At 40.7% G+C, this 226,668-nt stretch overlaps 1 protein-coding gene across 1 annotated transcript; it reads left to right on the top strand.

Moving 5' to 3' along the window:
* Nucleotides 1–7,159: 7,159 nt before the first annotated feature.
* Armc4 (armadillo repeat containing 4) lies at nt 7,160–161,254 on the top strand. Its single transcript, XM_035441473.1, has 20 exons — nt 7,160–7,383; nt 15,925–16,082; nt 18,298–18,484; nt 19,518–19,624; nt 19,830–19,966; nt 22,070–22,186; nt 33,349–33,542; nt 34,067–34,072; nt 36,755–36,841; nt 38,033–38,180; nt 61,411–61,557; nt 61,932–62,141; nt 66,050–66,292; nt 66,996–67,106; nt 67,454–67,608; nt 70,442–70,684; nt 92,831–92,945; nt 122,933–123,121; nt 124,928–125,149; nt 161,141–161,254. Exons 1-20 carry the CDS (start codon nt 7,160–7,162, stop codon nt 161,252–161,254), a joined length of 3,114 nt encoding a protein of 1,037 aa, XP_035297364.1.
* The last annotated feature ends 65,414 nt before the right edge of the window (nt 161,255–226,668 follow it).

Raw genomic sequence — 226,668 nt, forward strand, 5'->3', positions numbered from 1 at the left:
GCGGGGAAGGGGACCAAGGAGGGGCCATGAAAGAAGTCTACAAGAGACTGGAGCAGAGGATGACAGTCATGCACCATAATGCTGATTATATGGGGTCCTGGGGATTGACCTGAGGGCTTATTGCATGCTAGGAAAGTGCTCTACCAACTAAACTTGATCTCCAGCCCTCCTCCCCCAGCAAAATGGTTCCTAATATCACAAATCATATCAAGCATACCACCTCCTTGCTTAAAATCTTACTGTATAGACAGCCGTGGTAGCACACACCTTCAATTTTTGTACTGGAGAAGTCAAGGCAAGAGAGTCATGAGTTTAAGGCCAGGCTGGGCTATACGGGGAAATCCTGTCTCAAAACCAAAACTACAGGCAAACAACAACAAGACCTTCCCATAAACTACACCCACCTCTTTCTCCTCCTCCTCTTCCTTGAATAAGACTTTGGCCTGCCTTATCATGATTTAAAGGGCCTACCTCATGTATCCTGTACTTCTCTTGGGTTTATAGATGGTTATGTACTGAAGGATGCCCACCCATTCCCCCTTTTGTCTTCATTCATCTTTATACACTATGTGTCATCACACTAGCCTTTTTTCTGCTTTGGAATCCTGAATAGAGTTCACTGAACTCTTGTTGTTTGTGTTTTGGTCAGAATTTTGACTGCGAATTCCTCAGCTCCAGCTAACCAGCATCAAGTGCACCAGTAAAACAAAGGTTTTGCTTTAGTGGTTCTGGTCTCTCATTAATTGTAGTCTATTCATTGGCTCTCACTGACCAGACACCACAGATTCTTCACATAAATGTCCAAGGGAGTTGTGCCCAGCACAAATCAGTATTAAAAAGCATTTATTTCATGACTCCAAGGAGAAGGAGCAGCTTCACTTCCAAACCATGGGTTTGAGTGTATCCAGTGTATACCAACAAGGAATAACATAGGTCACTCTGAGGCAGATGAGGCTGGACTCCCTTGATCCTTTGTGTGCTGTATAGTTTTCTGTCAGCTTGACACACACTAACTTGATCTGAGAGGAGGGAACCTCACTTAAAATGCCTCCATAAGGTCAGGATGTGGGCAAGACTTTGGGACATTTTATTAACTAATGGTTGGTAAGAGTGGGCACAGCCCATTGTGTGTGGAGCCATCCCTGGGCTGGTGTTACTGGGTTCTATAAGAAAGCAGGCTGAGCAAACTATGGGGAACAAGCCAGCAAACAGCACTTCTCCATGGTCTCTGCATCAGTTCCTGTCTCCAGGGTCCTGCCTGCTTTGAGCTCCTGTCCTGACTTCACTTTGACGATGAACTGTGATATGGAAGCAAAAGTTTCATCCTTAAGTTGCTTTGGTCATCATGTTTCCTTACAGCAATAGTGACCGTAACTAAGACACTTTGTAAGGGAAGGCAGGACCTGGGGGTTTGATCTTTAGGATATCATAAGACTTCACACAGTTTTGTCTCATCAGAATTTCTACTCACACCCCTGAAGACTTCTACCTTGAAATGACCCTGCCCCATGAGACCTAACCACAGTCTAAGTGACTGTTCTTTTCCTCAGCCACATCCATGACAGTCCTTGTCTGGTTAAGATACTGAACACAAACCAATTCTGCTTGGTGCCTGGTGTGGTCTGTACATGTTCACATTACCAGCCATTCCCACACAAATGCATCCTTCAAATCTGATGAGCTATAAGTTTGCACCAAACAAAACTTGCTCAGGACTGAAATGCTTAGCTTAAGGCCTTAAGCCCTTGGACCTCTAACCATGATCAGAGAGTTCATAAGCTCTTTGCAAAAGCAATCAAATTAAAATGAATTCCAGTGGGAAAAGCTCTAGTCCAATCTATCAGCCAAGGGAAAAGCCCTGGCATGGAAATTTCCTTCCTCTGCAGCCCCAGGCCAAATTTGCCTTGATCTAAACCTCTAGGTTCCAGAAAGGCAGAACAATACATCTAACTTATTTATAATACCAGGTCTTTGGTGCCTGTTGTGATGCTATGAAAGGACCCAACGGCTACTCTGTTCCAGAAGGGGCGGATTGCCCCAGATGGGGTAGATGGTTTTAGGGAAACATAGCTAGCAGACATAGTCCTTTCCTGAGTACTCAAAAGATTGTCTCTCACATTTCATGGGCAGAACTGATTTGTGTGCCCATGTCCTACATGAAGGCCTTTGGCATGCTCCTAAGTGGGCTCTTGAAGTGAAGGCAATCTTTTCTAGGAATACAGCTACTCAGAATCCTCATACAGATTCTACCAACTTTCTCCAAGAAAATGAACCCTTGCCTTTTTACTGTCTTGTCAACAGAAACAGGGAACAGGCCAACATTCACTAAGTGATTTGACAATTTTGTTCTATGTGTCCATCACCTGCTTAGGTCTTAGGGAAGGAACACACACCTGAAAGAAACATTTTCTGCAGCTTCCTTGTAGCACTAAGAGACAGGTGATAAGATACAGACAGGTTAAGAGAAGTCTTTCTTGGACTGAAGGGAATAGAAGAGTCTAGCTTTTTCTGCAGGTGAAGGTTCCACTGAGTAAAATATTCCATCCTTAACAACATTGATGCTTTCAAAATGGAAATAAAAGAACTCAAAATTTCCAAGAGGATAAATTTCTCTACTTCCTGTCTCCGGGGGTCTGTACTTGAGCTTGGACAGTGTAGCCCTAGCATGGCATTCCTTATTATTACTCTCCCTTTGTCTCTTTGACATTTGGGAATCAGTCCAGGGACTGCTCAACCGTCTTGCACCTTAATTCATCCACTACACCTACTTGTCTTGCCTCCCTAAAGGAGTATACCGCTCATTCTCTGTCCACTACCAGCGTTGTGGTTTTTTTTGTTTTTGTTTTTGTTTTTGTTTTTGTTTTTTCCATTCTCAGGTGTACTTTGCTGGTAGAGTTATTACAAGTAGGGTCAAGGTCATCTTGCAGAGGGCAGGGTCTAGTTCCCAGCACTCCTAACTACCTGGAATTCCAGCTCTGGAAGATCCTCTCTCGTCTTTTGGCACCTGCACTCACATGCACACACCTACTCACCCCCACTACACATAACTAAAACTACAATAAATCTTAGATGTATGTTAACGAACGCAGGCAATGCTGTATTCTACAGACAGGAGAGAGGTTTTCATTTCACTGCCGTTTTCTGCAGAAGGCTGTTGAGTATGTTCAGACTTAGAAGTCTCTGTTCTACCACAGTCATTTTAAGAATAAAGGAACTGCAAGCCTCAGATACCCTAAGAAGAGTCCTGTTGTTGTTTTTGAGGGTTTTGATAGATTCGTTACTTAGAATACACTCGTCTAGAAGCCTGTACACGACACATTACAGAATATTCTAACGCCGCTTTTTTTAATACTTTCTGTTCCATTTTCGGAGCTCCTCTGGATGGAGCTGGGATGAGCCCGGGGCACTGCAAGCTGCAGGAAGAATTCCAGGCAGGGCAGGGGAGATCCAGGGTTTAGGAGCATCGGCGCTGCAGGAGCCCGAGGCGGCGCTTGCCGGTTTCCTCCCGGGGCTGCGGCGGCGTCTGGGCGGTGTTTACGCGCGTCCTAGCAACCGCACACGCGGGAGTCCCGGTGCTGGGCAACACTGCAGGTGAGTGGCCGCGGTGGCGTGCGCCGCGATGGGGCTCGCAGCCTGGATTTCCTTCAGGCCTCTCCGACTCCTTCATCTCTTCCCCCATCCCTCTGCGTCCCTGTTGGTCTCACTGTGGTGCCTCTTCAACCGGCTCAGATCTTTCTCTCGCCCTCTCCCCAGCCTCCCCAGTCCCTCTGGGGTCTTCTCTCTACCTCTCTTCCACCCTCTCGGTTCCTCTCCCTTACTGGCTTTCCTTCTGCCCACGAGCTGGCCTTCCACTCCTCCCTTTTCTGTTCCTTCCCAGTCTCCCGATGTGGTCCCCCTCCGACCTCTGCTTGGCCTTCTGCTCTCACCTTGACCTTCTCCGCCCGCCTCTTTCCGCTTTTCCACCACATCAGCGCACTGGGCGCTCCAGCCTCGGGGTTTGAAAAGTACCAGCTCTGTGCCTGGGTCCTTGTATCTTCACACCACAGGGTCGAGTTAAATCGCACCTTGTTCATGTCAGTGCTGAAACTCCTTTTGCTACTTTTGCCAAGTAGTGAGCAGTTTCTTCATGCAGAGTGGTCATTCATGTCCTGGTTCTCCATAGATGATACACTTGGAGATTTACAGTCTCCCAAAGAACTGGATTTGTTACAGAGATTATTTTCAAAATTGTTGGCATTTTGTTAATGATAGAGGGAGCTTGGAGGATAGCGTAAAAGAAAATTTCTATTAGAGTTAAGAAAACTAGTGATTAGTCGTTACAGTTTTGCAAACACACACGTATACTTTATTTCTTTCTAATTCTGAACTTTTCTTGGAAACATTAATTCAGAGATATGTGTTATGTATTTGTTGTAGCCCTTAAGGTTAAAAGAACTAATGGATTGCTGATAATGGGGCTGGGGGACACTGTAATAGTTGTTTGTTTGAACACCACCCGTTTTCTTTTTTCTCCTAAGAGTATTGCTCTTGCTTCCAGGATTGTCCCAGAGTCCAAGACATTCTTAGGGTTCCAGCTAATGCGCTATAGAGGTTGTCCATTGCTAGGCTCCTTGTCGTTGAAAAAGAAAAGGAATCTGCATAGATTTAAATGTGAGTTGAATTTACATTTCTATAAAATTTATTATGAGCAAAAGAACTTTCTGCACGTCCTAGTTCCTTTTAAAGTGTCCTCTAAGAAGCCCCCAGAGTGTGGCCTGACTGCCATAGTCATGTGTAATCTATCAGTTCTCTTTAGAAAGAGTGAAGGGAAGAAATGGTGCAGACGCTGCATGTACACATTCTGAAGCAAAGATTATACTTACAATTAAATATAGGCAGGCCATCCATTGAAGCTTTTCTGGATTAGACGCAGCATTTGCTCATTCTATTGTTCATACTTAGTCTCAGAATGCTGGGAAATGAAAGTGTCAGGCACACGTGCTCATGCATTTGACACCAAAGCACTTTCCCATCAGTTAGCAATAGAAAAAGAAATCATAGAAAAATCTGTACTTTGTGTTTTGTTTCACCAACACTTAACTAACCCCCCCTGTGAGTGTGTGCGTGTGTGTGTGTGTGTGTGTGTGTGTGTGTGTGTGTGTAGAGAAGGAGAGAGAGAGACAGAGAGAGAGAGAGACAGAGAGAGAGAGAGACAGAGAGAGAGAGACAGAGAGGAGACAGAGAGAGAGAGAGAGAGAGAGAGAGAGAGAGAGAGAGAGAGAGAGTCAGAAAGCCTGAAGGAGCAGAGACTCACAGGGAAGTGGTTTTCTACAAAACCTAGATATTGTAACAAATACCTTGTAATGACACCTTAGTGTTTTGAAACCAAGAGTGCAGATAATAGTTTTACATAGATAAAATAATTTTAAACACAGGTAATGCTCTATGAAGGAAAAGAATTGTAAACATTTAGGCATCATTATACTAGAATATCTTAAGGAGTTATCTATCCATCCTGGGATGGAACTACCTGAATGTGGTATGTCTCCAAACTCAGGCTGACACCAGTGTGTCAGAATGGAACTTAATTTTTGTTGCTGACGTTGTCATGGTAGTGTGATTTCACAAGGCACTGAGCTCTTGACTAAAGTTCCATGTAGAACAAAGTATGCAAGTGTCGGTTTCATTTATATGACATTCCCAATCCCGAGATATCCAGTGCACGTTAAAACTATGAAAAGTGTTTTGTGACTTTCCTAAAGTGGAGGGAGATTTTAGGCTGCAGTACTGCTTATCTGAAGTTTTCCAAATACCAAAGGTTTTCAGCAGAGTTCTTCCTGCTGGGCATAAGAAGAATATTTGTATCCTTGGCACTCACCACTAAATGCCAACAATGTCTCTTCCTGTCATTTGGTGACTATGAATAGACATGTCCATAGTGTTGTTGCCCTGCATTCCAGCAGGAAATGGTCCTCTGGAGAGAGCTGCCGGACTCCTATTATTGGATTTCAAATTTTAATATGGCACAGAAAGTAAGATCTCCACTAAAATCTCCACTATTGTGTCAAACCTTGTGTTTCAAAGCCTTTGTTAAAAATGACAGATAAGAAAATTTCCATTTATTTTGTATTTAATTTTATGATCATCTAATATTCTGGAGGGTAGGTTTTAACAGTCAATGGCATTACAAAATATAGATGACCTTTAAACAATACTATCATTGTTAATAAGTTGTTACTTTGTTCTTATTTAATGTTTCAGATAGTCATTTTTTAAAAGATCTCCTTTTACATACTAATTTCTGTTAAGCCAAAGTAAAATACATTTTATTATTTGTTTTAAATTTTCTTGCTACACTGTTTTGATAACTAGTTTAGATAAATAGACTAAAAAGTGTCTGCTGTGTCCCCACATCTGTCACATGTACTCTTCAGAAAACAGTTTCTATTTTGCACATTATTTACAAGCAGGGGATATGGGACTCCCGCAGATGCCCTGGATAAGCATAAGATATTGCACCAACTTTGGACAAAAATTAAGTATTTAATTCACAACAATTCACAATCCCACTTTGATTCTATTTTGTATTAACCCCAGAGGCATGTGAGAAATTTAAGACTCTTGTAAGAGGGCTTGTCTGCCTTCACTGCACCCATGCAGAACTATTACTGTAAGAAAGTCAAACAGCACATTTAGTTTAATTGCTTATTTCTAAATGATGTGTGGCTCAGATCAAATACACACTTCTCACTCAAACCCCCAGCCTCCATCAGAGCTGGGAAGTAACACTCTTATTCTTACTGCCAATCTCCCCTGATTCTCTTTTTCCATTCTTGAAGTTCTCTTTTTGAGCTTTCTGTCCAGCTGTTCTTTTTCTTAGACTCTTGGAAATTAGAAAGACGTTATTAATTTTAGGGTAGGCTGATACTGGAAACTCCTTCAATACAAGTCAGTTTTATGTAGTGATGCTTAACTGTTTTATTGCATTGAAGAATGGTTATATTATATATATATATATATATATATATATATTATATATATATATATACTGTAGGTTGTATAGTACTAGTGTAAAATCTTAAAGATGAGAAAATGTTCGTGTGAGAATGTGGAAGACTTTAACGCCTTCTGTTTTGCTGCAGCGTGTGTTCTGAGCTTGGCTCAGAGTATTAACAGACCCATGGGTGTGGCGTTGTCCAGATCAGCACAGTGGACTGCTGCGGGGTACGAGACTGGAACCCTGGAGATCACTGCTCTGAATGAGTCAATATTGAATGAAATTATTGAGTTTGTGGAACCTTTTGTTTATAAATATCCCCAAGAGGCAAAATTTGTTTTTATAGAGCCACTTGAGTGGAAAACAAATTTGGAGCCCTCCGCATTTGAATCAGGTTATATTGTCAGGTAAGCTACTTAAAGGCGTCTAGAATTTAATAATAATTTTATTTAGATTTTCACTGACTGGTTAAGGGGTCGGGTCTAATTAATAATTTCCCAAACTGGGGGTTGCAAAGTGGAGACACATAGGAAACTTAAAGATATTTCAGGTGGCAAGCATGGAATTTATTTCATTTTTAATGTAAATGTCATTTCTTTATGATGGATGCATTTTCCAGATCTCAGCTTCCAATGCTCACTCCCTTTTCCTGCTCACCTTTCCACTCATCTATATGCCTTTCTGGATATTAATAGTTCCTGGTTTGTGATGCCTGATATAGCCAAATCCTTACAAGTATTTAATCATCTCCCTCTCTAGAATGACAAGAGGAGAGTGGAGAATTTTGCTCAATACAAGAGAAAACAGAACCTGTGCTTTGTGCATATGCGATACATGCTTTGCTACTGATTTCCACCCATGGTCCTTAAGGGAGAAACTTCTTAGGAAAGAGTCTTTCAGATAAACGATTTATAAAGATTCTACCACTAGCTCAAAGATCGGGGTATTTTTGGATATGTGTGTGAACATGTGTATGTATGTGTGTGCATACATACTTATGTATACAAATGTATAATATCTGTGATTAGATATACGTAAATGTATGTTGTGTTTGAGTAATAAGCAAGCACTGGTGTGTATTTACTTGAGGGAGCACCCTTAGTTAATTATGCAGCTTGGTCACTATCTTTCCTGTTACCTGACCCCTTTGAGGTTTATTTTCTGTCTTAAAGACTGATCTCATAAAAAGCAATTTTCAAACTCAACTAAAGCTTCCTGCAGATAGCTTTCCTCTTTCCCTTGGGATTGTTTGGACAAGAAAGTCAAGATTTCATTTACACAATTGCAAACCCATTCATGAGCTGCACTGAAGAGCTCTTTAGTGCCATGTCTCCCTTTTCTGTAGTTTTGAATTTTTAATGGTGTGGTGCATATTTGCCAGAGGTCACTATCTGCCCTAGTACTGGCCATTTGTAGATGACTGCCTAATTCTTCTTGGTTGCTTCCACTTAAGTTCAATATATGTATATTTATCTATTTAATTTTGAAAGATGGACTCAGCTGCAAAACCAATTAGAAACACATTAACTACTTTGTACAAAGGTGGTTTTATAGCAGATGACAGGAAAATTGTCATCATATCTGGCCTCTGCACTAATTTTGTGTGCCAAGTCCAAACATGACCACATCTTTCTTCTTAGTTGTTGGGGATGCAACACACTCCTCAAATGTGTCACTGTTTTCCTTTCTCTTGAACACATTTTTTTTTTACTTAATTTCCATATGTAGTTTCTGCTTGCAGTCTTCCTGCAGGCTGTCCCCTCCTAAGAGAGATACTTGGGCATTTTGATACCACGTGTGTCTTGAAAACAGTGGCTACTGGACTACTTCTGTCAACTTTGTTGTGAATCTCTTTGTTTTTGCTCTCCATCATTTTTGTTTCTGACCTTTACTGAAGCTGCCTTTGATGTTGTATGAGAGAGGTTCAGTAGTATCACTTACTGGGAACTAAACCATGCTTTGGTGGCTCTGATGAAAACCAGATGGATACTGAAGGACTGCCTTAAAGAAGGCAAAATTTAGTTTACAGATAAGACCTTGCTAATAACAGAAAATACTAAATGCTTCATATTTAACCCTATCTCTTGTTTTACACACCAAATTAAGGAATTTTCAATAGCCTGTGATCACTTTTCTGTTACTGTGACAAAGTACCCTAGACAATCAACTTGGAAGGAGGGAAAGGGAAAGTTTGTTTTGGCTCATGGTCTTTGATACTTCTTTCCACCCTGTTTCTTCTTCTTCTTCTTCTTCTTCTTCTTCTTCTTCTTCTTCTTCTTCTTCTTCTTCTTCTTCTTCTTCTTCTTCTTCTTCTTCGAACTGTGATGAGGTAGCAGAAGTATGTGGTGGAAGGTACCTCATGGTATCTGGAAAGAAAAGAAAGAGTTGAAAGAAGCCTAGCCCCAATATCCTCTTCAATGTCATACCTCTGGCACCTTAGCTCCCTTTCCTGTCACTGTGATAAATACCTTGACAAAAGCAGCTTAAGAGAGAAAGGGTTTGTATGGCTTACAGTTGTAGGTTATAGTCCATTATGGAAGGGGAGTCAGACTGGCAGGACGGAGCTGATCACATGGCATTCAGGGTCAGGAAGCAGAGAGCGCTAAATAACACTCACGCTGCTGCCCAGCTCCTGTTGTAGCTAATGTTGTCAACTGGAAACAAACCCAGATGTACCTGGGAAGAGAGAATCTCAAGTGAGGAATTGCCTCCACCAGATGTACTACTTGTGGGCTTGTCTGTGCAGGGATTTTCTTAATTGCTAATTGATGTCATAGGACCCAGCCTGGGCCAGTGGGATTGAACTGTATAAGAAGGGTACCCGAGAACTCCAGGGGAACCAAGTCAGTAAGCAGTATTCCTGTATTGCTTCTGCTTCAGTTCTTTCCTCTAGGTTCCTTCCTAGACTTCCTAGCTCCTTCCATGACTTCCCTCAATAATGGACTATAGCCTGAAAGCCAAATAAACACTTTCTTCTCCGGGTTGGTTTGGTCAGTGTTTTATCACAGCAAGAGAAAGCAAAGCAGAACAGAAATTGGTACTGGGAACATGGGGTAATGCTGTGATGGACCTGGCCATTGGGCTCTTATTCTTCGGACTTTTGTGGGAAGAAGGTGGAGGAGTTTGGAGCTTTGGGCTGGAAATGGGGAGAGCACTCAGCTTAGTGAGCTGTCGTGGGAGCTTGGGTGATGAGAATTAGAGTAGAGGGAGTCTCATATGAGGAATTGCCTATATTAGACTGACCTGTGGGCAGGTTTGTGAGAGTGTTTTTTAATTGTTAATTAATTAATGTAGGAGGGCCCAGCCCACTGTTGGCTGTGCCATTCCTGGGCAGGTGGGATTGAGCTGTATAAAATAGCCAAGCAAGCCAGGGGAACCAAATCAGTGAACATCATTTCTCTGTAGTGTCTGCTTCAGTTCTGGCCTCTAAGTTCCTGCCTTGAGTGCCTGCCCCATCTTCCCTTCATGATAGTCTATTACCTGCAATCAGAACAAACATTTCCTCCCCAGGCTGCTTTTGGCCAGTGTTTTTTTTTTTTGTTTTTGGTTTTTTTTTTGTTTTTTTGTTTTTTTGTTTTTATCACAACAACAGAAAGAAAACTAAGACAGTTCCCTTCCTCTATTTATACAGTTCAGGATTCCAAGCAGGGATAATCCAGAGATCCATCTTCCAGGTGATCCTAGATTCTGTCAGAGTGACAGTTAACACTGGGCATCACATCTGGTGAGCTGTTGCTTACCATGTCCGTTAGCCATGTCTCCTAAAGGTCCTTCCAGTACTACCCCAGGCTTCCAATACTACCTAGCATTGGCACACAGAGGACATTTATTTTTTATTTTTATTTTTTTCATTTTTTATTTGAATTAGAAACAAGATTTATTTACATGACAATCCCAGTTCCCTTCTCCCTCCCGTCCTCCCCTACCATCCCCCCAACTAAAACCCTACCTATCACATATTCTTTCTTCTATTCTTCACCTGACTCAACCTTTCTGCTCCCTCATGACCTCTCTATCCTTCCTCTTCTTCCCTTCTCATTCTCATAGCTCCCTCCCCCCTCTTCCCATGCTCTCAATTTGCCCAGGGGATGGTGACCCTTTCTCCTTCTCCAGGGCACAATGTTTGTCTCTTTTAGGGTCCTCCTTCTTTACTAGTTTCTCTGGCAGTGTGGATTGTAGGCTGGTAATACTTTACTCTATGTCTAAAATCCACATATGAGTGAGTACATACCATGTTTGTCTTTTTGTGATTGGGTTACCTTGTTCAGAATGGTTTATAGTTCCATTCATTTTCCTGCAAATTTCAAGATTCCATTGTTTTTTTCCCGCTGAGTAGTCACAGAGGACATTTAATGTCATATTACATGTAGTAATATGACAATTGATGCCCTGAATGGCCAGAAGTACAAACTACTTCATCCTTGGTTCTTGGTTCATGCCCATTTCTGGCTGAGCTGCTGACCTTCATTCACTCCATCTCATGTGCTCCTCTAATGTGAGGGAGATGCTCTCTTTCAAACAGGACTAAACTCTCTGTGTCCATGTAGAAGGTCAGCTTGTCATGAAAGCCTTGAGCCCTGTGCCTTTTGCTTCTACTCTACAGGAATATCCTTGGATGCTAGAGCATAAAAGCAGATGCTTCTCTTGAGAGACTACTTTATCCCATGCCTTTATCCTTTATTCTACAAGTCTGTTTTCCCTGCTCCAAATCTATCTCGTGGCAAAGCGGTGTCTTGTGTGGGTCCCTACAGCTACTGATGGGACTATACTTATTCTTTAAGCTGTGTTGGCCCATATGTGTTCTCTGTGGTAGCCAGTCTGAGTTTTATCAGCCTTTTCCTGGTGAGTGAGCAGCTGATACTGGAATCCAGCTCTTTAGACATGTAGAGAAAGCCTTCATCCACTCTTCTGTTGTCATTAGTATAGGTTCCTTTTGTTTTGTTTTCTTTCATTTTTTTGATTTTTTTTTTGAGGCAGTGTTTCTTTGGGTAGGCCAGGCTTGCCTTGAACTCACACAGATCCCTGAGGCTGTCTCCCGAGTCCTGGGATTAAAGTCGTGCAGGCACCACCACCTAACGTGGTACAGGTTCTCACTGAATAGATGAGCACAATGTGTTCTCCCGGGAACCACACACCCTATGTGTTAATCCTGCAGGAATGTTTATCAGTTGTCAGTAGTTATCCAGTTTGGTTTATTTTGGGGGAAATAACTTTCATTTTCAAATAAGCTGTTGGTCTCTTTTTATTAATGTTTGGCATTTTTAATTGTTATTAACTAAACTTGTTCTCCGATATTTTCATTCATGTACACAAGACATACTGATTACCCTTACCCCACAGCTCCCTCCCAGCCCTGATCACCTGCCCTCCTTACCACAATTCTCATCAATTCTCATTTCTGTCTTCCTTGTTTTGTGACCCACTGAGTTTGACAGTTGTCTGTGTGACCATAGGCTTGGTGCTATCCATTGGAGCCTGGTGGGCTCAGCATCAGATCCAAGCCCATTTCACAAGCCTTGGTTTTCTCATAAGTTATTAATAGGGTTGAATAAAGTGTTCTGGAGGGTTACTTCCAACCTACAGAGCTGTGGGATTTTGTGGGTGGCAGTTGTACTATGGTGACGTGTCTGTTTCGGTGGTCACAACATACAGGCTGATGCTTTGCTTCATTTGTAGTTTTGATGACTGGAACCCAGGGCTCTGCACATGTTAGTCAAGTGCTGTGTCACTGAGCTGTGCTTTTGTTTTTTACTTTTTGTTTTTTGTTTTTTTTTTAATTCCTGAAATACAAATATTTTCTGAGCCTCCTTCCCCATGTTATTGTTTAGCTGTGCATTTATGAGTAGGTACTGTGTTTGGGACATTAAAATAATGCTGAGGATCTAACGAAAGATATTTTAATATGCATTTTTAATTATTATATATATTAAAAAGTATATATTTTAAAGTATATATTTTAACATATATCTTCCCACATTCCTGCTTTTTGTATCAATGGAGTATTTTAAAGGGCCCTCCCCAATTCCAGCTTGAAAATCTCTCTAGTTGAACAGTGGGTTTCAGCACCTTCTTTTGTTTAATATTTGCTAAGTTTATCGGTTATCACACATGTACATGATTCTTGCATGTGACTGTGGGGTGTGTGTGCTATGGCATGCATGTGGATATCAGAAAACAACTTCAAGATATTGCTTCTCCCCTTTCATCATGGAAGTTCCAGGGACTGATGAGTCATCAGATTTGCTCACCAGGGGCTTTTACCTGTTGAGCCCTCTCTCCAGCATAGTGGGGTGCAGTGTTGTTCTTTCCAAGAACTCGTTGTTTAGAGTTAGAAATGATGAAACTGATGTTTCCTTTGTGCATTCTGTGGTGTTGTAGTCCTCACATCTTTGCTTCAGCTGGTGAGCAGTGAGAGACACCGCCCCCATACTTTCCTAGTTCCCACCATGAGTGTCCCTATCCCCACAATGGCTTTATGTTTTTGGCTGTTAGTCAGCCTATTGCTCAGCCCTATGATCATCTATTTACCATTCAGTGACCATTTCTTTGGTGAGTCAGTCACCTTTAGAAATGGCCTTCATCCTAAAGAGTATTCCAGGAGCTTGTTGTGCAGAAAACACCGTTTCCACACAGATATCATGACCAAGTCGACATGTATGTTATGCATTCAATTATCCCACAGGTATTTATGCAGCATCTTCTAAATGCAGTTACTATTTGAGGCACTGAGGATGGAGCCAGTATCCATGGGTACCAGGTAGTACCATGCTGACAGAGATCCTGTGTTAGCTTATTGTTGCAGTGACAAATGACCACAAAACCACTTAATAAAACACAAAGTTTCCTGTAGTTCTGGAAGGCAGAATCTAGAATGAATCTGCAGGATGAGAAAAAAATCAAAGTATGATGAGGACACACTCATTCAGGAGACTGCAGGAGAATTGGTTTTTTTCCTTTCATAGCTCCCGTAAGTTTCTTCCACTCCTTGGCTTGTGTCCACAAATAGCTATCACCCAGCTTCCAGCCTCTAATGATCTTTACCTCCCTGCTCCTGTATAATCTGTTTGTCTCTGATAGTGCAGAGGCAGAATTCTCTTCCTGGGTTAAAACCCTTTAGTTAGTCCACCTCCTTATTCATCAATTTAACCCCTTGTTTCCTAAGAGGAATATTTGGGAAGGCTATTATTCTGTCTTTCACAGTCTCTTTCTCTGCTTGTTTGTATTTTAATGACATAGTGATTGATTGGGGTAAATGTCTCCCAAAGACCCCCGTGATAAAGTCTTGGTTATCAAGGAGGTGGAAGGACCTTTAAGAGATGAGCCTAGTGAGAGATACCAGGCCATTGGAGGCCTGTGTCTGAATGGGAATTTCAGGATTCAGCCTGTCTCCCTCCTAGCTCCTTCCTGGGCTGTGTTGTAATTTAAAAAGCAAAAAGCAGCACAAGAGAGAAAGCCATGTTACAGAGCTCACATGGAGGGGTTTTTTATTAGGGGAAAGGGAATGGGAAAAAGGCAAGGTGGGGTGGGGGGAGAGACTGGACTCTGGAAACAGGAACAGCAGAAGAGAAAAGAGAGACAGGGGGAGGGGAGACAGAGAAAGGCAGAGAAGGGAGGAGGTAAGGGAGAGAGGGAGGGAGAGAGAGAGGGGGATAGGAACAGACAAATAGAGAAGAGAGAGAGAGAAAGGAACAGATACAAAGAGAGAAAGATGGGAGGTGGGTAGAGCCCTTTTAGGAGGAAATGTAGTGCATGTGCATAGGTGGTGCTCTCAGTGGATGTAGCTGAGGGCGTATCCTGTCAGAACCCCAAGGGCAGGCCAATACAGATGCTTGAATACTAACAGGCTGTAAGGTGTACATGGGCTGCTGTACACTCCCACCCTCATGCACTCCCTGGCTACAGTCCCAAGTCGATAGAGCCAAATCATTGTGGACAAGAGCCTCAAAAACTATGAGCTCAAACCAACCTTTCCCATTTTGAGCTGATAACCTCAGGTATTTTGTTACAGTACCCAAACTATCACAGTGCTGACACAAATAATCTGGATCTGCTGGATTTGCTCTTTATGGCCAATCTGGAATGTTCCACATCTACTTTCCCACATTGCAGCTTGGATACGGGGGTTCAGATGCAAGCCACTCTCTCAGGGATATCCACATGTAAATATAAACAATAGCTAACTGAAGAACTAGAGATTTAATTCATGCTGTAAGTGATATAAATCTGTATCAATGTCACTCTCATGAAACCTTTATTTAAATCTCAACAAAAAAATTAAAAATGGGTAAACACAAACCTGGGAAAGTAGGGAAAGGCCATTTGGGGGTAGACGGGAGGGAGGGTATGGTGGGAGGAAGAGAGGAAGGGGGAGAAACTGTGACTGAAAGGTAAAATATATGAAAAGAGGTTAATCAAATAAAAATTTAAAAAACAGAAACTTACAATGTAAGGACAAAAGAGACCGAATCATGGTGTTCACAGTGAGGAGATAACCTGCATAGTGCTCTAGTTTGCCTTTCTGTTCGAAAATATGACATGGCTGAGGAAATTCCTAACCGAGTTACTGTGGCATAAGAACTTTAAAAATAAAGTAACATTGGAAAACTCCAGTATGTGAGTGAGTCGGTGGAACTAGTGAGCTTTTCAACAGACCCCCAAAAACAGCATATCCTTTGAGAAACAAACCTGCAAACTGTGACTAATTGAGTTCAGAGTGAACTCTATGAACTGTGGGGATGGTGCTCTGGGAGGACTGATGCTCACAGTGGCTGCTGGGAGCTTGGGAGTTGAGTCACAGCATGAGAGTGCAGAGAGACAAACCAGAACCTTCCAGTCAGAGCCAGTTCTGGTTCCTGGAGACTGGGTGTATGTAGTCAGTCAAAATATCTTCATAATGTCTTCTGGCATGAAGGTAACTTCAGTTTTCATATCCTCCCCCCAATTTTTAGTGAAACAACAGCCAAATCAGAAGAAGTTGATAAAGATGGAGAACCCCTGCTACTTCTCTGTGTGCCTAATATTAAAGTCAGGAGCTTTGGGCAACTGTCACAGTTTTTATCATTTGCCAAAGACAACAAGCTGCAGGAGGCACAAGCCTGCATTGAAGGTGATACGAACTCTCCATTTGGCATTTGAACTTTCAGACACACAACCCTGGGTGAGGGGGCGCTTTATTATATTCACTTGAAAAAACCTACCATGTAAAAGATTTAAAAGTCATATGCAGCACTTCATGAGAATTGTCATTCATTTTTCTCGGCTAAGTTCTTAATGCCCACATCCAGTTTCTGCTTTAAATGGAAAGTATGATGTGTCACCAGTAGGCTTCTAGGTTTCTCATTTTTGCATGTGGCTTCTGGAAGGCCCAGTGCCCTGTAGCCTGTAAGGTCATGTTAGAAGACAGGTTACAGGGACCAGCATGAGTCTACCTCCCTTTGGCATACGGTGATGTGCATGGCAGCCTGCTTCCTCCAAGAGGGATTTGAACTCCTTCTTTGGAGGAGACAGCCCTTCTTATGTTCCTTTCTCATTCCTTGACTGTGTTCCATGTGTGAAATCACAGCCTCCTGTGAATAATTACGTGCATTCAGCTCCTTGGGAAAGTTTCTCTTTCATTGAAGAGATACACTAACCTCATTGTCATTCATTTATAAGTGCCTAATGTGAAAAATACTGTGATTGGTTGCCTCTTACACTTGTGTTACACACATTTCCCATCAGGAGAAACAGCCACTCATAGGTAATGTATCATATGTCTTCTGTGGGCTTAGAATAGGATTCCAGGAATATGGTTAACTAAATTCTGCCCACTTCTATGTGGGGTGAGAGAATATTCTTTAAAAAGTAAAGATGTTAGGGCTGGAGAGATGGCTCAGTGAGTAAGCACACTTGTGCAAGCATTGAGACTTGAGTTCAAATCCGAAAACTGACATAAAAGCTGAGCATAGCTGTGTGTAACTGTATCCCCAGCACTGTGGGGGAGGAGACAGGCAGAGGGGCTCTGGAGCTGACTGCCAGCTAGATCCAGGTTCAGTACAGATCCAGTATTCAAAAGGCAAAGAATGATAGAACAGGGTACTAGTACCTTTCACTTACCTTACAAGCATGATTGTGTGCAAGCAGCTTCATTTTTATCTCATCCCTACAACTCATTATGTAGCCACCTATACAACAAAGCTACTTCTTTGAATAGGGATGAAATCTCAAGTGCAGAGTCAGATTCAAGACGGGAGTTAGCAGAGGAGATACAATACAGGGACCACTATATACTTGCTTTAGCTGAATGACCATTGTTATTTGTCCTTCCTGTAAGGTCTTCCTTAAACCCGAGTTTCATAGCACATGGCCATTTGGAAATCAGGTCCTCCCTTGCAGTTCAGTTTTTGTGTCATTTTAAAAATCTTCATTAGACAGCAGCCACAAGGTTGGTAAGCTGAAGTGCTTGACATAGCCTGTTCCTTGGTCCTATTTCTTATCTCACATCAAACCATACAAGGCAGTCTTCTGCGGCATAGCTCACTTCCTGTTGGAGAGTTAATGTCATCATTTCATCCAAATCAGACTTTTAGAATTCATCTCACAGACATTGTTTCTCCACATCCCAATAAATTCAGAGTTTCATTTTGCTAGAATGTTCTGTTCTAAACAAAGATTTTCTCATTTTCCCTTACTTTCAACTATATTGTTTTTGACATTTACAAACTATTTTCTGCATCTCTGGGATCCAGTTCTGTTTCTGTATCATCTTGGCCATGCATTTTTTTACTTGTGCTTCACAGACTTGGAACACATGCAAATACTGGTAACATTGATTTTTTCCAACTCTTAATATCAAGAGGTCAGGCTGTGTGTACCTAAAGGTACTGAGAAGTTAGGCACTTCAAGCCTGTGGGAAAAACTGTAGCAGACCTGTAGAGAGAAGGCAGTCTGCTTTGGGAAAGAAAAGGCTTAGGAATGGGGAACAGTGGCAGGCACAGACACAGATGCAGACAGCCTAAGTGGCTGTTCTTGTAGGCAAAAGCATTTCTCTTCAAAGCAACTCTGAGCATGTTAGTTGAGTGTATTTATTACACTAACATCCTATAGTCAATGAAAGAAGGGAGTTAGTCTTGGTTTTGGTCTTACAGTTGATAGAACACAAGGAAGAACATATGAAGAGGTTTAAGACAGCTCCTAATAGACTCTCAGAAAGAGGGAGGAATGTAACAGGCTCAGCCAGAGGAAGCTGAATGCAAGGAGCCAATATTTTAATGAGAATTTGGTGGGATTTCTTAGTCTTCGTATCGGGATAATTTTTACTATTTATTTATTTATTTTGTCAGCTAACAGAGAACCTATGGTGAAAATCTTGGGATCATATTATGATGAAATGACAGATGATCCCCCTACCATAACTATTCTCGATTCGATCACCAGCGACCAGGACATGCATAACAAAAGGAAAATCGCCATCCTGCTGAAGCAGCTGGACCTGCATCTTCTCAACCATTCCCTAAAACATATCTCAGAGTGAGTGCAAAGAGAAACAGTCAAGATCAGTTACAAAGCTGTTCTTAGCATTTTAGAAAGTAATATAGAAAAAGTATAGAAGTTACTGCTATTGAGTTAACATTTCAGTTTACAGGAAGAAAATGTCCAATCTATTGGATTTATATATGCAAGATCTAATGACAGTTTTAGTTACTATTGCTAGGACAGTCTAATGGGTTTTTCTCCAGGTCAGAAGGCATTAGATACCTGCCTATTTTTAAAGACTCTTTAGATAATTTCACATATCATTAAGCGATAACACAATTTACATCCAGAGTTTGTGTGGTACAAATTGTGCTCATATTTCTAGTATTTACTTGGAGTGTGGTACTATTATTATGAAATGAACACTTGAGGGTAGGCAAGATGGCTCAGCAGGTAAAGATGGCTGACAACAGGCTTGCTGCCAAGTCAGATGACCTATGTTCTATCCAATGGTGGAGGAAGAAAACTGACTCACACAACTTGTCCTATGACCTTAACACATGAACTATTGCATGAACATGTGCCTACATATAGATACATGCAAATAATAAAGAAGTAATTTTAAAAAACAAATTAACATTTGTGTGTATTTAGTGTTATCATAGGTATGATTTCTTTTCCATTTACTTTTTAATTTTATTTTTTAAGTTTTAGGTATGTACTTATTGTATGTTTAGGACATCCACTCTCAATAGCTCCATTTTTTTTTTTTTGAGAAACTCCTCTCCTTCCCACTGGTTTACTGGTCCCCTTTGTCTCTCTAGACATTTTGCCTTCTACTTTCATGTCATATGTGTATGTATAATATATACGCATGATTTTCTTCATCTATATAAAACCTGGGTCAATGGTCAATGTGAACTTCTCGAGGCTTTTACTTGTCACGGTGATACGTGATTCTAACACAGTTGAAATGAACTTCCAGCATTAATTACAAATAGGCATCCCACCCCCATTTTGGAATGTATCCATGCATTTCCTTTAGATTCTGTTTCAAAACACTTGATTTTTCTAACGTTTGTTTCAGAGGGATCCGTTTGAATCCAGCAACGTTTAAGAAAGATATCGAGCTGCTCAAACGTTACTCCGGAAAAGGGGATGAGACGGTGCTGGAGTCAATTGACTACACCTCAGGTTTGTGTCTCCTCAGGTTTCTTTGGCATCATTTATGTCTTCATGACTGTGTTTGAAACACTTTCCCGTGGTTGAATTCTAGTTGGATATTCAAGATAATGAATTCTCTCATGTCCCACAATACCTATTTATTTTGTTGAAGTGGATATACTTTCAACTTGCCTAACTGAACTCTTCCTGCTCATGGTCTCACCACTGGTTTCAGATTATGAATTTTCAAATGGGTGTCGCGCCCCACCATGGCGACAGAGTCAAGGGGAAGTCTGTTATGTGATAGTGAAGCCACACGACGTGGACGCTCTGTGCCTCACCTGCAGTGCAGAAGGAGTGTTTTTAAATGGTGTAAGTACCTTTTAAAGAGACACGGCAAAACCCAGATGTCTGGGCTTCTGTGCAAAGTGTGTGAGGCACGGCTTGTATGGTGGGCTGTGTCCTGATAATGGTAGACAAAGGAGACAGAAGCCCCATCCTTTCCAGTGCACCTCCTGGGTAAATCCCAAACTATTTTAAAATCAGCTTCGGTTGTTGTCACTGCAGGGCCTGAAGCCAGTTTTTGAAGAAACAGGCTTAGAGGTACCCCTTTCCATAATTCCAAACTAAAATCCCTGTAACAGAATTGGCTCCCAGATTAGTTACACTTGGATTAAAGATAGAAAAGAGCAAAAGGAAAACACAAGCAATTTGGGAAATAACTGTAGCTTACATCCCAAGAATTCAAGGGCAAGGGAGCAAAGGAGATTCTTCAGCGGGGAAGCTAAGATCAAGAGCTCCAGCAAACTGGGATCCAGGCAGCAGGGGAGCGACCCTTTCTAGGCTGCACTGCTTCCCATGGAGCTCAGATAGTCTTGACAAAGCAGGCCTCAGCTTGAGGGAGTGGATGCTGCCCAGTTTGTTCTGGCAGACTTGGGACCTGGGCCTGTGAATTGGGGTACCAGTCATCCACGAATGACATCTCTTGAGAGTCTGTGGGAAAAGGAGAAACTGGACACTGGAATCAACCATACACATGGGAAACATGGAAGTGAAAACCTATTACTGAGGACCCATTGGGACAGTGGGCATGTAAAAGGAGGGACATTCTTCTTTTGATCCTTGTTGTCTGAATCTAACCCAACCTACAAAATAGAAATTGAATTTAGATTCCAAGACTAAGGATGTCAAAGGAAGTTTGGGTAAGTAGCTCTGAGCTAATCAATAAGAAGTGCACAGCCTCTGAGAGCCCCAGCTTGGGACATGTGAATTCTGGTCACTTTTTGAGTCACTGAACAAGCCAGAAGGATCTCAGCTGCCTCCTCAGTAGCATCGCATCTTCAGAACCTTTGTGTGAACTTGAGATTCACAAGGAGGCTGCAAGTCCTGACTGAGAACCCACTGTTACAGTAGTGGCTTCACAAGATCCTACACCTTGCATTGCCTGTGTTGGTTTGATGGTCCCAATACCACCTCTAGGAGGGCCTTCTGAAATCTTCTGGCACCTTTGAGTGCTTTTTCCTCATTCGCAGTTAACTTATTTCTGCATGGAGAAAATAGGTCATGATTCTAGTTATTGGTTTGCTTGATATTTTAGAAACTTCTAGTTAGAATAAGATAATGAAGGAATGATTTCTTTGACCTTATGGAGAAGTTCAAGCAGCTTTCATTTCCATCAAAGATTATATTGGGAAACATTAAGTATTTCTCTCAGATTTAAAAGCAAAAGTCAGACACTGAGAACCAGAAAAACTTTTAATTCTCAAATATTAACAACAATATAGTAGTTGTGTGTTTTGTAACTTCTTACGATAGAATAATGCAGCAAGGAAGAAAAGGAAATGAATAAAAGGCAGAGGCAGGTAGAAGAAGGGACAAGCACAGAAGGAAGAGACAAGGAGTCCTACAGAGGTGTTAGCCCTAGAAGATGAACTCTGTAGTAATCTGCTACACACAGAAGAGTGTGACAGACGCAGGCTTTCTCTGGTGAGATTCTAAGCCTTGGGCCTTTTGTGACTTCATCAGTTAAGGTGCTTGAAGTCACAATGTATTTTCACAGTGGAGGAGAACAGTGAAAGGGACGTCAATAGCTGGATGGCAGAGCTCTACCTGCATAGAAGAGGTACTCAAACATGGTGATGGGTGGACGATAAATGAAAGGATGAAATTAACTCAAGGGGAAGGATGTTGCCCATATGCATCATATACAAAGCCCACCACATGCACCTCTTAGCAAAATAATCATGAACATGAGATGAAGATTTGTAGGGGGCAGTGGGGATTGATAAGGATGGAAATGAGATAATAAAGGCTGGAAGTGACAGTAGTTAAAATGCATTTGTATATGTAGGAGATTGTCAAAACAAATTTAATTAATAAAAAACACCAACATTTATGCATAGGCTGTGACATTTCTGCTCTGGTTCCTCTTTTGACTCTTCCATTAATCATTCCATCAAACCTTTCCTCCCAAAGGGCAAAACAGAAGAGGAGGGGGAAATTAACTATGAGAGACAAGGTGAAATTTACAAAGACCTTGTTACGTGTTTAAAGGACAAATCACCAGTATTTTCAGAGAATATGTCTAAGCATGTAAGTTCTGATCATCCTTTTATATTACTTGACTACAGCGTTTTATAGCCTTCTCCATATTTTCATTGCTCTAAACTCAAAATGTATACCTGTTAAGTAATAATATCATATTCTTCCTTTTTAATTCTTACTTCTGGCGAACTCTAATATATTGTGTTCTACTAATTTACCTATTCTAGATGTTTCATATCAGTGGGATCACAGGATCTACTTAATATTTGTGTCTATATGAGAGAAATCATATCAAATACCAAAGGGTATTCGAGCCTTTATTTGGTTTATTTCACTTAGCATGTTGTCTCAAGGTTTATCATGTTTAGATTTGTGTTCCTCTTTATGGTTTCGTCTGATTTCATTTACATGTATGCTATATTATCCTTGCTTAATTTCCTGTAGCTGTGATAAAATACCACCACCAAAAGCAACTTAAAGGGGAATTGGTTTATTTTCACTCACAGTCCCATGTTACAGTCTGTCATTGCAAGGAAGACAGTAGATACTAGAGACAGTTGGTCACATCCACAGTCAAGAGCAGAGAGAGAACAAATTAATGCAGGCATGCTTTTAGTGCTTAGGTGGCTTTCTCCCCTGTCACACATTTCAGGATCTCCTGCTTAAGGAATGATGCCACCTACACTGCATGTCTTCCCACCTTAATGCAATCAAGATAATTCCCCACAAACAAGTCCACAAGTCATCCTAATCTAGACAATCCCTCATGTAGATTCTCTTTCCAGGTGACTGTAGATTGTGTCATGTTGATAATTAAAACTAACCAGTACACAAACATTTAGATGTATTAAACTGGGCTTTTTCTACCCTATGAACACCAGGCTACAAGAATCCATTTGAGTTTGTACTTCTTTGGATGGCCACCTGGAAGTGGACTTTCTGGGTCACATGATAATTTTATGTCATCCTTGGAGGGGACACCAAAGTTTTCCAAAGTAGCTGCAGCATTTTAGATTTTACAAGGAATACAACAACAGTAATGGCCAAGGAGTCCATTTTCTCCTTATCCTCTCCAGAATGTATTATACGTTGTTAGATAAAATCTTAGTTTGTTACTTGTGGACCTCTGAGATCTAGCCTCGGATTTTCTTTTATCTCATTCCACTACATCCTGGCTTGGCTTTCTGAAAACATTTATCTTTTAGATATTCCTGGTATCCTTACATTTTAAGCTTTCTTATGAAATTCTTTTATTTAACTTTGTTCTTTGATGATTTAATATATGTATATAGAGCATTCTATTTACTTTCACTGTGCTCTCTTTTTTCTCCCTTCCCACCTTTGACATCCCTCAACATCCTTCACCACACAGGTCCCTCTCTCATCTTCATATCTTTCTGGTTTGTCTTGTGACCTATTAATTTTAGCTCTCCAAGTAGCCACAGCTCGGAACTATGCACTGGATCCTGGTGGGATCACTACTTGGAACACAACTGAAGACTATGACTGTCCCTTCCTCAGAATCTATCAGTTGCCAGTAGTTCAATAGGGAGGGTCAGGACCCATGAGCACCTCCTGATCTATGATTGGTTGTTGACAGGCCCAGCTTTGTGTAGGTCCAGGAGTAGGTAACCCACTGCTGCTCTATGATCAGGTTTATAATGGCTGTGCTGTGCCCCGAAAGAGCATTTTCAGCCCTTCTGATCTCCTTGTCTCTTATTCGTTTTACTTCCTCTTCAGAAGAGTTCCCTGAGCCCTAGAAGGGTGGCATCAATGTTGTTTTGGAACATTGCTCTGTTCTCATTACTTTATAAAATTTGTCAACTGTTCCCTGAATTGTTGTTAGTATACTAACTTCTCTCAGTTTAGCTCATCAGCTATACTGAGTTGTGTCAATTGTTTTTGAAGAAGCTTTCTTTTTGTGTTTCTCTGTTTTCCAGAGAGACAGACCAAGAGGGAGTGGAGAAAGGAAAGAAAGTGCAGAAGAAAAGGAAAGAAGGGTGGGGAGAGGGAGAGATATTTCCAGAAACTGGCTTATACAGCTTTTGGAGACAAGCAAATCTGAAATTTGGAGGGAGATCAGTGTAGTAGGCTGGAGCACAGACAAACACAGACTCATGTCTGGAGCCCTAATCCCATGAGCCAGTGAGCTGGAGACTTGGGCAAGGATTTCTGTTTCCAGATCAGGGAGAGTTTCCTCTTTTGTATATCTTAGTCTTTCCTCTGTAGGCCTTCAACTTCCTTGATGAGGTAGACTCACATCACAGAGGGCAATTGGCTTAGAGTCATCTGATTCAAATAGCAATCCCTGCAAAAGTTATGAACACATAACTGGTACATAACAAAAGCATTAGGCACCTTGGTGCAACCAGGCAGACACAAACAGAACCATTAAAACTACTTCTGCTATTTTTCTGTCCCCCCTTACATGCTTTTAACAGTGTGAAAATGTCAGTGTCAGTCCCCTGACCCCACTTTCCAATGCCAACAGTGCTGTGTATGCTTGCACTACCATTCTCTCAACTGCCCATTATCACTAGAGATTTCTGTTTGGTTTGTTTCATGAGACAACATCTTACTGGGTAGGGCCAGATTTGAACTCAGGATTCTTCTCCCGAAGACTCTTAACTACCAGGATTACAGACATAAGCCATCATCTTATTCTAACTGAAGTATTTCATTCCAGGAGTCCCCTAGCATAGGATACTATTGGAGTGTCATCCATGGTAGTTCAAATTCTCCAGAAAATGCTAATCTAATGTTTGACCTGAGTATATAAGCTACTGTTGGTGGAGACTACTGGTGGGTTGGAGACATTCAAGAGTTAGGGATTCACTGAAGTGCCCTTGTTTTAGGCTCAGGCCTTACTTACCTTCATCTGTAACCTGGAACCCTGAATCTGAAGCATCTCTGGTTGTTTTCTGCCAACAAATATCACACATTTCCTGTAAGAAAATAGACGGAAAAAAAAAAAACGTGCTATCAGAGGGTTGGAATTAAGGCATAGGGTCCAGACACATCTCACAGAGAACTTGAGAGCCTCTCAAGAGTCAGTTCCCTTCTGCATCTGTAACCAGAGTTTCCCTAGGTTCAAGTGATCTCTTAGGTTTGCTTTTTGCACTGAAATCTTTTCTTTAGAGAGCCATTTACCATGTGTTGTTGAAGCTATTTTGATAGGTTTCATCCATCTTCATTAAAAATGGAGTTTTGTGGGGATTTTCAGATTAAGATTAGTAAGGGCCAAGTCTACCTTATTAGAATTAGAAATTCAATATGTACATTTTTATCATATGGTTAAAAATCCTTTATCAACATTTTTGTATAGTAAAATTCACAGATCTTGCATGTAAAATTGCATGATTTTGGACAGCTATCTGTGGAACACCCCAGACCAAGATAGAGAACATGCTCATCATTATTGAAAATGACCTCCATGTTGACTTTGGTTCTGTCTTTATCTATCAAGATGACCACCTCAGATTTCTGCCCTTATAGATTAGTTTTGCTTACTACTTCATTAATTAAAATGATATAATAAATTCCAGTTAGCTTGTTTTTGAGTTTCATCTATATTTGTATCTTAAGTTGGTTACTTTTATGAATGAATACTATTTCATTGTATGGACATACCATAGCTTGTTTTATCCACACACTTGTTGACAGGTTATTCCATGTTATGAGCTTTTGGTACAATGTTCTATGACTCGGGATGTCTGCACATCTGCTGTGATGAGCCGTCTTTCACTCCTACATTCATTTTAAGTCTCTTTTGTTTTGATCCATCTAGATAGACGTGTACCAATCTGAATCAGCCTTTCCAAGAGTCAGATGTTTCACTGAGTTTCTCTGGGTTTGACTTCTATTTTATTTCTATTCTTTAATCAACTTCCTTCCTTCTCTCCTCCCTCTCCTTTTCTTTTTCATTTTTGCTCTCTTTGGGATTGTTTTCCTTATTGAATTTCTTTCTTTTTATTCTGTGTTAAAGATACTTCATGTTTTACTTGGAATTATGGGTATAAATAGGTATACTAGTGTCTATATGTTCCCTAACAATAATCAGAAGAAACAATTTAATAGGCAAGCATCTGAAATCAGAATTCTTTGTTTTGGGGGTTTATCTTTTGTTTTGTTTTGAATATATATCAATAATAGCAGTATGTTATGCATCAATAGCAGCGACAGCTTTTCCAGATTCTGCAGTCATTTGAACAAAATTGTAGAGACATCCAGCACACTCCATTAAAAAAAAAAACAGCAAAAAAAGTAAAAAACAAATTCCCAGAAAACAGCACAGTTCTGTTACTCTTGTGGCACTTGGCACCATTTTTTTTAATTAGCTTCTCAATCATCATCTGGAAGGAAACCATTCTGAGCAACATCATTAAAAACAGCTCTGATAAAGCACGGTCACTACTATGTATCATAAAGCAGGTCCACATATGAGTGAGTACATATCATGTTTATCTTTTTGTGATTGGCTTACCTCACTCAGAATGGTTTCTTTGAGTTCCATCCATTCTCCTGCAAATTTCAAGATTCCATTGTTTTTTTTCTGCTGAGTAGTACTCCATTGTGTAAATGTACCACATTTTCTGTATCCATTCTTTGGTTGAGGAGCATCTAGGCTGCTTCCAGTTTCTGGCTATTACAAATAATGATGCTATGAACATGGTTGAACAGATGTTCTTGTTATATGAATGTGCTTCTTTTGGGTATATGCCTAGGAGTGGAATTGCTGGATCTTGTGGTAGACTCATTCCCATTTTCTGGAAGAGTCGCCATACTGATTTCCAAAGTGGCTGTACAAGTTGGCACTCCCACCAGCAGTGGAGGAGTGTTGCTCTTTCTCCTCATCCTCTCCAGCATAAACTGTCATTGGTGTTTTTGATTTTAGCCATTCTGACAGGAATAAGATGGTGTCTCAGAGTTGTTTTGATTTTCATTTCCCAGATGGCTAAGGATGTTGAACACTTTCTTATGTGTCTTTCAGCCATTTTAGATTCCTCTATTGAGAATTGTCTATTTAGTTCTGTACCCCATTTTTTAATTGGATTGTTTGGTGTTTTGGAGACTAGCTTCTTGAGTTCTTTGTATATTTTGGAGATCAGCCCTCTGTCAGATGTGGGGTTGGTGACTATCTTTTCCCAGTCTGTGGGCTGTCGTTTTGTCTTGCTGACTGTGTCCTTTGCCTTACAGAAGCTACTCAGTTTCAGGAGGTCCCATTTATTAATTGTTGATCTCAGTATCTGTGCTACTGGTGTTATGTTCAGGAAGCAGTCTCCTGTACCAATTAATTCGAGGGTATTTCCCACTTTATCTTCTAGTAGGTTCAGTGTGGCTGGGTTTATGTTGAGGTCTTTGATCCATTTTGACTTAAGTTTTGTGCAGGGCAAAAGGCTTGGGTCTATCTGTAGTCTTCTACATGTTTGCATCCAGTTATGCCAGCACCATTTGTTGAAGATGTTCTCTTTGTTCCAGCGTATTTATTTGGATTGTTTGTCAAAAATCAGGTGTTTGTAGGTGTGTGGGTTAATATCAGGGTTTTCAGCTCTATTCCATTGGTCTACCTGTCTATTTTTGTGCCAAAACCAAGCTGTTTTCAGGACTATAGCTCTGTAATAGAACTTAAAGTTAGGGATGGTAATGCCTCCAGGAGTTCCTCTATTGCACAGGGTTGTTTTGGCTATCCTGGGTCTTTTGTTTCTCCATATAAAGTTGAGAATTGTTCTTTCAAGGTCAGTGAAGAATTGTGTTGGGATTTTGATGGGGATTGCATTGAATCTGTGGATTGCTTTTGGCAAGATTGCCATTTTTACTATGTTGATCCTGCCTATCCAAGAGCATGGGAGATCTTTCCATTTTCAGGTATCTTCTTTAATTTCTTTCTTTAGAGACTCAAAATTATTACAGTACAGGTCTTTCACTTTTTTGGCTAGTGTTAGTCCAAGATATTTTATGTTGTTTGTGGCAATTGTAAAGGGTGATGCTTCTCTGATTTCTTTCTCTACCAATGTGTCATCTGTATATAGTAGGGCTACAGATTTTTTTGAGTTAATCTTGTATCCTGCCACTTGCTGAAGGTGTTTATCAGCTGTAGGAGTTCCATCCTTGAGTTTTTTGGGTCACTTATGTAGACTGTCATATCATCTGCAAATAGTGAGAGTTTGACTTCTTCCTTTCTGATTTGTATTCCCTTGATCTCCTTTTGTTGTCTTATTGCTCTAGCTAGAACTTCAAGGACAATATTGAAGAAATATGGAGAGAGTGGACAGCCTTGTCTTGTTCCTGATTTTAGAGGAATTGCATTGAGTTTCTCTCCATTTAATTTGATGTTGGCTGTCGGTTTGCTCTGTATTGCTTTTATTATGTTGAGGTATGTTCCTGTTATCCCTGATTTCTCCACACCTTTATCATGAAGGGGTATTGGATTTTGTCAAAGGCTTTTTCGGGATCTAGTGAGATGATCATGTGATTTTTTTCTTCAGTCTGTTTATTTGGTGGATAACATTAATGGATTTTTGTATATTGAACCATCCTTGCATCCCTGGGATGAAGCCTACTTGATCCGGGTGGATGATTTATCTGATGTGTTCTTGGATTCGATTTGCCAATATTTTATTGAGAATTTTTGCATCAATGTTCATGAGGGATATTGGTCTGTAGTTCTCTTTCTTAGTTGTGTCTTTGTGTGGCTTGGGTATCAAGGTTATTGAAGCCTCATAAAAAGAGTTTGGTAATGACCCTTCTGCTTCTATTGTGTGGAATACTTTGAGGAGAATTGGTATTAGCTGTACTTTGAATTTCTGGTAGAATTCTGCACTGAAGCCATCTGGCCCTGGGCTTTTTTTGGTTGGGAGACTTCTAATGACTGCTTCAATTTCATTAGAGGTTATAGGTCTATTTAAGTTGCTTATCTGTTCTTGATTTAATTTTGGTAAGTGAAATCTGTCCAGAAAATTGTCCATTTCCTTTAGATTTTCAAATTTTGAGGAATATAGGTTTCCAAATTATGATCTGATGAGTCTATGAATTTCCTCTGTGTCTGTTGTTATGTCCCATTTTTCATTCCTGATTTTATTAATTTGCTTGTTCACTATTTGTTGTTTGGTAGGTTTGGATAAAGGTTTGTCTATCTTGTTGATTTTCTCAAAGAACCAACTTTTTGTTATATTGATTCTTTGTATTGTTCTCCTAATTTCCATTTTATTGATTTCAGCCCTCAATTTGATTATTTCCTGGCATCTGCTCCTCCGGGGTGTATTGGCTTCTTTGTTTTCTAAAGCTTTCAGTTGTGCTGTTAATTCTCTAGTGTGATTATTCTCCTGTTTCTTCATGTGGGCATTTAGCACTATGAACTTTCCTCTTAGCACTGCTCTCAGAGTATCCCATAGGTTTGGATATGTTGTGTCTGCATTCTCAATGAATTCTAGGAAATATTTAATTTCTTTTTTTTATTTCTTCCTGGACCCATGAATTGTGCAATTGGGTGTTACTTAATTTCCATGAGTTTGTAGGTTTTCTGTGGTTCGTGTTGTTATTGAATTCTAATTTTAAAGCATGGTGGTCTGATAAGACACAGGGGGTTATTTCAATTTTTTTTTGTACTTATTGATGTTTGCTATGTTGCCAAGTATGTGTCAATTTTACAGAAGGTTCTATGTGGCGCTGAGAAGAAGGTAAATTGTTTTGTATTTGTGTGGAATGTTCTATAGATATCTGTTAAGTTCAATTGTGCCATAACATCTATTTGTTCTTCTGTTTCTTTGTTAAGTTTCTGTCTGGTGTTCCTATCTAATGGTGAGAGTGGGGTGTTGAAATCTCCCACTATAAATGTGTGAGGTTTTATGTGTGATTTGAGTTTTAGTAATGTTTCTTTTACAAACATGGATGCCTTTGTATTTGGGGCATAAATGTTCAGAACTGAGACTTCATCCTGATGGATTTCTCCTGTGATGAGTAGGAAATGACCTTCTTCATCTCTTTTGACTGATTTTAGTTTAAAGTCCAATTTATTGGATATTAGGATTGCTACCCCCACTTGTTTCTTGGGTCCATTTGATTGGAAGATCTTTCCCCAACCTTTAATTCTTAGGTACTGTCTGCCTTTGATGTTGAGTTGAGTTTCTTGTATACAGTAGAAGGAAGGATTCTGTCTTCTTATCCATTCTGCTAATCTGTGTCTTTTCATAGGCAAGTTAAGACCATTACTGTTGATGGATATTAATGACCATTGATTATTGTTCATTCTTGTTTGTTTTTGATTTGGTGATGGTGGAGAGATTATGTGTGGGATTCTGTCCCTTTTTCCTTTTGGCTGTTGGTAAGTTGGGATTATCTATTGCTTATGTTTTTCTGGTTGTAGTTAACTTCCCTGGGTTGCAGTTTTCCTTCCAGTACTTTTTGTAGGGCTGGATTGGTGGATATGTATTGTTTGAATCTGGTTTCGTCATGGAATATCTTGTTTTCTCCATCTATAATGATTGAAAGCTTTGCTGGGTATAGTAGTCTGGGCTGGCATGCATGGTCTCTTAGTGTAGGTAGAATATCTATCCAGGACCTTCTGGCTTTCAGAGTTTCCAAGGAAAAGTCAGGTGTGATTCTGATAGTTTTGCCTTTATAGGTTACTTGACCTTTTTCTTTTGCTGCTCTTAATATTTTCTCTTTGTTGTGTATGTTTGGTGTTTTGATTATTATGTGGCAAGGTGACCATTTTTTTTGGTTCAGTCTATTTGGTGTTCTGTAGGCTTCTTGTATTTTCATTGGTATGTCTTTCTTTAGGTTGGGAAAGTTTTCTTCTATGATTTTGTTGAATATGTTTTCTGTGCTTTTGAGTTGGATTTCTTCACCTTCTTCTATACCTACTATTCTTAGGTTTGGTCTTTTCACAGTATCCCATATTTCCTGGATATTTTGTGACAGGAATTTGTTGGACTTAAGATTTTCTTTGGTTGATGAATCTATTTCTGCTAGTGTGTCTTCAACTCCTGAGATTCTCTCTTCCATCTCTTGTATTCTGTTGGTTAGGCTTACATCTGTAGTTCCTGATCGTTTACCCAGCTTTTCTATTTCCAGTATTCCCTCAGATAGTGCTTTCTTTATTCTCTATTTCAGTTTTTAGGTCTTGAACTGTTTCTTGTATTTTTTGGTTTGTTTTTTCTTCAATTTCTTTAAGGGATTTTCTCATGTCCTCTTTGAGGTCCTCTATCATTTTCCTGAAGATGTTTTTAAGGTCATTCTCTTCTGATTCATCTGCATCGTGATGTTGAGGTCTTACTGGTGTATGGTTCCTAGTCTCTGGTGGTGTCATATTGGGTTTTCTGATGTTGGATGTGCTTTTACCTTGTCCTCTTCTCATCCTTTCTTCTGGTGGGTGTAGCAAGAGTTTCTTGTTCTCCTGATGGGTGTGGGACCAAGGTTCTCTTCTGGTAGATGCAAACAGATCCAATACTCTGATGTCGGTCCTCTTCTCATGGATGGAGGTGTCACTGTTACCCGGGCGTCAGCAGTGTTTGGGTGTGCCGGGACCCACCGGGCTGGCAGTTGGAGGCAGAGCTGTCACTGGGCCTAGGTGTGTTGGATCCCGCAGCAGCCAAACGCTGTCCAGAGATAACTCTGAGCAGTGATGACGAACAGGAGCCAGAAACAGCTCCTGGCCTACCTGGGCTGGTAGATGGAGGCTGGGCTGCCTCTGGGTGTTAGGTGTTCGAAACCCGCCTCCATCACCGCTGCAGAACTCGGTCGGGCACGCAGGTCACTTGTGATAGATGACTCTGAGCAGCAACGATCCCTTATTAAATTTCTTAAGTTGGAAACTTAGTTCATTGTTTTGAAGCCTTCTCCCTTTCTATTATTATTGGTGTTATTATTATTATTTGCTGTGAAACTCTTTAGAAGTAACATAAAACTGGTCCCTAAACCTTGATCTGTAATATTTTTATTCAGGTCAACATATCTGAGCATGTTTTTAAGATCATTCTTTTATCGATTTCTAGTTCAATTCTGGTGTATTAGGAAAAATATTCTCCATGATTTTAAAAGTCATGTTTTAATGCTCATTTTTATGGGCAGAATATGATGTCACTTGGTGATTTTTCCCTTGTACACTAAGAAGAGTATGCATCCTGGCGCTGGGCACTGTGTCCTACACATTTCAACTGAGTAAAGCTCATTAGGAAGCAGCTCTCCTATAGCCTCATTAATAAACATTAATCTATTTTCTTCCTGAGTACTGTGAAAGGAGTTTTGAAGATTTCTCTTTGGGGGCTTACCAACTTTCCTCATGGTTCTGTTCTTGTTTTCTGTATTGTGAAGTTCTCTTGGTGAATACATGTTGGGACTTGTGTTCTAACAAATGTCTTTTTAATTTACATTTTATCTGCCCCTCTTCATCTAAATATGTTTAGTTTTGGAGTCTATTTATGGGATTGTAAGCAGAAGACTTCTGCCTTCTGTTTTGTTGTCATTTGGTTGGTTTTGTTCTACTAAGTGTTCTGTTCCAAAAGCCTTTTCCTGTACCAATGAGTTCAAGCCTATTATCCACTTTCTCTTCTGTCAGGTTCAGTGTACCTGGTTTTATGTTGAGCTCTTTGATCTATTTGAAGTTGAGTTTTGTGTGGGGTGATAAAAATGGATTTATTTTAATTCTACTACATTTGCCATCCAATTTTACCAACACCATTTGTTGAACATGCTCTCTTTTTTTCCCCAGTGTGAATTTCTGCCTTCTTTATAAAAAAACATCAAGTGTCCATAGTTGTGTGAGTTTATGTATCTCAATTCAATTTCATTTATCAATGAAAGCTAACAGAAACATTATTAACCACTAAGCCATCTCTACAGGCCTAGAATATGGTTCCTATTTCTGGTTACATTCAAGATGCTTCTTTTATCCTTAACTTATGTAATTTTATGTTATATATCCCAGACAATACAGGGATGGAGTTTGGGATTTTTTCAAGAGGTGGGTGAGGAGTATGTAGGTCTATGCATGATACCCTAGAGCTGAGTTCAGAAACATATTGTTCCCTATGTGACTCTAACAAAGGCCTTGATCTTAAAGTTGCTCTTATTCAAATTGAGTTGCTAAGCAACAGCAGGTAGATGCAGCAGGTGAGATTTTCCTGGCTTTATCCAGCCCCCATCTTTATATGACACTAAGTAGTTCAGAAGTGATACCACTGTAACCATTACTCTTTTTATTCTAAATAAAGGAGCTTAGATTCAGTGAAGACCAACAAAAGGATTCTGACACTTATGATAAACCCAAGATAGAAGAAGTGCAATCATCTGTAACTAGTTCAGACAAGAGTAAAACAGAGAAGAGCCAGATCAGCTTTGGGAAAAGTCCTATGACCAAGAGATTGGAGCCAAGCTTAAACTGGAGAGCAACTGTTGATTATAAAGAGTACGTAGTTGTTTACATGGGTTTTCTGATGCATCTTCAGTCAATACATATTTGCCTAGTTTTTCCTGGAATTGTATGTCTTATTAGAAAATAATAGTGTGTGTTTCCCTGTTTTCCTGTTTGATTCCTTTTCCCTTCTTTGTATTTCACAAATGAAAAGATGTAGCAGTAACAGTGTTTGTGTTCCGACTACTATGATGGGAGAAGAAAAAAACAAAGGTCAATTTTTTTGTAGTAGGTGAGCAAGAAGAAGCAATATGAGAAAAAATTATGCTAAAATACATGGAGAAATAACATGGAACATGAAATGTAGTGGGTAAAGAGAATTTATGGTTACAGTTACATGAAGTTAATTCATTGGGAAAATTTCTGTAGCAATAGTGTAAGCAGAACTTTAACACTGTAAGAAGGATGGAGTCTCAACAATGTTAACAGTCCTATGTAAAATGAACACTGGGATACTGTCTTAGTTAGGGTTGCTATTGCTCTGATGAAAACACCATGACCAAACAGAACTTGGGGAGGAAGGGGTTTATTTTGCTCACAGTTTCATGTACCAGTTCATCATCAAAAGCAGTGAGATCAAGAACTCATACAGGACAGGAACCTGGAGGCAGGAGCTGATGCAGAAGCCATGGAGGGGTGCTGCTTATTGGCTTGCTCCTCATGCCTTGCACAGACTGCTTCTTAAAGAACCCGGGCTACCAGTCCAGGGCTGGCCCCACTGATGATGGGTTGGGCCTTCCCTCACCAGTCATTAATTAAAAAAAAAATGTCCCACAGGCTTGCCTGCTTACAGCCTAATCTTATGGAGACATTTTCTCAATTGAGGATCCATTTTCTCTAATGACTCTGGCTTGTTTCAAGGTGTCCTAAAATTATCCAGTACATAAACTAAACATAAGAAATAGAGTTAGTAAAGATTAAGAATTATAACTGGCCTGTGATGGTGTATACCTTTAATCCCAACACTTAGGAGGCTGAGGCAGGGGGATCTTTGTGAGTTACAGGCCAGCCTGGTCTATAGAACTAGTGCTAGGGCAGCCAAGACTACACAAAGAAACCTGTCATGAAAAACAAAACAACAAATAAGAAAAATTATTGTCATTCAAAGTCTGGGAAGATAGCTCAGTCAATAACATGCTTGCCTTGCAAGCCTGAGAACTTGAGTTCAATCCCCAGAACTCAAAACAAAAACAGAGCAGAGCAGACATAGTGCTGTATGAGTGTAATTCCACAGCTGGGGAAATGGGGATGGGTGGATCCCTGGAGTTTGCTGGCCAGCTAGCTTAGTCTACTTTGCTGTATTCTAGTCCTGTAAGAGACCCTGTTTCAAATAAAAGGTGACAGTGCTTGAGGAAAGTGTATTCAGACATGCACACATGTTCACTGCACATATGGAATACACACACACACACACACACACACACACACACACACACACACACAGTATGTGAGTATCATTGCTACTCAAATTCTAGGGCTGTCAGGAGTTCCTGGAGCAAATTCATCATGTTTCTGTTACTTTAACAAAATGCTCAGGTTATTTAACTTACAAAGAGAAATGGTTAATTATGGCTCATGGTTTTAGAAATTTCAGTCCAAAATCTGAAATTGGTTTTTTTTTGGGGGGGGGAATCTGGTAGGTGTGCTAGATGTCCACAGTGAAGAGCACATGGCAGAGAATGATTGCTTACCTTGGAGCCAGGAAACAGAGAAATAGAGTGGCCAGGTTCTTATTGGGTCGTACCCCAGTGACCTAAAGATCTCCCATTAGCTTCCTGTTCTAAAGATTCCAAATATCAGCATCTCAGATCAATTTTCTTCCACTTTCTTTTTCTTTTCCCTCTTTCACTCCCTCCCTCCTCCCTCCCTTGTCTTTCTTTCTTTTAAGGGAATCTCATGCTATAGCCTAGATTGCCTTCTAACCTGTGGTAGTCCTCCTACTTCAGCCTTCTGTGGCCATGAGATCTATGACTGGCTGGCTGGTGTCAAACTTTTATGGGTGTTCAGAGGCTACTCATGATACCAACTAGAGCAAGTGGTTCATAAAATGTAGCCAATAGGCTACAAATACCAGCCTGTATTTACTACCGTGTGTCATATTTACAGTTATATTCAATGCAACATGGTTGGTATAAGAACTGACTCCTGTTGGTCACACAAGAACCCTTCCTTTTGGGGATTCTGAGGATCAAGAGTGTGGTTTGTTCCAGCATTAGATACAGAGGCTCTCCAGGAGGAAGGCTCTGTGGGAAGACAAGAGGTCCTCACTTTTCTGATTTTCACTGGCTTCATTACACTTGACTCTACAGAAATACTTTGTGAAAAAACACATGCGAGTCTCTGCTGATGAGGAAGTAGATTTTAAAATATTGCCTTTGATTATGAATGTCTGTAATAAGTATTTAATGAGAGCTGAGTATGTGCTAAGGACCATGCTAAGCCTAGAAATTCCTGAATATCCAGGTGAGCCTCTATTGCAGTGTTGGCCAGTGATGGTAAGAAACTATAGTGCCTGTGACTGAGAGCAGTAAGCACTCTGAGGGAAAGGTTAGAATGATGTATTCACTCAGCATGGTAGCCTGTGAAGACCCTACTACTAGTTCCTAGTACATAGCTGGACAAAAGACTGCTGCTTATTTTATTGTTTTAAGATCAAGTCTGGCCAGGCATTGGTGGTGCACGCCTTTAATCCCAGCATTCAGGAGGCAGAGGCAGGTGGGTCTCTGTGAGTTCAAGGCCAGCCTGGTCTACAGAGTCAGTTCCAGGCCAGCCTCCAAAGCAATAGAGAGAGAGAGAGAGAGAGAGAGAGAGAGAGAGAGAGAGAGAGAGAGAGAGAGAGAGAGAGGAGAGAGGAGAGAGGAGAGAGGAGAGGAGAGGAGAGAGATGAAGTGAAGTCTGGAGCCCAGGGTGGCCTTGAACTTGGTCTCTGGAATGCTTAGATTACTAGTGTGTACCACCACAGCCAGCATAGCAAACAGCACAGCATTTCTTCCATAATAAAGCATATGGCTGTGCTTGGAGAACAAACAGGCATCTATAAGTGTGAGGCAAGGTTGGAATGTGCTAATCAATGTCAGGAAAGTGCATTGTTTGGGTTCACGAAAGTGCCCAGGCCATCTGTATGTACTTCGTCTTTTATGTTCTACTCACCAGCACAACGTACTAATACTCTGTTATTTATTTATTTATTTATTTAGCCACAAAAGCTCTGCAAAGGATAGCCAAGAGGAAAAACAAGGAAAAGCTGAAAAGTCATCAACGTCTGTTTCCTCGGGCCGTGCACAGTTACTCCGGTAAGTTTCAGTTGGTAAGGCCATGTCCTTATAGCCACCCACACAGAATGGCCAATTGCCATGCTGGTTACAGGACTGCTTAGTACTGTATAAGGGCCCCAGGTACTTAACCTACAGATAGTTACTAGTGATGTCAGTAAAAGTGAGGGTTCCAGGTTGCTTTAAATATATCCCAGGATATATTTCTATTATAGTATATTCTTCTAATACCAGGAGTGCTCACTACTTACTGACTCTAAAGAGATACATCTAAGGCCAGCCATGAACATCGGGTGTGATTTTCAGTTTAATGAAGAAACAAGATAATGAGGATTGGCCATTTGTGTTTGAGAGTTTTAGAGCAGTGGCAGGACGAAGGGGAGAGATTCTCATAGAAACATTTGTACACCCGGGTTAAAATAGTCCTTAAGACCCTGAACTACACTGATGGTAGCTTTACCTTTTGGTTCATTATAATACATTTATTCAGTGTGTTTAAGAACTTCTAAAGCTTTTTACTTTGAAATAATTATAGACTCCTAGGAAACTGCAAAGGTAGTGTACTCAGTATGCTGCACCCAGTTTCCTCTAGTGACAACACAGGACAGTCACAATACCAGGATATGAACATTGCTTTAGTGTGTATGTCAATTACCCATGCATGATAGGGTCAATTTACCCCATACTGTAATGAACAGAGCAATCGGAACACAGAACTTCAGTACCATGTGGGACTCCCTAGTGTTACCCCACTACAGTCACATCTATTCCTTTGTTTCTAACTCCAGCCAACTGTTGGTCTGTTTTCCAGGGTAATAGGAAGCATTTAAGGCTTGAGTGCCATTTCAAACACTGCTTTCTGTTTATCTCCACTGTTTTCACCCTTGCCCCCTCTTTCTGTGGATTACTTAAGCATTTTGATTTGTCAGTGACCATTTTGGATGCATTTCTTTTTTTATAGCTCTGCATTACCTTTGCTCCGTGAGAGAGAGAGAGAGAGAGAGAGAGAGAGAGAGAGAGAGAGAGAGAGAGAGAGAGAGGACTAAATACAATTTGCCACTGATGGCTTTTAGCAGACATGTAGAAACCTTGCCTTCCTTCTGAGGCCCACAAGGTGTTGGTGTCATCTGCTGATAGTATGCCAGTTGTTATACTACTGTTACAGCCCCAGTCACGCTGTAGCTTACACTGTGAACTTATTGTTGTTCTTAGCAAGAGTGGTGAGAAGGTTGAGGAGACTGCTAGTGAGAGCTCCTCAGAGAGTGAGGAGGATGAAGAGCCTCCAGACCACCGGCAAGAAGCCAATGCTGACCTGCCATCGGAATACTGGCAGATTCAGAAGCTGGTGAAATATTTAAAGGTAAGAAAAACCTTCCATGCTATGTTTACAGTAGTCAGTGGAAACTCATTTCTAAGCACGTGTGCTTTCCTTCCAAGTTTACAATGTGCCTCTTAAGTAAGAGCAGTGTGCACTGTGGTTGTCACTTGAATAGACACAGGAGAAGTGTTCTTATTGTTCTGATGAGTCAAGCTTAGACCTCAGGAAGCATGACCTGACTGGGACCAGTTCTCCCCCAGTGAGTATGGGAGGGATGTTGGGGATGGGCGTGGTCAACAGCAGGTATTGACTTAGTCTGTGCTTTATGATTTTCGTTTGGTGTGGTAGAAAGAGCATGACACTCTGAAGCTTGATCTAACTTAACTTCTAACCTGTATTACTGGCTAGTGGGTGGCTATTGCAGAGTTGTGGTATAAGCCTTAAAAATCCTTAACTTGTGCAAAGAAATGGATGATACCACAAGAATTCCCCAGATTGAGAACCACAGTTGGAACCTGTATCATAGTATGTCATGCAATGTAGGTGCTGATGGTATGCCCTGGCCCATTTACATCCCTCTCCAGTCAAATGACATGAAAATACCTTACACAATGACCAGTCCTTAAGGGGTATATAAATATTTGAATTGAAAAAAAGTTTTTCTGAATCCCAAATACCCAGAAGAATTAGTGATGACACTGAAATATATTTTAATTCTCCCTTGGGAATCCTGGTTCTCAGTCTCCTCTGATGTGAATAGCGATAATGTTACTGGTTAGAGAGAATTCATTTAACAGGCCGGAGCAGGATGCCCTGATAGTCAAAGGCAAAGGCAGGCATCTCTAGGCACCGGGCAGGGCAGGTCCACATCAGAACAGCAGCAACCACAGTCTCAGTAGCTTTGTCTGTGTCTGATTTTCTGTTCTGAATGTGGATCTACTGCTAATCTGACTCATTCTTGTAAAAGTAAGTACTGATGGGCTGGAGAGATGGCTCAGCCAGTAACGTGCTTTTGTGCAAGCATGAGGCTACACATTTGGAGCTGCAGAGCCTATGAAAAGGCCAGACATGGTCACACAGATCTGTAATCTGGGGCAGTGGTGGAGACAAGCAGATCTCAGGGGCTTGTTAACCAATCAATGAGTTGAGCCCATCTCACAAGGTGGAGGTCGAGAGAGGAAAACAGTAAATGGTCCCACCCAGCTGTAAGCCTGTGGCTTCAAAAATAATTGGCCTGGCAAAGTGACCCCAGTGGAACAATAATGGCACATTTTACTTGGTGCTAACAAATAACAGTATAATTATACTTAAGACCTGGAAAATAGGAAGGAATTCATGCTGGTTGTATAAACCCAGGCAACTACCAATGGCTGTAAAGGTCATAGACCCTAGAGGAGAACTTACTACTGCCATTTTCCTTAGATAATATATATTTCTAACTGTATCCTAAATTATGATTCTTATACTCACAGTAAGGGTAGTTTTTGCTTCTCATCAAAGAAGCTTCTTTTGCAGCAGAGATCCACAGCCGGCCATAATACAGAAAATAAGTGACCATGGGTGCCCATTCCCTCTTGGTATATCTATAATGCAACCTAAGGCTTAGGGAAAATTGTAGAAGATGAGACAGAAAGATTGTAAGAGCCAGGAAACCAGGACACTTGGTTTAAATATATATAATATATATATATATTAATTATTTAATAATACATATATATTTTAAGCCTCCACACATATATACAAATACCACACACACAACCCAAGTAACATTTGTTATCACTTATCATTGTCTACTTACAGTATTAATATATTTCATGCTATAATTTATTCTTTGTAATGTAACAAGATAAATGCAAAGAGGGTAAGTGTGTTGAAACACATTCTGCCTTGAAAACTTGAGCCTAAATCAGCAAAATAATTTAAAATCTAATTACTTGAATCGAATTTTAATGGCTAAATGAAAATTAAGGCTAGCAGATAAAATATTTTACCATTTTTACCTGACTATATTCAAAGCTATACTACTTAAAATATCATGATACTACTATAAGGGCAAACACAGTGACCAAGAGAACAGACTAGAGCCAGGTAAAGACTCACAATGGAGAAAGATCATCTCTAGTCACTTGTATTGGGAAACTGAAGATACATGCAAAAGAATGAAATTAGAGACTGGGCATGTATCTCAGTGAGAAAAGAGCTTGCTGCACAGGCTGAGAACTGGAGCCCAGGTAAATGGACGGAGCTGGAAATAATCATTCTGAGTGAGGCAACATAGACCCAGAAAGACCAATGCTGCATGCTCTCTCTCATATGCGGATGCTAACTTTGAATCTTAGATAAGTATGTGTAAATTGGAGTACTCACAGAAGGCAGTAAACCAGTAAGGAGACATGCGGCAGGGGTGGGGAGATTTCCTGGGAATGGGGATAGCATTTAGGTGAAGAAAAACCTTCCATGCTATGTTTACAGTAGTCAGTGGAAACTCATTTCTAAGCACGTGTGCTTTCCTTCCAAGTTTACAATGTGCCTCTTAAGTAAGAGCAGTGTGCACTGTGGTTGTCACTTGAATAGACTGGGACAAGAAAGGGGAATAATAGAAACGAAGGGTTAAATGAGGTAGGAGGTGGCAGAGCAGAGCCGGGGAGAGAAGGGAGTACAGAAGGGATAATTAATACTGAAGACCTCTGAAACTCCATATGGATCCCACTTTAGGATCCTCCCAAGATGTAGACATATGTAAAAGGAGTTGAAATGGAATTAGTTTATGAGGGAGGAGAAAATGCCTCTCCCATACATTGCAGTACTATGGTACAAGTTTCAAGGTGTTGGTCAGTGAGGTCCCAAGGACACCCCTCCTGCAACATTACAGGCTATTTCCATTGCTCTTGGTTATTCTAGAACTTGATGATAACATCCTATTACTGAAAACACCATATACTTGAGTTGTAGAACATGAAAAAAAATCAAGCTGGTACTGATCTGGAAGCTTCATCCCTATTGTCTAACTTTCATGGTTTTGAAACTTTCTACGAATACTACCAGGGAAGAATAGTCATCAACTCTGAACCCCATGAACTACAATAATGATTGGCCTGGCAAGATATGTCACTGGCTCAATAATGGCACAAGTGTTATAGGAGTAACCAAACACTTTCTAATTGGATTTAAGATCTTCTCCACCAGAGGAAATTTGTGCCTAGAACCACTGACAGGATCAAAAATCCATGGTTGGAGAGGTCATAGGTGTTAAGTAGGACCTAATACTAATATTCTGCTAAATAGACATAGTATTAAACTTCCCCCTAAGTTCCTGTCTTTATATCCATAGATTAGTGAATCTCAGCCTTCATCAGAGAAACTTCTTTTTGAAGCAGATGGTGATTAAAAGAAACAAAAACCCAGAGCTGTCCAATATGCACAGAATAAGTTACTATGGAGTGCTCATGTCTAAATAGGAAACCTGTATCACACATCCTCCCTACGAGGCTCAAGGGTGCTCAAAAAGATTGGGTGTAAAGATTGCAAGAACCAGAGACAGTGGATCAATGCAGTGGAACAATATTTGTCAGACATGGGAGGGCTATTGAACTTGCGTTCACAGCATCTGTGACTTCCTGAACAAAACCATGCCAGCAAAAATCCCTCTGTGGGTGGGGGAGAGCCTCATGAAGGCCTACCCCCAGCAATTGACAATTGATGGCTGCGGGAAAAGAGTCCATTTTCTTCACTGACGTTCTCCTAAGACATTATCTGTGCTCTAGTGATGGCTCTGAACATAATGGCTGCATTAAGTAGACTCCTTGGTTTGTTTGCTTGCTTTGTTTTTAAGAGTATGTGAATTTGGGAAGGCATTGAGGGAGGATAGGAATGAATTGAAAATGAAGGAATGGTAGAGGTTGATCAAAACACATTCTAGGCATATATGAAATTCTCAAACAATTAAAAAGACACCCTATGTTAACCTCTAGCCTCCACATGCATGTTCACAGGAGTATGCACAAATATGTATACTCATGTTCATGTAAACAAAAGAATACATGCAAAGACCACATAAATATACACATGCTAAAGATAAAAGAATGATATGGGACTCTTCTTTCACACCACATACAAAAATAACTGAAAATGGAACCCCTGACATTGTAAGGCTTCTAGAGAGAAGGCAAGCTGTTCTCTTAGATAATGGCTTGGGCAAAGATTCCTTTGTTTAGATTTTCTTTTCTACTTTTAAAATTTCATTTTACATTCCAACCACAGTTTTCCCTCCCACCCCTCCTCTTATCTCCCCACCTCCCTCCTATCCCACCCCTATCCACTTGTCCTACAGGGTAAGTCCTCCCATGTGGAGTCAACAGAGCCTGGCACGTTAAGTTAACGTAGGAATATAGGGGAAAATGCTGTCCACACCCACTTGGGGGCTGGCACAGATGACAGGGACGCACGAATGTGGGTTTCTCCCCCCCTGGTTGTACAGGACTTTCCTAATAAACCACCTGTTTTTCAAACTAGTTCTGACTCCATTGCAATCCGCATCAATTACGTTCCACATTAGCTGGTAATCCTAGTCATTGGCCAGCAGCATTGTACCTAATATTCATCTCTGTGTGTTATTTTGGGCACCCATGTGGCAAGGGGGCTCAGGCAGCTGACAGAAAGATTTATCATTACAAACAGGACCAAGCCCTCCCACCCCCCCACTAAGATTGGGCATGGTATCCCACCATAGGGAGTGGGCTCCAAAATGCTAGCTCATGCACCAGGGAAAGATTCTGGTCCTTTGGTAAGGGACCCCTCAGACAAACCAAGTTGCACAACTGTCTCCCCACACGCAGAGGGCCTAGTTCAGTCCCATGGAGGCTCCACAGCTGTTGGTTCAGAGTTCATGAGTTCCTCTGAGCTTGGTTCATCTGTCTCTGTAGACTCCCAGAAATAGTGGAGATTCATCCAGAAACTGATGGAACCAGATGTAGAGATCTACAACCAAGCACAAAGCAGAGCTCTGGGAATCCAGTTGAAGAGAGAGAAGAGGGAATATATGAGCAAGGGAGGTCAAGATCACAACAGCAAAAGTTTCTTAAACATAACTTCAAGAGCATAAGTGTGAGAGAGGGAGAGAGGAGAGAAAGAAATAAATGGAATTGAGGCAATATAAGAGTGAGACAATATTCCATAGCTTGGGGAGGAAATGTTTTCAAACCATGTGTCTGATGAGGGGCTAATACACAAAATATACAAAGAACTCAACTTAATTGCAAGAAAACAATCCAGTTAATAAATAGACAAAGGACCTAACCATGGTCAAGACACATGAAAAAATTCTTATCATCACTAAGCATCAGGGAGATGAAAATCAAAGCCACGAGATATCCCCTCCTACCTTCCTTAGCGACAGTTGTCAGAAAGTGAAAAGATAATGAGCACTGATGAGTGTGTGGAGAAAAGAGAACCCCTGCACATGGTTGGTGGTATGTAGACTAATACAGTGACTGCAGAAAACCAAATGGAGGTTATTGAGAAACTGAAATATAAATGTGGCCCAATTATCCTACTCTAGGGCATATGTAATGGCTAGTCTTTGTTGTCACCTTGACACACCTGGTAAGAGGGGACCTCTAATGAATTGCTTCCATCTCACTGTGTGTCTGTGGGGCGTTTTCTTGATTGCTAATTGGTGAAGGAGGGCTCAGCTTACTGTGGCTAGTGCCATTCCAGGGCAGGAGGGCCTGGACTATATGAGAAAGGAAGTGGAACGTGAGCCTGGAGGCAAGCCCACAAACAGTATTCCTCTATTATTATGGTTCTTGCTACTTAAAAACATGGGAATAAAATATTAGGGAAAAATGGAATACCTTATGATTTGAGGAGTTTCTGAGAATTTCTATAAATTCCATTTTTTAAAAATGTTCCCAGTCTTGAAGATTCTTGTTTGTTGGGCATTTGAAAGCACTAGTGTAACACAGATGGGAGCATGGCACACACAGCACAGGACGCATTCCCAGGATTGTATCTGCTCCTTGACCCAGCCACAGAGCTGCTCAAGCCATCCTTCACTTGTGTGGGGGAAGCAGAGTCTCAATTAGTAGCCTAGACTGGCCTTGTATTTAAGAACATCCTGCCTGTATCTCCTGAATGCTGGGATTACAGGCTTCAGTGGCCACGTCTGACACCTTAACTCTTAGTGCATCCGGCAGGGAAAAAACTGGCGTCAGTGAACATTGAAACCCAGAAGTCTAAAGTGGCCATCTTGAGTATAACTGGCCATTCAGGTTTGGGCATGGCCCTTTGGGAGAAAAGTAGGAGAGCCTTGATGTTTTCTCAGAGTCCATTGTCTTTTTTGAGTGAGTAAATGAAGAGTCAAAGGGGGAAGAAATGTGAGAACATCCAAGAGGTAGGGCAATGGGGTAGACAGAAGCATGGTTTTTGATGTTGGAAAGATGTCAGTGGGAACCCTACTGACCAGTTCAGCAGCTTCAGGTGATACAACTTTTCTCAGCTTCAACTTCCTCATTGGTAAAGAAGGGGAAAGTGTTGGAACGTCAGGATCAAAATGTGTGTGAAATGCAGCACAGTACATCCCAAGCGCTCAGCACAGAGTCCTCAGTAACTGCTGACAGTGATAATTATACCATAGACCATAGAAGCTGAATGATGTGGAGTCTCGCTTACTTGCTCAGGTGGCCCTCAAGTTTTGCTTTAAAATTTCTAGCAAAACAATAAAAAGAGGAAAATACAGTGAGTTAATATAGTGAAGGATAGACTTACCATTATTAAATAAAAAGAAGTCAGTTGCCAATGATACTGGTGCTGAGAACTGGAAGAATTTTAGCCCTTAGGGTCGAATGGGAAGGCACAGAGCAAGTGAGCACATGGCATCCCAGTTGGCATCCTGCTAGGACCATAGCCAAGAGTCTCCTAATAGCCTGGTTATAGAATGTTACCTTGAGTTATTCTGCTACTTAGGATAAATCCACATAGTTTGGGGGCCAAATGGGGATGTGCTGTTTCTGTCCCAGAACAGCTAAGGAAAACATTTATTGATGAAGTGCTACTTAGGCTCACACAAGTTATTCATCAGGAAATCATGTGCAAATGTGATACTTTTGGCCAGACACTAAATTGCTTGGAATTCTTATAGCTCCCACAGGTAAATACTCTTAACATAGCCAATAAGAGGAAAAGTAGATCTACAAATGACTTCAAGGTTTTTGACACAGGTAGCTGCTTTATACAGAGACACAAAAGGATATTAAAAAGTCTCTGAAATGCAAAATTGGATGCCTCTAGGTAATCTCAAAATAAATACACATGACATTTTAATTTATAAAATTATGGCTCCAATGTAGGCTTCAGCTAGCAGAGAAATGGTAATGTTGACCTGACTTTCTCCCTACCATTTTCCAAGGATAGAATGTCTGCGCTGTTGAAAAAAAATTGATGAGCTCATTAATATTGAAACAGGTCAATGAACTGTAGCTTATTATTTATCCAGCACTCTGAGCTCAGATCCTGGCACATAAGAAAAGGGAGTTGATATTGAAATATTAGGCTTTAGCCTATACTCACTTCAGCTTGAAAAAGTTTACACACACACACACACACACACACACACACACACACACACACACACTTCTTTTCTTCTAGGATTTTAGAACACAATTTTATTTTTTTAAATTAAGGATTACACTCCATTTTTTTTCACTCAGCCACCTTCCAACTTCATTTGTCCCACTAGCTGCTGAGTCTATACAATTCTCCCACTCAAGTACTAAGCAAGCTGACTTGCTTAGCTCCTGAAATCACACATGTTCAGGGTAGTATGGCTATAGACCGAAATCTAATTCTAAATGAAGTGCTGCACTCCTTGCCAGCCCCTCCCCCTACTGATAAGTACCTGCATTCTGCATTTGCTGCCATGATGTCTCAGGTTGTCCAACTTCTCAGCTGCTGCTTCAGGAGAGAGGTGCTATTTAATTCATTTCTTTATCTGCAGCCTCTCTTGCCAAGGATCATTAGTTTGATCCTTGAACTCCTGCCTAAATGGTGCAAAGGAGGCTGAGGTTACTTGGTGCAGTGCTCTTCTGTCCTAACTCTTGGCCCCTTGAAAGCAGTTCATCTTGCCTTTGAGTCAGAGTCCCTTCAGTGGACAGCTCACCCCACTGGCGTGACCCCCCACCTTCTTTTAGCTCCCCTTTTCCTTAGAGATACACTTTTTTTTAAATACTGCTGGCCAGGAGTGGCTTTAAAATCTTGCCAGAAAAAGACTTTGCTTTTGATGATTTCCAATACTTAGAGGCAATGGTTTCTTAATGTCTGTGCAGGACAGTTCTTCTGAGTCCCTAACATCATGGTGATAATTCATTCACCTCTAAACCTGGTATATGGAACAACTCCAGAAATAAGAGAAGGAATTGTTTGGAAAAGAGGGTTTATCATTCACAAGGGCGGTTGCAAATTGATATAGACGGATAGTCTCTGGTAAAGCCAGGTGGAGCATAAGGAGGTAGAAATACACATGCTTGGCTTTCAAACACATTGATGGCCTTAAACTGAAGAATGAATGAATTCACCCAAGGATAAAATGCTGTGAGAATCCATTTCTATATGGATTCTGTCCAGAATTTAGCTCTAAATGGGAGAGAAAACCAAGGCGATGAGGTTGATGCTAAGCTCATGGCTGGTCCTTCGGTAATTTGGAGGGGTTTCTGTGGCATCTGGGATCATGTTTCTCTCACCTGTTGGCATTTCCTGGGAGTGTTGCCTGGGGAGGACATGTCTGCATCACCCTGGCTTCAGCTCTAGGCTTGGTAAGGTGATGTGAAGAAGCAAAGTTGGAGACACTGAAGTGTTGTGCTCAGTGGGTCTGACCCTTGCATGCTTATATAACAGTAGAGGAACACAGGGTGAGTTCCTAGGGCCAGATGCCCATCTTCCCTGAAGAGTTCTGCTAGGAGAGTGGGCAGGGGGATGGCAAAAGCATTAGTTTAGAAAACAATAGCAAGTGGAGGGAAAATGGGGCTGAGTGGAAAGGAACGGGCCAATGACAAGGGGTTGCACTGGAGGAGAGGGAATCTTCAGCACCATACACAGGAAGACCATTCTCCACCATCAGATTCATACAACACCCATGTCCATTTCATGTCACATGATCCATGGGCCATGGCAGTCACTCCTCTGTTCAGTTCCATAGCCACACATTTAGAATTTAAGACCATGGAAAATAAAGGTGCCTGGAAGTCCCCTAGGTTACTAGGGAGGAGAACTGAATTCAGAGTGACATCTATAAGACATTCATATCAGAAAGGCAATAGCTTCAAGAAAGGCACCCAGAACTCACTAATGGGGGCATTCTTGGCAACAGATGTGCTTCCATTTTGAAATCTTTGTTGAAGATGCTTTATTGGGGCTCTGTTACACACACACACACACACACACACACACACACACACACCTTAACTAGTTAACAGGTTCTGAGTGGTAACTGGGAATTAAATGTTTCATTTTCATTGTAGGAATCTGATGTGCTTTGCAATCAATTACACTTAATTAAATTCCATTCCTATTACTTGTGTCTTAGGTTTAGAGTGGCAGGGGGTTTGATTCTTGTTTCATTGGTGGAAAAGCTGAGAAATCCTTTGCTGCAGGCCACACAGAAGGCGGCTGTGGGCTGGGACTGCATCCAGCTTCTATCTTTATTGCCTGTTGCCTGGTGATTCTGTCCCACTGTCAAGAAACTCAGGACCCGGGAGGCTTGTAGACATTGCTTCACCATCTTCTCTCTCACTTGCATTGCTTCATTTGAGTGAGAGGCTGAACGGGAGCCTTTATAAGGGGACTTGGTATCCATTTTTGGAAGGCAGCACTGGCGTGTTCTTTGACTAGATTTTTAAAGAGGGCAAGAACAGTGGCAGTATAGTTGTTCTTAAAAGGGGTCATTTGAAAATGGAAAGCAGTGGTCACTGTTCATGTACCCAGTAAACTATAGCTGTTTGAAAAGTGTCACCGTCCAGAATAATAATTTTAAGACTGTGCATGTTATCTCACTCATGTGGGTTACCTTAAAAAAATCAGTACTCTGAGATAACATGAGTAGAAAGTCTTTCATGCCTTTAAAGATTACCTGTTAGAGAGTCTGGGAAGATGGCAGGGCTGGTAGTGTTTGCAAGCATGAGGACCTGAGTTTGGATCTCTAGCTGAATATAGTACCACAACACTGTAACCTCAGAATGGGAGGATGAGCAGACAGATGAATCCTGGAAACTCACTGATAGTCATTCTAGCCAAAAGAATGAGCTTTGTGTTCAGTGAGAGACTCTGATTTAAAAAAAATATAGTGAGAGTAAGACATTCTGATGCCAGCCTCTGACATGCACCTGTGTTCTTCTCTCTTGATACTATCTGTTAGAAATCATGCTTAAATGCCATTATCTATGAAGTTTCTACATAGTAGTTCATATTATGTTTTCATAAATATTATCATGTTTGAATGAACACATTTTAAGTTTTAGGGCTACATGAAATGTGTATTATCTATAAGCTCATATAGTCCAAAAAATTTGTACCATTGCGATTTTTTACTTGGTTAATTTGTGCGTGTATGTGTGTGTAAACATGCATACAACACAATATAGGTCAAAGGACAACTTGCTGGAGTCAGTTCTATCCTTCCACCATGTGGGTCCTGGAGATCAGAGCTTTTTGGTACTTTTGTTTTGGTTTTTAATCACAAAAGAGATGACGAAGGGAGGAAGCACAACCTCCCCATTGGTGACTCTGCACTCCAGAAATGTATAATGATTTTAGTTTTCAGCTTTTTATCTTCCCTTGTCCTTCTGTCTGTCATAAATGTGGGGGGAAAGGAGAGTAATGAGGTGAGGGTGGTTATGCAATGCTACTGACTCACAACCACTGGGACCACCAGCAGTCACCGTCACGTCACCACATCAACCTAACTACTAAAAAGTGGCAATACTAGAAATCTCCAGCTGGGCACAGTGGCACTCACTTATAGTTTCAGTGACTCACTGCATCCCAGGAATCAGAGGCCAATGAAGGCAACATGGCAAGACCCCCATCTCAAAACAAAGATCAAATCAAAATACCAACTCTCTCTCTCTCTCTCTCTCTCTCTCTCTCTCTCTCTCTCTCTCTCACACACACACACACACACACACACACACACACGCACACACCTCTCTCACAGACACATACATACACAGACACACACATAACACTCTCTCTCTCTCTCTCTCTCTCTCTCTCTCTCTCTCACACACACACACACACACACACACACACACACACACACACACACAGTAAAATTCCTACAAGTGTTAGGACCTGTGCTTAGGATGTTCAAGGCTATGGATTCCATCTCTAGCACCCTCTCTCCCCAAGTGGGAAAAGAAACCTTGGGGGAACTCCTGGGCTTTAACTCATCCATCCATTCATTCATTGTGCATCTATTCATGAGCAGGTAGTGTGAGCTAGCCTTTTTGTTATTCATAAGATATTTGCATTGTAAAATTTTGATATCTAATGACCTGAGCATGTAATGGATTTTTGAGGAAATCCATTCCCTGATGTTGCACCACATTTGTTTCTGAAAGTGTGCTTTTCTCCAGAAATCTGTTTGATTGCAGAAAATTTGCTCTGGCTGCTTCCCAGTTTGTACAACATGAAGAACTGCTCTGCCTTTTGGTTTTAAAAAATATGACTTCATGTTACAGATATTTCTGTAGTGGAAACCTAAACAGGAGTAAGTGGTGCCCAATTTGGCTTCACTCATGTACTTTACATCTGCATATAGACAGATCTGCCATAGTCGTTAGTAGACCCTGAGTGTTTGCAGGAAAACAGGAGCCTCACATCCCTTCGTGGTCCACTTGTCTTTGAGATTTGTGCTAGCAAGGTTGTGGCTCTTTTCCCAGCCTCACTCACTGGGTGGGTGTGGTTGTCTGCGGTGACATGCCAATATTTCTGCAATGCACAGAACAGCAACATATGTAGGTTATATAGTCCCTCTTTGGTTTAAACTCTTAAAATTATAGAAATGGTCAACTAGTGCATGCTCATTGTGAAAATTCAAGTTGGGTGAATGAAGGGTTCTTTATAGATATTTCGTAATTTGTAGAAATAAAGCCACACTTTTTGTTTTTGTTTTGAGACAAAACATCTTACTACACCAGAATGATCAGAAACTCAATATTTAGCATGGGCTGTCTGTGAACTAATGGTAATGCTCCCCCTCAGTCTCCTGAGCACTGACATTATAGGTGCAAACCACCATGCCCAGCTTATATTGTTCTTTTTATATTTAATATTGTGTTTGGTTTGGTCCTTTTAATTACCATATAATGTTTCATTATAGGTAAACATTAATTTGTTTAGCTGTTCCCTTAGTGGCAACATCTAATTTTTACTGTATTCTTACTCAAATATCTGGATGAAAGTCTTAGATACATCCTCTACTTGTGTGGGATAGATTCTTTAGAAGGTATTATGGGAATGATCCAGGAATACAAATTCTTGATAGCTCTAATGTGAAGTTGCTTAATGTGTGTAAGTTTTCACTTGAATAAGATGTGAATATATTTTAGTTGGGTATAATGATGCACACCTATAGTCCCAATATTCAGGAGGCTGAGGTGAGAGATTGAGTTCAAGGCCAGACTGAGTTATATAGGAAGTTCAAGGGACCAACCCAGACTATAAACAGATCCCATGTGGTGGTTAACCTCAATGGTTAACTTAATGAGATTTGGAATCATCAGAGAGACAGGCATGCCTGTGGAGGGTTTTTTTGATTAGGTAAAGTCAAGTGGGGAAGACTTGTTCTTAGCTCCATTCTCTAGACTGGGTCCCTGGACTACATAAAAGAAGATTGTGAGCTGAACACATGCGTTCTTTTCTCTCAGTCTCCCAATTGTGGGTGTGATGTGACCAGCTTCTTCAAGCTGTCACCTTGATAGACTGTATCTGTGGACAATGGTGAACATAAGCCTTTTATCCCTCAAGTTGCTTTTTGTCAGGGTAAGCAGCAGGAAAGAAACAGATTCTCTGTCATAAAAGAAGCAATAAAGAATCTGCACAATATGCTTGCACTTAAAAAATCGAGAGGCTTGGGCTAGGGAGATTGATCTGTTGATGAAGTACTTGTTTCTCAAGTATGAGTGTACAAAATTGGATTCCTGGAAGCCACCTCTGGAAACAATATATATATATATACATATATATATATATATATGTATATATATATATTGTTTGTATATGAACCTATCCCAACAAAGTTTTGTTTGTGAATGTGTGTGCTGGATGTATGTGTTCATATTGGTGTGTGCACATGTATGTGTGCAGGTGTGCATATGCTTAAAGCCAGAAGTCAATGACTCTGTCTTCCTTGATTTAGGACACATTGACTTTGGTCACAGGGTCTCTCTTTGACCATGAAGCTCACTGATTTTAGTGGGCTTGCTTCAGCCAATGACCTCCAAGGTTCCAGTTGTCTCCCCCTGGCTCCAGTCCTGGGGTTTCAGACTCCACAGATTTTTTTTTCCCTAGGAGTTCTGAGCCTCCAACTTCAGGTCCTTGTGCTTGTGCAAAAGGCACTTTGATGACTGAACCATCTCCCCAGAGCCTATAAAGTTGTTCTCAAAAGGGAAGAACATGTGCACTCTAAAGTTTGAGAAGGCTTATGTTTTTTTTCCTTTTAAAGGGAACTAATGCCTGAATTAAGTTTAGTTTACAGAAAAGAATTTTTGATCTCTCCTTGCAATAAGCAGGTGTTAGCTTTCTACAGCAACAAACCAATGTTTTCAACCCTTGTCACAGAATTAAATCACTCAGGGTCTTAAAATGAAAGCAAACGAACAGCAGGTCCTGAGATGCAGGTGGCTGTTCACATGGATTTGGTTGAATTGGTCTGGAATGGGATCTAGATACTGACAGTCTTTAAAAATACCCTCCCCCCAACAATGAGGTCCTTCATCTGGGATTAGAATCTATTGCTATAAATTCTCGTGAATTTTCAATATTCTTTATTTCAGTCAGTTCTGATGGGAGAAAATTGTGTCGTCTTTGGGCTTGCATATTGCTGGCCAGTAAGAAGACTGCCAATTATCATTTGTAATATAGCATATCATATGTTCACCCTTTGATTTGTGTGGTATTTTATTCATGATGTTGTAAATTAACCCTTTGGTTGCTCCAATTATCATTTGTAATATAAAGCCATGTTGTATGTTCATCCTTTGTTCTGTTTTATTCATGATGTTGGAATTAACCCTTTGGTTGCTGTACTGACAGCTGATTATTTTCTGTCACTATATCACATATCTTTTACCTACTGTTTGTTCTATTAATAAGCCTTCTAGCATGTTCTGTATGGCCTGTGAGTTTTGTGTAGTAGAAGCTAGAAATGTTTGCCAAGGCTAGTCAAGGATGACAGAATATTTTTTCTTCTTGTGTGTGTGTTCAAATTTTATTTTATTTTACTCTGTTTCTTTTTTCTCAGTCTTATTATTTCTTTGAGAATTTTGTAGAATTTTTTTTTATCATATCCACTTCTCCACCATCTCCCTCCAGATCCATTCCTTCTTCTTCACCCACCCAACTTGTTCTTTTTCATTTTTTAGATCCATCAAGTACACTTTTTACTGCCCATATATTCTTTTATGTGGAGCATAGTCAACCCATCAGGGACTACACTATTAAAGAAAACAGAATCTTTCTCTCAGCATCTATCAGTAGCCAGAAGTTGTGCCCACCTCCCCCTCCAGGCCGGTATTTTGTGTGACTTGAGCTTGCACAGGTCTTGTGCATGTGGTCACAACTGCTGTGTACAGAAACACTGTTTCCTTGTAGTCATTGCTGCCTCTGTACAGAATACCATCATGAAGGCATAGAGAATAACTTCAGTAAAGCCAGAGAAGACCATTCCTCAAACCTAGAGAAACATGTCCACCCGTGTACAAGAAGTTGTTAAACTAGGTCCAGACCTAGTCTATTTGGATTTCACTAATGTGTATTATAGGCAAGAATCTTTTTCCTCCGTTAGTCGTCAACACAGACTATCAGCTCATCTACTCTGCCCTCCAGTGGCCTTGTGCCACCACTGTAGATACGTCACCCTCAGAGGGCATCTGTCTGCTTTACTTAGTTGGTACCAGGCTGATTCCATGCTGTACAGCTTTCATGTTTTTTAAACACTTATCTTAAATGCTTAAAAACTAACTTTTGTGTATTTCTATTTCTGATATTTTGGTTGTTGTTTTGCCATAGGATCACAATGTATAGGTCAAAGTGACCTCAAACCTATGATTCTCCTGTCTCCGCTTCCACACTAGCCTCAAACTCATGATCTTCCTGTCTCAGTCTTCAGAGTTCAGGGATTACTGGATATGCTATTACTGGTATATGGCTTCAGATCATCTTTATAGTGAGTTAAGACCCATGGTTAAAAGCAAAAAAAAAAAGTTTGGCATTTTGATTGTTTTACATTGATTTTTTAAGTTACTGTTGAGTAAAGTACAAAACATTGAGTTTCATTCAAGCCGGTATGACACTTTAATTGACTTAGTAATTTTTGCACATCACTAAATTCCCTATCTTTCCTCTATATATAACAAACATTTCTCATAAGATTTATTTATAGATTTTTTCTTATTGTTATTAATGCTAATTTTGGCATTTTTCATACTACCCAATTTTGTTTATTTTTCTAGGGTTATGGATACAGAATCATTCATTTTAAATGTTATTCTTGTGTATAGCTACTTCACTGAACTATTTTATTAAATATTGTACTTTTAAGCTTATTCTCTTGTAGCGTTTAAGGAAGGCAATTACATTTGCCACAAATTTTTCCACATTGTGGTCACTAAAATGTTCCAGTAAACTGTCAATTTCCATAAATGTTCTGCAGCTATTTTAAAGGAACAAATATAGGATCCTTGCATCTATGCTTACCCAATTTAAGTCAACAATTTTGTAAGCATCTGCAGTGACAGTGTGACTCCAATTTTCATTAAATACACAGTACATGCGCACACTCGAGTGCTCGCGAGCGCACGTGTGTGTGTGTGTGTGTGTGTGTGTGTGCGTGCACACACACACACACACACACACACATTTTTTCTTTTGCATTAAAAAAATAGTGTTTTCTCTTTTTCCTTGGGGTTCTGTTGAGTCTTTGGTTTATGAGTACTGACTCATCAGTATAAAATAGATTTGCAAATAAACAGAAGGCCAAGCAATGGATTTTTACTGCTTTGACTTGCTTGGTCATTTGCCAGTCACTTGAATACCTTTTGCTATTTCTGATCCTGGGAGAGGTCTCCAAGCTCTGCTGGGCACTGGGCCCTCTGTCATCATTAACGAGCAGACACTGGAAGGAGTTCACTTTTCTTGATTTCAGAGTGGTATGTTTGGAGGAAAAAATGCTGAGAACATCCAAGGCCAGCTGAATGTGTGGCGATGGCTATGTGGCTTCTTTGCCAGGCATTCCTCTACTTCTTGATTACAGGTGATGGGGAATGGTACAAGAGAGGCATGTGGGTGGGATTATGCATCTGTCTTCCTCACTGGGCCAAGCAGTCCCTAACAATCCGTGCTAATGTGGCCCCTGCATCTGTGTTGTCTCTGGAGTTTCATCTGATAGTGTCATTACCTGAACAAAGGAGAATTCAGAGAACTTTCATTTTCAGAGTCCCCTTATGGTGCATGCTGAGTCACCCCAGCCACTCTAGGCTCCCTCTTTTCTCTGGAACTTTGCAATAAGCCAAATGCTCCTACATATCTACACTTGCTCACTTGCTGCTTCCAGCTGGGAACTCTCACGGCCAGGACAATCTTTTAGAAATGTCAATGGCTCATCCTAGTCAATCTTGAAATAAAGATTAAAATCTATCCAGGTGTGGTGGCACACACCAGAGTCCCACTATTAAGAAAGCAGATGCATGAGGGCCAGAAGTTGAAGGCCAGCCAGGGCTACAGAGGGAGACCCTGTCTCAAACTATTAACGATTAAAACCTTCAGCTTGGCCCCTGAACAGGAGCCGTAGTTGTTCACTTGGGTTATTGACTCATTGCGTCCCACACTATCACTCAAGATCAGTTCTCATTGATTGTAAGACATCTTAACTAGGCCATGCCCCACACCTCTCCGACTTCTGCGTATATAATGTCCCCTCCTCTGCTGCCAGGGAATGCCCCTCCTTTCAGTTAGGCATCCTTCCTCCATGTGAGGATGGCCTAGATTCATCTTGTTGCCCATGCCTCTGCCTTCTGGTACTTTCTAGACAAAATTTCATTCTTTCTAACTGCATAGAAGTTCTTTGAGATTTGTAGACTTTGGGTTTGATTCACCCCAATTGATTTTTTTTATCTTACTTAAAAACTTTTATAATAATTATTTATTTACTTTCATTCATGTGGGCTTTAAAAATGAAAACCTCTTTCTCTTCCATTAAGCCCCTGCATTCCAGGAAGGGCATCATCAAGTCTGGTTTTGTTTACTCGTGTCTAGTCCTTGTCATGAGATTGGGCAAATAGTGAGCGTGCTAACAAAAGAATACAAAATGATTTGAAGCAGCTGGAAATATCATTTATCATAACATATTGAAAGTTTATTTCTCCCTCACAGACAGTGAGAGGGGGCATTACATGTACTGCAGATAGTATAATATTTCTGATTATGAAGATTTTATTGTCCTGAAAAATAGCTTTATTTCATTCTGACTTTCCAAAAGAAATGTTGAGCTGGGTGATGGCTCAGTGGAAGTAAAGCCCTTGCTATGTATGCATGAGGCCAGGAGATAGGCTCCCTAGCATCCATGTAAATGCCAGACAGGTTTGGGGACCTGACTATATTCCTAGCATATGGAAGGTAGATCCCCAGAGCAAGCTGGTGATCCAGAGTGTGTGAATTGGCAAAATCAAGTGTGAGGCCCTGGTTTCAATATATGTAAGATGGAGAGAGACTGAAGAAGCCACACCATGTCAACTTCTGGCCTCCACATGCACACACACACATGCACCTACACACAAGTGAACATCCATATACATGCAAAAAAAAATGTTACTGGAAGACAAATGTCACACAATTTCAATTTTATGTGTAACCTAGAAATGATGAACTTATGGGAACAGAGAGCAGAATTGTGGCTATTAGGCTTCAATGTGGATCTTTTAACAATGGGAAACAATTGGTTTAAGGATATAAAACTGCAGTTGGACAAGAGGCATGGACTCTCTGAAGTCTTGGGGTCTACTGAGAGCATGATAAATATGGTTGATAACAATATGCTATATTTAAAAAGTTGTGAGATAGTATTTAAGTGTTCTCAATACAAAAATGATGAATATGTGTGATATAACATGTTAATTGGTTTAATTTAGCCATGCCATTGTGAACATACTGTATTCTGTATCATAATTGTGCATGACTTTATTTATGAGTTAAATAAATGAATGAAAAAAAAGAAATGTTATAGAAAGTATTAACTCACTCAAGCTTTTACTATAGGCCAACAGTTTGCTCACTGTAAAGGGATAAAAGAAATCATTTTTATTTCTTTCATGCATGTGAAAGTCTGACTGACTTGGCAGTTCCCATGACCATGGTGGAACATCTATCTGTCCCACCAAACCATGGCTTGAAATTGCAGCTAGAGTCTGTGTTTAGTATGAGAAGGGCCATGCCAATCCTCACCAACACAAATGAAAAACAATATAATATTCACAATAAAATTATATAAAAGAAAATCAAAGAGGTTATGGAGAGGGAGAGTGTAATGGAGTTCTTAATTGTAGTGGCAAGCTCCATTCTCTGACCTCAGACAGGCTTTATTTGTACAAGCAAGATATACCACAGAAGAGAGAGAAGAGACCCATTTATTTTAGTTCTGTATGTTGCAACCTAATTGTGACAGTGGACAAACATCCCCTGGCTGAAGAAAGAAATATGAAGTACAGAAGATGGAGGCTGGAGACTTGTGAAGAGGCCCAGGGCCGGAAGACAACCAGGGAAAGAATTGTATTCATTTCAGAAATGGAAAAGTTTATGGGACACATTTCTGAAAAACCTTCAGAAGCTAGTAAAATGCATTTTACTGTGTTTTCTCCAGCTTTTAAAACTCCACAGATGCAAGTGTGTGACAAAATGTGAAAATAAGTATTGGTAACTAATTATGCTCTTGGCAGATTTCGTTGTAGAGAGAGACAAAGGCGTGTGGCTTCTGCTCGGCTGGATGTTTATGGGGTCTGGACAAAGCAGAGCGAGCCCTCAGCCTTCTTTACAAAGCTGGTATTTAGAAGAATGGCAATGGCCAACATTTGTGGCTCTGTAAGTTGGATGTTTTGGCTCCCGTCTTCTGGTATTCATTCTGAAAGATTTATAATCCTTTTGGGAGTGTGGTCAGTGACAAGAGTCGAAGGAAATCCTGAAATGTGGAAAAACTAACTTTTCCTAATATAAAACGGTTCTAAAAAAAATCCCTCAAGCCTATGAATATGTTTCCAGATTTCAGAAAAAGCAGATTTACAGAATTTTTTCTATAAGGCTCTAACTTCATACCAATACATCTGAACCTTTCCTTTGATTCTGACACTGGCCTCAAGATAGATAATTCAGAAAAATAAAACGTCATCCCTTTGGGTACCTGCTGCTATAATGGATTTGAAACTACATGTGCTGCTGTTAGCGCGTAAGTGTGGCATGAAACTCAAAAGTAGGAACGAGGCTACATAGGGAAATGGACAAAGTACACAAAGACTGCACTGAAGGCAAACCCGAAAACCCTACCAAAGAAAAGAAAAAACAGCAGTACAGAAAAACCTGCATCGTGTACACTCAAGACCACCCAACAGAGCATTCTGGGTCCTTGAAGATGTCCTGGGGTGGGAGGAGGCTGTGACAGTGGCTGGATATCCTATCCGGTGTCACCTTGTCTTCTGCAGCCATGACCAAGTCTGAACTCTCTTCCTGAAGAGTTCATTCAACCTGCAGCTCTGGGTTTAAATTTCCAAACACCCAGCCGGAGAAGTTTGTCTGGAGCCTTCAGACTGCACCTGGGATGTGCCGATCCCTTTTAAACCACTGAAACATTTACAGCCTCCCTCACTGGAGGAATTCCTTCCTTACCTGCCTTCCCCCTTTTGTGTATTATTTTGCTTCCTTTGCCTGAGGATGGACTGAATGACATACATTCTCCTCTTTTCTCCTCCTGGTTGTTTTTCTGCCTTTGTTTTCTGGATGGAAAACAGAAAGCAGTAGTGCTGGCCAGTATTGTGCCCTCAAATAATCGAGTTGACAATCCAATGATAAGGAGATGAGGACTTATTATTTCACACTTTACAGCCAGCTGTGGGTAAATGGTGTCTACATCTCTCTTGACAGTCAGGAGAAAGAGGCGCAAAGCCATAAACCAACCTGCTTTACATGCAGGTGGTAAGCTGCCCTTGTGGCTCTAATCCCCCTCTTCATACCAGGGGAGTGTGCGTTATCTCAAGGGAGGGAACATGGCCAGTGCCACTAACATCACCACCCGTTAATGCTAAAGAAGCACAGGCATTTTTCTTAGGACAAACAAGAAAGCAGAAATCTAAACCTTCTCCCCTTAGCCTTTTTATTTAAGCCTTTAAATAATCCCCTCTTAGTTTCTTGTCTTAGAAGTAATAAGTTGTATGAACATCATACAGTTCATACATGCATGTACATGCATGCCTGTGAAATGAAGGCAGCAGCTTGATGTTTGCCATTTCTGTGTAGCCTTTATGTATTATGCATTACATAAAATTGCATCTTTAACTGCTAATTTTCGTATTTATGTGTTAATATATGGATAAATAGAAAATACAAATGTCTCATAAGTATGGTGTATAATGTTCATATTCTCTATTTTCTACATCTGTCTGCTTTATGAAGCTTTGACACAGTATCAGGACTTAGTAAGGGAAAGACATTTATCTCTCAACATTTTGGAGGCTAGGAAGTCATCCATCATCAAGTACTGACATCTGGCAATTGCCTGCTTGCTGTGTCCATGCGGCAAAGGGCATGCCATGGAGAGAAAAGACATACCCATGCTAGCTAACCCACTCCACACTGGCATTAAGCCTTTCGTGGAGGCAAGGTCCTCATTGTCTCACTAATCTCTTGGGTGTTTTACTTCTAATTCTGAAGAAGGGCCTTTTGTTGCTGCCCTCCACCTGTGATGAGTCTTGATGTTTTCTCTACTGGGCATTGAGTCACTCAACCATGCAGCTTGTGTCCTTCTTTGTGCTGCACAGCCCCATTTCTGTCTCCCTACAGCCTTCCCTGCACCTACCCTCGCCCTGCTGTTATGCTGCTTTCCATGTGGTTTCCCTCTCCCCAGTTCTATGTATGTAAATAAAGGAAGACAAGTTTTTCCTCTATGGCCACACTGAAAGTCAACATAGAAGACTTTTGTGACTTCAAAGAGTATGAGGGTTTTTTCCCACAGGTGAGCTAGCAACTCTGCAGCAATGGATGCCTCTTTTGAAACTGAGTGGCTCAATTGGAAACTCTCCAAGGTAGCTCTCCCTCATGCTTCTGATGGCCATGACAAGGCCAGCTGTGATCCCTGTGTCTCTGCTTATAAACAGGATTCTCACAACACTCCCATCAAGTTTGATGAACTTTCTAGAACAGCTCACAGGCCTCAGGAAAACATGCTCACTGGTTGTTCTAGTGCTGTGGGACAGTGTTCTTATACACTATAAAGATTTGTCAGTCATATTGGTTTAATAAAACACTGATTTGTCAGTAGCCAGGCAGGGGTTATAGGTAGGGCAACCAGACTAAGAGATTCTGGGAAAAGGAAGGCAGAGAGTGAGTCACCAGTCAGAGGCAGAGGAGGCAAGATGAGAATGCCTTACTGAGTAAAGGTACCAAGCCACGTGGCTAAACATACATAAGAATATGGGTTTATTTAAGTTGTAAGAGCTTGTTAGTAATAAGCCTGAGCAATAGGCCAAACAGTTTATAATATAAGCCTCTATGTGTTTATTTGGGACTGAACAGCTGCAGGACAGGGTGGGACAGAAATATCTATCTACATTCTAGTTTGGTTTCTATTGCTGTGATGGATACCATGACCAAAAGCATCTCATGGAGGAAAGGGTTTATTATACCTTATCACCCACTATAATGGGAAGTCAAGGCAGAAACTTAAGGCAGGAGCCTGGAGGCAGGAACTGAAGTAGAGGCCATGGAAGAATGCTACTTACTGTTTTGTTCTTCATGGTTTGCTCAGCATGCTTCCTTATATAACCCAGGACCACCTGTTCAGGGGGGACACCACAGGTAGTAGTAGGCTGGGCCCTTCCAAATAAACCCTCGATCATTAATCAAGAAAACAACCTGCAGACTTGCCTATAGGCCAATTTGATGGAGGCATTTTCTCAATTGAGGTTTTTGCTTCCCAGATGATCTTAGTTTGTATAAAGTTGATAAAAACTAATCAGCACACTGGTTTATGATGAAGAATGTTTCAACACCCATGAAGAGCTATATTGGACAAGGGTTCCTAGGCCCTTTCTGGGAATACTCCTCCCTGCCCAGGAACACCATGTACTTTGGGATTTTTATGGAGACTGATTGATGAAATTACTGGCCATTTGTGATCAGCTTAACTTCCAGTCCTGTTCCCCTTTCCAATGCTAACTGGTAGAGCTGAAAATGCTAAGAGTTACCTTTATCCTCTTGAGAACAGCTGGAATCCTGACTCAAAAGAGAGAACATCAGCCAACTTATTAACATGTAAAAGACATTTGTCACCTTGAATATTATAAAGATTTAAGAATTATGTGTCAGAAAACTGGATGATGACCAAATGCATGCATTTCTCAATCTTAGTAAGAGAAAATTTCAGATGTAGTTTGTGTTGCCCAATGCACTAATCAAGAACTGGGGGGACCATTTACTACCTCAACATAAAACTCCCATCCTTCAGTCACTCTCTTTAGGTGTGTCTCCAGACTCTCTTTAATGCCTTGATATCACCCAACGTTGAAGCTGCTTAAAGTAGTCCACTGTAAATGTTGGCGCTTAATTGGAATAACATTTTATGATGCTCTGTGCGGCTTTTCCATGCTCTGGCTCACCATAATTCATTTAACAAATTATAACCCACTCAGAGAACTTTTAAAAATTTTATGTGCTATGTATGGGGAGACACATTTCCTAGCTTGTGGATTCGTCTGTATGGGAATGTGGCTTTATTTAACCTTTATATGGCATTGCATCTTCCTAGGGGGGAAATCAGACAGCTACGGTGATTGCCCTGTGTTCCATGAGGGATTTCAACTTAGCTCAAGAGACCTGTCAGCTGGCAATTAGAGATGTTGGAGGGCTTGAAGTCTTAATAAATTTACTCGATACTGATGAAGTCAAATGCAAGGTAAGGACTTTGTCACGATGGCCAAGACACCTTGGGTCCTCCCACAGCTCTCTTGGAAGCTCTGGGTGTCTAGCGCATCTTCTGGTCTTGTTTGTCCTGGACTGTAATTGTTGGTGATCTGTTAGCTGCATTTGCTTTTCATTCCCATTTTGTTCTTTCTCTTTCTGTTTGCTCCTTCTGCTTTTGGAATGAGAAATGTCTGTTTACATAAACGAAGGAAAATATAGAGGATGTGTATAACCTCCAGGGATGGAAACTATTTCTTAAAAACCTTAATTGAGGAAGGCTCTTAGGTAGACTTAGACTTTTAAAAAGCATAGCACTGGGTATATATTAAACCCTCATTCATCTGTCACTTTCTTTCCCCCACATAGATTGGTTCATTAAAAATCCTGAAGGAGATCAGTCATAATCCTCAAATCAGACGTAATATTGTTGACCTTGGGGGCTTACCAATTATGGTTAATATACTTGATTCTCCACACAAGAGTCTCAAGTGTTTGGCAGCTGAGACCATAGCAAATGTCGCCAAGTTCAAGAGAGCCCGGCGGGCGGTAAGACATCATGGAGGCATCACTAAGCTGGTGAGTACCACCACTACCATCTTCAAATACCAGCAGACACCTATACAGCCGTACCTGGTGCTCGGGGCATTCAGTCACCATGACATGTAACCTGGGAGTCTTTTTGTTTATTTTTGATAATACATCTTTAAGAATGAAAGTTCACATATTTACATTAACAAGGGCTATAACAGAGTGTTCAATCTCAATTTCCAAATAAATAATTAAAAAAATATTGTCACCTGTCAGGATCCACTGAAAAAATCAGATATAATAGGAGGTGGTAATACCAAGGTAGTAGTACTATGGCTCAGTGACAGAGAGATTCCTACTATCTGTGAGACCCTGAAATTAATTCCTAGGGTGATGGAGAGATATAGCAGAGGTAGAAGTGGGGTGGTGGGAAGAGGGAACAGAGGACAGAGGAGGAGAAGAGAAAGAGAAATGATGAGACTTGTGGTAGGAGGTGGGCTTGGTAGCCCAGGGCCTCTAATGCAGTGACTCACCTGGGGACTCTCCTCTGTGAGTACAGTCATACGGCATTGTTGCTTAGAAAACAGAGCTGAAAGCAGCCTGCATATGAATGGTTTCCATCCAGTGAAAGTTTGCCATGTGCTTTGGAAAAACATCTGTGTTCAACAGCACCATTGTGTTTTGGAAGATTTTTCAGTAGCAAGAGGGGAAGATAGATGATATTTAATGTTATTTAAAATCATAACAGGATCAAGTTATTGATACTTATGATATCAAATTTAAAAGAGCTACCCAACACATAGAAACCCATACACACCCAATTAGAAATACATGCAAGGATCTGGTCACAGAGGTATCTCTGAGTGACTGCTGGGTTTTCAGGGGAAAGCCATAGATAAAAAGAAAAACGAGTGTTTCCTCTTGATTTGTTAATTTGTCTTCTGCGTATAAGGCTTACTTTAATCATCAGTAACAGTGATTATTTCAGTAACTACCATCAAAAGAACAAGCATTCTGCTCAAACTCTTTGTCAACAAAGACCTTAGAAAAATAAATACTGGGGACAGGGTGATAGCTAAGTGGCAGGAGTGCTTGTCACTATCACCAACCCAACAACCTGGGTTTAATCCTGGAACCCACATGCTGGAAGGGGAATATGCACTGTCACATAATGTCCCCCTGACTACACACACACACACACACACACACACACACACACACACACACACACAGAGGTGGGGCAGGAGAAGAAACGAAATACAATCACAAGCTTTAAAAGTAAACAGTGTAGAAAGGCAAGAATCTACTGGTCCTGTGTCTCCCCTGGCTTTTGTTTTCCTGGACTTGTCTACTGCTGCCCTTGAACCAGGGTTGTGTCTTAGCCATCTTAGCATCTTCCACACCATTTAGATCTATACTGTGTACACTACACATAAAGGTTGGTGTATATCTGTTGGATGATTCATATTTCATTATGTGCACAGTGGTTCTGGTGTTTAATCTCAGGACCTCATACAAATGATTTCCCACTGAGCTCCACTAAAAAGAGACTCTGTTTTCACTTGCAATCAATGACCACTATAAAATATAACTGTTTCAGAAATGAGATAGTCTTATGACTATGTAGGTGGATAAATGTATGGTTAGAATATTGACATAGAAGCAGGTTTGGGGCCTATGAGTGTTAGCAATATAATTTCTGCACAGTTCTTTCAGCTTTCCCATGTAAAATTTCTTTTCATAAGAAAAGACCTTGGCAATGAGACTTTGAGACCTCGGTAATGGCTCCATGCCATGCTGTGTAACTTTGAGGACCATAGTTCAGTCTCAGCACCTATATAAAGCTGGACCTGGCAGTGTGCACCTACAGTCCTAGCACTCTTAGGGTGAGATTTGGTGTGGGAAGAGGAAAGTCCCCAAAAGCTCTCAGACCAGATAGATTGCATACACTGGAGTATATAAGAAACCTTGCCTTGAGCAAGATGGAAGTGAGGACTGACACAGGACATTGTCCTCTGACTTCCACAAATGCATCATGTCACACCCATGCTTGCACTTACAAATGAGATTGCTTTGGGTTTTTTGTTTGTTTGTTTGTTTGTTTGTTTGTTTTGTTTTTTTCGAGACAGGTTTTCTCTGTGGCTTTGGAGGCTGTCCTGGAACTAGCTCTTGTAGACCAGGCTGGTCTCGAACTCACAGAGATCCGCCTGCCTCTGCCTCCTGAGTGCTGGGATTAAAGGTGTGCACCACCAAGCCTGGCCCTTGCACTTACAAATGAATACACACTACACACACACACACACACACACACACACACACACACACACACACCAATACTCACTACATACACATTAAACATACACACATTTAATTTTTTCATATTTAAATGTTGGAAGAAATGCAATAACCACTGAGTATTGAAATACACAGCAGACTGGTCTGACTGTCCATTAAAATAACTCCCTTCATTTATAAGAATGAAAAATATGGGCTCTTGAGTCTCACATCACATTTGGGAACCTAGTATCTATCCAATTGCACTAACCTATTAAGATAGTGACTCTCATTTTAATGTGATTTGAAATAGCAGCCAAATTAGGAATAGGAACAGTCAGTACTGGATGGCTGAGTTGGGGTCATTGGGTTGAGAATGTGGCAGTGTGTGTAAGGTAAGGGTACAGAACAGAACTAGATCTACATCTCTGGCAATGAGTATACCACACCTGAGTACTGGCAAGGGTCAGACAGGGAGAGCACAGGTAAAGTGCTGTGTGTATGTTAGGGGTTCAGCTGAAGCCAGCCATTCCTGGGAATGGTGGAGAAATAAAGGAGGGGTAGGCAGTCAGTTCTAGAAGGGGGAAAGTCAGGAAAGGCTGGAGGGAGATGCTGCTTGATGGCTTGTGTGGGTGTGTGGGCGGGGGGGGGGGTGTTTGGTAGATAGACATACCAGGAAAGGCATTTCAGGAGATGAGGTCAAAGTTGACATGTAAGGTTTCAAAGTTGCTCTGTCTTAATGTGGCCGGATTCATGGTAAGCAGGCTGGAGTATGAGAGGAAGACAGAGGTATGCTTCTCACTACAGGGATTATCCAAAGAGTTAGGGGGAGTTAAGTAGTTTGGGCTTCTGAGAGATAATGAGAATAACTATTGCAGACAGACATTGCAGGGCTGTCTGCCCTGTGCGAACCCCCACCTTCTTAGAATTTTCTTTCTGTTGTGAATTCCCCCCTTGTAGTTCACAGCTGAAAGCAGTGGCCATATTCCTTGCCTTCCCCCACCTATACTCCAGTGTCCTTTGAGACCTAGCTAAATAAACCAAGAATTTGGAATTGAGATTGAGAGTCTGTTTAGGAGTGTTCTAAATTTGACATGGTGGTTTTGCCTATGTGGTGAACAATCACGGAGTTTGGCCAACAGAGGTAAATAGTGATTTCTACCTTCCCAGATAAAGGCTGAAGGATGACAGGCAGCCTCATCTGGGGAGGACTGGCTTTAATTCCTCCACGGGGCACTCTGACCTATTGCTGTGTCCCTTCAGTAAATTGCTTTCCTTTCATGTCTTTGGTGAGTTTGGTCATTACAAAGAAAAGAAAGAGGACACTGGTAATTTAGTTGAATGGGTTCAGTTAGCATGTGTGCAAAGCTGTGCCCTCCCCTCATGGCCGTGAGAGGCATAAGCCATCCAACTAGCTTTTCAAAGCCTTAATAGCTTTGGAGAGCTTGGGTTTCTGAAATACTGGCAGTGATAATGTGTGTTATAATACTATTGTTGTTGCTGCTTGTAAAGAGGTTTTGTCTTATAGCCTAGGCTGGTTTCTCCAAGTTGTCCATTGACCTGCACACATGTGCCTTGGTCTGCCCATGTCCATATGGGTGCACACATACACACTTAAGCACACTCAAACAATAAAAAATAGAAAAGGTGGCTGTGTGTATTACATACATCTACTCCTGTAGGTTGCTCTATTGGACTGTGGACACCATTCAACAGAACCAACTCAACCGAGCCTGTATGAAACCAGAGATGTAGAAGTGGCTCGCTGTGGGGCCCAGGCGCTCTGGAGCTGCAGTAAGAGTCACTCAAACAAAGAAGCCATTCGTAAAGCTGGGGGCATTCCCTTGTTGGCTCGGCTACTGAAGACGTCTCATGAAGACATGCTTATTCCAGTGGTGGGGACATTGCAAGAATGTGCATCAGAGGTGCTCAAGCCATTCTGCCTTTTCTGTTTGTCCCTGTTCCCTTCTTATTTTCTTCCTTCCTTGCTTTCCATGTATGAGCACATGGTTATGAGTGTGTACATGTGTGCTCACGTGTGAGTGGGACATGTGTGTGGGTGAACATACATGTATGTGCAAAATAGGTCAGAGTCTGATGTTGTTCTCCACTTTATTTTCTGAGGTAGTGTTTCTTACTGAACCCGACACTCACTGATTTGGCTTGCCTAGCCAGTTAGCTTCCCCTGGGAATCCCCAGTCTCTGTCTCCTGAGCATGGAGATTACAGGCAGTCCTCTCTGCCCACCCAGCTTTTAATTGGGCCTTGGTGATTGAACCTCTGTCCTCATGCTTGTATGCCAAGTACTCCATACATAGAGCTGTCACCCTAGCCCACTTTTTCTTTCTTTAGTTAAGAAAACAATCTTAAAGTTTGACATGAAAGTTAAGGATCCTCCTCCCCCAATGTCAGCTTTTTTTTTAATTAGAGAAAAAAATCAAACAAATCATACACCAATGAAGTAGTGCAGCACTTGTGACATTTAGTTTTCAATGTTTGATGGTTCTTCTATCATTGGACAGATATGGGAAAGCTTGGACTTTGATGTCTGGTCAATTTCTTCAGCATAAATGTAAATAATTACAGTCACATTATACATGAATAAATATCCATATTTGTATATTTCCAGGAAAACTACCGAGCTGCCATCAAGGCAGAGAGGATCATTGAAAACCTTGTGAAGAACTTGAATAGTGAGAACGAGCAGCTGCAGGAGCATTGTGCCATGGCCATCTACCAGGTGGGGCCGACTCTCCAGGTCTTCCTTGCTCCTGTAGTTAAAGGCAATGTTTCTCCATCTACCAGGTAGAACCAGTTCTCTCCAGAGGCCCTCCTTGCTTCTGTAGTTAAAGGCAATGGTTCTAAACACGTGGTCTTGTCCTCTGGGGAGCCATGCTATTGTGCACTGTGTCTCAAATACCTGATAGAAACAAGAAAGGAAGGGCTGATTTGGGCTCGTGGTTTCAGACCATCATGGTGAAGTAGTCATTGTAGAACAGCCAGTTCATGGTGGTGGGGAAAGTGGTGGAAGCTGAATGCTTGAGAAGCCTTGATCTCTGACAGCCTCTGGTTTGACTTTTTGTGCAGTGTGCTGAAGATGAGGAAACCCGGGACTTGGTTAGGCAGCATGGAGGACTTAAACCCTTGGCCAGTCTGCTCAATAACACAGACAATAAAGAACGATTAGCTGCTGTCACTGGGGCAATCTGGAAATGTTCCATCAGCAAGGAGAATGTGATTAAGTAAGTAAGGAATTTATTCTATAATAAAATACAATCAAGTAGTGCTTTAATGTATGGCTGGCTCTGACTGTAATCAATAATGTGCATTCTGGAATAATGGGTAGAATGCAAAGGTTGTTATGAATAAAAGGCCCCTCTCTATCCTACTGCCCAGCAATTTTATGTGTAACAGGGCTGAGAGGATCATTGAAAACCTTGTGAAGAACTTGAATAGTGAGAACGAGCAGCGGCAGGAGCATTGCGCCATGGCCATCTACCAGGTGGGACTGGCTCTCCAGGTCTTCCTTGCTCCTGTAGTTAAAGGCAATGTTTCTCCATCTACCAGGTGGTGCAGACTCTACAGACAAGAGCCTTCTCTACAGACCTCCTTGCTCCTATAGTTAAAGGCAGTGTTTCTCCATCTACCAGGTGGAACCAGCTGGTAGATGTGTCTTTCCAAGTGCATATGCATATGTGTGTGCAAGTGTTTGCATCAGAGACCAGAAGAGGGAGTTGGGTCTTCATCTGTCACCCTCACCTACTCCTTGGAGACAGGTGCTTTCCCTAAGCTCAGGGTTGGGTTTTATTTTTTACAGCTGGACTGGAAGCCCCCAACCCCTACTTAGAACTCTGGCTGCTGGAGCGCACCATCACCCAGCTTGTTAGTGCATGCTTGTATCCAAACTCTGGTTCTCATGACTGTGCAGCAAGCATTTCTAATTGACTGCAGAGCCATCTTTCCTCCCCTATTTCCCATTTTTAAAAGATAAATGTATCAGTTGAATGACAACTAACCACTCTTAAAGAGTAGTTACTTTACATTATGATTTCATTTCATTTTAATTTAATTATGTTGTAAGGGTTTGAGGTGTTGTGGATCGAACCCCAGGCCTTGTGCTTGGTAAGCAGGTACTCCACCATTGAGCTACATCACTGGCTCTTATATTCCTACATTTTTAAAACAAATTACAGGATACTTATGAATTTTATTTATTTTGATTTTAAGCTTTTCTCTGTGTCTATTTCGAATTCACAATCCCCATGAATATTCCGAGGAAATTTTTCCCCTCTATTTGGTATTTTCTTTAAGAAATTTGCATGTTGTAACAGAAAATCAGTTTTCTTAATGATATAATCAAATTATCAGTGCACTAAAAGTAAGCTCCATTAATGTAAATTTTATTAATGGCAGCAATAAAACTTCACTCATATCTTGAAACATAAAGACTGATGAAGTTTATTAGGAGAAAGAATATTCTATATAGAAATCAGGGATTCTAAAATATATGCTTTTATACCTGCTTCATTTGATTTAAATACATACTGAAAAAGAGCACAGTAAAATTACATGAAGATATATGCTAAAAACTTACTAGCAATTTTTACTGAAGTGACTGGAGAAGACCAAATAAAATATTTTACTTGATATTTACAACTATATATAATATTTAGATCAAATAATGCACCTCCATTTTACCTCTCCAATTCCTCCCTTATCCTCCTCTTTCTCCTTCCAACTTCATTTACTCTGATTATTTTTTAATACTCACTGGATCCATGAGTGATGCCTGTGTGTACATGAGTATAAGGCCATTTACTGAGTATGCGTAACTTCTCAGAGCCACATCCCTGTAGAGGACTCTTCCCCTTCCAGTAACCATCAATTACCAGTAGCTCCTCATATTGGCTTGGGACTTCATGATCCCCTCCCCTGTCCATGATGCTATTTTGGACAGTCTTGCGAATGAAGTTCCAGGCTATATGAGTTCATGTATACCACTGTTTTGCTATGTCCAGCAAATACTGTTTCACAACAGACATCTACTCCTGGTTCTCCTTCTGGGATGATGCATGAGACTTGAGGGGAAGATGGTTTAGAGCTGAGCACTCGACAGTGACTTACTGTGTGCTCATGGACCTGTGGGGATCTCTGTATTAATCAGCTTGTACTGCAAAAAAAGAAGCTTCTCCAATGAGATTTGAGAGATACACTGACCTATAGGTGAAGACTGGAACTTAGAGTACAGTTCAATACTATGTCCATTTAGCAGAGTACTACTCATTGGTTCTTCCCTGGGTCAAGTGACCTAGCCAGTCATGGGATTTGGCCAAGCTCATCTCATCTTGACTTTCTCTTTAAGACCCTGTGAACATCTTGTCTTTTTCCTGTCTTTAGTGGCAGAGTTTTAAGCTTTTCTCCATTTGGCATGCTGTTGGCTGTCATTGTATATTGCTTGTATTGTGTTTAGATATGTCCTTTGTAGTTCTAGACCTTCCAGGATTTTTATTATGAAGGTATGTTGGCCTTTTCTACATCTAATGAGATGATTATATGGTTTCTGTCCTTGAGTCTATTTAGTGGATTGCAGTTACAGGCTTTCATAGGTCAGAACAAATCACTTTTAAAATCTTTTGAAATATAAAGATGCTATGTATATGTCAAAAATGAAAATATATAATGTAATTCATTTCTAATACAAGTTTAATATGGTTTGTTCATGTAAATCAATCTCTATGAGAGGAAAAAATTTAGGATGGATTCACAGATGCTAAGATTCATATGTGACTATATTATATCAAAGGCCATCCAGTGTCATGATTCAGAACATGACTAGGTAGCAGGTGGCTGGGTATGGGTGTGAACCTCACTGCTTAACAAGCTTCGGATCAGCCATTGGATAAGGGAGGTTAAATGGGGTCTACTATTTGTTATATGAGTCAAATGAGCATTGAGAATACAGTAATGAAAATACATGGCTAAATTAATATAAATAATTATTTAATATGGCTTTTTTTCTGAGTATCTTTTCTGCTAACTTTGGACTATAAACAACCTTCTTTTTCTGAACTTAAGGTTTCGAGAATACAAAGCCATTGAGACGCTGGTGGGACTTTTAACTGATCAGCCTGAAGAAGTTCTCGTGAATGTGGTTGGGGCCTTAGGAGAATGCTGTCAAGAATATGAAAACCGGGTCATCGTCCGGAGGTGTGGTGGCATCCAACCTCTTGTGAACCTCCTGGTTGGAATAAACCAAGCACTTCTTGTGAATGTCACAAAAGCTGTGGGCGCATGTGCTGTAGATCCAGAGAGCATGTCGTAAGTGGCCCTGGAGACAGGGAGAATGGGGGATGTTTGGATGGTCATAAGATGATCTGTCTCATCACCTAGAATTTTGAGGCACATATGATGGACACCATGTAACCACATGAATACTCATGACTTTTCTAACCAGAGAATTACCTTGAAAGAAAAGTGGGGCTGAGATATGGGCACTGGGAGATAGGGGGATTTCCAAAAGCCAATAATTTCCCAAGTGGAAAACATGTAATCAGCAAAGTTTTTCTCTGCCTTTTACAGAACAATTACTTTTCCATCTAACTAATAGTCTGGGTCACATCTGATAGTATTATATTTCTTATTTCTAGCCAATTCAGAAAACGTATTTCCATCTCCTATAAAGTGGCAAAGGAAATACCAGTGATTTTAAGTGGTGACTTTAATACTGGAATAAATTATTGTATATTAAAGAAAGATAGTATTTAAATGTGAATTGAAAATATTTGGGAAAAACAGTTGCTACTGAATATATGTGGAGCTTTTCTTTGTTATTATAACTATAGTGTAATAGCAATTTATACGGCATATGTACTTATATAATATTATATGAAATGTAGAGGCGATATAATGGATACAGGAGGGTGTGCCTAGAGCACATTCAGACACTACACCCCTTGAGCACCTGTATAGTTGAATGTCTGCGGGAGATCCTGGAACCAAGACCCAGTAGGTGCCAGAAGATAACTGTATATCATTCCTTATAAATACACATCTCTACCTACTCATCTATGTCCACCCACATATGTATGCATTGCATTTATTTATGTATTTACCTACCCACATACCTATCTATGAGAGAAAGGTTTATTTTAAGGGGTTTGTTCCTGTAACTGTGGAAGCTTAGTGAGTTCAAAATCCAATAGAGGTCAGCTTTCAGACTGGAGATTCAGGCTAGCACTGTGCTGGCAGAATTCTTTCTGCCCAGGAAAGATGCGTTGTTTCCAGTCTGCCACCTCAAGTGTTAATTTCATGCAAACTATCTTTCATCGAAATATGTTACATAAGGCTTGCCAAATATATGGGCAAGCAAAGGTCATAACAAAGAGGACTAAAACTTCATGACAGTTGTAGTCCTCATTGTTACTGCTCACATAATCATACCTCATACTATAGGCTTCCTCTGCTATTGGCAAGTACATCACCCAGCTATGGCTCTCCATCTGTTCAGTGACTCAAATTTCCATTCCTAAAGCATCTAGAGCCTTACTGGTTGCCTTAATTACTTTCTATTGCCATAGTAAGGCACCACGACCAAGGCAACGTATTGAGAAGAGAGTTTATTTGAGTCTCGTAGCTTCCGAGGGTGAGTTCATGACCATCATTGACGGGGAGCATGGCAGCAGGCAGGCAGGCAGGCATGACACTGAGGCAGTAGCTGAGATTTATACCCCTATTCATCAGCATGAGGCAGAGACAGAGAGATATTTGGGAATGCCATGGGCTTTTGAAACCTCAAAGACCAACCCTAGTGACACACTTCCTCCAACAAGACCACACCTCCTAATCCTTCCCAAACAGTTCCAACAAATAGGGACCAATCTTTCAAATGTATGAGCTTATGGAGGCTATTTTCATTCAAACCACCAGAGCCAGAGTAGTTTTGGCTGGATTGAGTTGCCATAGTTTTCCATAGGTTTTAACCACATATAGGTAACCACAGCAGTATTGAGCTGAGTCAGGGGATCTCCCATATTTCAGACATATTCTTCCTTCTCTCTCTAGTCTCACTCTAATGGCTCCTTGGTAGTCAGTGTTAATCATGGTGTGGTCACTTGCTTTTCTACATCATTGGTGGATTGATTCAGAAGTCACTTGGTGATAATTATTTCTTGGTGAATACGCAGGATCTTATTTACACAGATTAGAGCTTGTTTGTAGTCGCATCTTGTTTCCATGCACCTCATCCTCAATGATTCTAACAAGCCATTTCCAGTTCATTGGTTCCATTATGCACTGCCACACTTAATATTTTAAATAAATGTAGTTATTGACTTTTTGGTCCAATCCATTGGAGAAAAGGTCAAGGAAGTTAGTTTTATTCTTTTCTTATTCTGATTTTTGGAGACTCTTAAGTTTGGAAACAAGAAAGGCTTCAGTGACCTTCTTGATTGAGTTCTGAACAAAAGTAAAGTGAAAACTTAAGATGCTGAAATGTCAAGAAATGTGACAGAGTCAATCTACAAAACTCTCTGTGGATCTGAAAGAAAGGGTTGGCTTATGGTAGGGGCTATATAAAAACTACAGAAGAGTAAAGCCTAAAAGTAAATTATATTTTCCCAAACAAAGAGGTTGTCAAAGCCACAAATCTGAGACTGTGAGACACACCTGCCAAAGGTTGTGAATTATTGACTTGAAAGTAACATACTAAAGCTGCCACATCTCTTCAGGCTCCCCTCCAAATAAATCCCATGCTTGTCCAATGCACAGATAGCATTGGTTTTTATAGAGAACAGATTGGGGGAGTGAATGGCATAGGAAGAAGTATAGAATTACCTGCCAGATACCCAGTTTTCCAGATACCCAGTTTTGCCTTATACAACATCAGGAGAAATGGAGTCAGGAGAGTGATGTGGCAAGTTTGCTGTTATTCACAGCAGTGTTTAGCCCAAGAAGCCTATGGCAATGCTGGGTGGAAAGGACGTAGAGACTGATTGTCACATCACAGTAGAAGATACTCTAACCTGTTATTCTCAACCTGTGGGTCTTTATTTCTTTAAGGGTCAAATGACCCTTTCACAGAGGTCACATCAGATATCCTGCATAACATATATTTACATTATGATTCATAACAGTAGAAAGTTGTAGTTATGGAGTAATAATGTTTTGGCTTGGGGTCACCACAACACAAGGAGCTGTGTGAAAGCCTCGTAGTGTCAGGAAAGTTGAGAACCGTGGCTAACCTTTAGAGATTCGGAGATCAGATGGACTGATCAAATGTTCAGAATTGAGTAGAGATGAGATGTATTCTCTAGACAGACAGGAAGGGATGTTTTATGAAGTTATGTGAAGATACTATCACAATGGCTAGTAGATAAATTCAGATAAATTTTCTGCAGCCACAGATTCAAGAAGTCTTGAAAAAATTAATAAGGCAACATAAATCATCTTAAGCAACCGTTACAGAATCAAAAGAGGAGGACAGGAGCCAGGGAGATTGCTCAATGGGTGACATGTTACTGTAGAAGCATGAACATCTGTATGGGCATCCCCAGCACATACTAAAAAGTTGGGATTGGTGGCATGTTCCTGTAATCTCAGCACTGAGAGGTGGAGACAAGAGGATGCTGGGGTCTCAGGGGCCAATCAGCCCAGCCAAACAATGAGCTCCAGTTTCAGGAAAGGACTTTGTCTCAAAAAATAAAGTGGAGAATGGTAGAGAAAGCTATCCACCATCCACCTTGGGTCTGTACACATGCACACCGCCATGGTAAAAGAGTGTGTGTACCCTGATGATCCAAGAACACACAATTTAAAGAAGCTTAGTGCAGTGGCATGGGCTTGCATGGGGATGTGGAGACAAGTGAATCCTGGCCTCTCTGGCAGGATAGCCTAGACTACTTGATGAGATCCAGGCCAATAAGAAGGTCTTTCTCAATAAAAAGTTGTCAGCACTGGGGGAACAACACCCAAAATTGGCCTCACATCCATGAGAACTACTCACCTCTCAGCTCCATATACACGAGCACACACATGAACAAAAAAGAGAACAAAAATAAACAGAAGGGACTTGGGAGAGAGCCCAGTTGATAAAGTGCTTGCCCCAGAAGCCTAAAGATCTGAACTCTAGGCCCAAAAGCCACAAAAAAGCCACAACTGGTGACACATACTTGAAACCCCAGCCATGGGGACAGACAGGCAGATCCTGTTAATCTAGTAAGTATCCAGCAACTGAGAGGCCTTGTCTCAATAAACAAAGCAGATGGAGTACTAAAAGAACAACACAGTTGAGGTTGACCTCTGACCTCCACACACACATGAACACATGTACTTAAGCATACTTGTGACACACACAAAATAGAAAGAGAAAAATTGTTGAACCTAAAATCTTGGATTCAAAGAAAATACAATAAATATAAGTGAGAATCATCAGGAATGTGGTATCTACAAAATGAAGAATAAAGGTGATAGTAGAACGCAAGGAGATCTAGAGATTGTATTCAAGTTGGAACATGCTGGAACATGCTTTTGGGCTGGGAAGATGGCTCAGTGGATATATCCCTGCTGTGCAAACATGAGCGTTTTGGTTCTGGTCCTCAGAACCATGTATCACAAAGCTGAGTAGACAGCATGCAGCTTGGATCCCCAGTGCTGGGAGGGCAGAGAGGCGCTCCCAGGGACTTACTGGCCAGCCTCAATAGCCAAAATGGTGAGCTTCTCTGCCTGCTTCAAAGATAAGCCTCTCCTTTCCATAAGTCTCCAGCAGGTTCTGGCTAAGGTTCTTCCTCTCTTCTTGAGGCTCATTGTGACCCTGAGGCTCTTTCTCCTAATCCATTGCACCCTCTGAAGGTAACTACTCACCATCTTCCTTTCTGGATCCCATCTCTGCTGCTCTGTTACTCCTTCTATGATTAAGTTCAATGGCACTGACATGTAAATGAGTAATTATTATTCAGGTCTTTTAGTGGCATGTTCAGTTTGGATTTTGTTTAAAAGCCACTGAATGTCTCTAAGCTGAATAGAGACAAAGCATCTCAGAGGATCACTGCAAGTCAGCAATAAGGGCAACTTATTCTAAGCCTGTGAAAGATGAAGTAATGAACAGAGAAACGCATTCAAAAGCTGTGAAATATGAGGAGATGACTGAATATGAGTTGTAATGATGAGAGGGAATTAAAGACGGTAATCAAATGGTTCCACTCTCAATGCAGGGAATACAGCTAAGGGATAACAAGGGAACCTCAACTTCACAAGGGGAGATAGTTTGTTAATTACACATGGGAAGCATAATCCATATCCAGGCTTAGGGTAGCCACTCAGCAGGAACTTACAACTCACTGATGGTGAGTTCAGTGACAATTCTATAGACATCAAAGTTCCTGTGGACCCACGGGGCCAGGGCAGCTGGTCAAACTGATGTTCGTGTCTAAAGCTGAGGATAAAGATGTGAGCTAGCTTTGTAGGATAGCCATGACTAAGCAACTGAAGCATGGGTGCCATGTGAAAGATCACAAGGAGTATGGGCAATGAAAAATGAGGCAAGCCTAGTTGTGAAGGAAAATTATAGTGGAAAAAGGTGAGGAGGGATAAGCCAAGAGTTGTGAGGGAAACTAGAAGAGTTATTGAAAGAAACAAAGAAAACATGTAAAGCAAAGAAATTGACCATAAGTATCTGAATTGTTTTTCTTGTGCAATTTTCTGTGTATGCTCTGGTTTTCTCACAAGTGTTTTTTATAAATACACTGAAGCAATTTTAGAAGACAGTATTTTAAGTTCGGTAAAAATCCAAACAATGTTACTCTTGGCATCATATTTCAGACATGGATATTATTGTTAGAATTTTTTGATGCATTGCTTCTTTGAGCTATAAGCTGAATGTGAGGAAATGGTAAACTTGTCTATTTTGTGGTGATTGTGCATAATTCATGGGTTAGAAACTCATTTTGATGAACAGCAGCTGTATGTATTAGTGATTCATGGCTGTGGCTTAAACTTGGGTCACATAACTGTGTACATTTTTAGAACAGTTTCACTAACTACAACAGAGTGCACAAACAACTCTCAGTAAGATGAGAGATGTCATCTTAATAATAACCATGCCTTTACTGAATCCTGTATCTTCATGAAATTCTGATTTTGGGAAGCTCCATTGACTTTTTTTCAGTACTACAGGAAGCTGTTGTGACAATAGCCACCTAAGTTGTTTCATATTGGTCAGAAGTCTCCCTGGGATGTGTAAAATATCACAATAGATATTAAGTCTTTGGATAAATAGATTGGTTTATGCTGAATTTTCCATTCTTGTTTATTTATTTTTATCTTTCTTTTTGTGCATATGATATGTGTGCACATTTGTGTGTACAAATATCAGTGTGGGCATAAGAAGCATGACTTGGAAGCTAAAGGACAACCTCAGCAGGTGTCAGTCCCCAGGTGTCAGTCATTATTTCAGACAGGGTCTTTCATTGGCCTGGAATTCAACATGTAGAGTAGCCCAGCTGAACTGAAAGCCTCATGGATCTGTTTGCCTGTCTTCCCAGCATTGTAATTATAAGCACACACCATCACATCCAACTTTTGTTTTCTTGACGTGGGCCCTAGGGACCAAACTCAAGCACTTCTATGACAGTCTTGATTACTTAGATAGTATGACCAAAGCTCGTTATAAAAACAAAACAAAACAAAACAAAAAAAAACATTACTTGGGCTCATGGTTCCACCATGATCATTACAGTGGAGAGCACAAGAGCAAGCGGGCAAGCATGGCATTGGAGCAGTAGCTGAGAGCTTACATCCTGATCCACAAGCAATGGGGTCAACAGAGCTAACTGGGAATGGCCCCAGTCTTTTGAAACATCAAACCCTGCCCCTCAGAAACAATCCTCCTCTAACATGTCCACACCTCCTAATCCTTCCCAATCAATTCTGCCAGCTGGGGACCAAATATTAAAAATGAGCTTATTCTTGCTCAAACCACCACATTGACTGAGCCATCTCTCCAGCCTTTGATGGCTTCTTTGCGAACTAATAAAAGATGAACTTTTATCACATTAGTATAAAGAGGTAACTGTCAAAACATTGTAGAGTTTTAAGGTCTATTCAGAGTTACTGCGGCTTAGGTCTTCTCACTCATGTTTTGTGCATTTGGTCTCTACAACTGAAGCTGAAAACCACTTAACAAGATTTGTTAGCTGTGCATTCCTGTCTGTCTTTTTATGTAACTTTTAGTTTGGGCTTCTTAAAGGCAGAACCTGTATTATTTGATGCATAAATTCTTCTACTTGTGGTAGATTGTGACTTTTGATATTCCATTTGCTGTTCTTGCTCATGGTTAATGCATTTAGGGTTGTTTTCTGCTTTGTATGACATTAAGATGTTATCTCTGCTTTCCTAATTGTTTGCCTGTTACATCTTAGGCTAGTCTTTTTTCTTAATACATTTTATTGGTTTTTCGTATGGAGTATGTATACAGATCTTGTTTGGTGAGTTGAATTAAACATTTAGTTCAGTAAGTGAATTAAGCCATTCACAAATATTTATTGATGTGACTGAAATGTTTAGGCACAAGAAATATCATACTTGTTAATTGTATTCCATAGAATTTGCTATGGCTCTTTATCAAGTTTACAGTCTTTGCTCTTTTGTTGTCATTTAGGATAGTGGATGGTTTGTGTTTTTGCCCTAGTGATTATTATTATACCTACAATTTTTTATGATGTTCTTATTCTGTTTAAATGGCATTTTTGCTCTTTCTTTTCCCCTCACTGGACTTTGAGCACACTGCTTTTGCTAGCCTGGCTGGCCATGGAATCTGCCTGTCTTCACTCCCCAAGTATAAAGTACAGCCATGCACCACCATGCCTGACTTTACATGAATCCAGGAGGATTGGATTTAGGTCCTCATGCTTATGCAGTAAACACTTTAGCAACTGAGTCCTCCCCTCTGCCTGTAGCTACTGCTATCTTTTATTCACAGCTTTCATCTAAATAGTAATCAGCAGGTTTGCTCTACTTCTCTTTTCCTTCTCCCATGATTTAGTCATATGAGATTTAATGATTACTATTCAGACATTATTATTCCAACCTGCACCCCACCTTTTCTGTAATCTTAGGTCAATGATTACTTGTGTGCATGCACACTATATGGTAATATATCTATGCACATAATACATACTAATCATTGGGTTCTTGCAGAAATTCTGTTTATATTTTAATTATTCAGTGTCTTCCAATAGAGTCAGCAAAATGGCTACTGGTGACTCAGGGTACAGAAGTTATTAAGGGTTGACACTGGATTTAAATGCATGCTTGGATGTTAGTGTGATTAGCTGTAATGTCTTTGGCTCCCACTCTCGTTCACTAAATTTGACTTTGCTCCCTGCCCCTTGCTTCCTTGCCAAAGGCCCAGGACACCTATTGTTGAATAGTATCCCCTAGGCATGACATGGAAAATGAACCCATGAAATCTCAGCAATGTGGTTGCCTGAACAAGACTAGCATAATGATAACACCAGGCAACATGCCAACACTGACATGGTCACATCCCTGGATGAAAAGCTACAGGTCATCAATGGCTCCTAAAAGAGGGAGTATTAGTTTCCTCTAGGGATAAGCTCCCACACAGAATACCCAATACCAAGTGGTCAACCTTGGACACATGTATATATAGGCTAAATATATGAACAATGCTAAATGGGCTCATTAAGTCATATGTACATATGCATATATGTGTAACAATATTAAAAAAAAGATACCATGAATTTGAGAGGAGAGACATGGGAGTAGTTTGGAGGAAGGGATGGGAAGAAGTGAAACTGATATAGTGTTCATGTATGAAGTTCTCAAAAAAATAAAAAAAACACCCAGACATCTTTGTTATATATAATTAAGCACAATTTAAAAAAATTTGTCTAATATTCATCTAATTTTTTTCTTTGTAGATTATTTTGTCTCTTTGTCTGGGCCCTAGAGGGTCTTTTTGTAAACAGACAGTAACTTCTCCTTACATACAGCATATACATGCATACTCTTTTGTGAGCCTCATTGCACTCATGCCGTGTGAGTATTGGACTTGACAGCTCTTGTGTGAGTGTTGGTTGGCCTGAAGTACAGCCCATATAGAAAAACAGAATTGAGGATTTATTTTTCATCTTAACACAGAACCAGCTTTCAAATACACAAATTTTCAGAGGACCCCCAAAATTTCAATAGTGAAAAGAGCTTTTATTTTGCTTTCCTCTGTTCCCTTTCTATAAGAAAACTAGGTAATAAACTCACATATCTTCATGATCTTCTCAATCCCTAATGTTTTATACAAAATGCCTGGCATGCATGATCCACAACGTGCTGAAATCCTGATGATCTGTATTTCCTGTTGTATCAAAATAACCTCAGCATTTAAAGGTCAGCCCTTGAGTGTAAGTATGTTGTAAAAGAGTTAAATGTCATGTTCTTTAGAAGAAACCAGGGTGAAGTCTGTCATACCCAGGATTCTAAGAAATTTTGCCCAACATTTACTTAACTGGCACACAAATTTCCCACAATTTATCCCACATTTTCCTCCCACACATAGTAAAATGAACATTTGTTGAGCTGACTGTCACAGGGCCCAGTGTCATGTGATCAGGCAGTGAAAGCCTCTTTATACAGTGCACACAAGGATAGAATTAAAACCACCATGGGATGGAGGACTCTAAATTTCCTATGTTCTGTGGTTCAAATATAATTATGCTGCATTTATATGGCTTTAAAAGATTTTTTTGCATCAGGTTTATTTGTTCTTTTTAAAGGAAAATAGTCCAGCTATGCTTGTGTGTACACAGAAGACACACAATCCCTCTGTGGCTTCCCAGATATGCTTGTTGCTGTAAAACCAGGGTCTGTGAGCTTTTAGGGTTTATACAAACATGAAGTGTATGGCTTACTTGTTTTTAATCTTAACATTTTCTTTATTTTGTATTTTCCTTTTTCATTTGCATGCTTTTAAAGGCATATAAAGTTAAATACAAAAATATAAGTGAATCACTGACCCTTCCAATTTTTATTTTATTTTACATGTATGGTATGTTGCCTAAGTTCATGTCTGTGCACCACTTGTGAGCCTGGCACACAACAAGATTGGAAGAGGGCAATATATCCACAAGAACTGTGGTCATAGACTGTTATAAATTGCCATGTGGTGCTGGGAATTGAATCCAGGTCTTCTGGGAGAGCAGCCAGTCTCTTAACCATTGAGCAATCTCTCTATTCCAAATCTCATTTTCTTTAAAGAAATATATTTAGTTTATTATTTTTAATACACACACATGTGAATGTGTGTGTGTGTGTGTGTGTGTGTGTGTGTGTGTGTGTGTACGTACATATGTCTATAGAAGTCAGAAAGGGGTTGGGATAGGGGGTCAGTGGGGGGCAGGAGAGGAGGGGAGGGAGAGGGAATTGAGATTGACATGTAAAAGAAGCTTGTTTCTAATTTAAATTTAAAAAAAAAGATTGCTTCAGATTGCCATGGACCTGGAATCACAGGCAGTTGTGAGCCACCAGATGTGGGTGCTGGGACCTGAACTCAGGTCCTCTAGAAGAGCAGCACTCTCAACTACTGAGTCATTTCCACAGTCCCTCAAATTTCCTTCTCAAATAAGTGCTAGGCATTCTCGACTTGAGGAATGAGTAGGTGTTTTTTCTCCACATTAGATGCAATCAGTTGTGGTATGCATGTAGGTCAGTAGCCTCATATGTGGATGACTCTCTACTCTTCTTGTGAGAAATAACACCTGTGTACACATTGAAATGAAAGCAGTAAGTTTTCAAAATATGTTTTATGTCTGAGTGCTCTACATGTATACCTTCATGCCAGAGAGGGCATCATATCCTATTATATATGGTTGTGAGCCACCATGTGGCTGCAGGGAATTGAACTCAGAATCTCTGGAAGAGCAGCCAATGCTCTTAACCACCAAGTCATCTCTCCAGCCCAGCAGTAAATTCTTAAGCTGTGAAGTATATATGTACAAATGAAAGTGCACCATGCAGTAGTAAATTATTGGGAAGGGAAGCAAACAATTAGAACACTGTCATTACTCTCCCCTGACTATCACAGCCTAACCCAGGAACTAGCCAGACCTCCATCTGTGGTCCTCTCCTTTCTTGCTCTTTTGGCTATTTGTGTCTTGCTATCTTCATGAAAGTAGCCCTATGGGTTAACATTGCTTCTGATGCAAGCATGAGAGGAAGTTTATGGTGTGTGCTGGTTTTGTCTGGTTTTTCTTGTTCCAAAGTGATAGGTTGTTTTATGCTTAATTTTTCATTTCATGAGTTTTAGTAGCTGTGTACATTCAGCCCCCAGCCAACAGTGGATACAGGACATCTCCTTCACCCCCAAAGGTTCACTGCTGATGTTTTTAAATTAGTTGTTGCTCTGGACCAAACAAGCCCCTGTTTGATTTCTGGCTCATTTTGCACATTCACAGTGTGGCATTCTATTGTAGAATAGGCACTTAATTGTTAGAAAATGGTGGTGGAATTTCACACTCCCACTAGTGTCAAACACTTACTATTGTAAGGTTTCTTTTAAATGAGTCTAATATGATGAAATGGTATGCTTTTTGCAGAATTCATTTTTATTTTCTGATAGTGATTTCAGGTAACTTTCTTGTTATCCACATGTAAATACTTTTTAAAATTTTATGGCTAGTGGACTCTATAATTTAGAAGTGAACTAGTGTTTTTAGTTTTTTAATGGAAAAGGTCAGAGTTGATTTTTCATATAACATCCAGCTGTCCCAATATAATTTGTTGAAATTGACTTGGTGTCTTGGTTGTGATGCAACTGGTTAAGAAGAAAGGCCTTATGAAGTTGTGCCCTAATTTTCTTGCCTTCAGTTGGCTGGCATTTCACTTAGGTACATTGACTCATGGTGCTATTTCCTTGTGATAGTTGTGTCAGGTTTTAGACATTATGCAGGCTGATACTTAAACAAGTAGAGAAACTATGTCCCCTTTTCCCCACTGACTTGCTTTTCTTTTTTGTGCCAGCACCTCACTGTTTTTTTTTAATAATTTATTTAACTTTATTTTATGTGCATTGGTGTGAAGGTATCAGATCCCCCACAGTTGTGAGCTGCCATGTGGGTGCTGGGAATTGAACTCAGGTCCTCAGGAAGAGCAGTCAATGCCCTTAACTTCTGAGCCATCTCTTCAGGCCCCACACCTCACTGTTTTGACAACTATAGCTTTGTAATAAATAGTATGGATCTTCCAACTTTTTTTAGATGCTTTGGGCTATTGTTTGGATTTCTAGATAAAACTTTGAATCACTTTAAATTTGTATAAAGTTGTGCAATTTTAATAATTATTGTTAGGAATATCAATTAATTTGGGGAAATGCATTTTTCTTTTTAAATTTTGACTCCAGAACATGTTATGACTTGAGTTTGAAATCCTCTAGATGACCTGGATACCACAGCAGCCTTCCTCTTGGGTTTGGCTGCTGATCTTTTGCAGAATCCATGTCTGAATCTGTGATAGACAATGTTTAGGTGCCTCATTTGCCCAGCAATGTTTGGTCTCTCAGCCTTGACACTCAGTCATACTTTCTCTTGTGCTTGGTAAGGCAGCTGCTTTTGCCACAAGTCAACTTCTGAAGGTGGTGGCCTTGGAACCATAGCTGGGTCACATGTGCCTCCCATTGTGATGCTTTTCAAATGACTAGGTTACCTTCGCTATCTTCTGCTGCCCAGGCCAAAGAAGTCAGAAGTGAAGGCACTTCTGCTATTTCACTGATATTGTGAATGTGGTGTATAGTGTCTCTATTCATCTAGATGTTTAATTTATCATTGCAATATTTCATAGCTATTAATGTAGAAAATGTGTGTTTTTAGTACTTTTCTAAGTAACTGTTAATGTTATAATGAGTATTAATTATTTTAATTAATAGTTTAGTAGTTGTAAGCTACCGTGTGTGTGTGTGTGTGTGTGTGTGTGTGTGTGTGTGTGTGTGTGTGTGTGTTCAAATATTTTAGCATATCTTTATGTGTTTTAGGAAAATTGCCTACTACTGTTTCTGATAATTTTTGGCAGATACCATAATTGTCTTCATATTAAATCATGTTATCTGCAAATGATAACAATTTCCTTCCCATCCCTCACCAGTCTGCTTGCCTGTCATAGTTTTTGTACCTCTACCAAGATGATCAGATTATTTTATTTTACTATTAATTGATTGATTTTTGAAAGTTGAACCAATCTTCTATTTTTGAGATAAAATCATCCTGTTTTAGTTACTTTTTTATTGCTATGATAAAAGACCACCATGGAAAGTACCTTAGGAAAAGGTGTATTCCATCCAGGGAAATTAGGCAGAAACCCAAGGCAGGAGCTGATGCAGATTGCATGGAGGATTGCTGGCTTGCTCTTTGTGGCTTGCTCAGCCTGCTTTCTTATAGGACCCAGGGCCATTAGCCCAGGGGTGACCCCACCCACAATGGGATGGGACCTCCCATATCAATAATTAAGAAAGAATGCCCTATAGGCTTGACTACAGTCTTATGGAGGCATTTTCTCAATTGAGATCCCGTTGTCTCAGATGACTCTAGCTTGTGTCAAGCTGACAAAAATTCAGCCAGCACAAACACTGACCACATAGGCTAATATCCTTTTCACATTAACTTGCATCCAGTTTAATGGTATTTTATAATTTGTGTTTACACATAGGTGCATTGATTTCATTTCATTTTCTTATAATGTTTTGTCAAGTTTTTGTTTCAGCATTATAAAAGACATTGAGAAAATAATTTCTTTCTTATTCTTTGATATAATTTGTGTAAAATTATTTATTACTTAAACATTTGATATAATTGACTAGTAAATCCATCTGGACTTGAGTCTTCTTTATTGAATGAGCTTGGATGTTTAAATTTTGGGTGCTGAGAACCAAAACTAGGTCCTCTGCAAGTGCAACAAGTGCTCTTAATCAAAGAATTCAACAGCTGATGGAGACTACATTGGTTTTGTATTTAACCACTGTTTACAGTGCTATAATAAACACAGAATCACACATATCTATTTGCTCTCTCTGATACTTCCATTTGATTTTTTGGCATATAGAAGTTAACAGCTGTTGCTTAATTTCTAAAACTTTCAGTGTTTTCCATGTTGTTATCAATTTCTGCTTAAGACAGTAAGGGCAGAGAATCCTTTTTCTGTGATTTTAGGGTTATTTTTTTTTAGATTTATTTCCCAGGTATATGGCCTATTTTTGTAAATATACACTCACACTATGAAATATATATATTCTGCTGTAATTTTATATATCATTTATGAAATGCTGATTATGGTTGGGAGTGATAGAACACTTGCCTAGCATGTTATAGACCATGGCGGGGGGTTCAATCCCAACTACATAAAACAACAAAAATAAATGTTAAGTCAGGCCAGATAAATGTATTGTTTAGTATTCTCTATATTTATATTGTTTAAAATTTTTATTTTGCTGGGTGGTAGTAGTGCATGCCTTTAATCCCATTACTTAGGGAGGCAGAGGCAGGTGGATCTCTGTGAGTTCAAGGCCAGGCTGGTCTACAAAAAGAGTTGTTCCAAGACAGCCAAAACTACCCAGAGAAACACTGTCTCAAGAAAAAAAATTACAAACTCCTGAAAAAGGACTTATACATTTTTTTAAAATCACAGTTATAGATTGTGGTTTTCTTATTTGTAGGGTTTTTTTTCCCTATTTGGAATTCATTTGTATTTATTCATAGGTTTTTCCCTTTGTTAGAAATTCTCTTGTATTTATTTTAGTTTTTTCTCTGTTTGGAGTTCTTTTCCATGCTCACTGAGAAGCCTCTGTCTCCTCCTCCATTCATTCTCCCAGAATCTCCAGGTCTCCCATCTTTAGCAGTCCCTTCCCATTGCAGGTGTTCTTCTCAAGCTGCTCAGGCACTGACTCATCCTTAAGTTATTCAGGGTTTTGTTGTAGTGACAACATTCCTGAGGAAAAAAATAATTTAAAGGTGGAAAAGTTTGTTTTGGCTTCCAGGTTCCATAGCTGTCTCCACTGATTTTTAAGTTATTGTGAAATATATCAGCACAGCACAGGGAGTACAGTGCAGTAAAGCTCTGAATTTCATGGTGCCAGGAGATATCAAGGAAGGGAGGGACAGAGGAGGACAAGGTGGACCCTTCGAGGATGTGTCCCTCAATTTTTCCAAACAGGCCCCACTTCCTACTTTCTGTTACTGAGAGACCCCAACTCAAGTCTAGCCTGATACCCACCAGCATGTATTTAAAAATCACTCTGGCCACACACAGCTCTGGGACAAAGCACACATGAAATGGCTGGTCATGGTGACCAGTCTCTGGAAATTGTTATTATTACTAGTTTCTATTATCTTCAACAACTGTCTGGTTTCTAAAAATTGTTATGAGTTACCCTGCTCCAGAGCACCCAAGTTTTGAAAGTAAGCATAAGTCACAGAGTATCATTCCATGAATCGACTAACGCATCAGTTAGGTCAAAGATCTCATGAACTGATCACTTTCCCAACCCCCCACCTCCAGCCATTCATTGGACCAAGCCCTTGGGAGACATTTCATATTCAAACCATGACTGCTATGATGGATTGTCCAGATACTATATGTTCTTTATAGTCTCCTGTTCAGCCACTGGTCCCTCATCCTGCTCAGCCTCCGATGTCCCAAGCTAGGCTGCTACACTACGCCCTCACTCTTTTCACAGTATCCAGGCTATCATCACATCTCTGTATATCCTCAGTAATGTCTTCTCCATCACTCAAGAGTTCTTAATTTCCTCATTGGCTTTACTTCCAAAGATTGCTTTAATCACACTGTCTAGAATCTGAATCTTTCCTCCTACCTCCACAGCATCATTTTTGTTTTTAACCCTGTGCTAGGATGAAGCCACATTGCCCTCTACTTTAGATGACTGATTTCTTTGCCTCATCATGGCTATAGGACTTGGGCAAGGGTAAATATTTTTACTATCACTTGGAGGATATTTTTCATTGTATATAGAAACCTAACTTTTTAATTTTCTTCCCACACTTTATAAGTGTCATCCTGATGTCTTCTTGTCCTTTTTCTGTTGAGAAGTCAGCTCCCTAACGTCCTCAGACTTAATCTTTGTGTCCCTTCAAAATTCAAATATTGAAATCTAATCCTCAGTGTGAGGGTATTCGGTATTGGGACTTGGGAAGTAATTATATCACGAGTTTGGAGTATTCATAAATGGAATCAGGGCTCCTTTAAGAGACCCCCATAAAGATCCCTTACCTCTTTGTGCAATATGAGGACACAGCAAGAACACAGCTTCTGTAAGCCAGGAAGTAGGCTCTCACTGAGTACCAATCTGCTAGAGCATTTACATTTGACTTTCTTAACCTTCAGAGCTACGGGGAATAGCTAAAATGCTGTTTACTAACCAGACCTGCTTCTCACAGTCTATTCAGCCTGAATGGAGCCAGGCATACCCTGTTTCCTTTGTTAATTTCAAGATGTCTCTGTGATTGAATTTTTAATAATTGGAATATGTGTGCACAGGTGTGGGTTTTAAGCAATTACTATTGTTTCTCCTGTTTGGGGTTTACTGAAGTCCTTGGACCTGTGAAATGATGTTCTCATCAATTTTAGAACAATCTCAATTATTACTTTCACAAATATCCTCTTTTCTTCTCTTGCTGCAACTCCAATTATACATATATCGTTTCATTTAATACCATTCCACTGGCATTGTCTCCTGTTTTGTCTTCTCTCTCTCTTTTTGTCTACTTTGTCTCTTTGATTTTCAGGGGGGAATCCCTTTAATGGTCTGTAGGTTCACACTGCTCTTTCTTGCCATGCCCAGTCTGCTGTAACCCCATCACATGAGTTCTTTATTTCTAGTAGTGTTTTATTAACCTGGAATTTTTACTTATTCATTATAAACTGGGGGTGGTGGTGATGAAGAGAGTTTAATTATATAACTTTGTAGTCAACAAGAATAAGGAATACATAATAAGTAGGTTATAGAGTTCATACATGTACAATTAAACCCCATATAGTCCTGAAAGAGGTATGAATAAAGGTATGAATAATTATATATATATATATATATATATATATATATATGTTGTGTAGCTGGTATTGTCTATATAATTACCTATTAAATTCTAGGATAAAAATCAATGAATTTTTTGTAGGTAAAATGGCTGATTAAAGAAATTCAAGTAATTAACAGATTAAGGGTAGAGTAATATATAAAATAAAAATAAATATTTTGTTATCTGGAGGTATGAAAGTCTATTCTGAGATATACTAAAGATTAAAATCATAAAGTTTAATAACATGAAATGTAATCAATGAAGAGTTAAGAAGGAAGTGAGTTTGTCAGCTCGCAGGAGTAATCACAACTGGCACTAAAACAAAAGAGTGAAATACTCATTGTCCATTTAGGGAACTTGGGCAAGCTGTAGTTGATGAGAGGAACTATGGAATGTCAGCTGCTCAGGCTGAGAAACTGGGGAAAGCCTCTATTTCACAATTTCCAATAAAATAATTCTGTTAGATGAGTGTTACAAAATGCCAGTGCTACACAATATAGACAGCTATTGGGACAGCGCCTGTCAGGGTGACCTACTGGGTGGAAAGAGAAACACATCTTCACTGCAGAAAGCTCTGGGGGTCGCCAGCATAACTAACGAGCTTGGCTTTGGAGATTGAGCGATGAAACATCTCTTACTGTAACATTTTTACAAAGCATGCAACATTATGATTTCAAAATACATTGGTTTTCCCAGAAAGAACCAATAGCCTTGCCCGTGCGCCATGATACAAAACCAATTGTTTATATCTGTGGCCTTGGTGGGCACGGAAGCCAGCCAGACATTTTCCAGCCCTGGTGATGTTAACACGACACAGGAGGCCAGGAGACAGAAGCAGCTGCATCTTTTTCTAATTTTGGCATTTTGTTTGTCCATTTTTTGCTGGGGGGTGTGGATTGAGACCAGGCCTCATGTACTTCAGGTTGGCCTCATATGCTCTAGCAGCTGAAGATGATCTTGAACACCTGATCCTCTTGCCTTCATCTCCCGAGTACTAGAGCTGCAGGTGTGTGCCACCAAACCCAGGATTGCTATTAATTTTTTTAAAAAAGAAAAAAGCCAGAAATTGAACATCTAGCCATCTCCTTAGAGCTGTTATGCTGACAACAGCTTGATTTCCATGGTAAAATAGACAAAGCTTGGAAAGGCATAGGTCAGCTTTGTTATATGATGTAAGTGATAACAATAAAATTCCCTTCATATAAGAATGAGAACTAGCACCGTTGGAAGCGAATTCAAAGCAAGCTGGCAGTCAAATTTAAGAGCTACAAAAAGGGGGTAAATGCATGGAAAGTGGGTAATTTTGAAATTAATATCACCTGTGAGGCCACCATTGCTCCACAAGAAGCAATAAACTTGCAAAGAAACTCTGCATAAATATGTCCTCAATCTAGAGACAATTTAAAATAAAAACATTACTGGTTAGAATGGAACCATGTGCTTTGCCAGTGTGAGGTTTTTGAAGGAATGCGCTGGTGTTGGGAGATACTTTTCTGGTTTACTGAAAAAAAAGAAATAAGCAAAGACCGTCCTGTTTCAGATCTGCTCAACCAGTATCCTTAGGCTGTGGTCACAGCCCTGTGCATGGCAAACTATGTCAAATACCTCCGTCAGGGAGGTCACCCTGTGCTGGAGGGGAGAACACATCACTGCCGGCAAAAACACTGTGCTGGGGCTCCAGGAAAGGAGGGGGATTCTTACAAAGCTTAGAGAAGCCAGAAGACCTAAAGGGGGATGTTTGTTTGTTTGTATTGTTTTACTTTCCTATGTTTTTGTTGAGGACAGGGTCTCCTCTGTAGCCCACACGGGCCTGGAACTCCAGAACCTTCGATTTCAGGCTTCCAAGTCTTGAGATTTTCAGGTGACTTTCTTATGGGCCTTGGACATGGGCTCACACGGTCACTGTTAGTGGAGAGCAGTTTTCTGCGCCCATGACATAGCATCTTCTCTCTTCACATGGCACACACCCATGTACTTGTTACAGCAATGGTTGTTAGCAAGGTGAATATGGCGCTTGGGAACCTTGGCGGGTCCCACAGCAGAAGGCCGGGGACCAAGGCAGGTGAGAGATGCGGCAGGTGGAAAAACAGAGACCTGCTGATGTGATTTATATGAAAGTTTACTGGGGGGGGGGGATAAAAAAATAAGGGAAGGAAAGAGAGAAGAGATAAAGAGAGACAGAGATACAGAGGCACAGGGAGAGAGACAACGGCAGATGTCTCCTCAGAGAGAGAACAGAAGAAGAGACAGGGAGGAGGGTGAAGTTCTCCTCTTAGTGGGCCAGGGTATGTAAGCCCACCATGCTGGTGGGTGGAGATTCCCAAGGGGCAGAGCCAGGTTTGCCTGGATTACAACAATGATCCCTAGTCCTTCGTGAGACTATACTTCCTCCTTATCTGAAGATTCTTGTTTATGAATCCCTGTACTCTATTATAAATAAAGGTTACAGGGGCTGGAGAGATGCTTTTGGAAAGGACCCAAGTTCCCTTCCCAGAACTCAGACATTGGCACAACCACCTTGTACTCCAGCTCCTCCTGGATCTGATGTCTCTGGCCTTCAAAGACACCTGCACTCATGTACACCTATCCCTCATAATTAAAAATGAAATGAAAGTCTTTGAAAGTTATGAATATCCTTTCAGTTTTATCCTCCGAGGTTTGGACACGGGAGGACACTGAAAATTTCTGAGTTGTCCAGAGCATGTTTCTAGCTAAGGTCGAGAAAGGTGGGCCTCTGCCTTTTTAAAATTATTATTCCATGGGGTCTCACAGCCTTCCTGCCTCAGCCTTCCCAGTGCTGGTGATCACTGGTATGTCTCACGATACTTCAGCTCTTACCCTTATGTCATGTCTGTGCATCCTCATGCTTTGGACTGGGGATGATGTCATCAAATGCCCCTAAAAGGAGTCCTGAAGCACTATCCAGGGTCTGTAAGCACCAGAAAGCTGTAGTGTGCCTTTCAAACATTTGTGTCTGGTAAACTTCGTTTGAGTTATACATAGTGCTGTACGATGTTTATTCAGTAAGGTCTCATTTTGAAAGCATACATAGAACAGGGTATATATGATTGATTAGTGAAAATGCTGTGTCAAATGCTCCCAGGAAGAGGCCTCATCTTCCCACCAGCCCAGCCATTCAGTATTTGCTCATGTGCTGTTTGTACTGATTTTGGGGTACATAACAAACCCTGGTAATGAGAAATGAATGCATTTATTACTTGTGAGTGCCAAGTCCTTAATGTTTAGTAAATAGTGGTGGAGTTTAATGAGAAATTGTTTGGATAAGAGAATTGGAAGAACTAAATCAGTTTCTTGAAAACAATTACTGAACTCAGAATTAGGGTTCTAATACTATGTAGGCAACAGGAAGCCATCGGACATGATTGTGAATTGCTTAACAGGGTTGACGGAGCCTTGTGCAAGGTGGCATCAGGGGCAGAACTCACATCCCTGCTGGGGTCGCTGTTCACAGGGAGCTTGTGCAAGCTCCAACCATACCTTCCAGGGGAGTTATAGTAGGAATGGTAATGGAGAGAAGCTGAGAACATCAAGCCAAAGCATGCTGGTTCTCAGCAGAGCTGTCAACAGGGAGTGACTACCAGGAGCAGGTAACTGAGAAAGGGAATCCTGGGAGTCAGCCATTCCATAATGGGAATGGAGCAGAGGAGGGATACAGCTGACTTCTCCTGACCAGTTCCCATGTGTGCAAATGTTTTTTGTGGTATTCTTCTCATACTGTGCAGCCACTCCCCTTCTACTTTTAAGACATCAGTAATAGATCATAACCCTTATTCCTTGTGACGAAGCAGGTGGTGAATTTCTGAGGCTATGGAATGAAATGAACAGTGATTTTTTTTATAGCTAATTGTAAAATTTTGTCTTGGGGAAAAGGATGTCTTTGTGTGTGTGTGTGTGTGTGTGTGTGTGTGTGTGTGTGTGTGTGTTTGTATAGTACATGTATATGTCTCTATGTGTGCACAAGTGAGTGTGCATTTGAAGACAAGAGGTTGACATAGAGCAACTTCCTGGATTGTTTTCCTCTTTATTTTATTTACTTTAAATTTTAATTAGATTTCTTTAATTGCATGTATGCCTATGTGTCTGTGGGTTGGTATGTTCTTGAATAGGGTATTGGATCGTCTAGATCTGGAATTATAGGCAGGCAGTTTTGAGCCATCCAGCTTGGGTGCTGGGAACTGACCTTGAGTCCTCTGGAAGAGCAGCAAGTATTCTTCAGTGCTGAGCGATGCTGCAGTGGAAGAAGTTATTTAATTTAATTTAAAAAAATGGAAAAAAAAGAGAGTCAACTTCTATCTTTCTATAGGCTGTTAGCATGTCCCCTTTCACAAAGCTGCTGATAACCTACCTGGGAATGTTGGATAATACGTATTTTTCCCCTGGCAAACTCATCTCAAGTAATCAAGAATTGTACATTTCTTAAAATGTCAATTGTAAAGGAGGAATTTGAATGGCAGTTTAAAAGCTAGTAGAAGTTACTCTACTGAGGGCTAAATACTACATGTGTTCTACTGAACCGGAGATGAAAAGTCAAAGGAATTGTGATGGTCCTTATCTTTCTTCATCTGCTTTGCATTTAATGCATCTTTGTGAACAAAGCTGTGTTTGTGAAGGGCATTAAGGTTTGTTTGGCCTTTCCCTCCACCCCCAGCACTCTGTGGACCTTATTGCAAGGTTATGTTCCCTGGACTGATTGATACATAAACAGAAGACAGATGGTGCAGAGATGGCTCTGATGATAATTCATTTTTCAGCTAGTCATGAAGCTATTTTGATTACAGTATGTTTAAGTAATTACAACAAGGTCTGCTGTGCTAGGCTTGCTGGGAAGGGAGCACATGGAAAACAAGTTATGTGTTCTGTGTGCTCAACAAAAGATGCACTGTGGCATGATGGTTTTAATTCCTAATGCTAGATTAGGATTGAAGAGGTTTAAAATATGTTATACTATAAGGTAGTCAATGAAACACAGACCAAATAAAAAAGGTAACTGCACAACTCTGAGGCATAAATGTTTGTTTTGGAGAGTATTTAAGATGTTATTATGGAAGGAACCAGTACTTTTTACATAGAGGTAACAGTCTGTGGACAGCTAAGACATTGTGTGGCTTGATTCTAGTTTATGTGAATCATAATTATCATGCAGTGTGCTTTGGGGATCATGAAGATTGAACTGAAATCAGAGGACTTGACCATTCAATAGTATGTTAAGTCTCTCTGTTCTGGGAGTACCAATCAAAAGAGACCCCAGCAGATTGTCTGGGGAGAAACTAGAATTGTGGGACCAAAGGGGCCACTTGACTTTTCCCCACCCATTTACTGATTACAGTTCACACCACTGTTTTTGGCTTCTCCACAGGATAATTGATCGCTTAGATGGAGTTCGCTTGTTGTGGTCCCTGCTCAAAAATCCACACCCAGATGTGAAGGCCAGCGCAGCATGGGCTCTCTGTCCCTGCATCGAAAATGCAAAGGTAGAAGGGATTGCAAACCTGCCTGTTGTACACTTGTGAGCCCTCAAATAGTGCCGGCACAGCTACTCATTTCTTTTGACTCCCTTTTTGTCACAGTGATCATGTAGAAAGGGAAGACTAAATATTTATGCTGAAGTGATCTCCAGCAATGCTTTCTTCTGGTCTTTTGAAAAATGTTGCCTGAAACTAGGCAAAGGTAACAGCAATGTCTTTGAGGTGATGAGAAAGTTGACTACATTGCATTTTCTGTTGCTTACAGAGAGGACAAATTAGGGGACCTTGACTGTTTTGCCAGGGGTTGCAGAAGCAGGAACAGCAGGGTGTCCTTGAAAAGGTCACTTTTCTTAGCATTAATGACAAGAAGATCAAAGGTTTATTTGTTGGAATAATCTATATTTATTACTTTTGCTTTCTTTTTTGTACATTTTATTATTTTCTTCAAAAATCTCTCTCCAGCTTGCTTCTCCTTTTGTGTCTCTGGGATGGAATCTGGGTCTTGTGCAGGCTGGGAACGTGCTCTGCTAGTATAGAGTCATGCTCAGTTGCCAGGCTGACCTAGCTTCCAGGCAGGCCTTGAACTTGGGATCTTGCTCTATCAGCCTTTTGTGAAGCTGTGATTTTAGGTCTGTGCCACCAAACCCAGGCTGCCTCTCTTACCTTTACATTCTCCACTTTCTCTTAAAGACTCTTGCCACTGGATATTTTCTAAATAATTAATTTCTATAAAAAAATTAGTGTGACCTGCAAGTAATCCTAAATGTGAAAAATAAGTTGTAAAGTATGCTAGGAGTAGATTTTGATTTTGCCACTGCAAAATCATTACTGAACCATATTTTTATCGCAGCAGAAATAAATGAAAAAAGTGATAAAGATCTCAAATGTTCACCTAGAGGAAAATGAACAATAAGATAATAGTCTATTCATATTATATTATATATTATACAACACAGCGATACAAAATATATTTAAGTAATGTGTTCATCTTTGTTGCCATTTCTCACAAATGTATTAAGCCAAGTGCCAAGCTGCAGTAAATGTATGATATGCATTAAAATGCAAACAAAAATTTAATATGAAGCTTAAATATTAGTTAGAAAGCAAGAAAAGTATCATATTAGTTAAAAATTAATACATGTAGGATACTCATCAGTTCCTTCAGCTGTCATCTCGGTCCTTCATTCACGCATGTTCATAAATATTAAAGCAGTAACCAAATATTTAAGAACATTAGAGGTATTAAAAAGACAAGTCAAGATTAGCAGAATAAACTTTAGAAGCCACAGAGATAATACAAGGATAATAATTTAAATAATACATTTAAAATTAAAATTAAAATTAAATTAAAATTAAATTAAAATTAAAATTAAAAACTAAATATCATTGGAAAGTTCTAATGGAGAACACTCTGTCCAAATTGACTGTTATAACAAAATTTCTGACAAAATAAACCTAGCACAGTATCTTGCACCTGTAATTCCAAAGCTGGGGGAGGCTGAGGCAGGAGATTCAGCAAGTTTGAGATCAGCCTGAGCTGTATGTCAAGTTATACATCGTCCTGGGCTATGAAATGAGCTCTTATCTCAAAAAGGCTTTAAAAATTATTTGACAAAAACAATTAGAAGGAATAATTACTCCTAAGGTTGATATGACTAGATAATTATCTGGAAGATAAAGTCTAGTAAATAACCAAGTAAAAAGTGGAAGACACATGAAAAGGAAGAGGGAAACTCAGGAGAAGAATCAGTCATTTTCTGAGACACTCTCTAATTGGGAAAGATTCCTAAGTGTCAACCAATGAAACCAGTTAGCTAATGTCCGTACACAAATTGAAACATTCTGTCTCCAGAAATTAAAGAAACACTATAATCGCATTGGGCTGAACAACATCCACAATATTTTTTCTGTAATTTTTCATTAGTTCCTTGAAATTTTTGTATATGACATTTTAATTATATTCATCCCCTCCCTCAACACCTCCCAGATCTAGCCCCTCACATACCTACCTAGCTTTGTACCCTCTTTTTTTTCCCCATCTTTTTTTATTTGAATTCGAAACAAGATTGTTTTACAGGACAATCCCAGTTCCCACACCCTCCCCTCCTCCCTTACCACTCCCCCCAACTAAAACACTACCTATCACATATCCTTTCTACTCCCCAGGGAGGGTGAGGTCTTCCATAGGGTGTCATCAGAGTCTATCATATCCTTTGGGATAGGACTTAGGCCCACCCCTGTGTGTCTTGGCTCAGGGAGTATCCCTCTATGTGGATTGGTGTAGCCTCTTTTTAAATAACCCATCATGTCAAATTTGTACTGCTTGTATTGCCCTGAATAAGAGGCCTTCCACTAGAGCAAGATTGACCTATAAGGGGCCATATCCTTAGGTAAAATCGACTCTTCTCCCCCAGCAGCTATCAATTGTCAAAAGGTCCTCTTCTAATTGTGGGACTTTTCATGCTAGAGTTTTGGATGACTTAAATTTACATGCTGTCAGCTCATATGTGAAACTGCCTTTCTGTGGCCAGACAACACTATTTCCTTTGCCTCCGACTCTCACAGTCTTTCTGTTTCCTCCTCCACAATGATTTCTGATCCTCAGTAGGAGGAGGTGTGATATAGATGCTCTGTTTATGGCGGAACATTCCATAGTTTGTTGCTCTCTGCATCTTGAGCTGTTGTGGATCTGTGTCCATCCCTATCTACTTAAGAAAGAAGCTTCTCTGATGAGAGTCAGGACATGCATTAATCTATGAGTATAAGGATATCATTAGGAGGTAGTTTCATACTATGTACATTTAGCAGAATAATAGTTAAGAATTTTTCTTTGGGCCTATGATCTATCTAGCCACAGGTTTTGGCCCTGATAAAGGTGACAGGGATGGGTTTCATCTAATGGAAACTTCAAATCCAATCAGTAGTTAACTCATGACATATGTGTAGTTATTGCATCAGTGTCTTGCCAGGACAGTCATCATTGTAGTTCTCAAGATTTCACAGGTAGGTAAAATCAATGATTTCTTTCCCCCCCCGTTAGACACACAGGACCTTTCAGCACTATTAGAGCTAGCTTCTCCAGGTTAGTGGCAGCTTCATTTATCTATGTTCTGACTCAAGCCTGTGGTTGTCTTCAGCAATTATATATAGTCTTTCCATCATGCTTTGGAGGGTAGCCAAGAAAATCACCAATAGGTTGTTGTGTTTGAGATCTCTGGGACCTCACTGGCCAACATTCCAAAAGAGGTAACCCATACCCAGCACTGAGCTTTTTGTTAGCTTGTGTTATCTAGTCACCCTGTTATAGGGTAACTCCATTTAAATTATTTTTATGTGCATGTATGTATATAGTTCAGAAATTTCTACAGCAGTAGATTTCCATGTGATTTTTTTCTGATGTCCTTTAATGTGAGTTACCCCTCCTATTCCTCCCCCCTACCCCAATTTAACATTTTCACTTCATTATTTGCCTGTAAGTCTTAGAGCGCTGCATTTTATCTCCCCCGCCGCCCCCCCCCGCCCCGCCTTGAAGTCTGTCTCCTATGGCCCTTTACTGATTCTTCGGACCTCTGTAGGTATTCCAGATGAAATGCACATATACCAGAAGATTCCAAATTAAAACATGTCCAAATGAGAGGAATTTGGGGGGTGTGTTGTCTTATTAAGAATGGTTGTATACAGGTGTACCCATTTGACCTGCAGACTTTGTAATTCACTTTTCTTAACAGCTGGGTAATATTCCACTGTGTAAGTGTACCCCATTTTCATTATCAGTTGATGGATATCTAGGCTGTTTTCATCTCCTGACTGTTGTTAAAGAACAAGAATGACCATGGATGAGAAAGCACCTCTATAATAGGATATAATGGTCGTTTGAGCATAACCAAGAGTAGTGTAGCTAGATCATGTGGTAAATTATTTTTAGCTGCTGGAAGAAATTCCATACTAATTTCCAGAGCACTTCCAGCAAAGGTAAATAAGGGTTTGTTTCCCTTTCTCCAACATCTGTATCAGTATTTGTTATGAGTATTGTTCTTATATTAGACATTCTGGCTGGGGTAAGATGAAATATCAATGTAGTTTTAATTTACATTTCTTTAATGGCCAAGGGTGTTGAATATTTAAAAATATGTTTCCCTGCCATTTGTATTTTATCTTTTGTAAAATCTCTGTTCAGTACCATGTCTCATTTTTAAATTGGGTACCTCGTTTTCTTGATGCTCATGGTTTGTTGTTTTGTTTTTAATTCTTTATATATCCTAGATAGTAACCTTTGTCAGATATGTATCTGGTAAAGACTTTCATTTTATATCCTGCCTCTTCACTGGAATCAGAATCTTTTTAATTTAATGAGGTCCCATTTATTAATTGTTGGTCTTAATACCTATTATACCAAGGATCCTCTTTAGAATGTCCTTTACTGTGTCACTGAGTTCAAGTTCCCCACTTTCTCCTCTACCAGATTCAGGGTATAAAGTCTTATGTTGATCCTTGATATACTTGGAGTTGAGTTTTGTATAGGGTGACAGATATAAACTGAGTATTGTTCTTCTAAATGTAGCTGTCCAATTATTAGCACCATATTGTAGTATGTAGTCATTTTTGGAGAAAGTACATGGGCTGCTGAGAAGAATGCTTATTCTTTACTCTGTGGCTGGAATGTTCTGTAAGTATCTCTTAGGTCCGTTTGCTTTATGATACCATCCAACTCCACAGTTTCTCTGTTGAGTTTTCATCCAGATGACCTGTCTATGGGAAAGAGTGGGGCATTGAAATAATTTACCATTGCTGTGTTGGGGTTCATCTGTGGCTTTATCTCTAATAGTTTTTCTTCATGAAATTGGGTTCACCCACATGTGTTTTGTATATGTTTATGAGTGTAACATTCTGTTGGCAGATTTTTCCATTGAATGAGGATAAAGTGTTCCTCATCTTTTCTGACTAGTGTAGTTTTAAGTCTATTTTGCCAGATATTAAATTAGATAGGCCTGCTTCTCTCTTAAGTACCTTTGCTTGAAGTAACTTTTTCTGTCTTTTTACATTAATGTGGTGCTTACCTTTGACGCTGAGATGTGTATCATAGAAGCACAAAAAGACAGTTCTTGTTTTTAATCCAACCTGACAACTTGTGTCCCATTAATGAGTAATTAAGACCATTAATATTTAGAGTTATTTTTGAAAGCTATGTATTAATTTCTGTCATTCTGTTGATTTTGTGGTGAGTCTCATTGAATATCTGTCTCACATTGTTTATTCATTCCCTTGTGACCTCTCAGGTCTGATATTTCTTTTCACAGTGAAGTATTCCTTCAATATCCTCTGTAGAGCTGGTCTAGCAGTTGTAAATCCCTTTAATCTGTTTTTGTCCTGAAAAGTTTTCTCCTTCAATTTTAGTGGGTAGTCTTACTGGATATAATAGTCTGGGTTGATATTTTTGTTATTTCAGGACCTGGGATACACTATTGTTGGTCCTGGTGGTTTACAGGTCCCTGTTGAATAATCAGGTGTTCTTGTCATGGGCCTGCTTTTATAAAGGTGACTTGACTTTTCTCGGTGTTTCAATACATTTCTTGATTCTGCGTTTTTAATGTTTTAGCTATATTGTGTCATGGGGAATTTCTCTTCTGGTCTTATCTATTTGGTAATCTGTAGGCATCTTGTATTTTATTAGATGTATTTGTATTAGAGACATATGTCTCTAAATATGGGGAATTTTCTTCTATGCATTTACATATTCTCTGTGTATTTGTTCCTCCTCTACTACTGCTACTACTCTTCCTCCTCTTCCTTTTTCTCTTCTTTTTCTCTTCCTCTTCCTCTAATTTGGAGTTAATTGTTTTCTATAAAATTAGTGATCAGGAGACTTACATGAAATATAAAAGATAATTCAGATTTATGTGGCAGTACATTATGGGGGAGGTATGTGTGTATATCAAGCCATCAAGTTACCTATCATCTATCTGTATTTGTCTCCTACCTATGATCTATCTATACAGCTATCTGTCTGCCTATCAAACTATCATCCATCCATCTATCATCTATCTTCTATTGTATAGATAGAGCTAGACAGAGCTCTGAGGTGGGGGAAGAAGCCCTAGCTATTGCTGAGTCTTAATCTTACAAGCACATTGATTAAGCAGTATAAAATTTAGAGAGAATGTCACTCAAAATAACAGCTCTCATATGTGAAAATCCTGCGGGGAGCCCAGTGAGCTCAAAGCCAAGAATCTTCTAGCAAGAATTACCAAGAAAGTCACATCTTTATTAGCCCAGGCCGTGGACACATGGCCTTCCTACATATGTCTATCTACCAATCATAGGTCTGACTTTGATTCTGAATCCAGGAGTTAGAAAGTTATCAACAGGATCTGGTTTAATGCCCTTATGTGAATTTAAAAACTTGAAGTTAGGCTTTCCCAGCAGATTACTAATCTAGTTCTTTCAATAAAGACTTGGTTTTTCTGACTGGTCATAGAGAGAATGATAGACATTTATATAATTTGAATGAACTAAACTCATAAAGATGTTGATGCTATATATAATATATATTTGATTAAATTTATGATAAAAAATTTTAGATGCTAAAGTAGATGAGGAAAATAAATATTTTTCTTCAAAAAATTTATTGAAAGATATCTGAAGGAAAGTTCAGATATTGGTCTAGCATGGCAGGTCTGGCCCTTGAAGTTGGGGAAAGAAAGTAGCCTGATTTCCAAAGGTCTGGGCTTTGTGAGGGTCCCTTTTCTAGGGTCAGAAGGTGAATATTGGGTTGATGTTCCTCTATGCATCTTTTGACCACACAATTTATTCTTCCAAGGCTAAGTGCTATGAAGGCATAAAATATGTCAGGGAGGCAGGTGGAAAGAACTCACTTTTTTTTTTTTTTTTTTTTTTTGGTTTTTCGAGACAGGGTTTCTCTGTGTAGCTTTGGAGCCTATCCTGGCACTCGCTCTGGAGACCAGGCTGGCCTTGAATTCACAGAGATCTGCCTGCCTCTGCCTCCTGAGCGCTGGGATTAAAGGCATGTGCCACCAACGCCCGGCAAGAACTCACATTTATATTAAAAAAAATACAGCATATTACTGTATTTACAGATCTCAGTCAAGACACAGTCTAAGAAAGTTCTAGCTAGTGAAACTGCCTGCAAAAAGGAGAATGCACTGTTCATATATGGCAACCGTTAGATTCAGGCTCTATGAAGACACCATTCAAATACGGCAACCAATAGATGCAGGCCCACTGAGCACTTGAGGTGTGACAAATATAATTTTTTCAAAGTCAAGAATGAACTCTCTTGCCTAGGCTGGCCTCTGACCCCTGGCAGTCCTCTTGTTTTACCCTCTTGAATACAGGGATTACAGGTGTGGGACTCCATGCTGCCTCATAGCATTAATTTTCTTTGGTTGGTAGTGTTTTAGCATATAGCTATGTAGTTTTTACTTACATAATCAAGTTTCTGGTGTTTAAAAACAGAATGAGGTAAAGTGAAACAAAATTTCATTGGAGCCTTTAGACTGTTCTTTCATGTAGAAAAAAATAAAACTACCTATGCCTCATTAGTAGAAAATTGGGTGTAGCTCCCCAGGAACGTGTCTTACAGTGCATAAACTTGGTGCGTCTTTGAACCAACTACCTTTGGGATACCTGAAGGAATGTGGAGCAAGACTTAGTTTATTGTGAATATACACAAGTGTCTTCTGCTGTTATTTCTCCATCCAAAACTTGCCCATGTGATTATACCCAGATTTGCACTTTTAGCCAGAGTTTTGTACACTGCTTTACTGTGTTTAAATGAGTTGAAATTTTTTGCTGATGAGATCATAAATCCTGATGGATAGGCAAGGAACTTTGCTCGGGTGTACCAGTCTCTAGTTTGCAGTAAAATGAGGGGACTGGAAAAAGTCTGTCAGACCCTTCCTGCATCCTCCCCACTCTTAGTTAGGTGTGCTCTGACTCCATGGTCTATCAGGGAGGACTTTCTCTTTTATTTATTTGGTGAGGAACCCTGTTCTCAGTTTTCATGGGTGATGCATTTTGCAAGCAATTTTAGATTTACTAACTCTGAATTACAGGATTTGATACCACTATGAAACTAGTAACTTCATTGTTTGGATTCATGGCCCTGATAGTAAGGCTTCAGGAGTTGGTCATTGTCAGTCATAGATCAGAGCTGGAGAAAGAGGCTAAAAGTGCTAGCCCTACTTTCAGCCAAGCCATTGCTATGTCAGGGACCTTGCCACACAGCTCAGATGTCATGAAACCCAAGAGTCTTATGTACAGTGTCCGTGGGTGTGAGCATGGTGAAATGCAGCTGTTCAAAACAGATGTTGCCTACTTTTGCATTGCTAATACACATTCATTACAGCACATTTTTCAGATTGATTGCTCAAGACACTAAGATGTAAAAGTTGCTTCTAGTGAATGTTTTATATCTTGCTAGAAAATACTTACTTCTCCTTATCCATGAAGCAGCCAGTCAGCAGAGCCCAGAATCAAAGACTTTTGTAATGAATCCTGGAGAGCTGAGCCAGTGGTTTATGGCACATGCCAGCATTGCACCTTTGCTGAAATTTCTTGGTTATTATGTACATAAAACAGATGTGCAGCAGTTTCATAGTAATAGTAAAATATTGACATTGCCAGCAGCACACAACTGTCTTGGTGCAGAGCTCAAAACTTCTTTTTCATTGGAAAAATAAGACTTTTAATACAATTTGATAATTGAGATATATAATGTACTAGGTGAGATATGTTTTCCCTGATTGATTTGCTCCCCATTGTTCATGTGACTGAAAATCCAAAGCCTGAGACAACAGTCTATCTAAATGTGAATGAATGTTTAGGACAGGGGATCGGCTACTCAGTGTTCTTCAGTCTACAAAAGTTACCTGGTTACCAAAAACCATTCACTGCACACTTTCTTATTTTAATTTTTTATTATTTTTACATACTTTCTGAAGGAGTTTTATTTCAAAGATTATTTATAATGTTTTCCATATGCGGATTTAAATTTTTTCTAATTGTGATCAATTAAGAAAAAAAAGAGAGATCCTAAGATGTGACCTCCGAGTGATGTTTAGTCCCTTTCATAAACTTAAAAGCTGTCCGAAGACTAGTACATTTCAAACTCTGTAAATGCAAGTAGAGAGGCATTGCCTTCGAGCTGCACAATCACACACATCTTGAAAGGAGTCCTGCAGATGAACAGGTGTTCAGTGTTATGAAGTTGAAATGTAAAGACAGCAGCCCCTGAGCCTGGCAGACCACATGTATCCAATTCTTAGTTCTTCGGTGCAACGTTCTGCAGCTGATACTCTGTGTCCATGTGCAGAGCACCCTATTGAAAAGTAACAGGAGGCCATGAAGGAATGTAGAAACGTGTCTTCACTCACAATCCCTTAACGCCTTTGGACAATATTTATAAGAACTGCGTTTCTTTCTAAACAGTTGCCTTTTAAATATTTCACTAGGCAATGTTTAAAGTAGCTTTCTTAATTCAGTTTCTTTCCATCAATGAGTTTTACAAGTTTTCATTGAGAAAGGATGAGAGTTTAAATATGTTTACTTTTCATAAGAAGGGCTATAAAAGTGTGACTTTTTTAATTCATACTAATTTACGATAGCCAAATCTGTATGCATTATATAGGAAACAGATATGTTTATTTCAGAATAAACCGTACAGAAGCCAGGTACAGAATCAGGAAGGAAACTCAGTGTTTTCCTGTAATATGTCCATGAGGTCATTTGCTCTCACAGCTTTCTTAAACCTGATTCTCCCACTTGTTCAGAACATTCTGTCTGGCTTTGGATATTGATCTTGGAGGGGAAAAATTTTCCAGTCTTTTCAATTCTACTCAGATAGGGAGTGGCTCCACCCTAGAAGCCAATGAGAGACTGTTGAGTATGCTCCCCCAAGGAGAAGTTAATTTCTGTAAGGCTAGAAGACATGCTTGGGCAATTTGAGTCAGGAATGCTGAGCCCCAAGTGTCGAAGGAGCCAGCTTCCTGACCGCAGGTGTGACAGAACACAGCTGACCAAACACGACAGGAATGTGACATCACTCTGTTTAACTTCAGATGCCCAATGAGCCATGGCCACTCGGGGAGCCAGGGAGAACCTGAAAAAGGCCTATGGAGGGTTTTGTTTCCTATTGAGTCCACTGCTTTACATAAATACAGCTAGGAGATTCGACATAGCCAAGCTTAGCCCACAGAATGTACAGCTAAGAATTGGGCTCATTAAAAACAGCCAAGCCTCTGTTGAGTAGCTTTATGCTTGTGATGTCCCACATGTCTGGGGCTCTGATAGCATTTTAGCTTAGCAAATAATTCTAAGCATGTTCCTCTTCTGACCCCAGTTTCTAAAATCCTTAACTCTCTCTCTCTCTCTCTCAGTCTCTCTCTCTCTCTCTCTCTCTCTCTCTCTCTCTCTCTCTCTCTCTCTCTGTGTGTGTGTGTGTTTGTAGATTTTCAGGTGGGGACATGACAGCAAATAATAAATATGGGTGTTAAAAAGCCAAAAAGCCTGTCATCCAACATTAATATACATCCTGAGTTAAATGTTTGAAAAGACCATCTTGAGAGCATGGCTGTAATGGGACATTTACTCCCACCTGCCAGTTCCTGAATAACCACTCAGAGGCTTAATATTAATCACAAACTGTTGGATCAATGACTCAGGCTTTTAGTAACTAGCTCCACAACTTAAATTAACCCATTTCTACTAATCTGTGTATCACCACGAGGCCCTTGGCTTATTACCTCACATCTTGCTTCCCTGGAGGATGGACTTGGGAGTCTATCAAGGAGAGGAGCTGCCACACAAATAACTACACAAATAACCAATTCCTGATGGGAACTGTATATACAAATATATGCAAAGTGGTATGCCCACCATTTCCCACTCACAAAACCACTTACCCTTTAATTTTGACAGCATACTTGGTGACTTTTTTATTAAATTAACCATTATGTCTATAACATAGATCTTATCATCCTGCCCAACCCAGTCCCAAATGACCAAGATTTCACATGGTGTTTGTTGCCATCAGAAACTATGTATGTCAAGATTTGCTATCACAGACATATGACTAGTACCCAGGTTTCCTGTGATGTATTTAGACCTCAGCAAGAGGATATCTGCTGAGTTGTGTCTCCTTGGCCCTATTTCTAGTTCATTCATTTCCCTTCTTGGGCACCTTATCTATGATGTATCATTGCATTGACTCCTTCTGCATACCTCCACTCCATTTACCCTCTTTCTACCCAGTGCCCATGCCTGGAAAAATCTCAGCCCTGAAGAAACTCCTCCATGTTTGTTGCATGTAGCTAGAGAGAACCATGCAGTCACACTCAGGACCACCAGTCTGAAATCGATCAATGTGACTAGAGTGTGATGAATAATCTCATGTGAGTTTACTCCTGCTGCTCCCTGGGCATCTCCAGTCTCTCAGAAATCTGACCTTCCTCTCCCTGATAGAGGATCCTGTTACAGAATTTATATAGAGTGTGTTGCCCATGGGTGGGGCTACCTTTATTTTAGTATCTGTAAACTTACTCTATCCTTCAATCATTTCTGATAAGAAGACATTCTCATCTTTGTTTCCTTTTGCTCCCCTATGTATTTCCTCTCCAAAATTGTATAAAAAGAATAGTATTATTAACATTTTTTTCTACTGTTCTGGACCTTGGACTCAGGACTTACGTATGCTAGGCATGCACTTTACTTCTGAGCTACATCCCCAGCCTCTAGGCCATTATCTATCTATCTATCTATCTATCTATCTATCTATCTATCGATCTATGTGTTGGTTATTTAGTTATTTGCTTATGTGAATGGTATATTGTGGTGTGTGGGTATAGTGTGTGTATGTGGGTGTATGAATATATGAGTGTACAAGATGGTATGAGTGCTTTTGAACTTAGATGTCTTCATTTGTTGCCTACAAAATTCTCTTGAGATGGGCGTCTCTCACAGAACTTGCAGCTCACTAGGATGGTAGGGTAGAAAAGGCTCAGTATTTGCTTGTCTGTGTCCGCAGTGCAGGCATATGAGGCATATGTGGGTGCTGGGGTTTCAAACTCAGGTTCTCATACTTGCATAGCAAGCACTCTTACCACTGAGTCATCTCTCCAGGTCCCTTCTATCTCTTAAACTGTTCCTCTCCATCCTTTTCTCTCTTTTTAGATTTGAATTCCATGTACCTCTTCAAACATCTTATGGGGCTTAAAAAATCATGTACTGGCCATTTTATATATTAAAAAATGTCAGTGTATTCTGAAAAGTAGAGGGAACATTCTTTCTTCCATTAGGTGGTATAAGGGGTTAATCAGTTTGATGGGGGAAAAAGTTACATTTAGAGGGGTAGGATCACAGATCATCCACCTCTCAAGACCTTCGAGGCCACAGAGCAGAAATACAAGTTTACAGCAGTCTATTTTTCAGCTCTGCCTCTGACTCAAAAAGAGAGAGATGACCAAGGTTTGTGTCTCTTGCTTGGAATGCCTTTATCAAATGTGCAGGAAGGTCTTTCTGGATGCTTTTATCCCTAGCTCGGTGTGCTGGTGACTTTGACTACATTGAACTTCTGACTTTTTGCATCTAGGACTTTTATTTTCAGGCCTCGTGTTCAGACTTTTATATATTTTTGAGTTGATTTTTGCTAGAATGGATGCTAAGGCCCAACTTCATTACTTTTGCATGTGGATATCCAGTTTTCCCAGCACCTTTTGTTGAAAAGACTGTCTTTTATCATGGGATGGTCTTAACACCCATGTCAAAAAAATGCCACATCAATAAACAGGTTTGCATCTGGCACTTTGCTCTGGCTACATGTGCTGCTATGGCTGTGTGCCTTCATGTTTTTATCACTGCAGCCTCGTAATAAATTCTGAGATCAGGAAATAGGTAATCTCCATTCCCACCCCACCCCTTTTCATTTGAGATCAGGAAATAGATAATCTTCATTTTACTCCTTTTCAAGATTGTTTAGGTTTGCTCAGCTTCCCTTGAGATTGCATATAAATTTTAAGATATAATTGTCAATCTCAAAAACAATTACCAAGATTTTTATCTTCAATCTTTTGTATGTTTATCCATGCTATGTGCAGATTATGTATGTACATGTGTGTTCGTGGCAAGGTATGGATGTGGCCATCAAAGGTCAATATCAGGTATCACTCCATATCTTCCACCTTGTTTGAGACAATGACACCTTGTTTGCTGTTTCCTATGCCTGGCTGGCTAGCCTACAAGCTTCTGTGGCATCTCCTGAGTTTGTCTCCCTTCTCAACTCATAATCACTGAGATTACAAATGTGTGTTACCACACCCAGATTTACATGGTATCTTAGTCACTGTTCTATTGCTGTGAAGATACACCATGAGCAAGGCGACTCTTATAAAAGAAAACATATGACCAGAGGCTTGTTTGCAGTTTTAGAGGTTTAGTATATCGTCATCATTACAGGGAGCATAGCAGCCTGAGAAGGAGCTAGAGCAGTAACTGAGGGCTACATTTTGATCCATAGGCAGAGAGGGACTCTGGGCTTGCCATGGGCTTTTGAAACCTCAAAGCATACTTCCTTCAACAAGGCCACACCTCCTAATCCTTTTAATCCTTTCAAATAGTGCTACTCTCTGGTAACTAAGCATTCAAATATATGAGCCTATGGGGGTCATCTTTATTCAAACCACCACACATGAGTTCTGAGAAGTTGACCTCAGGTCCTGACTATTGTGTGGCAAGCACTGTACCCACTGCCCAGGCAGTGTATTAGGATTTTGATGGTGTTATACTGAGTGTGTGTGTATATTGTGTGTAATTGACATGTTAACATGTTAAGTCTTCTAGGCCACAAACACAGGACTTAACTTGATTTCTTCTACGAAGTTTTATTCTTTTTGATATTGTCATAAACAGAAATGTTTTCCTGATTTTCATGTGAAGTAGTTGACTACTCCTGTTAATGAATTCTCCTACTGCATGGACTGGCAGCTGACAGCTGTAATGCTTCTTTGCCCTGTCACTTGGCTCAGTCAGTTGTCAGTCTAGCAGCTCTTCATTGGTCCTCAGCTCTGTGGGTGAGATCTTGTCTCCTTCCCTCTAATCTGGGTACTTTCGATTTGCTTTCTTACCTCGTTGTTATGAGTATGTCTGTGCTCTGTTGGATGGGACTGATGAAAGCGGGTATCCTGATGAGAGTGGGTATCCGTTTCTTGTTCCTGACCTGGGGGAAGTGTCTCATCTTTGATAAATGTGAACTTCAGGGTTCTTCATAGAGGACTTTTCTTAGTTTGGGATAGTTTCTTCTCTATCTAGTCTACCTAGACTCTGGCTCTGTTAGTCGTGTAAGAGCATTGACTTTGACAGATGCTTTTATTATTTCTTTTGGCATCAGTTGGGAGGTGATGTGTGCATTTATTGTGTTTGTGTTTATTGATAGATTTTACATCTATCAATAAATAGATGTAGATTTTTTTCCTTTGTTTAACCATCCTCTTGTTCTAGGAATAAATCTCACTTTGTTGTGATGTTCCACTTTTTACACACTGTTTGATTTGGTGTGCTAGAACTTCATTGCCAAATTTTACATCTGTATTCATAAGAGATGCTGGCCTGTCAGATGGGATTGTTTGTATTTTAGAATTTTGGCTCTGCTACTATAGTGCCAACCTTATACAGTGATCTTAGTAATATTCCTTCCCTCCTAATCCTTTGAAAGAATTTAAGAAGAGTTAAATTCTTTATTCTTAAATTCTTGATTCTTTAATCATCTTACATAGCTCACCCACAAAGCCATATGTCTTTGTACTCTTCTCTTTGGGACACTTTTAAAATGCTCTTCCAGTCTTCTCAACCATTATTTATTCAGTCTTTTGTCAAGATAAGTCTTGCTCAGTTGTGTCTGCCTGGGAATTTGTACATTTTTTGAATAAGTATGCTATGTTCCATTTGTCGGCATGTAATTGCTCATCATAGTCTCTGCTAATCCTTTTTATTTCTATAAAATTGTCTCAATATCCCTTCATTCATTACTGATTTTACTCATCAATCTAACTCATGATTTTTCTTAGTCAAACTCATGGATTTTTAATTTATTAATCTTTTTAGTAGCTTGCTCTTGATTTCATTGTTCTCTAACTTTATATTTTCCTTGTGATGTGTTCTTTATTATTTACAATGCATTGTTAATTTCTACATAATTACGAATTTTCCAGTTTCTTTCAGCAGTAGATTTCTTCATTTATTCCACATTGTTTAAAAAGATCCTTCATATGGATTCAAGCTTTAAACATTTTAAAGACATGCTTAGTATCCTAATGTGGCCTATTTGAAGAACATGTACTGTGCACTTGGGACATGCATGTATACTGCTTCTGTGTGCAGTGCTTGCTGTGCCACTGACACAAATTCAAGTCCTGTTTTCTTTTTTGTGGTCATTTTGGTTCTGCCCATGATTAAAAGTGCAATGTTGACATTCTCTACTGTTGCTATCTGGAGGTGCTTTTTCTCTCTTCAGGTCAGTCAATATTTGCTTCCTAGATGTCAGACTTCTGGTATTTACTGAATACAAGCTTCTCTTTGTTACATATTAGTAAATTGATCCTTTAGCCTGTCAGAAATATATGTATTCTTATGTGTATTGGTGTTTTACTTCCATGTATGTCTGTGTACCATATGCACTGGCATATGGAGGCCAGAGAGGGTATCCTTGGAACTGCAGTTACAGATGGTTGTCAAACCACCATGTGGGTCCTGGGAATCAAACCTGGTTCCTCTGGAATACCATCCCTTCAGTCCCATATTCTTTTTGTCTTTCACAACAATTTTGGCTTGTTATCTATTAATGAATCTACTCTTCTTTCTCTTGTTTACTATTTTCATAAATATCTTTTTCTAGCCTTTTGTTTTCAATTTGTGCATGCCCTTACATCCCAAATGGATGTCTTGTATGCAGCATATTGCAGGAGTGTGGATTATTTTGTTACTCTATTTTGGCATTCTTGATTGGGAGTTAATTCTATTTAATGTCATTACTGACAGGAAAACACTTATTTTTGTTATTTTGTTGCTTTTCTCTCTGTGTTTTATAGCTTTTCAACTCCTGTTTCCTAATTACCTCTGTTCTTTGTGTTTAGTTGACTATTCATAATGACATATTTTGATGAGTCTCTCATTTGTCTTGTACATATTTTATATTTTTGTGGTCACCATGGAAATTGCATATCCTACTTTAAAGCTGTGACAATCTGTGTTAACTTGATAGTATCTTAATTTCTATGACATGCCTTCTCACAAAATTTATGTCACTGGTGTTACAAATATCCAGGAGTGCACGTTGACAATAAAATTTTCTGACAATAAAGTTTTCAAATCTTGTAAAAAAATAAAAGAAGTAGCACAAAAAATGCTAAAAGAATTATGTTTCTTTTCTTGTCCTTTACTGTAGAACTTGATATTTTCATGTGTCTAGAATTCTTACATCTGTAGTTTCTCTTACATGGCAGGTCTACTGCTAATTGTCATTGTTTTTGTAATATTAAATTTTGGCCTTTTGTGGGACTATTTGCCATATATAGAAGTTTTGGCTGACAGGTTTACCCTTTATTGTGTTAAATGTATCACCCTTGTCATTTTACTGGGGGCTTCTGTAAAGACATTCATATTGAGGTCACTTTTATGTAACTCACTGATTTTCTTTCCCTTGCCACATTTGGAAACTCTTTATCTTGGAACAGTTTGAGTATTCTATGTCTTGTTAATGCTTCTTTGACTTTGATGTTTGTATATTTTATCTCATATTTGGAATATTTCAGCTAAGAATTCTTCAGATAGTGTCACTTTCCTACATTCATTATTTTTTTCTAGGACACAGTTTTTTCAAGTGAGCTACAATGGGGCTCCATAGCCAAATCAGGGTCTCTGGTGGCAGAAGTCACAGAGTCAAAATGGGAAGAACACAGAAATCACAGGGACCATGTTTCACAGGCATCCCAGGGCAAATGGAAATGACAAACTATGTATGCCCACGAGAAGCTGGAGTGAGACTCTTGGAAGTTCAGACATTATAAATCAAAGTGTGTCTATATGTCCTGATTCTTCCACTCGGTCTGTTAAGCTTATGTTACACTCCTCTAGTGAATTTTTCCATTCAGACATCATATTTTTGGTTCAGAATTTCTGTTTGGTTCCTTTCATAGGAAGAACTTTTATTTCCTTGCTGACATTTTCTAACAGTTTTCCTCTAGTTATTTTTACTTTAGGTATACTTGAGTTTGAAAACCTTGGCCTAGTCTGATGCATTTATTTCTTTAGAATTGATTTCTAGACATTTATTGTGTTCTTTTGGCTGGTTTATGCCTTCCTATTTCTTTGTATATTGTCATATATTTTTAATTGAATATTTGCAAGACAGGAACCCCTAAAAGTATTTATAGACTGAATTGGACAATATGTACTACATTACCAACTAGTAGAAACCTGGGATTGCCCAGAGTGAAAATGTCAAGCTTTTTGGGTCTTCTGTGGACATACATTTGATCCAAACCACTGTACATATATTTATCACATATAATTAACTGTTTTTAAATGTCTGAATTTTCTGAAGAGCCTATTTCCAACTTCTTCTTGTAGTCATGCATGTTTTATTGTCTCCATTTGCCTATATAGTCTTACCATGAGACATCTGTGAAACTGAGGTCCCAGAAAATTTCCATGCATCCCTTATCTCCTTTGTGGCCTCTACCTTCTGAGATTCTGGCTTGGCCACAGTGCTCTGCTAGAGCTCTGAGTCAAATGAGGGAGAAATCCCTTAGACAGCCTACAGCCAGAATGTTGAAAACTATTTCCATGCTGCCCCTTGCAGCTTCCTAGGAATTGGACTGTGGTCTCCTGATGGCACATGCTACACCAGGGAAATGGTAGAGCAAGGGGGTATATTTTGAAAGAAGCTTTCTATTGGTTTGTCAATTGCTTGTTTGCTGTAGATTTCCGAACTAGTTTCCAGAGCTCCGACAGACTTGTTTAACCACTCTGTGCAGGTATTTACTGTTTCATGTGATCTTGTATCTTCCTAGTCTACCCTCTTGATGGTTTGTCCATATTTCCTGGTAACAACTGAGCCTTAATATTAATGATGTTTCCAAGGGAGGGTTCATTGTGTTCTGCATCTTTCAAGGTTCTTTGTCTTGCCACAGTTGGCCTATGATGTGTTTAAATTTAGATCTCCTTGAGTCTATCTTACATGACATTTGTTGATTTACTTGGATGCATAGATGAAAGGTTTTAACATAACTTAGATATGCTTGAGAATTATATTTCAAACATTCCATCTGCCCTTTTGTTTCTAGAACTGTCACATGTAAATGCTGAAGTACTTGATAGTATACCAGGTCTCTGAAATTCTGCCCAATCCTCTTTGTTCCTTTTCTCTGGCTCTTTAGATCTGACAATCTGTTTATTGAGTGCCTCTTCTTCTTGCTCAGTTAAGCCTTTCCTTTTTCTTTCAATTATTAAATTTTCACCACTAAATAATTTCAGTTATTAAAAACTGAGAGTTTTAAATTCTCCCTTAAAATTTAAATCTTTTTTATTGATACTCTCTCCTTCCTTGGAGAATTGTCAAACTTTAATTGTTTGGGTAAGGTTTTCTTTAGAAAAATTGAGTTGATTTAAGGTCTTTCTATAGTAGGTCTCACATTTTACAGGCTTCCTTAGAGTCAGATTCTCCTAACTGCTGTTTTCCTTGGGGTATGCTCTCTACTTTATTTAGATCATGTAGGTCATGACCCTTTTGGGATCACATATCAGATATTTACATTAAAATTCACAGCAGTAGCAAAATTACTGCTATGAAGTAGCAATGAAATAATTTTATAGTTGGGGTCCCCACACCATGAGGAACTGTATTAAAGGATCACAGTGTTAGGGAGTTTGAGATGTTAGGGAGTTCTAGATGTCTCATAATTTTGACTGAAAACACTTTAAATAAATGATTTGAAGACTCTGAAAATCAAATTCATCTCTTTTTAGAGATTTTTGTTGTCCTTTCTGCCTGTATGTGAGTGTGAGTGTGTGTGTGTGTGTGTGTGTGTGAGAGAGAGAGAGAGAGAGAGTGTGTGTGTGTGTGTGTGTGTGTGTGAGAGAGAGAGAGAGAGAGAGAGAGAGAGAGAGAGAGAGAGAGAGTCTCATTTTACTAGTTCTGTGACAATGTGTGGTCCCTCAGGTCTCTGGCTGGCCTATATATGATACACTAATTCATTAATTTATTTGTAGAGCTCCTTCTCAGTGGCCTTGCACATTTGTATCTCATACCCTTTGACAACAGCCACTGTGGCACACTATGTCACACACTCAGCATTACATTTCACTTCTGTCTGCATACGGCCTCAGGATCAGCTAAGATGAAAATGGAGGTTTGTGTGGTATCTTCCTCTCTCTGGGATGGTGCTGGAACCTTGCCAAGCCATTTATGAATGTCTCATTTCCAAGACCTTTCTAGTATTTTCTCCAGGTTCTTGTTTGCTTCTGTGTATTTTGCCAGCTTCCTTCTGGGTCAAGTCATCGTCCATCTCTTAGAATAGATCTCAAGGTCTCTTCTGTCCTTCTGTGGTTGCTAGGCTGCATGTTTCCCTTGACAACATGGTTGAAAGGATGCTGAGGGTCCAGTACAGGAGCTTGAAGCAGGACAATTTAGAATGCTGCAAAAATCAACTATTCTTGCTGAAAGTTCTTGAGTAAGGGCTCCTTGTTACAATCCTTCCATTAAGTTTGAGAAAGTTATTTTTTGGGAAAAAAACATGATTTTTCTAATTTTTATTTAATGGCACAACATAATGTTTTCATTGGCCAGCCTTTGTTCACTTTTTTTTGTTGGTGATCTTGATGTGGCTTTATTCAGAAGGCTTTATGGTAGTGTTCCAGGTGTGTGTCTTATGTATTTGTTTTTCAGCTAAACAGAGGCAACTGAGTTCATTATTTTGACACTGGTGTTGCAACATTGGAAGTAGTAACAGTAACTTTGCTAATTATCCAGAGAGATGATTCATTATTCTTGGTACACAGTAAAATAACTTTCACAGATTTAAAAATAATATATCTTTATCAATGAGATTGAGAGCTAGACACTTGAGTTTTTAAATCACTCCAGATGATTTTGTACACAACTGGGACTGAGGAATAGTTAGTTTTGAATCTCACAATACAAAACATAGTATCAGATATTCCTGAGATCTTTGATTCAACAAGGATTATATGAATAAAAATGGCCTCCATTGTGTAAACATACATAAAATTATTGACTAATAACACTTAGAGGTGTGTGTTTGTAAGTTCCTCTTCAGGTTTTAAACCAGCTCTGAATATGTAATAAAGGCATGTTGCCATTTGCATTGTTGCTTTGAAAACATTTATAAGAGTTAATAGATACAATTAAGTTAGTTTCAAGTTTTTTATTAGTTATTTTGATCATGCAAGCTATTGGTAACAAACATACTCTAAAAATAACACCAAAATAACTCAACACCTATAATCATATATTAAGTACCTTGTTGTATTCTCTTCCTCATTCTCCCTTTCTCTTTTACACACACACACATACACCCCTTAACAATCTTCAACTTCACAGATGAAGACATTATAGTTTAGAGAGAAGTAGCTTGCTCAATGTCATGTGGTTAGTGAAGATGGACCTAAAAGGTATTCCAAATGGTCAACCCAGTATGCATAAACCTCCCATGCCCATACATTGTGATCAAATTGGCTTTGGATACAACTTGGGTATCTTAGTCTATTTCTGCTGCTGAACTTTGCCTGACAGAAATCAAAACAATAAATATTTGTTTTCTATGGTTCAGGGCAGTCAAGGTCAAGGCACTGACACCATATCTGGAAAGGGTTGCTCTCTGTTTCCGAGAGGTGCACATGGCAACATTCAGAAGGGCAAGGCCTTTCTAATAGGACTTAATCCCGTTCTGTGGAGCTCTGCCCTCATGACATAATCATCCCTAACTGTACTCTTAACTACTGTCACATTGGCGATCAAGTTTTAGATGCATGTTAGAACCCAAATAACATTGGGCTGAGGAAATTTTAACAGTTCCCAGAGTGATGCTAATATGCCATAAAGCTTGAGAATCATTGTTTTGTTTTGTTAAAAAAAAGAAATGGCAACTATATTTTTGCCTCTCCAAGGAATTTGCTAAAACAAGAATCATTGAATACATTGCTTACATTAAAAGATTCAGACACCTCCCTTAGTTTTTCTAAGTTCTATACAAAAATAAACTCAACAAGGTGAAATCTACATCTAAAAGCTTGTATCAATTATGTGGAAACTATTCAACTTAATTAATACCATAAAGGGTGGTTAAAATCCCTTAAGTGCAAGATAAGAGTGTTGTGAATATGTGGTAATTCATGAAAGGCAAAGAGGGATTTCAGCTGGCTTCAAAATGAAACACAAACACAGCAACCTGACTGCTGGAATTGCTCATACAGTTACTCAGTCCACAGCAGAAGTCCCACATCTAGATTGCAGAAGATAAGAGTCCCAGCCTGCTCTTCTGGCTGGGCCACATCTGGGAATCCATGTAAAACTCTGGGTGTGTTTTAAGAGGAACTTTGATAATTGGGAAAGGAGACCTACGAAAACCATTTAATATGGGAATTGTTTAAAGAGACACAAATACAAAGGAGATGGGACAGCTGGCTTCATACATTGGGAAAGCATCCACACAGATGAAGGTTTGATGTGTCTTACACGAGTCATGTGTTTAATAGACTCTTTTTGTGGCAAATGGGTATGTGGACCACATACTTGTAAAAAGTGTGACACAAGAGGCAAAGCTTGGACAACTCTCTGTAAGATGAAGGCTCCCTTTTGGGGGTTCTGTATTTCATGGAGGCAATTCTTTCTTCTGTAATTGTCATTTGTAGTGTTCTTAGCCTGGTTCATGCAACTCACTGTTTAGAAGCATGTGAACTTAAACAGGAATTCACTTTGCTTTCTAAATCTGTGTTATGAAATATGCGGGTGGTTTGAAGTTTTAAATATACAGTAACATTAAAATATACACAAACGTGCATATATAAACTACATGTAAATATATGTACATTGAGTTTATAAGACACATATATTTTAAGATGTGCGTTTGTTTAGTACCTTTCCAATACATCACTGGTGGAGAATGTTGTGTCATTAACTCTGAAAGTGTCTGGTATACAACAGCACCTCACAGTTTAGACCTCCTCATTAATGCAATATTCACCCAAAGGAGAGTCAGCACAGAACACCCTTCAGTGGGAAAAGAAATAAACAAAACTACTTTCTGTAATGTTTAAGCAGATTGTCCTGAATTAGGTTAAGGAGTTAGGGGACAATTACAACTATTAATTTACACTATTTTTCTTGAGAGACAGATTAAAACTCCCTTCACAGTAAATCTGGATTATAAAGCTTGCCTCATATCTTCTCCTGAATTTAATTCCCACTGCCTTCAGTTCATGAGGGAAAGGATGGTAGATGACACTCTGGTTTTCTGAAAACCTGCATTTGAAAGTGTAAGGAAATTTGAATTTAAGAGTAATTCTTTTAGGCTGGGGGATTTGTTAACCACTGGGATAGAACAAGGGTCTTATTGTGACAGCCCTCTACAAATAATGCTCTGTTCTCCGGTACACATGGGTTCTACAGAGATTTTTAAAAGGTTTAAGTCACCGACTACACTTTTAGGGTGAGATGTGCCTGCTGAGTTTTGGATTCTCTGGCATGCTATTCAAATTCGAATGGAGGGGTTTTGGAAGTTTTATATGCAATGTGCTATTTTAAAATAATTTTCAAATACTATGTTACACACCATACAACCTCTTTTTATAGCTTGCCTGATTCAAAATTTTTGTCTTAAGTCATATTCTCCTGGCCTTGTGAGTGCTTTAAAATCATATAACGGGTATGTCACATCTGCGGAAAACTGCCTGCTCCTTTTGCTGGAGGTAAGAGAAAGATTCTCATACCCGTGCGTGAAGCCCTCTACAGAAGCGTGAAGCTTTCTGCTCTATGCATTCACCAGTAAATAAGAGCTTAATAATTTCCTACTGGCTAAATTCTAACAAAATGTCAGTATTTTGCTATCTTTACATTTTCATCTCATTTGTGGATTCTGTTGGATCTTGTTTAATCTGGACTTGACACCTTTCCTACTTCTTTGACAGCTCCACCTCTAACAGTATCTTGAGGTGATTTCCCTTGTGTCTGCCACTAGCTGCTTTTGTTTGGCCAAAGAACTCCACATCCTTTGAAGTTAAGAATCCCCTAAACTGTGAGGGGTCTTCTGTGTGTCTTAAGCCAGAGTTAAAGTAATGAGTACAGTCATGAGTGCTTAGGGTAGAGTGAAAAACATACTGGGTTTTTGCATCTAAGCAGATTTGTTGCTGCCTATTCCTCATGAATTTTGAACCCCATCCATGCTAAGCCCCCTTAGGCTATTTGTTGTATTCTCTTCCTCATTCTCCTTTGATTTGTCAGAATCAAAGGAAATACGTGTGCATGGAAATCCTTTGTAAACCGCAAACAATTAGGCAGTCATTGTTTTTATTATCCTTATTACTAAGGGTTTTCCCATTACAGATGAGTGTGTCTGAGTCGTGCAGAACAGGACTGCACCGTGGTGAAACTGGCGTGGAGCAGTTCCTAGGATATGTGAGAAGGTGGAAAATGCAGTGGCTTTGCCCAGCCCTTCAGCATTAGTGCAAGACAGCTTTGGCAGAGTTACTGTCTTTTCCACCCTCAAATATACTGTCTCCCCTTCCAGAGAGACTTCATGAGGCAAGAGGTCACATGTTTAAAATCTTTAAATCTGAAAAGAGAAGAAAGAAGTCTCACCTTCAATACAAATAATCAAGTCTTCAGGAGTCAGGGGAACTCAAGGCTGACATTTTATTGTCCTGGGGTCTGCAAATTGCCTAAGACCTGGGTGGGCCAGGGCATGTGTCTCAGCTGAGACTTTGGCTCCCTGTGTCTCATACCATCCACCTTAGGAAGTTCTTGGATCAGAGACAGATGTGATCATTTTGTCATTTTTGCCAATACAACCCCAGCGCCCCAGCTGATGCAGAACTGGGAAGCTGGTAGGTCCAGGAGGCTGGCTTCAGAGGAATATGGCTGATTCCCAATTGGACTCCTTAGCCTGAATTTACCAATTTAAACTCCAGCCTAGAGATTCACAGTCTTTCTTTGTGATGTTTGTGACTATGGGCATCTATGTATCCATCAATTATCTAGCCCTCTAGATACCCGTTGAATTATTATTTTTTGGCAGCACTTGAGATTGAACTTTGGCCCTTTGCACATGCTAGACAAGAGCTCTACCACTGAGCCTCATCTCCAGTCCAGTGCTGAAGTATTTGGAAGTTGTACTTCTCTCAATCTTTAAAAGAAAATCCATCAAACATTTATTGAATGTCAGCTGAGTGATTGACAGAAACCTATTTCCCAAGGAAGACTCTGCAAAAATGAATGGATTCTCTGTTCCCTTTTCTCTTTGTTTGATTTTTTTTTAATTCTTCCCAAAACAGGGTCTCACTATATCACTCATTCTGGCCTTATTCTCAGGCTCCTTATCCTTTGCCACCCAAATACTAGGATTAGACATGTTTTGCCCTACTTATCTGGGTATCTCTGGTCTTAGAAAGAGAGATGCAAGAAAAATCACTGCAACATAATGAGCGCCAGGCTGCAGACACTTCTGCTGCAAATGTCAAATCATGTATGGGATTTTTTTAGGGTCATCAGACTCAGCAGCTCCACATCAGCATAAGGACCAGACTCCCCCGCCCTCTTTTTATTCTGCCTTTCTTGGTGTGGTCAGTTATAATAATACCTATGTAAGTAGTAGGAAAAAACTTTCCAAGAGACTCAACTGACATCATCTCATAGCTCACTGGTGATGCTTGGACCCTTAAACAAATAATGGGTGAGTGTCCTGGACATCTTGACAGGCTTGGGCCAGTCTAGAGTCACCCTCGGATTATAGAGGCTCCTCTCCCAGTGCTGTGTGGGTAGCTAGGGTAAATGACTTTTGAATGGTGTGTGTGTGTGTGTGTGTGTGTGTGTGTGTGTGTGTGTGTGTGTGTGTGTGTGTGTTCTTTGATGGAAAGGAGATATAATCTTGCATGAAGGTGCCTCAAAACAAAAAATTCAGAACCCCTATACAATTCATAAATCTAACTCTGGGCTTACATTTATATCCAGAGGAAATATAGTCAGGATACCAAACACATGCCTGTATATGCCCATTTATTACAGTATCATTCTATTAGCTAAGATATGACACTGATATGAGTGTCCATTAACAGATGGATAGGTGGTATTTACACACAATGGAATATTATTTAGTCATAAAGAAGAATGAAGCTTGTCATTTGCACCAGAATGAATGAACCTGAAAGACGTTGTATCAAGAAGTAAGCCAGTAACAGAAATATCCAATATTCTCTTATATACAGATGACAGAAAATGTCAACTCAAACATAGAAAGAACAAGTCCAGTTAGTTTTGAAGAGTCGTGTGTGTGTGTGAATAGAGAGAGGCTGGACTTGATGGGTCTGCGCTATACGCATGTTTTATTACATCACTCTTATGTGTTATTGTGCACAGTTAACATGCCTACCAGTGCATAAAAACACAATGTAAAACTAATCCAGTCCATTTGTCAACGTCTGCCTTGTCTTTCTTTACATTTGACATGTGTTCTCATAGTAGACTCCTCCCAAGGCCTCTAGGAAGCTTCACATTTACAGCATTTTATGCTTTGGAAAGCAGCTTGACTGTTAGAACCCATTTGATTGTCTCAGCTGTGTTATCCACTCTCCTTCATCAACAGTCTAATAATAATACTTTATTGCTTTGTTCTGGATGATTAAAGACTTGTGTGTGTGTATGTGTGTGAGTGTGTAAGTATGTGTTTACATCTCTATGTGTCGTATGTCTGTCTGTCTGTGCCTCTGTGTATGATGTTGCTGTAGATTGAAAGCAGAGCTTTACATACAACCAGGCAAGTCTTCTACTGCTAACTCAGGATTTTTATTTTTTAATTTAAGTCCATCATCTAGACAAAGATGTGTCTTTATATGTAGCTCATTCTGAATAAGTTGTCTCAAGTATTTTATTTCAATATATTCTTGGGTTTTACTTACTTTAGGAGACAATTCTCTCAATTTCTAGTTTAAATTCCTTTTCTACTGCTTTGCTTTTTTCTTTGAGACTCTTGTGTGTGCTGTCCTCTCTGCACATTCTTCTGCAGTTTTTGTGTTATTTTGCAGTCACATCCTCTACTTAGAGAATAAAGTCTTTATTCCTTTTTGTTTTCCTACTGGATCAGTCTGGTTTCCAAAATGAGTCTTTCCTTCCTAATTTTAGATCTTTCATTTCTATTTAAAACTCATTTTGCTTGATAATCACAGGATATAAGAACTGTTGTGAATCTAATTTTCTTTTATGGTTTTTATGATTTTCATTCAGTTCCTTTAATAATATGACTAGAGTCTAGGGTGTAGCTCAGTGATAAAATGCAAAGGTCCTGTGTTCTATCCCCAATGTTGTCAAAACATTACTAATAACAGTAAGTAAATAACAATGTTACATTACACTTACAGTTTGTTTTGCAAGTCTGGCTTCTGTGTAAGCTTATTGTCTGCAAACACATAATTTTTTTCCTCATTCCATATGGCTTTGTTATTCTTAACTCTTACTGAAAATGATTTCAGTTTTTTCCTATTGATCTTTTTTTCATTTATATCTGTAGGTAGTGTGTATGCATGTGCATACATGTGAGTACATGGGTATATGTATGCATGTGTGTGGGAGGCCTGAAGTTGATGTCATGTGTCTTTCTCAGTTGTCCTACAATTGTATTTATGGAGGAAGAATCTCACATGGAACCTATACTAATTCTACTGTCTACTAATCTAGTTAGTCAGCTGCTCTGGGATCATGTGATTCTGCCCTCACAATACTAGGGTTATAGGGTGGGGCCTCCTGTCTTTTATGTGGGTCTGGGAACCCAGCATCCTAACTCAATATTTGCAAACTGAGTGAGCCATTGAGCCATTTCCCAACTTTATGTTGCTCATTTTTAAGAGAAGTGAGATTTGCTAGTTTTTTGTTTTGTTTTGTTTTTTGAGAGAACAGCGGAATAGGATGGTGTTGAATATTTGGTAGTTATTGAATTTTTAATATAATTTACAGGTTTGATAGCATCTTAATGCTCAAAATTTTAATGAAGTGACAGTGTAGACCATAGTTGTAAATATGGTTTCTTTTGTATTACAATAAAACCTTTACTATAGAATTTATGCAAGTGGGACAACTCAAAAATGATTTTATGGGCACATTAGAAGCATGCTCCAACTATCAGAAATGGTACTTACATTTGGCATTGAGTTCTAGGTCCCCATATTGATCCTGTCTATTCCCATGGCAATGGGAGAAGGCTGCATTGCCTGCTGACTCTTGCTTGGCCTTTGTGCTTGGGTAGATCTGACTTTCTGTCCCGGTTTCACCTTCCACTAGGAGATTAGTTTGGTTTATTATGCATGTGGGCTCATGTGGGGGTCTCTGAGACCTTCATAGCTAGCAGAGTCCTGGGAGGCAAGAAGGCAGTTCAGCTCAACGCAACTCAGTAGCCAGTGTTGGGTCAAACTTTGGAAGTCTGGCTCCGAGTAGTTTATTTTAGGCACATTTAAACACATCACAATTTGGTGGAGATTATCCTGGTGATTATCAACTCAAACCCATGAGCACAACAGAGCAGAAGTAAGTCTCTCTGAGGAACAAAGTAAGGTAAATACAGATCAGATGTTACTACGTTGAAACTTTGTAAAGTCTGTAAAGGTAGGTTCTAGAAACTGACTGAGGAAAAGAAATTTATGATAAAGGTCTGAGGGAGAATTGGGTGCTGGAAAATCTCCTGCCATATAGATAGTACAAAGGTCACCAGGCCAGAAAGCACATCCTCTCCAGCCTTCTGTATTTTGGATCAAAGCATCCTTTGAAGGCACAACTGCGTGTGCTACACATTCCAGGTTCTCCTAGGGCATGTCTGGGAGCACAAAGACACCTGTGCCCCCTACAGGCTTGCAATGGGAAAGACCATGATTTGAACAAGCACAAACTGCTAGACACTGGCATGGCTAGTGAATAATGGACCATCTGCCCACCGAGAATTTAAAGTTCAAGGTAAAAGAGAAACAAAGAAGCCATTCACTACCTGTAGTGCTCTGTTCTTTGACTCAAGTGTTTTAGGAGCTGCTTAACCCCAGTTCTCAGCAGAAGCCAGTGGACTAGTGCTTGTTTCAGATATTAGAAGTGATGAGGTCAAGGCTAGGGATGAAGATCGGGCTACAAAGAATGCTTTAGTAACCATGTTTTGGAGCTTGGATTTTTCTCCTGCATCAGGTGTGGGGATGTGGAAATCAAATTGACAATTGATAAAGCTCATATGGCATCTTGTCTTTATTCAGGATATAATCTAGTTTATAAGGTTCAACATCTATAAACCAGTTCTAAATTTTTAAATCAGTTTTAAAGATCCAAACTTGAAATAATTATACCTACTGTGCAGGATCGTTATAAGGCTTAGTCGGGCTAGCTGATTTACATACAGTTCCGTAAGGTGTCTCCAAAAGACGTTAAACCCCACTATTTACATCAGTCCCTAGCATGTCTCCACCCTATCCACCTGTCCCTTGGTGTGCTATTCACTGTATTTCCCTTCCCTTTCCTATTGCCCCACCCCCTTGTGGAGGCAGGGTCCTGCAGTCCAGCCTTTCATCAGATTCACAATCCTCCTGCCTTGGCCCCATGCTGTCATTACAGGCTTGCACCACTATGCCTGCCAGGAACCATGTCGTTGCTCAGCGCACATTTGATTTCCCCACCAGATGTGCCCAACACAATGGCCACACAGTGTATGTATCAACATGCCTCATTCACAGATTCTTGATAGAAGCCTCTTTGTAACCCCAGCTCACTCTTGAGGCCTTTTCACAGTCATTCTTGGAGACGTGCAGAAAGATACAGAGTTCAGATCTTTGGATGTGTGCTCTTGGCTGAAGCTGAACAGGTCACACAGGTCACTCAGCATTTTTGTTTCAGCTCATACTGGAAACTTGGGGCCATTTGGGAGTCCATGTGGAGCCACATTTTTCATATTTTTGTGCTTTGTGTTCACTATTCCACTGTTAAACGGTCCCCAGGCATTGTACTCTGAAGTATTGCCTATGGTTCTTAAGCACAAGAAGGCTTTGATGTACTTTTCAGAGTAAATATGTGTTTGACAAGCTTCTATACATAAGTTATAGTGCTGTTGGCCATGATGTTAATGTTAATAGTTGAAAAATATATATACATACCAGCATGATGACTCAGCTGGTAAAGGCACTGCAAGGAAGTCTGACCCCTAAGTCAGATCCTCTGGAAATAGAGAACCGAATCCTGCAACTGTCCTCTGACCACTAGTGTGCTGTGGCAAGCATACCCCCAAATAAATAAGTAAGTAAATAAATAAATGTGACTGCATATAAAATAAGGGGTGCTCAAACTGAAACATAACAATAATGCTATATATTGATCAGTTGGCAAAAATATTGTTCCCAGAGCTGGTCAGAACCTAACTCTGTGTTTCCTCCAAAGAGCAGTGGTTCACTATTGTCTACTTCAATGTTTGCAGTGACTAAATAACTGCCTGCAGATATTAAAAACCAATTTATTTTGTTACCTTCTCAATAGCTCCTATGGTAAATAGTCAAGCCAATCGTATATACCTGTTGTGTAATATTCATTATTACATACATAAACATACACATATCTACATAGAATTTGAAAATACAGAAATATGATCAATTTTTCTTTTATCTTAAAATATACCTAACAGCCTTATCATTAATTTCTACCTTTCGTAAACTAGTCTAAAAGAAGGTATTTCTCTTTTGCTCAGGATGCTGGAGAAATGGTTCGTTCCTTTGTTGGTGGTTTGGAACTTGTTGTCAATTTATTGAAGTCAGATAATAAAGAAGTCCTGGCAAGTGTCTGCGCTGCCATCACCAACATAGCAAAAGACCAGGAAAACTTAGCTGTCATTACAGACCATGGAGTTGTTCCTCTGTTGTCCAAACTTGCCAACACAGTAAGTAATGCCTTGTTTTCATGGGGTACTCTCAAATCATGGTAGACTAAAAAGCAAGGAACATGAAGTCCAGAGATCTGAATTCAAGCTTCATGCCCATTGCTTATAAAGTGTGAGATTGTCTTCAACTCATCAAGATTCCCCAAGACTGATGGACTCAGATATATTTTATAAACAGAATATTAATATGCAAGGCCTTTGTTAAATAAAGGCTTTTTATTTGTTGGCAAGCAAAGCTGTGGCAAATATAAGTGCTGTTGGTTAGTGCTAACTGTCATCTTCCCTGCCACTGTCATTATTCTTAAGGTAGCTGTTCATTCCAACATTAGAAGTTGAGTTGTTCCGCTCTAGCTTAGAAGCCTGGACTGTGACAGTCCTGAGCTAAAAAGCTTCAGCAGTACTATACTATTTATTTAAAACCATGACAGCTAGAGCAGTGCCTTGAGACGATGACTTCACCATGCCCAGAGGTATCTGGGCAGAGCTGGAGTAGCAGTTGGCAGCAGCAGTACGAAACAGAAATGCAAACACTGGCAGAATAGTCACCATAGGACACCAGAATTTCTAAGAGGATCTGTCAGACCCAGAGGGTAACAAGCTCTGCGTCAAGAGAACAAGACAATGGGAAACCACATCACACTCAGTTATGCTGTTCCTATATGAGGTAATTCTAAGCAAAAGTCTGGTTTACATAAGGAAAAATACAGAAAGGGTGGCAGAAAGCACAATGGATACCACCCTATGTGCTGTTCTGTCTTCTCCCATTCAGAAATTAAGGTGGGAGTTGGGGTCTTTACAGGTAAAATCACTTGCCACTCAAGTAGGAAGAATAGATTTCAGAGCTGCAGCACCCAAATACATGTCAAGTGTATATATTGGCCTGTCTGTAATCCTAGAGCATAGGAAGCAGAGAGTAGGGATCCACAGGGCAAAGTGGCTAGCTAGAATATCTGAATAAGCAAGACCCCAGCTCAAGTTTATAGAGTTGAAAGTGATCAAAGGCAACACCCATAATCAACCTCTGGCCTGCAGGTGTACCTGTCTCCCAGTCACACATGTGTACCTATACACATGCAAACATGCATGTGTGCCGCACACATACACATGCAAAAAAAGTGCAATGGGAAATAAACATAGGTTGTCACATCAAATGAATTAATTCTTGAAGAATATCCAATATTCTAGAAATATTTTTCTTAATAAGTAACAATAATTTATAAGGTTTTTTTTTTTTACATTTTATATATCCGTCTGTGTGTGTGTGTGTGTGTGTGTGTGTGTGTGTGTGTGTGTGTGTGTGTGTGTCATGATGCACACATGGAGGTCATATGGCAACTTCCACCATGAGGGTCCAGGATGGAACTCAGGTCATCAGTCTTAGTGGCAAGACCATTTACCTACTGGTCATCTCCCTGGCCCTGATTTGTTAGGTTTTGTTATGGGCAATCACACTTCCTGGAACAAATGACCAATGCTAGACATCTGTCTCATCTTTGATAGCACAGTTTACATTCAGCTCATAGAAGTAAGGCCAGGCTCTTTAATCCCACCATTCATGAGGCAGAGGCAGGCTGAGTTAGAGACCAGCCTGGTCTACATAATGAATTCAAGGTCATTCAGAGCTGCATCATGATACCCTTTACCAATTTTTTTTTTAAAGAAAACCCAAATTCTAGTTCCTTCAAGGTACTTCCTAAACAGCCACTGAGGGCTTCTGCCGACTCCCTGGCATCTCAGTGGGCAATAGGTATGAACCCAGCCTCCCAGAATCACTGTGGTGCACACTCATTTCTATGCCTTGTGCAGAATAATGACAAGCTGAGGCGCCACCTGGCCGAAGCTATCTCACGCTGCTGTATGTGGGGAAGAAACAGAGTGGCCTTCGGTGAGCACAAAGCGGTGGCTCCATTGGTGCGTTACCTAAAATCAAATGACACCAACGTGCATCGAGCTACAGCTCAAGCCTTGTACCAGCTCTCAGAAGACGCTGATAACTGCATCACCATGCACGAGAATGGCGCTGTGAAGGTACGCTGTTGGAAGTTTGTGCTCTAGTGCAAGCTTGTAAATGTATACTGGAAAGACACATAAGGAACATTGTTCTGCTGAAAGGGAGCTGGGGAGGTATGCTCAGTGGGTAGTGCTTGCTGTGAGCTGCTCAGGCCTGAAGCCCTGAGTTTGTATCCCCGGAAGCCATGTAAAGACCAGGTATGGTACTTGGGGGAGTTGGAGGGTACAGACAGGTGGATCCTGGGCACTCAATGAAGAGCCAATCTAGCTGAAATGTTGACTTTTCATTTCATAGGCCTCAATGAAACATCACACACACACACACACACACACACACACACACACACACACACACACACACGAAGAGAAGAGCCTGCCTATGCATATGCCATCCCCATATACAACCTTTTACTAAAAGGGATGTTTGGGTACACAAAACTGTTTGTTAGGTCACAGCTACATCTGAGGCCTGCTTGTCATAGTTTGTATTAAAGATGGATAGAGATGGAATTTCCTTAATCAGAGCCTGTGTGGGGTCTTAGTAAAAGAATCATTCCTGAATTTGAATCAGATTAAAAAATGTATAGCCCATGAACATTGATTAGCCTTCTGATTCTCTGTGATACAAAGTTTTTTTTATTAGCACATAAATGATAAATGACAGATACATCCATTTCCATCGATGAACACCAAGAGAAGTGGCTGGAACAATTCTAGACCACAGCTCTACAGCTTTGACATCCTAACAAAGGATCAATCCAAAAATTGTTTAGTTTTGATTCTACAGCTGATTTTTCATACTTTTAGCTAACATATGTTTATGAGAGACTTCTCACACAGACTTGAAGTGTACCTACATTTTTGAACCACCTAGGACATTTTGATGGTGATCAATACAAAATCATTCAGGTGTGTGACACACGTCTAAACCCAGCACTCAAGAGGAGGCTAAGGCAAGAGGATCATAATTTGGGGGTCATTCTGGGCTAAGTGGCAAGACTCTGTCCCCAAAACCAGAACAACCACCCCCCCAAAAGCAAATAATAAAACACATAAAAATCCCTTAGAGTGTACTCACCTATATCAGGAAAAACCAATAAAAATACTCTTTTTGTAACTTGCCCCTTGTGTAATATAATTCTATTGTTTGCCACATTAGTTCTGAGCCTCTGACAACCAGATGCACTTACATTTGAAATATAAAGATGATATTTTGACAAGAGTGAGAAATCTCTAGTTAGTTGTCTCTAGTCAGATCTAGATATGTAGGTACAAGACATCTCATGAAGAATGATGCTTTTAAAATACCAACTGGTAATTTTCAGTCAAATATTTTAACTTATCCTTCAAACTTCCTATGGTTAAAAAATGAGATGGTAATGTTTCCAACATTAAACCCAATTTACATTTAAATGTGCCAATCTTTCCATTATAAATATGTTTTATGGCACATAAGTTAGATGTATGTGCTTCTTCAAGCAAAAATTTAAAAATCTGGCACAAAAAGTAACTTTTGAGCTGCCATGTTTTTAAAGGAGATCACAAAAAGGAATCAGTACGCTAACTTCAAGTTGCCACAGGGTGACATAAGTGCTGTCCCTTTTTATGTGACCGCATTCACACTTTGAAAGAAGAGATGCCTGATTTTTAAGTCATGTGTTCTGCAACCGAACAAAGCCTGAACTGCCTGTGATGTTTTAAATCTGCAAGGTTTAAAAGCTCAAGCTATAAAAGTAAGTAGCCTTGTCAGATTGTAGGGGTTATAACTCAGAAAATATCCAGGTTTTGTAAAGTGTATGTGTTGTGGCTTATTGGCATAATGGCATGCACAGATTCAAGTCTCAAAGATTTCTTCTGACTCAAGACAATAGATCAAGACAGTCAGTGATCTGATGGTTTAAGCATATGTCCTGACCCTGGGTTCAGTCACCCATACACTGCAGGTGTGTTAGCAACAGAAGACAGAAAGTGACGAAGACCAGACATGAAAGAGACAGTGAAGACATATGCTGGGCTCAATGGGCTTGGAGCCTTTCCTGAGGGACTCATAGGGGACCTTTCTAGAAGTCTTGTATTTGCACTCCTAACTACCTGTCATTTTTACCAAAGGGTAACTGAAGAGAACAGGGTTGGGGGAAGACAATAAGTTCCTCTTAAATAGTAGCAGAATGTCTGAGGAGATGGCTCAGTTGGTAAAGTACCTGCTATGTAAGTATTAGGACCTGAATCCAATCCACAGCAGCCATGGAAGCTGGATGTGCTGGTACAAGTCTATAGCTCCAGGGCTGAGGAGGCATAAATTGGCAGAGCCTTGCATCAGCTCATTGGTCAGGTAGCCTAGTCAAGTCGGTGAGCTCTAGGTTCAGGGAGAGACCCTGTCTCAAAAACCAAGGTGGAGGTCAACAAGAAAACACCTGACCCCAGATGTACATGTGTACATACCCATAAAAACTTATATGGACACCAAATACACAAATTAAACACACAAATAAATACATACATGAGGTGATAGAAGGCTGGCCTTACCGTGGGAGGTATCAACAAGATGTAGCCTGTGCAACTAAGTTGGCCTTTCTTCTTTCCCACCCAACCCAGGGCACCAGACCACATGGGAACCTCAGGAGATGGATGTAGTCCCCCCACTCTGCTTGCCTTTAAAGCCCATAGGTGTGGCTCCATGGGAGCTTCTAGAATAAACAGTTTAGGAGCTACTTTGACATGGGAGTAAAGGAAGTGAATTCAGACCTCATGTTAATAAAGAAGATTCCAATAGACAATTAAGGCTAGAAAATGTTGCTGTGTAGTTAGGTGTAGTTAGGCCCATGAAGTAACTATGTCACATTAAACACACAGCACTGGGATTATTTTGTTTTTGCTTTTGTTGAATATATATCAATATATATATCAACAATATATATATAGATAGATATAAAATATTTTGATATATAAAATGATAATATATATACATATATATGTATATATATATATATATATTAAACTCACTTAAGCTTCATTCACTCTTATGATAAATTCCCAGCTGTTTTCCTGGTTTGGTTTGGTTTTGTTTGATAGGGCTGGGTAACAAAGCAGGACCTGATCCATGCTAGGCAAATGATGTGAACTAGCCTACCCACCAAGCCCCCTTCTTTACTGTTTTTGTTGTGATTGATGCAGCCCTGCTCCAGCCAAAAGCCTGACAGTATGACTCCTCAGCCTGACAAGCATTCCTGCTGTAGCTGCCACAGAGCAAATATCAACAAGTTCTATCACAATCACCAGAGTTATCCTGTCATCCCAGTCATAACTAATTCAAAGCAGGGTCAGTTCCTGTGACCAGCAGTTTTCTCAAGTTCATTAGCTGCCATTGTGCCATGCTTCTTCCTCACACTGACTGATGGTCTGCAGCAGGCATGTGAAGTGCAATTCCAGGGGCATAGAGGAGAGTTGGCTCCTTCATGTGTTCAGTATGAATGTTGTATGAAAGCAGGATTATCTAGTAGACATGGAATACCAAGGCAAACACGATGGTACATGCCTTTAGTCCCAAGACTCAGGAAGCTGAGGCAGAGGAATGATTTGAGGCCAACCTGGGCTACAAAATGAGACACCTCCCATCTCAAAAAGCCAAAACCAATCAAAAACAGAAATGTCAAGTGACCCATGTATGCAATAGTAATTTTTCTAAATCACAGTTTAAAAAACTAAAGTAGGTAACGTTGGTTTTAGCAATGAATTTTAATCCACTTTACTCAAAATAGTTTTAAATGTATAATCATTATAACATATTACATTGCTTCTTTTTGAAGCAAATTTTCAGGATTTCACATGTGCCTTGCAGTACCTCTCAGTGCAGACCAGACACCTGTGCTGCACTCAGTGGGTGACTGACTGGCAGTGTCTTTACCGGATGGCGTAAGTTAGAGACCAGGACAGTGTGATGCTTCAGGGAGGCACAGGGTCATGAATAAGGGTAGGCTCAACATTTTTAACACACAGTTTAGAGAAGCATGGAAAATGTTTTCGTTTTTTACCTTGGGGACGTGTAAACTAAGAAGAAGAGCTGTCAAAGAAAACTTGAAAAACTAACTGGTTACCCAGGAGTTCTAGGACCAAAGGAAGAATGGGTTTCAGATGGTTTTAGGTTTGAAATAAAACAAAAAAGGCCAACAAGGACTTCCTAATTCAGTTATGCTGAAAAATAATCCTGTGTCTGAGTCTTCCCCAGTTAGGACCTCTTTTCAACCTACAAATCACTCCCTGCCCTAAATACAATGGGATGGGAAGCCAGACCCTCTGTGATTTGGGGGCTTTTATCATTGCAAAGCCTTGTAACTGAGGATGCAGACATCTGTTGAACACTTGAAGAGTAGTCAGATACATCATAGCTACTTCCTAACTGGTGCAGTTTCATCTTGAGATGAATAGAAAACTGCAGGAGAAATGAGCAACACTATCCCTTCACTAAGGCAGAAAAAAGTGATCAAGTTGAAGGCAATGAGAATCTATGGAAAGCACTAAGTCTCTCTCCCATGGTGATATTGCGTTTGTTTTCCATAAATGTTTGTACCAGGCAAGCAAAAACAGCTATATGGTTGTAACTTTGGGAAAAGCAGGAAATTGAAAAAAAATGCAGAAAATATAGTAAAAAAAAATATGTTACATGTTGCAGGAGAAGTCAGGAGCAATTCATCTTGGGCAGAGCCAAATGGGTTGTCTTGGCCACCCCTCCAATCCAATCATGTAGTGGACAGAGGACGAGCAGAAAGGATCCAGAATCTGCCCTATAGTTTGGAAGCCTAGCATGGGGAAAAGAAAAGCAACACCCCTTTTTGTGAGTCAAGGGGAAGGGCTTTAGAGACAGGGCTCCTGTAGGGATCCTCGGAGCCCGTGTGCTTAATGTTTACTCTAAGTATGCTTTCTACCCATCAAAACTCTTAATTAAGCACTATCATTTTGAGCCATCTCCCTGTATTTCAGATATTCCCAAACATCAACATTGTTCACTAATATAGGAATGACAGGTTCAGTACATACAGGCCACATAGAAACTTTTCTCTGATAATGTGTTTTCTTTGTATTTTATAATGTGTTTAATTTGTATTTTCTCTTGGATTACTTTGATTCACACTTAATACTGTGTTTGCATCAGATGTTTTTATTTCACTTTTTTAACTTTAAGAGATCTTTATAGCATGATTGAAGGATAATTGCCAGAGGAACCTGTATGTTTAAAGTGCACCCTAATAAGTGTATTCACACTTGTGCACACAATTGCACACGTACACACAACACACACACACACACACACACACACACACACACACACACACACACACGGTACCCCTTAGTGATCTGACTCTCTTGCCTCCTGGGTCCAGACAGCATGTCCTTGGCGTTTGTTTTATTTATTTGACTTCTACTTAGCTTAATTATTTTCATGTTCATCCATGTATTTGCAAGTGTTAAGAGTACTGTGTGTGAGAGAGAGAGAGAGAGAGAGAGAGAGAGAGAGAGAGAGAGAGAAAGGTGGGGGGAGAGAGAGCTATATGCATGTGCACATGTTTGTGAGGGTCTTCTAGCCCATGGATACACATTAGAGGTCAGAGGTTGATGTTCAGTGTCACTTTCCACCCCTTTTTGTTTGTTTATAGATGAAGTCTCTATATAGACCTGGCTTGGGGCTCTATATAGATCAGGCTGACCTCAAACAGGGTATACATCCCTCTTCTGTCTCCGGATATCCAGCTTTAATCTGTGCTGCTTAGCTAGGATGAAGGCTGTCATTGCAATTTTCTTATATCTGTTGAGAATTGCTTTGTGTATGACTATTTGATCAGTTTTGGAGAAAGTTCTAGGAGGTGCGGAGAAGTGTTGTTACTGTTTTTTAATTTCTACAAACACCTCTCACCAAGGGCCTATACCATCAGCTACCACAAATACATAAATTGTATATTACAAAAAAGGAAAATTCTTAATCAAATCAAAGAAATACAATTGAAAATCTTAACTTCAAACTGTAAAACCTGGTATTAAAACCACCCTCAGTCTCTCATAGCATATCACAAGTAACAGCATCCATTTGTAAAGCCATGTAACTTGTTAGGATTGAGAAAACACATAATATTCCTATTATAAGTGGAACACTGTCCACAATTACGTATAAGTTGTATTCTGCGGCTCAATAAGTCAGTGTTTCCCATCGTGTGGTCCACAGCCTTACTTGCCTTGAAGCAATATGGAGATTGCTAAAAAAAAAAAAAAAAAAAAAAATGCATGTAGGTTACTCACTAACCCACAGGGATTTCAGTGTCAAGAGAGCTAGTCTAGCCTCTCCATAAGTCACGCCACCATGCTGACCACAGGGAAAGAGAAACTGGCCTTCAAAGGAAGCAATTAGAGGAGCCAAGACAGTGGTAAATCTGATGAATAAAAAGCTGAATTCATGCAGTAAGGATCAATTGTGCATTTGGGACATTCCAGAGTGTGACATCATGGACATACACATGGACAGTTTCTTCATATGGACATAGGATAGGCAGAAATTAGGAGAACTTGGCTTCTCACTGTCCTTGAGTGTACAGCCATTTTAGACTATTTTATTTGCTCCTTATCAAATGTAAATAAATAAGAAGCTACTTAAAATGCTATCTTCAAAGTTACAAGCTTTGAAAGTAGGAACACATAGGTTCTGAAATGGATGTTACAGCCCTTGTCAATCCAATTCACATTATTCCCTTTGAAAGGATCTAAAAGGGGATGTATGTAATAGTATTTGATGGTCTTCTACAACCTCCTGACCTGCTATTCTGTGAACAGGAAAACACAATTTACGTTTAGGATAAGCAGATAAGGTCACTGTGACTGGTAGACAACTGACCTAGTTTCTCTTTGCATTGGCCTCTGATGATTGCTCAGATTGCCAAGGAATGCAGAGAAATGTTGCCACTTCTCTGTTTTTCACCATGGTGTCCTAGACACCATGCAGCAACCTCACCTGGATGCTTTTTAGATGTGTACAATCTTGAACCTGCCCACCTGTTGGATTGAAATCTTCTGCATTTTCATGGGGTCTTCAGAGGAGTCACTAGACTCAAGAGAAGCTGTCACTTAACACAACTGTAGACAAGGTAATGTGTCATACTACATGTCCTTCCATGGTTGGCTATCAGACATCCAAATTCACATATGTCAGTTCTTCCTGCAAAGCAGACTTGATACATATGAAAGTTAACTTGTATGTGCGCCACTAAATTCATTTCCATATCCTTACCAGATCTATTATACTAAAAATTATTTTTAAAAGATCCTAGTTTAAAAGAAGAATGTGTGATCACTGACTTTTCTAAGAGCTCCTTAAATATTTCATTCGATCACCCACAACTGCCTGTTAGCTGAGTCCTTGACTCAGTAAAGGAAACATCTTTTCTTGGCATTACCAACATATTTCTACATATCTCACAGAAACACCAATGTGTTGTAATGGGCTAGAATTTGATGAGCTAGTCCACAATTAGACTATTAATCTTCTTAAATAAGTACTGCTCTTTTAAAACTTTAATTTTCAATGACAAGCTCTCAGGCTACCTCTCAGTGAGAACAAATGTATGCAGAAACCACTTTTCTGCCAACCAGCTGCTCTTTCCTCTGCTTTTCTGGGTACCACACTACAGCACCCACTACAATCATATTCAAATGATGTGTTTGGATAGATTGCTGGTACGGCTTATCCAGTATCCCTTATCAGTGGTTCAGGTGGTCTCTTTCTAACCCTTGGAATTTTCATGCACAGAGCTGAACGTTGGTAGGTTGTTTCCATTTTATTCTGACACTTTGAATGTCATAATGAATGATTATGACCTATTTTCTAAACAATTGCACTGTTTTATAATTTGTTCCAGATGGCTTTTAAATTTATCTTAGATACCATTCTCTAGTTTATTCTAGAGAATATATAATGTGTTACCTTAAGTATAACTACACTCACTGTTTACAATTTCTCACAGCAGGTATTCAGCATTCTGAGAAACTTGCTATGGGGTAACTTCTGTAGACTCCTGCCCATACCTCAAGACTGGGAGTAAATAAGGGTGCTTCCAGAAACACTGTGGGCATGCCTTTGGTGGATATGATGACCAACTGATATTGAGCATGTACCCAGAAGCAGGGCTGTGGTCAAGAAGTAAATGCATAATTAGTTTTAGTAATTATTTTAAGTGTTTTTTTACTCCATCTTTTTATGCCAAATGAGAGCTCCAATTAGAACTTAGATAAATAGTATTACTTTTTCAGAATTTTAATTAATTAATTTTCCCTTTCATTATTGCTTAAATCTTAAGACATCACTATAGATAATTACTTTGGGGACAACCACTTTATGTTAATGTGTCTAAACATGACCCGTGGCTTTATTTACTCTTCTCTTTCCTTCCTTCCTTCCTTCTGTCCATCCATCTTTCTAGATGTCAGTAACCCAGGACCTTGAACGAGTTAGTCAAGCAATCTTCCACTGAACTACATCTCTGGTCCCTAAAGAGATTTTTATTAGACAGTTTTATGTGCTCTTCAGTTTCCTGTTAAACAGACTAATCAATCCTTCAGGGGATAGAATGCGGCTGGGTGCTTTGTGATGGAGAAGTTCTACTTCACTATAGTCCAAGATTCTGGCTACAACTTTACTGAAACTAGAGGAAAGTACACATTACTGTTTGTTGTCAAGATTAACCACTTATCAGCCTGAGAGTTCTGTCAGTAACATGTTGGCTGCACAAACAAGTTAAATCCAGGATGCCCATGAAAAAATATCCTGGGCATGGTAACGCGTGCTTGCAATTCCAGTACTGGGGAGGTGGCACCAGGGAAAAACCTGCATCTTACTGACTAGCCAACCTAGGCAACTGTGTGAGACTCAGGTTCTAGTGAGAGATCCTGACTCAAAAGGCAAGGTATATGACTGCTAAGGAATGACATCCAGAGCTGACAGCTAACCAAATGTGTATCTTGATGATGATAACTATCTGGCAATACGGATAAAACTGAACTTTGCGTTAATTTCGGTCATTGAGGTTCTCCATAAAAATACTTATCAGAAAAATTTTACTCTGGCTTCCTAATTACTGTCTGAACAACAACAAAAAAAAATAGCTTAAAGTTTCAGTTCTTCAGTTTTTGCTTATGTGATGAGCAGAACAGTCCTCTTACAACTCGTTGTCCTTCCTTCTTTCCTTCCTTCCTTCCTTCCTTCCTTCCTTCCTTTCTTCCTTCCTTCCTTCCTTCCTTCCTTCCTTCCTTCCTTCCTTCCTTCTTTCCTTCCTTTATTTACTTTTTAAAAGAATCTTGCTCTGTTTGCCAAAGCTAACCTCAAACTTGCAATCATCTTACCTCAGCTTCCAAAGCAACTAGTACCTGGCTATGTGGGAAAGAGAGAGAGAGAGAGAGAGAGAGAGAGAGAGAGAGAGAGAGAGAGAGAGAGGAGAGTGTGTGTATGTGTGTGTGTGTGTATGTGTGTGTGTGTGTGGGCGCGCACATGTGTGGAAAATTTTACTCAAACAGATCATGTCTGGTGGTTACACGCAGATTCCTTCCTGAAGGATGGAGTGCACAAGTGTTTTGGGGATGCAGAAAATGCAGTGTCCCATCATTGTGCTCCACCATGGAGCCTCGTAACCACACCCTAACACTATCTCTCTACTGGTAGTATTTGAGGCTGAATAAGTGACTAAGAGAATAGACAGGCCCAGTTACACAGGGAACTTCAAGACCACAATGAGAATTATATGCTAGAGTTCTGAGAATCCACCTAAACGTTCTACATCACAGCAGGGATACAGTGTTTTCTACTGTGTTTTCAGAAAATAGATCCTCGATTTGTCTAAGGACTGTGTGAGAGGGAATGAAGTAGATTCCCCCAGGAGATTGATGCCCTATCACTGCATGAGAATAAGGCAGCCTAGACAGGCCTGAGTGTGGTGTGATTTTCCTGGGGAGCTGAGAAAAAAGTCTATTCACCCCCAATAGTGCACTGAAACCAAAAAAAAAAAAAAAAAAGGATTCTACCAAGTCTAAGTTGGTGAACCAATTGAGTGTTTTGCAGTGACTCCTGAGGCAGCTACATCTAAGGTGATGAACTCCTTTTAGCAGTTGCTTTCCTAACCTTGAGGCAGGGTCTGTAAACCCTGTAGCTTGTTTGACTTCCTTACCTGGTATGGGATACTCTCAGTGCCGAGGAAACAATAGTCAGTAAGGGGCCCAGACGCACCGAGGTTCCTCTCACAGACCTGTCTTGTCTTAGATGTGATTTATCTGGTGGGTTGTGTGGAGCAACAGGGGTCTCTGTGTTGACAAGATGTGTTTCGCTCAATATGGAGAAAGACACAGACCCATGTGTCCTTTATAACAATACCCACTAACAGTGTGGACAGGAGAAAAGATAAACACTAGTAGTGCCCCTTTCACTTCCAGAAGAATCACAACTTGGAGAAAGCTTTTGGGTCCTAATGTCACCAAGAGACAAACTTGGCAAGCAGTCTTCATCCTCCTTTCAGTTAGAGCCTGGGATAGAACAGGAAAGAATTCACCAATAAAAAGTAAGGTTTCCACTACACAAAGGGAAATAACCACAGAGCAAACAGTTGCAAGTCTATTTATATTTTAAGGAAGAACTTGAAGTCCAAGTGAATAATTCAAAAACATTAGAGTGTTAGGCTTAATTAATGAGGGAATTTGGTGCTTTCCTTTGACCACCAAATACTTAATGGCTGATATCCATATGAAGCCCTCACCTCTCCCTGCCAGGACCTTGCAGGCTGGGGTCCGTGTTGGGTACTTCCTCTGTGAGAGCATTGGACCAGTATGTCACCTGCTCAGGAGTAAGAAGGAACAGAAACCTGGGGACATTTTGAAATCTGTGTGGGGTAGGTAGGAGAAGGGGTGCTTGCTGGGGCTTTGAAAGATTTAATGAGACCCTAGCTGCTGCCCTTAGAGGCCTGGCCACATCGTTTCCTAGAGTTCCTCCCAATCAGTTTTGAGTTTGTCTTTGCAGGAGAAAGAGTGGTCCACATATAGAAAGCCAGGCAGAATTAAAAAACCACTCTACTAGTGGACCTAGAGGAATCTGAGGTACTTTAGAGTTGGGGTGTGTTCTAGATTGCTTTTTTGAGTTGTGTAAACCACTTCTCAGGGAGGACTCTCTTTCCTGAGCTGAGTGAAGCCAGGGCCTGTTGCTCCCTCTCTACTCCTGAGATTGTGTTTTCAGAGACTGTTACTTACACATAATAAGGTTGTTCTAGAAGTACTGCCAGCTAAGGAAAAAATTCAGGCCTGAGAATATTGGATTCCATGAAAATATGATTTTGTGTTGGAGAGCTGTTCTCTGTCTTACCATCATCGTGTTACCACAGTTAGGAATGCTGGGCTGCAGTGGAGTTTTTAATCACAAGTGGAAGAAAATGACGGTGCGGGGAAGCTGATCTCATCTGAACTGCAGTCCACGGTGCCTCAAATTTCAGTAGGTCTGGGTATCCGGCTCAGGCTTTTGTAAGATGATTCTGGCATGTGTCAGACAGCATCCTGCTGAGCTACGTGTCCATCAGCACTGGTCAGCAGTGGCTGTGCCCCACAGACGGATGGCTTTTGTTGTTGTTTTAGATTATATATGACCCAACTCAAGTAAATAAAACCTCGCCAACTCTAAAGAAAGCATCAGTTCGACTTCCCACAGTGAGAGACCGTTTGTGATGGTCAAAACCTGTGCAGAAGGTGCAGGAATGTAAGCTTATAGATAGACATCCTTTGGGGGGGGGAGCACCCTGCCGATTACATTAGCCAATCAGGAAGCCAGCAAGTTGAGGAATCCCACAGAAGTGACAGAAAAAGTAGCTCTATCTCCTGTCTACATTTTGTGTCTGTTCTCATCCAGCTTTCTGGAATGTTGACCATATCCTTTCTGCCCAGCCTGGCCCTTTTGCTAAACCACAGCTCAATACTGAAAAGCTCCGCATGACCTGGTTACACATTGCGTCCATCTCTGAGCTTGTGAGGAGCGCATCTTCTTGGTTAGAAACCTCCCAAATGCCCTCACAACTGTTGTTTTTCATTTCAGGAAACATTGCAAGAACAAAAACTTTCACTTTAGTAATTGGCAGCCTCTGGACCCAGTGCAGGAAGGCAGGAGGCCAGCTCATTATTCTGGCCCTCCACTGACCCAAAACAGTTTTCTCAAATAAAAAGCTAGTCACAGATGCTGAACGAAAGATTTACTACCAATAGTGATGGCGTTCCAGGCTTCATGAATAAGCAGCTTTTAGAACTGAGAAAATAGCTTCTGTTTTCCCTCAAACACAGCAATCCTCTTATATACAAAAAGTAAACAGGGCTTGAATTAGCACCTTGGGTTCTTTAGTGTGCCAGAAATATGCATGCATTAGCAGTCCCATCTAAGACTCCTTCTTTCCTCCTCCTTCAGGATCAGTCAGGTTTTATTATTTCAAAAAATAAAAAAAAAACCTCTTAGTAGGATATTCAGGAGCTTTGTCGTCTGTATTCTCAGCCTGTTGCTGTGGTATAAGATGCTTCTTTTTGAAAAGTCTTTGGGCACAGAATATAAAAGCACAGGTGCTGAACAAAGATTTCATTGGAAGAATCAAATTAATTCTGGCTCCCACAAACGTAAGTGGAAACAAGTGTATGCCAGGCTTAAGAGAGAGTGATGGATCATGGGCCAGTAAGATGGCTCAGCAGGTAGAAGTGCTTGCTGCTAAGTCCGAAAACCAGAGTTCAATCCCCAGGGTATATACAGTAGGAGAGAGAGCCGACTACCTCAAGTTGCCCTCTGAGTCTCACTTGAGTGCTATATAGCACATGTATGTGTAAACACACACACACACACACACACACACACACACACACACACACACACACACCAAATAGAATAAATGTTTTAAAGAGTGATGGAGTACAGAAGCTTGCCCTGATGGACTTGTAGTCCACTGAGTTACAGTATTATACAGTTATGTTTACTTATGAATAAAAGCAAGCAAAAATAGTCTCTGTGGGCCAGCTTTAAATTTTGAATCCCCAAGAAGAAGACAAAAGCAGCCAAGGATGCTGATGCTCATTTCCCCACAATAAAAACCAATGTTTAGTGAGACGGCTTAGTCTGTGTTCATCACTTATGTGATTTGTAAGAAATAAGCTAAAGTATGCATTCTAGCCACTTTGAGTGGTGGTATTTTTTACCAGGTCACGCTTTCCTGACTGTAGGAAACCTGACAAATTTCTGTGAAAATAGACTTCCAAGGAATTTTTTTTCTTAAATGGACCTTATCCAGGATGCGGCTGGCACTCCTCATTTCATTTTGAAGCCACAAAAGTACAAGTGGAAAAGCTCATGAACACTATTGTCTTAGCCAACGGGAGGTAGTGATGTTTGTGTATGATGTGTGAAGTGACTACATCATCTGAGAGCATCACCAGGGGGACAGCAGGGGTCAAAGGGCACTGGAGGTGGGCATGTGAGCTGCCTTCCTGATGCTGCTTTCCTAAGAGAAGCAGAAAGGATGCAGTGTTGACAGCAAATCTGGCCCTAAGCTACTCCCTCAGTTCCATTTATATAACTCTCAGAAATCTGTTCAGTGGGCAGTTTGGGATCTCAAACACTCTCCAAAAGCCTAAATTAAGTAATCAGTCCATTTTTCATTGCCATAGCGAAGTCCCTAAAGCTGAATAATTCATGATGACAAAGAAAGGGGTTCTTTGCCTTGTTTTGGAAAGTGAAGTCTAAGATCAGGCTCAATGATTTTGCTTTGGAAGAAGACATCATGGTAAGACTTGCAAGAAGAAGATCTCATGATGACACAGGGGTTAGGGTGTGGGAAGGGCCAGGCGTGAAGCTTTACAACAATCCTCTTGCAAGAGTTAAGCAGAGTCCATGAGAACCAGATAGTCCTCATGAGAGTATTGCAGTCAGTGACTTCCCACAGGACCACTTCATGTCTTACCACCTCTTAACATTCCAAGCTTCTAGATAATGCACTTCTGGAGAACAAATCACATCCTGGTCACAGCAAGTAACATCAGTCCATTGTTCTATGCAGAGTAAGTGCAAGCCACTTCTTTTTTGTTGTTTTGTTTTGTTTTTGGAAACAGGGTTTCTCTTTATTGCTTTGAAGCCTGGAACTCACTCTGTAGACCAGGCTGGCCTTGAACTCACAGAGATCCACCTACCTCTGCCTCCTGAGTGCTGAGTGCTGAGTATGCCACCAATGGCCAGCTAGCAGGGCCCCTCTTAACTTATTCATTTAAATACTTCCCTAGTGTGTAGTTCAGGCTGGCCTGGAACTTGTGGTCTGACTGCCTTAGCTCCCTAAGTTCTAGGGTCTCAGGTATCCAACACCACCCCAGTTTAGTCATACCCCCCAGGCTAGGCCATCCCACCCCTGGCTTGGTCATACTCTTTAGATTTGATGATTAGTAAGTCAAGAATCCATATTTCAATATCTTTCCAAATTTTTATTCTGATAATTACTCAACTAGATTGTAAATTGATTATTAACCAATAGTCTATTATTATTATTCGATTGAAAACAATGATGACGCTTCATTTAATAATACATTCAATAAATATCCATGTGGCTTATTGACCATTCACATTTTTTTGAAATCCTAAAAGAATTATCTACTGTAAAAAGACGGATTATATTGTACTAAAGAACTTGGATCTTAAATGCTCCACCTCCTGGGTCCTGTTTATTAAGGGGTCATTTCCATTTCCCAATTTAAAACCATTGGTAACTGACAGAAGCTTTAAGAAGTGGAGCCTAGACACTTTCAGAAGTTGGGAAATCATTAGGTCTTTGGGGCGGGGCTGCCAACACCCTCCCCCCTTCGGAAGGCAGCACGTAGATCCCAGGCCCTCTCATTTCCTGCCTTCCTCTTTTTGGCCCTGAAGTAAGTGATTTGATTCTGCCACATGCTACATCATTGTTTAAGCCACAGCATCAGGGCCAAGCAGCCATGGACTGTTTCTCAGAAACTATAAGCCAAAATATACCCTTTCTTCCAGTGAGTAGATTGTCTCAGTGATTTGTTTTAGTAACATGAAGCTAAATAATGCAGCCAGAAAAAGGCACTGAAGACATAGAGGAGAGACTTGGGGCACCAACTCAGCTATAGAATATTCTCAAGATTAGAGACATTGAGATTTTCTGGTGTACTTGTAAGATCTGATAATGGCTTGTATGGAAATCAGAAGAGTTTGACAAGGAAAAATTGTAAATAGTATAACTACATGTTATACACTGTAGATCATTCAATACTTAGAAAGTATACAGATGTCCCTAAATTATCTCATTCTTCAAGTGTGGAAAACTTGTAACCATGAGAGAAAATTATAATGAATAAAGTCAGCAGGCTGCAGGAAAATGAATATGTGTTGGATGCCAGGCCGGCTTGAGTTTGAATCTGGGTTGCAGGTGCTGTTGCCAAGTTAATGAGAAATGTCCTCCATATGCTTATATATTTGAACACTTGGTCACTGGTTGGCGATACTGTTTGGGAAGGTCTAGAGGGTACACACTTGCTGAGAAAGTGTGAAGGTGTGGGTGTAATGATTTCACTAGACCCAAGATAAATGACTAATGGGTGTTTTATTGGGGAACAACTTACACAAAACAATAAAGAACCACTGCAGCCTGTCTCTGCCCTTCTGAACTGATCCAAGACCCAAAAGAGAGCACGCCTCAGGCTTTCCTCTTTTCACTTCAGTCTGTACCTGAAGCCACGCCCAAAGGGGTGTGGCCACTGTTACAGGTTCACAGGCAAGACCCCACTATTGCCTCACCCCATTTCCAATTTGCTCTCTGCTTCCTGATGTGACCTCTCAGCTTCCTGCTCCTGCCATCATGTCTGCTGCTGGTTGTCATGCTTTTCAGCCATGATGAATTCATACTTCTAAAACCACAAGCCAAAATAAACTCTTCCTTCCATGAGTTGCTTTTGATCATGGTGCCCTATGACAACAGTGGGAAAGTAATATACCAAGTCTCCCCAGCTTCCCTGGGCTCTATGTCCTCATCAATTCTGCAAGGATGATAATTTTGTTTTCAGTGAGTTACAAGGAGGTGGAACATACCTTCCTTAGGGTTCAGGAGCTTCTTATACTTAGTGTTTGGAGTCAACTTTTGTCAAATCAAGGCAAGGGATGTGATTCCAATTTCTAAGTTCCCTTCCGACATATAACCTCTTTGGGCATCAGGTATTGAGTCCATTGCCTTCACATTTTCAAGTGTTGTCAAAATTCACAGTGCTGGCATCAACAATCCATCTGGAAAGGCCCATGTGCATGGCCAGGTCTGATGCCCTTCCAGGAGCCACTGATCTGTCACTTGGTCAATTTGCAAAGTCCATGTGAGTGAATCATGAAGGATCCCCAACCCCTTTAGTGGTTGTTTTGTAGGGACCTTGGTGACCATGAGCATCCTTGAAGCAAACCCTAGGGTTGCTGACATTATACAGCTGCACAACACAGGGTAATTCAGGTTCCCAACCACAACTATGGGAAGAACTTCCTCTAAAGGTCTAGGTTCTTTGACCATTTCTTCATAAACCATATAATTCAGACACATATCTTCATGCAGAATGTCAGTAGTTAGTAAATGACATAAAATAATTTTATTGGTTACTTTTCTCATTGTGACAAAATACACGAGAAAACAACTTAAAGGAGGAAATATTCTAGTTTATGATCTCAGAGGGTTTGGTACTTTGTGGCTTGACCCTATGAACTTGGCTAGAACACTGTGACTGTAGGTGTATGGGGGGAGGGGACTGTTTACCTAATGGTGGACAAGAAGCAGAGAGAGGAATGTAGGAAAGGAACCCCCTGCTCTTGCTTTACGGCCCACTTCTTCAGCTATGCCCCACCTCCTAAGGTTTCCATAACTTTCCAAAATAGTACCATAAGCTAGAAGCAAACAAAGCCTGTGTGAGGCACTTCACATCCAAACCATGATTATAATAAAGTCTGAACCCACTGGGAAATGATGGCTGTCTTCCTTGTAAAAAAACCTTCTCTCTGAGCAGATACTTAGAAGCCTGCCAATCAATCATGAAAATGGGAGCCAACTGTGTAACCCATCTAGTTATATAGTTGTGCTCATCCTTGGTCAGACTTGTGGTCATCCACCTGCCTTAGCATCCCAAGTACTATGACTACAGGAGTGAGCACCACAGACAGCTTCTGCCAGCATGTGAGGGAAAGTGCTCTCCCTAAATTGCAGCCCCGCCCTTTCTCTTTACTTTGAACATGGCCTTCTGTAATCTGGCCTCTGCTCACCCCTCCGTCATCATCCTGCCCTTCTTCTGCATCTTCCATTATGGTACAGACTGCTAGATGGCCACACATACACCATCTTCTCTACTTTTTTATGGCAGTACATGGCAGCCATATCAAGACCATGCCCCTCTGTGGTGTCCTAGGACTTAGCTTCTCTGTTGTAGTGATATCATTGGTAAACTCCATGAACCAGGCAACACTGTCAGTCCTATCCCTCCTGCAGTCCCAGGAACCAATTCAGCACTCGCCATGAGCAGAATACTGCAAATATTTGTTGACATGAGCACTGAACTCTTTCCTCATTTGAGTCCCTACCACACAATGTAATATCCTAACATCTAAATACTCTGCAAATGTGAAGACACAATAAATAGTATCTGAAGAACAGTAGACATTTACAATAGTTTTCTTCTGTGTAGCCACATAAGCCACAGACTTGAAACTGTTTATTTGAACTTTTCAACAATAGAAGGCGAGGTTGAGTTTCTATAATGGCCTTTATTCTCAGCTCTATGTTATGTGCTGCTGGGGAAGTTAAATTTCTGTCAGTTTATCCTCTGGAAAAGTAAGGTGATAAATATGGCCTATCACTGTGATGTCTGAAGATTGCCAGGTGCTAATGTTTTTAAATTGCTGGTGATTTTTAGGGACACCACAAACTGGCCACAATGTCAGAAGCCTTTGGCAGTGATAGCTGGCAGCAAGAACACAGGCTGTAAATTTAGAAAGTGTTGCTTCATGCTTGAGAATGTGCCACAAAGTCACCTCCAAAAATGTCATGTAGCTGGGATTCTGGGTAAACTAAACTACCCTGCAGTGTGTATTTTGTGGTATATGAAAACTTCAGTGTGACGGAGCCAACAGAAAGCCAGTTTGTTGGGTTAAGGTAAAACATTCCGCACAGATTCCACCTGTCACTGCCAAGTTAGAAAGCCATGCTATGTGATGCTTTCTCCTGATACCTTGGGGAAATGCTTTGTAAAACAAACTCTACCCCTTATTTCTTTATTGATCATGTGAAATACTAAATTACTTTAATAATTTAAAGTATAACTTTCTTGGCCTCTGCTTTTGTCAGAGTAAACAGGTGCACTAAAACAGAGATGGGGGGCTCATATGTGCAAGGGCTTTAGCCCCCACCTCGCCGCCAGGATGAGGGGTAAAGAATAAGGTCTGCAATGCAAAAGAATCCTGCCAAAACACCACTAAATCCTTAGACTTATGTGCTCAGCAATAAAATATAAGGGCAACAATGGTTCCTAGTCACAGGCAGTCTGGTAATTCACATGTATGCTGATCGTTTGTGGTCTCCATTGCTGCTACAGTTCCAAATGAGCACACCAAGACATTACATGTGTTCTGAGTAATCGTGGCAAAGTTCTGTATCAAAGCCATTGGGGAAAAAAATCAGTATATCACAACCACATGTGTGTCCACCCTCATTGTTTCACTGCTCAAAGTAGCAAGGTTCAATCAGCCTTGGAGCCCCTGAGAAGATAAATGGACAAAGAAAACATGGCATATATTTACAACAGTATCATTTAGTCATTAAGAAGAAAAGTCATGTAATTTGCAGGAAAATGAATGGAATTGGAATCTCCATGTTAAGCTGAAATAAGCTGGGTTTAGAGAGACAAATATTATGTGTTGTTCTCATATGTAGACTCCAAAAAGAGACCGAAAAGAAATAAAAAAAGAAATTAAGAACTCAGAGAACTCAGAAGGGGACCAGTGTATGTGTACATGTAATGGAGGGATATGTATGATCAAAGTGCTTTAAATGCATGTATGAAAACATCACTGTTGAATTCACTATTTTGTGCAGTCATTTGTACATCAAAATGTACATTTTTCTATGCACAAAAATCAAAATCCCAAAGGATATGACAGACTCTGAAGACCCCCCTATGGAAGGCCATACCCTTCCTGTGGAGCAGAAAGGGTACGGGATAGGTAGGGTGTTAGTGGGGGGGGCAAAGGATGAGGGGAGGGAGAGGGAACTGGGATTGACATGTAAAACAATCTTGGTTCTAATTCAAATAAAAAAATTGTGGACCTGTACTACATTTACATCATTTCTTCCCATCTCCTTTTCCTTCTAAGTCCTTCACCGCTCCCCCTTTCAAATTCATGGCCTCCTTTTCTTTAAATATTATCACAACACATGCAAACTAATCTCTTTATAAGCAAATAAATAAAAAAGTATATAACCTGCTAAGTCATGTATTTATGTTTTTAGAACCGAACATTTGGCATTGAATAACCCACTAGGTAGCCTATCCCTTGAGAAGACTAATCTCCCTCCCCTTGGCAATCATTAATTGCCTATAGCTCTCCAGCTAGGGGACTTGTGAGGGATTCCCCCCACATTAGCATATCAACTGTTTTGTCAACGGCATCTTCAACAAATAGTGCTGGGAATGTGGAAAAATGAAATTTGACCTGTATCAAAAAATAAAAAAATAAAAAAGCAAAACACCACACACAATGGAAAAAGGAATACTTAGAAAATATACCACACTTATTTAGAAAAAAAGTTTCAGGTGGGCATGACCGTGTCCCTTTCTAAGCCATAATTGTATTGGGAGAGAAAAGCTGAGGAAGAGAAGGAAGAAGAAAAGGAAGAAGAGAGAAAAGAAAAAGGAAGGAAGGAAGAAGAGAAAAAAGAGAGAGAAGCGGTGGAAGAGGGAAACAAGGAGAGAGGAGGAATGGAAAGGGAAGAGAAAACCAAGGAGAATAGGAAGGGAACCAATTATTAGACTGAAAGACTTTTTTTTAAACCTATGGTTATTGCCTGAGAAATCACCATTTCTCTTTGCCTTGATGACCTTTGTTCCAAGTAAAAAGGAGCAAGTCAGTTCTGCGATCCCGATAAAAAAAGTTTGTGGCTTCTCTCCAGCTTCATGTTTTATTTTTTCCATATTAATCTGCTTCTGAAAACCAAAATTAAATCCAAATAAGATTAGGAAAGTGGTTTAACTACAGCATTTTGCCTCTTCTTCGGTTCTTTGACTTTGCTTCTTCCCAAGAGTATCTCTCCCACACCCCAGTGGGAGAGGCTCTCACTGGTTTTGACTTTCTTTTAATAACATGCCATGATGTTTAGAGATAAACAAAGCAAATGGCACATTAAAAATAAGACTGACTGTCACATAGAAGCCTTTGTGGGGGGTTATTATCTCCTTCCACATGTACACATTGAGAGATGCCTTCAAATTTTCCTAGTTGGTTATGAATTAACTTCAGAGTTTTATATCCAATTTTTATTAATTCTTAGAGCAGTGTTATAAACACAGAATACCTTGGTGCAAAAATTCCTTAAATAAGGTGATTTGTGTATAACAAATAAAGAATATATCTTGTTATCTTCAAAATAATTCTGTTAATTTTTCAGTTGTGAATCTTTGCCCGAGTTGAATGGAGACTTTATTCCTGGGTTTTTAGACTTTTTAAGAAGGCAAAGCTAGAGGCAGATAATTCCTCAATTTGCTGTCCCTCAGCTACAAGCTCATCTGTGGCTGACATAGAAACTATCTTGCTCCCACTTTCTGAATATTCTTCCCAAGTTTTGTTCTTGGTCCCTGGATCCCAGTTTCCCCTCTTGAAACGGGAGATCATGACACTGCCATTCCTTCTGATTGCTGCTCACCCAGTCTTGTTTGCTCAGTGGGTTTAGGCACCAGGGATTAACCTCAGAGCCTGGTGATGCTGCCACAGAGCTGCAGCCCTGCCTCTGCATCTTCATTCATTTCCTAATGTGCTATCACATCCCCACATCCACTATGGGACCCATCATATCAAAGGAGTGACATCCACTAAGAGAATTCATCCCACCACGATCTGGCTTTCACTTCAAAACTTCAGACTGCCCTGTCAATGTTACCTAATGTTTCCAAATGTCCAAGTCCCAGGGACTCTTTCCAAGTCTTAACCTCTGCAAGGATGCTGTAATGTTGACCTCACTCTTCCTTTAAAATGTTGTGTTTCTCCATGGCCTTTGGGTCCTCTTGTTGCCTCTTGGATGGCACTTTCCCAGGTCTCATTTCTTTCCAACTAGTCCATTTATTAGAACTTTAAAAATCTAATGAACAAAAGTAAGTTATTATCTATGTTTATGAGGTACAAATACAATTTTTGGCCACACATATACACACAGACACACACATTATAGAAGTATTGAAAACAAACTAACCAGGTGTGGTGGTTTAAATGCAAATGGCCCCCATAGGGTCATATATTTGAATGCTTGGTCCCTAGTTGGTGGAACTCTTTGGGAGGAATCAGGAGATACAATCTTGTTGGAGGAGGTGTGTTGTATCCCAGCATGTCTGCTTCAGCATGTGAGCTCACAGCTACTTCTCCAGCACCACAACTGCTTACCTGCCTGCAGCCACACTGCCCATCATAACGATCATGACTAACCCTCTAAACACTATAAGCAAACCCCTGGTAAACACTCTATCATATAAGTAGCTTTGATCATGATACTGTTCACAGCAATAGAACAGAAACTAAGGCATTGTCAAGCCTATCCTCTCATCCATTTGATAATTATTTTCATTTACTTGTTTTTTTTATTTTTCAAGACGGAGTAGCTATGGCTGGAACTCCCTCTGTAGATCATGCTGGCCTTGAACTCACAGAGATCCACCTGTCTCTGCCTCCAGAGTGCTGGGATTAAAGGCACGTACCACCACTTCCAGCTCCCATCTTATTTTTTATAGTTAAGTCTACTTAACTATTTTTTAACTGATTATGCAGTTAAGTATACTGAGATATTTTGAATAGAAATTGGCGGTAGTCACTGGGCTGGTTAGGCTCTAGATGTCCCTTCTGCCCAGCCAGAACTTTATACATTTTGTCCTATTATTTTTCTGTATCCAACACACACCCTACCAACCTCTGAGAATCACAGTTCTCTCTGCCTCTCTGTGTTGACCTGTTTCACACTCCGTGTACAAATGGAATCATGTGCTTGCCTGATTGTGCCTGCTTTTTTCACTTAACATGATGTTTTCCAGATGCATCCATGGCGACACAAATAGCAGGACTTCCTTATCTTAAAGGCTGCATAGTATTCAATTGTGCATGCCTCCTGCCTTTGCCAGTTCATCCTCTGATAGACACTTAGGGTGGTTCTATGTATTTACTGCTTCGAATACACTTCCATGAGCTTGGGAGTGCAGATGTCTTCCTTTGATTCTCTTACCTTTGGACTTGTACCTGGAAATGAAATCATTTGAGAATAAGCTAGTTCTATTTCTAATTGGGGGGGTGCCTTCCTATTCCTTTCAATAACACCTGCACTTATTTATATTCCCACGAATAGTATACAAGTGCTGCCTTCTCCACCTCTTTCAAAACAGTCTCTGGTCTTTGACAGCAGGCATCTGACAGTGGTGAGATGTTGCATCCCTGGGATGCTGTTTGCATTTCTCCGTTGATGGTGACCGTGAGCACTTTTTCATTTTCCTCTTGTGCTTTGTCTCCTTTTGAAAATGTTTATTCTTATTCTGCCTATTTTTACATTGGATTGTCCACTGTCTTATTGATAGGAATTTCTCTAACATTTTCTTTATTAACTCTTCATCAGATGGATTGTTTGGAGGTACCATCTCCCAATATGTAATTGACTGTCTTCTCCATGGATTGCTTCCTTGGCTGTCCATACAGAAACTTTTGGTGTTGAGGAAATCCCATCTGTCCATTTAAGCTTTGCTTGCCGGTACTTCTGGGTTTGTTTAATAAACAAAGCAACAAACAAACCCAAACAAACTGAAATAAAAACCACTGCCCAGACCAATGTCAGTTTCTCTGTGCTTTCTTCCAGCTGTTTTATAAGTTCAGTACTTATATTTGCCTTAGTGCATCTCAAATTGACTTTTGTAAATGGTACCAGATAAGGTTTAATTGTCATTCTTCTTCATGTAAATATCCAGCTTTAACTCCACTGCATATTGAAATGACAGCTCCCCCCATTCTGTGTTCCTAGAAACTTTCTCAAAATTAAATTGGTCAAAACTGAGTAGATTTATTCTAGGACCTTCTGTTCTGCTCCTTTAGCCTATGTGTCTTTATGGTATTTTAGTTTGATTTTAAACAACAACAAAATAAAGCAGTAACCACCACCTAGCCCAGTCTCCGGTATTCTGTGGTTTCTCCTGCTGTTTTATGGGTTCAGGATGCACCTTCCTCTTAAGCATTTTGACTGGAGAAGCTTTACACCTGCTTTTATGTCCGGTCCTGTGATGCTTCTAGTTTTGTTCATTTTTGTTCAAGATTGCTTCAGCAATTTGGTGTCTTTTGTGGTTCCACATGAATTTTAGAATTTTCTTCTGTTTCTAGTTATATAAAAAATGTCTCTGGGTGTTTGGTAGGGAGTGAATTGTATGTTTAGAGATTGGTTGTGTAACCATTGACATGTTAGCAATATTAACTCTTTCATCTATTTACAAGGATGATAGCAGCTCAGTAGTTTGGGTCATTTCCACTCTTTTTCACCAGTGTTTTATAGTTTGGGTTGTAAAAAAAAAGTTTGCCTCCATGGTTAAATTTGATTTGAAACTCCACTCTCCACTTGCCCAAATGACTAATTCCCACCATGAAAAAAACAAAAACATCCTTATAAGGTTATTTTGTATGTCTTGGGGTTACTATGACTACCGGCAAGCTGGGGAGGATAGGTTTTATTTGGCTTACACTTCCACAGTGTAATCAATCACTGAAGGAAATCAGGACAGAATCTCAAGCAGGGCTGGAACCTGGGTATAGCTGGAAGTTTTGCTCTGTCTCACCTGGTCCCCTCCTGCCCACCAGTCCCCACAGCTGCTTATTAAATAATCATTCTGAGACTTAATATTAATTATAATTGCTTGGCCAATGGCTCAGGAATATTACTGACTAGCTCTCACAAGTAAATTAACCCATTTTTACTAATCTGTGTATCACCAGATGATCATGGGTTACTGGTAATGTTCTGGCATGTTACTACTTTGGTGGCTATATGGTGTCTCCCCTGCTCTGCCTTCATCCTCTCCATAACTTTGTTTGGATTTCCAGCCTAGCTATGTTCTGCCTGGCCATTAGCCAAAATCAGCTTTATTTATCAACCAATAAAAGCAACACATATTCTCAGCATAAAGAAGGACATTCCACGTCACTTGGGGCAGAGGCCATGGAGGGCTGCTGCTTATTGGCTTGTTCCACATGTCTTGCTCAGGGGGCTTCCTTACAGAACCCAGGACCACCAGCCCAAAGGTGAGACCATCCACAGTAGACTGAGTCCTCCCCCATCAATCACTAATTAAGAAAATGCCCCCACAGGCTTACCTGCAGCTCAGAGGTATTTTCTCAATTGAGACTTTCTCCTCCCAAGCTTGTGTCAAGTTGACATAAAACCAGCCAGGACAGTGTGCATTAAAAACAGATAAATGAAAGGAATATACATTTTGCAGCAAGCTCAATGCCGGGCATGGTGGCACATCATCTGTAATCTCAGCACTCAGAAGGCTAAGGCAGGAGAATCATGAGTTCAAGACCAACCTTGGCTACATAATAAGACCTTGCCTCAAAAAACAGCCAATCAAAAAAAAAAAAAAAAAAAACTTCCAGGGTGAGTGTTAGATGTATAATTCTCTGAAATTCCTGCCACCATTTTTTCTTTTGTTACTGAAAAGCAATTCCCATTCAATCTATTCTGATCGTGGTTTCCTCTCCCCCACCTCCTCCCAGATCCTCTTTGTACCCACCCAACTCCATGCCTTTACTCTCTCTCTCTCTCTCTCTCTCTCTCTCTCTCTCTCTCTCTCCTCTCTCTCTCTCTCAAACACCCCAGAATTTTTTAAAAAAGGAAGAAGAAACACACATACACACCACAGACAAAAAAAACCTTTAAAAACACAAATTCAGAAACCATGCAAAAGACCAATAAGGCAAAAATTCCCAATTGAAGCAATATGAGACAAAAAGTCTACAAAACTTGAATTGGTTTTGTGTTGGACATCTGCTGCTGGGCATGAGGCCCACCGTTGAGTGTGGTTAATGTACCCAGTGAGTCTGTTACCATTCCTAAGCTCGGCTTTCATTTCAGAATCTCTTTTACTACTCTGCCTTCTGTGCTCAAGAAGGAGGAAAGCCGCCCCCTTCATTCTGAAGTGTTTTGGTTTTCTCCAGGCTGTACCTCTAAAATTAGCCCCAGATCTTCTTTGCATGCTAAGGCTTGGCCTAATCAACAGGTTCAGGCAAGAGGATATCATAGCTCAGACCACACCCATGGAGTAGAGCTCATGGAAAGATATCAGACTCGGGGTACATAGTCAAAGTAGACCCGAGTTTTGTTCATGGCTTAAGCAAAGGCAAATAGACAAAGAGAGGAGTCAAAGACATTCCACAATTTCCAGTCCAAACAACAGTCCAGGCAAATTAATTGGCTTCAGTGGAGACAAGGAAGTCATGAGGTATCAGAGTTTGCTTGGAGCGATTGGGACTTCGTTTAATCCATGTGAAATTTGAGGTGCCATTTTTTTGTGTGTGTGTATCAGCAGAGATGTCAAACCATCAATTACATATCTTGAAATTTAGTTTAGGACTGGAAATAAACTTTGAAGGAGTCACACTGTTGTTTTCATGCACACGACACACACGAACACACACATACATACCATCTTACACATACTTAAATATTCTCTCACAAGACTGATTTTAAAATAGAAAACCACATAGACATTCTGTCTCTCACCCAGGTGCAATGCAGGCACTATACCCATAGTAGCATCATCAGGACCTGTTCCTTTGTGTCTGTGGAAACCTATGGGTGGTTCCACATAAGGCAGTAAATTAACTTCCTGAGTCTAATAAGACTTCCTGCCCAAGTCTACAAATGTTAGATCCAAGGAACCTAACAAATAAAGGTGAACAAAACAAAGACATGGAGCTACAGGGGAAGGGTGAATTGGAGGGGCTGCAAAGGAAACAAGAGCAAAAGGAAAAGAGAAACTAACATTCTGAACTGAAGATCAGATTGCTGAGTGGTCACTGTCTAGCAGACCTGAGGAGTCAAAACAAACCAGTCGACAGTGGGGAGGAAGCAGAACCAGTGTGCGGTGGGGATGCATAGGAGCACACAGGAGCTAACATTTCTTGGAGGCTCTGGAAAGACTGAGGGTGTGGATTAGGGCAAGATGTTAGTGAAAGCCAGATCCCATACCCAGCTCTGCACAGCTGATTTACAAAACCCACCACAATCCCAACTGACTAGAAAGAGGAAAACAGCAGCCACTGGCAGTAGGGACTGTGCATTATACATGGAGACTAAGACATCACACACCTGTGGGAGGGGAAGACTGACCCTTGCAGGAAGACGAGTCTCCAGCCAGCATTCATGGTTCTGCTAGGAAGTGAAAGCTGCATTCAACTGCCATCAAGTTAACAACTGCCCGGAGAACACGATTGAGGAGCTCCAGAACCCCAGATCACTCTGGATCAGAAGAGAAAGCCATCAACCCAAATAGAAGCTCAGAATTTCAGTCACACAGCCAAGTCCTTGACATCTGGTGGATATCTTGAATGTGGCCGAGACCGAAGTGGATTGACATAAACAAGTAGAGAATAACAGGGAAGAGAAAGTTAAACTATTAGCATCCTTAGTGTGGTAGGAAAGCCATTATCTCTACATTGTCTCTATGAAGCTAGAACAAGATTTTTTTTTAATATTTAAGAAACAAACAAAAAAATCAAGCTGAAGAATAAAGTTTAAGAAATGATCTCCCAAAAGTACAGCAAAATTATAAAGGAGTAAGTAGGAAAGTAAAGAAAAGGAACATGGTGATGAGGAGTGCAAAGAGCAAAGGAGCCAGCCTCAGTACCCTGCAGAGACTAACAGATGCGGCAGGACTCTGGAAATTCTGTAACCTTTAGGAGGAGGGGCACATCTGGAGGAAGAAGGTAACCAGGAGTATGTTCTTGGTCACTGTGTCTCATCCAAGCCCTTCCCTTAGACTTTCTTCCTCGTGTCCGCCATGAGTTAAGACATATCTGCCATGTGCTTCTACCACCATAATCAGTATTGACCACAGGCCCAGAAACAACAGAGTCAAAGACTATGGACTAAAGTCAACCAAAAAAAATCACTCTTCTCTTTCCATTGTTGTGTTGGTATTTTGTCCCAGTAACAAAAGTCCAATACAGTATGTCACAACGTCATGAAATTTTAGAACACAAGTAAAAAGAAAATAGAATAGTTCTGTAACATTCAATGGAGACAGTGACATCACAGTCAACCCAAAAGAACAAAAGTCAACTTCACAGCAATGGCATTGACATTGAAACAAGTAGATACCAAGTGTCACCTGTGAGTGTTTAAAATCTCAGCACTTACCTGTTCTTTAAACTCCTGTTTCCCATCCCAGAGAGGCCAGTTCTGATGCATCTATTCCAGATTTCATTAGATTCTTGTCTACTTCATGCCTCTGTTCAGCAATAGACATTCTTGGGACTAGGGATCAGCTAAAAGGAAACTAACTTGACTAAGAATTTAATAATCTATTTTTATCAATATAAAGATGTGTTAGGTTTGGCATTTCAACTTTTAGTTACTTCACAGAACACCATAAACCTTTTATTATTGTATTAATTTTCAATATAACTGAACTAAAATTTCTTATTTGGAGCAATAGATCCCTGGTAAAGAATTTTAATCATTCTTTTCTTCTTCTGGTTTAGGTTTTTGAGACCTTGTAGACCAGGCTGGCCTTGCAATCCTCTTACTTCAGCCTCTTGAATGTTAGGTTATAGTTAAGTACTACTAAACTCTGTAAAATGTTAGTCTTTCTGCTTGACATCTTCCAACTCCAGAAAACAGCTATAATGGTCTTAATACATGCCAGCTTTTATGAGTTCAGGGTGCAGCACTTAGCACTCAGTGTTGTGTTTAATCCCCACATCCACCCTATTAGGAAAGTGCTTGACAAATTCTAGTCTTATTGATAGCACAGTGAGTCTTAGGGAGTTGCAGTTAACAGAACATAGATCCAGGCTTCAAACTGAGATGTCAGGGCCAGCATCAACTCAGACGTGCACTACATAGTCTATGGGATCACTTCCCCCAGGAGAACATGCCACTGGAGTTTGATCTGCCCAATAGAATGCAATTCTAGACAATCTTATCCTATCTTTCCGTTACATTTTTATCCAAGAAACTATTGTATGTACAGACATACTTAACACTTGACCTGAAGAAAACTTTAGGAGAGGTTTGACGGTATTTCCAATGACAACACAAATGGTGCACATACAGACTTGCCAAAACCTCTTCCTTTACCGTGTAGTAAGGACCAGAGTCCCTGTCTCCTCACCCAACCAGCAATCAAGTCACCACCACCCCCCATCTGTAGTGTTTCTACAAGGTCAATGTTTCTTGTATATATCCCAATTCTAGTCCCTGCTCTGCAGATCCAGCATGCTGCCCTCATGACTTTATGTCTGGACACAAAAACTTTACGGTGAAGGACACCTGAATGAAACAGTGTAGAGTCAGGCATGTTGGAGGAAAACTGTAATTCCAGCACGGGGGAGGCTGTGGCAGGCAGTTCTCAAATTCATGGCCAGCCTGGGCTACATAACAAGATTTTTTTCTCAACCCTACTGCTGTGTGACTTTTCCCTGGGAGAAGGCATATTTACCCCAGAGAAGGCAGGGATTGTCCAACCAGAGAAATGATTCCATTCAAGTCCAGCATGAGCCAGTGAGTTAACTGGGATTCTTTACAAGGACTTGGGTGGCAAATGACAGCTGCATCACCAGAAGGGCCATCCCAGCCTAGGTGCCTGGACCCAGTTGGACTCTTGAAAGCTGCACCTCTGGGGCTCCTGCCATGACTTGCAGGTGCAGACTTGAGGAGGGGCTTTGTGACTCTTGAAACTTTCTGAGCCTTCTAAGCTTTGTAGTTTGACTTAGCTTCCTGAGTCATGAGCTTCCCGTCTCCCTCTAGAAGGGAATATTTCAATTAGAGGAAATAACTACATACCATTCACTCTCCCTCACCCCCAAAATGTGGAGGAAAATCCACAAAACAGACTTATTCCAGTGTGAGCAGATGTCTGGAGACGTAGGGCACCCGTTCAATAAAAGTAGCATCTACTTTTAATTTGTAAATGTATATCTCAGGTCACATAAACATGTACTCAGTCTACTTTCTGTTACTAAAATAAACTAACATCACTGACAGAGTAATTCATAAAGAACAATTATGAAGGCTGGGAAATTCCATGTTGGAAAACAGAATTTGGTGAAGCCTGTCTTGCTGGTAAGGGCTGTCGGCAGAGCCCCAAGGTGAAGAGGACATCACATGGTAAGACAAAGGATCTTAACTCAGGTCATTCCTCTTCTCATAAAGCCACAGTCCCTTTGGATTAGGGCCCCACCCTTATGTCCTCGTTTAACCTTAATTACCTCCTGCCTCTAAATACCACGGATTAAATTTCTACCCTTGTAATGCCTCACCATAAGGATTACTTTTCAACGTGAGTTTTGGTGCAGACAGCCAATCCATAGTCCATGGCATGCTCCTCTGTCGGCTGCAGGAGAACAGACACCAGTGAAGAGCCAGCCCTGCAATCCTCCCTGCGCTGGCCAAACAGAAGCGACATTTCTGTCCCAGCCTGCAACAGCAGAATGTATCTTGAGGCCCCTGGTTCAGGTCCAATGTCATATGAAATGAATTAGCAAGGCTCAGAGTCTGGCTGTGGTAGAGGCTCGGCTGGAACAGCAGCACAGGCCCAGCCCAGATGAATATAGTAGGGAAGCCACTCCACAGACAGAGGTGCTCATTACCATGCTGCACCCTCAACCGGAAAATAGCCAAAGGCTTCTCCAATCAAATCAGCTTTGGAAACTCAGGATCCTGCTGCACAGCCCCCTGTGTTGGGTGTATACACAGATAATTCAAATCTCATCCGGCCATAATTAAAACCCCTTTGTCTCCAGACTTCAGTCACCCAAACAATGTTGAGTCAAACCATGAGAAAATGTGTTATCACTCAAATGAGTACATATTTTTCATGCAACTGAAACGCAGCATAAAGCCGTGAACTGTTAAATATGAAAGTAAAATTGGATGCAGACAGTGGTGGGTTCCCAAGCTACCTAAGTCTCACCTTTCAAGAGATGTGAGCCACAGGTCACAGCTGTATACTCAGGGCACAGCCTCAAGATCAAAGCCTTTTACACTGAAGGAAGTATTCGAAGTCCTCCCAGCAGATTCACAAGCCACCCATTGTGCCCTCCCATGTCCTTGTTCATTCCAAGCTGTAAAACGTTATGTGTTTGAATGATGTTTTAAAGTGCTCCGTGCAATTAAGTTTTAAAGCAGAGAGGCTGGTTTTCCTTCGGTGTATATATGAAACTCCCCATAAATGTAAAGTCCTTGGGTGTGTTTGGGGGAGGGGATGATTAAAAAGAGCAAAGCTTTTGAAAGGAACAAACACTTCAAAAAGTGAAACCCGAGGTGTTTTTCCTCCCTCATAATATTAAAAATGCCTTTATAGTTGGAAAAAGTTGACAGTTCAAAAATACATATAGCAAAAAGAGCTATATGGACTCCATGTTCACTCATGCCCAATTTGCATCTGTTCTCCTAGGGAAACCCCTGCTTTTTAAGTGTAATTATCACAAAAGATTGTAAACGGCCTTCTCCTGGCACTCCGTGCTAGTGATGTGAGAACAGGCACTGCTCTCTGTTAACAGTTGGTTGGCTCACCAAATCCAGGATTTGGGGCAAAGTTGATGGCTTATGGATATTTATTCTAGTTTTAAAGCATTCCTCCAAGTGAGTTTGTTTGTGAAGCTCTTAGAAAAATGAAAACATATTCCAGAGGCTGATTCCAAACCAAGACACATACATGGCCCACATTGTTCAGATGGTGGCTTGGGGTAGGAACGGGTCCACAGCATGTCTCACACAGCAAGAATTAACGCTGACATAGAGCACAATTGGGTTACGAGAAAACAGTGGATTTCAGACTATACAGCTAAACCAAGGGTGCTTCAAGGGTCTCACAGGTATCAATTGAGGCGCTCTCTAGTGGCCTGCTGGTTAGGAGGCAGCACTCTCTCAAGTGTCAGGTTGTCCACCCCCTTAGTGCACAGAAAATTCTGAATTTGCCATTCTATAATCTTGTTTGAGAACGTTCTTAGCTGAGTAAAATGGACAGTACAGGCTCTTTCTTTGGTGAAATTACAGTGCCTGGTACATAGCAACTTGGTAACCATTCACATTATGCAAACATTAGGTCACCTACAGATGTAGTGCCAGAGAGACATGCAAGGTAAATTTAAGGAAATAACTCAGCCCACCACGTGTACCATATTTTCCCACTTGTTATCTCTGTCTTTTAGAATGTATAGGTGTGTGTGTGTGTGTGTGTGTGTGTGTGTGTGTGTGTGTGTGTGTGTGTGTGCTTGGAAGCCAGAGGACAGCAACAGGTCTTGTTCTTTAGGCACAGTCCGCTTTGTTTTTGAGACAGAGTCTCTCACTGAGCTGGAACTCGCCAAAGGGAGTAAGCCAGGCTGACTGGCCACTGAGCTCCAAGGGTCCATCCATCCCTACCCCTCCAGTGCTGGTATTACATGCCCAACTCTTCAAAACACAAAGTACAAACAAACAAAAAAGACCCAGGTTCAGGTGGCTGAACTCAGATCTTTATATGCAAGGCAAGCACTTTACTGCCAAACTATCAAAGCCTGGGCTAGACTCTTATGTAGCTTATGGAGCTCTGTTGGCCAGCTTTTATCGAAAATATCAGTGAACATTCTACCCGAATACAGAGCTAAGCAGCATCTTTGCTGTAAGAACTTCAGGAAACTGGATTCCCTAAGATGAAGCAGTCCTCTTTGTACATTGTCGGGTACAAGGAAAATTCACTCAGTGTCCCATGAAGGGTACCAGCCTGCATGAGACATCTAACATAGTTTGTGACTGGGCACTTTGTGACTGGGCACATTCACAGCTTCCAAACCTTTACCTGGATGGCTCCTAGAGGAGCCAGCTCTCTTGCTGTTACCCTCACTAACAATTCATTGGTTTCTTCAGTGTGGGGTTGTGTAACTGGTGCCTAAGGTTTGAAAATAAACACAGTAGATTCTTAGACAGCCTGAAGAGAGGCCATAGACAACAACGTGAGCTGGGGGAGAAGCTAAACGTGTGTTTGATTCTGACAGGCATCAGATCAAGGGCTTCCTTTCCAAGGGATCCTGGCAAGGACAGATGCCCAGAGCAGCCTGGGTCATTGAATTCAATAGCAGGGTCCTGGAGCAAGTGCTGACAAGAGCCAGACTAACCCCCGGGCCAAAATTCCTTCTTTCTCCTTCCTCCCTCTTCTACCAGGGCTAGCCTCCAGCAAATCAAGCAGTCCTGGAAACTGATGAAATAATTGCCAAATGAATACCATTTATGGAACGATAGCTCTGGGCTGGGCACTGGGTGTGTTGGGCAAATTCGTTATCTTCAGGGTGCCTGGTGGTCCAGTGCTGACTGGAAGTACAATTTGCGTAGATGCTGATTAACTAAGAAACAAATGAAAGCCTCCTTCCTTCCCCTCCCTCCCTCCCTGGCTCCCTCCCTTTTTCTTTCTTTCTTTCTCTTTCTTTCTTTCTTTCTTTCTTTCTTTCTTTCTTTCTTTCTTTCTTTCTTTTTCTCCCTCCCTTCTTTCCCTTCTGGGTCCTGGGGATCAGCTCAGATCATCAGGCTGGTGGCAAATGCCTTTACCCTCTGAGTCATATCATAGGCCCAGGAAGTGCATGTTTAAATGAAGATGGAAAGAACAATTAGGATGAAAGTAGTACAGACACAGAGTATCTGATAGCAAACGTCCTAAAGAGAAGTAACTGGATGGAGACTAAAAATGAAACAAAGGCCTTGGAAAATGGGAGAGACATGTGCCATGACTGAAAAGGAGGAGACAGAGCTGTGTTAAGGCACTATTAGGGCTGTAGCTGTAGGAGATGTTCCTATGTAGTGGCTTCTGTGGAGTTTCAGAGCTCATCTAGTTTCTAGAGCTCATCATATTGCAACCATGGCTACAAGGTAGCATCGGAGATTGAAGAATGAAGACATAAAATGGACTCTGAGAAAAATGAGAAAGGGACCTGAATATAGAAAAAGACATGTTTAGCTTGCTAGGCAGTGGAAGAATCCCACAATGGTTGGATTTACAGGAGATTTATTTGCCTCGTTGTTTATATACTGCCTCCTGCCAGGCTTGGACACCACCGATCACTCAGGAATCAGAGCTGGCTCTGCACCACTGTGGCTTTCGTGGGTGGATGCCATGTAAGGGGGTTTAAGAAGCTAGTAGAAGAATGACCAATCTCAGAGATTGACCATGGAGATTAAATCAAAGAGCAAGAACTATTGAAAACATTTTAAAGATTCTCATAGGCCAGTAGTCATGATGAAAACAAACAGTTATGGAACTGCCATGTCATAAGGGAAGATGCTTCAGTCAGAGGGTTTGGAACACATAGTATGAGTATTGAAAAATGAGGACCAGGGTGTGACCTTAGATGTGGAGGGCTAAAGTGATGTGAAGATTAAGGAACAGAGAAGCTGGACAACCTTCAATACCCCAATATGATCAAGATGTCCTCATATACAACCTGTGAATGTTTTACATGTTTTTAATTCTCACAAGATATAAATCCACCTGGGTTGCTGTTTATGAATGATGTGAGGTTACCATTTTTATTTTCTTTTTAGATAATTGGTGTTTCTTGCACCATGTATATTTCTCCCCTAAATGGCCATCAAATTAGTTTCTCCATTGTTGCTCTTACCCTTTTTCACTCCTTGTCTGCTCTGAAGTAAACCGGGCCCTTTGGCATCTTCTCCCTATAGTCCATATTCTGGATGCTGCCTGCCATAAAAGCAAACTTTCTAAAATGTATACATGGCCATGCCACTCCCCTAATTAAAGTGATTAAATTTCTCTTGCAAGCATATAATCCAGACCCATAAGTGTGGCGTAGGTACCCTATGTGACAATGCTTTACTTTCTGATAGTCTCTGCTGACAGAATCTTCTTCATTTTCTGGTGCTAGCCACATTTGTATTCCAGTACTTCTGCATAGAAAATCTAGAACCCAGTTAACTTCTAAAATATCTTACTGAGTCATATTTGCTAGGTTTAAGAAGTTCTAGTTAGGGCTGGAGAGATGGCTCAGGGGTTAAGAGCGCTGACTGTCCTTCCAGAGGTCCTGAGTTCAATTCCCAGCAACCACAGCATGGCCCACAACCATATGTAATGGGATCTGGTGCCCTCTTGTAGCCTGCACTATGTACATGATAAATAAATAAATCTTAAAAAAAAGTTCTAGTTCATTTATCTGGCATTTACTTGGCACCTGATCTCTGTATGTATACTATGAGGGCATCATAAATTTCCTTACATGTTTCACAATCTAGCAGACAGAAAGCAGGGACCCAATACCTATTTAAAGGGTAAGAGTCCATGTTGTAGACACTTGGATCAACTGCCACAGCCCCAAGTGAGAGAAATGGCTCTTTGCTTAATGAAAATCAGTTATGGCTTTGTGGAATACTTGTTTGGATACATAAGTGAATAAAATTCTATAAAAGTGAATAAAAAGGGCTGGGCATTGGTGGCGCACATCTTTAATCCCAACACTTGGGAGACAGAGTCAGGAGGATCTCTGGGAGTTCGAGGGTAGCCTGGTCTACAGAGCGAGTGCCAGGATAGGCTCCAAAGCTACACAGAGAAACCCTGTCTCAAAAAAACAAAAAAAGTGAATAAAAATTGCAAAACCATAGGAAGTGAGAGGGCATTTTAAGTAGAGAAGTGCCATCAGTTAAGACAAAGCAAGCAGGGGAATAGAACCTTGCTGTCTACAATGGAGCAGGAGAAAGAGAATAGCTGGAAAGCCAGCTGGGGTCAAAGTGCACAAACACTTTCCTTGGCATTGGGGGACAGTCTATTGAGGGACTTTTGGGATTAAGAAATCACTCTCTTAGGTGGACTGAACTCTAAACTTGGGGATAATAAGTAGAAGAGGATGTCTCAGGCATCTAGGGACAATATGCTACTAGTAGGTTGTTGTGAGGAGTGGAAAAGCCAAAAGCATGCCAGAGAGACTCCAGAAGGAGACCTATGACAATAAGAACATGTGAGGAATTCCTGTCCTGTGTAAGCCTCTGCATTCACCTGAATGGGGTTTCCCACACGTGTGTTGCTTTTGTGTATGTGTGCTCATGTGTGGGGTGAGTATGCATGTCTGTGTGTGACTGCAGAGGGCAGAGGAATGTCTGGTGTCCTGTTTCATTACCTCTCAGCCTATGCCCTTGAAACAGGGTCTCACACGGAACCTGAAACTCATCATTTCAGTGATGCTACTTGACTTGCAAGCTCTCACCTATCTCTGTTGTCTACTGCTGGGATTACAGGCACATGAGGCCAGGCCTATCTTTTACATGGGTGTTGGGGATCCGAATTTGGGTCCTCATGGTCACACAGTAAGCATTCTTACCCACAGAGCTGTCTCCATGGCTCCCTTTGTTACTTTTTTTTTAAAAAAAAAAATAATGCAGTTTTAACTTCTGTCTATAGTCTAGTTTTATATCTTTGGATTAATGGCTTTATTCTTTCTCCCCTCCCCCCTTTGTTGTGTGACAGCTTCTACTGGATATGGTCGGGTCCCCAGACCAGGATCTCCAGGAAGCTGCTGCCGGCTGTATATCTAACATCCGTAGATTGGCTCTAGCCACAGAAAAGGCAAGATACACTTGAAATGTGAACACACGCAAGACACCAAATGCTCTGACAAAGGACGTACCACTCCCTCTGCTAGGAAGCCAGAGTAGAAAAGTTTATCAGCCAGTCCTTCAAATAGCTGAAACAAAACACACATGGATTAAGACATAAACACTTTTCCTTGAAAATAACAAGAATCTTTTTATTCTATTTAATGAAAAGTAAATATGCAATGAAATGTAAAACCAATAAATTTGTGTTAATTTTCCAAGAATTTGAGGGCATATGTATACATTATATATGAGTTCAACTACACTTTTGCATCTGCAGTGACTGTAATAAAGAATATCATTTTCCCAGTGTGGAGTTCCAGATGCACCCATGAATGTCTTGAGAATGAACCCCTTTTCTGTTAAACCGATCTGGCTGTCCTGTGCTTACCGCTCGGTCTGCTTGATCGCTTGCAAGCCACAGGGGAGTTCTGAGGAGATGTGCTGATTTCACAAATGGTTATTAAATAGAATTCAGCGTTAAGCAGCTGCTCTTAGCAAGAGCATCCTGAGGTCATCCCAAACTTCTCCCATACCATCAAACACCCGAGACAATAATGTACAACTGTCACCACATGGCGGCATGCAAATCGCAAGGACAAGGAGTCCTTTCACTTTGGGACGGACCTAGTGTAAACAACGATATGTTTCATTTCCCTCACAGCGGAGTCACCAACACTTTTATTGAAATTAATTTATGCTGATGTAAGGATAATATTATTTCATATAAAATTACTCTGAATTTCTGAACTTATTTCCAGCACATGAAGTACTTTTTAAAAAGTGGCCACAAAGGCTTAGCCGCATTTTATCAGGTTAAGAAACATTAGAACTCACTTTTAAAAATCACATATGTAACCTCCGTGTACTGAAATGTTTAGGAACTAACTGTCCCAACCATCTAGCACTGGCCAGAAAAACAAGCTTTGTGTGCATCAGTTCGGGGAGCCAAGGATATCCTTCAGAGAATGCTTTATCGAGCGGGCAAGGCCATTTTATTGAAAAAATATTAGGTACTGTATATGTCATCCTTTGGAGAAAACCATAAACCTAATTGAATTCAATGTAAATAATTTGTACAAAATGAAAAAAGCCTGCTCCAGATGAATATTAGACCAATTACAGAGGCTCCAGTGAAAAGGTAAGTGCTTCTGGGAATTTTAAGCTTTCATAAAACGCCCACTTTCTTTGCTGCTTTTTGAAGGAGAATATAAATGAGAGTAGTGCTAGGAAGAAAACAGTGTTAATTCTAAGGATTAACTTTGAAGAGTAAAGTGTGCCTGCCTGTCAACTTCCAGCACTGGATATTTCTAACAGCCCTGTGCTGGCCACTTTTGTTTGACAGCAATAAAAAAAAAAAATAAAATAAAATAAAAAATAAAAAAAAAACACCTAGAAGCCTAGGGTTGTGATAGCTACAGGAAATGAATGATCATTAGTTTGTTACTAAAGTGACCTCGAAAGCTCACCATGGGCTTCAGGTCTTAAAGCATTCTTGTGTCACTGGGTCCAGGAATTGAAGGGAAGCAAGATGAAAAACAACGGTCGGGCGAAAGGAGGGGACCCATGAATACTAACAGGAGGATTGCATTTTACTGTGCTCACGGCATTTGTTTTGATGGTTAACATGCATAAAGTAAAAGCAACAGGGTCATTTTAAAAGAAGCCATGCACTTAGAAAAGGATAAAAGCAGTACGAAGATTGTCTTATTCATTTTCTAAGTAAAGGCTTCCATTCAGATCACCAGCAATGTAGTGCCTTTTCGAGTAAGATGTTGATCTCAAAGGCCAATTTTGGGCTTGCTTTGTGAAATGATGTTATAGAAAATGCTGGTCTAGAAAAACGTCAAAGCAGGCAAAGCACCCTTAGTTTTCAGATGAGGCTGATCAGCCACCCACCACCCCCACCCTCACCCCCCCACCCCCATGGAGCTAGTATACTCCATGAGAATACTTATACTTATAGCTTTTTTTCCCCCTTCTATATGAGGGGTTTTGTGCTGTTTAATTTGTGCTAGTGAAGGCTTTAATTCTTTGTTTTTGATGACGAGTTTCTTTCTTAGGCTTTATTTTAACTGGACACACAGAGAACACAATATGCCCTCTGGCTCCTTTGGTTTGGAAGGGATTTAAGGTGGAAGGAATTTTAATTGGATTTCCTTTGGGAAACCCTAGCCATGATCTTCCACCTTTCCCAGTCATAATTTATTGCTATCAGGATGACGTGAGCTAAAAATAACTTGTTTCTTTTTAAACATTTCTGAGTTCTAAAAATGAATTGACAGTTGTCTTAGGCCGTGCCATCGTGAGTTCTGTTGCCTCGGAGACTTGCTGTTACTGATGTTACTTGCTCTAAAACACTTTTATAGACCTAAGAAATTACTATTTAAAAATACATAGAAAATGTATTCCCACTTAAGATGTGTCTTGGTTATTGAGAGGAGTAAGTCCTTTCTTTTTCCCTTAGTTAATATATTAGGTCAAACAGATATAATTTCCCAGTCCAAATGGTTTAAAATTGTTCACTCTAATTTCATTCCATGAAGATTTGGGATTGGACTCACCTATGCTTTTTACTGCAATTCAATGAAAATATTAAGAAAACCAGGTGTTAAAAAGTTCACTACTTCAGATTCAATAAATGTTCCAGAACTAATGGTCCAGATGTACTGAAATGTGTCAAAATGAACTCTCCCTCTAAATGAGAATAGACTAGAAAGAGGACTGGTTTGGGTTCTACTACATGATGCTCCTATGTTCAAGTACAGTGTTGTGTACTTAAACTTTATCACACTGTTTATTTCTTTCCTGGTGAGGAATGTACCATGTTGGAAACATGGTAGTCAGAGGCACCTTCAGAGTCAATACTGTCCCTCTATCATGTGGGTCCTGGGGATTGAACTTCAGTCATCAGGCCAGGCAGCACTGAACCTTTACCTGTTAAGCCAGTATTACCCAGGATTAGGATCTTTTGGTCTTGATTAACATGCAAGAGGACGAATGAAAGAAAATCCCTGGTATCTTAGCAGGAAAATCTATTCAGAATGAGAAAACCCATTCTGCAGTGGTAATTTTGCAAGGCATGCGAAGACTTTATAATTTTGTGGGCTTTGCTCTGCCTCGTGGTCCCATCATGATGTTCTACCTTCTGACAGGCCTGAATCAATGGGACCAATTGCTCATGGCCTGGAACTAACAAGGTAAACTTTTTTTCTATATAACTTGATTTTTCTAAGATACTTGTTGTAGGGCTGGAAAGTTGACTAACAAGCTAGGTTTGCAGTACCAGAAATGCCAAGGAAACTTTGGTTCCTTCCTTTATGGTTCAACCACATGCTGAAAGTGTGTCTTCAAATAGTAATCCCATGGGAAGTTTTTCAAAACATATTGTTAAATTTCAAAGCAGGTTCTGAAGCAGTATATATAGTGTGAGGCATTTTGTTTCAAGTCATGGGCTGAAGACATGGCTCAGTGAATAAAGGTGTTTGTTACCAAGCCTGGTGACCCAAGTTTAATACCAGTGACCCACAGGAGTGGAAGTAGAGAACTGACTCCCACAAGTTGTCTTTGACCTCCACATACTCATTGTGGCATGAAACCTCCCCATTTCCCCACACACAATCATACACAATGAATAAAGAGATTTTACTTTGCAAGATGTTAGAAATGAGGGAGGGCTGGGATATGAGGGAGATTTATATACATATACATATACAAAACTGCTAGATAATGACATTAATTAAAAATATATAAATGTATCTATTTAGTCACAAAGAAAAAAAGCCTTGAAATTTATACCACAAACTATGAACCAGTGTGTATCCTACATGGTAGACAGAATTGATTTGTTTCCTATTTTGTTCATCTGTATATTTTAGTCTATGTTGCAATGTATAACTATCACTTCTTAAAAATACAGAAACTCCCAATTAATTATTTAGAAGCATTCACAGTAGATCATGATTCCTATTTCTGAACACTAACCTTTTTTAAGTCATATTTTTATTTGAGTGTGTATGCACTGTGTGTGTGTGTGTGTGTGTGTGTGTGTGTGTGTGTGTGTGTGTGTGTTATGCATGTGGGTTCCTGAGGAGGCCTGAAGAGGGTTTTAAGCTCCCTTGGAATTGAAGTTAAAGGTGGCTGTGAGCAGCCCCGTGTGATTGCTGAACTGGGATCCTCTAAGAAAGTAGCAAGCACTCCTAATGGCTGGGCCCTTTCTCCAGCCACTGAACACTACACAGGAGATAGACTGAGTTTACAAATAAGATAGACAGTACATGCATAAAAGAATTGATTTCTTCTGGGATTTTTTTTGAGAATTTTACTTGAGTACATGTATACATGATGTATTTACATCATTTCTATTCTTATTCCTCCCCACAACAACTCCTCCGGTGTCCTCCCCACTCCTCCTCAAATCAATGACCTCCTCTTTAATTATATATATTCTATTCTATGTATATATGTAATATATTATATTCTATGTATATAAATATACATATTCATATACAACCTCAAGTGTCCAGCTAGTGCTGCTCATATATACATGTGTTTAGGAACTGGATAACCTACTTTGGGTGAAGACTGACTCTCCCTCTCTCAGACGCCACTAATTAATTGCCTGTAAAAAGAATTGAGATGTTGAAAATAGTAACTTTACCATGTGTGAAATTCTCAAAAAAAATTTGCTGTAAATAAATAAAAGAACTCTGTGTGTGTTTTTCACTAATCGTGTCATGCATAGCTTTTAAAAATATTTTTTATGGCCAGGTGGTGGTGGTGCATGTCTTTAATCCCAGCACTTGGAAGGCAGAAGCAGGTGGGTCTCTGTGAATTCAAGGCCAACCTGGTCTACAGATCGAGTTCCAAGATATCCAGAGCTACACAGAGAGACCCTGTCTCAAAAAAGAATCAAAAAAGTATTTTTTATAAATTCTTTGAGGATTTCATATATTTTTATTATAGTCCTCCATCACCTCCCCTTAGTACTTCCCAGATCTACCCTGAATGTCATGCTCTCTTATTTTATTCTATGGCCTATTAAGTCCAATTTGTACTGTTTGTATACCTCTGGGTATGGAGTCATTCATTGGCGTGATCTACAAAATACTCGTTTGTAAGAGTTTTAAAGCACAGTTAAAACTGGTGTAGCACAACTAAGACATCCCAAAGTGGCCACATTGTAAACTCTGTCATTTATCTGTTTTATCAGTTAAGCATGTGGAATCACCATTCACTCATTCACTCTATGTCTCTCTTGTATCCCAGGCTACCTCAAAATCACTATGTAGCCAAGGGTGACCTTGAACCTCTAAACCTCCCTCCTCCATTTTCCTAGTGTTGAGATTACAAGCATGCAACCACAGACAGTGTGTATGATGCTGGGGTTGAACCCAGGGTTTTATGGATGCTAAGTAAGCACTGTGCCAACCAAGCTACATATCCAGCTCTGGACTCTGTATTTTAAATGATAGAAGAATATAATACATGAAATAGCAGGAAAGATCATTGATAGATCTCTTCTTACAACATTGATGTTTTACACAGTGGAGAATGATTTTTGACTGATTCTGTTTACTGTTCTGTAGATCATGATGGCCTCGTGTTCAATATTCTATTGGTGTATATTATCAACCAAAATATACCTACTATGAAGTATACATGCTGTAGGCCCGTAGACTTCTATATTCTTTTAAGATGTGATGGGTTTTCTGCTCTGCACTGTTTCTTCGTGCCCAGATTGCTTCCTTAATCCCATCTCATTCCATTATTTGCTTTCTCCACTCTAATCTCTGCATCTCATTCCCATCCCCATTCTCCAGCTCTTACCTTATTCTCCAGCTCTTGAAACATTGAATGCTTTTCTTTGTGTAAGTGAGAGATGTAAAATTGGTATTTCAATGTTTCTGGTGTGTAGTCACCACAGATGACTGGAAATCATGAACTAGATGGACTTCCTGTGCTCCTGATCCACCATTTTCAAAGTTCCAAATAAAACCAACACATTCTTTAGTGAATCTGTCAGGACAAACACAAGCTCTTCTCTCTCCACTCATGCCACCTTAACCTGCTAGCTGCTAAGAGGGATGCTCTTAGTATATTAGGATGGGTCATGTGGACTTAGACTCTACAGTCTTATCCTGGCCACCTTATCCACAGCACTTACTACATAGATGTGTGTTTGTGGATGTGTCCTAATCACTCTAGGAGAAAGATTGGCTGAGGCCAAAAGATAAGGTGTGTTAGCAATTATGAGCTTCAGCATCTGCCAGGACCAGGCAAGGCAAATAATCCAAATGAGAGAAAGGAGGTAAGAAGGTAGGTTTTGTTTCTTTTTTTAAAATGCTACTGCTATATGCCAAATGATTTTCATCTGCCATGTCTGGGAGAATAAAGACATGGAGACTTTGGAGACTGGGGAAGACAAGTGAATCGCTGCTCCCTGCCAGACTGCTATTACTGTTATTCAAGAGAAATTCACATTCAAATATAAAATGTATCAGATGTATTGTCTTGCCAGTTCCCAGTGCCCCTAGAAGGTAGAGTGCATAGTATTTATCCTGTTATGTCTGGCTTATTTCATTTAGCACAATGAATTCCAGATTCTCCCATATTGTAGCATGTGTCCAAACTCCCTTCCAATACAAAGCTGAGTAATATCCCATTTTATGTGCACATAAAAACACATTTTGTTTACTTCTCTGTCTATTGATGAACCCCTGGCTGTTGCCAGCATTTGGGCTATTGTGAATGTCTGTACATAAGTACACAATTGTCTGTTCAGGACCCAGCTTCAGAGTCTTTTGGTTGTATACCAGAATTTCAGATGCCAGATTGGGAATGTGGATCGATGTCTGGGCCAATCGTTTCCAGGTTCTTAATGCCTTTTTCAAAGGACTAATGTGCACAGACTGCAAAGCACAAGGAACTTAGCCAGAAGAAAAGTGGTAGCACAGATATGATGCACTGCTAAAGGCTTCTGATGAGGTCCAAGAGAAGGAGAAGTTGGTTGCTAACAGGCATGGTATGGGTGGACCTCCTTGATTGGCAGGCTTGGTTTGCATAAGCCTGTCTTTACTATGTATGTCCTTTCTTATGATGCTTCTAATTTTGATCCTATACACATCCAATCACACGTAGGCATAAGATGGTAAATAGGGCAAGTAGGGACATTTCCCTGGAAGTTCACTCAAAGGACTGTTTGCCTTACTGCCATGCACCCACAACTGGCTCAGGCTGGATCATTCATTATACCCTTAATTTCTGGATATGTTAGAGGATGTTCTTGACCAGAAAAGTGGTGTTAAGAAGGGGCTTCTAATGGAAGAGCTGCCTTTTACATTGTCAGCAATAGGGTGTATAGGCAGCTTGATGCTGGTAAAGGTGTCAGATCAATAAGTTAGTGTGTGTAGAGGGCAGCCTAAGTCAAATGGAATCTCAGGTTACTAAGCTATCCCTGTGCTTGCCTGTGTCAGGATTTTTTTCTAGACAGGGTTTCTCTGTATTGCTTTGGAGACTGTCCTGGAACTCTCTCTGTAGAACAGGCTGGCCTTAAACTCAGATCCACCTGCCTCTGCCTCCCCAGTGCTGGGATTAAAGGCGTGCGCCACCAATGCGTGGCAGGAATAATATTTCTTAAAATGAGTTATTCAAATCTACAATACAAAAGGTGCTTTGGGACTTTCTTATCAGCAGGGTCAGTAAATTTGAGATAAACCCACTCACATCTATGGGGTCTCCCTACGAGGCATCTCAGCTGCCCCACATTTACTGACTCAGTAGACAAGAGCGCAACTGCTATGTCTGAGTATGTCCTTCCCAAATTCACATGCTGATCCTAACTCCCAAGAGAATGGAATTGAGAGGTTGGGCCTTTGAAGGGTTTTTAAGGTTGATACCCTTATAAAAGAGGCCCTAGGGAGCCTGCTAGTCTCTCTGCCCTTTTGTGTAGGAGAACACATGGAAGGCACCATGCATTGGCAAGGAACCCTGACCAGACACCAAATCTGCTAACGCTTCATTGGCAGACCACCCAGCTTACAGAACTTCGAGCAATAAGTGACTGTTGTTTATAAATTGTGCAGCCTAAGGTTTTTGTCGTAGCAGCCTGAGCAGATGCTCACTTGAGCAGCTGCAGTTGGGTTAGCGTATCTTTATTTTTGAGTGAGCCCTTTTCTCCAAGATTCCCTGGGAATGCAAAGTAGGCATTTAAGAAGGTATAGTCTTAACTTGGGAGTGATAATGAAGTCTCACAACAAACTCACACCAATTAACCAAGATGCCCTGAAGCATCACTGGAACTCTCCATTGTGTGATTCTTAGATGGTCCTAAAGGGTGCTAGCGAAGTTTCTGCAACTCTTGTGTACAAACTGGTGGTTTCTAAGAGGAAAAGATCCCATAAGCCAAGGAAAGGCCTCTGCAAGGCCTGTGCCGGATTGCAGAGTGGTGCTTCTTCTGTGTGAGGTGTACGTCGAGTTCATGCAGTTTGTACCATGACGTAATGCAAACTGACAGGCAGGCGGGTGGAGATGAGGACACCCTGCTTGCACAAGCTGCTGTATGCTTTTACAGTCTTCCTTCCCACATCATACCTTTCCATTTGCAGAGAAGCGTGTTCCAGCCAAGCCCTGCCCAAACACTGTGCACAGAGGGTGTCACCGTTAAACCCCAAGTTTGCTTCTAAGGAAACGGTGTGCTGGGGAAGGGGGCTGTTATATGTTTTTGTTTTTCCCAAGCTTTGACAGTCCTTCCTAGACTTCAGTTGCAAGGGGTGAAATATGAAGGGATCGCTGCAATTATTCTGTCCTGTTTGAAGCCACCAACAGCTGCTGACGCTGATGTAAAACAGACGACAAGCAAGTGCCTTTTAATCTGTGAGGTCAGTTTGTTTGGGCTGTTCCTTAAACTGAACTAATTATGAGCTAAAACAACAAACTGGAAGGTGTAAGGGAAGGGAAGTGTTTTCGTCTCTGCTTGTGTGTTGTGAATGTGTGGGACAGATGTTTGAGACAGCTGTGGTAAGCCAAGACTCATGGTCTGTCTCCTCAGAGTTCTAACACAGCTCCCTGCTCAAAGGGACTGTCAGAGCCAAGCTGACTTTCCTGAGCTGTGGCCAACATTTTCCACTTTTGATAATACATTCACACTTTCCTCAAGGGGGGGAGGGGCCTCACCTTTGCCCTTTCAGCAGAGTATCTATGTTTCAGAGAAGGTGTAAAAGATTTCCTCAGAAACACCAGAAAAAACCCTGCTTTCATTCCCCATTCATCACACACAGTCTTGGTCTCCAGTAACAGAACAGACATGTCCATGGTTTCTCTTTCCTCTATCCACTCTCATTTCAACCCACTGCCCAGTCTTCCCCTCCACTACTCTCTTTTAAATATACTCCACACATACTCATGTATATGTATACATACATATATATCAGACATGCATATATATCAATAATATATATATATTTGGTATATATGTATATATTCACATATGTTTACCTAGAGGTGAGAAGATTACATAACCTCCTTTAAGATTTATATAGGTGTGTGGACACGCTGTGCACTTAAAAATAACTCATTTAAGTCAACAGCCACAGTTTCAGCATTCCTCCATTTGCTGTAGTTCTGTCCTTCCTTCCCTGCTCCTCTGTGAGGAGGGGAGCATGAAGGGTAACTGTGGGAAGGCCAGACAGGCCATGCTCCTTTTCCAAGCATGATAGCTCACTTGCTCCCAGGGATTCTGCAGTGCTGGCTGCTGCCCATTGCTGGTATCTGGATCCCATGGCTGGTACCATGGTGATGTCTGGAATCTCTCTCATGGATGCTACTCAAGAGGTTTCTCTCCGTTTAGGAATAGTGGTAGTGAACACTTAGAATTCCAGCACTCGGAGGGCTGAGGGAGGAAGACTAAGACTAAGAGAGAGAGAGAGAGAGAGAGAGAGAGAGAGAGACAGAGAGAGAGAGAGAGACAGAGAGAGAGAGAGAGAGAGAGAATGGGCTGAAGAGATGGCTCAGGGGTTGAGAGCACAGACTGCCAGCCTTCTAGAGGACCCAGGTTCAATTCCCTGCACTCACGTAGCAGTTCACACCTGTCTATAACTCCAACTCCAGTTCTAAGAGATCTGCCACCTATTTTGTCATCCTTTGCCACCGGGCATGCATGGTACACAGACACGCAGCCCAAACACCCATACACATAAATTTAAAACTAAGAAAACAGAGGAAGTCTTGGGTTATTGCATGCACAGTCCCTGGGCCCTATTCCCAGCACCGCAAAAAATGTCTCTCCTCACAACTATGTGCCCCCATGACTCCAGGCTCTTCTTGGGCCTGGTTCTTCTCATACTGTACATTCTCCTAAGAATCCTAGAGATGCTCCCACCCACACTGAGCCATGCCTAAGGACTTGGGTGGCTGCCCTGAGCTCATTGGTCAGCAGTCTTCCTCAGCTGTACAGGCTGTGGTGCTGAGCTGAATAGCACTTTCTCTGAGAAGCTACCCTCACACACTTCTCATTTCTTCTAGCTCCAAAGTGGGCCAAACTCTCAAGTGCAGCCTTGCTTCCTTCTCTACTAGTAATCTTGGACATTTCCTTCCCCAAGAGGGGGATTTAACCTTCCCCTGTGTGTCAGAAACTCTTCAATAGCATTCTGCCTCCTTCACCGAGGCAGATCCTGCAAAACTTGGTTCCTTACGTAGCAACTAAGAAGTCAGAAGAAACCTACTATATCCTGAGAGTCCAGTCTGGTGGATTACTGTTTATGTACAGGCATGATTTTGAAAACATAGTTCCAAACTCCAAGCTGAGCAGAGCTCTTTTTTCTGCGTGGCATTCTGTCTTCTGTTTCTGGCAAGGTGTTGTCTTCACTTCAGCTTCTTGGCTTAAATAGAGAAAAGGCCTCAGTGATAGAAAAACACCCACCCAACCAACCAAAGCTACTAAGGAGTAAAAATACATCACATGGCATTTCAAAATACCATCTCCTCATCTCCTGCCTTCAGCCGAGCTGAAGGATTTCCCACTTGGGTGTAAAGCTTTCTTTCCCACTTGCACAGCATATCTCTGTTGCTTGCTCTCTTCCCTCCAGTAGATCCAAGTATTTGTCTTCTGCCTTATGCCTGCTATGCTGCTTGCTGTCTGGCTCTGCAGATTAGTTGGTATTAATGGTTTCTCCTTTTGAGACTCGGTAAAGTGGAAGTTAGCTTTTTCTAACAGTGGCACTGAGCTCAGCACTAGTTTTTCCTCAGCATCCTTGCTCCAGTGAGAACCAGGTGAAATGCAAACTATTTGCATGCAGGAGCTACAGACTGTGTCAGCTGAGGTCAGCTCCTGCTAAAGGGATGTGCTCTGATGGCTAGGGGCTAGGGGCGTAGAGGAGGGGTTGCAGTGCTCCCATGACTTTCTCCAGGAGAATTTTTATAAAATGGGATTAAACCACAAAGAGTGGTTCCAGGGGCTTCCAGAACCCTAAGCTTCCATATTATCTCACTATCAACTCTCTCTGCCTCACATCTTGAAAGTGGGGAACAATCCCTTGATTGTTCATGTGATCTTGAATATATAGCACAATCCCTTTCTCCTTGATTTCCCAAAAGTGACGCTTGCCATGAGAAAAAAAAAAAAAAAAAAAAAAAAAAAAAAAAAAAAACTCGTGGTATGTGAGCAGGACCAAAAAAAGCCTCACTCTGTTCCCCTCCCCCTTGGTTCTGGCCATTCTCCCGACCAAGAACCTGCCTGGCCCAGCTGCCAAGTTGGACTCTATCTAATTGTCCATCTTCCCATCTAAGCTTTCCCTCATTCCCAGCAGCGCACTCTACCCTCCTTGCAATAGTTACTTTACTTGCTGTGGCAAAGTATCCAGCAGAAACAACTTAAGGGAGGGGATTTATCTTGGTTCACAGTTTCAGGGGATTGCAGTCCACTGTGCCAAGGAAGGCTTGGAGGCACGATTAGCTTAGCTGATGTTGGTGGGAGCTTGAGGCAGCTGGCCAGATCACAATAGCATCAGACAGAAAGCAGAGAGCTTGGACTTGAACCAGAGTTGAATAAAACTTTTAAAGCCCCCCCCCCAAATGACCCATTTCTGCTAGTTAGCTCACATTTTCTAATGGCTCCAAAACACAGCTGCCAGCAGAGACCAAGTGTTCAACTCATGTGCCTGTGGGGAGCATTTTGTAATCACAGCATCGTGGTGCCATCCCCCAGATTAAAATATTTTTGTACAGTTAGCTCTTGCTGTTTAACCCATCACTAAAGGCCATCCCCTTAATTTGTGATCCTGCTGGCCAACAACTGGGACTGGATTCTACCTGCTTCAGTCTGTTGTCATCTGTAGGTTGGTTCCCCCTCTCCCCTTTTTTTGCTAGGCTTTCATGTTGTCTCAACAAGGGTATTTGTGCCAAGGTACACCTGATCCACCCACCCAGTCTCTCATCCTGTAGTCAGCCAGCCTGGGCATGTGAAGATTGAGCTAGGTTCCCATGGATCAAGCAGCAGCATGCACCAGTTCTCAAAGGATGCCACACACACACACACTTTCTTCTCCTGCATTAGGTCAGCCAAACAAATCCTAAGACCTTGATGACTGGGAAAAATCACTTTTACAAGTTTGTGTGTATAAGAGTGGGTCTCATAAAACAAAAAAATCACCTTGGCTCCTAAGAGTATGATCATAGTTTTACTTTTTATCTTTCTATTTTTTATTTTAATTTAAAATGTTTTTAAGAAATGCATGCAAGAGTACTGTTAGATTGGGATTGTGGAGGCAATGTGGAAATAAAAGAAAGAGACCAGCCTCTCCAGAAGCAAAATTGTTTCTTTAATCAGAACAACTGAAGGATACCAGTCTCCCTGGGAAAGTAGAGACTGTGTGCACATGGCTCAGAGAGCTTGGGGGTTTATAGGGCAGCAAAGGGAACTTTGGGGTGGGAAGACTCCATCTGCGGTCTCAACATGGCAAAGACCAATGGAGGTTGGTGTGTGAGTCTGCTTATCAGAAGTTACCTGGGTTCTGACAACTCACAGGTGCTGTCAGTCAAGTCAACTTCCTATCATCTGGAGTTCTTAGACTACCTGGGGCTTTTAGATAATTAACTCTTTAAATACATATCATTTCTATCCATTCATCACCATTCTAATTCCTGCTATGTCCCCCATACCTCCCTCTTGAATTCATGACCACTTCTAGAATTATTGTTGATATATATATATATATATATATATATATATATATATCATATTTGTATAACATATATTATGAGTCTTGTGTGGAGAGAGAGAGAGAGAGAGAGAGAGAGAGAGAGAGAGTACTTAGCGTCGCTCCTGTGTACATGTGTTTAGAATTGACCACTTGAGACTGGATAATCTATAAGCTGTCTCATTTCTGGAGAAAACTAATTTTCCCTCCTCGAACAAGCATTGAATAATGTATGTAGCTCTATGTCTAGCTCTGGGGCCTCATGGATTTCTTCCTCAACTATATTGAAGTGTCTGCTGGTGTTGTCATTATTCATATCTTGTGTAGGTGACTCACTGTTGTGAGTTCTTGGGGACATCACTTTTTATTTTTAACATGTGTTATTATTATGGCCTTAAGATAAGTAAACGATATAAAGACTTCTTTCCTTCCTTTTCATGTACTTCCCCATATAATTATATGAGCACACACACTTTAACACCTTAATATGTGATGAGACAGGTTTCCTTCTACTTTGACATTTGCTGGGGAAAAAAATGGGCCAGCCAAAAAACTCTGAAATGAATTCTATCTTGCACCAGAGGCAGATGACTTGTTGCAAAATACATCATCAGGCAAGATTCCTTTTAATTCAATCTTTAATAGTGGTAGATTCAGTGAAGAACTAAGAAAACTGAACCTTCTGTGAAAGTCATAATTTTTTTAAGTATAGCATTTCTTTCCTAAGGAAAAGGAAAGAAGCAGATGAGGAAAAAATAATCAGTTCTGGGAAAGCAAATTCCAACAAGTGCAAGGCTTTGGCAGGGAAGAAGAAAAGAAAGAAAAGAAAAAAGCATCTGACGAGAAGATAGAAGCCCTCAGAGTTGGATACTCTTTAAACAGACAATCCTGGCAGGTGAAGAGCCTGGCGGGGAAAGTGCAGGGCAGGCAGCAGGATGCCAAGTTGGCAAGGTAGGGCTCTGCAGAGTCCTCAAAGGCAAGTTAAAAAACTACAAAAAGTATCTAGCCAGATCACCAAGGATGAACAAAAAGAGGGGCCCCATAGGTGTAGAGACCACATCAAAGGGACAGGATGGCCTTGTGTGGGGGAGACATAAAGGAAACCAGGAAGCTCTTAATCAAACATTAATAAAAACCAAATGATGACTGACAATCTGGGGGCGTAACCACTCCTGCATTTCAGATAATCCCACTGCTGCTGCCTGGCTCTGCAATCAGTATCAACAAAGGCATTTCCAGTTGCAAATAGAAATCCTGATTCAAAATGGGATTTTTATCCAATTTGCTGTGGAGCTGGGGATCAAACACCAAGCCTGGCACATGTTGAGCACACATGATATCCCCAAGCCACACCCCTCCTGGCCCCACAAAATGACCTTTAAAAATAGTGGAGATTTACTGGCTCAGGTATATGAGAAGGTCAAAGCCAAATTGACCTTTGGGAAGTTTGATTGGGATTTGAATTCTGTTCTGAAGTGTCCTTGGCTCTGTTTGTGGTTATGGAGCACACCTTATTTTATGCTGCTTCATTATGTAGAAAGAGATTTGGGTCCAGGCTTCATACAGACTTAGAGGTTGTGGCATCCCAGCCCGGGATTGTGCAAGTCTACCAAAGATGTCTTTCAAACAGTTCAGATGATCATTAGCATTTTTATCCAAGTGTCCTTTCTTAGTTAAGGTATTGTTGTGTTGACAATATTCCTGCATAATACATGAACAAAAGTCTCCTCGTCTCAGGTAGAGAACTAACAACAGGTCAGAGTAATGATGCCACCAAAGTCAAACCTGGTTAACTAAATTGTTTGTTGGGATCTCTTAACAGGAGTATGCACAGTTCACAAGGCAGTACATAACCAAAAAGCCAGCCCCACATGGATGATGACTTATGAAGGCTGAGGCCCTAGTGTAGTTGGCACTTTCTTTGGGTCGATAACCAGCTCCCTAATAAAGACATGGAGACTTCTTACCAATTTTGAATGCTCAGCCTTAGCTTAGACTTGTTCCACTAACTCTTTTAACTTAATTGAACCTGTTTCTATTCATCTACATTTTATCTCCTGGCTTCTTACCTTTCTTTCATTCTGTATGTCCTGCTTCCTTTGTGTTTGGCTGGCCCCTGTCATCTCCCTTCCTTTTTCTTTTCTGAGCCTAAATTCATCCTCCCACTTACTCACCCTGCCCAAAAGTTCTGCCTATACCTCCTATCTTGCTATTGTCCATTCAGGTTTTTATTAGACCAATCAGGTTCCTTAGGCAGGCAAGGTAAAACAGCAATACATTTTTACATCATTAAACAAACCCAACATATCTTTATATAGTTAAACATATTTTCTGAAACATACGCAAATGCAACACATCCTTGTATAGTTAAACAAATATTCTGTAACACCCTAGAATTCTTCCATATGACTCACAAGCAGCTCCAGGGGTCAGAAAATCTTCTCCTGTTACCACCAAAGCCCAACTTGAGTAACCAATTTGTTTGTTGGGATCTCTTAACAGGAGTATGCACAGTTCACAAGGCAGTACCATCACCTTGTTAGCAGTCATTACTGTTTGTATGACCCTGGAGAGGAAAGAGCTTTGCAAAAACAGGTTTCAGGTACTCCCTGAGACTCCTGAGTTGTTTACTTCCTGGGTATTAATGAGCCTCCCCTTAGAACTTTTGGAATCTAAGGAGCTTCTCTTCAGGATAGGCTGTTTCCATGCAGAGGAAATTGCTATACAATAGGTATGCACAGTGTTTTTATAGATAGAGAGACTTCATTGCACACTTAACAAGCTAATATAATGTAAACATAACTTTTATATACACTGAGAAACAACACAAATATGCAGCTCACTTTTTTGTGACAAGCAAACCTATGATGTAATGGTTTGATTCTAAAATGTTCCCCCACAGATTTGTCTTTAAAATACTGTTTTATTTATTTATCTGTGTGTGTGTGTGTGTGTGTGTGCGCGCGCGCGCGCATGCGTGTGCACATGCCCTGGTACATGCTGGTACATGTGTTTGTGAGGCCAGAAGTCCATGTCATATGTCTTTATGATTCTCCACCTGGAGCTTACCAGACTGGATGGCCAGCAAGTTCCAGAGATCTACCTGTCTTTACTCCTTCATTGCCAGGGTAATCATCCCTGACCTGATGCTGGGATCTAACCTGAGGCCCAAAGTTTTTGACAAGTACTCTATTGACTGTGCTATTTCCCCAGCTCCAGCCTTGCTGGCTCCTGTTTTGAATGCTGTTTACCATCTGGTGTCACTGAGGACTGTAGAACCTTGAGGAGACAAGGACTAACTAGTAGAAATAAGTCTCTCGAGGTGGTCCTTTGAAAGTTAAGGTACAATCCTCAGCCCAGTCTGCTCTTTGCTTCCTTACCCATTGTGATGGGGAATGTACTGTGTATGTTTGTCTTATTGATTGTTAAAAAAAAAAAAAAGCTCTATTTGGCCAATGAAACAGCAAGTTAGACAGGACTAGGAGTCAAAGAGGATTCTGGGAAATGTAGTAGAGAAGTGGTGATCCAGGCCGGAAGTGACATAGCAAGGAGATTCATATTTAGCAAGGAGAAACAGGAAGTGGCCCCTTTTCCCCTCTACTATTCCTCTAGTGGCGCAATGTGATCCACTGGCAAGGAGGGATGCCAATAAGGCATCCAATAAGATAAGTCTTATAAAACATATAAATTTATGATAATTGGGACTGAGCTAACAGATGAGAATCCTAGTCATTGGCCAAGCAGCATTTGAACCTAATACAAGTTTCTGTGTATTCATTTGGACCCTAACTTGGGTGGGCGTAGAGCACACATGTGGCAGTAGGGGTTGGTGGCTTTTGGCAGAAAGATTAATTGTACCACCACTGTCCTGTGAACATTGGTGCCACTTTCTCCTGACACCACACAGACAGATCTGCCATGCCATGCCTTCCTCTCTTTACTCTCTAGGATGGAATTAAATCCCCAGAGCATGAATCAATCCAAGTGTTTCCTGTCTTAAGTTGTGTCTACCAATTGTTTCTGTCACTGTGATGTGGAAAGTAACTAATACATGTAGCCTCAAATGTGATTAAGTGTTAGCTTCATTCTCAGATGTCATCCTTCTTAGTTTCCACATAACTGCAGCATTTCCAGTTCTCATAGCCTTACCTCAGTCCCAAGATGCTCTTCTTCTTCAACCACAGAGCAAACCAGACTTCCCTGAGCATATCTGGGGCATTATCAGATATAGTGGCTTAGAACTGAGTGTTCCAAACTCTGAAAAACCAAGATCTGGGTACTTGGTCAGGGGTGATTTCAGCTGATTTGCTTGGATCACATTACTGGGGTGGCTAATGTCTTTTGAAATGAACTTGCTGCCGACAGAACCAATCAGGGGCCTAACTTGAGTGGACTGGGCTGTGAAAAAGCATCAAAAATAACACCCCCTTTCCAAGTCTCCTCGATAGTCAAGAAGGCAGAAATGAGCCCAGTGCTTAGCTGACAGTGGCAGGTTTGAGAACCATTCTCCAGGAAGGAAACTTAGCCTGAGCCTCCCACACTCACCCCTTAAAGAAAAGTAGGAGTTGCATGTGACTGAAGTGTAGACAGATGGCAGCTGTGCAGCCTCTGTCTTTGCCTGACTGGACCACATGAGTGTGTGGGAAGTGAAGGCTGTCCCACGCTGGATCTTTGAAAGGCCCAAATGTTCCTGTGCTCACAGCTCACTTCGTCATGAAACTAAAAAACATGCTGAGGCAAAGTCAGTGCTTCCTCATGTAATTAGAATCTGAATAAATCATAATTCTGATGAAATTTAATTGGGGAGCATAAATGTGTGGGATACATTTTATGCTCCTGAACAAAGTGATTTTTGCTCTGGAAAGGATAATTTTGGTATTTTCTCTATAATTATTGCCCTTGGTGGCTGAAATGTCTAGAAAAACATTTTTACGTCTTATAGGAAATGCCTAGAGTAAGCTTCCAAATGTCATCTGAGAATCATTCTACTTACTTCATCAAGTATCATGAAGATTAAGGGGCTGATATATGGAAATGAGATAGAATAGTAACCACCATATCTAATACAGCCTTATCGCATTTCATATATATATGACACAGGATTATCAGGTTCTATGATAATGTTGTCATTACGGCTCATTTTGTATTCCATTTACTTAGCTAGACCCAGGAGGCTGACACTTAGCATCTCATTTTACAAAGGAAGCACAGAAGGAAGTGATGTATCAGTCTTCAATTTTCCTCCGTCCTCCTCCTCCCTCCCTTCCTCCCCCCCCCCTTCCATCTTTCTTGCCTTCCTTCCTCCCATTTAGCGATTGTGCTAGGCAAGAGCTGTGCCTCTGAGATACAGCCCAGGACCAAGTTTGTGGTTTTGCTTTCAGGGTATTAAAGCAGGAAAACGTTGTTACTGTTAAGTGGCTAAAGACGGAGACTTTGAAATACCCTGGGATTCGCTGACAGCTTTTACAGCAAATTCATGAATGAGAAACTAACTCTGCTAGTCATTTACAGTCAAAGCAATCCTTATTTTCTAAACCTTTCTATTTACTATCTTCCAGCCTCTTCCTTTTCCTATTTTTAGTTGAGAGATTGCATAATCTAGCAGATAGGCTCAAATATTCAGCACTTAGCAGGTAGTCATGAATATTTATTAAGTAAAACTGAACGAAGCATAACATTGATTCACAAATAAACAAAAGCTTACAGGAAAAACAGAAAATAATTCATATTATTACCACCAGAAATATGGCATGTGTGAGTCTGGGTAAAATTGGAGGAAGCCTAAAGTAGATGTGAAAACCAGGAAAATTTGTCAGTTGTGTGTCAAGAATGTAACAGAATTGCTGCTTGGTAAAGTGGGAACAGACGGCAGAAGATGATGAACAAGTTCCTGTTGACATGGTTTTGCAAACTGCTTCTGCCATGGAACAGTGAGTCCTGAAGGCTCCCTCAGCTGAGGGTCAATGCCATCCTTTCAGCTGCTTATTAACTCTTCACAACTTGTTTGGATAATCATTGAAGATGTGCTAACATTTACACTGTGTCAACGGTCACTTTTACCATAATGGCACTGATAATATATCAATTCCCCCCCCCCCGTATTCCTAAAGGGAGCTGATGCAGAATGTAGAAAATATATATATAGTAAGGGAAAGAAGCAAATAAAACCAAGCTGGGAAAACAAAAATAGGCAGCAAAATAAACTGCAAATATTTTGAGAAGTGATAGAAGAATATGTGAAAGGAAAGGTATGGCCTCAGGACCCCCAAGGCCAAGTTCTCAGCACAAAGGAAAATTTTGCCCCAGAGAGACAAAGAGCAGGGAATAAGAGATAGGAGAAGAGGGAGAAGGGGAAGGGAACAAGAGAAAGGGGACAAGGGCATTTGTCCTATAGGGACAAAGGACTGCCTCTGGATAATGGGGAGACAAACACAGCAGTAGGAAAATGGTAGTTTATAAAGGTACAAAGGGAGACCCCCGTGTTAGGATGAGGTGTTTAGTTTTAATTGGACATGTTAATTAGTTGAGCCAAAAGGGGCTGTTGATTACTGGACTTTAATATTTAATAGGTGGACTTTGGTAGTCAGCCTCAGGAGGAGGGAGTGGCTAAATGGAATAGATCTTCGTGGCTAGCTTTAGAGATGTAATCTAATAGTTTTTAGAAAGGCAGAGGGAATGGAGCAGAAGGGCAAGGCCTGCCAGAGCCATGCTCGAGTGGGCTAGTGTCCCTTCAGTAAGGACATTATTAAATGAACATAAATAGACAAATGACCTCCTGCAAGGTTATAAAAAGACTCATCTCCATGTCTGGGTCCAGTGGAACTTCTCTTCAGTTTATATAATGCACTAAAAGGAAGACTGCATATAAAATAAATGTATTGTATTAGTTAGGTTTCTCATTGCTTCCACCAGATACCCGAGGAGAAGCAATGTAAGGAAGGAAGGTTGATTTCAGCTCTTGGTTCACAGTGGAGAAGGCATGGCAGCAGAAGCTGGAGGTAGCTGATCTTCGAGTCTGCATCCAGGAAGCAGAGGGTGAGGAACACTGTTGCTCAGCTCACTTTTTCCTACCTATTCATTCCCAGGCCCCAGCCCACAGAATGGTGCACCCTCACTTGGAGTAGACTTCCCTACTCTAGTAAATGTCTCTGGAAGCACTCCTACAGACACTCCCAGAAATGTCTCCTCTGTGGTTCTATGTCCAGCCAAGTTGACAGTGAAGATTGACCACCACCGATGCACAAGATAAACTTGGAGTTGCCTGAAGAACTGAGTTCTTCTCTTCTTCTTGTTGGTTTCCTTCTCACCTCTTGTAACAAGATGGCTCATCAATGTCAAGGGTCAAGCCAGAAACAGCCGTGTGCAGGAGCTGATGGACACCATGAGCTCTTACTCATAGAAAGGAGGATCCTTGCCTGCCAGCACAGCTCTGCCTGGCCAGCATTGTAGCTCATATACAAACAATTTCATTAGTTATTTTATGTCACTAAGGCCATTATACCTAACAAAAAGATCTTACTAAGGGAGGAAAGACTAGTAGGGGTTAGAATTTCAGAGGACTTCAGTCTACTATGGTGGGGAGAGCCTGTGGATACCACTGAGTTCATGATGGTGAGAGAGTGGAGTGTCATCTATTCACTTCATGATAGACCAGAAAGCAGAGAGCACACAGCAGGAACCAGGGGGATATGACTTTCAAAGCCTGCCCCCACCTGCTTAGTTGACCTACTTCCTTCCGCTAGGCCTCACCTTGTAAAGGTTTCCCAAAACAGTGACACAAGTTGAGTAATAACATTCAAAACATTTGGTATGAAAGACATAATAAAAATTGACTGGAAAATGCAATGGATTCACCCATAGACTGGTTGCATCCTTTTCATCTGACACACTTGAATATATGTAGTGACCCGAGCAAAACCGAGGCCCTGCTATAAAGAAAGAATACAACCTTACTCAGTGTGGACAAAAGGGAAGCCAGTGCATCCTTTAAAACCTCAGTGGAATGAGGAGAGCATTATTCAGAATCAATAATGCTTTGCCTAGCAGTAACCTTACTGGAAAGTGCTCGTTATTCTGAGACCATGTCTTCCTTAAAACAGCCTTGAGGGCCAGTTATATGACTCAGTGGGAAAGTGCTTGCTTCAGAGCCCTGATGACCAGAGTTTTAACCCCAGAACCCACATAAAGATGGAAGGAGAGAACAGAACCCATGCTACAAGTGGTCCTCTGACCTCCACTTGTACACATAGACACACACACACACCATTTTAGAAAAACATAGCCTAAAAATCTGCAATAAAAAATAACTGCCAGGTGACTTTTATATTCTATGTCACAGATCATAGTGGCAGAATTTTAGCATCCTCTTCACAGAATCAAATTGAGCAAGGCAAAATGTTAAGAATTTAGGAAATTTTTTTCTTTCTTTTAATTTTAGAAGTCCAGTGCGCTATCCACTGTGCAACAGAGCCAGGTTCAGTTTTTATTTTATTTTATTTTATTTTACATCCCAACTGCAGTTTTCCCTCCTTTCTTCCCAGTCCCTCCCACTAGCTCCCCTCTGCCACACCCCTATCCATACCTTCTCTGTTTCTCTTCAGAAAACGGCAGGCCTCCCATGCATATCAACCAGCCATGGCATATCAAGTTGAAGTAAAATTAGGTCCTCCCCTCATATTAAGGCTGGATAAAGCAACCTAGTAGGAGGAAACGGTCCCCAAAGCAGGCAAAAGCGTCAGAGCAGCCCTTGCTCCCACTGTTAGGAATTCCACAAGAAAACCAAGCAACACAACTCTAACATATATGAAGAGGACCTAGATCTCTGTCTTATGCTGGCTCCCTGGTTATCAGTTCAGTCTCTGTGAGCCCCTATGCTTATAGGGGTTTTCTTGTGATGTCCTTGACCCCTCTGGCTCCCACAAGAATTTAAGAAGCATTTTGAGCAGAAGTATTAAGCGGGACAGGACATATATACTGTGCACACACTCTACATATAGTCCTACAAACAAAACAAACAGTAAATGTGCATTTTCAAGTGTGTATTTAACATTTGCAAAAGTTGACCAGTTAACTTGAACAAAGTTAAACTCACCAAAACAAAGCAATAAAACCACAAAGGCAGTCTACACCTAAAGATAGCCTAGAAATTGATATGGTTAGAAAGTCCTAAGCCTACTTCTAAATAATTTGTGGATCACACAAAAAAGTCATATTGAAAAATTACAGTTGGCAATGTCAACTCCACATTTAAGATGTGTACAAGATTGTTTGCAGGGAAAATTCTTTCTGTATTCAGTAGGGTGGGTCCTTTTCTGTTTCTGTCCAAAATGTTGCCATTGATAAGAAAACATAGGAAAATGTCCTTCCTTCATAGGTACTGGGAAAGCTGCCCTTCGCTTTCTTTGGTAAGTATTTTCATGAAACTGCAGCCAGAGTCCATATGCTGTCCATTTTCTCCTTAATAAGGGTTTTATACAAACAGCCAGTCCAGGAATGTCAGCCTCTCTGTACTGCCACTCAGAGACCATTTTCCTTATTCTAGAGAGGTCACTACTACCTCAAGAGTTCCTTAGGCCTGTTCCTTTGTCGATTGTACAGAACTGAAACATTCCCTTCAGGAAGGAGTAGGAGGTGGCTCACGAGACTCAAGAGGTAAACAAAAGGTCATGTGTCTGAAAAAACACAGCTTTGTAGAAGCAATCAACAACTTGGGGGAGGGGGTGTCCTGACCATTTGAGCTGCAGAGACAAGATGCTCAGATGGGAGAAATCTTTGTAGTCTGCAGAGAGCTCCAGGTTTCTGCTTCCCTGCATCCTCACCCATAGTGGAGTGGGCTTTTCAGTTCTGCTGCTGCTTCTCTATAGTCATCCCAGCTCCTGTAAGTAAACGGTCACCCATACTCCTGTTAGGAGCCCCAATAAGAACTCGTTGGATCCCAGTTGGACTTTTGTGCAATTGCTATTTTAGTCTGTCATGGGTCCCCTTTCTGGAGTAAGTAGATCTGTGTGTGTGATGCATTTCCCTAGGAAGTCTGTCACACATGACATCATCTCTCTGTGTGTACTCCATGAGAAAAGCTAAATGGCCCCAAACATTGCCAACTTGGCCATCTCCACCTGGACCCTTTACCTCCTCATCAACTCTGCACAGGAAACCTGACTTTGATCAAACATCCTCACATGAACACTGAAGAAACCGTGCAAAGGAGAGAATTAAAACCATGTTATCCTTCTAGCTTTAACCTAAATGAATTTCGTGGTGACCCTCTTGGGAGGAAGAAAGAAAAAATTACTATCGTTCTAGCTTCCTTGCAGAGACAGGCCCTACAGAGGCAGCCCCTCACCTGACTTGACGAATAGGGAAGACAACCCCAAGAAAGATGAATACAGTGATTTCGGCTTCATTCCAAACTGATTTCTTCTTCTCAATGTTCAAAAGTACACAAATATTGTTACAGATCACATTACAGTAAAGAGTGATTTTGCACATGGCTGCGTTAAGGAAGCTGTTGGCGCTCTTAACCCAACAAAGGCAAAGACTTCCTCAAACATATTTCAGGATAATAGCTTTCATTTTGTTTTGTTTGGCGGGATGTATACTGCCGCTCCAAGACCTCAATTATATAACCTAGGATTTCCACATTGTTTTTGACAGAAAAGAAGAACAAAAAAAGTTATGCAGGCAAAATTTGAAACACATGCTATGAAATTGAATGGACTTAGTGATGAAGAAGCTGTCTGGGTTGGTGGTGATCAAACTTTGCAGTAGATTTGTTTTTAAATAAGCACATAGTTCAGAGTATTTGGCCAGGAATCTTGTTTTGGTGATTATTAAAAAATACACTGCTGCTCCAACCCTCAAGTGCAGTATATTTGCATCTGGACTCAGAAATGGATGCAGGATACAGTCAACATCAAACTTTGATCTTTGGGATTTGGGGGTTGGTTAGATTCTAGAGTATGCAGCCTCCACATCACTCTGGCTTGAGTGGCATGCAAAGCAAGCAAGACTGTAGAATGGAGGAATAAAGGTTTTGGAAGACCATGGACTTCTGTAAAAGGTGTTCAGCTTTTGCTGCTTCTGGTGAATTAATCTATTTTAACCTTCTAATGTGATGGAGTAGAATAATAGTAAGCATTTATCTGGTGTCTAGGTTTCATTTCTTTCCTGATTCAATCTACTTTGGGGTCATACATCTGATTGAAACTGTGGATCTGTATCCAAACAATAAAAATAGAAACATCAAAATTTTACTGTAAGTTTAGTATATTCACAGACCCACAAACTCAATTGTGAATGACAATACTTCTGTTAATGCTTTGGGGTCAAATCTTTTGAGACAAGGTCTCACTATGATGTCAGGTTGACTTTGAACTTGTAAATCTCCTGTCTCGTCCTCTTGCTTTCTCTTAGTAAACCTGTTGTATGTCTGAGAACCATCTATCCTGGGTAATTTATTTAAAATGCCCATGAACTTAAAAGAAAACAAATACAAACTTTAAAGGGAATTTTTAACATTTGTAATCTTTCAACTAAAAATCTACCCCATCCCAAAACTGGATAACAAAAGTGTCCTGTCAGTTTCTGTACCCCAAACAACCATTTTCTACTTTATTCTAATAGGTAAGAAAATCCTGACTCACACTTCTGATAGGGAACAGAATCGAACACCGGGTGTGGTTATTAATGGTGTATTTATTAAGAAAAAATACTTATACAAGAAGCTGAGAAGCAGATTGGCATTCTGAGAAGTCCAGTCTCAGATGCACTCGGAAACCCAACCTGAATCCCGAAAAAGGGTAAGAGCCTCCTTCCCAGTTCTTTTATCCCATCCTTTCTGCGTATCTGTGACCACGCCCAAACGGGATGGTGGGTGCTACAGGTACCACAGGTTTACTCCATACACAATTGTAAGTTACCACAGCTATCAGAAAGCCTTCCATGGTTCTGATAAATGGCACTGGGTATCTGGAGGTAACATGTAAATATTCTCAATAGAAGCCTGTCTTGAGGATTCTGACAACGACCATTGTGTACTCGAAATCACTGAGCTGGAAGATGGGAGAAATGGATTTTATTCTCAGGACAATCCTGTGATTCCATTTCAGCATCTGCATATGATTTTACAAATGCCCATGAAGTATCACAGCTTCAGCATTACAAATGGTTATTTTTTGGCTCTGAAACAACACAGTCATTCTATAAGCAAAACTAATATATATTGCTATGACAAATCAGTTCAATTGTGTATTTATTTTGCAGTGATAGAGACTGAGCCCAGCACTTCTTAGATGCCAGGGGAAGGCTCTACCACTGAGCCATCCTCCAGCCCTAGTAAGTTACTTCAAATCACAGACACGGTTTCTTTTTTTATTTTTTATTTTTATCCCATTGGTTCAACTTTTTTGGAGGGGGGAGGCTTTCGAGACAGGGTTTCTCCATGTAGCTTTGGAGCCTATCCTGGCACTTGCTCTGGAGACCAGGCTGGCCTCAAACTCACAGAGATCGCCTTCTTCCGCCTCCCATGTGCTGGCATTAAAGGCGTGTGCCACCAACGCCCCACTCTATTTTTTATTTTTTAATTGTAATTAGACCAATTTTAAATTAGAAATAAGCTCCTTTTACATGTCAATCCCAGTTTCCTTTCCCTCCCCTTCTCCCCTACCCGCCACCCCCATCCGAACCCCTTTCTGCTCCCCAGGGAGGGTGAGGCCTTTCATGGAGGATCCTCAAAGTCTGCCATATCATTTGGAGCAAGGCCTAGACCCTGCCCCATGTGTCTAGGCTGAAAGAGCCTCTATGTGGAGTGGGCTCCCAAGTCCATTCATGAACTAGGGATAAGTACTGATCCACTACCAGAGGCCCCATAGATTGCCCAGACCTCCAAACTGACATCCTCATTCAGGTGGTCTGGAACAGTCAGACAGGGAGGATCTATAGTGAAACTGAAATGTGGCATAATAGTTCTCATAGAATCAGAGATCTAGCTGAAGGTGTGATAGATTGGACAATTGTATTAATGCAAGTACATTCGTTCACCCAGCACAAATAATACAACTTAGGATCACTGGCTATAATTTTGTTGTATCCCCATTTTTCTTGTACAATTGTGAGATTTAATCCACAGTAGGAAAGGTATTTGCTGCCAGTGTGTCACTTAGAACAAAGATACCTTTACAGGCAAAACCAGAGCACAGCATCTGGACTAAGAAAGAGGTGGATTCTCACCGTTGCACAGACTCCACACCCTATGAAGTCAACGGGTTTCTGTATTCACTTTCTTGAATGAATGCTGTTCTACAGCCAGCTGGAAACATTGCCAAGGGACAAAAATAATAGGAGGGCACAAATCCTAGATGGTGCCTCTGTCACTCTGCCACAGTCCCAACAGAATGTAGTAACAAGACTGTCCTTACTGAAAGAATGCTGCAAACCCCCGTTTTCCTGAGGTGCTACAAGCCATGGTAGAATAGACTAATACTAACTAATGGAAGAATGCCATTGAGGACCCTTAGCCATCTCTCTCTTTTCTTCTTGTGAACCACGCACTGTGGTCTGACCTTCAGTAACAACCTTTTATATCCCCAAGCTACACCCTCCAATCACAGAGCCTGCTTAAATCAGAATGGCTTCAAACTCCATCTTTTCCCCATGAATAAAAACAACAGCAACAAAAATATTACTTGCCTCCAGCTAGGGATTTTAGTAATAAAAAGGGACACAGAACAATCTGAATGATGGAATGTTTTCTCCTAATATTTCTGCAGTACATGTTCTTTGAGTAGGTAATATTAACCACAATATATGAAATGAAGATGTCAGCACAAGTCTTCTGCTAGCAAGCAGGTAGGACTACAAAGTCTTCTTTAGGTTGAACTAAATTGGGAACAGTTTTGGTCTCATGACTGGGACAGTCCAAGGACTACTGGGTTCCAGACCTAATTATTCAATTATCCTGAGCCCATATTTGGGGGACTCACAGTTGAAGGTCTAGAAAATTTTTAAATTATTGTAAACAATGGATATTGACATTATGGCTAAGTTTAATTGTGGGGTGGGGGAAGAAGATAGACTTTGTCATGATGATGTGGGCATTGTTCATAGAAGAGAAGAGAAAGCAAAGGAACAAGATCACAACAAGGTTAGAGGTTAAACCCTGAGGATCTAAAGCAACACCCTCCTCAAGATGCCCTACCGTGAAAGAGCTCTCAAGGTATTTAGCCATTCAAATTGCTAGATCCTGTATTCAGAACCTTGGGGAAAGAGGCTAAGATTAATATTAGGTTATGAGCTGTGCCTCCACCAATCCCTATGCTAAACTCCTAAACTTGTTTCCCAGAATGAACCTGTATTTAAAGATAGGAGCTATAAAGAAGTAACTAATTTATAATGGGGCTATTAGAATGTCTTTAACCCAAGTTAACTGAAATCTACCCAAGAAGAGGAACCCTGGACATGGGTACAGAGAGGGAGAAGTAAGTCAGGGCTGTTTTATAAGAAGCCTACTTCTGAGGTCAGACAGAACACTGGGAACCATCTCCTGTGTAATGTAATCACTCCTTGCAGGATAGCATCTGCCAGCGCCGGCTATGCATTGAAACACCTGGGAGAGCTGTTAGCCTTACAGAAGCCTGGGCCTCACTCCCAGAGCTGGTAATTCAGTTGGTTCACCGTGGAGTCGGGGCATATTTTTAGAACACCCCCTTTCTGCTTCCAATCTGTACCCAGGGCTGAGAAGCATCGCCTAAGAACCAGACGATCCGACGGCACTCCACACATTAATAATAACATTCTACTTTCTATAAGATCCTCACCCGAGTTATCATTGACACCAAAATAGCATCTGCTGTCTCTCACCTCTATTCCAGGTCTGAGAGTTGTAATAAAACCAACTCAGCAAATGTGGGGGAAGCCTTTTCTCATTCTGTCAGTGCTACAGGGGATTCCTGCTAAGTTACAAACTTTACCAAGTTATGTCTGTATCCTTTTGTTATATTTCACATAGATGAGTCTGACTCAAGGTCTTTTGGGTTACAATGCTTCAGCCCATGGTAAAAGAGGGTTCACATTTAAACAGAAACGATATTTCAAATAGAGAGAGAGAGGAGAGAGAAGAGAGAGAGAGAGAGAGAGAGAGAGAGAGAGAGAGAGAGAGAGAGAGAGAGAGAGAGAGAGAGAGAGAGAGAGAGAATTCAAGACTTGTATGCCTTGTTTGTACTAGACTAGTGCTCTCCCACTGAGCTCCAAGTGAGCCCTATACTCTGAGTTCTGAGGCTTTGCCAGCATGGTATATGTGTGGGAAGATGCATTGTCATGGCAGCATGTAGCTTTCACAAGCTGCAACTCTCAGTCAGCCACACAATCACGAGGGTCCATGACAGCACTCTTCAGTGTCCTGTGCTGCTGCTGGTGGGTTTATAAAGTTAAATGTGTCCAATGCCTCTTTAATTTGCAAGATTGTATTAGAGTATCACTCCATCACAGGTAGGGTTTCATAATTATACAGGCAAACAACTGATACAATAAAGTCCTCTGTTGGTAGGATATGAGGGGGTCACATGTATTAAATTTTCAATTTGTGACATCATCAACTTAGGGTTGTTTATCAGAATCAGAACTTAGAGTTCTGATTTATCAGAAAGGAAGTTGAGAAGCATCATATTGTGTTTAATTTTTTATTTTGTTTCTAATTTTTATTCTTAAAATTAAATGCCTTCCTTCCCACATTTCCATATTCATATCCCACTCCTGTCTCTCACTCAAATTTATGGCTATTTTTTCTTTGTTTCTGGAGGCAGGGGATAACTTGCTCAGTCCATTTAGTGCATTTAGTATTATTTGAATGTACATGATTTTAGGGATAACCACTCAGTACTGGATAACCAACACATGAAGGGAACTTGCTTAGAAATGGGGCTTTGTTTAATGTGCCTCTAGCTATTGTCTTGTTTTGCTTATTTTGCTGTGACAAGCACATCCAACCTGCAGCTGGTAGAATATATTTCACTGCTTGCTTGTCTAGAATTGGCTTAGCAGCTAGCTCTGCTGACCACCATGGACCAGTTCACACAGCTGGGAGTCACCCAGACTGTCTGAACTGGGTAATAATATAGGCTGGAGTGACGAGTGACAGGGCTCTGTCCACATTTCTTTTCGTGTGTGTGTGTGTGTGTGTGTGTGTGTGTGTGTGTGTGTGTGTGTGTCTTTGTGTGTGTCTTTGTGTGTGTTGTATGTGTGCATGTGTAGCATGTGTGTGTACATCATGGGTGCACATGCTCAACGAGACAACAGATTAGCATCAAGTGTATCCACTGTCACTCTCTCCCCTACCTCTTGATATAGGGTCTCTTACTAAACCTCAAACTCAACAACTAGTAACTAGATTAACAAGTGGATTCTGAGGGTTGACATGTCACCCACATGCACACACTCAACTTGTCAGTTAGTCTTAGGATGTGCACAGCCACATTTAGCTTTTATGTGGGTGCTTTGGTCCCGAACTCAGGTCCTCAAGACTGCACAGCAAGCACTCTACCAGCTGAGCCATCTCCCCATTCCCTCTACCTACATTTCTCAAACACCTCCCAGAGTCAAGCCCAATGGGGTTCTCTTGGTGACAGCAGGGATGCCAGAGACCAGGCCACACACAGCTTGCTCTTTTTCAGGACTTTGTTTATGATAAATCCCAATGGATCTCATGGGCCAAGGTGAGCCATGCAGTTGAGCCCATTGCTAAGGGATTGTCAGTCACATGACTTGTAAACAGAAGGAAAACAAACGTCTTGGTACTGCCAGAATATGAAGGACAAGCTTGCCTCCTACCTTCTACCATCTCTCTTCCACCTAAACATTTGGCCATCAAGCACTAAAATATATGTGGTTAGATTATCAAGTGTTCAGGGGAAGCAAAACACAAAATGTGGAAACATGAGGACATTCAAACAAAGTAGTTTTGAGTCAAGCATGATAGTGCCCTTATAAGATACTGAGGCAGGGGGAAAGGCTCATTGCGCGTCTGAAGCCATCCTGGTGTATAGAGTGAGACTGTATCTTGACGGGAGGCGGTGGGGGACTAATGAAATGAATACACAAATAAAGTTTTGCATCATCATGGGTTAATGGGCTCCTTGACTGTTGGGGAAATAAAAATGCATTTGAGAGGCTGGAGAGATGGTGCAGTGGGTGAGCACTAGCAAGGACCTGGGGTTGACTTCCCAGAACTCACAGAATGCTGGGTGCAGTAGTGTGAGGGTCTATAATGCCAGCACTCCATGGGACAAAGAGGGATGGGAACAGAAGCTCTTAGACCAACAAAGGCTGGCCAGGTAAAGTCAGAAAAGTGGGTGAATGACGTCCAAACTTTGGAAATCAACACCACTCCAACAAACTTGTTTCTACTTTTGACTAAAATAAACCAACGAATAAAATATACACAGATGTTTCTGTTTGTTTCTAGTCTATATTTCTAAAATTCTAAAAATAGTAAGTTAGTTATCTATTGTGCTGATTTGTGTGAGTGAAAGGAAGGATTCCACCGGAGAGCCCCTCCCCCATGCTGATATGCTTGCTGAGAAAAGCAATCTTTCTGAGCCATGACTTGGTGTAGATGTTTCCAGAAGTTTAGCACTGTCCTTCCCTCTAGTTGAGGTAATTACACACTGCTCAGAGTTTAACCTAAGAAAATAATCTCACAACAGAAGATGTCTCCTCCAGAAAATGCTTCTCCCAGCATTATTTATTATAGCCCCAGAAAAGAAACATCTTAGTGTCTAAAAATAGAGACGCATTCTTAAATAAATCATGTTTTGCAACCACTTAATGTGCAAGTAAATAAATAATTTGTGATCATATCGGAAGAATCAGTTGAGGACTATCCTGGAAAGAATCAAAGCAAATTAACAGTAGGCTTCCCCTTAAGATATTGAAGTTCTTAAAAAAAAATAAGTAAAAACAGGGGGAGAGGACCCTACACTCAGGACTAAGCCAAGTGATAACAGTGCTTAAAAAGTGGCAGGCAGAGCCAAGGAGACAACATCTCTGATCCTTAAGCAACAGGCAATGAGAGTGGAGGGGAGAGGAGGGAAGAGAAGGGAGGAGAGTGAGCAGAAGAATCCCCAACATGTCCAATCACTCGCTCAGCGTGTGAGAGGGTTGTTGAGATACAGAGGAAGAAAGGGTGTAGAGGAAGAGGCAGCAAGACCTTTGGCAGAACTGTCATGGTTCACCATTCTGATTGATTCCAGACAGGAGAAGATGCAAGGGGAGAGAGAGAATAATATGGCACATGAAGATAGCTCAGCAATAAACACAGCTTTAGCAGAACCGAGAGTGAAAAGGAAAGGGATGAGCTTGTTGGGGGAATGAGAGGGTGGGGTAATGAGAGTGAGATGAACCAAAGATTCTTCTCATTCCCGTCTGAGAGTGCCTGAACGAAAACCCTTGGGACTCTCACCTCTTAAAACCTTTGAGTCATTACAGCATTATCCACAGATGCCCAAACATGCATGAACAACCCAGATGCTCATTAACTGAATGAATAAACAAGATGCTACACCCACACAATGAATGTCATGGGAATAGTTAGGAGTTTCAATCATATTTTAGTCAACAGAGGACCTTACACGCAGTGCTGAACCATAAGGTTATACTGTGCTAAAAATTCTTATCATGCAGTATAGTCATCAAAATGGCCCAGTGCTATGTGAGACTGACATATCTGTAATGATGTGGACAGCGTTGTAAGGTGTATGAAAAAACAGTAGGTACACACTGGGCAAAACACCAACGAAGGATAAAAAAATGATCAAAACCATGGCTTATGTATATATCACCCTTTACCATAGAATACTGTACTGCACAACACTGCACTACACGTCACTCCTACTTGTAGGTTTTAACTTTCATAAGGCAGAAGGCCAAGACAGCAGCAGTAACTTCCTGGATTTTTTTAAACTGAGTCTTCAGATTATTTATTTTCGATTTATCTATTTTATGTACATGAATACTTTTGCTTTCATGCATGTATGTGTACCATGTATGTATCTGATACCTGCGGACATCAGAAGATGACATCAGATCCCCTGAAACTGGAATTATATATAGAATGTTTTAAGTCACCAGATAGGTTCTGAGAACTGAACTTGTGTCCTTTATAAGAGCAACACATGCTCTTAGTAAGTGCTGAGCCACCTCTCCAGCCCCCAAACTATTATTTTATAAAAGAGAAGGACGAAGGAGAGGAGCAGAAGGAGTTGGGCTGGGTGTGTTGCTGCACACCTGTAATCTCAGTTCTGGGGAAAAAGGGATGAGATCAGGAGTTCGAGGCCTGTTTTGCCTACATAATGAATTGGAGACCAGCTTAAAATAGTGAGGGAAAGCAAGTGAAGAGTGATCAGGAGCACAGGCTAATTCAATGTCTCATCCACAGCCAGGACTGAAGGGAGGTTGGACACTCAAGGACACAACCCAGATGAGATGGACCATGTGCTAAACTGCAGAACAGCTAAGAAGTCCTTCACTGAATCTGAGTGTCTGGTAACTGCTGCTCATCACCTGGAACCTCAGCCTTCCAAAGCTCAGCCAGGAACACCAATGTGTAGACCTTGACACCCTGAGATGTCTGGTAAGTGAGACAGGAATCAAGAAGCCACCAGTAAAAAAGGTCACTAGGAGCCTGTGGTGAAAAAACAGCATGGTGTCTGTAGAAATACAGTACAGCAAAGAAAAAAATAGAAAGCACTATTTTAAAAAACCTAAATAACTTAAAAGTGACCAAAAGCCATAGCCTAAGCACTACAAGAAAATCCTGTATAAAACAGGTAATAGGAGCCAGGCCCATGGTGCACACCTGTAGTACCCACAACTGAAAGACAGAGGCAGGAGGATCGCTGGGAGTCCGGGAGTTTGAGGTAATCCTGGGCAACACAGCATGAGACCTGGCCCCTTAAAAGGACACTAGGTGAACTACTGCTGTAAGAATGTGAAAAGGTGTAATGCCACCTGAAACCCAGAGTGCTAGAATGGTGGAAACTTTTGATTTTAAAAATGATACTTACTCCAAACATACAAAGCTTCTAAAATAGACATCTGGTGCAGTGTTAGGTAGAAAGATAACATGAGATGGACCTACAATGTTCAGTGGAAGATCTCACAAGAAAACTCCTAAGTCAGATAAAAATCAATTGCTTGAGGTGATTAATCAATGAAACCGATTTTCTTTTTTACCTTCTTGCATTTTCCACCTTTAAAATAATAACATGTATATATTACTTGTATGATGAAAAGCAAAATAAAATGGACATGTTTAGTATAAGTTTCTAAATGGAAGGTGATCATGTATATATCAAGTTCCATGTATTCTGTATGTGTCAATGACAGATTTTTAATCTTAATCTACACGTGGGTTTATTATCCTTTCTCCTAAAAATGCATTGAAATTTTCTGAGATAACATTAAAGGGAGAGGGTCTGTTACAATTCTAGAAATTACAAAAGGGAATGAGCAGCAAGCCAGGCTGTGTGGAAGATGCCTGAAGGATGTTAAGTGACCTCGGCAGATCCCAGAGCCCCAGGCTCACTGCTCTGAGAATGCATTAGGAGGACCACTTTTCCATCAAGATCACACCTTCTCATCCAGAACCTCCAATTAGACCAGTAAGGCTGTGGACCTAAAGTGACCCACTAACAATGGGACTCCTAAGTAGAATTCTGTAGCATTATGAGGTTACTATCCCCAGAAATTCTAACATCTTTTGTATCAGCATAAAACCTGAAAATAGTTCTCTAAGCAAAGCAGAGGGGCTATAATTGTGGGATTCTTGTGCAACCATAGACTGAAAAAGTTGTGACAGAGAATTCTGCATAGTTAAGAAAGGTAGATTTTGGCCTGGCAGTGGTGGCACACACCTTTAATTCCAGCACTTAGGAGGCAGAGGCAGGCAGAGTTCAAGACCAGCCTGAACTACAAGAGCTAGTTCCAGGACAGCATCCAAAGCCACAGAAAAACCCTGTCTCGAAAGACAAAAAAAAAAAGTAGATTTTTAGACTCAAGAAACTTGTAGACAAAAAACCAATTGAGTCAATATAGCATAAACAAAGTTAGAGGTAGCTAGTTATTTTTCAGAAGAAAGAAAGCTATATAAATAGTTTCATAACGCTAACATTAGACAAAGCTAGAGTGGGCATTAATATAATGTTAAAAATAAAGTTCAACATATATAACTAAAAGTAAAAACCTAACATATCAGGGTAGAAAATGCAGGGTAGAAAAATAGATATTTCCATAGAAGCCACCCCTTTTTTCTTTGTAAAAGAAACCCACCTAGCTTTGCTTTCCTCTGGTGGCAATTGGAATGCTTTTGAAGCATATACACAGATTCTTTGATATTCCTCTTTCGGTGTCAGTCTTCCATCCCTGTATCAGAATACCTGAGATAAGCAAACTATCAAGAATAAAATTAAGGTTGTTGATTTGGCATTTAAGAGCATATGCTGCTCTTTCAGAGGACCAGAGTTCAGTTCCCAGCTCTCTATAGCCTGTAACTGAGCTCTAGGGGATCCAGCACTTTGTTCTGGCCTCTGCAAGCACACACTTGCACGCTCGCATGCACGCTTGCATGCACACACGCACGCGCACGTACACACACACACACACACACACACACACACACACACACACAGAGAGAGAGAGAGAGAGAGAGAGAGAGAGAGAGAGAGAGAGAGAGATACACATACAAGCAAATAAAAATATCAATCTTTTAAAAGTAAGAAAATCGTTATTAGGGATTGATGGGGGAGGTCCTTCTGTGTATATGTTTGTCTTATTGGTTGATAAATAAAGCACTGTTGGCCAAGAGGGAAACAAGTTAGGCAGGACTAGGAGAAAAGGAAGATTCTGGGAAATGTAGGAAAGGGAGAGAGTTGCCATGTGATCCCAGGAAGAGAGGATACATAAGGCAGGCATTCTCGGTAAGATAAGTCCTTATAAAAATATATAGATTTAGTAGTTATGGTTGATAATTAAGACTGAGCGAGCAAATAAGAAATCCTAGTCATTGGCCAGCAGCATTGTAACTAATATAAGACTGTGTGTGTTATTTGGGGGCCCTAAAGTGGCAGCAGAACCCAGGCAACTGGCAGAAAGAGTTATCGTTACAGGGGATCACAGTTTCATAACTCCCAATCTTTTATCCCTTTGGAACTGTGACAAGTCCTCTCATCATGATGAGAGTGCATCCTAGAGTAAACCCTCTTTCATCATGGCCAGAAAACAAAAGGAAAGAGAAAGGGATAGGGTCCGTACCATCTCCCAATCTTCTTGGGTGTTCCCAGTGACCCCAGATCTCTGCCTCCTCTTAAATGCTTTGGCATCTATCTCCAACTGGAGCCACGGACCATGATACAAGTTTTTTTGTACAAGGGTCTTTGGGTGTCATTTAAAACCCAACTTCCATGGTGCTGTCTTTTTGTTGTGGACCTTCGGATGTGTAGTGAGTGTGTGGCATGTGACTTGATGGTGTGAGTCCTGAAAGGCAGTGTGGCTCCTCTCCACCACTATGGTACTGGTGATAGAGGAAGCCAGCTGCCCTGATGTGGACAACCCTACTCAGAGAGTGACAGGCCTGTGGACAGTGACCAAGCTGCTGAGCCTTTCTGGGGGTAGATCCCTCATCCAGCCCATGCTTTCAGAGGGCAACCACCTTATCTGGTATTTTTGCTACAACTTCATCAGGCTCCTGAGCAGCAGGAAGAAACTAAAGCATTGCAAAATTTGAACCCTCACTAACTGTAAGATTTTAAAATGTTCTTGTAAACTGGTTAAAAATTTTTGTGGGAAAAGTAGTTTGTTATGCACAATACCAAAGGGTTGGTACTTCCTAAACCTGAGGGCAAATCTGTAATTTATTTGCTGAAATTGACAAATAAAACTTATGTATTCTTATTATATACAACATGTTTTGGAATGTGTTTACGCTGTGGAATGACTAATTTTCACAAACATCCTTATGTCTTTTTACACTTCTCCTTCGGTGGTGAGCTCTCTCAGCAATTTTCAGCACTTACAGCAGCTCTCTTGATCTCATTCCTGTCTGCCAGGGGTAAATATCCACTGAAGCAAGCAAGCAAGAGCAATCTTATCTTACAACAGTTTGGGATGGTGAGACATTACTTTTCTCCGCAACAGAAAATAATTGCTCACAGATCTGGAGGCTGAAGGTTGGGTTCTACAGAGGACACTCTTCTAGCTACTTCCTCCTGTGTCTTTACAAGGGAGAAAGAAGGAAGACATAAGTAGAAAGAAGGAAAGAAAGAGGAAGGAGAGGGGCAAGGGAAGAGAGAGGTCCTCCTTTCTTCTTCAGGACACTAACCCTATGATTAGTGGCCCCACTCTCTCTAGACCTCATCTAAACCCAACTCTCCCAGGCCCTTTCCCCAAATATCATCATGCTTGAGGTTAATACTTAAAAACATAATAGGGGACATTTGGTCCACAACAATTCTTTCAGTCTGGGTAGGACTATCTGTGAGACCCCAGTATGTGTTATATTTATTAGTAAAGACTTAGACTAAGTCTGACTGGAAATAAGATTCAGACAAGGATGTTTTGTGTATCCTTCTGTTCAACATGTGATTGGAGATCACAGTGCATGGGACAGTGAAAGAAAACAATAGTGAAGATTTGGAAGTGTCCAAAATGTCCTTCCTCATAAATGGCAGGGTTACACAACAATGCAGAAGGACTTTGAACAAATCTTGATTTATTTTGATGTAGTTGGGAAAAGTTCAAGTTTTTTTTTAAGTATCATTAGACAGCCTCTACCAAACTTAAATATTCAGTGTACCACTTCCAGGAAGCTTCCCTACAGAAAATGTTTGCGATGAGTAATGTATGTATAATGCATAGTTGCTTATTTTAACAATGTTTGTTGTAGGAGCGTAATAAGAAATATGCTAGATGCCTAATTGTTAGGATAAATGGTTGAGTATCTGGTACATACAGATAACAAAATATCATGTCATAGTTATGTTGGATAAAGTAGATTTTATGTCCTTACAAGGGGAGACATGTCAAACGAAGGTAGAGAAGAAAGGCATTATAAAAATCCACTGTGGGGCTGGAAGGATGGGTCAGTGGTGAGACTCCTTGCTATGCAAGTGTGAGGGCTGGACTTTAGATCCCCAGCAACATGGAGAAGGTACAGTGACCTGTAATCCCAGCACTCAGGAGCAGGGAGACAGGGGATACTCGGAGAAGATAGCTACTAGAAGAGACAGTCAGTCAGCTCTGAGTTGAGATCAGAAACAGACCTTGCCTCAATAAGTGAAGGAGAAGATGACTGAGAACGACACCTGACATCAACCTTGGGCCCCCATACACGTGTGCACACACCAGCACCTGCACATACATAATGTGCAATCACACATGTGCAAACATATACATACAATCATGCAATATCACACATACAAAAAACCCACCTGAAAATATGCATGTTCATAAAGTCTAGAGAACACACACATTCCAGGATCTTAACTGTGGCCAGACAGATATTTTGGCTTGTCTCTGAAATCAATGAACTCCTTCAACAGGAAAAGTTTTACGGTGTAATAAAATGGTTTTTCTACATTACTTGGTAAAGAATCGTTTTCCTAATTTCAAAATAAAAAGAATGCAATATATCTACCACAAATGAATTACAAGAGTCAAGGATGAGCAGAGTGGCCAACAGAAGGCATAAGTTTTGTCAACTCTATATTTTAAGCCTGTATTATTATAATCACTTCATATCTAAAGTTAGAGAAAACAGAAGGCTAATTAAAAGCACAGTGTTGTTCAAAGCTTTTGTGAGTACTTTAACATTTCATTTAAAAAATAAAACTAAATTTCTCTCACTAGCAAACAAAAAAGTACACCTACTTTTTTTTCTTATTTCATTTTCAGCCAAACATCTTTGCAGCTCATTATGGTTTGTTTTATTTTGTTTTTTAAGAAAATGAGCCACAAAACTTAGACTTGGAATAAACTGATTGATGGCTGCACCTTTTCAGAATCATAGCTGTCTGTCTGTCTGTCTTTCTTTCTTTCTTTCTTTCTCTCTCTCTCTCTCTCTCTCTCTCTCTCTCTCTCTCTCTCTTTCTTTCTTTTCTGAGTCAGGGTTTCTCTGTGGCTTTGGAGGCCGTCCTGGAACTAGCTCTTGTAGACCAGACTGGTCTCACAGAGATCCACCTGACTCTGACTCCCGAGTGCTGGAATTAAAGGTTTGCGCCACCACCACCCGGCCCATAGCTGTATTTCTTGTTTGTCTCTGCCCCACCCACATTGCTAAGAAATGGATTCACTGTCCAAGTCAAGGAGCTAGGAGGATACAGAGCAGGAGATGTAAAGGAAGAACCCTCACTCCCAATCAGGGCAAGAGTAATCCTTTGTTAATAACAGCAATGTCCATGTGAATCCCAATTTTGACAAAGAGTCTATAATAATTGCCATGTATGGTGGTGACTGCTTTTAATCTCAGCACTCAGGAGGCAGAGGTGGGAGTATTATGAGTTCAAGGCCAAGGGCAGCCTAGACTACGTAACAAGAAATGAACCCCCAATCTATAGTATTTATTTATTGGTACTAATTTGATTTATCTGAAGCTTTATTGTCACCCTAGTTAAATAGCTGCTGTTTCAGATCAAGTGGCCTGATCTTTGGCATGTCTCGGGAAATCCTCAAAATCAAGAGGCATCCTTCCTAGTGGTCAAGGATGCATGAACCTGAGCCCTGGGCAGCCTCAGCAGCCCTGGAAGAGATGGCAGACCTCCATGGTTTCCCATATTCTGACTCCCTGACAAGTGTGTCTCAGAGTTTGTTTTGCTGAGAACAGTGAAGAGTGAAGACATTTGCTCAAACAATGTATAAGAGCAACCATGAGTGAGGATGTGGGCACTCTGAGATACTTCAAAAACCCAGTGCTCTGATGCTAGGGGGTTTGGGGGTCATTGTTCAAGGAGATGGCTTTGTCTCCTTGCCACCTTTTCTCTTTTTTTCTATTATTATTATTATTATTATTATTATTATTATTATTATTATTAATTCAAGTTAGGGAACAGGCTTGTTTCACATGTAATTCCCCTCTCCCTCTCCCTCCCCTCACCCCATTCCTTCTCCCCCACCTCCAACCTACCCCCCACCCCATCCACCCACCACTCCCCAGGCAGGGTAGGGCCCCCAACCAGGGCTCCACCAAGTCCACCAAATCTTCCTGTGCTGGGTCTAGGTCCCTCCCCATGTGTCCAGAGACAGAGCGCATCCCTTCAAGTGGGATGGGCTCTCGAAGTCCCCCCACACACCAGGGCAAAACGCCAGTCCACCTCCGGAGGCACCGCCTTTTCTTAATAATTTTATTCATCCCCCCCCCTCGTGTGTGTGTGTGTGTGTGTGTGTGTGTGTGTGTGTGTGTGTGTGTGGTGTGTGTGTGTGTTGTGTGTTTAAACATTTTTAAAACAGATTCACTTTTTGTAGCTCAGGCTGGCCTTGAACTCACCATTCTCCAGACTCCTAAGTACTGGTATTAGCAATGGGCACTGCCATACCTGGCTTCCTTTCCCTCTTCCTTCTCCTCTGCCTCCCCTTCTACTTCTCCCACCTCTTTCTTCTTTGTATTGTGTGTATGCCGTGTGCCGAATGCCAGTGTGAATGCACATCCGTGGGTGTGTGGAAGCTCGTGTGTGAGTGTGTGTGAGTACACATGCATGTGTGAGCGTGTGCATGTGGAGGTCAGAGGTTTGCAATGAGTGTCTTCCACTATCACTCCATGCCATGTTATTGAAACGGGTTGCCTCACTTGAACAAAGAGCTGATTTACTCAGCTAGTTCAGGTAGCAAGCTGACCTAGGACCCCTCCTCTCTACTTGTGGAGCTCCGAGAAGCGTAATACCGATTCCAGCAGCATTTATGTGGGTGCTGGGGGTCTGAACTCCAGTCCTCTGCTTATGTGACAATCATTTTACCCAGGGATTCGTCTTCCCAGCCTTCCTTTATACCTCCCAAGTTTCCCCACATCATCGAAGGAAGTCAGGCTCATGAATCTGCATTCTCATTGCCATGGCCTCTGAGAACCACTGCTGTAACCCGCAAATCCCCATCTGAATGGAAATGTCTGCAGAGTGAAGATCTATTGGTTTAGGATATGGAAAAGCCACACCCTTCCTGACCTGACCATAGAATGCATAGCCTATGGAAGCTTTGTGAAAATCATTTTGGGGAGTTTCTTATTACTAGCAGTCAAAGTGGCTGCTAATACTAAGCCACATACTAAGGTAATTCTCAAGGTAGTTTCCCCTCCCTCTTTGATGTACATGGCATTTGAAAGCACTTGAATTACTCTCCAATGAGAGAAACTGTCTCCAATGAGAAAGAAAGCTGTCTTGAGTGCTAAGGCTACATGTTTTCTATGCTGCAGCTTTTGTTTTCCAAAGTTCATTCCACCACAGCCTGGCTCTGCAGGGTCTTCCTCTGCAACCCCTGTTATTTCAGGGTGTGTACTTTGGTGATGGCGTCAATCTCATTGGTGGTCACATTGATGGGCTCCTTGTTTGATCCTTCCCTGGAGAACCGGATCGGACGGAATCTGACTCTTAGCTCAAGGCTCTGTCAGGCTCATTACGTGTTGCTCTGTGTCTTTCTAGCTTCCTTTTAGTCCTTTAATTTTTTTCTCATTCCTTTGATGTCTATATGATCTCATATTGGGTTACAATTTGACATTTAGACAAAGGGAAGCCACTTAAGGCTAACTGAAAAAAACGCTGCAAGGAACACGGTGTGGGAAAAATCTGTGTTTGGGGTGTTAGCTCAGCCTCCAAGACTAAAAATGCCATCGACCTCTCCAAATTGCCTCAGTTTCTCACCCAAAGACAGACTTCCCCCAAACCTGTTGTGATGCAGTCAGTTACAGTGCCACATTATAGGAAGTACACTTACAACTTTTTGTGAGGCATGTACCTTTTTCTATACAGTTAGAAGAATACTGGGTGAATCGGGCATCAGTGAGAATTCAAAGCCATATTCTTAAAAGTCAGTGTATGGCCTGGGGAGGGGGCTGGTGAGATGGTTCAGTCAGGAAAGCACTTGCAACATAAGCTTGAGATCTTGAGTTCAATTCTCAGAATCCACGTGAGACAGCAGGAGCAGTGATGTGTGCTTATAACCCCAGTGCTGGAGAGGCAGAGGTGGGAGCATTCCTTGGGCTCACTGGCCAAGCAGCCCAGCCTAATCAGTGGCTTCCAGGGTCTGATGAGAGGCCTTTTCTCAAATAGCAAGGCATATAGCTCCTGAGGAATGACTCTGGGAGGGCACCTCTGGGCTCCACATACTGGTAGTTTGTGAATGGCCCACCCTCCCCCACATCAGCGAATCCTAGTAGAAGTATCTGCTAGTGGCTTTATCTTAAATGAGACTGTCCCTAATTCTGTTAGTTTCACAAAGCTGTATTAGTAGTCCCTGCAAATGAAAAGTGTTTATCAATTATTTTCTTTTACTGATTAGAAAGGAGAAACTGGTTCGTTTATCCACTCCGCAACAACTGGAACCCCTAGGCTCCTCACCCTCCCTACCTATCTTGCCTGTTCCCCAGCTTCTTATATTATGAACTTATCATAATATGTTTTAAATCCAGGGAACTTCAGCCTGCTCGTGTTATCAACACTCTAACTCAGAACAGAACCTTCTCTTGCTCAATGCCACAAGCTCTTCAGATACGTGTCTAGCTTTTTGTGTCATTGGAAGTGATAATCCTACTGGAAATTTCACTACCATGGAATACAGATTTTGCTCCAGGACCCTCTAACAGTCTGTTTTCTCTACAGGGAGGTGCTGCAAAGTTCCAGGACAGAGAACATGGCAGCATAATTCTAAAGCAGAGAACAGGGATGAAAAATTAGAAAGGATATTTAGTTTACCTCACTGGATTTCAATTGAGGTAATTTATTTATTTTACAGTGTGTGTGTGTGTGTGTGTGTGTGTGTTGCCTATGTGTGGGGTGGTGAACTGTGCGGGGGCGGGGGGGGGGTGTATGTGGAGGCCCAAGGATGCAAGGAATCATTCATGATTGCTCTTCCTCTTATTCAATGAGACAGGATCTCTCAGTGAAACCCAGAGCTCGAGGAAATGGCTAGTCTTGCCAGTCAGCTTTGGGGCTGCCCAGTGTCTACCTTCTGAGGTTGAAGTGGTAGCTGGCCCACCTGGCATTTATGTGGTTTCTGGGTGTGAACTCTGTTCCTTGTGCTTGTAAGAGCTTTAAGCACTGAGCATGCTTCCCAGCATAATCTAGGCACATTTATACAAACGGTTCTCAGGCTATCATGTTTATGCAAAATCAGAGCTCAGAATCTGTGATTCTAAAGTATGCACTTCAGACTACAACTCTACCATCAGCTGCCAGTGACAGTGACAACCTCTAAGCTGCATTTTGGAATTTCATACTCTGTGGGGACTTTTGACCACACAAGTGTCATTGACATATTAAGTCCATTATTGTTCTTTTCCCAGAGACTCACCTCAGCTGATACAGGCAAGAGCTACTATGAGTGACTGTCCAGGGATAAATGTTTGATGATAAAGCAATCTCCTCATAAGTCAAGACCTGCTCACATTAACCGCATTAGCATTATTTCTGGAGAAACACAGTGTTCTAAGATCTTAACCACTCGTGGACTCCTGAGACCACGGCATGTCAATATCCAAGCTGAGAACATTGATCTGATAGTTATTGGGGGTTTTGATGGCATGTCCGTTTTTAAAGAGTGCTCAAATTTTTTCTGTTTCCTCCCTTCTCCCTCTTTCTTTATGGATTTGAGTGCCATGGTACACTGTGAGCAACTGTGGTCCACACTGCGAGTATCCATGGCCCTCTGTGAGCATCAGAAGCTTCCCCTACCTTCAGGAAGGATAACTGATGAAGTCCATTTTTGGAAGTACTGTTAAGCTGAGAGGTTTTCCATTATTTTCCCACATTCTCCTCACCTGAGTTCTTATGATGTATGTGTGATGGAAATAAGATGTTTTTAATATGTAAGTGTTCACAGCCTCTGTCATGACTGTCTGTGTGGATTCCACCCCTCCCTGCCATTTTAGGAATTCTTTCTTAGCCAGTCTCATTCTTGGTATTTTCACTACACCAAGTTTGGAGACAGGAGACAGAAGGATCAGAGGCGAGTGAAGAAAGGGGAGGGTTTTAGCTTTGGGGTCAGCTCTGAGCTGTCTCCTGTGGAGAATACAGGTAACAAGCAAAGCAGAGTTGAAACTATGAGAGAAGCTCAATTTTAAACTGATATATTAAGAAAGAGATGGGTGTGGGAAGAAGAAGATGGAAAAGCCTTTGCTAGGCTAATTCTGGGACTCTGGGGTGTTGGGGAGACTCGGTAACAAACAGTTTGAAAGAAGTATGGAAGAATGGTGATATTTTTAAAGTACTCTTGTGTTTCATGAAGGAACCTCACTCATTCCTGAGAAATGCACATACAATACTAATACTCTTTGTCAGTTTCTTCATGTCAGATAATGGAAACTGGTTCATGTGATCTCCTTCTCCACACAAAAGTGCTCAGGCATGCACACAAAGGTGCGGGCACACACACACACACACACACACACAATTTCATTTATTTTTGAATTTTTATTCTAGTTTGATGCCTACTAAAATACTCTGACCAAAATCAACTTAAAAGAAGAAATGATTTTTTTTAACTTACATGTTATAGTCTATCACTGACAGAAGTCAGGGTAGGAACTCAAGCAGAAACTCTGGAGAGTTTCTGAGCCACTTGCTGGCTCACTCATAGGGTCGTGCTCAGCCACCTTTCTTTTCATTTTGGGAGAGAGAGAGAGAGAGAGAGAGAGAGAGAGAGAGAGAGAGAGAGAGAGAGAGAGAATCTACATAGCCCTGGCTGTCCTGGAACTCGGGCTGGCCTTGAACTCACAGAGACCTGCTTGTCTCTGTTTCCCAAGTGCTGGGATTAAGGTCTAAGCCACCATATCCAGCTCAATTAACTCTCTTATACAGCTCAGGACCACCAGCCTAGGGAATGGTTTCATCCAGTGGCCTGAGCCCTCCTATATTAGTTAACAGTGCAGAGAATCTCCTGAAGACATGTCCACAGACAAATATTATCTGGTCAGTCCTTCAATTTAGACCCCCTTGTCAAGTGATTCCAGGCTATATCAAGGCCACAGCTAAAGCTAAATAGGACAAGTGTCTTCACTGGATTTAGTTTAAGGCTAGAGCTAAGTTACTACAACTTTGCTATTCAAAGAGCGGTCTCTGACTGGCCTTGCCAAATCATAACCAATAACCACAGGCTCCCTGTGACTCTGGGCAACAGCAGGATATCTGAGAGGAGTATCTTTTTGGTGAGTGTCTGATGACAGTGGTGCACCAGAGGCCTTGGACCAGACCAATGACTCACTGCAGTGAACATTTGTGGGTGGGGCTGATTGAACAAAGGTATACTGCACGACACATGGCAGCACCTAATGCCACTAGGATGAATGAAGAGGTGCTGGAAAGATGGAGGAACGAGGTGGTATTTTTGTTCATTGGTTTGTTTTTAATTGATTTGGGGGAGCTTCTTCTGGGGGTGCACACTGAAGGGGTGGGGGAGGTTATGGAGGGACTGGGAGGTAAGCAGGATTAGGTTACATGATGTGAAATTGCCAAAGAATCAATAAAGAATTATGCTATTAAGAAAAAAAATGAATGGTCCCTGAACCATCCTAAGAACTTGCTGGGGCCACCATCGCTCCAGTGAACCTCATGAACAATGAAATGGTAAAGTAGTGGGCTTCCGTTCTACCACAATGACAGACACAAAGAGACAAACACACCTCCACTTCCAGCTCCTTCACACTGGAAAGTCCTGAGCACCTAGATAAAAGTCTTCTGTATTTCTAAACTAGCAACCAAAACCTAACCCAGAGGAGAAGGAAAATGAAAGATGTCTCAGAGTACGACCTTTTTCTTTTATGGGCCCCCAGCACCTGGGATTGGACCCATCTCTGGCTCTAAGAATGAAGAATGAGACTCAAGCAATAAATCCCAGTGACAAACCTTCACACCTGCAGAACCACTTAGGGATCCCACAGAGTCTGTTAAACTCCAATACATAAAACTAATAGTTTTACTCTTTGAAGCATCAGTTTTATTGAGCGTCTGCAACAAGAAGTTAGCATTTAATATTTTCACTGTATATTTGTCAGTTTCACGAGTGCTATAATTTAAAGACTATGTGCACTTATATTAAAAAGGATAAATTGTTTTCTTTTTGCCTCAAATCTCACCTTGCAGTCCTACTTGGTTAGTACAGTGAAACCCGTGCTGTGGAGAACTAGAGGTGAGCCTTAGTGTCGCTGAAGCATGCAAACACAAACTCTAAAGAAAATCTGAGTGATACCAAGATCAGAATAGTTAAAGGCAGTGTTGGGGGGCGGGTTGGAAATCAACTCTGGTCTCTGTTAAAGAAAGACTCAATCTTATCACAAGATCCAGCAGCAATCAAAGAAAAGAGGAGTCTCCTTCAAACAATGAGGATTTGGAGTAAACGTAAAATGAATGAAATGGCTTCTTCTTCAAAGATGGGGCAGAATCCTATCACAATTTGGTCTTGGATAGATGTGAAAAGGCAGATCTTATAACATCTCAAGATCCATTTCTACCTACAGTTCAATGAATAATCTCTGAATAAATAGTACTGACTATAAATAAGATGCTGGAGTAAAAGGCGACCCAATCACATTGTTCCTTGCTATAGTCTAGGTTTTAACTGTTCCCACAAAGACTCATGTGTGAAAGGTGGCCAGGATGGTACTAGTGGGAAGTGAGGGCTAATGGAATGTCTGCAGATCACTGGGGTGTGGCCTTGAAGGGGTGAGTGAGGCTCCTATACCCCTTCCCTCTCTTTTCTCCTCACTTCCTTCTCTCCTTCCAGCCATGCAGCAAGCACTTTGCTGTCCTATACTCTCTGTCATTACTATCAACGATAAACAGGTAAAACAATGGGTCCACCTGATCATGAACTGGAGTCTCTAAAACCATGAGCCCAAAGAAATACATTTTCTTTATAAGTTGGTTATCACATGTATTTGTTATAGTGAGGAAATGCTAATGAAGTCTGTATCCCAACCATTTTCTTTTTTTGTTTGTTTGTTTGTTTGTTTGAGCACTAATTTTATACCTGCATTATTCTAGCTACAATAAAGTGTTTTTAAAAATCCATTTTTTTTTTTAGAAATAAGGCTCCATGGTGGCAATAATTTTTGACAAGCTATGTGGAAACACAAGGCAAATGCCAAAAAGTTCATAATTTCAAACTTAAGACTTGATGAATCTTGTTGAAGTCACAGAGGTGTGTACATATTAGTGATAGCCATTTTTCACCTTTAAATTTGCTTTGCCCTTAATAACTATAAATAGTGGCTGGAATATCATATATTCAGTGAACACTTAACTTTAAGTAAAATATTTATGTGTATATTCACAAACATATATACCTGCATTTGTCAGCTATGAATCAGTGTTCCAAACACTCAAAAGACTTATAAGTTGTTGGATAAGTAAATGAAAAAAGTATATACCTTCAGGGAGTTTTTCCCATAATGAATTAGATCAAGTGTTCATAAACAAAGAAAAAATGAGATATCTTTTAATAATGTATGAAATTTACTCAGTTATTCACTGAATTAGAATATTTATATGAAATATCTACTCAATAGATACCAGGTAGAATTGTTATTTTAAGTTTTAAGCTAACTGAAAATTCCTGATAGATTTAAAAAATAATAGCTTTTTTGGTGGTCCACTCTATTTTGTGTTCCGTAGGCTTCTTGTACTTTCTTTTTTAATTTTTTTATTTATTTTTTATATATTTGAATTACAAACAAGATTGAATTACATGACGATTCCAGTTCCCTTCTCCCTCCCTTCCTCCTCTACCATCCCCCCCAACTAAAATCCTACCTGTCATATGTCCTTTCTTCTAATCTACACCTGACTCAAAATTTCTGCTTCCTCATGACCTCTGCATCCTTCCTTTTCTTCCCTTCTCACTCTCGTAGCTTCCTCCCTCCTCTTCCCATGTTCTCAATTTGCTCAGGGGATGGTGACACTTTCCCCTTCTCCAGGGGACAAAGTTTGTCTCTTTTAGGGTCTTCTTTGTTTACTAGTTTCTCTGGCAGTGTGGATTATAGGATGGTAATCCCTTACTCTATGTCTAAAATCCGGTTTGTCTTTTTGTGATTGGGTTACCTCACTCAGAATGGTTTCTTCGAGTTCCATCCATTTTCCTGCAAATTTCAAGATTCCATTGTTTTTTTCCTGCTGAATAGTACTCCATTGTGTAAATGTACCACATTTTCTCTATCCATTCTTCTGTTGAGGGGCATATAGGCTGCTTCCAGTTTCTGGCTATTACAAATAATGCTGCTATGAACATCCCACCCATTTTCTAAACTTTAGTTGTAACAGTCAGAAATATTGGGCAAGTATATTTCCTCTTTGGGAGAAAAAAAAAGTAGTGAAGTTCTTGGGACCTTTAATGCCTGTACTTGGCAGAATTTTAATGCATTTCCATTTCCATCTTATAATACATATGGTCTTTACATACTTACAAGATTACTTTTCATTAGTTTGCACATGAAGTGTCTAAATCAAAGGTTTACTTAAACATTTAAATCAAATAGGAGAGGATTAACTATGCAGTTTCTTATCTGGCAATGTGAAGGCCAGTCATCCCAGGCTGCCTGGGACTTAACATGAGACTCAGGTCTAAATTCAACAGTTTAGCGATATACACAGTGCCTGGCTGTGCACCTCATGCATGTGTACACTGATAGGATTTTCTTCAGGTTTAATCTCAGTGATTAGACAAATGACTATTCAAGTGTTAAGGCTTTTTCTACTTTGTGGCCCATAGAATGCACTATGCAAGGCGGTCAATAATGAGCCACCCCCCCAAAAAAAATTAAACACGACAATTCCAAAGTTCAATATCTGCATTGTTAAGTGAAAAGGGGGAACTCCCCATATAGAAATGCCCCATGAACACACAGATCCATAGTTCTTTTAAATCTGTGTTTTCCTCTCTGCCCTAGAAAGAGCACTTAGCAGGAGGTGCTCGTGCTGAGAACAAAACGGAATTTTCACTTTCCTGTCAGCTCATCCTTTAAATGTTGAGGAGATTTCAGAATTGGCCTTAGCTGCTTCTTCAAGGGCAACCAACTCTGAGTCACTCAGCCTCTAACCTCCTTCTGTGTGGGGTCAATTGTGTGGGGTGTGTATGTGTACGTGTGGTCCACAGACATTAGTGGAGGGGCCAGAAGACCTGGGTATCTGCCTCTATTGCTATCCACCTTACCGCTTTGAGACAGTCTCTTCCTAATCCTGAACTTGTCTGTTTAGGCTGGCCAGTGAGCCCTTGGGGTCTGCCTGTCTCCACATCCAATGCTGGGGTCATAGACACTGCAGCTATGCCCAGCTTATGTTGGAGCCTGAGACTTAACTTGGGGCTTCATGTATACATAACAAGTACCCTTACCACCAAATCATTTACCCAGTCCCTAGCCTACAACTTGTTGGACAAAAATATTACAAGCTCATTTATTACTCAGGACATTGACTGTGGAATTTTTTAGATTTTAACAATGAAAATCCATGACTAGATAATTCAAAAGAAAGAAAGAATGAATGAATGAAAGGAAGAAAGAAAGAAGGAAAGAAAGAAAGAAAGAAAGAAAGAAAGAAAGAAAGAAAGACATTTCTACTCACATATGTCATCGTTTAAGCCAACAACTAAATAAATATATTATGGGATTTTAAATATTTATGTTGCATGTCTAGTAAGACTATATTTCAGTTTAACCAGAAGTCCCCACTTGATAAGAGAAAACTTTATCTTACAGAACAATTCCACCTATAAATAGAGAAACTGGCAATCTCTAATGAAATTGTCAACCCCAATAAGGATATCAATTAGTTTTACAGGATTGCCAACTTGTTTTAAAAGCAAAAATACAAGAGTTGTGAAGAATCAAGCATTCCCCAACCTCCAAAGTCATACCAAAGATCATTCTAGTAACAGGAGAGGGAAACACATGAACTATGGAGAGAGCAGATTTTTTTGCACCCTGTCAATTCGGTTCCGCTTCTGGGAACCATTAAATACTGGGTCTCCCACTGTGACAGACAATGAGATGGAAACCATCCCCTGTGATGTGTCCTGCTAAAATGCTTAATGTGAATTGAGCAAATTTTAGGTCTAACTTGTAGTGTGTAAAAAATGGAGGGGAAGTGAAAGAGTCAAATGGAAGGAACAGAGTACACTGAAAGAAATTAAGAAGGGGAGTTATTCCGGTGGGTCACTGTTCTGTCAATGCAGTAACTATGTGTATGATGGGAAAACCTTACAGATAATGCTGGCTTCCAAACAGAGAAACGATCACATCTGAAGTGTGGCCCCGATTTTGACTCTCCTGTGGAGAGACTAGCCATAAAGGCACTTGGGGAATAATTGAAGATTTTTAACATGGATGGACAACAAAGATATTTTTTTTTCAAAACTTGACTGGCTCCAGGCTTGTGGCACACACCTGGAATCCCAGCACATCGGGGACTGAAGCAAATGATCTGGAGTTTCAGGTCATCCTTAGCTACATAGTGAATTCAAGGCCAGCCTGAGCTGTGTAAGACCCCACCTCCGTCTCTCCACAAAAAAAAAGCCTCATTTTGAAAGAGAACACCGTTAATTTAGAAAATATTTATAAAATACCTGTGTTTTATTTAAATCACATGAAAGGATGATAAAAATTGTATTAACAGATGATCTCTGGATGGTGGGAAAAGAGTTTTATTTTTTTCTTTTGCTTCCCTAACTTTCAGTTTTCTCACTAACACATATGGTTTTTATAGCATTAAAAATACACCCACTTATTAAAAAACTAAAAGAATCCCAGGTTTGAGGTGGTAGCTCAATGACACTAGAGTTCTAGACCATTCTGTTACTGTGGCGGATTACTGCAGTCGTTTGTAATGACTCTAAACAGATTATTTTAAGAAGCCAGGTGTGGCTGCTCTCACTTATAATACCAGGACTGAGAAGGCAGAGGTCACACACCTTCAGTCCCAGCACAGCCTACCTAGTGTCAAGCCTTGTAGGGCTATGTGGTGAGAAAAGCAAATAAACAAACATAAACAGGTGTACTGCCTGGAGCAGCCTCTAGAGAGTCTACAGAGGTCTTCCAGAAGACACAAATCCATCACTGTAGCAGTCAGAGAGAACACCCTAGCCATTAATGTTATATCTTATATGGCTATGTGTTCGCAGCATTCAAAAACAAATCTTGAAGTATGTAATATCAAAAAATTAAATTAAATGCTAAAGAATGTCCCTGGGGAAATGCACAGACTATAGCAAATCAGTGCTCTGTAAGATCAGAGGCTAGCTTCAGCTGGTCCAACCTCTGGTCTGTTGTGGAGACCAGCAGAGGGCTGCTGCAGCAGGAATGAGGGCTGTTTCCAAGGAGATCAGTGTTCAGCACCCAGGCTCTGGAGCACCTCCAAAGTCCCAGCAGGGAGCTCCAGCTGCAGCATAATCAGCCAGGCTGGCACTTGACCTCCTCACGTCCACCACTGAAGTCATCGTCTTCAAACATCCCCACTTTCTTACTTAGCAGCTGTCTGACCTTGGGCTCGGATTCTTGACTGGGAAGTCTCCGATCAGGCGATCAGGCGTGCCTCAGACATCCTTGTGAGTTTGAAATGAAGTGGTAGACAAGAAAGCCGTGGAGCAGGGCTTGGTGCCAGCTCTGTGGATATCAGCTCTCTGTGCTATTTGTTCTCCCACAGGCCAGGACTCCATCATTCTCCTCCTCACTTCACACTGCAAGTCACCCACCAGCTTTCCCGCCTTTCCCAGAGTGGAACCCGTGCTTGGCCGCAGATTGCTTCATTCTTGTTCATTCATTCTAAATCTTACTTGCTTCATTACTGGTTGAGGCAGGGTCTCACTGGGTAGCCCCAGTTGACTTTGAACTTGTAGTCTTCTTGTCTCAGCCTCCTGAGTTCTGGGATGACAGAAATATGCTACTACACTTGGCTCTGGTTGCTTCATGGTTATACAATAAAAGCCAAAGTAGCATGTGTAAGATACAGACCTCCTGTTACACAGGCCCCCGCACCCCATGGCTAGGCAACCTTATAATGTTCACAAATGCTTTTATCTCCCAAATTTCAGCTCAACACACCAGTAACCCCTGCATCCTCTTAAGACCTGACCTTGAGCAGAAATCTAACTTACAGATATTAAAAACTAAACAAAGAACATAGAAAGCACTCCTCATCTGCCCCCTTCAGGTAAAGATACATTTAACAACTGAGAAAATAGCTGTTTCCAGTTACTGGTGACTTAAAATTGTACCTGTCACTGTGAGATTTTGCTTCTGAAAATAACCTGTACTATCAACTAAAATGCTTTCTAACTCTTAAAAAAGCAGGAATGCAACTTTTCAATCTACTTTAAACTCCCCCAAAGAGTTTCAGTGAAATACTGGCCTTTTTTAATAAAAATAAAACATGGTGTTTAAAAAAAAAAACAGGTGGGAAAGGGAACTGGGATTAGCATGTAAAATAAGATAGTTTTAAAAATAAAAACTGGAGGGGGAGGTAACTGGGATTGGTATGTAAAATAAGATACTTTTAAAAATAAAAAATAAAAACATGGGGGCCACTAGTTTAAAAGAATTGATTGATTCCAAGGGAGATGTAAAGATGTAATTTCAGTAAAAGCTTTTCATAATTTGTGGCTGGAGCTAAACTGTGTTAATCTGCCTTGCCTTGAAATAACTCTTATGGATGACAATATTGTGAAGTTAAAAATGCTTACTAGTAATAGGGAAATATTAAAGTATAAAACTCAGTGGCAAGAAAATAATAAACCCATAATTGATATCCAAATTCATAATGCACTAATGCTGACAAAATTACTAATCATAATAATTTGTTAAGAGTTATACAATATAAAGAAATATAAATTGTGACATCAAAAAGGGGGGAGTACCAACGTATAGAATATTGGGGTGTGTGTGCATGCCTTCGCGTGTGCGTGTGTGCGTGCATGCATGTGGTTGTATGCAAATGTTTATGCTTCTGGGCACACTGGAATTCATGGAGTGAGCAGAGATCCATGTTAGAGATTGTTCTCAAGAAGGCTCCATATTATTTTTTGAGACAGGGTCTCTCACTGAACTTGAAGCTCAACAAGACCAGCCAGCAGTAAGCCCCCGAGATGCATCCCTCTGACTTCTCTCACACCATACTCCAAGTGCTGGAGTTTCAGACACGTGCACAGTACTGAGCTCTAATACATGTTCTGAGTTCTGCACTCAGGTCCTCATGTTTGTACAACCAGCACTTTACTGGCTGGTCCAGCTCACCAGCCCAAATGTGTATTTTTATGTGACATGACTTGTTATCCACTTGTTGGCCTGGCATAATGGTTATTAGATATTTTATGTAAGCTTCATGGTAACAACAAAATGAAAGCCTGTGGGATATCTGCAAGAGACATTGGCACTAAGGACAAGCCTTTATGATCTGAGCCTGGATTCTGATATTTAAATCACTGTTATACCCTGATTTGGAAAAAGAGCATGAAGCAATTAAATTACATTGCTTTTATTAAAATAACCGAGTTGGTAATGTTAGCAGTTATTATTATTCATTAACAATATTTTGTGGCAGCAGAATATTTTGTATTAAATAATACATAAATTTTAAGTCTATAGATAAAATATTTAATCTATCTTTGGTTTGAGTCTGTTCTTTCTTTTGCTCTGGGGCCTGAACCCACAGCTTTGCACAAACTAGACAAGCACTCTACCATCCAGCTTTGCCTGCTCTTCATCTTTAACTTTTGAAAGGTTTCCTTTTCACCTGCTTTAAAATGTACATAAATAACAGTACAGTGTTAGGCCTACTTACAAACAATGACTATAGGTTAGGGCAATATTTTCACTGATAAAAGTATGCAATCAAAGGGCTTGATGAACATTTCTCTGGAGTGATTTTTCTCAAATTATGACTCAGGAAGTAGCCCTCTGATAGGGGTGTGCACCCTACAGCCCAGAAAAGCTGAGTTTGGGCATGATAAGCTGAGATCTGCAATCTGCCTTTCTAATGGGTAGCCACTGCTTCCAGTGGCTCATGGCCCTCCTGTGGAAAAGCACCAGCTGTCAGGCATTAGGTGCAGCTGTGAAATACTTTCAGGCCCGTGCCAGCTGCCTCCTACAAAACCTACCTTGTTCAAACACATACACAACCTGGTTGTCAGTGAAGACAATGTTTCCCAAAGGGTGATCCTGCAACCATCCCTTACCCTTTAAAAATACACATTGCCCCAAAAAGGTTTTACTGTCTTTCTAGGAGCTTCAGTATGTGTTATCAGCTCTGGGACCATTAGAGGCCGTGCACTCATGGAAAGCTTTCAATAAGTTCAATTTCAATTTTCTTATTTGAGGGGCAAATTTAATAAGGGCATACTCGTGTTAAAGTGCACATGGAGGTCAGAGGACAACTGGCAGGGGCAGTTTCCTCTATATGGGTTCTAGGAACTGAATTCATTTCATTAGGCTTGGTGACAAGCCCCTTTATTTGGGGAACCATCTCAATAGCCCTAGAGTTTTAGAAATATGTAAGTAAGCACTATAACCATCAAATGTTTTATGCAAGCTCCATGGCAACCCAAAACAACAATCTATTGGAAACATGCAAGGGATCACAGCTTTAAAAACAAATCTTCCAACACCCTGCAGCATACAGAGGTGCCTCTACTATTTGGGATTTTGTGTACCCAAGACCCAGTGCAGCTCTTTGTGTGCGCGCACGTACACACGCGCGTGTGTGTGTGTGTGTGTGTGTGTGTGTGTGTGTGTGTGTGTGTGTGTGTGTGTGTGTGTGTGTGTGTTCTTCATGTGTTTCATGGTTTATATGTGAAGGTCAGACTACCTCAGGTGTCCATCTTTGATTTTCACCTTGTCTGAGACAGGGTCTCTCTGTGGTTTCCCTGTGCTCAGGTTGGCTCGTTCACAAACTCCCTGGGATTTTCTTGTCGCTGCCTCCCATCTAACCATAGGAACACTGGGATTACATAGGTGCACTACTGAGCCCAGCCTTATATGGATTCTAGAAATTGAAATTCGGGTCTTCAAGCTTGCAGGGGCCTTATCTACTGAGCCATCTCCTCATCCCTCCTGCAGTGCAGCTTTAACCCCAACATCTGTTCTTGTGACTTATTCAGACCTCAAGGAAACACTTCTATATATTGTTTGCCTTCTACCCTCAAACTCAAGGATGATCACACTCTAACCTTGAAAAGATGTGGGCTACAACACCAAGAACACTGACAACAGAGAAAAGCAACTCAGTCGGTGGATAAACCCCTGTGCCCAGAAAATATGAAAACAGCACAGCCTTGCCTCATGCAACATGGTTGCCATCCCATTGCCCATCCAGGGGGGTCCCTAACATCATCTTCCTGTTTTCCAATGCATAGTTCTAGAGGGATGTAGCCCATCTTTACAAGAGTTGTACCTGGCAACAAAAGAATATCAGGTAATATTGAATCAGGGGGTGTAGCTTAGTCATTAGAGTTCTATTCTTAAGGCACAAAGCCATGGGAGTGCTTCCCAGCACTTCATAAACCAGGCATGAACATGTCTGTAATCCCAGTACTCAAGAACATGTCTGTAATCCCAGTACTCAAGAACATGTCTGTAATCCAGTACTTATGAACATGCCTGTAATCCCAGTACTCCTGAACATGTCTGTAATTCCAGCACTCAGAAGGTAGAGGCAGGAGGATCAATGCCATCGTCAGCTAGGTTGGGATAATGAGGTCCTCTTCCCCAAAAGAACATGATGTAATATGTTAATTAAAGCATCACAGGTAAGTCAATAAATGGGCATTCATGAGTCTGATGCCAATACTATACACTGAAGCCAACTGTTCTTAAAACAATAATTACATATGTGTAAAATATTTTAAACTTAAATAAAAGTAAAAGAAAAACTCAGCATTACCTACATTATATGTTTGTTATAACTTCCCTTCTCTCTTTTAATTTTGTGTACCATTTCACAAATAATATATGTAAAGGTAATTCTATTTTAAAATTCTTCCTGTTTATTTTATTGTATATTCCTTGATGAAAATAGTTTTAGATTTTGAACATTTCTAGTAGATTCACAGTGGTTACCTTAGTTATCATATGAAGATTATATTTGCAATAGCAAATTTATTTGTTTTGGAGATTTTCTCAACAAAAATCTTAATTTCATATAGATTCCCCACACCATAATGCTTTGTTAAGACACATTGTATCTAGTAGAATATTAGTTTGATGTATAACTTGTAAATATTAGGCAGATGGTGTACAGGTTTTTTATTGTTTTCTTTGTCTTGGGCTCCATAAATGTTATCTGCAAGCCTGAGAAGTCTGTAATAAGAGGGAAAAAGACAAAACAAACAAAACAGACAAAACAATATGAAGAGGACCTCGAAGCTGAGAGAACTGCTTGTAAACCCAAGTTCTGCTTCAAAACAAGGCCACTTGTGACCAGGCTGTGTCTGCTCTTACAAGACAGCATCCTTGCAGGGTCTCTGGGGCCATTCCAAGGCACGATGTTTTTCTGTGGGAAGGATATTCTCTATGTTGCAGGAACCGTGGACTGTTCCGTGACTGACCTGGAGAGTGAGTGCTCGTAACTGAGGTGAAGCATGGCTCTTGTTATCACAGGGTTGGAGCTGTGCAAAGCTCTCCTGCGAGGTGATAAGATTCTCCTTGCTCCTCACCTAGGCAAGACATCACCTGCAGAATGAAGAAAGAACTATGTTAGTGACTTTTCTGCCATTAAGCACAGAGTCCAAAGACATGCATCTGCCCATTTAGCTGCCCCTAAATGTGCAGCCAAGGTTTGCAGCTTTTTCTCCTACCCCGGGTCTTATCAAAGGAGTAATGTGATTGAGTGACTGGACACATAACCTCTGGAACTGCCTGATTGGGTCCAGCTCTACTTACTTCTACTGTGGACAATCCTATTCCAGATGTGCTCTTCTACCACTAATGGCTTCTTGCCCTAAGCTGTGGGAATGGTATGAGTTACATCCCTATACACATGTGTGGGTATACAGTCAGTTCTCTATATGTAAAATTGTGAGTTTTAAATATAGCCATTATTGTTTTCTTTTTTATGAAAGTCTGGAAGAATGGTATCAGGACAAATGACCTGGGGTGATACCTCTGCAAGTCCAAGAATTGGAGACAGTTGAACTTTGAAAGGTTTCCCTTGTCCTGGACTTCTGACCATTTCAACTGCCCATTAATTAGAGAAACACCTTTTCTTCCATCCAGAGCTTTCCCTGTGCCTATGACATCACAGCACACTTAAAAATCACCAGTGAAGATAAAAAATAAAACAAAAAAAAAAAAAACAAAACAAAACAAAAAACACCCAAAGACGCCTATGACCTTGCAAACTACTCAGTATCTGCAGCCTGCTCTGAGGGACCGTAGCCCAAATACTTGGGAAGCAGCCAGCCCCCCCCCCCCCCCCCGCAAATACTGGGGACAAATGGAGACTTCTCTCCATAAGCACCAAGAATTGTTTCATCACCATACAGACAGGTTTATGCAAACAACGCCTCTCTCCATCCCTGCTATCCATCTAGCCACAGGTATAAGAGGGTTGTACTAGTGAGGGGGTGGAGGGCATAGAGTTTGGCATGACCATGGAAGGAGGAAAGAAAATCAGGACCTAAATTCAGTGCATTTCTTGTTACCATACTTTCCCCCTCCTCTTTTATTCCTTCGACAGAAGCCCTAAAAGCCTCTCTTGAAGCCCAAAGGGTTTGAGCATAAAACTTGAAAAAGCCTGATGTAAGAAGTGAAAATACTGTTTTTCAATCAGGCTCAAATTTCTGAAATAATGTTCTCTTTTTGCATGTTTTTGGGAAGGATGTTGGTAATATGGTTACAAAATCTTTAGCAGACACATAAAGTGGTCATTCTATCGTCTTCACGCTCCCTCATGCCTGAGCACAGATGATTTATAGATTGAGTGGATTTAGGCAATCTTTATATCAGATACCCTAAACCTTTCGAGATGAGGTTTGTTTTCCTGTGCTTTCCTAACGGGTTGTAAGGGAGGCCAGGGCCATGTCTTTCAAATCAATCGATGTCCTTCCTGGCACGGGGCTTTTCATGCAGGTGCCCCATAAATAGTTATGGTTGACTATTTAAAAAACAGCAGAACATAGTTTAAACTTTGTTGGGTGCTTTTCTGCATTGGGACCTGGTGAGTGGATCAGCAAGAAAACAGTAATTCTTAAAAATTAATCACCATCATCCACTTACAAAGATAGCATTAAAACCTAGACACTTGAAGATATATTAAAAACTAAGAAGAGGAAGGAAGGAGGAAGGGAGAGAGGGGTGGAGAGTGGGAAAGAGGGACGAAAGGATAGACATAGGAAAGGAGGAAGGAAGAATGGATGGACATGGGGAAGGAAGGAGGGACAGGAGACAGTGAAAGAGGTAAGAAAGTCTGGAGTTTTTAAAACAGTGTGAAAATAACTGGACTGTTTCTCTATAAACACACACAGCAGGTCTGAGCAGTGGGTGGGAATGCAGTCTCCAGCCCCCCCCAACTTGCCTGTTTGTAGCAGTTTTTGTTAACTAAAAAGCACTTTTCTTGAGCCTACCTTGGACCACTAAGATCATCTCAGTTCAAATCTATTATTTAAGGCACTGACTACTGTAAACATAAAGGAAGCCTCAAATACAGGGACTAAAATAAGATGTTTATTTACCTCTTAGTAGTTCAAAGTTGAGAGTCAGTGAATATTGCCCTCCTTTGAGCAACTTTCAAGCCAACTGGAGCTGGAGAGATGCCTCATCACTTGCTGTTCTTGCAGAAGACACAGGGTTGATTACCAGCACCTGCATGGCAGTTCACAACCATCTCTAACTCTAGCTCCAGGGGATCCAAAGCCATCTTCTGGGCTCTGAGGGCACCAGAAATTCACATAAAGTACATGCATACATCCAGGGAAAAAATCACAGAATGTATTTGCATACATCCAGGAAAAACACACACACACACTACTGCCTGTTTTGGCTCCTGAGAATTGCTTTAGCATTTATACATAGTTGCAAAACATGGGAAAACAGTATTTGTAGCATGGGGAAATTGCATAAAATTCAATCTTCAGTGTCCATTTAAATAAAAATTGATTGGATTTATTGAAATATACCAACACTTTTTCAACTCTTAGACAAGAGTAGCCAATGGCTGCTTTTGCACATAATGGCAAAGCTGACTAATACAACCTAGTCTATATGACCCCAAAGACTGGATATTAACTGAGCAGAAGTTGTCTCAACCCAGTTCCAAGTAGACCAGAAGGCTCTCACCCATGTGTTCCATTTGAAGCTTTGGGTTCCTTCCATCTTTGATGCTGCTGTTCACCAGCTGGCAATGGTCACGGTCTGCTATGCACTGGATATTTTCTTCTCAAAAATCATATGTTGAAGCTCAATGCAACGGAATTTGGAAATATCTTTGTGATAGTTAATATTGGTTGTCAACTTAATAAGATGCAGAATTACCTAGAAGACAAGCTTCTGCTTGTTGGGAGAGTTTCTTCTATACAGGACAGGGAGGCTGCACCCACAAAATCTCAACAATAGTTGCCTAATTAAGACCCACACAATGATACCACCAGTTGATGTGCCAGTGTGAAAGGGGAAACACTCTCAACCGCTCTGCACCTAGAGGGACAGCTTCAGGCAATCAGCTACTGAGAAAGGAGAATCAGTTTTCTTCAGGGATGAGCCATAAGCCAGAGTCATCAACAGGATATCCAATCTCAAGTTGTTTAGCACGAAACACATATGTATATGAGAACACTAAATGGAACCAGTAAATTATGATATATGTGGTGTGTGTGTGTGTGTGTGTGTGTGTGTGTGTGTGTGTGTGTGTGTGCTTACAGAGAGAGAAGGAAAAAGAAGAAGGAAGAGAGATGTCATGATTTGAAATGAAGTGATGAAATGTAGGAAACAAAGTTGGAGGGAAAGGAGGTGGAGAGGAAATGGTTACAGTACTCATGAAATCCTCAAAATTACAAAAGTTAAACTTAAATAAAAAATAAGCCAAATTCTGGGCAAGCAAAGAGCCACGAACCACTGCTGCTCAGTTCACTTTCAATTTTATATACACCAAGCCCAGAAAACAGTGCTGTCTCCTCGATTGGCATTAACTAGTCATTACGGTAGGTATTTTCTTTCCTTCCTTCTTTCTTTCTTTCTTTCTCTCTCTCTCTCTCTCTCTCTCTCTCTCTCTCTCTCTCTCTCTCTCTCTTCCTTTTTGTTGTTGTTTCGTTTTCTTTTTCAAAAACAGAATTTCTCTGTGTAGCCCTGGCTGTCCTGGAACTCACTGCCTGTCTGGCCTTGAACTCAGAGATCCACTTGCCTCTGCCTTCTGAGTGCTGGAATTACAGGTGTACTCCACCACAGCCTGGCAAGTGGATCTTAATCTAGTTACTAGGTTAAGATTCTCATAGGATTTTTGTGCTATAAGAAAAGAAGGACTACTCAATCTCGCCTTCCCTCCATCAACACAAAGGGAAGCCACTAGAAGTTTCTAGGCCAACTCAGTGAGGGAGAAATAACCCAGAGACTGCACACTCACTTCAATGATGATCATTTTCAGATATTTCAAACATAGATACTGGGGCAATTATAAAATGAAATCAAAAAGCATAGATTGGGGAATCCTATGAAATCTTGGCACATATTGAATTATACACAGAAGAATTAAAATTTAAAATTTTGTTATTTGACATCCATTAGGTTCCATCCTGAGTCCTACTAGGCAGAGGTCAAATTTTGCTATATTCATTCCTTCTTTCTTCCTTCCTTTATTACATCCTTCCTGCTTCCCAAGATAGGGTTTGACTACATTGCCCAGGTCTCCATCTCCTAGGCTCAAGTAATCCTCCCAACTTTGTTTTCAGCATAGTCAGGACTATAAGCAGCACCACTTTTAACATAAAGGAAAATTGTTTCACAGGCTAGGATGGTGTTCTCAAAATAAATTTATCGTTGGAGTGTTTCCAGGTCCCTGAAGAACACCAATATAGCTATGTTCCATGTGCACAACACAGCAGGCACCTGAGCTGTAGTTCCTCCACACTTTGGTACTGAGGGTCAGGGATTCCTTCGACCACTATGAAATAGAGTGAGACACCCTACTTGGGCCTCAGTTTATTGATTGCTTATTATTTGTATTTTACATATATAACTATTTTAATTGCAAAAAAAATTGCATTTTAAAGGGACAGGGTAAATATTATCATAGAAGTTTATCTTGCCAGACATTGTGGTACAATGCTATAGTCCAGCTCTCAGAAGGATGAGACAGGAGGATCCTGGGTTTGAGGCCAACCTGGGTTACATGGTGAGACTCTGTCTTTAAAATATATATATTTTTTTAATTATTGGGACTGGAAAAATGGCTCAGCAGTTAAAAGCTCTTGTTCTTGAAGAAAACCCAGATTCAATTCCCAGTACCCATCAGGCGGCTAACAACCATCTGTCAAGGGACAGACGCCTGTCAAGGGACTCAGATGCCCTCTTCTGACCTCCTCAGGTACTAGGCACACACTTGGTGCACTAGCATACATGCAGGCAAATCATTTAGACATATAAAATAATAAAAATAAACCTAAAATGATAATAATAATAAAGTTCTTATCTTGACTAGCTGCTTTGTGTGGGGGAAAAGCTAATACCCATGGAAAACAAAGCAAGGAGACGGTGGCAGCTTACTCAATACTCGTACAAACAACCCCATCTTACCCCAGACTGCTCACAAGGTCCAATCACTCCTTGTTACTGAGAAGCTAAGTGTGGGTGCCCCTGGCTTCCAGGAACATGCCTCTAAAACTACTGCCCTGCTTGTGAGTTGATAAAAGGCAAGCCCAACCATCTGCATTAGAACCACAGTCAGGAGGCATGTCAGTGGTGTGTGTCCTGACATCACAGATGGTATAATATTGAAAGTCTTTAGAGTGTAAGATGCTCTTAAAAATGAAGATTAAACATATTAGAGCACCCTGGTCGTTCTGTGGTGTCTCCCAGTCTTGCTAGAGCAGCCCACACCTGGAAAGGGATTTCCCAGAAACAGAAAAGTTACTTCAAATTAGCAGGGAGAAATTCCCTATTAAATTCCATGGGCTAATCAGCTACTCAGTCAAAAACTTTTAACTCCCAATTTATGTATCTATCTCAAGACAACGAAGTTTCAGAGGAACTGAAGAGCCAAGTGAGGACAAATTTTAACAGTATTAAAAGGAAGTGTAGTGGGGGCTGGAGACACGGCTGCTCAGTGGTTAAGAGTTCACACTGCAGAAGGATCCAAGTTCAGTTCTCAGCACCTATGCTCAATATTCTCTTCTGGCCTCCATGGCACCCTCACTCGTGTGTTATACCTTCACTTAGACACACACCCACACACATAAAAATAAAATACATCTTTTGAAAAGGGGAAATGAAGAAAAAAATCGTCAGTAAGAGACAAAACCAAATGTCACAAAAAGAAAAACTGACATATATGGGTCATGCTTAAACCTTCCAGAAGACAGAGACAACAAGAGTAAAGGTGGAGCACAGGCCAGGAGGATATTTATTATATGTAACCACACACACACACACACACACACACACACACACACACACACACACACACACTTGCACGCAGGAACACACACAAGCTTTCTCAGTCAGCCATCTAAAAGCATAAACAAATGTAATTTGATTTAAAAAGTCAAAGAGCTCATCCATTCACAGTGCTACATGTCTGTAATTTTAAAAGTAAGGAGACCGGGGAAGAGGGAGTCTCATGAGTTCAAAGCCAGCTTGGACCACATAAAGTCAAAACACTTCTATTAACTGTAACAATAAAGAAAGAAAGTGAAGGTTCTCAAACAACGAGATACTTTTCACTGTCCAGGCAGATTACAAACACTGAACTACAAACACTGCACATCATATGAGGAAAGGGACCTCAGGGATGTGTGCGTATCACTGGGGTGGAGTGAGAATGGGCTTCGAAAAAGACTTAAAATGAAGGAAAATTGGGAAATGTTAATCAATTTATAATAAAAAAAAAGTCTCCTTCAATTCTACTGCCATGTGGCTATTTATAGAAAAAAATGCTTAAGTGTGAATAGGAAGACTCATATACAAGGATGTGTGGTGACTTTATAAAAATGAAAACCAGAGCAGAAATGCTTGTGTGGGGATGACTGAATGGATTACGGAGCACTATGCAACAGTTTAAAAGGATTTACAGCTGCATAGAGTGTATACGAAAGTTCTCTATGACAACATTTAGTGAAAAGGGCAAGTGTTTTAGTTTAATAGCAAGCTATTTTGTTCAGCATTGGCCTGAGAGTGTATGTTCTTGTATATAAACATGGTCTCATTTATTTACTAACTGAAAGAAAAACTGTGCTCCTAACCCTGTATGTGAAGGCGCTGAGAGTGGTCAAAGGGATGTGTGTACAGGGCGGTAGCCACATTTTGGTGGATCTTTTGAAGAAAGTGGGCTTGGGCCCTCTACTGTTCTTAAGAGTTAACTCACAGGAAAGGCCCTGCCCACTCTCCAGATGTTATGTATGCAGTTACATTGCAAACAAGCCTCAGGCTTTGTGGGACATCTTTCTGAGTAGCTCATATTTCAACCTTTCCCCACTGGACCACTGTCCTAGAGCACCCACCTCTGGGTCTGCAGTCAGTTTGGCTAACTGTGAAGTGAGCCCGGCCATCGCTCATACTCCTGCCATCTCAGAGCATCGGAGCAGAAATGGAGTCTTTTATACCATTTGCTCACTCTCTGCCCATTAGTATTAAAGTGGGAAAGTGAGCTCAAAAACACGTTTTTCTCCCCAAGTACCCTGACCAATGATAATTCCGAAATGTCAAGGTACCTTGGTAAAAAAAAAAAAAAATCAAAACACCAAAAACAACAGAGAGAGAGAGAGAGAGAGAGAGAGAGAGATAGAGAGAGACAGAGAGAGACAGAGAGAGATAGAGAGAGAGGTGGAAATAACATATATCTATAATTATATCCTAAGTTAAATAAAACAGATAAAAATTTTGCTCAATGTTCTAGCTTCAGAAATGGCAATATGTTACTTTCACATTAAAAAAAAAAAGCACACACACCAAAAAATAGTGTAAGGCAAGTTGATGGAAAATGTTATTATTATTTTACAGTTTAGTAAATTCAGACTAAAGCAACATCAAATTAACCAGAATTAAGTTAGGGTTTTCTGCCTTCTGAGCTGGGAGTTGGTTTCCTCCAGCATAGGACACCTTCCATGTGTGCATATCTCTCTCTCTCTCTCTCTCTCTCTCTCTCTCTCTCTCTCTCTCTCTCTCTCTCTCTCTCTCTCTCTCTCTCTCTCCAGCTGCCTAAAACGTCAAGTTTACTTCTGGGGGTGACAACACAGCACTTCATAGACAGGGGGTGGTAAACAATTCGAGAATCTGAGTAAAAATCAATTTAGGAAAAGGCTAAATTTCATGATGCCATAAAGGTGTCTGGGCTGTTGTGAAAGAACCCACTCCCCTCTGGCACACAGGCTGCAACCTGGAATTTTGTCTGTGAACTTCTCCCGAGGACACTTTCATTTTTAACGAGGGCCATCTACACCCCTCCATTGAAAAATAGACCCTAACCATTAAGTCCCAGTCCAATGGAAATGTGATATGTTCATTTTCAGTGACCTCACGGGAGACGAAGGTGTTTGTGACAAATAAGTCTTTTTTTTTTTTTTAATTCTGTATGTTTCATGGGGAAGGACTAACTTGCCAGTGTATCGTGAACTTCCCCTGGATTTTTTAAATGCACGTAAATACATGAAATACGAAAAAAACTCACAAAATTTGTTTTGCTTTGTACTACAGGAGCACTACTGTAGCACACAGCTCCGTAAAGCAGCAGAGTATTATGAAATTATAATCACAAATCACATTCGCGATTGCTGCTTTGCCCCAGGTAAGGGCAGCTGGTGAGAGCATAGGTCAGAAGGGAAGGTTGCAACTGAGTTCATCCCAGTGCACCGACCATCTTCACACAGAGACCACGGAAGATAACAGCTCTTTCTTCCTATGGATTGTCAGCTGTGCCTGCCTCTGCTGTGAAACCTGCCGGCAGAAAAGCGGTGGTGCAAACTGTAAGTGTCCCTGTGGTTTAAGCCGCTGCGGTGGCCTCTGTGGACCAGAGCCTATATCCTCAACCTACTGCACAAACGCAGCTCAAAAGACAGCGATGCAGTGCAACCAAAGATCATTATATAACAGAACTCCAGGAACAGCACAAAATGCGATCAAACCATAGTGCGCTTTTGCCTGGCGCGCAAAAATGAAAAGCCTCCCTCCTTTCTGATTTAGATTGTGCCATGCTGGGTTTCCGGCCACTAATTGAGGAGATAGCAACTCTGAAGCATCCAGGGTGCAATTGGTCCTGGAAATGTCACCTTTATTACATACTTTATCCACTTCTAGACAACATAAAAGGGGGACTCTTAGGTGGGGCTCAGCCCTACATGGTCGTCATTTAGGGAGAAAGGTCTAAATGATACTAATTCTGTCAGGTTTTTAAAAATCAGCTTAGCTCTTAAAAGAAATAGAAGGTAGCTAGAGCCACAGGGCCTAGCCACCTTACCAGGAGAGACTTGGTGTTCCACCTCGGGGACACTCTAAGCTGCCACAAGTTCTGCTCAGGCTTCCGTGGATTACAAAGCACCGCTTAGAGCATGTGGTAGCCACTCTTTCTCCTTACTCCAGATGCCTTCAGGTTCCAACCCTAGGATGCATGTAGATCCAACCTCCCCAAGCTAGGTCTCCTTCACACCTGACTATCCAGCACGGGCACCTGAGCTTGCCTCGCCCCACTTCTGTCTTTCTGCATCCCTACCTCTTTAGTGCTTGTCTTGGGAAGCACGCGCTTGCCTGGCCTTGACCTCCACAGCCTGGACTTCTCTGGCCAGCCCAACGACACCAAAAGGAATTCCCGATGCAAGAAGCTCTAATCCCCAGCTAATCAGGAGAAAAACA

This window comes from Cricetulus griseus, chromosome 3, assembly GCF_003668045.3.
Source record: "Cricetulus griseus strain 17A/GY chromosome 3, alternate assembly CriGri-PICRH-1.0, whole genome shotgun sequence".
NCBI classification, from domain to species: domain Eukaryota; kingdom Metazoa; phylum Chordata; class Mammalia; order Rodentia; family Cricetidae; genus Cricetulus; species Cricetulus griseus.

Excerpts from the sequence above, each read along its gene's own strand:
- Armc4 (XM_035441473.1), top strand. The coding sequence starts at position 7,160 with ATGGGTGTGGCGTTGTCCAGATCAGCACAGTGGACTGCTGCGGGGTAC. Across the intron at positions 7,384-15,924 it reads GAATCAGGTTATATTGTCAG|TGAAACAACAGCCAAATCAG; the intron begins GTAAGCTACTTA and ends CCCAATTTTTAG. Across the intron at positions 22,187-33,348 it reads CAGAGAATATGTCTAAGCAT|GAGCTTAGATTCAGTGAAGA; the intron begins GTAAGTTCTGAT and ends TTCTAAATAAAG.